Source organism: Symphodus melops (assembly GCF_947650265.1).
Source record: "Symphodus melops genome assembly, chromosome: 15".
Classification (NCBI taxonomy): Eukaryota; Metazoa; Chordata; class Actinopteri; order Labriformes; family Labridae; genus Symphodus; species Symphodus melops.
The window spans coordinates 19035359-19323716 of NC_136705.1; the positions used below are offsets into that span (position 1 = coordinate 19035359).

The 288358-nt window shown below is 41.6% G+C and overlaps 7 protein-coding genes across 27 annotated transcripts in view; 2 read left to right on the forward strand and 5 right to left on the reverse strand.

Moving 5' to 3' along the window:
- The window catches only part of lrmda (leucine rich melanocyte differentiation associated), a 214490-nt gene extending 209786 nt beyond the window's left edge, over positions 1-4704 (forward strand). The window contains exon 7 of the mRNA XM_079362913.1: positions 4189-4704. Within this exon, the coding sequence (XP_079219039.1) occupies positions 4189-4268 (80 nt within the window). The 3' untranslated portion in view covers positions 4269-4704. The remainder of the gene's footprint in view (positions 1-4188) is intronic.
- Positions 4705-17433: 12729 nt separating this feature from the next.
- On the reverse strand, positions 17434-158562 carry kcnma1a (potassium large conductance calcium-activated channel, subfamily M, alpha member 1a). 16 transcript variants are annotated; one of them, XM_079362902.1, is made up of 33 exons: positions 157218-158560; positions 123782-123946; positions 93418-93479; positions 81219-81312; positions 80439-80550; positions 73171-73246; positions 72741-72816; positions 71334-71504; positions 69630-69721; positions 64190-64300; positions 63959-64064; positions 63477-63559; positions 63319-63388; positions 62350-62505; positions 61733-61842; positions 61488-61556; positions 60393-60404; positions 57470-57556; positions 57286-57362; positions 47507-47539; positions 47053-47130; positions 43039-43132; positions 38991-39117; positions 37517-37741; positions 36762-36954; positions 33073-33186; positions 31666-31749; positions 29900-30030; positions 27239-27433; positions 26664-26782; positions 25820-26044; positions 24649-24677; positions 17434-22013 (listed from the first exon to the last, which is right to left on the reverse strand). In XM_079362902.1, the coding sequence occupies exons 1-33, from the start codon at positions 157506-157508 to the stop codon at positions 21862-21864; spliced, it is 3819 nt and encodes a 1272-aa protein (XP_079219028.1). In that variant the 5' UTR covers positions 157509-158560; the 3' UTR covers positions 17434-21861. The 16 variants fall into 16 exon arrangements, with proteins under 16 accessions (XP_079219028.1, XP_079219020.1, XP_079219021.1 ...); XM_079362894.1 differs by having other exon boundaries at positions 47053-47133; XM_079362895.1 differs by lacking the exon at positions 24649-24677 and having other exon boundaries at positions 47053-47133; positions 157218-158562.
- A 4682-nt stretch (positions 158563-163244) lies between these two features.
- Positions 163245-202956, reverse strand: dlg5a (discs, large homolog 5a). 3 transcript variants are annotated; one of them, XM_079362892.1, is made up of 34 exons: positions 202193-202956; positions 190429-190497; positions 188730-188904; positions 187999-188142; positions 186579-186762; positions 185438-185697; positions 184987-185299; positions 184039-184269; positions 183397-183581; positions 183139-183264; positions 181835-181967; positions 181565-181692; positions 180756-180931; positions 180559-180662; positions 179234-179326; positions 177942-179000; positions 177241-177361; positions 176972-177116; positions 176615-176715; positions 176371-176460; positions 175499-175667; positions 174835-174912; positions 173696-173858; positions 172346-172479; positions 171365-171529; positions 171065-171248; positions 169109-169257; positions 167647-167817; positions 166392-166582; positions 166148-166291; positions 165865-165992; positions 165586-165695; positions 165107-165216; positions 163245-164579 (listed from the first exon to the last, which is right to left on the reverse strand). In XM_079362892.1, exons 1-34 carry the CDS (start codon positions 202494-202496, stop codon positions 164476-164478), a joined length of 6141 nt encoding a protein of 2046 aa, XP_079219018.1. In that variant the 5' UTR covers positions 202497-202956; the 3' UTR covers positions 163245-164475. The 3 variants fall into 3 exon arrangements, with proteins under 3 accessions (XP_079219018.1, XP_079219017.1, XP_079219019.1); XM_079362891.1 differs by having other exon boundaries at positions 176582-176715; XM_079362893.1 differs by lacking the exon at positions 174835-174912 and having other exon boundaries at positions 176582-176715.
- A 3177-nt stretch (positions 202957-206133) lies between these two features.
- On the reverse strand, positions 206134-215301 carry anxa11a (annexin A11a). 2 transcript variants are annotated; one of them, XM_079362651.1, is made up of 15 exons: positions 215115-215301; positions 212148-212438; positions 211277-211359; positions 210291-210659; positions 209957-210044; positions 209749-209843; positions 209321-209434; positions 209134-209224; positions 208766-208845; positions 208628-208684; positions 208444-208537; positions 208050-208145; positions 206913-206971; positions 206694-206816; positions 206134-206607 (listed from the first exon to the last, which is right to left on the reverse strand). In XM_079362651.1, exons 2-15 carry the CDS (start codon positions 212434-212436, stop codon positions 206548-206550), a joined length of 1698 nt encoding a protein of 565 aa, XP_079218777.1. In that variant the 5' UTR covers positions 212437-212438; positions 215115-215301; the 3' UTR covers positions 206134-206547. The 2 variants fall into 2 exon arrangements, with proteins under 2 accessions (XP_079218777.1, XP_079218778.1); XM_079362652.1 differs by having other exon boundaries at positions 210291-210512; positions 215115-215295.
- Positions 215302-217121: 1820 nt separating this feature from the next.
- Positions 217122-254124, forward strand: zcchc24 (zinc finger, CCHC domain containing 24). The gene is made up of 4 exons (XM_079363251.1): positions 217122-217649; positions 221211-221411; positions 246352-246516; positions 249638-254124. Exons 1-4 carry the CDS (start codon positions 217410-217412, stop codon positions 249749-249751), a joined length of 720 nt encoding a protein of 239 aa, XP_079219377.1. The 5' UTR covers positions 217122-217409; the 3' UTR covers positions 249752-254124.
- A 1237-nt stretch (positions 254125-255361) lies between these two features.
- Positions 255362-257874, reverse strand: ppifa (peptidylprolyl isomerase Fa). Its single transcript, XM_079363253.1, has 6 exons — positions 257640-257874; positions 257514-257544; positions 257330-257418; positions 257154-257250; positions 255805-255880; positions 255362-255717 (listed from the first exon to the last, which is right to left on the reverse strand). Exons 1-6 carry the CDS (start codon positions 257781-257783, stop codon positions 255582-255584), a joined length of 573 nt encoding a protein of 190 aa, XP_079219379.1. The 5' UTR covers positions 257784-257874; the 3' UTR covers positions 255362-255581.
- A 1158-nt stretch (positions 257875-259032) lies between these two features.
- zmiz1a (zinc finger, MIZ-type containing 1a) overlaps positions 259033-288358 on the reverse strand; it is a 109266-nt gene continuing 79940 nt past the window's right edge. Inside the window, exons 6-25 of one of the 3 annotated variants that reach the window (XM_079362729.1) lie at positions 287034-287139; positions 277080-277115; positions 271367-271502; positions 268857-268971; positions 268513-268733; positions 268212-268413; positions 267810-268091; positions 266621-266800; positions 266423-266491; positions 266169-266334; positions 265937-266078; positions 265576-265786; positions 265316-265421; positions 264986-265146; positions 264814-264881; positions 264658-264726; positions 264293-264576; positions 263294-263490; positions 262518-262790; positions 259033-262308 (exon numbers count right to left, since the gene is read on the reverse strand). In XM_079362729.1, coding sequence (XP_079218855.1) covers positions 262201-262308; positions 262518-262790; positions 263294-263490; positions 264293-264576; positions 264658-264726; positions 264814-264881; positions 264986-265146; positions 265316-265421; positions 265576-265786; positions 265937-266078; positions 266169-266334; positions 266423-266491; positions 266621-266800; positions 267810-268091; positions 268212-268413; positions 268513-268733; positions 268857-268971; positions 271367-271502; positions 277080-277115; positions 287034-287139 — 3132 coding nt within the window. In that variant the 3' untranslated portion in view covers positions 259033-262200. Of the gene's footprint in view, positions 262309-262517; positions 262791-263293; positions 263491-264292; positions 264577-264657; positions 264727-264813; positions 264882-264985; positions 265147-265315; positions 265422-265575; positions 265787-265936; positions 266079-266168; positions 266335-266422; positions 266492-266620; positions 266801-267809; positions 268092-268211; positions 268414-268512; positions 268734-268856; positions 268972-271366; positions 271503-277079; positions 277116-281235; positions 282739-287033; positions 287140-288358 lie in introns of those variants that run through there. The other 2 variants (XM_079362730.1, XM_079362731.1) reach the window with 2 other exon arrangements.

Genomic DNA, 288358 nt, shown 5'->3' on the forward strand with positions numbered 1-288358 from the left:
GGTGCATACTACTTTTTCTTTGTGTATGTGAAGCTGTTTGTTTACTCCAGCCTCTCCTGCTTCCATCATGAAATACACAATCACTGAGTCACCAATAACACAACATTGCAGATTCAGTGTAAAATTATGAAGGCATAATGACGCCAAAAGTGTGGGACGTACTGGCGCAGGGATAGGGGGGACATCAGTGGAATGTGGTCATTCTCAATTTTGTAATCTTCTTTTTCATTGATAACGACACCAAAGTGGAGATGTTGTGATGAGATGGTGTGTTGACAGTGTTTTCAGGCAAATGTAAACGTTCTTGCCCTGAGGTTTACGTAACCTAACTTGCTACTATCCGCAGAAACTACAATAACAGATATCACCGCAGTACTTGTTAAAAATGGAACCCCATTGTTGTGTCTTGACTATCATGTTGTCATCCAACTGTATTAAACCATCTGATTTTTGTCCCACTGGAAGTTGTAGTCCTTCTTAATGTTGTGAAACGATGAGTTCTCAGGGGATCAAATGTGCTGGTGTGTTACTCCCTTTAGCACACATGCTAATCATTAGAGATGAGAGACAATCTGTGGAGTTCTCCTTACTGTATGTGCATGTTTCAGATATTGTAACAGATTTTAAAACTCCTGTAATCAGAGGCCAGACTTGTATCATATATTTTTTAAAGCACTTTTATTGAGTTACAGATCAGTCATCGCCCAAGCTTTCCGATTGGTGCCAGAGTGTATCCTCCAATCCTTCTCCGGCCCCTGTGGGCCTGTGACGAACTCAGCAGAGTGTGAAGGCTGGAGGGGCCTTTAGCTTTAGTTCCTTCATCTGTGAAGGTTATCTTTGAAAGGCTTTGGTTGCAGCCTACAAATATATCCCCTCTAGGTAATACCTTAAAGGAGCCTCGGTTCTGGTAAGTCGGTGGGTAATCTGTTTAAGGGCCCCACTCCTGGAGAGAGTGAGTTTTCTCGCTGGGTAAGCTGTGAATATATGAAAGATCCCGGTGCCCATGTGATCAGAGCGCTGTGAGACACCCCATGTCCTGTGGTGTCAAGACCATCTCCAGCCGTGGCACCTATATCCCCAGGCGAATCACGGCAGCTGGAATTCTCCCCTCCCTGCCCAACCCAACCTCCCTGTCAGAGGCGCACACACATATACACTTACACACAAAACACACACACGTATATGTTTCCCTCATACACCGGGGGAGCAGGCAGGCATGGAGCTGGTCTCGGATTTTATCGGAGGTGACAGCTCCTCACACTTCAGTGTTTGGATCACCTCAAGTAGCTTGGCTATGAGGGGAAATGAGCACTGCTCCACTACAAAGTCCAGATTTAGATTGACTGAGCTTGTCCCCGGGCCTGTGGGCTGCTGCTGCTTCTGCTGCTGTACTGCTCCTCCGTCTGACAGAACACCCACTACTGCTGCAAGGGACTGGTATGTGTGTGTGTGTGTGTGTGTGTGTGTGTGTGTGTGTGTGTGTGTGTGTGTGTGTGTGTGTGTGTGTGTGTATGTGTATGTCTGGGTGCCTTAAATTTGCGTGTGTGACTTGGTGGAGCCTACTTTGAAGAGTCAGAGGGAGTGGGGGCGGGGGGGAGAGCGATGTGTCAGGTTTGGTTAGAATTGAGGGTGGCATCAGAATATGCTTGGCACTAATATGGCACCAGTATCTCTGTCCCTGTCTCTGCTTTCTGTCACTTAGTTGCCATTCTCTTCCCGCCCTTGACAATGTCTCTTTGGATTATGTGATTGGACTTAGCGCTTGGAGCACGCCTCATCCCCCCGCGACACCGCCTCTTCCATAAGTCCCTTCTTTCCTTGCTCTGTCTCCAGCCTTCCCCCCCCCCCCCCCCCTCCCCGTTTCTTTTATTATGCACTTGATGTCTATTTAAGAAGCCCAGCGAAAGCTGGCTCTGTTCTGCTGTCAGAGGATCATTGACAGCACTAATGCCACTTGTCCTTGCCTCATTTGGTGAGAGGTGACACCTAGCAGCAGCTCGCCACATTCATCAAGTGGCGATGTGAGCGCTGTGACATCAGAGATAGAGCAGACCAGTCCCAGAGCTGTGGGCAGCACTCTATCTGCGCAGGATCACACTTTTTATTACATCAAGAGAGCACTGTTGGCTGTCTTGGATTCACTATTTTAGATGAAAAGGAGCATTTTGCTGGGGAGTTTTTCTGGTTCATTGGTTTAAACAGATGCAGTCTTGTACCTAATTTTTAAAGTAGCATTGATTGATGGTTGAACTGCTTTCATATTTGTCATTTAAGTAGGTAGTAAAAATAAGTTTTTGCCATTTTTTTGGCCTTTATAGGTTACGACACTTTTAAAAGACAGGAAATGTATGGAAAAGGGGGAGGACATAAGATGCATCAAATTGTGTCAGCTTTTGGAGTAAAACTTGTGAGAAGTGAATATGGTTTGTGCTCTGGGTGTCTAGTCTGCTAAACTAGGCGTGAGCGGGAAACGATGTCGCTGTTTGCTTAAGGCCTGCCTTACTCTCAACAACTCTTTACTCGTTACTCAACTGATGGCAAGTTAGGTTGAGATAGAGTTTAATATGGTGACCGTAGTCTGGCTTAATAGCGGTTTTTCCGAAAACAATAAGTCACATCACAGAGACTACGGCTGTTTTGTACATTCTGTGAAAACCACATTTGACATAGAGTGTTGGGGAATGTCCTCACTTGTATTACACATTCAAGTAGTTTAATCTCAGTAAAGCTCAGAAAACTCTAAACTCTCTTTCTACTCTGACTTTGTTTAACACAGTTGATAATAAGAGACATAATCAAAGTGTTCTCTCATATTCTACCAGCTCTTTTGTTACCTGACTTTTAGGAAATAAGGGCTTTCATGAAGGGTACTGAAAATGCATAAATACATTTCTAATAACTAAAATGTTATCTTTTGCCAAATAGACAGACAGATACAAAAACCCACCTATGCCTTCTGATGGTTAGATAATAGCTCCTCGTGATATTTCTCTGTCCTAATCTCAAATCTTGAAGTAATTGGGACATTGCCTTTCGGGCACGTTGGTCATTCTTTGGAACAAGATGTTCATCCTTTCCAGGAAAAACTCAACATGTTCAGACCCAGACTTTGTTCTGGGCTGCCATTTAAAGCAAATCTGCGCGCTTTCATAGCGTTGCTCCAAGCATGTTATTTTGAATTACTAGGTCTGTCAAAATAATTCTCTATGCACTCCAGATACCAAAAACAAATATCTGTATTTTAAATTGTGACCATTTTAAATCAGTACTTCCAAAAAATGGGTCATGGCCCGCCTTTAAACAAAGGACCACTTTAATCTTGTTTTTTATATGTTTGTTGCTGCTAACCAGTTAGCCACATGTTTTGGTGATTATGTCTGCACAGGGGGCAATTTTATTTTGTGGAGTTCGTTTGTCAGCAGGATAGGAGAACAACTTCAGGCCTGATTTTCATTAAAGTCGCTGTTACATTGAAGCATGGGGCGTGAATAAAGAATTCATTTCTTTAGTGTTGAATGGATCTCTATCAGATTCAGAAAAATGACTCCAATTTAACACTTCTCATCTGTAAAAGGCACAAAAAGACACTTATGTAAGGACTTTTGTACGGAAGTCCTATATGGACATGTAACCATAGATATCATTGACTTAATTTTCCTGTCGTTACTCGTTATTTCAGCTAGTTTTCTTAAACTCTTGAATTATTTTTCTAAATGAAATGGGATGACCTTGGGAATGGCCTTTACAATTATAATGAATTAACCTTTTGTAAAGGCTTGTTTTGGGGCACAGATTGCCTAGTTGTTGGGTTGGGTTGCATATAAAAAGTCCTCCGAGCAGGTGGCCTGGTTTAAGTTCGACCTGCAGCTCCTTTCCTGCATGACGTTACCCATACTCTTTCTACGGGCCTGTAAATAAAGGCAAACTCCTAAATCAATCTTTCAAATATAATCAGTGAGTGTGATTTAGTCTGTAAGTCAGTCAAATATTTCAAAGGTCACTGTGTGTTAATGCTACATGTACATTACTATAAGCAAGCATCCGGATCTTATTCTCTGATCCGGAATGCTATAAAAGGACAGGCACGCATTTTTTATCTCATAAATATAACATGTTTTTGTATTTATTTTTAATACTTCATGCATGACCCACATCTTAGCTGACTCAGTCTCTCTTTGTTTCTTTTAGGGGTATTCGCCAAGTGTCGCTACGTCTACTACGGCAAGCACTCAGAAGGCAACAGATTCATCCGGAACGACCAGCTCTGATGGACAGTCGCTGAGGCAGAAAGAGGGACATGAATTACAATGGATGTTAACAGAAGGAAAAAGATCTATCTATCTCTTATTTATTGTAACCACTGCTGATGTTGCGTTGTCCGATTTCCCGCTGGAAAAGAATATACTTATAGTTAGGCAAGGGTAACGTTTTGAGGGGAGGTGTTCAAGTTTTATGAGTTTTATTGCGGACTCATAGTTAGGACCTCCTCTGCCGAGCTGGGTCTGCTTCTGCCTCCCTGCTTCAAGCTCAGAGTCAAAGATGACACTGTCACTGACATGGCTGCCTCGAAGCAACAGCAGCAGACACATAAACACAGCCTTTCTCTTACTGTCTCTCTCTCTCTCTCTCTCTCTCTCTCTCTCTCTCTCTCTCTCTCTGTCTCTCACTGTCTCTGTCCCTCTCTCTCTCACTCACACACACACACACACACACACACACACACACACACACACACACACACACACATACACACACACATGTTCAGTGACAAACAGACCCAGCCAATTGCATCCTTTTCTCTGACAGCCATGATGGATCACCCGTCCACTACTGCCACTAATCAAGGGTGAAAGGGGTGACGGTCACACACCTGGGGCCTGACATGGACTCATCTCTCTTCTTCTTCTCTTTCTTTTTCACACACACACACACACACACACACACACACACACACACACACACACACACACACACACACACACACACACAAACACGCATAACTGCTGTTGTACATATTAAGACATTGCAGAGACAGCCGGTTAATACAATGTGCTTGAACCTTCCTAAAATCTCCCATCCAAACCGGAGGCATCCCAAGTCGTTCTTGTCGAGTTCATTGAAGAGTGCAGAATGCTTTCTTTCGTCTTCTCCTTTTGAATGAACTATATTGAATAAATACATGTGTATATATTAGCATGTGTTATTTTCTGGAAGAGATATATATTAAATGCAGTTGCGAGCATTCCAGTATTGTAGCCAAGTATTTGTTCGAGGAACAGAAATATGCAGTTTATTATGATGTGCTTGTTTTCATGTTTTTACATTGCACTTCTTCAGCTTCTTCCTTAAAATGCAACATTGCAAGAAAATGAGAATTGAGTCTACAGTTGCCCCAAATGAGATCAAATGCCTCCTCTTTTTTAACTGTTTATATTTCATAAGGATTTTAGATGTTTGATGGTCTTATGCTTTTTACTTCATTTTTAATGCCCTATCTAAACAATGCAAGAATCTGTAAAGTGCCGCCATTTTTCAATTGCACCTAAAGTTTTTTTCTTGACAGCTTGAGAACATAAAAGTGAAATTATGACATAAATGAATGATGTAATAAAGCTGGTCTGATGCAAAATTGTCCTGACTGAACGTCTTAAGGGTTCAGTAATGTGTGTCTTGTCAGATTGACACCAAGCTTTTAGTACTTTCGTGCATACTTTCACATTGATTCCTTCTGCCACCACAACATGCTGCCATTACAACACAAAAAGGCACATTCTCATGTCAGCTCTTTTTTTATTGATTACGTCACATATTTTTTCTGAGAGTAAGTCGCAAAACCCTATTTATTTTATTGGCGATGACTAAAAATTGGAGAGACATGCGGTGTTTGGGAGTTGAAAGTAACCATGTTGAGCTTCAGTGCAGCGTGTCAATCATCCACAGACAGATGAAGGAAAGGTCAGAGATAGCCTCATGCAATGTTTGCCCACAATGTCTGAATCAGTTCCTTTCTTTTTTCTCTTGGCTTAAATATTTGTGCTAGTCTACAAGATGGTGTGCATGTGGGAGCATGCGTGCTTATACATCCCTTCCCACAGGACTGTGTGACCATATTCCAGCTGACATGCCGTTCAGGAGCCTGGTCACTAGTGCCGGCGTTTCAAAATGACAAGGTTTATTTGTCTATGTTTTGATATGCTCAGAGGAAAGTGGGACTGACAGCCGGAGGAGGCAGGAAGAGGGGAGCCACAACAAGTTCCCCCCCGCACGACACAAAATGTCATCCTTCCCCTGACTGCAGCGCGCGCCCAGCCATCCTGCTGAAAAGAGCAGACATTTAAAACTTTGTGACATGTGTCACAGGCACTGCCATTGAGCCAGTGCCACTGATGGAGCTGGAATTGACAGGCCCTGAGCCACCGGAGCTGGCTGGGGGACACACCGAGTTTGGTGTGTGTCACTTCCTATCCTCGTCAGGGACGCATCCCGAGCTGCCACACCAACACAAACTGCATTATGGGATGGGGCGGAGAGTGCCAGAGCGGGTTGACATATGCCTGACATGCTCCTCTGTGCATGTGAGGATATGAATGGAAAGCCTGGCATCATGCACAGAAGGTTAATTAAGGTGTTAGCCACAGATCTACCTGTAGGCGGTGCTCTCTGTGACCCTCGACTCTGTCACTCCTTGCGAACTTCCTGGGTGAACAAATGGCATGCTACTTCATCAGAGCAGATCAGTGACATTCTGCTGTAGCCCTGCAGGCTTCTCTACTAACCACCGATAAAAAAGATGCACATCTGTACCTTCACATTTTCTGTCTGCACTTCTGTGAGCCTCAGCTGGATGTCTGTTCACAGTACTATATGTGGAGTACATTTTTGTTTGTGCTTTTAATTTCTTTACATCCCTAAATATATTTGTAATCCTGTTTGGTTATCTACAAAAAAAATAAAATCTTTGACCTGTGTTTAGGTTAGATCCAATTCACCACCGGGGTTCTAATTATAATCAGATTTAAGAAAATAAAAGTAAATAAAGTAAAGATAAGCTTTATATAGTTTTGATTGATAGTTTTTTCACCTTGCTATTAAATGATGGGATTTTACCACAATGCATTGCATATAGGAAATGTCATACCTACTTGGAAATATTTCAGACAATAGTGGGAGAGCCCTGGGAATAGCTTAAAATATTTAAGTCTATAACTTCTTTTAGGTTCAAGATGGTTAGAAACACTGACTTGTTTACAAACACTGAGAAAGAAAGAAATGTAGAAAATGTGTGTGTGTATATATGTATGTATATATATATATATATATATATATATATATATATATATAGTGCTATCCTGCATTTTCACTGTATGTGTGAAGCAAAGCAGATGTTAACATCAGTGTACAGTATATAAAGCTTTATGTTGTAAGCACAGTTCACCTCCCCATAAGGCACAATGGTGTGTGACTCACTGTCAAAAACACTAAGGCCCAATCAAAGCTTCACCACATATCAGCCGGCAGTCTGATGACTGATTGGCATGAGCTAATGCAAATTTACAAGGAGGCAGAGGGGGCAGAAAAGACTCGTCTTTATGAGTGACAACTGGCCACTGATAGCAGAGCAGCAAACAGGATGGGTGAGATTTAGATTTAACCGTCCCTCTGGGTCCAGATCCCCCAGATCCCCCCCCCCCCCCCCCCCCCTTCTCTTCAGTTTTTCTCTCTTTCTGTCCCTTTCACCTAAAGACATTTGGCAGCACACCCGTGTCTCACTTGATCCAAAGAGGCCTGGGGAGGGGGGAGGGTCGGCCCTTATTTCCGGGGCCCGGTCTTAGATGAGTAACATTTGTCATTCAGGGTTGTGCTGAGGTAATTAGCTTGTCAGTGGGCACCAGGCTGAGCTGGCTCTTTCTGCTAAGAAAGATGGACAGACTGACACAGGAGCTGACAGCCAGTCGATAATGTGGCAATTAATGTCATAAATAATTCCACTGCCAATTATATCAAAATGGACTCTGTTCATTCACAGGGCCTGGTCCTCCCTTATCATTTCCTCTGATAAGGGGAACAACCGTCTTCATCCCCCCTGTAATTATGGGGCTTTTTATATGGAAATACAACATGGCCTCACTCCTTCCACATGTTTATAGCAAAAGGGGAAAGAGGGAGACACGGACAATAAATGTAACCTGCTAATGAATCTGTGTTTTAATGCCCTTCACCTCGGGTATTTCAAGGGGTCACATAGCAAAACGGCGAGGCATTCCAAATGTCATTGGCCTGAACAAAAAGGGGAAAAAAAAGCATAACTTGATTTGAAAATGAAGACAATTATGTGAGAGAGATCGATCAGAGCCGATGTTGTAAAGGTTGCAAAAGCTTAACCAACAGTGAGAATATTGATCCTGACGCCCCACCACTTGGTGGGAAAAATTATATCCATTCTCTGTCTCCAAGATGCAGGTCAATCAATCGCAGCGAATGGGAATTCACAATGAGCTGGAATCACCAAGGGTTCACTGAATAGTAAATGTGCTGTGTATTGGATGGAATAAAAAGGGAAAAGTGTGAATTTGCTTTGAAATTCTTATTATCCGCCGCCATGGCCTCTTTCCACTGGCTCATTTGTCTCGACAAGTGACTCAGTCACTGTGAACGCTCCCCATCAGCCTGACACTAAACTCTTCCTGTGAAATGTATGAGCAAATAAAGTGAGCTCAGCACATGTAAAGGCCTCCTAATGCATTGTAAAACAGCCTTAAACACATCAGATGTATCTCGGCGACGGGAAGGTCGCTGTGATGGTAATATATGGTCTCTGCTGAGAAGTCTCAAGGTCGTGTCACATTCACCTACATAATACATGATTTCCTGTTACTCTTAGAGACTCCAATCATGCCTCGCAAGTCTTGAGATGAAAATTTGACTAAGTAAATCAGCCACCTTGCTGGCATTTCTATTACCCTCTGTGTCTGCTGACAGAGAAGATGAATAACACTAAATAATAACACGTGGTAATAAATCATATTTACTACTTATACTGAGAAACACTGCAGCGGATATAAAACTGTTCGCTTTTTTTATTCTCTCATCTTGCCTGTATGGATTTAACTTCAGTTTTTTGTTTGTTGTGCGTGTGTAAATGTGTTCTTTGTACTTTATGGAGATGAGTGTGTCACTCCTCCACTTGTCACTGTCATCTTGTTAGAGTGTGTGCGTAATTATTGTGTCATTTATTGCACGAGAATTGCTTGCTTTGAATAAAGCAGCTAAATGACCCTGTTAGCATAATTAATTTAAGCATCCTGAGGGGCTGCAAAGTCGCAGCCTCATGAATATTTATCATTGTCAGTGTCACTGTTAAATATTGTACAACAACAATGCAACATGTTTTTGTTTTGAAGGGAAAAAGTGTTTGATGCAATTTTTAACTCTTTGTTCCTGGTTTACAATCTCTTCCCGAAATTGTCTTTGAGCAGCTTCGCGTCTTCCCAGGCGAAATGTGTAAAATAAAATATGTTGGACGGATATTAAAAGAGACACTTTGTGTTATGATCCTCATTAAAACAAAAGCTACATTCGTTTGGCAGAAAACACACAGTAATTATACAGAAACGTACGGCAGAGAGTTTGCATTTAATGCTCCCACCCTCAGGCCCTGCAGAGAATTATTAACACGACACAAATCACCCGTCATTGATTTTACAAGCTTGACTTGAACCGTCAAACATTTCAAAGAAAATTCCTGAAATATTGGCATTTACTCCTGTCCTGTATACACAGGTCCTGAGGGTGTCAGATTGTGTGTGTTTATGCGTATGTTTATCTACAAACAGGGCATTCACAAGAACCAGGAAAAAAGCCCTCAGGAGATATGGATGATTTCTCACATGGCCAGTTCAGTATGACTCCACTGAGGCACAAGAAGATACTTCAACAAACAAGTGAACTGTACATTGAGCCAAGTGATGTGTAACCACTGTGCCAATGATATCACACTCGACTGGGAACCGGCAGCTTAAGTTTACTGTACTTGACTGTCATTCTGTATCACCATAAGAAGGCTTGTGGATGCAGGAATTACACTTTGAAGAGATAATTTCCCATGAACGTCTTTGAACTGTAAACAATGTTCTTACATTTCATATGAATACACACATTATGAGCCTCACAGTGGTGTGTCCTGAGGGAGGAATGTGTTTTGTTGCGTGTCAGACTCGGTGGTATTTCCTGCGGCGCTCCTGATCCTATCTCTGGGGTTTTCTGGAGGGCAGCGTCTCAAACCGCTCTGCTTGGCCTTGGACGATGACAGTGACATACAGAAGCTGTCCATTTTTGACACATGGTGGTGATTAATTGTGAGGAAAAGGTGAGCAAGATCTGTTCTCCGGTCATTTTTAAAGACATGGAGATCCAGCACTCCTCCCCTGGGTTAAGGCACAAATGAAATCCTTGAATCATGAATACTCTGAAGGTAAAAAGCTATTTACTGCAGCCACTCTTGTTTTTTTTTATGGAAGTAATATTGCTGGTCATTGGTAAGAGGCTCATGTTTTAATTATGTGCCTCTCTCTGGGCAGAATTTAAATCTAGGTTATTGAAGTCAATCTGTCTTCTGTTATAAAACAACTTGGGTCCCTGTTATTTGTAAAACTCATAAAACCAAAAATTCACAAAAATAATAATCACAAAAAATAAAATTCACAAAAATAAATTCACAAAATTCACACAAATAATTCACAAATAATAATAATAAATAAAGTACTTTAAAACAGCAAATCTGAGCTACATTGGATCAAATACTTTGTCTATAATGATGTCAGCAAACAAAGAAGGTAGCTATTCAATCCATACAGTAATTTCACTTAATCAAACTTGAACTTAAACCAGATGTTACCACATCAGAAGCATTTAACAGAAAGATACAACACTGTATCATTTAATATATATTTTTAGTTAACTGTTTAAACCCCCCATGAAATTAAATGGCAGATAAACATTCATTGAGGAGCAGATTTATTTCCTTGATGTTGAACAATGAACTTAAAGTATGTCTGCTTCCTGAATAATGTCATACGTCGTGCAGGTATTTGGTCATAAAAACAAATACTGTCAAATATGTACTTATATTACTTTGATAGCATCGCTAAAAGATACAGCAGTTAACCTTGTTTCAAAGTTTTAAAACCCTTTTTTTTAGTTTAATCAAAGTTTGTCTCACAACAAAATACAAATAACTCAACATTATAAATATGTATATTGCGATTTGATGCCCACAGCACAAAATATCGAACTACTCACTAGAGTTAGTTAGAAGGTCTCTGAGTTTAAGCTTTATTAGTTGTTTTTCTTCTTCTTGTCTATGTGTGGGTAAACTTCAGCCATGAACCTTTGCATTTGGGTATTAGCAATTTTTTTCCTCTCTCTCTCTCTCTCTCAGACAGGCTGACAGGCCTAACCTTGTCTGCCTTTCCAAACATATTGATTAGCCTGTGAGAAGAGGGAGGCGAAGAGACCCCGAGCAGAGGCTAAACTTGAAGTATTACACTTTCTGCTAATGGTATCCAATTATTTCACAATGGGGGAAAGTTTCATGGTCTTTTTTTTATTGAATTTGAATTTGAAGGTAGATTTGCACTTCAGGATTAAAAAACAAATAATTAAAAAAAAATATGTGAAAAATGTAATATTATTATCAAAATGGAAAGAAACCTGGTAACGAATGCTGTCCTAATTTAAGTGCATAAACTTTATTTGATAACACTTCTTATTGACAGCCTTTCAAAAGTTAACTTTGTTTCAGTGTTAATTGAAAATCCAGTCTCCAGTCGTGATTGGCTCGGAGAGGAAGCTTCACCGACTTTTTCAAGCGAGGACATGCAACACAATTTCAAATGGCAGTGTCAGACAGAAAAAAGAGAAAAGGCCAACCCCTGTGCCTTTGTTGTTCTCCTTTAATTCTGTTAATCGCCCCCAGGTAAAGATTAGCTGCTCTTGCCAATTTAATTCAGCCTCAAATGATGCTGCTACAAGGTCACTTTTTCCTCGTCTTCCTCTCTTCCTCTGTCTCTTTATTCACCCTCCCCACCCTTTGCCTCCCCGCCTCCCCCCATCCCATCTCCCTCTCTCCTCCATTTCTCTTTCCGTGAGCAGGATTGAGTTGTCATGTAGTTCTAATAGGCAGCACAGGGAATCATTAGTCCACCTCGGCTCCCTGACTGATGGGTATTTCACTCCAATCATCTGAGTACTGTGCGTGTGTTTGCGTAGGTGTGTGTGTGGAACGAAAGAGAGAGCAGGAAACCACCCCCCTCCACCTTCCAACACACACACACACACACACACACACACACACACATCCTCCCTCTCCCTCCACTGCATTGTGCGCCTGCCGCTATTGACGGAGTGTCAGAGCTGAGGGGAGATGTCTTAATCAACTTGGACACACTGGGCATTGATTTGACAAGCTGCTGTAATGACCTTCTTGTTTTCGTAAAGGATCACTGTTTATCTGGGCCACAACTGATGCACGGAGCACGCCTCATTGTCATGGAAACTATTATCATGGCCGAATTAGGATGGGGCTCAGTCTTTGGGTCTCACTTTTTCTCCCTCTGTCACTCTCTGTCTCTTTCTCATACTCACACTCACACTCACACACACACACACACACACACACACACACACACACACACACACACACACACACACAAACATTGATATTGATATGTTTGAGGTGATGTATTGCTACCATATGTGTGTTTACTGTATATGTCTGTGTATCTGTGATCTTTAACGCTTTCAGTGGACGCTTGTCAGGGGTCAAGAGGAAGTGCTATAATTGGTGTCAACATCTTTTACATCAATGTTATGGGAATCGTTACAGACTGGATGGATTGACGGAGAAGGTTCAGTAATCCAAAGACAAATGATTCACTTATTAGCCCTCCAGCTCTTCTGGAAAATTATTTTAAATGCTGTCACTCATTGATTTCCTAAATGACCCATAATGACATTTTAAAAAGACAGTTTATTCTCAAAGGGAGGCTGAATCAGTAAAGAATAAATCTATATATATATATATATATATATATATACACATAGATCCTTCACAAAGCCAATGGAAACCCAAATCCACAATGGAATGTAATGGAATTGAGGTCTTATGCACATAATCGTTAGCATCTAAAAGGATCAGAACTCAGTTTACATACATTCAAACGTTGTTTGCACAAATTCTGAAAGCCTGTCTGATGCTGGGTTTAACTTGGACATGGTTAAACTGTGATATTTATGACAAAACTACCTAAATTGTTTAAATAGCAGCAATTAGCTGTGTACACCTAGCATTAGCTGTAATGTCATTCATTACATATTTTCACTAGCATTGTGTTGGGCTCTGCTGGAGGTCAGTTTGACACAGTGTTTAGTGTGTATTAACACTACTGAGCTGTCAATTAGCATTGCATTTATATTTGAAAAAAATGGTCAGGGCTTATTTTGCAAGTGTACTGCTGACAACATGGCTAGCGTAACATTTTGCAACTCAACATTTATTGACTAATTGAAATACATATTTTCCAGTTATAGGGCTCCTGCTTTCTCCCTTGATTCTGAATCAAATGCTTCAAACACTGGACAACACTGACGGTCAACCAGTTGTCAATCAAAGAGGGAAATGTTGATCAAACTGTGATCTCTGCTAGCCGACAAGCTCTTGAGAAATAATGTAAACAGCCAGGGAGATTCTCAACTTTGATTTTAACTCTTCAAGCAGAATATCCAGGGGCTTTAAGAATCTACAAAAGGCCTGTGTGGAGGATGTGTGAAGTTGATTTCTTAATATAAATTACGATCCATCAGCACGTGTGTGCTCAAGATGAAGAGAAAGATTGCCTTTGTTTGTTTTCAGGCACTAACACATGAGCCGTGTTGTGCTCCATCACCTGGTTCATTGCCACAGGCACACCCTGCCGCCTTGAGAAGAAGACACTCTGCTGAGTCGATTTGCAGGGAGCTCAGGTTCAGGGTGCTGTCAGCTTCTGTCAGGGCAATCAGCAACACTCAGCCTCCCCTGAATAGCCCGCACAGCAGACGGTAAATATTATTGGCATTCTGACACCCTCTCGCTGCGGCCAAGTGTGTAAAATTGTTAATAAGGAACATGATGGTGCCACTGCATGCTGTCGTGAGAATGGAAAAGCTTGCTCTCGTTGGCAATTATCCAAATAACAGGATGAGGCGTCTGAGGACAGGTGATTTAAGTCCTCGGGCGGAGTGGTGGAGAGGTTTGTTTTGGCGGGGAGGACATGAGGAAAAGTCACAGGGGTCGTATTGTAAATAATGTCCTTGTGCTATAGCCATCAATTCAACTCCTTATAAAGCACACAGAGACACTTATATGCACTGTTTGGAAAAATTGCTAAAGACGCAGCCCACAGATGAGACTCTTTTGCACTTGAGGGTTGTTGTATATTATGTATGATAGTCATCTAAACAATACTAAAGCAGGTAAAGGTTGTCGTGTCAGCTTTTTAGTGTGACTGTGAATGAGCTGCTTGTTCAGAGAAATTCATGGTTATTAGTTATTTCGACGCCTCCCTCACAAAGTCTCAATGTGACCATGCGATAAGGCGAACAGCTTTTCCTCCCCTTGCATTGCACACGTTTGTCATTATTTTAAAAGGCGCAGTATCTCCAAGTTGCAGAAGGACACGTTGATAGCAGAATAAAGCACACACTCGTAAACGTTTATGCCAGTGTTTCTCACTGTATGATTACATTTTTATGGTTCATATTCTGATATGGGCTGTTTTTGCTGCCACTGCCAAAGCAATGAGACAGGCCCAGAGGTGGCATTTCTCCTTTGCTTTATGAGAAGGGAAAGGGGGGGGAGGGGGGGGGGGGGGTGCCTGGAGAAGAGTCCTGGTTGGTTTTCGTTCGGTAAACACACTGCCAAGCTAAATGGCTGATCAATCAATTTCGGTGGGATCGATCTGCATCAGTTCTGGCTGCATGCACACACCCGGAGCCACTTTATTGTAAATCAATCATTTTGAAAACAACTCACAGAGGGGCCCGTCCTCACTAACAAGCCATCAATTCCAGCTGCCTGTGTAGCACCCTTATCAGGCCACAAATCAACAGCCACACAAACATCTGCTCCGTTTCCATCTTTTTCCCTCCTTTGCCCCGCTCCGTCTTTTTTTACCCCCACTGCTTGTCGTGTTTTTGATGGTGCGTCTGGCGAGAAGGAGAGAGGACAGGCTGCGAATCGTCACCACACCACTTAAGATAACCCAAGGGTAATAGTGTTTGCACATTTGAGAGAGAAATGAGGACAAATGCCGAGGTGGGTCATACATTCTCCTTCTGTCCGGCTGTTTGACATTGGAGTGTGAAATTGCACACTTCAACTGAGAAGCTAGAGGAGGAGGAGGAGGAGAAAGAGGAGGAGGAGGAGCAGGCAGGGCCAGGAGACGTATGAGATGTCCACTGATTTCTAGCAATGAGAGAGGAGAGGGTCGACATCCGAGATGTCATCATAACACCTCAGAATTGGTGCTGCTTATGATGTTTGAAAAGAGTCTCAGGAGATATTTCAGTACCCTTGACACAGGTGACACATTGTTTAATGCAAAGTATCTAATGCAGACATTCAGCTGGAAAATATTGTGTCATACACAAAGGTTAGAAAAACCTTTAACTTTGGCTGTGTTTAATGACATGCTTATCACCGGCCAGGCTTCGCTCAGACATGTTAAAGCTCCAACATGGGGAAGGGGATTACTTGCTCAATATATCATTGCCCCCTGAAATAACTGTATCTGTAAACCAAATCCACATTAAGATGCTGCACACCTCGATGTGTTGCAAAAAAACATTTCGCAGCTCTGACATGACAGCACGGCGTAGATACCAGGTATGATGTCCTTTGCTCATCCGCTGTCACCGTCGCTACGGAGATATACGAGCCAGCGCGGACAGAATGTGATTCGAATGCTATTCCCACCCATCACTGTGGATCCCGGATGATTGACAGCCTGACAGGTGAAAGTGATGGAGCAGCTAATAGCGTGTCAGTTAACTTAAATCAAGACTAATGCCGGGCTCAATGGATAAGCGGATTGGCCATGCAACTTGGACCGCAGGGTCACCGACCCCTCCGAAGGTTGGGGATTGGTAAAAATACAATTTATGTTTAGCTGAGGTTTCCCTGGTGACAGTCAAGGTCACACACTGGCTCTATTGGAACTACACAGTGCCTTTGTATTTGATATACACTGTAAAGTAGTGAAGTGATTTAGGATTTTTGATTTAGTTGTGTTTCAAAAGTGCTGAGATTATAAATGTAGTCCCAGCAGTGAATTAGTGCTTTGATCGTTTACCCAAAGGCCCAGCTGCTGATGAGGAACTGGTTCCTTTATGGACATACTGTCTCCGCTTTAGGGCTCAATAAAGAGCACAACTCAAAACATAATTCTCCCCAACTGTCCCAAGTGTGAGGCGAGTCAGTAAATGTGTCAGTAAACATAAACCACATAAACCACTATTAAGATGTAGACTTCTTAAGGCTTGTGTCTGTTCTTGACAAAAACTGAGTATTTGTTTGTTCTGCAGTCATAACCGATTTCTCTCAATAGTTACCAAAGTAAGTTAGCAAAAAAAGGAAGCTCTTGCAGTAGTGATTTGTCTCTCCTGTTTTTTTTTAAGACAACATATAAACTATCAAGGCAGAATCATAAGATGCTTCCAAAGTCATTCACCCAAGGGACAGTATTATTGTTCACTGGTCAGATAAACTGAAATATACAACTTATTTTACTTTCAAGCTTCTTTTGTATTCACAGATTTTGGTACAATGCAACCATAACTTAGATTTCATGTATATGTACATAAAGAAAAGTGTGACCCAAATGTGTGAACTTTATAGGACACGTTTTGTTATTTCAATAGAGCCCTTCATTCAGTTACCTGAATCAAAATATGATGGTGGCCGTGTGTCCTCTTTGTGTTTGATGCAGGGCCACTGTCAATGAAATGTGGGAGGGGGGAGGTTAAAAAATAACTCCAACATAATGGAAATGAATCAAACATGTTTAGTCTTTAAACTTACATTCTACAGCAGGGTTGAAAAGTTTAGCCTTGCTTTTCTATTTATTTCCTTATCTAGAAAACAGCCTTTCAAAAACATTTTTACATAATTTAAATTTGTGGCAATGTTATTTCAGTGCGATACTAATTGTCATTTTCTCATCTGGTAGGTAGTTTTATGTACAAATAATTATAACATACATTTATGAAATAACACGGTCATATACTGTATATTGTTAACACATTAAAATATCTCAATCTTCCAAAGATGTTTCCCTCTGAAACTGTAGCATCAAATGAAAAATGTACAGAGATGTAAGCATGTTTTTGCAGTTTGAATAACGAGGAGAATTTCATTGTTTAGAACACAAATACATCCATTTTAATTTGAGAAAATACAAAAAGAAACCATGTACAATCTATGTACAAACTTTTTGTACAAGACAGTATATTTATCAGCAGATTATATTTGACAGAGTCAGGTAGATCAACTCAGCACCATCAAATAATCCATTTATCCGTCATATCTAGAACACATCCAAACTAATTAGACTGCTATGTCGAGCTCCTGTTTGCTGCAATGAAGACGTGCCAACAAATCTTATCTGTGATACGCAAGAGCAATGTCCTGAATGCTTCCTGAACTGATAGGCAGCCAAAAAAAAAAAAACGGAACATTTTCTTAAAAAAAGAAACATCAAAATTGCTGAATGCAATCTCAATGTGTTTTTAAGACTTGAGACCCACCTCCCATCCCTATAAGTATTATATGTTCTATTATATCTGGTACAACTCCCAGCAAATAAGTTATTATATCCATCCTTTACAGCAACAAATAGATTAACAAAAATGATGCAACATACTGTGACAGAAACATACTACGCATCATCGTCTTTGATTTGTTCCGTGTACAAAAAAACATGTTGATGTTACAGGCACTGGGCCTTTAAATGCATCTTTCAGTCATCCATATGTTAATACACAACATGACACAACCTAATCACCTGGAAAACAATCACAGCAGAGATGATATGTATATCTGATATCCATCTGTCTCCGCTCCAGCAGTCCCTCACACTTCCTGAATGCCACTTTTCGTTATAGTGGGACTTAATATGGGTCCTCCTCTTGACCTCGTGCACTGCCTGGCACTATACTGACATGGAGGCATTGATGGCTTGGATGTTCTCCATGTCAGTACAAGACACCGTTCTCACAGTGGAAAACACACGGACTCAGCTCTGTCAGAGCGAGCTTGTGTCCCTGAATGACTGAAGGATGCTCGCATAACTAAATTCTTCATGGCACTTCAAAAAAAAAAAAAAAAACGAAAAATCTTTAGAGGTATACAATGCAAAACAAAAAAAAACATCTAGACATAAAAAGAGACATTTGAAAAGGTGAAGGAAGAAGAGTCATCTCAGTCCAGTGTTGTAAATAATGCCTGTATGAGTCGCACAATGAGTGTTCAGGTAGAAAAAGCACAGTAGTGAAGCGTAATGAAAACAAATGGTGCATTACTTTGTGAGTTCGTGTTGATGCCAGTTTGCAGCATGTAACGTTCTATTTCTGAGCAATGCTATGTTTAAGTATCTCAAAGTAATACTCTGTAAACAAATAAGAAGCAGTGGTGACGGATGACAAGCTGACAAAATGGAATGTAAACCCTGTAATAACACAAAGTCGTAAAAACAGGGAAGTTAAGGATGTTCTCTCTTTTGATAATCTTTGCTGAATTGGTGCTACCTCCCATCGTTGTGATGGCTGATTAACCAGATCAACTCCCGTCAGACTTTTCTACAGGAATCCAGGAGCTTTCTTTTTCAACATCGACATTAGTCTTTTTTTTTTCTTCTTTTTTTAAGCTTAACAATCAGTTTGTCAACTCTATGTATAATGCGTCATTGAAATGATCAAATCTGAGTAGTTCCTTATTTTTCAGGCTGGCAAATATGCCATGAACAACCCAATTAAACATACATATTACTAACATATCTTCTGAAAAGAAAATCTATTTGCTACAAAGTGTGACGACGATGTAATCACAGTTCAAAGTTCACTTCAGGACAATGTGTATGAGGCTTCAGTATAGTTGCAACACATCCAATAGACAGACATTGAAGCTCTGATCATTTGGTTTAAAAAATAAATGTGGCCTATTCTCATGGGTTGAATTTACACAGACATATTTAGCACAATGTTATGTTCTTTTCGCAAATTCCTAAAGTATTTATGTCAGTTTAGCTTTTGCAGCCTATAGCGGAGACCTGACAGCATCTCCGTGTCATATCTGAAGTCATGTTCAGTTGAGAACACCAGCACACTGTGCTGTCGAGTACACACTCTTCCTCTACACTAGGGACCTAATTTAGGTCAAACTTATCTAATGAAGGTCATTCACTTCTGGCCTGCACACAAAGTCATCTTCTTAATTTGCTCTTGATTTAAACACGACATTTACATCCCTCCTCTACATCCGCTCCTCTGTCTGCATGTTGGTAGCTAGCAATGCTAAGCAGCAGACGTACTATTTGGTAATTGCTCATCAGTGCGACTAAACGGGATGAGCATTCATTGATTTCTACAAGCACTCAACAGAGCTGAGCTGCCAGGCTGAAGATGGTGGCTTCACAATGCAAACTAGTCCAAGCCTCACTGACTCCAGAGGGACGCAGTTTGTTAAAGTGGGGTAAGGTGGTAAAAAAATAATCTTTTGTTTGAGTATGAAGTTAAATAAAGGTGATATAGTTGAACACTTAATCCTTTGATATGACGTAATTAAAGATATAATTTAAGTCTTTTTTAAATCTTTTAATACTTAGTTTTTAATTACTTGGCTCTTTTCTAGAAAAATAATTGCAAGTTGACTATGTGTATGGATACAAAATAATTATGTTTTATATGTATAAATCCAACCTAATATTTTGTATATAAGTTAATGTTTCAGGATGAACAAGGCGACCACCTCAATCCTCCATCACCCTCACAGCTGGATTACCATCGATCATTGCCTAAACGTGTGCAAAAAACACTCTTCTGTCGCACACAGGCTAGCATGAAGAACACCGGTTCCTCTCCAGTGTCCTTATTAGCAGTCTGTGGCATGGTTGCATTCTCCACCCAACTATGTTTGAGCATTTCTCCCGCAATGGGGGACAGAACAGCATCTTTAACTCCTGAGAGTTTTGAGGCGTGTAACATCTGGATTGGCAACAGAGAACATCCAAGCGCTTTACTGCCTCTGTGCCAATCCTGTGCCAGGCAGTTGCTCCGATTAAAGGAGGACCCATTGATGCCCACTTTTACGCAATATGTGGCAATCTCTTAGTCGTTAATAACAAAAAAAAAAAAACATTCAGAAATTACACCACTCATCTTTGTGATCCCAATTCTTGCCACAGAAGTCACGGCAAAGTGTTAACGGTGGGCACGCCGCTGCTGTTCGTGGTAGCTCAAACACAGTTGGGGATTTTTGTTTTGATGCAACAGTTTTTGTTAGTAGATCCAAACCCTCTAGATTTTTCTTCATGAATTCAACCTTGACGTTCATCTTTTTTTTTTTTTTAAGCTGAAACCACACATGCTGTTCCTTCAAAGACTCACCATCACCTACAAGCTGATGGAGGAGACGACAGCACTGATCAGCGCGACACCAGCAGGACAAATGGCTGGGATGCAGACACACACACACACGCACGCGCACACACACAGCTTGTACATAACATAAAAGCTCCTTAACGCATGAAGTTCAGAGAGGGTTTTTTTTTTTTTTTTTTTTTTTTTTACCCTTGTATCTCCTGTATTCAGCTCGATCAACCACCCTGTATCTGTTATGGAGGGGGCTCAGGCACATATCATGCGGTAGAAGCTGAAAACAGAGTCACAGGCATTATGATCTGACGTATCAGCAGAAGACATGTAGGAACAGGGTTTTCTCTTTCAGCCAGCAAACACCAACACTGCACCATTCTCTAAGTTGTTTAAGTCTACTGGTTTGTGAGATGATTTTTGTTCTGCAGGACTGGAATGCTCTCACTCAATATGACGAGTCACTGGAGAAGTAGCAAACCTTAAGCAACAACATGATGTACAACAACCTAAGAACAAGAGTAGTATGCCTTTGAAGCCAAGCAGCCCTCCATCCCTTCCTTTCTCCCTTCACAATATTGTATTTGAAGGGGAATTCGGATGGTTCAAGTTGTTCTGTCAAAAGAAACTTATTCAGTTTTAGTGCAAATAGAACAGAAGCAGACAGAAGATTTGAAGTCGATGAACCCAGCTGGTTTAACTTGAAGCATCTGGGCGGCTCTTTGGGAGATATGATATGATCAGCTCATCGCTGCAACCCTCATCCTCGGAGAGCCAGTGGCCTCAGCCGTTGAGTCTGGTCACACGAAGAGGTGAAATATTGCAAAGAATTACAGGAAGTACTCTTTTTTTTGTCAACTCTTAAAATAATTCCAAAAAGTGCTAGGGGGAAGGGGCTGTACAATCCTTATTTGATTGTCATTATGTACATCACTATGGATACATTAATAAATAAAACAATGTCCAAGAGCATGGAAGTAACATTAAAGGTATACACATAGGAGGTCCGTCCAGTTTGGGTTCCTGTCCGACTCTTGATTCGAAGAATGAGAGAAGAGAAATGCTTTAGTCTTCAACATCCCTGTTAGTCATCATCGTCCCTCCTCCGCAGGCGATCTTTTCTCGTCTCTTTTGAAAGCGCGTACAGATGTCTGGTGAGTCAGCAAGAAAACCCTGTCGTGTTCAGCATTCATCTTCAACTTCTCTGATTGGTGGGATCAGACTACTGGTGGATTTGTATTGGTTGACTTGGTTGGCCATGTGAGTGCTCATGGGCTTGATCTGAATGTTCCGTGGGTAGGCATTTTCTGGTTCATCTGTAAACCATTTCTTTTCTGAAGAGGACAGGGCGAGAGAGGGAGAAGAGGTGGTAGAGTTAGTTTGGAAGAGGTTGAAACATGTGATTCCTAACAACCATACTGCCTCAGTTTAAGTGATGGATTTAAATAGATTTTTTTTTTAATTGGCAACCAACATTGAGGTTCAGATTGAATTTGTGTTCTGGTGTGCTGAGCCAATTTCAAATGTCTTTGTGTTGTTTCTTGTTATTGTGTAAAGCTCCTGTCAGCGTTGTTTACAGCGTTAGTTTATGAAGCAGATTGAAATAAAGATTACTGCCTAAATGACTTAAAATAGGAAGAGAGAGCATCAGCATACAGACATCAGTCTTTCTCCATTCAGGTGTATGTATGTCAAAGACGTTAACAGCAAACTGAAGAAACAGCTTTGTCTTGCAATTTCCACAGCATAGGTTCTCAATGTGTGACGCTTTAAACTTGTAAAGTTAAGAAGTTTTTGGGGTTAAAAGTCACTTCTTACACATGTCAAGTACGAGATAAGATAAGAGGCCACTTTGTCGACGGGGTCAACGTGAACGTGCCTCACAGTAACTCCAATCAAATACAGGCTGGGGAGAAGAAATCTTTGAATTCACTGAAGTCAGTTTGGGCTTTGTTTCAATTTAGAAGTGATTTTGGTCTATTGGATTTCAAAAGAAAAATAATTTTCTCGTACTGTGAAAACCATGCAAACGATTATTTGAAGCGAAGAGGTAGCTGATGCTAAATCAGAGAGAGCAGAAAGGGAAAACAGTCTTCAGTTTGTGGTCCTCAAAGAAACAGTTTCCTGAGTTTTCAGTTCAATTCTTTCTACAAATTAAGTAGTCTCACAACAAATGCTTCTGCTGATTATGCAAACTGAATTCCCATTGAGAAAAACAAGTTAGATTCTAAAATTAGCGCTTTCGCAAATTAAGTAAATGTAAAGATGTCGACAGGTATTTTGCCCAGTGTCAACTTCCTCTGAGGCTGGGACACATGCACAAAGTTCAAAAGTTGACACTTCTCTTAAACTCTGTACCCTCTATGAATACATTCATGAAACGATAGGGACAAGTGAAGAAGAAAATTGGTGGGCAACAATAGAAGAGCTTGAGTTCCAAGCGAGTTTGTTACGAACAAACTACAGAATTTTACTTTACAGACTGATGGTGGATGGAGCAGCCCTGCGAGGGCTGAAATTCTCAGGAAGTTGTCTTATTGTTTTGATTGAGAGTCCCGTGGCGACAGAATCTATATACTGTGCGTGTCAGTTTTATTTTTTAGCAAGTTTTATTTCAGCTTCATTTTCTTAGTAAGTAAGTCTTGTGCAGACAGTCATTAGTTGAAAGAACACGTTATGTGAAGTTATGATAGAGAAAGCCTCTTCATGCTAAAATAGGCTATGAGAGCGAAGCTGGAAGAAAGGAAAGGGTGTGTGCCAACTGTCAGAAGTTTGTAAACTCTCTGCCTGCACTTCTGACATCTGCAATGCCATTCAAGATGTCACTTCCTCTTGGGTAAAGTTGTAAAAATCAAATTTTAACTTTGCTATGTGGAGCAAACAGTGTGTGCATGCGTGTGTGAATGTGTGTTCATGTACATGTAGGCTTGCATGTGTGGAGATTCATTTGTGTGTGCTTGCGTCTGTGTGTGTGTGTGTAGGTGTGTGTGTGTGTGTGTGTGTGTGTGTGTGTGTGTGTGTGTGTGTCAGCAGGCTTCAGGCTGAGGGGTCGTGTGTAACAGCACAGGTATTTGATGTGCAGAATAGTGCCTGAGGTGAAGCAAGATGTCTGCCATCTCTCTCCAGAGTCTGCTGCTGATACGGGGAACTTAGCGATGTCGCCTCAAACCTTCATATCTGGTGCACAGGGTTACAAGGAGGGGACAGACTCATATCCCCTTCAATTTAGGCCCTAAATTGGTCATGCCTCCCACTTTTTTAGTGTGACTGATGGCACAGGGCTGGACATATTTTGCTACAGTTCCGTGAAGAAGTACGCAATTGGCTGCATCAGGGGGATTTGAATCGGTCTGACCTACATGTGAGCTGTGATTTAGGTTTGTACAGTTGGGCAACATGTTGTTAATCTTTACTTTATGCGGATGCCAGTACAATATTTACTCCCTATTATTTTTCACAAGGACACAAAGATGACACCTCAAAGTCTGCTACAGTCAGGAGCATTCACTGAGAGGGAAAGATGCACAAACACACAGACCTCTCACACAATGCAAACCATCTCAAGTTGAATTCAATCAAAAAGACATGGCCAGTGATGGAAAGAAAGTATATGCAGGAAGAAGGTGCGTCTGGAGAAAAAAAAAAAGGAAACTCATATCATCGAGTGAATAACTGAGAGAGAGAGGCACAAAGAAAGGCGGGAGAGGGGTTCGTCTCGACGTCATGCGATGTGGAGATGGTCCTGATCGTGGCAGGGAGGAGGCAAGAGCAGCAGCAGACACTTTGCTTTCCGTACGAAAGCAAAACTTAAACTGAGGCATGGTTTACTTAACATCTGAAGAACATAACGAATAAAAAAATAAAATAAAAAAAACTCCCCTCGTCATAACAATACCCACAGGGGACATAGTTATGATCAGAACCCCAGGTAAAGGTTGCTAAGTCATGCAGAATCGTTAACTTGCATACCTTGGCCCATTCTATTCATCCTTGTTGCACTTCAGAAAGAGAGGTAAGTAATCTACTGTAAGTGAGTTGTATTTACAGTCAATACACAACTGACAAATGACTATCAATCTAACCAAGGCTTACATATTGCTACTACGGTATGAAGAATTTATCATACATCTTAGTTTTAAGATGTATCGAGGGCTTATCGTTGAATAATGTCTATGTCCTATCTAAAGTAACAGTAACAAATCTGCATGCTTTTAGAGATGTCACAATTTAAAACAATCCTGACGTTACACTCCCAGATTAAATTCAATTTCAAGTGTATATTTTGAGAGGGAGAATAAGATCTATCATCACATAAAGATTGAAGTATTTTACCAAATTCAAAATCATTTCAAAAAATGTTTCGACAAACAGAACAGGAACAGGAACCTGCTACACAGGCTAACAACATGAACATGCAATAAAGCAGGACGGATGGAAAAAAATAAATAAAAAATGTCAACACCGCTTATGGTGGTGATATGATGGTGAGTAACAGCTCATAAGAAGCCAAATGAGCTCCGAATTCCTAATCAGCTACAGGAGGTCAGTCACAATACATTTCATCCATGATCATACTGATCATGTGCACAAATATCCACCAGACAACAGTTATTTACTCCACACGTATCAAGAGTTAGACACCAAAACGATCCAATATTAAGACAGAAACAACAGATAAACTGAAAACAAACTGAATGTGTTGTGTACCATTACGTGATTATTTTGGGCTGTGGTTGAGGCCTTTACGGTCAGCTTGTTCCAACCACTACGGCTGTGCCATCCAAACATGTTGCGCAACGGTTTACAATGCCACGGGCATCGTTCAAAAATAGGCTTTAGCGATGGCAAAGAAGGCCAGCGTTCCACCGAGTGAGTTAACCAATCATTTGTCATGTTATGATAGCTGTGACGTGAGAGTGAATATCGCATGCAGATGATTGTGAAGAAAACACACACGGGCGTGGATGCAAAACGAGTCACAGAAACACACCATACACGGTGTATACCAGTGCATGTGTCACCATGGACTGCACACAAACACACACACACACACACACACACACCTTTAATCTACAGGTCAAGTGTAAAACACTAAAGGCATGCAAGCTAAAACATGAAGAGACTATTTGAGTGTACGCACTTCTGTTTGTCGCGGCTCTCCCGGGTCTTACTGCTGCGGTTCTGCCGGTTGGAGGGCGGGATGGAGTGGACTGAGGAGCTCTTTTTGCTGGAGGAATGGGAGGAGTGGGAAGAGTGGGACAAGCTTGTCCGAGACTGGCCTGCGTTGTGGTCGAACTGCATGAGGCAGAAGATCAGGTCTGAGGGGACGAGCTCAAACTCGTACGGTGGGTTCGTGATCACGTACCTGTCGGGGGAAACAAACGTTAGAGAGATTAAACCTTCTGTATCATTCTGCATCACAAACCGAGGACGCATGATGGACGAGAAGAATCATGAGTAGACATGGAAATGCTTCAAATCTTTTGAACAGTACAGATTAAGACAACAGAAAAAAATAACTGAGTTGATGTTTAAAATTCAAAGTTCTTCATTCACACAATGAGATCAATAAAAATGAACATATGAATGTGTATGTTACCAGGCTTAAACTCGACATTAAATTCTTCTATTGACAGTTTATTCCAATGAAATGAGGAACAACAAAAATAACACTTCATGTGTGTTTAGGTCGTAATGAGAATAGTCACAATTAACAAGAAGCAGAGCCACGAAGAGGCAAAGAAGAACAGGTTTAAACTGACACATATTTAACTGTTACACGTGACACTGAGCAACCTTTTCAAGACCTGTGCAATATAGATTTGGTATAATCATGTTTTGCAGAATATGACATTTATATAATATATCAGTACAGATTTCAGATCACACCACGTTGTCATGTCGTGTTGTCAAGTGTAATTCACGAGCCTCTCATTTTTTTTAATCGCATCTATTTTGACAAAGGGCATTGGCAGAGACTGTACCGTTTTGTGCACGGGCTCGGTGCACCGAGATGAGCGTCTCTCAATCTGTAGATTCCAAAACACAGCATGTTGTATGTCTTCAGTGCTTTACAGAATAAGTCCCCGTAGCAACCGCCGTCCTGAGGGGCAAAAGAGCAAAGACAGCATCAGAGTGGGGCTGTAGGGCAGCCAGAGTAAATGGCTTTTTTTTTTTTTTTTTTTTTGCTGAAGTTGTGGTGAGTGCTGAATGTTCTGCGTATATTGCTTGAGAGTAAGCTGTTAGCAATCAGCATAATCAGCAATGTAAAAAAGATGCCATAATTCATCTAAGGAAAGGCTAAATGACTTCAGTTTTAAAAGCTCAGTATGACAATAACAAAAAGCTGTAAAAACAAGGTTGGAACCAATTAAATGTGGAATTTCCTTTGTTGTGCTCATTGATCTATAAATCTCACTTCCATTTTCACCCACATAGGCCTGCTTTGCGTGATCGCTGTTCTTCACATCGGATTAAAGACCGCAAGGAGTGGAGGCAGCCAGATGTGTGCTGCTGGGTAGTGCCAAAACGTGTCATCTTCGCTTAAACATCCACTTACCCCCAAGTCAGCAAATGGCCCGTCGTAGAGAGCGAGCTGGGCCACGCGACACCTGTCTCTGTTGGCCAGTGTCTGCGGTGTGCTGTAGCCTCCTCTCAGAGCATTCTCCTCAGCCAACAGGCCCTCCAGCTCTGGTGTGGCTCCCCCTGTGACCAGCGTCCGAATCAGCGTCAGGATGTTATCGTTGAAGTACGTCTGGGGAGAAGGGACAGGGGATATGTGTAAACAGATGCCATAAGAGTCACAAGTCCCTACTTATGACTCTTATGGCATATGTGGGAAGCCCCTGTTATGTCGACCCTGAGCCTGTCTCTTCACATAGATCTGATGGGGTGAGGAGGACAGCCATGGAAGAAAGCCATCATACTGTACATGTATAAGTGCTTTTCAGGTAGTTAAAGGTGACATTTCAAAGGATGACAAAGGACTCTTTTTGTGCAAAATGCCTACAGTGGCAATATTTTTCTGGGGCATTCTCTTGGCAGGAACTTTTTGTTCATGCATTATTATACAACAGCAATGTAAAATGCAAAGCTGCATCATCCAATAAAAAAAAGAAAAAGTAGAAGAAGATTCCTTTGGCAACAACAGAAAAAAAAATCAACAAATGAAATGTGAATATTAGTGAAGATGTTACAAAAAGCCTTCAAAAAACATCCATGTGAAGATGGAAGCTCCTTAGCGTCTCTTTGACAAGACCTCCAGCTGTAACACCCCCCCAAAAAAAAAAAATTAAAAAAAAAGAAATTTTGTCATGCAGTGTTTTTTGGTCCTTTGCAAACTGTTTTTAGTCCCTCTGGAATTTTGGACATTTCATAAATTCGAATTTTGACAGATCATGTTTAATTTATATCAGATTTAAAAATGTACATATTTAAAGCATCTAATTACTATTTCTCCATCCCACCCATTTAAAGTGAAGTTATTGTTTGGATTAAGCGGCTACTCTGATTTTACACTGCACTATTTCATGCTGTAGGAACACAGCTCCACACGCTGTATGAAGTCCGCCTCCCTTCTGAAACAACGATTTGACTGCTCTCTGCGGGTGTCAGGTTCTCTTGTCCTTCAAGCCGATCAGGACCTGCTTTTGCTTCGCGTGAAGACAGCCGATGTCACTCGGCAGCCGGAGCGGAGTGGCAGCTCCTCTCCCCGGGCCCCTGACAGGCCTGCGGAGCCTCATGATGGATGAGCACTGTCCATTAGCCGGCTTCACCTCTGACCAGTGCCAGACTACAGCTGACGCCTGCTCTACTCCCTTCTCAGCTCGCCTCTGCACGCCCCTCTAACCCCTCACTCACAGAGAGGGCTGCTGGAATTAAGCCGTCACAGAACCAAAGGGAAAAACCACAGTTGGTCATGAGAGGAGGAGGGGGAGGAGAAATGAGGTGTGGAGGAGGATTTCTTTTTCAACCCTCCTCCTTTATCTTATCTCCAGAGCAGCAATGACACTGTCAAAAGATGAAAGGGCTTTCTTCAGCCTTTAACAGCCGAGCCTGTGAAACAGCCTTTAGAATGACCCTTAAAACCTACTTTTTAAAATCTGAATACATCTTACTTAAGATGCAGATACATTTCCTTATAGTGTTTTAAGAGATGCAGGTATGCATAATGAATACCTGTTTAAAGGTTTATTTGTGGGTCCTTCACATAGAGCTGATGGGGTGAGGAGGACAGCCATGGAAGAAAACCATCATACTGTACATGTATAAGTGCTTTTCAGGTAGTTAAAGGTGAAATTTCAAAGGATGACAAAGGACTCTTTTTAGTGAAAAAGGACAGTGGACAGAGTCAGAAATCAGGGAGAGAGAGAGAGAGAGAGAGAGAGAGAGAATAGAGGGGGACAGCATGTGGGAGAGGAGACATAGGGCGGATCCAAACCAGGACAGTATCTTGGTTGGAGGACCAAAGTCTCCATACACGCACAGACCACTGTGCCAGAAGCGCCTCATGAATACCTGTCTGATATTACGCTTCTCAATGTTAATTTCAAATGTCCTGTATTTTTCTGAAACTCTTTTCTTTTTGAACCCGGTGGAACATTTTTGATGAATCTCACAGTCTGAGATGTTCAAGCCCTGAAGGATGTTTGCTTTTCATTGCCATAAACTTCTGTATGTGCTTTTCCGTCAGTTTTTTCTTTGAAAAGATTTTACTTGAATTAAGCAATATGATTTTTTTTATTGACAACTGGGGACATGAGCACCAGAGAAGCTGAAGAAAACAGCCAGTTCTCAACTGTATAGTATCCCTGGGTTCATTTCTTGTGAGGTGTCATAGGTCCATCTCTCTAGCCTGTCTCACACCAAATCCCTCAAAAGATGGTAACCCTCCTCTTGAAGTTTCTCCAAGTCCAGGGACTTGATGAGAAACCCCTTTCTACTTTCTCTTGAATTTCCCTCGGGATCAATAAAGTATCTATCTATCTATCTATCTATCTATCTATCTATCTATCTATCTATCTATCTATCTATCTATCTATCTATCTATCTATCTATCTATCTATCTTTTTGAAATTTCTGAATGCTCTGTTGTAACAGCCAAAGACTGAACGCAGAGGAAATCTAAATCATGAAGTGTTTCCAAAGTGGATTCTTGTGCAGAGCAATTTTATAAACACACTCCAGTAAAGAAAGCGTGCAGGCTGCTTGGGGAACTCACGGCGCTCATCAGAGAGTCGAGCACGCTGACAGCGAAGGCGGTGCCGCAGGCGAAAGGCTGAGTGAGGTACAGCTCTGTGTCTGGGTCATCGTCATCATCCTGGTCCAGGAACTGAACGTTTGAGTCGTTCACTGGGAAAGGGGAGATGGGGAGTTAGAGAGTGGCAGTGTTGAGGAACGTGAGGCAAACACACACAGAAACACACACTTAACAACACCTGAGAGTTCAGAAATAAATAAATTGTTTATGTCGAATATAACAAAACAGTTCAAGGGTATAAATGTACTGATGCAGGATTGGATCTTGCAATATGATGTAACAATAAACACACATTATATTTTCCCCCACAGAATCTGTCCACTTAATATCGTTTGGTTAGTTTAAAACAAATATCATGTGCAGTAGAATTGTTTGGACGGTGAAAAGTGTTACTGATTCATTGAGAAGTTCTTCTGTTTTAATAGTAAACGATCCATGTTATATCACATGCAGGATGCATCTCACATATTTACAAACGACAACCTCAGTAGAATATTTCAGTACAGTATGCACACACAGGAATAACCATTGTCGAAGTCCCATGAATCACACATTATTCTATTCTGTGTAAATTCCTCAGTAGTCACTGTCACTTGAACTCGCTAGTTCAAAAAAATATATATATATATTGTCAGAGCTTTTAAACACAGAAACTTAGAGCTTGTCTGTCTAGAAACAGTGACTTTATGCACTGATGAGACTGAAGGAGGAATAACTCATTTCATCAGAACAACATGGTGGTTACTATTTGAACATGTCCAGTTGAGCGATGCAAAAGTGAGACTTCAACAATGGCTTCAATGTCACACTGAAAACATGCACTCATAAGTTCATGCTGCTTTTCAAAGCTTCCTCGATCAATGTGTTTGTCACAACATCACCTTCACAGAAATATTTACCTTTTCCCTGAAAGTCAAATTAAAGCCAGGTAACAACAAACTCCCGTAAGCCTTGATTAGCAGTAAATACGGTGGGTGTTTCAGACGTAACGTGACGGGAAAAAACTCCTCAAAATACTGAGCAAGAGCATAGTACGTCCTATAATGGTTGAACTATTTCCTTGGATTGTACTCAAAGCAGCAGTGGGCTGTGAAGGCTCTATGAACCAGTATTACTCGAGAAAGAAACTCTGAAATCTGAGCTTCAGAGATATGGTCTAAAGGAGAAAAAAAAAGCATCTGGAAAATACATTTTAAAAATAAATAAACAGCTTAAAAGATGGTTTCATCTTGAGATGTTTTCATATCTGATTTCTTCCCAGGCTTCCCGTGCTCTGTGGAACAGAAACGTCAGTCAAAGAGACAAGGGGCTGATGCAAACAGGCCTGGTCCAAAAGGAGTGAATTGGGGGGGGGGGGGTTGTGAGTGCGTGTGTGCTTGGAGAAGGAAAAGGGGGGGGTTGAGAGTCAGGGGGGTGTTGATATGAAAACAGCCACAAGGACAGACTGAGTATGATCAAAAGCCAAGTGATGCTCGGCAAACGCAAGTGGAGAAAAAAAAGAAAAGAAAAGAAAGAAAAGCCCCAAAAAGAAAAAAAAGAAAAATTAAAAAGGGGACAAAACAAGACAGTCAATTTCAACCAGAACAAAGAACAAAAATGTGTTCAAAGTGAAGCCATGGGAGCAGCGAGGGCCTTGACTGCAGCCAGATAAATCAAGACAAGCTGATGAGGAGCAGAGCGGCGGAGCGAGGGAACGAACAGCAGCAGAGGACAAAGGCTCAGCTTACCCAGCTCTGTTATCATTTGTATGTTGATCCCACTTTTTTTTTCCTGACTGAGTGAAACCAATGGCAGTAGTTTGCCAGGTTTAGCTAATGGTGATGAGACAAGTGCAAGGAAGGGGAGAAATGGCGTTGTTATTGGAACAGTTTCATGGACCGCAGTAAAGGCATTTCTCTGTTTCAGAGTTCTTGTGTCAACTCCATAATTAAACGGACACTTTCATCGCAGACACTAAAGCAAGAGCTGACATGGCCTGAGACCACCACAACAAGAACCAATTCTTTCATGGCAACACAGGTGAGAGAGATCTACCTGGTTTTATCCATTCAAACACCTCCTTGAAATGTTTGGCTTAAAAAAAAATCATGCAACTTAGATTAAGAAGAGGTTTATGCTTTCACTTGATTTAAATCAAGTTCTGGCTCTGCAAACTAAAGATATGAAAATGTAATTAGTGCAGAAAGGTTCCAGTGAGACATGCAGCCATTCTTTCCTCTGTTCTTTTCCCGACCAACAATTTAGTCACATCTACAGCTGCTGTAGCTGCGAAATTGGGAACAAGCTACGGAAGAACCAAGGCTTGGCGTTCAGTCAAAGACAACAACCGACAACCGATTCCAACATCCTGTAGGTAGCATCAAGTTCAGAGCATTAGGTATGCGGCCAGCAGTCTAATGGGAGAGCATCTCTGCAGGTAATGGCTGGCCTGGTTACAAGTTACATTAGGTAGTTCCTTTCTCTTCCTGGCCTTTTCTAAGCTGGCCTCATGCTCCATTGCTCCCTAATTGGGTCAGGGGAGACATTGTAGCGGCCTCTGCTGCTTCACAAGGCCCCTCAGAGATCTGAAAGTTTCATGAGTCCCCATCACCACTGGGAATACAGCCACTGCCATTGTTATTAATAAATGGACCCATTTTGCAACCAAGGCAGATTTCCCACCCCCCCTTCTATCCTTTCACTCTGTTTTTTTCCCCTCCTTTTCTTACCCCTCTCTATCAGGCGCTTTCTCTTGTGCATTAATGGACAAATTGCAGGGCATGTAGCTTTAGTCTTTAAAGTGCCTGTCTGACATGCTCAACTTACAGACGACAAAACTGTCCTCCAAGCAGCGATCTTTTCCAGGCCTAACAGCTAACATTATCACCACTTTAATAGAGCTAGCCAGATCCAAAAAAATGCATGTACAAAAGGGAAAGTGAGTTGGGCAGAGCTACCATGAAAGTGAACAAAAATTCCACATCACGCATTTCTAAGTCCATTTGACTTGAATGAGTTGGAACTTTTGGTAGCAGCATGGTGATTACGTCTTAGATTGTTGACTCTATGTGTCTGCAAATGATTTATGAGTTGATCTGAGGCTACTTGGTTTTGGCATGCTGTTTTGCATTAGGTGTGGGTGGAACCAGTGTTACCTAGTTCTGTGATGATGGGGATGTTCGCTCCGGTGGTGACGGAAGCCTGACGCACAAAGCCATGTACTGGGCTGCTGTCTGGAGATGACCTGTCCATTCCAGGGGGCGTGAAACCTGAAAACACACACACACAGGTTTGTCAAACTCAGTGAACAACATAAGTGGTTGGTATTAGAAAAAGGTCCTCTGTCCTAAAGAATAAAACAGCAGAACAAAACACAGAAAAAAGGATGTCAAGTCGTCCGACTTACATAATAACATGGATTTTGTGATCCTCCTGTTACTCTTCTGTACCATCAAAGTCAATTTTAAAAACACATTATTTTCAAATTTTATACATTTAAAATAAACGTTATTCTTATTTGTAAAAAGCTGTGACGGCAGTAGAATTCCACTTATTTCTCTAAAAGAATCTTACATGGATCCTTCATTAAGTAATTTGGATTTAAGTGAAGGATGATTTTTTTTTTTTTGATAAAAGCGCACCGATTATACAACCATAGTGCTCTTACTGCCATACTGCTTTTTGAACTGCGGTGTGTGTTCTGTACATGTGAAGTACTCGCCTTTATGGCAGAAAAAAAACAAATCAATACAAACATTTGTTTGTGATGTGGCTGCCGAGTTTTGGCTCGTGGGGGAAGTGTCTCAATCTTTTGATGGTAGAGACGAAATCATTTCCAAGTACAAATGTGCATTTCTCATCAGTGTGTTTTATCTGAGACGTATCATACGCATGAGGGAGTGACCTGGAACTGTGTATCGCTGCCATTATATAAAGTGTATGTGGGCTCAGTCAGCATGAAGTTGTTGATGTCGCTTTTCCCTGTCACCAAGATGTGTGGATTGACAGAAAAAAAAAAAGGAAGAAGCAGGCGAAAGCTAAGTGAACAAGGCACCTGCCTAAAAACTGCAATATGGATACTTTGCTTTTAGGGGTCAGCTATGACATATTTAGCATTCACATCCCTCCATCAACGGGCAGACATAAATTTTATATGTTGTTCATTTTGTTACAATAAAAATTGGTGAAGTGGATCCTGAAAACCTTTTATCCGAAGTGGCGTGGCTGAGAACCATGAAATACAAGTGCAAGTGACAGGAGTGAGAATTCACATGACTTCACATTTTTGCATTTCCTCAAAGTGACAAGTAAACACCTTAAATCTGTAATGCTAGCTGCATAATGCATCAACTGTGTTTTGACATCCATCATTTAGTGCTGACTACAGCAAAATGCCAGCTTATAGTGCCACCACCAAAGAAACATAATGCAGGGAATATATTCAGGTCACAAAGTTTTGAAAGGATTGCAAATTCTCTGTGAATGTGTGCGCGCGCGCGTGTGTCTTCCCTGTCAAGAAACTCAATGAGCTGCTTACATTACAAAAGAGATCTCCCAGCTCTTTGCAACCGAAAAGACATCAAATAGTTTAGTACACAGCAGGAAGCATACACTGAACCGAAGCATGGATAATCACAACTCTTGTTATTCCAATTACTGAAGTTGGAGAAAGCATAGGTTTGACACTTGGAGTCAACCAGAGAGCATGAGCCCAGACAGTGTAAACATCATTTTGTCGATGTCCATAAAAGATGATGTTTACTTCTCTGTAGAGTGACAGCATGTTTTAGGGTACTGCCTAAAAGACTGCTCTTATTGCATGATAGTGAACATGAAGACAGTACAGAGCTGCGGGAGAACAGCTTCCGCTCGACACAGTGTGTGCAGCAAAAAGTAGCTGGTGAAAACAGGGGTAACATGAGGCCTGTTGCTGTGCTGCTTTCAAAAGCTGTTAGGTTACAAGCTCTTCTAAAGTTGCAATGTGAGACGGTGAACTCCAAACAGAGCGCTGTATGTCTCTCTTCAGTCAGAGCCAGAGGAGCACTGAGTCTACCACCTGATCACCGTGATCTTCTGACAGTAAATTCATACAAGATTTCTTTTACATCTCTCTGTGTACGATCAAGAACCTGTAGCTACAAAAGCTAACCAGCTTACATGAACACACGTTTCAAACTTCTAACTAAATGAGATTAAGCAGGTCAGTTGGGACATATATATAAAAACAGACATTATCGTTTAAAAATGCCTCAAAAATGATTTAACCTTCAGAATCAGCTCTGCATCTCACATAGGTAGACACAATGTTGGTTTGTCTCAGTCATGGAATTTATTCAACAAATCATCAAGCAATCAAAACTCCTGCCTGATGCCCCCTCACAAAATTATTTGAAGACGTTTTTGCGACACAATCGTTTGATTATCTTACGAGAACGCAGTGTTTGAAAACCAGCCTAGGCCAACAGAATCTCCCCTTCTTCAGGCTGTTTGTTATCACTGTCAGTCTGTTCATCGACAATGTAAAAAAAGACAACTGAGATCTGGGTTACGTACCCCCTTATCCCTGTAGCCCCCCAGGCACAGCTATGCTCTGTGGTTAACTACATGCTACAGCAGCCGTGAGAAGCTCTCCCCCAGGAAAGCACATGTTTACTTATTCATTTGCACCTTCTTGTTTTAAATTCCGCAGACGGAGTCTGAATGGGAGCATCGCTCGGAGGAAGGAATCCCCAAAGCAATACTTATGATTACAATAGCAGCGTCGAGCGATGTTCATGTTTTCTTGTGTATGCATGATTGCATGTCACTGTGGTGTGCATCTGTGTTCTCTCCAAAGTCAAGTATTTATTATGGAAATGGGTAAGACCCAAATATTAGTGCCAACAGTCTGCATCCATCGTCCCTGGGAGAGGATGTATGCTAGTGGCTTCCACATTGAGGTGGCTTTCGGTGAACACCGCGCCCAGGAGCAACACGCTCTAAGATTTACCCTGCTTATTGTCCCTCAGTGGCACCGCTATCGACAGCACATCACTCACTCAAGGCGGCTGAAATAACAACATTGGCATTCTACTAAAACATGGGAAAGTGCTCTGCACTAAAGAATAAATGGCCTCTTGGACCTTCAACTTTGATTTGTATTTACAACAGTCTCTGTGGTGGTAATAAATAGCACCGAGCTCAAGGCATGTCATGCCTTTGGGGCTAATCATAAACGGAGGATTACCTGTCTGTGGATGTGTGTGGAGAGATTGTCTGTGTGAACAGACATGCGCGCGCACACACACACATCCCAATGAGAAGGTGAGTGTGAGCATGTGTCACTGTTTTGTTGTGACTAATGAGGAGCAGCTGAATTGGCCTGCCTGGTGATTTGTACTGGCTGCTTAATGATGATGAGGCCTGATGGGATGCCAGGTTCGTGTGTTTGTCTGCAAACATCGACAATCTGTTCCAGACGATCTGCCAGACACCAGATCAGGGGGAACAACATCAAATGACACAGTCATGTTGATTACATCATTAAAAAATATTATCAAGGAGGTTTAGCAGCATGTAATTAGCAGGGACAAGACTGGAATCATCAGAAATGATGTGGAGTAGAACACTCTTCGAAAGGTTTGACGAAGCAATCAACACAATGTTTTGTGTAGGCCCTTTTTTCAGGAGTTACTGTAAAGGGATCATGCAACTAACAACACACTTGCATAATATTTCAATTAAGAATAGCTCTCTTAATACCCCTCTCCTTCTTCCTCCATGTTTGATTGCTGTCTTTTCTCCCTACCACAACCTGTCCCCTTTGGGCAGCAGCACACATGAAGTCTAACAGGACACTACTTACCTTGGGAATTAGCCTGTAAGACCCCGATGCTGTCATCAAACTGCATAGATTTGATGTTGAGTGATGCCAAGATGCATTCCTTATCCTGCAGTGAGGCGTCTTCGATATTGTTCTGATTGGCTGACAGTATTACGCACATGTCGCAGAGGTTGATGTTGACAGCCCTTAAATCTGCCCGACTTAATGGTGTACCCTTCAGGGTGAGGAGAACAGAGAGAAAGAGCGAGTCAGAGAGAGCGAGAGAACACAAAACGCAGACAAGAGACAGACATGCGGGAGAGAAAAACAAATCCAAGAAGTGAGCAGAACGGAGCTTTGGGAAATTAGTTAACAAGTATTCTTGTTTTCGAGGGGATGACATTCCACTGATCTAACTGGGCATTGGAGAATCAGAGGCATGGACTCATCTAAAGGCTAGCCTGTGCCGAGGGCTGTGTTTGGGATTCTCCTCTGATCATCAGTCAAGCTAGGCCTAACAAGCTCTAAGGCAGCAGGCCACGCCATCTGTGACGGGCACTGCAGCTGCAACACCCATAAACTCCATTTTGGATGTGCAGGATGTGTCCCCACTCAGTATGAGAGGGTTGACAATGTTCTTATGGAGTGATCATTCAATTGAGTAATGTGTGATCAGATCAAACTGACATACCCCTCCCAGATTTACATGTGTACGTTAACTCAACATGTCAATGAGCTAGTTATTCAAATAGACTCGGGTTTAAACGTCTCAGACTGCAGCGTGTCGGTACACTTACGGGTAATATGGACACCTTGGGGAAGTTGTGCAGCGTCTCCCACTCTCTTCGTAAGTAATCCAGCGAGCCCACAAACACTATGGGCTTCAGCTCGTGGTAGTGGAAGTTACTAGCTCTTAAAGGCATCACCAGGTTTCGCAGCCCCACTAAAGCGGACGTGACATCCCCAAATATACAGACAACTACATGACCGCTCAGGACCGTCATCGAGGCTTCACTCCGGGTCTGCAGAGACAAGAGGGACAGAGAAGGGAGAGACAAGAGGGGTGAGAAGGAGTGGAGACAGAGAGGAGGAAGGGAAGGACACTCAGGGACAAAGACAGAAATACAGAATAGAAATGAATACTGTTAATAGAAAGCTGATTCATGTGGATGAGCTACAAATATTGGTTCAAATGTTATTTTTAGTGTCTGTATAAACTGTTATAAACCCAAATGGAATAGTTTGTTAACCAAGTATTTCGTGTACATGATTAAAGTATTTAATAATTAATCATACAAGTACAAAGTTTGGTTAACCACTATTTTGTTTATAATCCGTTTATTTAAAACTCAGAAGTAGTAATCTTACAGAGTGAAAACAAGAACAACACATGGTCTTTTTTTTTTTTTTTTTAAAAGGACAGCTGATTCAATCAGGCTGAAAAAATGCAGTTTGTAAGATTTTAGGTCCATAAAGTATAAATGACGAGGACCCTGTCATGAGTCACAGTGGTATAAATAAACAAAGCTCCTCTACTTTATGAAGTTCATGTTGGAAAAAAAAAAAAGAACAATGCAGCGTCCCGCTTCTAAGATCTGTCGCCTGTTGGAGCAGCTAGATGTGCATTTGACTGCAAGTTTGGCTGAATGTTGTAACATATCAGGCTTCTGTGATGTCAGATGGTTTAAAACTAAAACCAATTCTTTCTTTACTACGTTACAAGAAACGGAGAAAGGGTCATACTGTCATGTGATTGTTGCCTGAGATACTTAAATGACAAACAGTATAATTAGCATATTGAAAACATTGTTTTTGTGACCCAAATCAAGCAGAACCCCCCCCCCCTTCCCCCGATGATGATGAGTAATGTAGAGTAACTTAAAACAACATTGCCACTGTAGTATTAATCAGACAAATGCATCAAAATACCAGCTAGTACAGCTGTTGCGCCTTGAATGTTAAGATATATTTGATTTTCACAAAAAAAAAAAAAATTATAATAATTCTAATGCTTACAAACTGCCTTGTTTAAACCCATGCGTGATGTTGAGATGCTGTTCATAAATCCTTGGTGGATATATGAAATTAAAGAACTCACCTTGAAACAACAGAGTGGCATTGAGAGAAATGTCAATACATATTAGTATATGATGGCATGACTGCAGCGCTAAGGGGAGCGCTCCTCAGCATACTTACTCTGCCCTCTCTTTTTGTGTGCATGAGACTTTTACACTTTAGAGGCTTTAGCTGGACAGCTCTATCGTCACTCACCAGGATGACTTTTTCGATCTCCTTTGATGGGCACCAGTGAAACATCCCTGTCGAGTCATACCTCTTCACGTTCATGTCCATGTTCTCGATTTGTTCGTTTCCGGGAATAAGAAGGGGATCGTGTCGACTGAGGAAACAGAGAAACAAAAGTCATATTAGCTCAATTTGTAAAAGAACTTCCGAGTAACATGACAAAGATGAAAGAGAACGTGTGTAGAGGTCCCATTATCAGGGTGTCAACCTTTCTGCAGCGCTGCAGATTGTAGATGTCATGTATCACTCCTCTGTTCCTTATTGCCCTTGATGTTAAGTCATCAGGAACCACAAAGACCATTGTGCTCGCTGTGGTGCAGAGAACAGCGAGACCTGAGTGCTATCACTGAATGGCATGACAACGCAAGGCCAATTACCAGCTTTTACCCTCTCTCCCAGCTCCTGACGCCATGCAGCGCAAATAGTAAAAGCTCCAACAGGCTCACGTTTTAAATATTTCAGGAATTTGCCCAATCATATTTTGCTTCCCCAACTGATGGCCATTAATGTTTCAACGGCGTGTCACAACCGAACAGGCTAATCCACAGCAGTGGGCTGCTGAGTTTTATCCAGTGTAACACTGACCATGAAAGGGCTCCTGTCAGTCCCGTTATATCGCTTCTCTTGTTCTTGCACTTATCCTACAAGACGTGTTCTCACAGTTCCTCTTAAGGGAATCTAGAACATTCCCTCCCCAAACACTGAGTCAGGAATAAATGCACACATTTATTGCTGTTCTTCAGTAAACGGTTCAATAAGGCGACTTAAACAGCATCGCCGATGTCACTGATTTACAATCCAACACAAATAATGACATCCTCGGTTAAAACAGACTTACACCGACTCCGAAAACAGAGGGGTGCAGAGAGACACACATTTGAGTAATGTGGGAGAAAACATCTCAAGAATTTGACGTACATCTCTCTCAGTATCACTCTCTCCATCGTCTATCAACACTGTCATCGCTGACAGGGCTTTGATGTTGCCTCTTCCTTCAGCCTGCATTTGGGTTGCATGCCATGGCAGGAAAAGTAAAAGTTAAAAAAAGGAGCTGTCAATTAGCCGCCCTCTCTCTCCAGCTATCTTTCCCCACTTTCCTCTATCAGTGTGTGCAGGTGATAATAACACTGACAGCATTTAGTGTTTTTACACTCAGCCTGAATCTTTCATCCAGAGGTGCGTGTTGCGCCAATCAACTCCACAGAGCCCCCGTCACTTCAGTCTGCTCAGCTCGGCTCGCCTCCACACAGGGGCTGACTGGCGCATGCAGGCAGGCTGCCGCTCCAGCTCTCTCTTGCCAAGACAGCTATCTTTCACAGAGCTGTCAGCTGGGTGACTGGCAGCCTGTCACAGGCTCCACACACCTCCTTCTTCCTCTGCCTTCTCTCTGCCTCGGGTTGAACCTGCCACAAGTCTGGTGGAGAGCAGACATGACGTCTGAGCCGCGGTGCCACGCCCAAGGGAGATCAGCTGCGGAGGATGCTGGGGCATATTCTGGTGTCGGCGGCATGTCGTCAGTTATGACCTCGTCGAAAAGGTTGTGAACGCAGAGTTAACGCCAACAACCACGGTAAGGATAGGTCAGCTTGAATGCAAACACTAATTGAATATCAACTTTCGCCTTTTTAAAATGATACGCTGATTGTAATGTCTAAAAAAAAAAGAAGAGAAAAACCTAAATAAATGTTTTTGTTTCTTGTATATGTATGTATATTTTCTCTAACCACCAGAAACGTCCGCTTTAATACAACATTTAATGTAATTACAGTGCTTCAGATTGCACAGCTAATATTTTCCCGAGGCGAGATACAGTATTTATATCTGATGCTTTATATAGGACAAACATTTCCCTTACAGCACATCTCCCTCCAGTGTCTCACCCGCTCTCTCTCGTTCCTCCTCCCTCCTTCTGTATTTATTTCAAACAGACTTGAGTTATTCCAGTGTATCACTCTGCAGTCACAAGCTGGGGATGGGCGTGCTCCCCCAATCCCCCCTCTCTCAGACTACGAAAGGCAGCCTCTTGCTTTGAAAATTTTCCCCATCATGCAAACTGACAAAGGCATGCTTTTCAAAAGCCCACAGCCAATCTGTTGATCATTATTTATTTACAAAGGCCTTCAGGCTGCGAGTCCTGTAAAAACCATACTTGATACGTATGCTTGCTCTCGCTGGCTCTGTACTGTGTTACCCCCCTCCCTGCTTGTAGAATAAAGTATCCCTAAGGCTACCTCAAACAATCACTTTTCATTGTGCATAAAACCCGCCTTGTAAAGAACAACTGTTTAATATATATGGTGTTATATGTTGACAGGGGCAGCTGTGGAGGGGGGCTTACAGACTGTGATGGGTAATTTGATGTTTTGCTGAGGGCTAAGACTGGGAAAAAAAAATCTACACCTATAACAGAGGACCTGTCATCCCAGTACCCAAGAGCCAGCAGAATACAGAAGCACCCCTAAAGCAGAGAAAACTTTGACACCGCTTTGAAGCGTTTTCAAAACTGAGTAAATAACTCGCAAGAATTATTAGCACCGGGAGATCAAAGCAAAGATGCATATATTACATGGCAAACAGGGACCATCTCCTAAGCAAAAAAGGGAGAGAAGAAAAGGTTTTTCTCTGCTTTAAGTTAGGCAAACTAAACAGCCTTTTAAACAAGCAGTTATCTGGAAATGTGCCAACGTCTGGTTGTTTTTGTAGCAGCCTTCTCCCTCTGAGCGAGGGCATCTAAAATGATGCTCTGTTGCAAACTAGACTGAAGGGTACGACTCTGTGTTGGGCTAATGGTTCAGCGAGTGTGGAGGCTTATTAAGTTCTTGTTTTGTGGAGAACTGAGGGGGAGGCCGACGAGCATGCTGGACGAAATCACACAGGCGTGCCAGTGCAGCGAGAGGAACGCTGCCTCGGGGAAGTATGCAGGACCAACATACAAAGAAGTCCACTAGAAATGGTGGAAAATACACTACAGGGCAATAAGAACAACAACAAGATTCTGAAGTGAAAACAAAGACCAAGAAGTTTAAAAAAAAAGATATTCAAACTTCTTTATCTGTATTTTAACATTACACTTGAAATTAAACACTGATAATGTTCTGTGTGTTACTGTAAGTATTTAAGGTTAATACAGGTTGTAAACATTTCAGATTAAAGATTGCTCTTATTCTAACGGTGACAATTGAAGACAACACAGCTCCCCCTTTACCTTTGTCAAGCCATACAGATGAAATCCACAACACTGACTCTCACTTAGAGAAGGGCAGAGTAGCTGTGAGTGTTTCTGTCCTGTTAGATCTTCCCCGCCATGTCCTCACAATGCCGTCCCAAACCGCACAGCTCGGCCTCCCTGTGTTTTCCACGCTATCGTGTTGCTAACCCCCCCCTTCCACCCCTTTTATCTTTCAAAATCAATTAACAGCAATTCAATTCCACGAGACAGGATAAAAGGAAGGTAATATTTGAATTCATATTTGATTGTGATGATACATCTCACATATGGCCGTAAGTACCAGAAACAGTCCTCACAGGGGTTCCCACAATAGAGGAGTAGCCTGAGGGCAGAGTAAGCATGCAGGTCCCTCTGATTGGTTGCTGGTGTCATTAGTGCCAGCATTGTTTAAGGAGCACATGTGGACCAGACCGGAGGAGATGGCAGCTGGGACTTTAAAGCCAGAGGAGTTTTCAAACGGCTTCCTCACAGCCACTTTTCATGACAGAAATATTATTTCAGCTCTGTCATTAACAGCCGACAGCATGCCATCCTAAACAGCCAGAGTCTAACAGGGCACTTCTCCTCTCTCTTTCTCGCACAGACTTTCTTACCTCCTTCGTCTGCCACCCCTAATTTGCCCCCTCCCATCCATCCAAAACTCCCACCATCTCACCATCCGCCTCTGAAGTATCTCTCACTGACATGCCTCCATCCCTTCCTCTCCGCCTTCCTCTCCCTGTATCTGACTCCCTCACACACTCCCCGTTTGAAGGCATGAAGGAGAATGAAATCCGCATTTCTTACCTCATCATTTTGGGAGAGCAGTTGGGCGAGTTTCGCATCCCTCCGTTGCGCTGCTTTTTTTTGGGCGAGAGCGTTGATGGATGCTCGTCGTCGACTGCAAAAACATGCACAGAATGTCAGAATAAAGACAGTTGCTTGGAGACGTGTGCTGGACCTGACATGGAAAGGAAAAATGCCAACAATCAAACATTGCAAACAGAAAAAAAAAAAAAAAAAAAAACTAAGACAGAAGAAAAGGAAAATTAATAATTCAGTGTGAAAAATTGAGAAATAATCGAAAAAGCATTAGTCACGGACAATGGTAATTCTGAAAAAGGCAGTAGAAAACCACAGAGAAAAAAAAACAATTAACTTCCTGAAAATGTAACCGAAGGCCTATTTCACCCCTCTTTTATGGCTACTCTAAGGTTCACTTTTACAGGGCCTTTACACTCTGACGTATATGTTCAGTACACTCTCTTTAATGTGCAAGGGATCGGGCCTATAGCAGTTTGCATCAGAGTGACCATGCTTACCAGCACCAATTATTGCCATGTGATGGTATAGATCGTCATTGTCAGTGGGCACGGGCAAAAGCAATGACCATGAGATAAATAAAGGTTATGGAGATGAGATTTGACATTTGACATTTTTAATAAATATTTCAATACCCCAAATCATAGCTGTGTGTTGTAAAGAGCAAAATGCATGTTCTACAGGTCGACGTCTAACACTAGGCACTGAACACACATGATGGAGGCCAGCTAATTCATTAGTAATCTATGAATATCCAAGGCTATGAAGGAGGAGTAGGGCCACTGAAAACTTTGGACTTTTTTCTCTGAATTCTGACTTTAAACTCAGGATTTAGGGAAAAGGCAGACCTATATTTTTTTTTTGTTCAGTGGCATAATCCTCTTTTGTAGAATGCAGATTTTATATGAATTTAATCGTCTGTGAGGATTAAACTGTGTGTTTTTGTTTGAGGGTTTGGTGTTCAGCATTTGCTGGACGCTGAGCGAAGCCATGTTATTTCTGTATAAAGCAGGCTCGGCTTCCTGTCAACTTTCAACGTTGAGGAATAGGGAAAAAAAATATATTTTTCAAACTTTGCTTTAGTCCCAGTCGAGGACGAGAGAAAGCAGCCTTAGTGAGGTCAGGCCCAGTCATCTGAAGATTTCAGTGAAGCCAACAGTAGTCTGATCTTCACTACTGTCTGTGAGTTTCAGACAGGCACCCAGATATTTCATCCACTCTGCACTCTCCCAGCGCAAATGCCAAGTGCACCGTCACTTCAAACCCGTATTAGTCCTTTGGTTAGGAATCAATAACACAGCATGATATTAGTGCAAATCAATGTGCACGCTACAAGCCGCGACTATTCCAAGCATGTGGAAATTCATTATTGTCTGAGCACCCTTCCTGGACTGTCACCTAATTCTGCTAATAAAAGATAAGAAATATGGCTTTGCCTTGTAATAAAATGTCATTCCCTGACATTTCCTTTATGCAATTGGGCATACTGAATATCACATAATATCACAAGCACTTTCCACTTTACAAATAATTCTTTCTCTCATGTTCTTTGAGAATACCACGTAAAAAGATATTCATTATCCTTGCCATATTGCTTGACAGGCTCCTCTTGGCTTAAACCTATTCTATTAACTACATCTATGACAATACTATTAAATGCTACCCAGCTACAGAGAAATAACAGCTTTTTAAAAAAATGATTAAAAACTTAAATTAATTGCCAAAAATCCATATCCTCAGAGCTCCTCCAACATGTCTTAAACGTAAGTGCCGATGTTATCCTTTCCTTTCACTTTAAGGTTCCAGTGTTTTAGCACTTGTCAGTTAAAGTCTCCCCATGTAGACAGAAGCCACTTCACCAGCAGGCAAATCCGTGCAAAGCAGCAGGAGCAACAACATCAGCAGCTCCAGCCGTGAACCGTCATGCAGCAAACAAGACAAAATGAAGGGACGGACAGGCGGGGTTACTGGCTGATGCATCCCGCTAAGGGGGCAACCTACGGTGCCTACTGTGACTGAGCAGCATGGCATTACTCGGGTGGTAGCGGTATTTCACCGGCAGACTGCGGGCCCGGTGCAGCCGACTCTCAGCCAGGGATCTGTCCTTCACGTCTCCTGGACCTGAGATACTGAAGCGCAGTTTCGAGGGGTTGGCCCCAGGCCCTGGCCCCACGGGGAGCAGGCTTCCTTTACGGTTATTAACGAGCGGGATGTTGTTTGTGCCTGGCTTGACCAGGGGCTCCTGGTTGGGGTGCAGGGTGTTGGGAAGGAACGCATTTGTGGTGATGGAGGTTGAGGTGCAGCCCGTGGTTTTAACTGATCGGTTTTGAAAAGACGGTTTAACCTCATCCATTACTGTCAAACAATGGAGAATAACAAGTATGAGAAAGCGTGTATGGTGGTCATAAATTAGTTAGTAATTGTAGAATTGTGTTACATTTCAGAAAATGGACTTATTTAATATTTTTGCTCAATTATTTGAATTTACAGAATAATTCAGATTTCAGGAAAAATGTTAATATTTAAAAAAGGATTAGTACTATCTTTAAAGCAGTAGGTGACATTTTAATCATAACAATAATATCTGTGAGGATTGTTAAAGGCTGTAAAAAAAAAAGAGATTATTTTCTATAAGTTAGTCACCTCTGAAAGCCAGAAATTCATCCCATCAGTGAAACTCATTTTTCTTAAACTGCTGTTAAAACGTCATTCTCATGAAATAGATCTCATGTGATTATCTGGTATTTTGGCAAAACATTCGCAGAACTAAAAAAAAAAAAAAAAAAGCAACAACGTATGAATTAATAAGTAGCTTCTAAGTCTTATTTATCAGATGGGCTACAAATTCTGGTCGGACATAGTGGAAACACAGTTAGGCTGAACCAGACAGATCCAATCACTAACTGTGACTCTCAAACATATTATGCAGAACTATTTATTTTTTTTAAATTACATTAAATAAAAATAATCACAAAGAATGTATATTTCCACTTCTGACTCTGGATTTTGTTCTTTAAATATGACTTTTTAGACCTTAAGTCTTTTTTTTTCTTGTCAACCAAAACATATATCTTTTTTTTAATGTAACTTTGGCAGTCACAGAATGTCCAGTGGCAATCTGCCATGTTCAATTGAAGACTGTAAATATAATGTTCACCCTGCTGTCTCAGCAAACACACGCACGCACGCGCACACACACACAATCCAATTGAAGCTGCAGAACCAACCCATATGTTGGTATGTGTTGAAGGTTTGTAAACTTGAATGAGAAAGGAGGGGCCTTTTTTTCCCCTTTCTTTGGTAGAAGGGTGGTTGGTTGGTTTGTTGGTTGTTTGGAGGAGAGAGCATGCTTGGGTGGCCCCGGGGCGATAAACAGACGTTTATCCCGGCCGTCAGCTGCCTCCTTGATTTACGGGGCGCCACCGATAGCTCCTGGATTCATCTGGCCCTTGTCAAACACGTGCAGCGTTAGAGAGTGCTCACCCACCCTGGCAGGTCCATGGTGCATCCTGAACAACCCAGACGGCAACTGTCCCTTCCTGAAATGCTAATCACATGATGGTACGGTCCTGCATGCAAGCCTTATCGGATCGCTGAGACCCAAAGTAAACTGGATGATGAGGCAGTGGAGTAACAACTCAAATGTTTAGTTTCCTATGTGAGCCAAGCTGGATTTGCCTTTACAGTGTTTGCTGCACGAGCAAGCTTTGTTCTTCATGTGCGTTGCAACTGCATGAAAAAGCTTTTTCATGCCATGCCATGTCGTTGCTTTGCTTTTTAATACAAGGATAAATCTGATATTGTAACTGTGAAGAGTCCTTGTGGTTTTCTCTTTCAGAGAGGGAAGAAAAAATATGTTCAATACCAAATGAGAATAAATACATTAAATACAAAAGAAATCGATACAATGGAAGAGGTGACATATAGCATTTCAGAACGAAAATGTAATCTTAACCATTAAGTAGAAATGCATTTAACAATTATTTTTCAAAGATTTACCTAAATTGCAATCAGCTTTGAATCGAACGCCAGCCTCTTTCTGACTTCCACTGTTCCCTGGTGTTGTAGCGCCATCTGCTGCTAAATGCAGCACAATACAAAAAGAATATTTCATGGAACTATATGGTATTATCAAACACAAACTTATTTATTATCCATTGCTATTGAACCAGGAATGTTTTAACTTATTGTCAACATGTGTTGAAATTATTTCATAACAGGTGAATTAGAAAGAACAGTGTGAAACATTGATTTTAAAAGGAGTTCAACCGAGTTTACTTTGTCTCTGTATAAGACACAAGGCAACATCAGAATGTGCTTAAGGGATAAGGGACAAGGAAGCAAAACTAAAGCAAAGTATCAGTACTGATTATGTTCTATGACAGAGTGAAGGGGTCTAGAGTCTAAACATAGAGCTGGAGCAGAATGGAGAAGGACAGAGAAACACACTTACGTGGTCTGACATATCCATTATACTTATATTTGGCTGAGGAGAATGCAAAGACAAGTGGCAGGTCACACAGGGGGAGAAAAGATGTAATGAAACAGGCACATTAGGAAATAGAGACAACAACACAAGAGCGGTGGATGGGAATAAAATCAAATGTAACTGATGAAGTACTATAATGAGTCAACAAAGATCCAAAACACATCGATAATTAAATGAATGAAGGAACCTCGTCCTATTAATGACTGAAGTTTGATGGCACACAAAAGACAGACAGTTGAATGAAAATAAACGTCCATTCACAAAGTGAGTCATGCTTGAAGAAAAGTGTACTACTGAAATGTGATGAAAGACAAAAGGCTGATTTTTTTTTTTTTTTTGAGTTTTCCAGAATGTAATTGTTGAGGTTACAGTTTTGGTGATATCACAAAAATGTAAAGTTTCTCATTTCGAAATGCTTTGACTCTAAACATTTGGACTCAAATGTGATGAACATTGCGAGGTCTGTAGAGAGAACAGATAAAGCCACCGCGGGGGAACAAAGACAAAAGCTACATACTTGAGAGCATGTAGGCGTCCAAAACACAGACAGCAGACAACCGCTACTCAAGACAGGAACACTAACAGAGCACATGTGTAAAGAGACTCGCTCTTTGCATGCAGTCCAGATCTTTAACACCTCTTAAAATAAATTAAAAAAAAAAAAAAAAAAAGATCTTTTCAAACATGGCTTCAATGCTACAATTTGTAATCTCTTGTAAACTCTTTAAAAATGTCTCCATCTGTGCATGCAACATTAAGCAACCTCGGACTGCAGATTCTGATCGCCACTGAGGACTGGTACAAATAGAAGTACTGGTACATCGGGCATTTGAACTGAGCACTGAGCTGCTGAAACTCCAACTCTTTTCCAGTCTCTCTTCCAGCAGTAAAGGTCACAGTGAGGGCCCTGGGCTGGCCTATGACACAGATCCTCCAACAGGGACCCTCAGTGGCCCTGGCATCTGTCTCTAGCAATCTGCCTATATCACAAAAGCAACAGACTAACTGGCTAGCATTTGGGGCGTAGCGAGGCGGCATAGGACAGAGGGTAGGGGGTAGCAGGGGGTGGAACCAAGCCTGCCTGGTGGACAGGAGCTGTCAGGGCAAGTTTGGTGACGGACCAGCAGGGCTGGGAAAATGAAAATGCAAACATAATTTCCGTGTCAGGATAGATAAGGTCCCCAGCAATGAGATGTAGATGCACACACATGCACAGACAGAGAGATGAAAGTGCATGTTGTTACACACACGAGATACAGACATACACCCACACACACACCCACACACACCCACACACACACACACACACACACACACACAGCCCAGAAGGCCATGGACAAGCCAAAAGCATCCACTGAGCCTGGGGTCCCCAACCCTCGTCTGTACCCGAACTTGATGAAAGCTTTAGCCTCTGTATTATATAAAAACTGTCACGTCTCGAGCTTCTCTCACAAAAGAAAGTTGGCCACCAAGCCCGTGCTCAGGTCACAAAGAAGAACATTACACTAATATACAGACGGAAAATAAACCTCTGATTCAACTGAAGAACGCACCATTACTTCTGAGGTTTCATTTTTAAATCTAAATGGTTTAAGAAGAATCCGTACACAGAATCAAACATTAGAAGGAGGGACTACTCTTTTCTAATTTAGTTGTTTAACGTTAGTGTTGAAGAGATGTCTCACCTTTGCTCCCAACAGTACATTATTTTTGTGTACGTTTGATATCTCATAACGGAAGACTGTCCTCACGTAGATTGCATATTTTGTCATGACATTACACTACGCGCACCAAGGTGAATCTATTTCACCAGAAGTCCCGATAAAGGGACTCTTTTCCTTGTCTGTTAACAGAAATGTAAATCAAATCAAACAGACAAGTCTGAATGTCAGAAACACTCAAAACAGTCAACATTTATTCAAATGAGCGTTGGCTAAGTGATGTAATTTGATTTACTGAGAGCAGCTAACGTCACCGTCGCTTTGATAGCAACCACTGAACCCAGTTTCTCTTCATCAGACTCGTGAATATTAGTTCAGCGCCACTACTGAAGCATCTCAACCCGTGCTGTTCAGAAAGGTACTGATGACGCCACACAAGGCAATCCATCTGAATAAGGCAGGACTATTCACCCATGTAAGCAAGAAGACAGAGGCTGGTCAGATGACCATCACAGGGAAAGTAAGCTTGTGGGAACATATTGCCTGGGTGCAATTCCATTTTTAAAAGATGGGAATGGATGATTAAAAAAAAGCAAAGACTGCCTGATAGGTGATGTGTGTTGTTTCTGTAAACATTACTCATGGCTCCCTATTGTTTAATCCCATTTTTGTTTTAAAGGAAATGAAAATCGCAATAATTGATATAATCCAAGTGCAACGCGTGTTGTATCGCCATTCTTCAGATTGGCAATACAAATCAGCACAGTGGAGACAGCCCTGTAGGAGGGGCGATTGGGCAAGCCAACTGTAAATATAAAGAAAACAACCAATGGGCAGTTCTCCCTGCTATGTGCACTGGCGATAAGCAATTACAGAAAAAAACTATTTAAATCTTAAACTTAATATATCACACTGGCCTCAAAATGCATTAGCACACAAAAAATTCCAAATATGCCAGATTACCAGTCCAGTCCTGGCTACAGCCCCTTCTAGTGATGGGTGACAACATTTGACCGGCATTGATGGCCAACACATGAAAATATGAATGATTTGTTTAACCGTTAATTCTAGTGCTGACGTTTGACCTTTCAAATCGGGTAGTTTCGCAAATTCCTGGTCACATTAAAAACTTAAAACACTAAAGCATCAAATGAGTAGATTTTCAAAAAGGCTATTAATTAAACATTGTCTCATTAAAGTCTTCAAAGCAAATCAGAGGTTTATATATAACACACCAATAAAGACGTGTCTGGGGTCCCACTGTGTATGTGTGGTCTTGCATCAGATCACAGGATGTATTAATCAAATGTGTGCTATCCAAGGAATCAATTATCCAAGTACCGGGGGGGCGAGAAAAGTCTGGTTCAGATGTACATGTGTATGAAGTCATCATGGACAAAGATGTCTTATCCTCCTCGTCTAGTGGAAAAAAAGACGGGAAATGAAGAGAGGAAATCCAACAATCCCTCGCTGACAAAGCCCAATGCACTCTTCCACTAAACTCACTTTGTTCAGACAAAGTCAGAGTTAAAAAGGGAAGGAAATCTAAGACAGGGGAGGCTTTTCCTGAAATCCTACAGGGGGTTGAGGGAGAAGTGAGATCAGTAACCATGTAATGGCCAGTAATTGGTACCGAGGGATATCAGCGCAGGCTCAACTACAAGAGGCCAAGCCAAACTCATCATGGCATGTTTGACACTAATCTAGGCTGAGTCGGCAGACGGTGGGAGAATGTTGAGAAGGAAATCAGATCTGTATGTCTGAAACCAACGCTTTGATAGGGAGTCCTACTGCTGCCATGTCTAATTGACACACAATTTAGTATTTCCCATCCACTAAAAAAGGAAAAAAGAAAGGAGAGGGATCTTCCAGGAGCTTTTTGTTCCTACCTGTCTCTATCAAGCCAACATCAACATTATGTAGATCTCACTTTGGGTTTTTCTCTCCTTTACTTCTTTTTCTTTATCTACAGGTTTCTTTCCTTTCATACAATAGAATCCTGTTACCCCATTCTACTTTGTTTCTTTTCCCTCACAATTCCTTAAATTGTACATGTTTTCAGGAAAAACGATCTATTGTGATCAGAGATTTGGCAGGGCATTCTAGGTTGTAGAATAAAATGTATAATTTAAGTGGGGAAAATGTTAATTGTCGCTCGCTGTCCGGTGAAAGGGTAGTTCGGAAAGCATTTGTTACTTCCTGTTATAACATCTGTGCCCTGTTTCTTATTTAAAAGGCTTTTCAAGGATGTTCCATTTCCCTTTCAGGATGTGATTTTCTCAAATCTTCCGCAGCGAGGTGTTTCTAAAGACTTCAGTACAGTTGTTTCAGTTTAGATCAACGGAAAAAAGAAAAGACAAAAAAAAAGGCAAAGCTGCTTCAACTGAAACACGCACAAACTGAAAACAGAGTTAACTCAGAGGACTGCACAGTAAGGGCCTTGAAATTAAAAAATTAAAATACATAGAATCATATGAAGCAAAGCACCTTAGGATTCAAACACCAAGTAGCATGTTTGTGTTCACAAAGATCTTACCTTCGACAGTTTAAAACACATCAAATCCAATTGAGTTTTTTTTTTGTTTTTTTTTACACAACTGCATGACTGATGCAGCATGCGGTACAGTAGCCACATGTCTAACACCTACAGTACTGTACTGTACAGAACAGCAGCACCACAGAGCCACACCACCACTTACCCACCACACATAAAACACACATGAAATCACAAAAAAGGTGTCAGTGATAATGATGAATCAAAAAATGATGGTCATTAAACAGTACATTAAACAAAATTAGATTAAGAGTTGAAATAAACCTAATAGTGAGAGAGAGAGAAAGAGAGAGAGAGAGAGAGAGAGAGAGAGAGAGAGAGAGAGAGAGAGAGAGAGTCATAGATAGAAACTCGTATTTCTAGATGACAGATTTGATTGATAGAAACAAAAGCAATAAGTCGCTGAGAAAAAAAAAAGTTAAAAAAAAGAATCACAATAGCCACAGCTACACAAACTATGGGGTCACATTAAACGGATCACACCAGAGACAACATTTAAATGCACACACGTTCACGTACGGACAGTACCTCTGCATGGTACAATACACGGAGCACACACCACAGACATGTAACAGCATGTGTTGGGCGGTGTAACTTACAGGCACGTAAAGTGGTTGGGCAATCATGAACAGAGACAGAGGAAAGTGGGTAGGCCCTCTGAAGGGTGTCCATGTTACTATGTACACTGCCTGACATGCAAGAGCAGTCTTGCTCTGAACGGCCGCAATCAAAACAACATGCCAGTTTCATTCGTTTGTAGACGGACATCTTGGCTACAGTCATGTTTTGGGATGAGAGGAGAGGAAAAGCAGCAGGTTAATGGCAAAAGGAGAAATATTCACCCAGGGGGAGTCGGAAGGTAACTTCATCAGAAAGTGCAAAGCCTTAGACACCTGCTCCCACAGACTTGAGCCCCAGATTGAATTAAAACACTCAAAGTGCATCATTTTAACCTCAACAGGATGCTCAGTATTCTTTTTTTTTTTTTTCCACATTTCTTGTCCGAAAATACAAAAATCTTAACATTTAACCACACAAGAAAATGATTGTCAAGTCTAATCATTTTTAATAATCATTTAACATTGTGTGATTTGTTTTAAATAAAGTCTGAAGAGGTCAAGCTGTGTGCTAAGGCTGTAACAAGTCAAAAAGGCAAAAATATAACAAGGGGAAGAGGGGTGTGGAGGAAAAGGAGAAAGAAGGCAAGCATTCAGGGGGAGAAAGGCATGAGCAATGTCTTCAGCAGCAAACCTCATACAATGTGTCATACATTTGTACATCCTCTATCCATTTGGCTAAAGGAGTGGATCACGTACCTGTATCCCATCATGCAGCTGTAGCGGCTCTGTCCAAGGCATGAAACTATTCTACTGGCTAGACTGGCCAAATCATGCTATAGTAAATTAAAACCTGCTGTTTCACTGCTTCACTACCCAGGGGAAGCTTCACTTGCATGTGCATGAGTGCAAAATGAATAGGCATGTTTGCAGATTTGTCCTCACACTCTTTATCAAGATGTTCTCGTCTCGATGAAACTGTGAATTCATTGGCAGTAAAATGCACCATTGCTCTCTGCGTCGCACCAAAGGGATTTAACTTTTACATGGTTCGGTATGAACAGAAGCCCCTTGGTGGCTAATGTTAGCATACGTGAACAGATTTCCAACATAGCAGTGTAACGAATACTAATCAAACTTGATTATATTTTCTCCCCTTCAGCCACTTTAATATGTTTAACGCTATCTTGTGGTTTTCAGTTGTTTAAAGTCTTAATCAAAGCGTATATAGAGTGCCATGTATATGTTAGCTGGTGTGCATCGCCATTTTTTTTTTTGTAGATTGTAAATCAACGCCAATTGAATTTTAAGTATTGTATCAAAGTATTTCAATGATGCTTCCTGTCATCAATGCTTGTGTCGAAAATAATATTAAAGCTTCATTTAAAACAATTACTCCATTACTTCTTGTCAATTTGCTGCAAAAATATGAAAGCAGCTACTTTCTGACTGTGGGTTGGAGTGTGTACGTGTTTGTGTGTGAAGCTCGGAGCCCCCAAGGGAAGCAGGAGTGAAAGTCCCCAGAGTAGCACATCTAGATTGCTGTGACTCTGAGCAGAAACAGTCCCTGGTCCCCATTCCCTCATTGCCAAGGTGCAAACAGACAGCAGACTAATACTGTCTGGCACCTTTACAGAGTCACTTTCAGCATCTTTGACTCCGAGTCACATTGGAAAATAAGGTTTCGAATGAGGTAATATGGCCAAGGAAAGATTATGAAACACAGATCAGAACCCGTGGAAAGAAGGAATCAGGGACTGTTGTATCCTGCAGCATGCACATGTGCCTTATGAGCATGTAATATGCATGCACAACATGTGTTTTTGGTGTCAGCAACAAGGGAAGGTACATAGATAACTGTTCGCGGTATTCAAACAGTTTTGAAGGCATGGCAGACAAGTGCAGCAAAGCTATCACTTCATGCTGAAAATTCTTACTTCAGAGTTTTTGCTTAGGCATTCGGACCACAGTATGTATGTTATGTTGTTGATCATTAAAACGTGGGAAGGGAGTCATGGAAAACACAAGATACACGCACACACACACACACACACACACACACACATACTGACAATGTCTTTGGCTTCTGACAGATACCCAGATTCTTGCCTACAACTATGAGGTGTCCATTTCAGGGCATTCCTGATTGACGATTCAACATGACGGCAGCCCTGATAAACTGTCTGCATGGGTTTTATCAGTCACCATCTCCGTAATCCACCAAGACACGGCAAAAACAGAAGCTATCAGGGCGCTATGTTGAATACAAAGGATGTCCCAGAGAAAGCACCATTCTGATAGATCCCCCTAAAGTGTCCTTGTTTAGCAAGAGTGCAAGGAGAACTGATACTGTAAAGGAGCTCAAGTGTTGAACTCGGAGAAATAAAAAAAATAAAAAAAGGTGCACAGTAGCCGGTTGCATTAGAGGCATAAAGGAGTGCAGATAAATATATATATTTTTTTTTTTTGGAAAGGCAAAGTTTGTGAAAACACAAAGATCCCTTGATGACTTTTAGAATTTAAAAATCACCCAATAAGAACCATGTAATGATCAAATAAGTCAGGAGGATATTCTTTTTTTTTTTCTTCAGAAAAACACAGTTTTGGTCCTTGCATTTTTACTGAACAGGTTTCAGAGGATTTAAGTTTTCACTACAGACATCTCCATTCAATGTTGTATTAGTGGACATGACTCTGGCATGGTTCCGCCATCTAGTGGCGATGTAATGCTGTAACAATTTGTTAACTGCATAGTGCTAGTGGACTTTTCATCCAATGCAAAGAGTACAATAACAGGGCCCAACAACTGTCCGTATTTGAAATGCACAAGCCTGATGTGGTGACATATCATCTCGTAGAGGACCTAATGATCTCTGTAACCTCAGTCTGAGAAGGGCAAGGAGTTTATAAAGGGAATAAGATCACAGAGGAAGGGAGGGGAAGGGGGTACCAGATTGTTTTGATTGTGTTTTGGCAACCTAGCTTGTCAGAATATGGAGAACTTCCCACAAGGACATTTACGGCTCTCTGAAAGTACAGCCACACATAAAACTTACTTTGACAGAGAGCAGATCCATTTAAATCGCAGTGGTTCATGTTAATTTTCTTTTCCTTGTGTTAGCTCTCCTAAATCTGTGATTACTGTATGACATCTCCGAGTTTTATTACAGTTCTTCTGTACTCTCATGGAGCATGACACTATGTGAAGGTTAATCAAGGGCAATGACATAAGACTTGCAGCAGATTGCCTTCCAAATGCCAAATGTGAGCTTGGTTTGATGATCAAATAGAAAGGAAAAACTGCAGACCTCATCGGCTACATCCGATTGAGTCACAGTCAATTTAATTGTCATTTCCAACTTGTAGGAGAACCAGCTGACTGAAGGCCTGATGCTTGAGGGAGTTGAAATTCTGCTGTTTTGGTTTTGGTCGGGCCTGACAACAGTGTAGAAATGAGAGGCGAGGAGAAGGATGCAGAAGCTACACTGGTACATGCAACATAGATATAGTATACTATTTGCTCAAGAGGAAAAAAACACTTGCACTGCACTCTGGGTAACTGTACACCCATTTTCTTTTACTCACAATAAATCACTACCAGTGAGAAGTTAAAATAAAGTGGTGTTTTCCAATGGCAGCAGGGAAGGAAATACATCAAAAGTGTGTCACTGGTCATAAAGAAACATGGGAAAAACAACAGAAGAGAACAAAACATGATAGAACAGAACACACTGTCGGACAGACTTCCATTGCACTAATGGAACTGTCTTCTTTCTAAATGCAAAAAGTCTTGATTGCAAACACTGTGATAAGACAAAACATTATGCCAAGTCCATCATGGGAGTCTGGGTCATGACGATAAAAAGAAGAGAGAGGTAAACAGTTAATACAAAGGAAGCTACAGTGTGGAAGGATTTGGATTCTATAGAGCTGGGGAAGCAAACATGACACAGACAGAAGACGGTAATGTTTGTATCTATTTTAAAACCAAGCTTTGTCTGCTTACAGAAAAGAAAAAAAGATGGGATATTCACTTCAATTATTTCTCCAGAGGCTAACATGTCCTGACAAATGACTGTTCTACACAGGTCAGGTGAAATTCATGTGCAGTTGCTACCTTAATGGTAATGCTATATTTGCATTAAAAAGGGGGGAAAACATTGATTTGACGTTTTGTCTGGTGTGAAATGTTGAACATTCAAAAATGAACAGCGTCTTGTGTCTTTGACTACTCAAAGTCAAGTGTGCGCCCGAGATGATTGAACTCCTCGAGGTTATTTAATATCCTGCGGCAAGCACACTATGTAATACTTAGAAAATAAATATGACGCACAAGTTCAGATTTCATACAAATAATGAAAATACATCTTAGGATGCTTATTTTTGATTTGCCCCCTGGGGACAAATACACTTTTATTTTAAATTTTGATTTTGTTTGTTTAAAGGGGAATATGGAGATTCTGATGATTTTAATTATTTCTGGTGTACTTTTGTACATTCTGTTTTTACTATTCTACATTTCCTTCACTTCAATATTTTCCCCACTTTTTGTAGATAAAGTACTGATTTAATGGTTAAACCAAATGAAAAGACAAATACATAAAGATGATAATGCCTCCATTTTGACTAGAAAAAAAAAAGAAGAAATAAGATTCTGACTGATGTTTGTACCATTATGAATGTTGTGGAAGTTCAAATGGGACCCATAATAAACACTGTCCTAGAGGTCCAATGGTATGACTATATATATATATATATATATATATATATATATATATATATATACACACATAAAAACCTTTAAAAACATAGAGCAACAGAAGGAAACACAATGACACAATGAGAGCTACAGTATTAGTAGACACACGAGTATAACCTCAAGTATAATGAGACACAGATTCACAGGAAGTCTTTTTGGGGGGAAAGAGGAAGGGAAGGAGGGGTATCGGTGGAGTATAATAAGCAACTCACGTCGTTTGCAGCCGCACTTCTTGATCCGCTTAGGGTCCGTGATGTCGTCATGACAAGCTTTGCAGTAGAAAAAAGCTCTAAAAAAGAAAAAGTAAGAGCAAAAATGTTTACCAGTTAAACCATCAAAGTTTACAATTTCCCCTTTTTTGTGTTGTGATTTCCATCTGGTTGGCCACAACATTACCTCTTCACTTCTTTGGCATCACTGGCAATAAAGAATCCCAGTGTTCCCTCCTGCAACTTGACATGATTTCCTGGGTTGATGAGGATGCTGGGTAATCACAGAAATAGACACATCACGCTCATTAACTTCTGAACAACACTCAGCTCAAGAACACAACATGCTAATCAAGAGGAATGGTACACACACTCATTGAAGCCAAAATTCGGACCTGCACTGAACTTCTTTTTTGTTGGGCATCATTCTCAACACAGCACTCCTGCTTAAGTTTTGATTGCTGTGTATTATTGATTGTGTGATCACTATTACACACACACACACACCAGCTCCTCTGGTTTTACATTTGCTGATGTGATGCTTAAATGGAAGGACAAACTAAACAACAGTATGATCGCACATAGATATTTTCATTCTTGTCTTTGCAGAATGATACTGAGAAGGGGACAGAGAGGTACAAAAAAAGTAAAAAAGGGCAGAAAGAATTCAAATGTATGGCCTCTTATTTGTTTTACTGCCAGCACTCAATAAACTCATCGAGTCCAAACAAATGCTATGGCCACTTAAACATGGCTATAGCATGGAAAACCTACATGAACTGCAACATCTCAGTTAGTATTTGACAGTGAGATGTAAGGGAATGAACAGCTCGTCTTGTCAGTACTAGGCTGATTTTAAATCTACACGCTTGTTTTAAAAGAAACACAAAGATTAAGGTGTGAGGCTGGAGAAAGTCCCATTTCCATCGGAAGCGACTTTATACGTGTAGCATGAAAGCTATCAAACCGCTAGCATGCTTGATGTTTACTTGCATATTACCTGTGTGTTATGTGAATTATATTTGAATAACTTTTTTGAAAAATAAGTAACATGTTTATAAAAAGCTGCACTAAAATAAATAAACAAGAGATGTTTATGTAAAAAATGAGTTGTTGTTTTTTTTTTTGTTGACACCCTGTGATTGGCTGTATCATTCCCCATTAATTAGACTGGGACAAAGAGTAGACAGCACGCACACGTACTGTATGCTCACACGTACTCACACACACACACACACACTGGTCATTAATGGTTACCTGTGGGCAACAATCATCAATGATGTGAGTGTGGACTTAGAAATCAAACACTGGACCCACAAACCTTAAAGTGTTAGACTCCTTCAAAATAAGAGCACAGGGGAAAGATGATGAACTACAGAATCTTGTTTTAAATGAAATCAATTGATTTTTTTTTTTTTTTGTCTATTTGTGACCCTCATACTGTGGAAACAAAAACCATTGTCAGTTTCCAGAAACTTCTGACCAACATCTTACTAAGCAACTTGACTTAACGAATGAAATTCAAGTGGTAGCCACAGTAAAGTGCTGGAGTACATTGAACAAAGGGTACAACGACCTTCATCTTTCCTCTGGGCTCTAGAAAAGGCTTCATCGTAGAAAACAAATAAAATACAAAGGGAGCAATTGAATCCATACAAATATAGGGCTGTGGTCAAATTGCTCTAGTCATGCAGATTGATAGTTCATTCCACAGATTTCTTGTGCAAGAAGTAGATCAGCATCTAACATTCACTCAGATTGAATGGCCCCCAGAGACGTAAACAGGCATAAGGCCCGGCATGCTTTTTAGTGAAAATAAATGAAAGGTACAAATCAAGACATCTCACAAACATTGCTGCCCAAATCTGAGATTTTACAGGTGAATCAATCCAACACATTGTCCTTCTGTCGCGCACAAACTGGTGAATAGAAGCTTAGGATGCATCAAAACCTCATATTGTGAGCAACAAGGCAAGCAATAAACACCTTTTGTGATAGTGTCATAGCATGCAGTTACCGAACAGCATGAAGAAGACAATAATCAAACAGAACAGCATAGCCACCGCAGTACAGGTATAGAGACAGGTACGTAGATGCAGACGGTTGCAGTAACTTCTGTGCAGTTGGATTGTTTCTCAAACACCAAACTGACAGGAAGTGACCTCACTTAAGAACATCTACTCGAAAGACACACAAGCATGACGTTACATGGTGGCTGAGACCCACAACAATTCACACGCTCAGTCACACGCAGCCGCTCCCTTTAGAGGTCATCACGCACACAGACATATGCACAGATGATATACATTTAGCAATGAGAATATGTTAGGGTGATGGAATGCAAAAGTGAAATGTGGGTCACTTGTGAACATTATAGCCTTTGGCAATTTTAGTTTGGATAAACTTAATACTATCCAAGATCAACAGATCCTTGTCCTAGTGTCCTAGTGTGTTAAATGATGATGATTGGTGAGGTGCTGCTATAGTAATAAAACCATGAGTGAATACATGCTATTTTATCAGCCACTGCCTTAAGCAATGGCAGATAAACCATCAAATTATTCCAAGATTAAAACAATAGTTTAGTAGTTCTTCTAAACACCACATCTGAAGTCTAAATGATGTGTTTACAAACTTCTCAGGGATTTTGAGTCAAAGAACCGTGAAAAACTGTTCTGGCAATGATTAAAATCACCATGAGTGGGATAACCAGCTTGGCAAAGCTCACAGACTGAAGGTAACAACTGAGCAACACTGAAAAAGAACTGAAAGTGAGAGAAATAAACTAAGCAAAGGACAAGTAAAGGACAAAACTGAAAAGTTAAAATTAGAGGTAGATATGGAGGGGTGAGCATTTGGCCTTGGTACACCGACAACAGCAAAGACAAAGAAACAGAACTTCTACAAACATGTCCAATTTATCTATCGTCTCTCTGCCTGCAAAGAAGTTAGTGCATTAAGCACAAGGGACACCATGAAAAGAGTTCGAAAAAGAGGCCTGCGAGATAGGCTCTGGAAAAATATCCATGGGTAAACTCCCAAAGTCAGAAGCTTTAAAAGCTGTGGAGATTTGGTGGGACTTTGGGAGTAAGATAAGGTAGAGGGCATACCGCTTTCGGCTTCTGCAAACAACAAGAAAAAAAACCTCCGATCAAACAGTCATCAGGAACACAAGGGAAGAGGAGAACGTTACGTATGTTCCAATGCATATCAAGAGGGTACGCCCACATAGCAACATGTGACACTTCTATATACAAACACACAATCAGTTCTATCATGCTTGTCCCATGGAGAGGTCCTGGCACCTAGAAAGAGTGTGTGTCACAAATACTACTGATCAGAACAGTTGTTATCTTTCAACAACGGGAAAACCAAATCAAATGGCACCATCCATTTTCACGTACCAGCTGTTGATAAGAGGAAAATGATTGGTTTATGTAAAATAATTACAGTCATTTTTTTGTAAGCAATAAAGTAGATGTATACACATTTCAAATAATTCTCCTAGCTTGAACTATTTAAGAGCTCAGACAAAACTGAACTCACTGCGGAACTCTTAAGTACAAGATGAGATATGTAAACAACCAGAGATGTTATAACGTTAGCATATTTAGACTTTGTAGGGTTTTTTTTCTCCTTTTGCTTTATGCCAAATAATTATAAATAGTTATGCAGCATCAGAATTAACCAACAACATTTGATTCAGTCAGATGAGGGTAAATCGGTGGGATTTGGTAATGGGGATTACACAAAAAAAGAGTCCTTCATGTTGTTAGGGGTTATAACACACTGATGTTAAGTTATTGGTTAAAACAACACGCATAAGAAAATGCAAATGTCTATCTCGTTGTGAAAGTATCGCAACATTGACAGCATGACATTTGTCTTGGCAGAGCCGTGTGATCTCTGATAGCAGTGTTCTGGTGTGTGCAGATTCTTAAATCACAGTGGGTTCACTTTTCTAGAAACTACCGTCCTCGCCATATAATTTGCAATAAAGGCATGCTATGGTTCGAATGTCATTCAACAACTTAATGTCCTCAAGTGGAACATCAATGTCGGACCTGATTGAGGTGGCAAAGAGATTAAACGGGGGAAATATAGAACAACGTATGCATGGGTCAGCTTGAAAAAGTCACACAGCAGTTCAACTTTTACAAAAGTTATTCTTGATTTCAGTGGAAGAAAAGATCTGATATACAAACCTGCTCTCTCTCTGCTCCGACTTGTATTCGATAGCAATAAGCAGCAGCTTCAGCTTCACGTAACACAGCCTGCAAAACATTCACACGCATAGGTGAAAATAAGTACATAAGCTTTTTTTCCCCCCCAAAACATCTTTGAGACACACATCCTTAAATTCCCCCTGAGTCTTTAAGTCTCTCATCAGTCTTGTTAGCTACCTACCAGTGAGTTTAAGCTTGCTGAGTGGGGAACGTGTGATACTTACTCACAGACAGTGGGGAAGGTGAGGCCCACAAAGGCACTGGACAAATACTCTGTGTACATCTCATTAGCCACTCCTTCTAGGTAATACTTCTGCCATGTGTCCTCCTCAATCTGACAAAACACAAGCACGGAAATGATACACGTGAGGAAAAGCAAAAGAAAAAAGACACACTTTCTTCCTTCCAAAAGTGGCTCAATGTGGCCTGCAGATGCTCAGCCAAACAACTTCAGTCTGGTCATTATAAGCTGATCCATCATCCTCATGACATGAGAACAGTTCTTTGATAGATGCAAGCACCTCTTCAATTCTGAGCCACAGAAACACAGAACAGATTCCATGTGAATGTCACATTAAAATATGACGTGCCAGGACAACTGAGCACACTCTGATGGAAGTCTTTCGCTAGACAAAGATGTCAAACTTTCCAGGGGAATGTACTTTGTAACATAGATTTACTCCATCTGTCAGAGGAGAACTTACAGTATCCACATGCGGCAACCTCATTTACAATTCATGAATCAATCATCTGATTTATTAAAAGTTCTATGTGAGGATTAATTCATCCTTATTATTACAGTGAACTTAAAATGTGACTTTAATCTTGCCCTCTATGTTACCTCAATGAAAGACCTCATGGAGAAGAGGTTGGCTAGCATGGTGGACAGGCCCTGGGCCAGACAGCTCTGGGCAATGAAGCCGGCTTTCAGCTCTGCCAGGCAGATAGCATCGTCACCCTCCCTCCAGTTCCAGCTTGGAATGTTCAGCAGATGGGCCTTCATCACATGAAAAGGCACAAAAAAGGTCACAAGACACAAAAAAACAAGCTAGTGTGTCCTATTTTTATGGCAAAACTTCAGCGTCTTTGTAAAATATGCATATTCCCTTTTAGAGAGAAAGTTAGCATAAGTTAGAGGACATTGCTAACAAGAATGGACAGTGTGTGTAGAGAGATATCGCCTGATCACAAACTTATATTAAAATGTGCACTGAAAGGAAGTTTAAATAACAAAAATAATATACACTATACAAACAATATTCAGTCCATTTTAAAGGCTTTTAGATGAAGAAAATTGTAAAAAAAAAAAAAAAAAAAAAAAATCTGTGGAATGTCCTACAGTGCAGTTTCAAGTCTACCTGGCGCTATTTTCAATACTTGTACACAACAGTAAAACATTTACTGTAAACTATAACCTGCACCAAATAGTTACTGCAGAAAGTCTGACGAGTAGAAGGGATGAGCAGTGCGTTACATTTCAGTAGTACATTACAATCAAAATAAGGAGCACCACCTTGTGGCGATATACGGTATTTCAGTAGTGCCTAATTTTCCCTCTGTTGCAAAATTACTTTACATGATATTAAGAGTCAGACAGTAACTTTTGTTTAGCCCAATGCAGTAGTGAATGCAATAAATTTTGATTTTCATTACATGAAATGTTTACAATACACACTAACACACTTCTGAAGTGACCCATCATTGCAAATGTATTAATTGCAAACTTGATTATTCATATATATGACACAAACAGCCTCTATGAGTTACTGTAACACAACAATCCATATTATAAGGAAACAAAACGTCTTACCTTGTTGTGATATTGTAGCATTTGTGTAATTATTCTGATCTTAGGACTGTAGTTCTTGATCGAAATAACCCTGATAAGACAAAAACAGGCAGAGATATAACTATGGAAGACGAAGACCTTCTTTTGTCAGTTTCCACTGAGGCCTCAGGATTCTATACCTCATGATGTTGGAGGCATCTTCAGCATCAGGATCTGCACAATATTTGTTGGCCAGGATTAAGCAGGCATCTGCTGACTCGATCTATGTGTGAAGCATCGGAAAACAGACGTGAAAACACAATAGTACATGACTGATTCTTTTCTTTTTTTTTTTTTTTTTTTAAATGTGCCACATGCTTCAGATAAATTGTGGCTCAGACATTTACATCAAACCTACACTTGTGTGCTAAACTGTGATCATAAATAATATCATACTGCTGATCAACATCAGGGTTTTGAAGTTTTTATTGTCTGTCACAATCCATGAAAAGTTCTTGTATTTCAAATGTGAAACGTGTATCCTGATACTGTTCTTTCTAAAAGTGTATCCCTTAAATGTGTTGGTTTACTGAAAGAACTTTTGAAACGTATTCATACATCTAATCCAAAGTGTAAGTTATGCATTCGCTCATTTCATCTCTCCAAGAGTCACTGACTGTACCTTCACTCGGGCTAGATCGTGAGGGTTGAGAACAGATCCCTGGTAGAATTCTACTTGGGTAAAGTGACGTTTGAACAAGGCTTCCAGCTCAAGATTAGGGGAAATACTATCACACACACAGAAAAGAGAAAAAAGGTAAGTGCATGTGTGTGCTGCATATTTAAGAAGTCCAACTTGCACTTTGTATTCTGCTAAACTACAAATGGCAAGGACGGAAAACAATGAACTTACTTATGGAGAAAAACAATTTCTACATTGACATCATCCCTGTCCTTGTGTAGGAAGTCTTTGAGGAAGTTGGAGACACTTTCGAGGGTAATATGACCACAGACCACAATATGCCTGGAAGGGGGGAAGAAATCATCTTGAGTGGGCGACATAAATCACTGCAGACACTGGCATGTCTCCTAAAGATAATCAGTCAAACCAAAGCACTCTAACATCTAACTCAAATATAGACTGAGAAGAATGTATACATGTCAAGAGATGTCTTTTCAAAGCAAACAAGTAACTGAATTAAATCTTTTTGCCATAAAAGTGAATATTTTCCCCAACATAATGAAAGTGGTTAAATTCTGCATGACAAGTGCAATCAAACACTCAACTTTGAACCACTTTAGAAAATCTGAGATATAATCACGCAGCCCACAGTGGTTGGATTGTCATCCGTTCTCAATATAAAAACCGTCCTTTCAGCCAAACCAACCCTCTGTGAGCTGAATGGATGCTGACAATGACATGTACATCAATATGCTGGTGCTTTTTATACAGAACATTACTGAAAACTTTCAAAGTGATTTGGAGGCCTGTGGTTGACACAAATTCTAAACAGGACCTCCGTATTTGACGAGTCCCCTGGCAAAACATTAGGCTGCATTTGAGCAGAGGGATCTGTCAGATGGTGCACGGGGCGGATTACAGCAGCAAGGACAGATGGATTGGAACAATTTGGTATTGGAGGTTATGTCCTTGTTTGTCCCGTAACTGCACTGGAGACAATAGGAATGAAGGGCAAAGGTCAACTTCCCAGGTTTGTTGATTGTGCAATGATAATAATTTGGGCTGTTTGGCTATTAACTGTACACGTCTCTTCTAATCTTGTTTTTTTTAACTGTTTCAGCAATAAAACTTGTGGTGCTTCTGTAAATGGTATTTATGTTGTAGTCCCAGAACACGTACCATTACATACATTTATCACTTTTAGCACTATTATCTGTCTGCAAATAAAGCATTGCTGCTGTTTTAACAATATTGTTACAATAGGCAATTCAATCACAAATTCTATCACTATTCTAGTGAATTTAAGACACTTTATATGCTTCATTTGCACTCGAGTAAGCTGAGCTACCCTTCCAGAGTTTAAGTTAAATGTCAAGAGTCATACTGCCAAAACCCTAAATGAGAAATCCAAATATGTTCAGTCGAATCCAGCTTTTATATTGACATGGATTAGTGTGGACACTCTGCAGACACACTAATGACCCTGTCAAGACCTGTAAGGCAATCTGGGTAATGACAATGGCCTTATCCTCTATTTAGCAGGATGTGCCAGGAGACAAAAGAACCACTTCAGTTTGGAGGGCCTGGGTCTTGGACAGCTTTGTATATAACATAATGAGTATAATGTTACTTTTTCCTAAAATAAAAGTAAACACTGTGGTCATATTTGTCCACTGTTCAACTTCTTGTCATCAAACTAGATTTGTTTCCTTCAGTCTGTTATAATGCTCTTACACAGGAGGAGGACACTCTGGCTGAAACATTGTCCAATAAAAAAGACTGAGATCTGACTCAGTTTGGCAGTTTTGAAAGAAACAGAGATATTTATTGATGTCAGACGAGGAACCATAGTTCAGATCGCTATCTTGCACCAGATGGGCCGGTTAGGGCTGAACTGAAGTGGACTTGGCAAAGTTCTATGACAGACATATTAAGAGAACGGCAGATTGTGGATGTTGCAGGACATAATGGTCTTCGCAGATGTCGCCTCTGTCCTTTAAGAGAATCTAACGAGCAGCCGTGATTGCATGGTTGGCCTGAATTGAGCAAAAAAAAAAAAAAAAAAAGGGGCCGTGTGGTCTTACAAGCTGATGAGCTGAGATGTCTGTGGGCAGCCAGCAGTATTTGGCACAAGAGGTCTCTCATTGAAAGAGACGAAAAACATCACTCATGTTTTCCTATTCCCAGTGTCCAGATGCCCTTTTCCAAGGGTAGAGGGAATATACAGATTTAAACGTTGTAATACTCATGTGGGTTCAACATTAGGTTATGAATCTCAGACACATACACTCACGTAAGTGCAAAGCTGAAGGGGTATAAGCATTGAAACAGAAAACACACACACACACTATCCCTCACAGAAGCGTACATAATGTGTTCTTTTTCACTTTCTAGCCAACTTTATTTCCTATATTTTCCACTTAATTTTTAGCTTGATAAAGATACTAATCCAAGTTTTTTTCTGTATTCAAGACGTTAATATTTTATTGTTAAAATCATTAAAGTTGACCGTCCTCTCAGTTTTTCTCCTTATGTGGGACAATAGTCACATCACACTAGAGACTGTGATCACTGTACAGTTCAAAAGGACATCATGGATTCTTTCACCGTTTAGAAAATCATCATGAACACAATATATGTTATTATTTGCTAACCTGATTGTTCAGTATAGCCTGAGATAAAGACAAAACTAAAACATGAAACAAAAAATTAAAATAAAACAAGAAAACCAGACACATCACCCGAGACACATTTTGGGACACAATCACATTAAATGCAAAAAGGTATAACAGAGCGTGCACACCAATCATGCAGTCCGGGAACATCCTGGGATTACAAAATGAACAAACAAGAGCTCAAACATCAGCAACACAGGTCACTCACTTTATACTGCTCTAATCCTTAGGTCAGTGATGAAACATGGTGCAAGAATCATCATCATCAAGTTTCACAATTTACTTCCCTTTTTATTTCCATTTGCGCAAACGGGATCCCCTGAAATCAATGTCAAGAATAGCAAAAGCAAGTGTGCATATAGATAAAGTGCACTCTGTATTTTCAGCCTCAACAGTCTGCATGTTTCTTTGAGGCTGGTTTTGTATTTGATTGTTATGTTCGTTTGGGCCTTTTAATGCCTGACATTGTAAGAGTCTCTGGGCCTCCACAGCTAACGTTGCTAGTTCCTACAGAGGGCTTTCAAAGGTGTATGTCAGAGTTCAGCCAGGGTGGAAGCCAGTGTCTATGCCAATTCCTCTGTTCAAGTTGGGGCTAATGGAAACCATGGAGCCATAATGGAAACCACAGATCCTCCGAGTGCAGTGGGCGCCAACAGAATGCAACACTTGTCATTATTATATCAGCGTGCACAGGCTGAGGGCTGTCACTGTGCTCACGGGTGTATGCTACACTGCACAGAGTACTATAAGCAACACTAGCATCAAACAGAAATGTAGTATGTGGCTCCCTCTCACTTCCAAGTAACCTTCAAGGGCTGTTTGAAATGACAGCGGCCGGGCAAGATCAAATAAGGGTTACATTTGAAAGGCTTCATACTGTGTCATGACCTCACTGTTTGGAAGCTCTGTAATCAGTCGATACTTGTAATCTCCTAATCTCATTTCCATGATAGACTTTTTTTTACATTGACAGCTGCTAAATGCATCAATCCTGATGTATACGCTAAACCCACATGACAAACCGGTTTTGTCTATGTGTCAGGTCTGATACTTGTAAACACCAAACGCATACACATCGAAATGATTATGCAAAGAGCCTGGTGCCTTTTGGATTGTGTGTGTGTGTGTGTGTGTGTGTGTGTGTGTGTGTGTGTGTGTGTGTTCAGTGGGCATCTTCTGATTGTTTCCACATGTTTTACTGTATGTCTAACCAGAGAGACATTGGAGGCGGTGGGGAAAGGAGAAAATAAAGTGTGTGGGAGAAACTATCCTCAGTTTTGACAGGGGCTTCTCTCAACACCCATCTGCGAGTCCAGGCTGAGGTCACTGGCAAAACATAACATTTCATCAATCTTATCTCAGTGACAGGCAAACATTATGGAACAAAGGCTTCTTTTTTTTCTCTTTACTAATGCTTCGCTCTTGTGCTGACTCTCTAGAATCCGCCCTACTGAATAGAGTGACTGAAGCTGATGGGATTCCGATTGAAAATGAGAAACCAAGCGAGAAAGAGAAGACAGCATAGTAGTAGATGATGAGTGTTACAGAGAAAAATGGGAAGAAAAGAGAAGAAGGGAAACAAAGAATATCTATCCTGCCTGTTCTGGACACACCACATTTGTGTTTCAATAAATCTGTGTGCTGAATATCAGTAAGGTTTGAGCTCCAGGGGAGGAGAACAGTACAGCAATGTGGTAATCTTGTACAAACAGAAAAAATGACCACAGTGTCACACATACTTCACAGTGCACTGGAACCTCTGCTGCGAGAGGCCAAAGCAGCACAAACATAAATAACGAGAGCATCTGGAGACACACTCCACCACCACACAAAAACCAAGCGAGAACCAAGCAGGCAAACAGCAAGCCAAAAGCAATTGAGAGCCTCCAATGGGAGCGAGGCATCCAGCATTCAGGGTGTGGGAGCTGACTGAAGATCAGGGCCAGAGTTATGTCAAGCATTGATGATGCGATGGGCTAGTGGTGACGGACAAAAGGAAGATGGGTTTTTTTCATGGAGTTTGCCATCAATGAAAAAAAGCCACGAGACTGCAGGTCATAGAGAACATGCCAGAAATTATGCAGAAAAAAAAAAATCATAAATCATGCAAAACAAACTCAAGCAAAATGAAACAAGAAAAGAAATCATATCCTGCAATGGTCATTGAGATTGATGATGCTTCAGAAAAAAAGACCACCAATAATAATGCACTTGCAGATGTTTAAATCTTTCTGTTTTCTTGTGGAAAAAAAATCCTTTAGAAGCGGACAGTAGGGGTTTCATGACTAGTTTTTGATTTGTACTAATTTATCCCTTAAGGCAAGGCTGCATTAAGCTGAGATTAAAACTGGATATTGTAGGAAAAGGGACAACACATGATGCACAGATATTCTGCACAGAAGCACCACAGGTTAGTAAACTCACTGTAAGTCGGAAGTGGAGTAGTCATGAAAGCTCTATTTTCCAAATTAAAGTAAAGCGCAACGCAGGAAGTGGACAAAGAAAGTAAATGAACAGCACACAAAATGAGTTCAGGAAAGCTCTGAGCAAAGGACAGAGAGAAGGAGACAAAGTCAGACAGAGACAGTAGAAGACAAGGACAGACTGTAGAGAGAAAGAAAAAGTAAAGAAAGAGTAAAGGGGCATGGACATGTGTGTCCTAATGGCCAAGGTCTCCAGTCACGCAGTGTGACTTGAGTTATGATATAACTTTACTCTTCTACAAAAAAAGTCAAGTTATCTAACCCCCAGTAACTCTAAACTTCAGGGGGAGCACCTGAGTCACACAACCACACCTTGTCTGGATTTCAACTTACTTTCTGCCTCGTGTCGAGTTATAACTCCCTCCGTATTTCTTCCGATTAAGGATGAGAGCAGCAATTTCTGGCACGTAGCGAGCAAACATGGCCTACATGCATGGAACAGAAAAAAGAAAAGGCATGCAGAGAGGGTTCTACCGCACACAGAAAAACAGCAGAACCATCTGGAATACTTACTTTCTCCCATTAACCGCACTATAGGAACCACCATATTTCTTGCGGTTTCCTATTAACTCTATGATTTCAGGGACGTAGCTGGCAAACATGGCCTAAGGAGAAGATAGAAGACAGAAAAAGAGACTAAAAAAGAGACTACTACGCTGCAGAGTGGGTGGTGGAGAAACTTGTGCCTGAGTCCAGATTTCTGAGGGGAGAGAATTGTGACTTTGAAATCAAATAAAAATCTCTCTCATTGATGATGGATATTGCTAAACGTCGTAGACATGAGAGATTTATTACACTGGAAAAAAAATAAATGTTTGTGCTGTTGAGAAAAAAAATGCCCCAGTTTTTTTTTTTTTTTTTTTTTTTTTGAGGATAAGGAAGATATTTGGTCAGTGGGCGAGAATTTCGTCACAGCTGATTCATACTCAGCCTGTGGTAGCACCCAAAACCTCTCTGGATAGCAGAATGTTAAATAGCTGAGGGAGAATTCAACCTATGTGCCATGTTTTGTCCAACAAACACAGATGATCGGGCAGGTTGATTTGAATAGGCCCACCTGATGGTCCGCAGCTGCAAAACACATTAAGACTCATTTGTTGGGCTGGGAAATGAGCTGGATGCATTTTGCAAAGTTTCACAGCCTGTTTTCCGAGCACTGGTTTGTGTTCGTCAACCAACAACAATGCGGGGTACTTTACATCTAGGCTCACAGGGTACAATTAGAAAAGGCCCTAGCTCTTGTAAAGCTACTTAAATCATGCTTGGAAAGTATACCTATACATTATAGAGAATAATGTGATATGATGTGAGTTTAATATGATCCCTGGCTTCAAAAATGTCTCCGGCCTGAAGTCATTATTTAGCCACTGCTGCTGAGAGGAAGCAGGCAGAGGTTCTGGCCTAAAGACTTCCAGGGCTGTCGGCACTGAGAAAAACAGACAGGCTATCACCATGGCCACAACACAGAACACATCCACACAGCTGCAGGACATTAGAGTGAAGTGATAGCTGTCCAAAGAAGGAGTACAGTAACTGCGATCTGGCTAGATCCTCCGATATTTTTTTTATAGAAAGACGGAGGTGGAAAGGCTTTCAGTATGTGTGTGCAAAGGTGTTTACAGATGTGTGCTAAAACTGTACTTGTGGAAGCCCAACAGGACACTAGCTCAGAGGAAGGTGAGAGGGAGAAAGGGGAGGAGGAGGAGGAGGCTGCTGTTGCTATGGTAACAGTCAGGCTGGCCTAAGCCTCATCTCCCTGCCCCTGTGTTTGTTGGAATTGTGGGAGGAGACACGAGAGGAGGGGTGTCCTGAAACCGCAACTGCTTTTAAGAGAATAGTAACAACATTATCAGACAGAAAGCTTAAACTCTAATCAAACAGAGGAGCGACACATAAGGGGAGGGGACAGGGGAGCACATAGTACCATAACTACGGTAGACAAGATACAATAGGCTAAACAAAAGGATACAACTACACTATGACAAAGAATTTATAGTTACTGCTGCAGGCATTATAGTTCTAGCATTTAATACGGCTATACATTTTCAACAACATAATAAAATAAACAATAATAATAAACATATTTAACTTCATTTTTCAATCATTGATTATTCCGTATAGCATTGTCTAACAGTGTTTTTACAGTCTATTGATGGGGACAGGCAGGATTTGGGAGATAATAAAGGAATCAAGGGTGAAAGAAAAATCTGATTTTACCAAACCACCAAGGATGAAGAAGACCATAAACAGACGTCCCAAGGTGGTTTTTGCATAGACATCCCCGTAGCCTACTGTGGACATAGTCACCATCAGCAGGTAGACACATTCCCAATAGGAAAGTGACTGGGAATTCTGGAAGTTTTCCCAGGGATCCCCTGAGTTTTCCACCTACAATGAGAGGGAGGGAACGACACGGCATGAATAAAGCACCATTTTTTAAACAGGGATTGCATGGAGTACCTATTTAGTCAATTCTGAGTTCAACCAGTTTAAGTAAAGATGCGTTTGATGCTGCCGAGTCAAGCTGCAGAGCCTTCATGTACCGAGCTTAGGCTACCACCTAGTGGTCAAACAGTTTGATGCTGTGTTGGGTTGTTGAACAAAGACACACATTTTCGACCACTACTATACAAAATATGATTGTTTTGATACATTTTTCAGTTTTCCTTTTTTAAGTTAGCTGTCTTTTGAGAAGAAGTGAATATGTGGATACAGGCTTGAAAACACACCTGCTTTAGAGGTAACAGGGGTAGATTACACTTTAAGCCTTTTAAAAGTTTGGTGATATTCTAAATTATGTGAGACTGCCACTCATGGAGCTTGTATGATGAGATTCAAGGGGATTGAGTAAGTTAATTCACAACTAAGGGGAGGTGACAGAGAAAGAAAGAAGAAACCAATACTGGATTCATTATACAGGCAGAGACTCCTAGGGGACAGGACAGTGGATAGTGTCTGGAATAGATCACTAACCACAAGGCTGCCAACAATATGGCTTACATCTGTACAGTATATCGCTCTGCTTTTTGAGGCACACCTGGCCTCTGTGCTTAAAAGCTCAGTGTTGGTTTCAAAAAAGATGCTTTTGGACTGACTGTGCTTCTCAGTCAGGGATTGGCTGTTGTTTCAAAGTTGGTCATTTAGTTTGTGTGATCATAATCAATCCCTTTGTTTGGACTTTGTTGAGGTGTTGTTGTGTGTTTTATTGCGTCAAATAGTTGTTTGTTGTCACCCTCATCGGACCGCCCTACGGTGGGACATAACAACCAACTATACTCAATAGTTTTAATGGTCTGAATTGAAACTTGCATCATTCGCTTTCATTGTGACTTGTGATTATACAGCCTAAAGGTTTTGTGAGGAAAAACATTTTTTGGAAGATAATTTTCTGGAAGATTTGGCTTTTCACATGTTGGAGTTGGAAAAGTGCATTCCTTTCAAACATTTGGAAAATGTTAATGAATATCATTCCACTGTATGTTCCTAAAATGTATTATGTTGTCAGTTAAGAGAAAAAGAAACGTAGAACTCGATTTTTAAAATTGCTGCATGTCACAGATAAATAGTTTCTGTCTGGCTCATAAATCACCAGACCCCACTGGACCCTCACAGCTATCCACTTACCAAGTGTATGAATCCAGCAGCTGTGAGCCATGTGCTTATGAAGATGGAACACAGGTTCACCAGCTTGATGGAATTGCTGTGTAGAAAAAGAAAGACACATAAACCTCTCAAAGACCTTGGACGACAAAGAGAGAAAAACTGAGATCCGGGAGCTGATGAAAGTAACATGAGGGCCTCGCCTGACGTGACCCGTCATCACAGTCAGGATAACAGACTTACTGTAAATAGATTGTTGTAATTACAGTTGACAAAAATGGAAAAAAGTAAGCAAAAATTCAAGTGACACAAACAGAGGGACTCATTGAAACCCATCTCACCATGAAATACATGATGACTTATTTAAACACACTATAACACACCATACACTGTAAGATGAAAGCAGTAAATGTGTTTTTCTTTTTGTGTATGAATATGTTGGTTTCAATATTACCTTGTTTTCAAGATATTCAAAAACTGTAAGATTTCAGAGAACTGTATCAATCTGAGCGCTCTCAGGAACCTTAAACCTGTGAGGAGAAAGAAGAAGAGACACAGAACGGGGGAGATTAGCATCATAGTGCGTATATGCAGACAGAGAATTAGCTTCATCTTCATATGCATTTATCTTTAGAGGAATTGTTTTCTGAGGTTTCTTTACAGAAGGAGACGAGAAATGCGAGAAAGACAGACAACTGAATGTAAACATCATGAATAAGTAAAGCCGTCAGACAGCCGGGTCTAAATAATTTTTGTGCAGCACTTAAACACTGCAGACAGCAGAGCACCCTATGATGCAAAATTTAGTCTGTGAGACACCACAGGATGATACAAAGCGCCAAAGCCATGATTTAAGATGATGTGCTGGAATTATTTATGCATCCAAACAAGTTAGGAGGAACGTCATGTGGCCTACTTCTTACGAGCCTCGTTCTGAATCCAAGAGCAGCTCGCTCAGGGATTAGAGAACAAAGAGACACCTGCCTCATTGTCCTTTTACATAACATGATTGATCCCCTGGACCATGTGTGAACACATGTCTGCCTACGTGCTTCTGTTGGTGTGACGGAAATTTCTACTTTGACCAAATCTACAACCAATTTTCCTTGTAAGATCAAGGGGGTGTTTTGTAGCCTAAAGAAACATGATTTAAGATCTGCTTTCATTGGATGGATGCTAATAATGTACAAATTCTGTGACTACTACTGATAATGCAGGCACAACTACCGCCCTTACCCCAATTGAAGAGGATGTGTAAACAGGACCACACTGAATGATACACTCCTGTTTGATTCTCTTTATCCTCCCGTCTATGATGTCCCTGTCTCACCCTGTACCCATTCTGAAAAAGATCGCTACAGGACTTCTTTCGCCTCCTCGTCTCTGGAGGGGGATCCAAATTAGCATCGGCATGTGTCCGCCTGTACACAAGCAGCTTAGTAGAAATCATTGTTTTGAACTAAATCCTGTCCAAGGAAATCCTTTTTCCTTCCTCTTTCCAAAATGAGAATTAAAAATCCTGGAGCCAAAAAAAATATTTACGGCCTTGTATTTCAAAAAGCTCCTCAGGGGAAATGATGAGTCCCAGTGGAAGCAGAAAAAGAGCAAAAGACTCTGAAAAAAACTCCCTCATTACAGCACCAGCGGCATTCAATGATCATTTTGAATGAAAGAAATTCCCAAGTATTGTTAAGAGGAACGTTAATGTGGCAGAGAAAATAGACAGAACTGTATTATCCTGCCAGTCTTGCCAGGGACTGTGTGGCTGTGAGAAAAAAACGTCAGCTCTAATACAGCCAGGTTTATTTTTTCCAATTTTCTAACGGTGACTTTAATCCTCAAAAATCCAAACAGGTTTACCTTTCTCATTTACTGTACCTTTGAGGGCTTACCTCTGAACTCTTGTGTAACATTAACGAACAGATGTTTAAAAATAATTTCTAAAAATCATATGAACAGTATCAAGCTTGATGGATATGGCACCTTCCATACGAATTAAACAATTCAAAATGCTTTACAGAAAAGCATTGGAAAAAAAACAAGAAAGAAAAGGCATAAAATAGTGACACAAAAAGGAACAATCAAAAATAGATTTAAAAAGCAAAAAACAATATATGGAAAATTAAAGGTGTAGACTCAGAAATAAAACAAAAAACATAAAGGAGGAAAAATAAAACAACCTAAACAGTAATCAGACTCTCTAACTTGTGTGCGGTATCCAAATGCAAGTTTCACTCATCTTTATGACACTGAGCTGCAGACAACAGCTGCGCTTCCTTCATCCACTTAAAAATGAAATGCTATGGGACATTGAAAACCCCCAGATTAGGGATCAAATAGATTCAATAGAAGTCAGAGGATTGAAAGGTCATTGTAATATGACCCTCACATATCGTTGGTGAGGTAAATTAAACTTTGTAGTTGCTGTTTATCATATTTGTATTTCCCTCTTTGGCTTGTAAAAGTTTATATTGTCGCAAACCCTGACGTATAAATTTGTCACAAAAGACTTCTTCTTGTGTTGTCAGTATCATCTGAACCCCCTCCCTGAGCCTTTTCTGTATGTTGTTGGAGGACACTGTAGAGATTGTTTTCATACTGGCACTGATCACGTACTGGCAAAGATGTGCAAAAATGAGAAAGAAGGCAAGGTTTTCAATGTCACTCCTGAGCTCCCTTTGTTTATTCTTCAAACAATGACTTCTATTACTTTCTATACATGTAAAAAAAAGCAAGGCCATGGAAGCCTTTAAGCTGAGACACTATTCATGTTCACACACACACACACACACACACACACAGACACACACACACTGGTATACCTGCTCTGTCCTTGAAGTGTATGTTGTTGGTCTGCACAGTCAGTATGATGATTGAAATAATGCATGCGGCCATATTCTTCTAAGTTTCACATTTTAGACAATATACACAAACTCAGTTTACTCCAGTGCAGTCCTTCAATGTCACTTTAATGGACTCATAACAATGCATTTATTTTAATATGGGTACCTTTACTTAAGCAAAGATGTCAGTACTTCTTCACCATGACAACAGAGTATAATCACTTGATTGATGTATTCAACTAAGGGCTGAAAATGACTATTTTAGAAGGATAGATGTACTGACATATTTTTTTTTAAAGGGAGGCAGGATTAAACCAGTCGAAAAGGCTCACACTGACACACACACACACACACACACACACACACACACACACACACACACACACACACACACACACACACACACACACACACACACACACACACACACACACACACACACACACACACACACACACACACACACACACACACACACACACACACACACACACACACACACTTTTTTTTGTTGGACTGCTTAGGACACATGGACATATACAAAGAATAGAAAGACAACTTGGATTTTTTAGAATAAATTTGTGACATTTGAAACAGCACATTTTGTATTCATGGGTCAAATATCAGGCAGTAAACACTTCTAAAACACACTGGCCCTGCAATGGACGCTGTTTAAGAGATCCTTTTTTCCAACAAATCTGAAACACCCATGTTTTAGCGTCACTGTGCTTCTCTATATGCACGTGTGTGTGCGCGCCATTAATTCAACAACAAAGGCGAAATAAACATGTTTACATCATCACTTCTCAGGACACAGCTCCCACATGATCAGCAGAATCTGGTCCACCAAAACTAACTACACATGAATTTCCCCACAGGATATCCAACTGTCCTCACTAGTATAGTATCTCAAGTGTGCCTGTGTGTGTTTGTGCGTGCATGTGCTGAAAATCTCTCAATGAAATTCCGCTCCCTTGGACACGTGTCCACGTAGGAGAAAATCTCTTTCCCACACATGCCAAAGCCTCTTGCATACATACACACACACACACACACACACACACACACACACACACACACACACACACACACACACACACACACACACACACACACACACACACACACACACACACACACACACACACACACACACACACACACACACACACACACACACACACACACACACACACACACACACACACACACACACACAGTAAGTGTCAGCTGGCCAGATGCTCATTCAGAAAGGTTTTCTACTCTGTGCCCACTCTTACTTCATTGAGGATTTGTGAGCCAGGGCACGGCCTCTGTGTCACGTGTTCTGGCAGAGAAGCCTGGTGGGACCTTTTATCAATCAGCACTCCGGGACGTTTCATGTGGGATAATACTGACAGTCAACCCCACCAGGATTAGATTAGAGGATGCTACGCAGCACTCAATATACACACACATGCATGTATGCTGCTTGTGTAAGGAGTTACTGTACAAAATGTACCACACATTTAGCTATTTAAAGCCCCTCTGTGCAATAAAGCAAACAACAATACAACCACATGGACCAGCAGCCAGTGACAGCAAAGAGGCTTAAACGTGCAAAAAAAATGTGTTTCCCATTGTCTGAATGTTCTTTAGGGCTTCTTTTCTATGACTGACTGGCCATTTAAGGAAGATGCTCTCATACCCATGTCATGTACTGTAAGCCTCTCAACCGGAGAAAACTCAAGGGATCAAGAAATAATACATAATTACACCACTAGGAGGCAGTAGCAGGTAAGAATCAAATCCATCCCAAGAGGCTTCAACAGTACTATACAACCTCAAAGCCAGTGCAGCTTTACATCAACATTTAAGAGGCTACAATAAATTAAGAAAGTAAAATAGAATCTATGAAGTCAGCACTTAAGGTAGTGAAATCATTTTTGAATTAATCGATTGTGGCTTTTAATGCTGACAGAGAATTTGTGGTATAAGAGTTGGGTCACTTGTAGCCACAAGAGCATCATCTAAGCAGCCATATTCTAATCCTACACTGTGCTATGACTCTCCTGGGAGCAATGCTCAGCTCAAGTAGTTAAACGAGATTAATTCCTTTTTCCGGGGAGGAACTCCATGTGCCCTCTTACATTAGCCGCACACCGCTCTCCTCCTCTTAATCAATGTCCAATTTGCAGAGGCAGGGAGAAAGAGCATAAGTTGAAATGCATACAGCATATACTTCCTCAGGTGCTGCAGTGTGGGCGACCACAGCACCACACAGCGCAGGGCAGAACCCCTATTAGTGGTTCTTTTTATAATGCCGAGTACACCTCCACCGGATTTCCAACAGTCTTCTCATGCAGGACCTGAGCTGAAAGAGTGAAATGAGAGGTACTGTAATTATGATGTATTACACAGACTGTGAAGTGTATTCCCCTTCAGTAAAAGCAATGAATAGATGAATGAATCCGCTGGGAAGGAGGAGCACAATACACTCACTTAACAACACAGCCGGGCTTCCTCTAACAAAGCTTGTTAAGGTGCTGCGTACACCCAACTAAATGAGAGAAGCACCAATTATGGATTAGCCTGTTGATTATTAGGGAAGCCGTTACGGCTCTGTCAAGCTGCGAACGGAAATTCCATGAAGTCTGACATAGGGGCAAAAATCCCGAGGGAAACAAGACTGCAATTTAAATATCAGTGAATGTTAAATGCTACCATCTGAACGTAGAGATATTTTTGCCATTTCTACATCGACTACTTTGTCCAATTGTTCACATTGTCACAACACTGAGCTGCTGTGTAAGTTAAAATCACACACAGCTAATTATGATTCATGTCCTAATTCCTGAGAGCCTAAAAATTAACAGAAACGTTTGGTGTCCCAATTTGTATTCTGGAAGCTCTCACCACTCTGTAAGGGTACACCATGTCCTACTGGAGATCTACACACTGTTAATTTTATAACGGAGGCTTTGCAACATGGACTTGAGTCATGCCAGTGGGTGTTCTTTTTTTACGATAACACCCTGTGGTTATGCACTGTATGTATGTGCAATGCTGTAAAAATGTACATGCTCCAGCGTTTATAAGGAGATTCTTCCAGATGAATCATCACGATGAGAGGGTCATGAGAATTCTTCTCTGCATAAAATACATTTAGAAAAAAATCCTGGCATTTTATTGGCTCTGGAAAAAATAATTCACACTCCTGGTTGGTTAAAACACAAATAGCTGCTGTAATGTATATAAAACGGCTTTCCTTTCTCTCCAGTTGCAATATATAAAATGGTCGCAGGTGATTATCCTCTGCAGAATGTGAGGCAGCAGCCAGACCATCGTTTCACATGCTTTCATCATCCTCATCAAGGCCCCGAACACCAACAGGTTTCTGGGGATGAGATGAGGACGCCTTACATCATGAAACCAGATTACTCGACTCGGCCATAACTAATTCATTACAGAGCTTAAGAAAACTTTGTCACCTCAAGGCTCAGACTTTGACAGATTATTTTACTTCACCGATTTGGTGACTCCACAGATCATGTGAAAAAAACAAGAACCCGACACTTCTGGAAAGAAGGCAGACAGTTCCTAATCCCTGAATACAGATGACCTCACAGACTTATAAAAGTAGTTTAAATTACCGGTAATAAAAAAAATACATCAAATTTTTTTGTGTGTTTTGTATATTTGAACCTGAGATCTTGGCAAGTCTTTATTTATTTATGTATTTATTACAAGTCTGATGATATGAAATCATTATATGATTATATTCCTTCAATGTATTATACTTTAATGTTGTGTCAAAACATTTTTTAGAAAAAACTTTGTCATAGTTTCCCAGAGCACAGAGCGAACCAAATCAATGATGGACTAAGCTTTAAGCTGACTCTCTGAAATAAAGTGCCGTACGACAAGGTTATATTTTATTACTTTTCAGATTTTTTATGTGTGTAACGCTGCAACCTACAAAATATTCAGCTACACAGAGACTCTCTTTACTGCGGTATAATTTTGGCAACAATACTCTGAGAAATCTAGGTCGTTGCATAATGAAGGTTAGGGTGTTTTCCATGCAAGAGTGTGTGTGTGTGTGTGTGTGTGTGTGTGTGTGTGTGTGTGTGTGTGTGTGTAGGTGCACATGCGCATGTGTGCGTTGTCATGTGTGTGTCCATGGGGGTAACACATGCTTGTGCATGTGCAATTTTGGGGGGTGATAGTGAGTGAACCCATTAAATGATAGTTACAGACCAATGTGAGGATTTTCCAGGTCCACGGCTGTTACCATTGAGTCTCATACACACACACACACACGCACGCGCACACACACACACACACACACACACACACACACACACACACACACACACACACACACACACACACACACACACACACACACACACACACACACACACACACACACACACACACACACACACACACACACACACACACACACACACACACACACACACACACACACACACACACACACACACACAACAACAGCCTAATTCTGAGCCACTCTCACTCCTATTAGCTGATCCACTCTGCTGCGTCTGTGTTCCCTGGAACATCAGAGGAACCCAGTCCTGTCACTTTCAATGATGAGGGAAAGTTGACAGCAGCTCAGAGCAAGAGGGCCTCGCAGACACACTCCGAGTCATGGAAAGACAAAAAGGGTGCCTCTTAAGAAGGGGGAGAGATGGGTATTGATAAAAGTCGGGGTGACATGTTAAGATAGAGGGCAAACTAAATAATGGAAAAATTGAAGTGGTGGGATAGAGGAGCTGAGAAAAAAGGCTCTAGAGTGAGAATGAAAGATCAGATCAGGAAACAGGGTGCTAAATCAAGACAGTAAAAACCAGAAAGACATGTGCAGACTTACCAAGCCAGCTTCTGTTTAAGTAGACAGACACAAACACAGGAGGGACTGTGAAGAAGTCGACCACTGAGTTGACCTCCAGCCAGAACCACAGCTTGTCATTGGCTGCTATAAACTGTCACAAATAAAGAAAAGAGGTATAACACAGTACAAAAATGACAATTTATTTTATTCAAAACAACAACACTGCACCACAGCGCACCACTCAAACAGAATGCAACCCCCCCCCCCCCTTTTTTTTTTTTGCATGGTAGACATCCTGTATAGAATGACAAAAAGCTTCACCCCACGTGCTGAGTCATCCGAGTGGTTGGTGTGGTAAGCAGCTTATGAGTTTATTTATTCATTCATTCAGGATGTCGGGCTTGAGTTTGCACTGCTGGAATGCTGCTCTGGCACGACAGTCATATTAGCAACATTATTACAGTGTTAGTAACATCTCAAGGCATGCTGTGTGAAGAGTATGTCCGTGTAAAAAAGTGTCTTATACATGTGATAACAAATGTCTTAATTAAAAGACATTTAGACTTGAACATAAAGGGATTGGATGTATAAATTAGGTCACAGTAAGCAGGATGACAGAACATTCTGTACGTTAAACATTTTACCCATGTGGCAGTGTGTAATATTGTTTGTGCCAGTTTGCATAACAGCCTGTCTGTGAATCTATGTCAGTTAATGTATGTATGACTGAATGCATGCATGTCTGCATGTGTTTGTGTGAGTGTGTGTAGTACTATAATGTGTGTGTGCGTAAGGCTGCATGCACATGTGCCAACTTACCCGCAGGCCAAAGTACAGAAGGAAGAAGACATTGAAGGCCATATCGATCTGTAACGTGAAATCTTTGTAGAAGTTCTGGCAGGATTCTATAGGACTAGAGAGAGAGAGAGAGAGAGAGAGAGAGAGAGAGAGAGAGAGAGAGAGAGAGAAAGTATTACAAGGTTAAACACTCATGAGCAAATATAGTGTGTAAAGGGAGGGTCTCTGTCTTTCCTATCAAAATAAACATAGTTTGAAGCTCCCATGGTCAAATGATACTGAATCAACCAGTCCCATCCAATACATTTTCAGTAAATTGGAAAATCCCTGTCTGTGAATGAAAATCCATTTGATCATCATCCTGGATTGAAATCCCACTCACCACACTGAATTCAAAACACCATTTTGATTCAAGTTTAATGATTTGCCTTTGAAATTCTCTGACATCCTTCAATTCCTCCACTGAGCCCTAGAGGGGCCCATACCGAGATAAAAGACGTTGCTTTAGATGGAACAGCTGAAAATAAAGTGAAATTGGTATTTCAGAGCCGTTGCTTTGAAGTGACAGTGCATTCAGCATGCATAAATTATTAAGAGTCTGTCAAACAAATATTCCAACAGATCTTCCTTCATATGACAGAAACTCCGGAGAGAAAAGAGACTCTCCTTATAACTGAGTGCAGTCCCTAACGGGGTGTTCAACAGAAAAATAGCAGATGATGACAAATGAGTCGTCATTCGTCTGGGCCATCCTGTAATCCATCTTCGTGTTTACCTTGTGATGATTAATCATTATCTAGTGGGTGCTCCCAACAAATGCAATGATAGACAGTGTGCACATCCCATTCTTCACTCAGTCATGGATCTATTTATAGCATTTTGCTCCAGAGTGATGAGGAATCCCACTGTGGGAAAATCATGAATACGCGCACAGTTTGACAGCCTATAGGCGACCTTTGGGAATGTATAGACTGGCAAGGGAACACACAGCAAGCCATTAAAAGAGTACACAGTTAAGTCCCATATGTTCCAATTAAGATGGTTAGGTAGACATTTGTATGCCTGGAGCTCATGAGCAGCAGTGTGAGACAGAATATATAGATTGCTGCATAATGAAGACCTCCAGTGAGGTTTAACCACCCTCCAGTAAGCATCAAACGTTTCCTCACATGACGGTCCGGTAGAATGGATGAGTGGGTTCAGACATGCAACAGAGACATATCGCTTCCAGAAGATGATCCAACTCCTAATTCATGAGTGGTCTGTCTCGAGCACGTCCTGAGGACTGTTGTGATCTTTAAGAAAATGTAATGTCTTGGCTCTTGTCCAAGAAGATTAGAATGAGTCTGGCTTATGCAGCAATTGTTGAAGAAAATGGGGACTTTTTTGGTTAAAAGGCATTTTCACATACAGTGCCATCAAATATCAGACAAAAGGTTAATTCGCGTTACGGCCCTTTGAATGTGTTAACATTGATTTGCCCCAAACATTGAATTATTTACTCTCCACCGATGTCTACATTCTTCAGGCAAGGAACTAAACATGGGTGTTAAAAGAAATCTGTCTTGAATATCATAAACAGCCTAGGAATTGTCTTTGTCTCTTTGTGAATAAATCTAATTTCATCTTTTTTTTTTTTTTTATCAATTTGGCCTGCAGGCTTAAAACAGACCTCACAAGAGCTGTACAAGACTCCAAACTTGGGTTGTCAGGATTCCTGATTTTGAAACAAGGATATGTTTCTTAAAACATTTAACAATAGCGATACCTTAACGATACCATGGCAACAAAAATACAAACCTACGCTCCCAATATTGAGGAATCTCTAGTTTGATTTAATTATGATAAGAAATTGAGGAAAACCCTGTACACCATCTAAATTGTACAAATTCCTTATGTATTTGTCTCTCTACTTCAATTGTGGCAGCTTTTGGTTTGAAATATTGCAGAAGTGTTGGTACGTTTCCCATACTCCCAGAAAGTTAAATTACAGAGCAATACCACTTAAAAAATACGTATTGTAAAATATCCAAAAGTTTTTTAAAGTAGAGCAATGGATAGCCTAGCAGTTATGTCATGTGCCCCATGTACAGAGGCTATAGTCCTTGTGGCGGTAGCTCTGCCCTTTGCTGCATGTCACCCCCCACTCTGGCAATACTTCCTGTGTGTCTCTTTAGCTGTCCTATCTAATAAAGTCAAAAAGGCCCCAAAATAGCTTTAAAAAAGGATCAAAGTTGCCAATAGAAATCTTACTTAAAATTTACAAGTCAGATATTTTTATCAGTCACGTCATATTAGGCAGTTTAAATTGAAGCTAATCATCCATTCCTCAACAGGCCTACATGCAAGTCTCATGTTTACCTGTAAGACCCTCATTTATGAGAGTTTGATATGCACTGGCTGTTAACAAGACATTAAAAACATTTCTGTGGATTTCTAAGATGACTATCAAGACCCACACCTGTCAATTCAACCAGATAAAAGATTTGAATCAGCACAGGAGATCAAATTAGCGCCATCTTGGCTTTCAGCAGCCAGGTGCTGAAACTCTGCCAGAGAGCAAAAACGATGGGTTTTTTCATCTTGAAACAACTTTATTTATTGTTTTTTGCGGGTTTAATGATCTCGTCCTCTTATTTTAAAGAGGACGAGACATGTTAGTACAATTCTTTCTCTGTCAAAAGGATGAACGTCGAAGGAATCCGAACCCCCCAAAAACTGCTGAGCACTTTAAAACACCCCAGCCTGACATCCAGCATAAGATGCAGATGTTCACAATGATAAACATGTATTCAGGGTTTTTCCCTGTTTTATTGTTGGGTTGAACCTAGTTTTGAAGAGGAAGAGACCTCTGTGTTTGCTCTGTGTACAATTACGCAACAAAAAAGTGCATAGCCTTCTCTGACAAAATGCGTGCCGACTTGGGATCTTCTTGAATAGGAAAAGGAATCCTTGACTCTTCGGGGGCAGCCCTGTGCCTCTCGTGCATCAACACACTGAATCTAACGTGACCTCCCTACAAAAAAAAAAAAAAAAAACCTGTTACGAAACCACAACCTTAGCCAACCTTTACAGACCGCTGTGCAGGACAATGCACGCACATTCAAGCAAATATAAAAATATACTTGTGAGCAGCACATATGAGCACAAACACACACAGATGGTGCACACTGAAGAAGACACCATTAGGAGTGGTCACTGTGGAACTTCCCCTAAGGCTCAGCTCTGGCCTAATTTTGAATATCCACTCATCTACAATCACGTGACCCAAAGCATTCTTGAAGCACGAAGAAAGCATGGCGGCACATAGCAGGGGCTGAATGGTGCAATGGATTGTCTTGATGTTCCATTAAAAGGCAACACAAAGGCTGCACCCTGAGAGCTCTAATTTAGTCCTATCTTATAATCATTATTTGATAGTCGAGCTAATCATTAACTTAATTAGTGGGAAGACATTGGGGTCTCTATGTGGCTCAAAATTTTCAGTAAGAAAGCAGTGAATAAACTACCCAAAATAAAAAGAAAACAAATGGTAATAGATCTACTGTGTGGGCAGAAGTGTGACTTACTTCCTAAAACTAGACAGCACATTATAATGAGCAACCATACCAAAAAATACATATTAATAATATTAAAATTATTTTTATTTTTTTAATTATAAAAATATTAAGTATAACTGAGCACTGCAGCTCAGGTTCTAAAATCTTATTTTGCTATCTCAGGTTGAGTTCTAAACCATACCTAACTCAAAATCATGGGGTTGCCACATAAAAACTGGTCTGGCTCAGTTTGCAAGATGAGTACATACACATTGGTTGAAAAAATATGTACATTTTTGTACATATTTTTTTCTTTAGCTGATGCAATAATTCAAAAATAAATATTTTGTAAAAACAAGTCAATTGTCCCCGGCGAATGAGTCTCTATTGTAAGATCCTTCAGAATATGTTTGGACAACTTTCAGTTCGAGTGAGGGACGTGATGTATCAGGTGGGGTTGGTGGGGGTTTCATCCAACTTTCATGTCCACCCACAATATTCTGTATCAAATCACTGAACATAGAGCATCCTCCTCACCTCACTCTATGCTCTACAACAGTATTGGAGAGTTATTGAAGTGTATGCATTAAGTTGTTCTTTATTGTCTTCCACTCTCTGTGCCTTTACAAAAAGTGATTCCTGCTTTTAATGTTACTTCACTGTCTACAATCCCAAGGGACTCCTGATCACACGCTGCCAGTGTCCTGCATGCAGAAAATAGATCCACCCACCACAGTTCTTATACTTCTTAAGCCCCAGCATAGCCAGGGGTTACACCATCCTGCCTGACAGCAGGAGGAGGAGAGAGGACACACAGATCAGGGGAGGTGAATTGAAAAAGAGAGACAGACAGCAGCAAGACACGTGGAAATAAAGGAGACAGGGAGAGAAGGGAGGTAGTGTCAGTAAGAGGAAGAGGAAGAGATGTGAAAGTGACAGAACAGAAAGGGAGGGGGCAGAGCTCCCAGTGGTACCAAGACAATTTGCCTCATATATATAAATAGCACACAATGGAAGTTTTAGGCCACATGGAAACTGCTTGAGATTCTTGCGCTTCTGTTATGAACTCTAGCCCTCTTAATATGAATTACACACATTTTGCACTAGTCCTCCTCATATCTTTCAAGTGTCAAAATTTTGTTTGCCGCTCATTGTAAACATGCACTTTTTTAGGGCTTTTAAAGCCTTTATTTCAGCGGAGAGGTTGACTGAGAAGGAAACCGGGACGAGAGAGCAGGGAATGGCATGTGGTAAAGTACTGAGGGTCAGTGTTAAATCCAGGCGGCCTTCTTCAAGGACTATAACCACATGAGGTGTGGGATATAACCGCTACAGTATATCCAGCCCCCAAGTTGTGCTTTATCAGGCCAAGCATATGACAATGTGCAGTTTTTAATGTTTCTTTTAGTCGTTTTTTGTTATCTTTTTCCAATTATTGGCTACATAAAGGGAAATCCAACCTTCCCCATCAGTAGAAATTCCACCTCCACACATGTATGCATATTAACATGCAGAAACACACAAACGAATAGTGGTAGTCTGAGGGAAGGCTACAGGGCAAGTAAGTCAACTTCAGGATATAAAAAGCCTCTGGCAAACAGAACCAAAGGTAAAACTCATTTGTTCACAAGGGCAAAGAAGTATGTCGCTGATGTTCTAAAAATAGTCCTAAACACCTTCAGCCAGTCAGCAGGAGCCAGCCCTTTGTTAGCCTGAACATGACCTTGGCTTGGTACAGGAGCAACAGCAAGTTTGCCCCCTCTGAGAAAACAATCACAACATCACAGTGCTGCCAGTATGACTAATACTCATAAAACAACAAGTCTGAGTCATTCTTCACATATCACAAACGTCTCACTGCTGGAGTAAGCTCAAAAGCATCTCAGAATGTTGTTTACCAAACCGGAGTCTTAATATTTGGAATTCAAGGCATCGACTGTGATCAATAAACAACACTAAAGCGAAAAATATGAGTGCATTCAGAAATGGATTCAAGCACATTCTCTGACTTCCAAGCTTACGTGCTGCATGTCTCCTGAGGTATTAGTGCGAGTATGGGACAAAGGAAGGAGGGGTCTGTGAAGCTGAAAGAAGGCCAGGTTAACTTAAATGATTGATTTAGGTCAAGACACTAATATTAAAATAAGACATAGCTGAGGAGCTACAAGGGCAACAGAAAAACAGAAAACCCAGGGAGGCTAAAAATAGCAGATTCATTGTTTTTCTCAAGACTGCAAAAAAAACTGTTTCTCATCTTGTTTCTCACTTCAAGCGTTTTCCCCATGAAGAGGATTATATATATATATATATATATATATATATATATATATATATATATATATATATATATATATATATATATATATACATATATTAGGAATCTGAAGGAGAGGTTTGTGACTGAAAATAGCAGCACAGTAACAAAAAACGACACAAAAAGTATGGCCAACAATGTAGTCTATTTTCAGTTAGAATTAAAATGTAAATGCTTGACAGTAAAAACATAATATACTAAAAGGAACCACATCTTTGCAGGGGAAATGCCATGAAGGGTAATTTATTCCAAAGCTAGTGCGAGAGTACAATAACTAATTTCCACACATCGCATCACTTCTCTTTGAACAGAAACTAATTAAAAGATAAAAGCTGTGGTTATTTGCTACATGCAAAAAGAGAGAGCTCTTATCTCCTCGGATTAACACTGACGGGGAAATAAAAATGTTGGTTCTAGCGTTTATTTTTTCTTATTTCAAGTAAAAATATATAATCAGTGCAAAAAGAATAACCCATAATAATGTAAACAACCCTCTCATCAGAAACGTTTCCCCCATGATTCAATAATGTGGAGTGAAGTCTAAACCATTGATTTATAGTTAAGATAAATCATCACTTCTAATTTAAAAATAATCTAGCAATAATAAAATAATATTTCAAGGTGGCTACTGCGATTATTACAGTACTGTCACTATAACACGAAAAGATAAAGGTACGGTTAAGTGATTTTAATGTTAAAATGATGTTAGTGAAAAAATGAAGCAGGTTGGTTTTACCACATTGTGGGGTTTAGTTGAGCTGTCAGCGTTCATTTCTTTCTGGGGTTGAAGTTTTTTGTGGTTTATTCTCTTTCAAATTTGCATTCATCCAATGAAAAGCATTCAGGCAGAAATGTGTAAGCTAAGCTACTTAATGTGCAACATATGTTCTTCAAATGGGACCTGTTAACGGAAATGCAATTACCGTTATAATACCCAATAATGCAATACCCAATAATGCAAAATCATTTGGTGAGCATTGTGAAAAATATTAAAATATGCTTTCCAGCTTTGGCTTGTTGTTATTTATTCAAATGAGCATCAATTACAGTGTCATGAATAAACAAAGAGGTGCATGGTTTATTCGGACTTTATTAAGTTAGCTGAAGGTTTTGAAAGTGGTTCACGCCTGGACTCATGCAGTGGTCTAAAAATAGCTCTTCCATCTAGCGTAGAGGGATATTAGGCCACTGCTGCAGGACTGGCCTTTATGATGCCACTGGGACTCCCATAAACAAAGCAATTAGACCAATCACAATTTCAAAGAGCCCGGGTTGACTGACCCAGGAAATGATATCATTGGGACGCAATCCGTGTTTCATGCAGTGAGTTCGCATTTATCAGATAGAGTGACATCTATGGTAGCCTTCCTCTAATTAGAAAAGTATTTGGGTTTACTTCTGTTGACTTATGTAGAAGTTTACCAGATATAAACTAGCTTAGCAGGAAAATCTTCTCAGCTAATTATCAGATACATATACACATATATATATATATACATTTTAATATAATACATACATGTACAATAAGCTTCATTTTCTGCACTCTGAAAGAGGCTCCGAAATCCTAAAACAGTCATATTTTATTTGTTAAAAAAAATGTGCTGCTGACATTTCACATTCTCTCTTTTCTTCTTGCAGATGCTGAAAATAACTTTTTTCAAAATCTGATAACATGTGGGGTAAAGTGAGTGGAAATGTAATAAATTAGAATTCTTTCTTTGTGTTCAAGTTCATTCTATTGACATTTTGAGTCACATAAAATCCCATACATCTCAGATGGATACTGTACATATCCCCCTCCCCACTTTTCTATTCCCATGTTTCTGCTCCAACAGAGCCAATGCTTTTAATTACACCTGTAACATTTAATTTAATTGATCTGCTTAAAAATGACATTCAATGAAAATGAATGCAACAATTAATTCAAGGTGTGACAAAAAAGAATTCAATATTACAATAAACTGGAGCATCGATAGCCTAGCTGTCTTGCGCCCCATGTACTGTACAGAGGCTGAAGTCCATGTTGCAGCCTGTGTGTATGTGAACCTGACTGCAACCCTTTGCTTGATGTCATCCCCCAACTCTCTCCCACCAACATTTCCTGTCTCTCTTCAGCTGTCTAACCAATAAAGGCAAACAGGTCTCACTATTTTTTTTTTTTTTACAATAATCAGAAAGAAAAGAAACAAAAGGCAAACCATGACAAAAACTATTAACGAAGAGGTCAATTAGAACACTTTTTTATATAAGGAGTCAGTAGAACTAGACTTCTTTCATGGGTACATGGTCCTTTCTGATCTCCATAAAAATTAATGTCCACAACCAGACCTAACAGCCAAGTACTGTCAGCAACCCAAGAAGAGGAGGTCCTTATATAGGTTATCCTTCATCGCCTCAATGCCTGCCAAGCTCGCCACACAGCTCGACCATATTTCTCACCTTACCCTATTAATTAGTCATCAGGCACTGTTTCTTTTTTCAGTGCTGACATTGATCGCATACTCATGATAGAGTTACAGACCAGGGCAGCTGTTTATGAGGCCTCTTAGACAAAGACAATACCGTGTTGTATGTACATGCGGATGCTTTTGCTTGTTAACGTGACTCTGCAACTGTGCGCTTGTAATAATCTGTATGTGTGACAGGGAGGGATCAGGAGAGTAAGGAAATAGAAACAGAAGTGGAGCAGAAACAAGGGCATCCCCTGAAGAGCGGCCTGCAGAGACTTTGTCCTACATTCCTGTCGATTTGTTTCCTGGGAGCGCGGTGGAGGGATAAAGAAGGGATGAAGGACGGAGGGTTGAGCGAAGGTATTGAAGCAGGTTCCAAGGTGGGCGGGAGAGGATGCAGTATATCCTGCCTTTTAAAAAATCTCCTAAAATAAAATTAGTTTGGCAAGTTAGGCATGCTGCAGAGGAACAGAAAAGATGGTGCCTTAACATGCAAGCTGAAGTAAACAACCAATATTTTAAAACCACAGATGGATAGTACTTCTCAGCTACATTTTTCATTCATTCAGTATTATAAAGTCCTCTTGGCAACTACATAGTTGCCAAGTGAATGACTAGTAATCTCTGTGCTCAACTGGGAGGGCAGCCAATTAAAAATTCCCTCCTTTCAAACTCCATCTACATGAAGGGTATGCAGTATGCTTTTGTCATAGTTCTCTTTGCTGCAGGACTGGCCAACCGAGCGCCTGCTAGGAAAGTCCCCACCTGTCTGATGCTAGCAACAGAAAAGAGCTCCCTGGAGAGTCGTGCCTGGCTCCCAAAAACGTGCATTTTACAGACTTCAGTACGTTACCCAGTGTGCATATGTGTGTGAGTCCTCGCTCTAAAAGGACTTCCTCGCTTCATTGAAGTAGGCATAAAGCTGGGACCCACTTGAATCTTTTCCACCATGTCTTTTTTTTTTTCGCTCTTACATTAGGGATACTACCATAATCCTGAATATTAGTGTTGTAAAATGGGAGTTAAGAAGGGGGCACACAGCCTTGAGCGTTGAATAGTTCAAGAGTCTTTTCACATGGCCTTCAATGTTTGATAGAGAAATCGCGACCATTAAAACAGTGACCTATAAATCTCTGCTCATCTGTTTCTCTGTCATTTACATTACATGGCAAAGGGCCACCCATTGGGAGATAACCATACAAGGAATGGGCTGATCTTTAAATATTTGTGTCTGGGTAACTTATAAATTAACAAGTCCTTGATTTTCTCTTTAACGTCCAAAATGTTTTTTTTGTTTAAAGTGTATTTCATGTACTGTAAGATGCCAAGACGCCATCGATTTGTCCAAGTCTTTGATTCAGTTTATGTTAGTAACATTATACAATACAATATCTACATTTCTTTCTCCTATTAATATTTTTGAGCAATTGTATCCGGACTGACTTTATTTTGCAGGTTTGCTTTTTCTGACATTCAACTACATGCCATATGAAAGATTGTCCAGAGGAAAACAGGACCTATCTAAGAGACATTTGAGACAGATGTAGCTGCAGGGCGGCCCAATTAGATGTGACCACGAGTGTAGAGCACATAACCGTTTTAGTAGTGAAAGTTTCCTATACTGTAACACAAGCCTGGCCATTTTTAGGTTGTTAAAGCCTCCACAGCCGGCTGAACCTGCTCTGGGTTGATCAGTAGTCTCCCCCTGAGAGGACGTGCACACTCTAGTGACAAGCTTGAGCTAATCACAATGATGAGGGTAGAGAGGGCCTCAGCTTAATGGGAGCACAGAGAGATCAGGGCGATGCCTCAGGGAAGCCAGCTCACATGAAAATACACTCAAAGTGCAGTGTAACACAAAATGAAAAGAGGAAATATCAGAAAGAGTACCGCTCTGCAGCACCTTGTGCTTCCAACAGCCGACCCAGGTGTCAACTTAGCCTCTTAATACTTGTCAATGTCACTCTAGTCCTTATGGCGACGCATCGCTTACAGATTATTGACAGCCTCTCTAAAGTTTAAGTGCACAGTGCAATGCAACATGTAACAGCTATACTAGCATGTAGCATGGAAGGGGTCCATTGTTGCTGTTTCAAACAAAACTGTCAGCATATGTTTAATGTTCATCCTAATATGTGTTATCTATATTTAGTGAATAGTCTTCTGTGTTTATATGAAGATAAAGAGGAAGATAATGAACTCATCAACCAAAATGCCATTCCTATCAGCTAAATAGTAAAGGGGACTTAACAAAGAAATATGTCTCAGATTCATTATCTTTCTTGAAATATGAATGAGAGAAAGAGAGTCAGAAGAGGTATAAAAAAAAAACTGATTTTGACATCATGCCAGGCAGAATTCACCATTGCTGCAAAGATAAGGCTTTGTAACTTGGATTTTAGATTAAATCTTTGGCTCCGTTTTAAGACTTTATGTTGCCTCAGGCATATTAGTCCACAGATACTGTAAATTTAAGTGAAATCAAACTATCGCAAGTGAACCCATACTTAGAGATAACACACTGCACTGTAGCTATCAGAGTAGTATATTTAATATTAACATGGAGCTGTATGTTTTATATGGTATGGTCGCTTTACAATAAACATTCCACAACCTTAGGGGCCAGAGTAAATATTCAAGACTTAATTTTAGTAAGCCAATGGTGCATGAAATACAGTGCAGTCAAAGTCACACTGCGTCATTTCAGGGAATTGAAACACAGTTTAGTTTGTTCACAGCCAGAGGCAAATGCATCAACTTTTACATAATTGGACACAATAAATTGCCTCCCTTACTTCTTTTTCAAGTCGGAATGTTTGAGCCACTTTGCAACTAGAAGCTAAAGTCAAGAGGTGCAGAGTTGTTTCCAAACACCCTGTTTCAAGTTGTAAATTAGAATAAATTAGTCTTGGAAAGATGACATATATGACTGTTGTGTTCTTCTATTTATTGCTACATTAAAATGATTGGAAAAGTATTCATGACCAAATGGAATGTTGATTAAAAGAACATCAAACATTACATGACAGTACCATACCATACCATCTGCTACAGTTTACGGTATTCTGTCGATGTCTACTGTATACTTGATATCAGCATAATGCATAATTTAACTAAACACTATACTGAACAAATTTCTATCACACAACCTACCTTAGTAAACTAGGATAAAAGGCATGTTTTCCAGCTTCTTTTAGCTGGTGATCTTTTCAACCTGACAATGAAGCATCCCACAACTACGGTCTGACATTTGGATCCCTGCCAAAGCTAATGAGTCAATATTTCTTCCAGGGAGAAAACTACAGTAACAAGACTTCAAAAAACATCAAACTATCCCTTTAAAAGGTGCAGTTTGGGTCTGGATTGTGTGAAAGTAACTGCAGTGGTTATCGGAGAGATGCCAGGCCTGCAATCTGTCTCTGGGTGACTGCCAGCCAGGGATACGCATAAACTGACAATACACACACACACGAACACTTACAGACTTACACACACATTGACTTACTCACACAGAGAACAGGCTCCTCAACACTGCCTGTACTGTATCTGCCTGTCTCTGTTACCATGGAAACTGACAGGCCTCCCATTGAAAAATCCTAAAATGCAGATGAACATGTGTGTGTGTTTGTGTGTGTGTGTGTGTGTGTGTGTGTGTGTGTGTGTGTGTGTGTGTGTGTGTGTGTGTGTACACTGTGTGTGTTGTTGTGAGTACTTGTGGGGGTGTGAATTAGAGACTGAAGCGAGTGGAGATGAGTAAGGATGCATGTGCTCATATTATTGAGATACAGTATTAAGGCCAATTTAACTGCATGCACCAAATACATTCTAAGTTCATTGTATCTATATTTCATCATCAATGTAGCTGCTGGAAATGTTTTCACTTATTTCAGAATATAGGTCATGAAATGAATACTTACTCCGAGGAGTCTATAAAGTATATTCCGAGGGCCCCGATGCTGAGCGCAAAGACTAACACCACCTGCGGAGAAAACAACACAGAGGAAACAGTGGAAGAAGACATTAGTTTCATGAAAACAAGGTTGCATACTATGATCATTAATGTGCTTAATAACTCTTGAATTCAGTTGGGGTGTATACAAAAAGGCAACGGCAACTGTTATCTCAATTTCTCAGCCAATTCAGTCATGGTAGGTTGTTGTTCACCAATGAGTCTGGGTCTGTGTCAGGTTTTGGAATGCTAAAAGGAAGTTTTTACTGCAAATGTTGACCGTCGCTGGATTCATGTAAGGTTGCTATAAGTAATATTGAGATCCTCTTCGGTATGATTGGGCAGTATTAAAAAAAAGTATCGCTTAACTGAATACTTAATAGCGAATTATTTTTTTGCCCCATCTGAGGCAGGTCGTTAGAAACATCTCATTATGTGTATATTACTGTTGTGTTGTGTTATGTTTTGAATTTAAACAAGGAATAAACCGAGGACACAAAAGCTTAATTATACTTGAATATAAGAAGTTTCACATGATTTGATGAATGGAAGCAGAGATGGTAAATTAATTAGAAGCGGTATTGGCCAGGCATGTGTGCAGATACGAGGAATTTGACTGCTGTTCTATATTAACTGAATGCACAGATGCAACAATAGACAAAGGTAACACAAGCGTTGACACAATAAACTGCTTTGTACAAATGGCAATGGGAGAACAGTAATGCTGAAATAAATATGGCGGTATAAGGTTTCTGTATAAGTACAAGCCGTGTAAATGATGTAGCAGTTACAGTACTTACAGATACCATGGGTTCAAATGACAATAAATAGTCAACCATTGATAGTTTAATGCCCAAGAAGATATTTGCACATGAATTGTTATTCGACAAAAAAACTGTTCATTAGTAAAGTCACACCATCTCTATCACCAGGAACATTTGTGAACTCAACCGAACACAAGAGGAGAAACGATGTGTGTCGGGAGTGTTAAGAGGAGGTGCTTAGAGAGGACCACAGTAATCAAGTGTTGACATGCACTCATCAACTTCCATACTGAGTCAATGCTTCCATTGTGTGAGATAGTGAGCCTGCTGGACTGTATACTGTTTCAAGGACTCTATGTGCTAAGGTAAAGTAAGGTAAGGCTATGTGTACCTGAGACTGTTTGAATCTTTAACAGAGTCTTGACGCTCGCTTTGAAAAGATTAGGTTTAAAAGATTTAGAAGATTTAGTAAAACAACCAAGGGACTTCAATTACGAGACACATTACATTACTTTACCTTATTAACTATAAAATATTACACTTGCCGGTCAATTAATTTGGATTCAATAATAAAGTCAGACAAGACAATCAATTTCATTATCATTTCAAAAAATAAGGACAAGACATGCAGAATTATTTTACCGTCAACGCCTGATATATTTTTGAGTTATTTATCATTATAGTCATCAATAAAAAATTGACATCCCATTGCAATTTATCATTTGCATTATCTTTTTTTTTTTTTGGTGCTTGGATGAATTAAGGTGTTTGATAAATGACTTGATTTATAGGAAAGCAGCACCTTTGCAAATACACCACTTTATGCTAACTGGGGCTCAAGGTCATTTGCAATTTCAATGATACAGGTGCTTGGTGTGAAAATTTCATCTGCGTTTTGCACTGGGCATACCATAAGGGCCAAAAAAAACGATGTATGTTTAACATATTTAAGCATGTAGAAAAAAGTGACGTTTTTGAATAGAAGTCATGAAAAGTAAAGTCAGCTTCTTCTCGTTTATGAGGAATAAATAGCAATATGATCCAACAAATGTACTCCAGTATGCTGCACTCCAACATTACATGATTCACTCTGCTCTCATCATAATAATCATCTTCGCAACAGCTGAACAACATAGTGATGCACAAAAGCTCCTCCCCTGCGATCTTTTCTGCCATTCAGCCTTCCACAATGGGACCCTGCTGATTGTGCCATTCATTATTGATGGTGGGAGCTTGATTACTTTCATGTGATGGTCCTTTAGATTGATTCAGTGCATTGTGGCTGAGGTATTAAGTAAACACCCCCTTCTCTGTGCATCTTTAATGGTTTGCTGCTTGAATGGAGAACGATGGAAATCCTGGCCACAGGGTTCTCCAGGGCTGGAATAACGTTACGAGCTGAAAGCATCAATGATGCCCCACACAAAAGAGACAGGGAGGAGGCTCAAGCTGAAACTCTGCGATAACATCAGGCTTTCTGAATGAGAAGCACTCTGCTTGACTTAATGGGGAAGGAAACAGTTGACTGGAGGGCATTATTTGATTCAAAGAATGCGGTGTCGTCTATACATGAATTATGTAATTTTCCCACAAGGTGGATGGTCAATTCAAGTCAACTCGTGTTTATTTCTCTAAAATATTTAGATAATATTATATATTCAAGTATAGTGAAGAGCTAATATGATGAGTCAATGCAACGAAACCTAGGCTAGAAACAACAGGCAAAGTAAAACTTATAAAAGAAACGATGGTAAACACTTGTAAGCAATGTAAATGTTCCCAAATGCCACGGGGAAGAGATGACATATTTCTGTGCGTCTATAATGAGTTTTTTGCAAGTGCAAGGTGGCACCAAAGCAAAACCAAGCACACACACTCAAGCAAGCACTTCAACAAATTTAGCCGAGACGTCAACTGCATTTACACATCAAAGTCTGCCGCAGCTCTTACAGAGTTTGACTACATTTTATGTGTGGTCTACTGACACTCCAGAGGAGGCTGCACACAGTCTGATAAATTCACAGGTTTTGGCTGTACCTGCAGTGGACCAGAGAATTTATAAAATCTCGAGGTGAGAAATCAGAAAGAATGGAGCTCACTTGTTTGTTTGTTTTTTTGTGTTTTTTTTATGTTCAGTCTGTGTCTTTTTGGGCTAGTTGTTTGAATTATTAATTTAACAAGCACTAGAATCCACTACTGGACCCTTGGTGGTAGACACTGCACTTTAAAATGCATGTTATAAGGCATATAAGAAGATGCTTTTGATTCTGCCAATCATCAGTTTAACAATGTAATAACAAGCCTTAATTGCAAATGAGTTGAATACATGCTACTGAATCAGATAAATTGCTCTCCCACGCCTAGATTCTACAAGCAGAAGAGGAATTTCCTTTTCTTCTTTTTTTACTCTGTGGGCCATTACTGTGGCGACGTCTTAATACAACATCTGTGGTTTTGAATGCAAGCTGTCTTGAGAAGTGAACAATATTCTGTTAACGTTTCTTACTAATTTCACTTTTGGACAACGTGAAAAGAGATTTTTAATCCATTATTAGTTCCATTCCGAATCCCTACAAACTGAGCTACTGCCTCCCCCTTTTCAGTCTGATTTTCGTTGAGTGCTCCTTTAACATGTTGAAGCACCGCCACCATTATACATTACACATCATACAAACACAGACATTTCCCTGCAGCTATGTTAAGGAGAAAAAAAAGGGCAAAAGGAGTACAAGAGGGAAGCATGGCCGAGCAGTGGTCGCTCGATGAAAAGCCAAACAGTGAACACCCAGCGATGAGCTGAGGAGATCAGAAGCGTCATCATCTTAAACTGACCCAGTTATTCAGCTGTAAAAGCCAGTCCACCCACCACCACCCCCATCCCTTTCTTTTCCCCTCTCTCTCTCTCTCTCTCTCTCTCTCTCTCTCTCTCTCTCTCACTCACACACACACACACATACACACACACACACACACACACACACACACGCACGCTCTTTACACAGTCTGTCAACCTCATACCCACTATCTACCGAAGACAACCAACCGAGCAACCGCCACATCAAATCAAGAGCAAAGTAATAACACACAGGGGAAACCTACAATAATGGTAATAATAACGAGGGGCATTCCCTCCGCCTACACAACAAAGTGAGAAATTTATAGAAGAAAGTCAGCAGCGGGACTGCTCAGTATAACTGCTGCTGCATCAGTAGTAGTTGTAAAGTACTTAATGAGGTTCTTTATAGGCAATGTTCATGATTCATGTTGTGAGAAGGCATGAGTGAGTCACATTTGTTAGCAACAGGCGGACACACGCCCGATCATGTCAATCACACAAGGAGCAGAAGTCGGACGTGATGTCTACGTCTTCTCTTTAATAGCCGCGTAGGTTTTCATTGGTGTAACACTTTCTAAATTTAAAGTGCAAAGCCAAGTCTGTCAGATGTTTTCCGACGTGCACTGCAGCAGGAGGACTGGAAGACTGGGAGTGTAGAAGAGAAACCTTGTATCTATGTGCGTGTGCGTGCTGGTTTCAGGTTCCAGCTCTGCAAGTGGGCTAGGGGTGGCAGCTCTCACATGACACCATCAGAACTGTTAACACATAATAATAACGCCAACTCCTATGCATAAACACACGTGCACGTCTCAAGCTCTCAGGTTATTTGGCAGTCTGGAGAATTCTGTGGGCTCATCACGGGGGTGGGAGCAATATGAAGTGCCCTTAAGCCAAAATTTCACAGACATCCTCCTCTAACAGGGATCCAGTATAATGACTTCCTCTGTCCCCTAAGAGCACCCTGTGACACAGATAAAGACAAACAAACAGGTGATGTGTGCTGACAAAGTAAGGAATAAACGCCTCATATTAAGGCCAACTACTCAGGTCATAAGGGCGCTGACTTAAAAGTCTTCTCACTCCTCTGCATTTGGGATCTGGATGCTCATCCGGATACGGAGGACGACAGTGGCTTATGAAGGGCTTCAAACTGCCTTCAAAGTATAGATGTATCATTGACACAGTAAAGTGGTCTCTAGTAGCTGAGGCAAAGAGAAGTCTCACCACCTTTATATACAGCATACAAACAAACAGCAGCAACAAGTTAAAATACAGTTCTTAAGAACCCTTTAGAACAAGCCTCCACTTGAGGCTTGAGTGAAACAGCGTCCATGCAGGTAGTGAGAAGAATACATGTTTTAAGTTGTTGTTTCACGTCAGTCCTTCCCACTCACTATTCATTTGGAGAGCTCAGCAAGCTAATCGCGAGTCAGCTACATTCCATTAGCTATGTTACTGTAGCTTGATATATCAATTAGCACTACAATTTTAATCTGAATCTGCCAGAAACACAATGTTCAACTGCTTTCATAAGCTTATACATTTGCATACATTATATTGTACTGATACTTTGGTAACCCACAGTAGCTTTAGCCAACCCAATAACTCAGCGCAACCCTGCTACCGAACATCCTTTAAAACTGTTTTCATGTAGCGTTTTTTAAATAATAAGTGTTTGTGAGGTCAGAAGGCAATATACTGATTACACAAACTACACAGGAGAGGATAAGAATCTTGTGTTGTCATTGGATGATCATCAAATTTAAGGGACGATTAATATCCAGTGACCTTTTTGAGTGTAATTTTCCTTGATTTCAATGTTGACATCCCAATATTGGCAGATTAGCATTTTTTGAAATTTTTTGCATTTGCTAACTTCCTGTGTAAACGGGACGTCTACTGCAGAATAAAATGTTGATAAATTCAAAGCTTCACTGTTCCACTGTTCATCATTAAAAAAGAAGAAAGTTTGAACTTTGAATCTACAGCTTTTTAAGTTAAAATAAGAAACCTACTGGTGCAAAATATTAAAAATATCCAAAGCCTGGGGCTAATGAGGCAGCTCGATTGTTAGCTGATTTGCATGCTATTATAAGAGAGCTTCAAGAGGTCGACATCAAAGGCTGGAAAATAAATATCTGTGAGGCAAATGTGGAGAGGTGAGAAATGAGAAGCAATCTGGACTAGAATAATACCACTTTTTCTCATGTCAACCACTGGAATAAGCACTTTCTATGAATCTTAATTATTTCTCCAAGATTACATGTGGGGAATCCTTGGTGGGGCATCAAGAATGCCCGTCAGTCCTGCATGGTATCAGGATAAGCTTGTTCATTAATCCGGCCTGGCTCGATGAGTTAGCCAGAAAGAGGTATTCCAAAATGTCCGATTGATGCCACAGCCAGAGAGGATTTCAGAGGTCCACAGCCAAGCAAAAGCTGCCAAACCGGTGTGCTGTTTCTGCTTTCCTTTTGGCTTTAAAACCATATTGTATGTGTCTGCCTTTTAGGGCAGGTTTCAACACATCAAAACCTCTGCAGTCAGATGAGATTCATTCATTTTTGTTACAGATTTTCTCAGACTTGCATACGTCACTGAAAGAGATAACATTATGCAAATCTATAGCTTTCCCTGCGTGATCAAATTGTCACAATGTTTACACGGCAGAACAAACATTTGCATTCATTATGAAGGTTTGTCTCCATAACAAATTCATCCAAAATTCTCAGACGCGTGCCTTGCGTCAATGCAACAAAAAAGGAACAGAATCACATGTCACTGCACGAGGCGAGAGTGTGAGCCACCCACTGGGAGGAACGTCAACAAATGAAACCTCCATTAAACTTTGATGGCATACAACCATACATCAGCATGCATCGTGATCTCCCCTTTCACTCTTCCTCAAATGGCAGGGGGCTGGAGACGGCTCCACTGGTGTAGGCATGATCTGACATTCTGTCAGGAAAAAAAAAAAAAAAAAACACTCTGTATTCCAGTCACACACTGGAGCTGCACAAACTCAACCTGGAATACTTAAACCCAGTGTGCAACTGAACAGAGGTATACAGACATACGGATTCATACTAGATCAATCTTACTGGCTGGACATACATTTTCAAACACAGAAAGATTTTAAGAGTCAAAGGCGATAAAAAATGAATACAGCCACCAACAGATTTGTTCAGAAAATGACTTACAGACTCACAAGTAAAATAAACACAGGGTATATGTTGTTGTTTTTAGGTGTATGTCATATCTATAAAATATGTTGAACAATCCATGAGAACATTCTTAAGATAAGTTTTATCTTATATAGCACATTCCATTTTCAGTCATAACAACCCAGAAAATGCACTGGAAGTAATTTAAATAGAACTCTGAGGGCTTGTAAAAATAACCCACCTTCAATTCAGTAAGTTCACATTGACATTTAAAACAAGCTACTGTAATGTTAGAGCTATATTAGGCCAGTCAACTGGACAACTGTCATTGTCCCAGTATACAAGCACTAGAGGAGAATTGATTTATTGACTAAAGCTACAGGTGGCAATTTGCATTCCTTTCGGCTCGTCACTATTGGACCTTGCCAACAAGTGAGCAAGCAGAAAACTGGTTGCATGTTGAATAGTGAAAACATGGACAACTTTACAGCACTGAACATTTTGTGCATACTCCATGCTTCACTATTGGTACGAATCTCGTTCACTTTTCCCCTCCAGACCAATGTTTCTCATCTTTTTTTTCCTCAGAGGGCCCATAACGCACTTCCCCTTATTTAATTTGGTTTCAAAAGAGTCCCTTGTCTTGTGAATGAAAAGGATACGCTAAACACACAGCAATTAAATTCAAGTCTGGGTTCATAAAACAGCATTTGACTTTCCACATAATAGGCTTTATTAAAACCAGACCCAAGATAAGTAATAACTATTGTAAGAAGTGGGAAGGACAAAAATAGGCAGGATACCGTTCGAAGCCTGGGTAAGTTTAGCACTGCTGCTTGTGTTTTTTTGGGGGTTTTTTAAAATCTGCCACAAACACTCAGTGTTCAATTTAATTCAATTCTAAGTATAGTGTAAGACAATGTAAGCAATACAAAGGAGGAGATGAGATCCAATAGATACTGGGTACATATTTTGATTGACTGAATGATCTTTGAAGATTTATTTTTGGGCTTTATGCATTGATCTTGGTTGGACCCTTTGGATAGAGTAGAAACTCATAGGGATACACACACATCTCTGCTTTTTATTTGTCCTGAGCATTGTTTTTCTTAAAAGAGCCGGTATCCTAAGTTCATATGTTGGTTGTCTTTATTCACCACAACCTCTAAATAGAGAACGAAAAATAGAATTAGGAATTAAGCATTTTCGTAAGAAAAGACAGTGATAGCTTTAAGCTATATCTTATTTGTGTAGTCAGAGTGAGGGGAAGAAGAGAAGCTTTGTGCAGCACAGTCCTGTCTCTTTTCTCTCTGTCTGTATCTGCTCTTAGCCAACCCTTCAATCGCACACTCCTTTTGTGTTCCCCTCCAAGGTCATGCAGTGATGGTCTCTGTTGTATGGAACAGGTGAATAGAGGAAAGATAGAAGGATGCAAACCTGGCTTTCATGTTCATCACTATTCAATGAGCATTACTCTTTACAAAGATATGAACCTGCACATCATGTACTTAAGTTTAAAAAGGTGAGTATGTTTTCTCCTAAAGCCACAGATAGTCAGAATAAAATGTAATAATAACGAGGAAACAACTGGCTGATTAGTTAAATTAAACATTTTTGTCATCAATACTGTTACTATTAACTTTATGATTATTGCACATTATTATTATTATTATTATATCTCAACGCATGTAGCATCTCCAGTGAAAACCATCCTCTCAGATGCAAAAGAGGTTTCATCTAGCTGCAAGAAAAATATTTATTTATTGAGCTAAACATCTGGAAAATAATCAATTGGTTCTGCAGTTACCTATCGGGAGGCCAGTCACGAAAAGTGAAAAAGTGATTTCTGTCTATTCTTGGTCTATATCAGAGCTCGTCTGGAAGCATCTCATTTATTTGATTCAGTCACTGCACAAAATTGAAAGGCGATACTACTGGGACCGCGCCTGATTTTGATGTGTGAAAATACAATCATGGTGTGAAATGTAACACTTTCAGAGCGCTGACTCAGTCTAAAATGAACTTTGGCATCATAAGCAGGACAGGTGCAAACTTACAAGCTACAACAAGCAGACAAAGATTGTTGTAGAGCAGAGCAAGCGTGGACAGCTGTGGTTAATGTTCTGGCATGCGTGTCAGCCATACCTCGCCAAACAGATGCACTCGATTAAAATAACAGTGGAGCCGCAAATATTCAAATTAAAAGCTGAACTGATGATATTTCCTGCTTTTCTGAGTTTTAATATTTTGAGGGTTTGGACTAAAGAATACTTCTCAAGACATTGAGTGGGGCTTTCAAAATGTGACAAAAAACAAGCCAAAGAATGACTTAAAACCGCGTGGTGATGAAGGGTCCGGAGCACCCCGTGCATGTCGAGGTATGTTGCGACCGCATGAGTGTGACCAGGGGAGTCCAATCACGAGACACAGCCAAGGCCTTACAGTTTGATTAGTGTAAAAGTCAAAGTTTGCCAGTACACCGAGGCCACGCCCCTTTCTGTCAAATCTGAGATTTTAAGAGTGTATTGTGACCCTCTGCAGCAAATGTTTAGTAACAATTGTTAAGAAACATTTTAATGTTTGCTTTTTTCGTTGTGTTTTAGTATTGAATTTTCTGCTACAAAACTAGGTAAACATTTAATGGGCGGTGAAGTTGAAGTAACAAAACATTTTCAGGTGAAAGTAAGGTTTTCTTAAAAAAATGCAATTTAAATAAGCACATGAGTAGATCTGAATAGTAATTTTGAGTTTGAATACCTTAAGACAAATGAATGCTTTGGACAAGTTCCTTCAAATAGGTGTTATGTTGATTTTCAAAAAATCGTAATGGACTTCCTGTTAACCTTACAGCCAAGTGATCACAGGTTGTTGTTGTTTTTTTTTTTAAGTCTTGGTATGAATAATATGTAAAAAAAGAATGTCATTAGTGTAGTAAAAAAAACAAAAACAATTGTGCGTTGTTAAATGAGGGCACCCTTGAGCCATTTTGCGATTTTTTTTTTACGAAAATACAAAAATATCGAATTTTTCACCAGACCAGATGACCTTGAACATTTTTGGTGAGTTTTCATTCATGTTCAGGCATTCAAAAATGGCGGCAAAGTCGAGGAACAATAAAAACTCTCCTAAGGGAAACAATAGGGTCCATGGCACTGTCGTGCTTCGGGCCATGATTAATTTGTTGGGAAAATATCTGTCCAATAAATACAAGTGATAGAAGAAACTGTCTTCCAACTATGTTGTTCAACTTTTGTTTTTTCTTTGTATTTATTTTACGAGGTAATTAACCCATTGAGATCAAGATATCTTTCATAAGGATGACCTGGCCAAGAGGGCACCATGTTGTATTTACTGTGATAAAATTAAATACTGTAGGCTCCATTCCAGATCTATCAATTTCCCAATTGTAAAGTCTGATAACAAACAGCTTTTTATATGAAAACCATCAATCACACTGAGCCATTTAAAAAGAGCAGTATTTCATGCTCCATCGCTCCTGGAAATGGCTATAAAAAAGACCCTCCGAACACACACACACACAAAATATTTTTGATGTCTGAAAATAAATGAATTCTCATAAATCACACTCCAACCACTGGCTCTGCACCCCTGAATTGGTTCCATTTAACCCCAGTGGCCCTTGTGAGACGGATGCCCACAAATTTTTGTACCTAGGCAACAGACAAACAGTGATTGACAGGGAAGAGGGTGCGGAGTGTGTGTGTTTGTTGGGGGGGGTAGAGCGAGAGAGAGAGAGTGACGGTATGAAGGAAAGCCTCTCAGGTCTGACAGGATGTCACATCCTAAAATGAGCATCTGTCACACAGAGATGAAGAGGACGCCTGTGGGAATCTGTTACGGACGGACGGGACAAACGGTCTCAGAAATCTCCTCTAAAAGTTTCTCTGTGGCATCATTAATATATATATTTTTAAAAAAAGGATATCTTACTGCGCTTTGAGAGATGTGTCGCAGCAGGATTAAAACATCACAAATAGGTGGACTTGTGCACCCTGTAAGATGTACAGTATGCTCTATATACCACAAAGGCAGGTCATCCTTCCTTTGCAGCACCCGGCACCTAATGGAGGCGCCTTCCCCAGTGTGATCTTGACCTTGAATGTAAGCAGAGGAATTCAAGAGGGCGAAAAAGAGGAGAGGAGGACACAAGGAAAGAGGAGATAAAAAAAACAGAGGAGATGGTGACAGGAGATGAGAGTGAGGAGAGAGAATATAAGAATTAGCCATCTCCCCCCCCCCCTTGTGGAACATGAGCAGCATTAAGAGGTGGCAGAAAATGGCTCTGAGACAGAATGAGAGCGAGAGAGAGAGAGAGAGAGAGAGAGAGAGAGAGAGAGAGAGAGAGGGCAGCTGAAGAGGAGTGGAGGGAATGGAGAATATTAGAGCACGTCCTCAAGGCACAGCAAGAGCTTAAATGCCACAGCGTGTGCACGTCCGTGCATGTTGTATCTTCACCTCTTTGTGTGAGTGTGCGCATATATCACGCAAGTCTTCAACCTCTAAATGTGTTCAACCTTTATGTGCATGTTTGTGTGTGTGCGTGTGTGTGTGTGTGTGCGTGTGTGTGTGTGTGGGGGGGGGCTGTCCATGCGACAGAAGGGAGGACCCATACTGGGATTATGCCACTGTGGAGAAGATGAGAGGATGCATGTGACCTGCTTGCAAATGGCTTTTGACATATTTCAGGAGAACATTTTACAACTAAAATACCCAAGATCCTACACTTAATGGTTGCTTTTCTGTTCTGCAGAATATCATGATGTTACAGTTGCCATAGCGTCCACTATGCATATGCACAAAATTTAGAAGGACACATTATTTTTTGTCAAACAGGTTCAGCTGTTCAACTTTGCGAAAAGCAAAACAAACGTAGTGATAGGTGAGCCATGTATAAATGTTGAATGTGGGAGTTCAGTGGAAACACTCTGAATGACATAACAGCACACACAGATGAACTCTGGGTAAAAGTGGGGTTTTTGGCTGCTGGATATCACAGGATCCACAAACCTGTTCCCAGACCTTCGGGGCGACACAGAGTGTCAGTGTGTTTGCGACTGCCCTATTCTGAGCCACGAGTTGCTTGAAATGCAGAAGAACATGCAAACAATAAACCAGTAAATTCTAAAAGTTAAAACTAATAAAAACGCATACAAGAGGGACAGGGAACATACACTGTGAATACAACAAATTCAGTATTTTGAAAGACTCATACTGCAAAACGTGAAGAGCTTGAGGTGTCAAACTTTAAAGAAATGGGCTGATGAAATGATTAAGATTTCTTTAATAAGCCCATGCTATGAAGAATAAATGCTGAGAGGTGGGGAGGGGTGAGATATGGGGTCAATAGCTTCATGTCAAGTTGAATTACAATAGAATAATAATAAGAATGACTGATATTTCTCATGTATAAGGGTGTGTTTATGTTAAGGACTGGCTGTCATTTATTCTGTAGAAATGTCCTGTATCTCTTTATATCTGTGCCATGAAGTGCGGCACTGTACGTTCCATAATGAATATCGTCAAGTTGTCAAATAACACCAAATATATATTTGCCCTGGTATTTGGTTGCATTACTTACAGAGCAGGCATGTGAAAGTAAAATAAAACCGCACATCAAACCCAAATGATTTGAAAGGCTCTCAAGCCTCCCCTCAAATCCAACATTTTAAAAAGACACAGGAGTTTTCAGATCTTGGTTTTACTACATGTTTGTCAGTACAGTAATAAAGAGAATGAAACTAATGTCACTTAAGAAACAGGACGTTTTCTGGTTTAGCTTTTTTTGTGAATATGAACAGAGGGGCTACATTTTAATTAAAGCCGTTATATTTCCAAATGCAAATCAAGCCATAAGTAATAACCTTGACTACTACATCTGCTCACTGAATAGACAGGAAACAATCAGAAATCAATGTATACTGTGAGGAGGAGAAGTCACTTTATGTCAACATTGAATCAATGCAAGTGGTAAGATATTTTGGCTCATTACTATTAAAATATGGATAGAGCTCAGCTAAAGATAATCTCACGTCACCATTAAATAAGGCCCCTGCTAATAAGTTATGACCCTCCCCTGCTGGCTCATGGAATTAAATCTATTCTATTTTGTGTTACCTGCATCACATGAGGCTTCAATTAAACAAAAACTGCTTCTCCTTTTACATCTACCAAACAGAGAATCCTTTGAGCCTGACGACATGACACTGAGTGCGACTGCTCCACTCGGGTATTACTAACCCATGAATGAAAGATAACTCTGCAGAGAGTCGTCCTGGTTTTATGAGGATACGTTCAGCAGCACTACAACGTGGCCCCGCCTAACACCCTGTTGATGGATTCATGCCTTTAGAGACATTTGAATGCAACTCCAAGTGGCTGCATGAATGCAGTTTAATAGATGACAGTCCAAGAAAGTACATTTTCAAAGGAACGAGTGGGTGGTCTGAGCAAATAAAAGGTCAAAATGTAACGTTTCCCACTTGTATTCTCTAAATGCATCATAGTGTTAGCCAGAATCATAATCAGAGTAAATACAGTGATTTATATGCATGTAGTTCTGCTCAGTCTTTCACCTCACATTTTTTTCTTAAAACTGTAATTGCATCATGTATCCACTAATAGCAAGTTTGACATTAACAAATCTGGTTCAATTTACAATCAGAACAATGAAAAATGACCAATTTATTTTACAGTGAGTGAATAAGGGCGTAGAGAGTGTGCTGCATGAATACTAAACGGTTGCCTTAAAGTGGCTCACTGGCCATCTGCTCTGCAGGCCATAATGTATTCAGGTCACAAACTGATGTCCGCACCACACAATTCCATTATGTGCCTTTAATCACAGCATAACTCATCCCTGCCATCGTCAATAATATCAAAACTTTATCTCACTGATTCCAATTCTGCTAAAATGTATTCAGAGCGATTACTTTGATGAATATTGCAGAATTCGTCAGAACCTTTCATCCTTCTCCAAAAAGTGTCACAATGCATTTGGCTGCTTTAATGCACTTCAGCTTCCCTCCTAATAAGGCAATTGGATCGACTAGCATTTGAACGATCAAACAATATTTCTACAACGAATCCTGTTTTCTCCTTCCAACCAGCATGGATCAGAACTGCGCATCTCAGAGGAGACGCAGCGGTGACATGATCTTTATCTAATTAAATCAAGGTTTCATTTAATTTCCGGAAGGTTAATGAGAAGTTTATCATCCGCACCAAAGCCCACTTTTTCCGCTCGCTAACAGTGTAGCGGCTCCTGATAAGGTAAGGAAGCTCGCTCGCAGCAAGGTGAGAGATGAGACAAGGATCCGCAGAGGAGGGAAAAGCTGTGTTAGTGTTCTGTTTTTGTTGGCAGGCTATGTGTAAAGCGGCAACAGCCCTCCTCTGTGCTACAGGAGATCAAAACGTGGACAGAGCTGTCCAGCTCGGTCAATATTGTGGGTGGATGCCTGGAACCTGCCATGAATGACCTTAACGCGTCTTTAAAACCTTCACCCATCAGCAGGAGGGATGGAGGTGTCACAGAACACACTGTGAGTGGTTTCCTTTTCACTAAACAAGCCTATGATTTACTGTGAGGAGTTAAAGCATTACATCAAATACTCAATACAAAAAGACATTTTATATATTAAATTTTATTAATACTTACCAGGCCCACAGTATGCTTTGAGATATGGTGAAGGAGAGGAACAGAGGGCTCATTTATTCATACTTTCAATTCGGTTGCCTTTTGGAGTATGTACTGCATTTTTAATTCCACTTTATTCTTAGAGTTATTCATTCAGTGGATAATTAATAGTTTCCATAGCAAGCAGATAGCTGATCCAACTCCAGTCGTGAGGAAAAGTATTTCACCCTCTACAGAAAGGCCCCATTTCTTTTACACATTTTTTATTCGAAAAAAGTAACTGAAAAGTATTTTTACATTTTATAGTAATGTATTTTTTATTGTATCTGCATTTCTGAACTGTCATGTAGATTTTTTTAGGTTTTTAAACTATATATTTACATTTCAGTTGTACAGGCCAAATTGGTGTAAGAGTTTTAAATTCGCAAAAGTCCTGTGCAATACAACAGCTTTGTGTTGGATCTTTATTAAAATTGAATAGGGTTAGGGTCACTCCCCAAAAAAAGGTTTTATTCTTCAATTAATCATTTCTGCACAATAAACGCAAAAGAGGTCAGCAAGTCTGTATTGGATTCTCATGAAGCCCTGATCTTTACCGATAATACGCTGAGCCAAACTTATCCATGTCCATCACCTCTCACCTTTCCTCTGATCATAGTCAGACTGCTTCCATCGATTGATCACTAACACTGACACATACCAATATTCAGTATCCAGCATAGTTCAGCAGCCTGCTGCATGGATAGGCAATCAGCTCCCTTGAGATAGAAGATTTTATGGGTTAACTATTGGACACTAGGCCTTGTATTATTCAGCCTTCCATTCTGATGAGTGATTGAATGTGCAACATAAAGCTGCTGTATATTCCAATCTCAAGCTGCTGCATATGAACTCTTGACTGCAAATGAGACTGGGAGTGGAACTGTGGTAAGTACCAATAAAATGCAGATGGAAAACATAGTGGCAACAAACATTCTTTGCTTCTAAGCGAAACATGCAGCAGGCTTTTAGAGTAGTATAAAGTGGATGTTTTATTGTTTAGAGGTATACAGAGGCAACATTCTGAATGTTAATATAGCACAAATCCAATATAACATATGTAAGTATATTGGAGTAATTCATCAAAAGAGATCTTCTCAGCTTTAAGTTTACATAGAAAATGGCACTGTCTTCAGCTTGTTTTTGTTTCACTCAGAGGCTTAAACATCTTTTTAACAATTTTTTTTTTTTTTTTTTTTTTTTGGAGTCAGAAGAAGAGAGAAGACCCCGCCCATACAGAGAATGTAATTGAACGATCCAACAGAACTTTCAGACCCAAGAAAAAATGATCTATGGGTCTAAAATTATAAACATAACCAAATCAACTATTAGTTGCTTATCATAACTTAAAATTGCTTACCTCTTATATTTTTTTTATTTTTGAGTAACATTTAAATAAAACTGTTTGTCTTTATTCATCATTTGATGTTTGTTAAGGGTTTTTTCCTCCCCTATAGGCTACAGTTCATTGCAATTACCAAGTATTCTAACCTCCCTCTGCACACTCTGCTGACTTTACACCTCTTTAACAACATCAAAACTTATTTCTCCTAAGCAAAGGTTGTATTTGAGGCTTTGATGAAATGACTTAACTTCATTTTATTTCTCAGGGGTGCCGTTTCGAATGACCAAAAGCACATTCATTATGCGAAGGGCATTGCTTTTACTTCAAATTAAGATGATCTTTTTCCGACATGTCTTCTTGCCAACTCAAATAAATAAAAAAAACTTCTTTCATTAATAAAATATTCCGTGCACTGGCCCTTGGAGCTCATTAAAAAGACAAGATGTAATGAATGAAAGCACCCAAGGATGGTGGAGCAAGAGAAAAACAAAAGCGGATACAGGGAGAGGGCACAGGGCTGATTCCTGTGAAAAGGAGATGTGATGTTGCCACGGTGATGAGCCACCTGTGGGAATAACTATGAATGTAATGTGTCAGAGAGAAGCGTACAGGAGCAGCAAAGTGATAAAAGGGGATTGGAAAACCAAGTCACATTCTGTCCTCAGAGAAAAGGAGGGTGTAACTCTTAAGCCTCCCTGTCAAAATGGGTTTTATGCTTTCCTCACTGCATCTAAGTAGCTCCATGATGAAGCTTCTGCTATACAGTCAATCGATCAAAGCAGTTATTCAAAATGACGCTAAAGTAAATGGAAGACACAGATCATCTCTCTGAATAAAGAAGGCTGTACAGATGCAGTGCAAATCATGGAACGTGAGGTCAGAAGTCTGAATCAATCTTTGTCCACAGGTTTACAAAATTAATCTTCGTTGTTCCCCATCAAAGAGAGTTTTCTATGGATTAAATCTTGAAGAGATTTTGTCCCTTCCTTAATTTTGCCCGGATACCTGCAATAGCAGCAAACATGTGAATGTTACATAATCTCAGAACAGATCAACTATTATTCAAGTATATATGCTTCTGGAAATGATGGACAACTTCTGAACTTTAATCAGAAACTTCAGATGCAACTCTGTCCAGACCAAAAGTGAGGCCAAAGTCACCTCTCCAGATATTTATGCAAAGTTAACGCGGTCATCTCTTAATTTATTACATCTCCTGGAGTAGCACGCAGTCATGGCTCTGGTTAGCCATGACTGCTTTAACTAATACATAGAGACTTCACTCAGGCTTGATTCAACCCAATTAAGAAACAATTTTTCTTGTTTATTAGTTGCAAATATCGATAATTTGTGATACAACCGAAAAAAGTCAGGCAATCTCATTGATTGAATTTTGCACCAAGCTGTCAAAGAGGATTTGTCCCAGAAGTTAGACTTTTTGTTAAAAAAAAACAAACAACAGCAACAAAAATGTAAATAACTGCTGAAGGGAGTCAGATTGTCATTTTGGTGGACTGCATTATATTATGCTTTTGACACTCAATACTGACTTCATTTCTCTACACCAAAGCCTGCAGCCAGATGATTGGTCAATACTACCCAGACTTCATATGTACAACAAACAAAAAGAAAGCACTTCCTAAATTAAATCAAGACCACTCCCCTAAGAAATACTTCATATGTATGTAGAATGTGTAAACAGATAATTCATATATATCTCATACAGCTCTGTCCTTGCAACTAGAAAGTAAAACTCCAAGTGTTTCCCTTGTGTCCAAGGAGAGCAGAGAGGAGGAGAGGAAGAAGAAAGGGGAGAAAAGTCAAACAGCTTCTGGTCCATCTTTGATGCATTGAGGCTTTGAAGTCAATACTGATGCAATTTCGGGCCAGAGGCGGAGAGAAAGCTACAAACCATTTCATTAGCACCTTCCCTCGGCTTTTAGAAGAGACAGCCTCAGTAACAAGGCCAAAAATGTCTCCATTTCTCTGATTTACTAAAAAGGAAGGCAAGACTTTGTTTAAATTTTTACCCTGCAGAGCCAAAGAGAAATGTCTGAAAATATTTGGCATCCTGAAGAAAAAATAAATCACAGTCAGTTTTTACAAAATGGCAACCTCCAGGGCAAAGAGCCAATTTACAAGTGCCAAAAAATTGCAGTTCAGCAGTTTCGAGCTTGGCCACTTAAAGCTAGCATCAAATAGTCGTCACTCACCATAACATCCCATATTAACCAATTCTACTGTCCAATTCTCTATTCTTTACAACTGCCTGTGCTTAATTTACATACAACCTTTAATGAAAAATGGGGTCATGTAAAGCCATCATGTTTTCTGGGGTATGGTCATTTTTAATGAACATACTGTATGCATGCTTCTAACATCTTTTTATGCTCCTCGTTTTTACTGAGTCAGAATCGAGTATTAATCATTTACATTTAAATAAAAGGTATCAGTGTCTGCCCCCGACTGAACTTTGCTTGTTAGCTTGTTCAGTGTTTGTCATACATAGATTTATTTCAAACCAGTCCAAGGTTGTTTTGGCTTGAAGAGAAGATGGCAGGCCGTCGTTGTTTTAGTGCAGGTTCCTGTATTTTAACCAGAGATGTGGGTGAGCCAGTCACGAGTCTGTTACAATCTGCAAGCTTGCTAAGCTTCTTTAGTCATACAAACACACAACTCACAAGAGCTTCCGCCACAAATAGAATCTTGTTCTGTGGGAAACAGGATGGTAACTAGCTCTTTTGCAAAATAATAAAATAACCAATAGAACATATTGTGTAAATTTGATAACCCTTGCTGCACCACAGCAGCGCTCTCGTCCACTTCTGATTCTTATAAAATCAATCTGACAGCAGCCAAGATGACAGAGTCAAATCTTTAAATCTGTGCTAACCGATGGGTTATCTTATGTTTTATTACTTTTAAATTACTTTATTAGAAATGTGAAAAATCTTAATTTAGATGAATCCTTATATTAGTTTTACTGCCCTTGCTAATATTTCTTTTTATTCCCTTACCTGTCCATCTATTACTCTCACTCAACCTCTCATACACTAACCTTTTTTCCCTCCCTCCTTCGCTTCCTTCCTGTGCCTCTTACATCACCTGTGATTGTCCCCTAATGATATCATGGAAACAGTGAGCAGTGAGCGGCCGGCTGGTTGAGGTGATGTTTTTAGGGACACTGTTTGGCCGTCCCTTCCCAGGAAACAGAATCCCAGTGGGGGTAAACGGATCTAAAACCTGGCTTAGCAGATGGTCCCCACTGTGCTGACTCCTCTGATAAGCAATTAGAGGCATAAACATGACACTAGTGACAACAGCATATTCAGAACGAACCTGAGACCAAATCTATGACGTGGTAGATGCCAACACAGGAGCGGTGATAAAAAGACTGAAATATGAAGCATATAATTCAGCAATGCCTACACACAGAGAGCTGGCACTCAATCACCTTTACCTTCAGAGCCTCAGCACGGCGCAGTAAGGAGGAGTTTCCCACCGATATAAAACATTATGTGACAGTTGCTTTTTGTTGCCTCTTAGGTCAGTTTTAGGGGGAGTAGAGCCATTCCATCTATCTTCCAGCATCATGTTGCTGCAATAATAACCTGTCCACCCTATAAAGCAGAGGTAGGGATGCAGTCGGCCCCATCTCCAATGATCCTTTCACTCCCACACCATCTCTTTTTCTCTCTCAGTGACTCAGTCCTGCTGATGTATAGAAGGTGGAACAGACTGAGAAGAGGAGGCAGTTGCTGACATGCAGCATTTAAAGCCTACACCAAAGTAAACACTGAATGTCGGAAAGAATTTTAATACTTCATTATTTCCAAAGAAGGAGAGATTTTATTTATTTTTCAAGGAGTTTGGAACAGAGAATGATTTTAAGTGTAACATCTACAATTACGGTTAGCTCAATAAACATTATCGTCGACATATTGATATGCATGCACAAAATAAACATAGCTTAAGCCGTCCTGTAGTGCAATAAAAAAGGAACACTTTTTATAATATAGTATGTGCCATCCAATCACAACCAGCATCGAATCCTTTGATCTATTAGATGGAGCCTCAGCTAGCTATCAGTTCACGTTAATTTAGCAGGTTGGATCGGTAGCAACTAGCTAACACAACGGCTGGGGAAGGAGACAGGACAGAGGAAGATTAGGGCGACCAAGACCTTGTGGTAAGAAAGAGACACTTCCTTTGTTTCAATCTAGTGTAGATTCTGAAAGGACATCATGTTACAAACACAGGTACAGGTAAAGTCTGCACAATCTAGGAAAAGAAACAGAAACTGTCGGTATTAACTATTGTGCTACACAACCAACAAGATGGAGGTTCGATGTTCCTTCTTTCTCAAGAAACCTTATATTATTCCCTCATCATTCAGTCTGAACCTCCAACAGCTATATAATTTGTCTTCCCGCACACATCATTTATGTCATAGACTAAAGATGTTTGGTATATGTAATTAAAATCTTATTCTTTGAGCATGAAATTTGATAAATTTAATGATTATGATTATTCATATTTGACTGACAGCTGAGCAGCTACAGCAGTGAAACACAACGTGCACAAACTTACATGGGCAGGTAGTTTACAAGTTGCCGACACATAAGTTTGCAGTAATCTTCAAATAAGTACAACTCAAAGCAGGAAATAACACTAGTCATCCATACTTTACTTTATAAGGAAGGACTATTGCATAAGCAGGAAAATAAGAGAAAACACATGTTTATTCAGCATGAATTACAACCAAAGGAATTCTCCGTCTTTAATAATCCTGGTCGAGTCTGCCGCCTCTAATCCTGATTTTGGAAAGCTTTAAGAAAGATGCCTGGCAGCAAAATCTGTTTTAGATGCAGTTGAATCAATGTGATGCTGCAGGTTCTGATCCATTAGGTGTGCGTCATCCGAGACACTGAGTCACTCAGCCCTCATCCCTAAGACCATACCAGGCAGCCATGACAAAGATGAGATAGGGAGAGTGCTGTCTGGGAGGTGACTGGGGGCTCTAAATGACAAACAAGAGAGCGTCTGCATCCTCTACGGCTGTGTGCTTAGTTCTCAAAGTGTCTGCATGCAATTTTCTTCCTGTCTGTTTGCTCTTGTGTCTGGCAGCTGTTCGGTTTGTGATTTTGTGTCTCCATCTATCTCCAAATCTGTCTGTCTTTAGCATGCCTTTTAATGCACTAGTGACTCTAACTGTAATCTAATTTCTGACTGCCCTGTTGCTCCTCAGCTGAAGGTTTTGGCAGAGCACAAATAATTATAATATAAAAAGGAAAGGAAAAATGCTGAGTCTCAAGGAAGGCGATATTTTAATTATCTAATAGCAGTGACTACTTTTTAAAAGCTATGGTGGACTTGTTGTAATTAGCTAAGTGTTTTTGGACTTTTTCAGAAGACACTAAAAGGGTAAAGGCACCAGAGTTGTACTAACAATAGCAAAGTGGAACACATTTTGAAATGCAAGACTTCAACTTTTTACCTCATACATTTCAGTTCGAGGGGCATGATTTGATTTGTTAGTATTTTTAGAATGAACATGCTGAGTCTTTTCCTCCGGGCCCCAGACTCAAGAAAACAAATGAACAAGCAATGTCGCCACACTGTCTCAGACACATCGCCTGCGAAGTCACAGGTGACTTTGATCTAATAAGGAGAAGGCAGGGCAGCCAGCTAAGTGAAACATCACTCCAGCGTCTTCTCTCTTGACCTTTTCAGGAGAGGGAGCTTGAGTTGGGGAGGGACAGAGAGAGGCCTAAGGGAGACCAATAAGGGCCCAGGAGGCAAATGGATTGGTTAATAGATGGGGGGAGAAGAAGAACAAGTATGATGAGTCATCCCGCAGACTTGTCCAGAGTTATGACAGGCCTTTAGAGGAGCTGCGGGGGAAATCATTCATGAGGACAAAGTGAGATGAGCCATTTCAGGGTGGTAAAAGTCTCCCATGTGTGCTGCAAGAACTGAAAGCACATTAATGCTAATCAATTAAATGGAAAAAAACGATATATACATATATATAGCTATATTAGGTGCCCTTCAATTTATTTAATATTTCAATTCATGTTTATTTCACTGTTGAGGGACTCAGGCTGTAACTCAACATTTGTTCTGTGACTCATGACTGACCCTATCAGTCAAGACCAAAGTGGAGGATGGACCAGCAGACTGACACATCTGCTTTTGTATTCTAAACAAACTCTGAAAAACTGCCAAGAACAATTCACATTGAAAGCAAAAATCCACACTGATTGAAAACTAATGTCATGTTTTAATGTCAGTTCTCCAGTGTTTGATCCACACAGTGCCGAGCTGTGATTTTTATTCTCCTATGTATCGCTGTGTGCATGACAGAGTTTCGCTGGCACCACACCCATGTCTCTCCGTCTGCTCCCTCCATCTCACTCTCTCTGCTGCAGTGCTGGTCCCCCGAGGTCCCTCCAGCACAAACAATCATAATTTATCACCGTACACAGGATTCAAGTCAATGCCAATTGGATAGCCATCGACTGAACTGATAAATTATGGCAAACGAAAAAACAAATAAGCATAGGAGCTCGCTAAACATTACTACTGGGGGCCAAGGGACATAGGAGGAAAGGATGCAGAAGGCAATGTGATTAAGAAAGAGAAGCACATTTACTGAGAAATTGAGTTTCATTACAGAGGAACACACAGCTGGAGCAAAGTGTCACCAAACCCTGAACAGAGAGATGAAAAATTAATACATGTGTCTGTTTCCACTGCCATTCATTTAGAAAGAAATTGTTTTGTAAAATGTGTTTGAAGATGCCAGGAGAGATGGTATTTGCAGTTATTGATTGACTATTTTTCACATCCACGTGACACACACCTCCTTACTTTTCACTGGCACTACGTGTGAGTGTGTTTGTGTGGATGCATATGCATGTTTACCTGTGCATGTGTCCACAAAGGGTTAGAGTATGTGATGACTCATCAGTTTTTCAAACTATTTGATCATGTGAGATTTTTATTTACAATTTCTAATGTGTAAACTATTGATGAAAACAATTGTTTTATCTTAACTGTAATTTAGAATACAGATTCATTATATCACATGATTTTAAATATTCAGCTGCATAGTGCTAAACACTGATTCATACAAATATAAGGATTGTAAATGCCATACAGGGTTTTGTTGGTCAAATAAGTGTTTGCTGTTCGATACAACATCTTTCATAAGCACCAACACTCAGACAGTAATTAAAACCTTTCAAGCTGATGAGTGTTTTAAATCAGATTTATTTCATTTCTAACATAATATTTAATGGAATAAAGAACTGAGTCATCTGAAATCTAGAAACATAGAAACAGATTGAGCTTTCAGTCCCCAAAGCCTAAACAAAAACTTTAAAAACGTATGACTAAATTAGATGTGAAACGGCTGTAAATTGGGGCTTTACAGGTTTATATTACCAGATCTCTTTTCTATGAAGAAGACCATTGTGGCAATGCTGTTCCTTTTAAAACTATTAATTAAATTATTAATAAGTTATTTGAAGACAAGGTTTGTTTGTTTACAGACTGCATACTTTTGCTCTTGCAACTGAAAGTTTGCAGATCTGACTCCAAAAAAATGATTTGATTTATTTTTTAAGCATGCTTAAAAAAACAGTATTCATGTCATAATTAAGATTTCTACCACAACAACGGCAAACATTGTTCTTACAGTTTTTACAAAGCTGTATCTTTTCAAGTCAATGTGTTTGTTGAAGTGATTTCTAATTGAGCATCTCTATGTGTAACACTCACTGCATCTTATCCCATGGATGGATAAGACATAATGTATTAAAAGTTTTAATGCAATAAAACGCAGGAAGAAATCTTAGCATACTGAACGTATATGAAGAGGCATATGGTCACCATTACTTTTATGCAGAAGGGGTGGGGCTATTGTATAAGCAGAATGTGATGAATGCATGTTGACAGCCGTATCCATGCTGAGGAGTTTACGGACAGCTACAAATTAGTTCCACACAGTCAACAGGAAAGCGTAATTATCCAGCCTAAACAGACACAGAAATACATTAGCACATTCATGCATGCTCATCGGACACATATACACACACAGCATGGAGGGTAAATACTGCATACACTCAAGCGCACACACACATACGTTCACAGGAGGCAAACAGTCTCTGGCATTACCCAATGGCAGCTGTGAGAAACACTAATATGCAAGCCCAGAAGACTGTCTGTGCAAGAATGTACATTTATATGTGGTTTAACACATACTGAACTCACATAAAAAAGTATTGAAAAGTAGAACACTGAATGACAGCTGTTCTCTTTGCAGGAAGGAAGGCAATCACACGGGGTGTGAGAGAACACATTCACACTTATCTTCCCCCCGACAGGAAGTTTCAGGACACACAGAAACATGGTGGAGTGCACCCACAGTGTGTCCTTACACACTTTGCACAATCTCACCTCGTTTCCTGCCAAGTCACACACACTGTAAGCAACTGCTCTCGCACATGAACTACAGAAAAAGGAGAAAGAGATAAGCAAATACAACAAGGTGAGATAGTGTCTGCAAAAAAAAAAAAAAAAAAAAAGTGCTTCAAGGCTTAAGACTCTTCTGCAAATTCAGTTCTTGAGCAGAAAAGTGTGCCAGATGTGTTACAAGTGTTGTTAGAATGCATGTGCTGCTGCAGAGAGGGACAGATGTGTTGTATTCGCAGATGACAGGGGTCAACATGCAGAGTGTGGTTGGATGGGTAAGTCAGAGGGATGACCATAGGGTTTAGGGAGCGGGCCATGTGAACAGATGGTCCCTGGTTGCCACCCAAGATCCCATTAAGAAAGATGGCAGGGCTGACCTATTTCTGGACCCACCATGCCGTGCGAATCCACTGCACATGGAGATAGGGCAGATATCTACATTCAGAGGTTATAATCCTTGCTGTTTTTGTTGGACATTACGGGATTACATACATTGTTTCTGCGGCAGTAATGCAGGAATCAATTAGACAAGGGGCTGCGGTAAAGCAGTACAAGAACTCTGCCTGCTCGTACTTGCAGCTGCCAGACTAGTCACTTCCTTGGACGCTGTGCCCTTGAGTGCTTAATGAGGTCTTTCTACACAGCAACTGGGGTGATACGGTTGTCAAGAGACTGATGAGCCGTCCACTGTTGGACCAGAGGTGCTTTGCCTTTCACCTATGCTCCACAAGCAGTGTCTTTGTGTGGACAGCTGTCTCACAGGGCTCAAAGAGAAACTTCCTATAAGCTGCAGCTGGCACTTCGTCGCTTAGTTGCTTCCTACTTTGCATCACCGGCGTCCCCATTGACTTGTATTTTTCCACCTACCAGTCAGATTCCCAAGATTTCTTGAAGTATTTAAAACTAATAGTTGTTCTAAAAATGTGTGTTTCAAGTTATGTTTTGTTTGGAATTAATGGATGACAAATCTTTTGTAATTGCACTCTTAATTTTCAAGGAAGGCTCATTACACTAGCTTTAATGTATTCAAAAATAAATAAAAAATCAAACCCTGGCCACTGCGATTAGGACTGCACACTCTTCAGGTGAAGCTCTACTATGCCCTGAAATTAAACATATTCTTTATAATCATAATCATTCCTTACGTCAAAATGAAATAGCCCCTAAAAACGTCAAGCAAAGCTGAAATGTCAGACAATGTCAGTGCAGATTCGGTGCAGATTCTTTAGTTTTTAAATGAAGGTAAACTTAAAGCCTCAGTGAGTTTGTTTCAGCATTTGTTTTTTATGAAAGTTTAAAATAATGTCAATGATTCTGTATGACCTTCAAAGGCAACAAGACTAAAAGCAACAAGATTGTTACTTCCTATAGTAATTTCTTATGTTTACTACTGCAGGGCAGGTGTCAGAGAGAGTAAACAGCTAAAGAATCCACTAGGTTTTCTATATTTTCCACAGCAAGCATCTTAAAGATCTAAGACATACTTCTTTGTGTTGCAAAATGCAGCCATCAAGACTTCCTTACTCAGACGTATATTTTTGCTTAAAATTAGACTCATGAATAGTCTCTCATACATACCGTAAGGCTCAAGTTAAATCACTGCTTTTTAGCGTAGTCTCTTTTACACAAGTACCTGTATGTGAATTGAGAGATGAATATTTGTGCTCTGGCCTCCTCTGCTATCATTTGGAGATTACATTACCAGCCGAGGATCATGTTCGATTATGCTTAAGTTCATAACCCCTCATGTCTTTCCTTTTGACCCTGAACTAAGTGTCAACTGAACACTACACTGGAGGCATATTATGTGAGAATAAAGTGATAAATATTAGATAAGGTGATATTGTAGAGGTGATGGGTGAAACAAAAAGCTAAAGACCCACACGGAGGAGCAATGCTGGCCCATACCTGCATCAATCATTTCCCCCCAGTATTTTATAAGGCACACAAGGTGACACGGCGCCTAATCGAAATTGGATATATTGCCCTGTGTCTGTGTATGTGTGTGTACGTGCGTGTGTGTGATGGTGGCTCATGCATGTCGGTTACAGAGGCTATGATCACACAAAGACAGAAGGCTTTGACATACGACCAGGCTGAGGAAACGGCATATTATCAGCACCTTTGTCTCAGGAAACCCCATAAGGAACCAAGATGTGCTCATCAATTCTCCCCCACACATACACAAGAACGTGTGTGCACCTGCTGCTCTTTGTTTACTGTCATTACGTGGCCTGAGCAATGACATGAGCCATAATAGCTTTCTGCTCTGGCAGCCTTTGGCTCAGCACTGGGAGCTCTTTAAAGGCCAGATGCAGCACATGTATGGTCTTAATGGTTATGCAGCGTGGGAGGATATATATTCGTTTAACTCCTTTCTCATCAGGGGAAAGCGCAGACAGAAAATGATGGACGGCATGATCCAAAAGTGAAGCTAAAGCATTTGGAGCTCACTCTAATGACTCGCTGCAATAGATGTCATAAGCTCCACTTTCTCTATCTTAGCAGATGGTACATGGGTCAAACTAGTCATAAAAAAAACACACATTAGATATTTTTTTCTCAAACTAATTTTCTATATTTATAGTCCATTGTACTGTACTGCACAGACTCTCCAAATGAACATTTTCAGCTAACAAAAAAGGAGTTATTTTAGCTTTACTTTTGTACAACTGGAGGAAAGGGGGGGTACAAGCTATAAGGCACCAAGGTACTTCCAACATATATAGAGGAATATCATGAGGAACACCTGGGACAGGCCGCTGCCACGAGTGGATTTAGATTTGTCTGGTTATTCAATAAGCCGGGGGGCACACTTGATGTTTCCCTTGCAGTGAAGTCATCAAGATAGACAAACGAACAGGGGATGGAGTGCTCTGCCTTCCTGTCTATCAGAGGCTATCGCTCTCAATCTGCTTTGGCTCCGGCTTTTCCACCTGGATTGAGAGAAGCCTGCATCACGCTTGAATCCAACCTGTGCATGTGTGTGTGTGTGTGTATGTATGTGTGTGTTTGTGTATTATTTCTGCTCTGCTCAGCCCTAAGCAGACACCCCCCTAATGTCAGATGACTGAGCGCCACTACACGGCAGTTGCTATGGTTACCAGCCAGGTTCTGCGTACACGGATCCTCACCGCGATTTTGATCTGCAGTGATGGGTGCGCAGAGTCCTACAAATTCACCCACCCACCCACACACACACACACACACACACATATACATTGCACATACATACCTGGATAAACAAGCTAACAAGCATGAATGTTTATGCAGAGAAATACTAGCAAACAAGCATACACAAATATACACATTCCACCCACTTCAGGAGATCTTCATTCACCTCCACCTAGCGCTCGTCAGTATATACTGTGCTGTGTATAATTACACCAAGCACGTAAGCAAACACAGCCTGTTGGGCACAATTATCATCCCCAACAGAAGTAGCACAAATCACAGTAGGTGATACATTGAGATACCTCTTCACCGAAACACATTTAAAGCAACCAGTGCATTATTTCTCACAAACTCGTTTTAACTCTTCTGCCAGCCTGCCTCTGCAGTTTGTCCCTAACACATGCATACATACATATTTACGCACACACACGCACACACATACGGGGCAGATTGGAAGCGCTCAGTCAGAGCAGAAGATGAAAGCGAGAGCGAGCTGTGTCCGTGCCAGCCAAGCAGTGCAAGTGGGGAACCGATGAAAGAGAGGCTCATTTAGTAAATTGACAGCTCCCTTCAGGATTCTTCATCTCCTCCACCATAAAAGGGCTCCAATTCCGTCTCAACTTCCAGCTATTCTCACCAGGGCCTGAAAAAACTGTCACATTCCAGCAAACTTTAACAATGACAGTGTTGGTATCTTAGTTTGGATCCATCTAGCTCCAAACTCCCACTGCTGCTCCAGTAAAGGCACAGATGCAAAGAGGTTGTCAACTCAAGAGACACACACACACACACACACACACACACACACACACACACGCACTGCTGATAAAACTCTGATGCAAGTTACGACTCTAAAATGAAAGCTAGGCAAGACAGAGCTAAGAATAGAATAGAGAGATTGTTTTCATTTCAATTTCACATACTTAAGGGTGATGCATTCACTTACACAAAGCATAAACCCTGTAAACAAACTCAGAGTATCTTCTGGCAGAATCCACACGCTCTATTTGACAGCACGAACAGACTGTTTTCAAGATAAAAGCAGCTGTTGTGCAGCAGCTGATACGGAAACCCTGAATGTTTCACCTCTAAGAATGTGTTTGAATGCACGTCTATTGTCTGCATGAAAACTTGTATCCTTGTTTTAGGAAAATGGATACACCCTTCTCCTGCACTGACAACAAGTGAATATGGTACCTGGGGCAATCAAAAAAAAAAAAAGCAGAGCATTTCTCACACCTTGACCGGGAGTTTGAGTATTCTTTTCTGAAAACTGAGCAATAAAATCACGAGAAATAACAACACAACTGAACACAGATAATCAAAAATCTGGAAATTGATATGATATTCTTTCTTAATACGTCATCAGAATATCCTTGCCTTATAAACAACGTGCATGAAAACACATTTTACCAGCCACAAAGAATAAGAAGGGGTGAACTTGAACAGGCCCCAGTTCTCATCGGACACGGTGAAGTCTTTTCATAATCAGGGCAGCTAATGGAATGAGGCTAGCAGTTAGAGGCAGCATGCTGCTCGTACTGTAGCTAACCGCCTGCCGCTCCGGGGAGCTAAGTGGCAGACGTCTTGCTAAGCTGAGAGGAGAAATGCTTTGAGATCAAGCCACATGTTCACAAAAATGTTTTGTATGACATCAAACTACTTACTTTCCGACGAGCACTACGTACTCTATGTTGTTTAATGTTTTTTATTTATTAACACTAATGGAAAGGCAGCTCAACGTGGGCAGCACTTAAGTCAAAGACAAATGTCTCTTAGGTGGAAGACAGTAAAGTGTGTCATATCGTACTATAAAGAGAAGCTTTTTTTTTTTCTTTCATCAGATTTAAATCTAATCATGTAAAAAAGTCCTGGCTTATCAAAACATACATCTTTGGTGCCCTTTGAAAAGAATAACAAAGACATTTTCAAGACACCCTTTTTTTTTTTTATTAAAATGCCATAAAATGAATGGCATGGTCAAACTCCATTAGTAGTTGACATCGAGGGAGTCAAAATGACAGACTGGAAAAATCTCAGAAGCCCCCCAGCTACAGGCCTGATGCTGGTATGCAACTCAGTCTCATATAAGTTCTCCATGACCTTATCCTGGTCATTAAAGGCATTCTGACTGTTTGTAAAAACAGGGAGTTTATGGTTTGACAACTTGTGTTGAAATCTGAAAATAATGGAACAGGCTGGATAGCAGCCAGTCATAGATCAGGATTTGGTGAACAGTGAGCGAGTGCAGGAGAGATTGTGGAGGCAGACGGAGGGATGAAGCTAAAGAGGAGAGGGTCAGCAAGGGGTGAGAGGGACTGTAATTTATACCAAAAAGAAAAGCCACAGTGACAGCCTCTTACTTCCTGCACAAACACCACATATGCTACCCGAGTACTTGACAAATAAATCTCTCTCTGCACACAAGCGCGCACGGATACACAGACACACACTCATCGGTTAAGCTGGCAGAGGCTCAGCGGAGTGAGTTACAGCGTGCCTCACATAGGTCATCGTAGCAGAAAGAAGACTGGACAGTGCCAGCCAAATATCCATCTGAGATTCAGCGAGAAATGAGCATCCGCGAGCATCTGCGGGGATCAAATGAATTGCCCCACAGCATGTCTCCAGTGGGACCTGTGTGAAACAGGTGAGGTAATGTGGACATGGAAGTGGATTAAACAGTGGATTAACTCTGAAGCCAACTTGGGTGTGAAAGCAAGTTGCAGTCTGTTTGCTTGAGGAAACGTCCGCACTCATCTAATTGCGGGCTGGGCAAATGATTAGTGTCAAAAACTGTGTCTGTGTCAAGTACTGATGGATGGGATCCTGGATTTAGGGTTTGAGACGTTTACATCCCATTAAAGAGTGAAAAACCTACCAGAACTCTGCCAGTGAGTGTCTGAGCGGAGATCATGACACCAGCCCAGTCTTTGACGGAAGTCATCCATCCCACCTCGCTGGCAGGAACCTCCTCCTTCTCATCAGTGCCCTTTGGTCTGTCTGCTGCCTGATTGTTGGCCGGGTTGTTCACCTTCTGAGCCTCCTGCAAGACAAAGCAATAATCTGTGTGAGGGAAAGGAGCATGGTAAAGATAGAAACAGGGATGTGGCCTGCTTTTCGGATAAGGAGAGTTTACAAGGGTGAAATAAAAAACAAACATTTGTAACGAGACCTCACAGAGAGGATAGAAGACTTTATCAAATGTTGGAAAATGCATTGCCTTTCCAACTAGACACCATGTACATTGCACAGGCAGCAATAGCCGTAACCAGTTGGCCAGTTGTTGATTACAAACAAGACGACTTCTCTTGTACGGTACATGATCTACATCATATGAATATTAGATAAAGAAATGCTTGACGTAGTATATTGCAAGTTGAATATATATGGGTTTGAATGTGTAATAGAAAGCAAAAGAATAAGTATGTGTCGAGTGTCTAAAGTTAAAGCTTATACGGCTCTTTGGTTTAATTGTTCCTCGGGGTAGAGTGAGTAAGACCGCTGTTCTCATGCAGGCCTTTCAGAGTGCCAGTGTTCTTTCTTGTGTCTGATTGAGTGAGCAGAGTTGCATGGCAGTTCATTGACATGCTTTGCTTGACATAGTCAATGTATGCAGCTGTTCATCCCCAGTCTGTCTCTCTCTCTCTCTTTCTCTCTGTCTCTCTCTCTCTCTTTGTCCCTCTGGCACTAAAAAGGGAATAAAGAAGATTTCTCTGTGTTTTATTTCCTTCGAGGCAACAAACTCCTACACTATAACGCAATACAGAGACATTTTCAAAGACTAAGAGTAACGTTTCGTGCTCTCATAAATCCATGGGATAAGGCCCGGCAAATGGCGTCTACAAGAATCCCTGGAATTGCAATAACTTTCAACCTCCTGATGGCAGCCCGATGCTCCTTTCCAAGAAGTCATGCTCACGTTACCACATGGTACGCATGCAGCACTTTACAGAGTCCTTCCTCACGCTGACATCTGACAAGTAGCCATCAAAGCAGATTATGGGCCATGCCAGCAAAGAAAAATGTGTTTTCCCAGCACTTTACCTGTCACATTGCGACTGTTTATTATGCCCCCACAACATTTTAAAAAACGATGACGTAAATAAAAGAAGATTTGTTTCCAAAGTGAGTTTGTTTTCGCTGTTACAGCTGACACATTCCATTCTTGGAAGAGTGTGGAGCAATAACGAGCAGCAACTCCAAAGGCAGGGGTCACCGATCCTGTGTGTGTGCCCACACGTAACAACAAAACAAACCCACTCTGCAACTCCTGCATGGCTGAAAAGCAGTCCCACATCTGATGCGCCCAAGAGAGGGTTCTGTCCATTTCAAGAGGATTGTCTGGTCAAAATTGGATTACATTTCATAATGATATGTCATGGACCCAGCTGCCATTTTCCTAATTTGATTCAAACTCCATAACAATGCCAATAAACTGGCACTAAAAAAGCCTGGCTAAGTCATAAGATCATTATCTGCTCCTGCTGTTGGGCCTCTGAGTACTACCGTGGATAATACAGTGACTCATGCTTTATACATCCTCATTAAAGGGCTTAGTATTAAGAGACTAACAAACTTTTACAGTACCTATCATGAGGGTAATTTCAAGCATTTAGTGTTAAAGTATTACCGAGAGCAGACTTATCCTCTGATTTTTGGGGATTAAATTATAAAACCCTTATGTAAACAACATCTACATGTTCAAACACATTTCCCGAAACCGTATATATGATCCTGTTGCCTGGAAGCAGAGGGATAGTCTAAGCTGTAAATAGTTCAATATGCAAATCTAACTGAAAATGCAGACTCAATGACTAAATCTTGTCACAAACTCCCACTGACCCACCAACCCTCGTCTTTGCTTCTTCAGTATTCACTCGACTACGTAGCCGACATGCGTCTCGCCTGTCACATGCTCCGAATATTCAGCGCAGTGTCTGTTGGTGTGCATCGGGGGTCACCGTGCAGAGGGGTGTCTAAGGTTTCACTCTGATTGGCTGCGTGCCTGCTCGATAGCACTCCAGGCATGTTGTGGTGGCATAGTATGTGCGAGTCTGTGCTCAGCGCAGGGCCCCATCAGCCTCGCACTCCACATTTAACACAGTTTGAACACACCGCATCACAGTAGAGCTACCGCATCACGCAAGTCACGTCTCACTAAAGCACTACCTGCTTCTGGCTACTGTTTCCTGCAGATCTGTTTTTAAGCATGCTGGAATTGTCATCAGACAAGTATTTTGTACTGTTGTGCAATTACAATATCATTTAAAGGTCTAGTTTGTTAACAATTAATACCCCCTTTACACACTTAGGGGAAAGGTGCTAAAGATACATGTTGCAGTTTATGTCAGAGTAGCGTGTTTTTGCATCAACCTTCTAGGACTGTTTTTTAACCATGACTGAAATGCTTTTGGACATAAATACAATTGCAGCAATTTTTTTGGGTACATACTGCTCCCTATTAGACAGTTCTGCTAACACTGTGTACCAGCATGAAACATCAACCAAAAAGTTTTATTAAATAAGACAAACTGCAGCACATTTAGATTTTAAAATCATAGCGTGTCAAGTTACGTCACTGGTACACACTTAATAAAGAGGCTAACAGGACATACAGCGAGTCACCTCGCAAGCAGCTCTTGCTTTAAGCTAATGTTTCACACACATTTTTTCCAGAATGGCTGAAACTCACTAGGACACAAACTTTATAAAAGCATTTTTTGGGGTGAATTGCTAGCTAATCACCGGGTTTGCTGACGCTGGATATCTTTATGAAAAACAGAAAAAAATGTCTTCATGGCCTATTTTTTTAACCCTATAAGGAGAAAGAGTTTGAATGAAAAGACAAACTAAGTCATGGCTAGACAAAGGGAAGATTTTTCTCAAATCTCTTTTGTTTTGTACATGTTTCTAAAATAATGTGGCTCCACCACTGATACACACATTAACATGGAGGCTAGACGACATTAAGGAGAGGCAATGGTCTGCTGTGTGTCCGTGTGAGCGTGTGTGTGGCGAAGGGGAACACATGAATAATGGATGGGGATGTAGTCATAAACTGATGGTTGGGCAGATCAGAAGAGACAGTGTAAACAAGGAATTGCTTCAAGTTCATTTGAGAGGCCAGGGGTAGGCCTGAGCCGAGGGAGAGAGGAGCAGCGAAGCGGGCTGCCACGGGAGAATCCATCTGCTGGCTATATATAACACACCTGTGATGTCAAACTGAGAGAGAGACAGGATGGGAGAGGAAGGGGGAGAGGGAGCAGAAAGAGCATACATGAGCTTACTCAGAAGGGGAAAGATTATCTACAATAAATATCACACTTCATTAAGTGCCTCTCTAATATTTGCCATTGTTAGTGGCGGACTTTGCCAAACCCATGCTAGATTTAACTTTCCAGTCTACACTTGGTGAATTCAGAGGAAGGAGCCAACGTAAAAGCGTTTAAAGTTCTCAATAGTGTTCACGAAACTTCCATTTTCAATGTAATCATTTTAGTCAATAATGTAAGCAGTAATGATGTAACAATATTTATTCGTTCAAAGGTATTTAGTTCATCTGCCTACTTTAAGAAACCTTTATATAACAAGCAGATGAACAGTGTTAATATTAGGATTGTACCAATTAACGAGTACACAGGGGAGGCCTGGTAATAATGAGCAAGAAAAAGATGACACAGGAAAAAGATAAAGGGAGAGACTGACAGAGATAAAACAGGACGGGGACAAAGGGACAGGATGGGAGACAAAGGACACCCACTCAAACCAGGAGTCAGGGGGAGGAAAAAAAGATCTACTGACAGACAACAAAGCAAAGAGGGCAGCGATAATGACAGAGACGCACAAATTACATGACATCAAGAGAGTCAGGAAACTGAGCAAACACAGGACTGACAGTTAGGGAGAACGAGGGATCTAACGAGTGGATAAAAGACAGACAGCAGGACAGATTAGGGGTTAACTAAATAGGAAGCAAGAGTGAGGAACCAGAGACAGCTAGAGAAGACAAGAGAGAGACAGAAACATGCCCATGTGACTATGCTGATCTAACCGGACTTGGCTTAAGCGCAGCTGTTCCTCTGGCTTTAGTCCGCATCACTGGGGAAAACTCTATTCCAGTGTGAGCAGCTATTTATAGCCTCACCCAGGGAGACGTGAAAATAGTGAATCTCATAACGTGCTCTGTTCGCCCCTGTTTGCTATTTTTAATGCCAGTACAGTTACCCTGTGTCCCTGGGTTACAGACCTACACTGGGTCACAGCAAAAGGGCAGAGAAATGCGGAAAAAGTAGACTTTATACTGATGTGGGTGCACACATAAGGCAGGAGGGAATCTGACAAGCCTGCACAGAGGAAAGCTGTTGTTGTGTTGTGTTTAGGTCATGCCTGCTTAATCGTATGGAACTAAGGGGTCAAATGTGAAAGGCTGATAATCGTTAGCCCATGAATGCGACTTGCAGCTTCAGTTTTTTCTGCAGCCATTAAAAAACAATACTGTAGAAGTGTAGTCATCAGTGATGGACCAACTCCTCACAGTTACTAGTTACTACTATCAAAAAGCAACTGTCCGACTTCATTTTAAAAGTAATTAGTTATTTAGGAAAGTAACTGTAGCTTTATTTTTATAATTCAATACTGATATATTATTTGACAGACTTAGTGTTGCTGTGAGAGTGTGACACTGAAGCCATTTTATAGCTGTATTGCTAATTAGATAGCTGAAGGTAATCGACCCAACAGGAGATATGGGAAGCATGTGGTAAACGACATACCTTGCTCACAGTCAGTTTAGTCCTGCATGGCTTACAGATCATGGACTTGGCAGTGAGTTAACACTAACAGTAGTGGCGTTACAATCATGTTTTACTTTTAGTATCTGTATTGGAGGAGAACATGGAGTTGTCTAAAATAAAATCTATTTTGACAACTCGATTTTGTATTGGACAATACCACTTACCCCTAATATACAAGTGTGCCAAATGAATATGTTTTATCATGCAAAACCTCAAAAACACAACATCAACATGTTGACATTGGTTCAAGTAAAGACACAAAAACGTTGGTCTATGTTAAATGATCCTTTCGCCAGAATCACTGCAGCCCTGTGCTGTCCCTTAATGCCAGGCATTTGGAGCACTGCAAACCAGAGTAGGATTAGACGATTTGTGGACACTGGACTAAATGGATGACATTAACAATGTCAGCAAACAGAGAACATGCCAAAAGGTTTACATCCCTCTGCATCACCTCTGGACAGTACACTCATACACACAACAGGACTGGAAGTGATTCCTCAAAATGGCAGCACTCCAAGTAAGGCTTTTTTTTTTTTTGTCCATGTCGTCTTTTTGGTTGGCAATGAGGGAAAAAAAGGACAGTAATATGGAAGAGCATAATGTACGCCTGGCAGCACATGCTGTCTAAGATGTGCGCTCTTTCACGTCTTTGCTCAAACAAAAGGGGACAGAATAAAAACACTTCCGCTACAGATGTTACTTCCCTGCGACTGAGGGGGAACGACAGAATATAAATCTTAAATGTACTGTGTTGTCCATTCATTATGCTGTACTCCACCTCTTTCATTGATATTACGTTTCAAGCCCCAGTGGTCCAGAATAAAAATAGATGATGCATTGAATGTGGAAAATGAAAGGTCAGCACTTGTAATCTGTGACGGCTTTGAGTTTTACCATCTTAATGTCAGTAGATAATAGACAGCCGATGCTTAAAAGAGGGTAAGTTTAAGTCGTAAGCTACAATAAAAGTACCTAAATATAAACCTTTAACGGCAACATCTTTGGTGTGAAAACGCTGGCTCAGGTTGAGTAAATGTTAATGTTAGGTGTTATCTCTGTATGAATTCATGGTTGGCTGCAGCTTAGAGAAAACCAACCAGAACTGGAGTTTCCACTTAGTTTAAAATGTAGCTGAGCAATAAGTAGGACCTCAGCATTTTCCAACCCAACAAATCAACGCCATAATTTTCTTTGCACTCTCTATAACCCCTACAAACCCAGAGAGGCTGGCCGAATACACATGATTTGAACCAAACCATCACCGCTGTGCTCCTATCTGAGAGAGCTCATAATTCGCACTAAACAAGGAGAGAAGCTGTCAATCACACTCTCCGCCTCCGATGGAAATCTCGTCTACCGTATTTGACTGCAAGGACAGATCATTTCCCCAGTAATCAACATGGAAATGGGACACTGAAAAAGGATGATTGCCCTTAGAAAGAAAGACAATGAGAGCAAATAAGAGGCAACATGATTATGCCAATATATGTAAAGGATTGTCCATTTCAGTAAAAGAAAAAATCATTTTCTCCTCCATGTGCACATGCAAATATTGGCTATTTAATCTTTGACAGAGGTAATTAATGTTGCATTTATAATCAAATGATGGCCTGTTCCTATGGTGATATACAGGCTCACATTCTTGTTTTCTATGCAAAACATGCACAACTTGAAAGTCACCGCTGCACACTTTTCCATTTAATGAACCACACAAATGCTTTTCAATATTACTACTGACATGAAGAATTGAGAAGCAGTCGTAATCTTGCCACGGACGAAAATCACAGTTTCACATACATAAAAGCCTTGATCATACAAAGAAAACATTCGGTAAATAGTACAGTAATTTGCCAAGATGTGTTCTGACCCAGACTTCGACCTACAATGTTTTCCCAGAGGGAGCTGCATACCATTTTATCCTATCAGGAAGTAAGTGGAATGGAAAAAAAAATCATGCTTGAATGACATCAGCTTTTATCCTACTATAGCCATCAATGGCTCAGTAGCCTGAGGCTAATGTCCACTATTTTTACAACATCCCAATGTACATGAATACTCATTTGGAGACCAAAAAGCTCCAAAGCTCCTAAAGCTCCTGAGGCATCTATACGTCCAATTTCCAGGTATTATCACGCTGTGCAATTCTCTGGGAAAAAATCGATTGCTCAATGTTACTTGGTGTTGCTACTAAATGTCGTCGTCCTTGGGATGTTCTTGTTGCTTATAACCACAAACCCCTATCTCTTCAGCAATACCCTAAAGGTTGACTCTATTTTCTATTATTGCTCCAACAAACCGCAATTTCAGAGGTGCCGGACCGTTTTTTGTGTCTGTGTGTTTGTATATAAAATATGTGTGTGTGTTAAGGGCAGTGATTGATTTCTATTTCATCTGGGTCTAGGTTTGTGTCCGTATCACTTACCACACCTATGAATCAGGAGGTAATATTGTGCCTCCAAGCTCGCAGCCCTGTCTGGACCTCCTTACAGAGGAACTCATATCTCACCTAACAGAGCTTCAGCAGCAGCAGGACAGTCGCAGCTGCACACAGTTGTTTGTTTGATCATGCTGTATCACATCAAATGTGCTTCTGTTAGTCCTTTTTCTGAACCTGCTAATGAACTGAAAGTCTGAACCTTTATTCTCTTGGTTTTTTTTTTCTATTTCCCCACTGAAATGATCAACCAGCAACAGCAAACAGGAGCAAAAACAACAACAAACCCACAGCAACCGTCTTATCAAGCAGTCACTTGTCTCAGCCCTGATCCGCTATCGCTCTCAGAACACTTTAACGAGCTTTCCTCCTCAACACAGACAGACGGAGAGCCCTCCGTCAGTAAGCGACTCAGTGTACAACAGGCGGATGAAATGTGGGGCCTATTACCTTCTGCAGAACAGAACATCAGAAAAGGACCAAGAAGGTAGCAATTGCCCTAATTGGCTCCCTGCTGTCTAACCTGCATTGATCAATGAGCCCTACTCTATAAAGAGCAACACAGATGACTGGCAGATACATTTCTTAACAGCCAACAGCTTCAGAAAGTCAGCGTTGAAAGCAAACAACAAACAATCATCGTTTACTATGATGGAAGAAAAATGTATGTTCTTCTTGACGCAATGATTCTGCAAAGGCAACAAGAAAGGTTTTTGTGTGAGAAGCAATTATACATTTAAAAAGCAACACCAATTATAATTACAGTATACAGTACAGTACAACCAATACAGTGTAACCAATTCTTTCAGATACAAGGAAAAGCATTTTCCAGGACTGGAAATCAACAACTCTTCTTGACAGGCTAGATACACATTGCCTTTCATTCAGGGCTATTCTATCCAAGCAATGGGAATTACAGTAAAAATGTAACTTTCAGTGCCAAAGCGTATGAGCACCTTGGCACCTCTTGAAGTTTTAATTGGCCATCACATATCCACCCTTTATTCAGACAGAATACAGCAGATTGTCCTGGCTTCATAATAAAACCACTTGTATATGGTAGCATGTGTTTGCCACGTGCAAGTCTCAGTAAAAAACCTCGATAGCTATGCAAACTTCTGTTTTTAAAGCAAAACCTACCAATCGACGTTTCTCATTCGACTTTTATGTTAAGAATCAAAACCACGAGGTTGACATTGTGCAAGTGCATTACTTGAAGACAATCGCCTTTCAACACTTTCAACTCAGAAATGTTATGTATTAATGGCTGTTTAATTTCTGATAGAGCCAACGAGATAACAGTTCTGTTATTCAATGATTCACTCCCACCCGAAAACGTGTAACCACAAAACAACTGATGAGTGGGAGCATGATGCATGATGGGACACATTATTTTTGAGCATCGTCCATGCATAAGATGTGAATGACTATATATGAGCGAGGTCTTTCAACATGCCAAGCTAGCAGGTGTGCGTGTATGTAACAGAACGTCCAAATGTTTTGTTTTTGAGCAGCTTTGATTCACAAAGATATATTGGAAAAGGAATACTCTGTCCTCAGGTGTGAAGGCTTCTGACAATTAAAATGGGTGTTCGTCTTCCACTACTATACCTTCAGATCTCTCTCACTGGTTGAACTCTTTTTATATTCCCTTTTCATTTGTCATCTCCTCTCTATCAAAGCAAACCACTATTATTCACAGTCACAGGTCACTCGCCATAAATCAACCCCTGAGGCACATTTTGACGTAAACCGGTATAACCAAGTATCCCTCAATCTTCCCTTTTCTGCTTTTCTTTCCTCTACCTTTATTGTCATCATTCTTTTTCGTCAGTTCCTCTCCGTTTCTTTTTGCCCTCGCCTCTCTTTTCCACTCCACTCCACTTCAGCAGCTTAAGAGAAGCCTGGAGAGACCAAGGAGATTAGGCTCTCTCTGCTTGAGAGACAGGACTCATTACCTTTATCATCTCCTGATACAATAATTCGCACAAAACTCTCGCTGATGGCTAGCCGATACGCAGGACTATGTGAATTTATTAAGACAAGCTAAAGCCTCAAATATGATGGGGAACAATAAGGAAAGCGGTCCACATTGGAATTTCAAACCACAGTTTACATTTACCTCAGTTAATTGTTGTGATTCACACAGTTTACGTTCAATAAAAGACATTTTGCTAATAGGCAGAGCTGGATTGAAATGATCCCCCTTTCTGAAAAGTGTTTAATTTGTATTGCACAATATAAGGGTCAACAACGTCATTTGGGAAATGTTCTTGTTAAAGGCTGCAAAGAAAAGCAGCCAACTGAGCCTAATGATTCTGAGTCTTGCCCTTGATTTGAGAACAGCTTAGAGGCGAATAAATGGAAGTGCAAATGATTTTCTAACTCTAGGCTCATTTAATCAGTTTAAATTTAGATCTTTCGCCTCCCACCGGGTGAAATAAATCAGCTTCCTTCATTCAGAATTTGCATGTTTTAACCCTGGAGTAAGAATGAGGAAACTGGGAGAGAAAACAAAGGGGACTGTTTTGGTTTGTTTTCCCCTATCAACCAACACCAAGGCCCTGCAGTGTGTTCCGAAGGGAAAGTTGTGTTTCTCTACTGTGACCCTAGACAGATAGGACTTTGACCTCAGCTAACAAGATCCATTAGAAGGGACTGGAGTCTGTAGCAAGTGTGGATACACGTTCCCAAGCCTACAGAGAACAAGAGTAATTATGCAAGATGGCAGCTCCGCAAACCAATCTGTGTGTTTATAGGAAAGGTCATTGCCTTCAGAGGAGAACTGAACCGTATTGCACAGCATTAAGCTTCTATGTGATGTGGAGTGGAGTGGAAAGTGGGATGCTGGGGTCTTCCTTTCACTGTTTCTTGCTCAAGGTTACAAAATCAAAGGTTTTTTTTTTAATGTCGAATGAAACATCCACAGACAAGGCAAACACAGCTCAGAGGAAGCATTCTGCATCCAAGTCAAGTGTGTTTATTTTTGTTCGGTGCAAGATGAACGCGAGCTTTAGTTTCCGCTATGATCTGCCCGTTCCGGTTAGTACTAATGTTGTTGTGTTTGGAACAGGTTTGGGGATTTTACAGAAAGCATTGCGGGATTGCCTTTTGCCTGAAGTGACAAGAGGCATTCCCTGTGATGGCGCTGCGGCGTGGGGGTGGCTTGCGCGGATAAGGGGGTGGGAGGGAAAACCACCTCCCTGGAGTCAGCAATTTGACCCTACAGGCTTTACTGTTAAGCTCAAGTAAACAACACAGAATATTCAGCAGAAAAATAAAAAGTGTTGTCAGGGTGTGTTAGGGATACAGAGTTGGCAGGAGCTTTCACATGAGATGAACACTGAATCAGCTCTTTTCAAGTGTCAACATAGCGGGCACTTGATCACTGCAGCTTGGTACAAAACCCAAGGACAAGTCAGTGGAGGTGACACCCAGAATGTGTTGTTGCTGCATTTGCATAAGGGGAGAGAAATATATATTATAAACTGCAAATACAATGACAAAGACACTTACATTGTGGCTGCTACAACCATTAGCATCAGAGTCTGGGAATGCCTAAAATGGGTTTTTAACTATTGGGTATTGGATATTGAGTATCAATTATTATGCCAGTCACTATACAGATATGATCCCATCAAGTAGACATTGTGACATTGACAAACAAACATTGTGATGCCAGGGGAGAGTGTTACGATACTAAAAACAACCAAAATGTCAACATTCCTTTCATCATGGTTTTCCTCCATGATGATTTCATGCTTTTCAGTATCTGAGATATTAAGAAGTAATATGGTTTTCATATTAGCAGCTGGGAAGGGAAAATGGTCTAAAAAAAAAGTAATTTCTTAATTATGTATTTAAATGTAGATACATTTCATATATGCTGTATTGATGTTTAAAATTTGGTCTTATACCTTTAATGTGCATGACACGGTGTAAGTTACGATGCTGGTTTACATTACCACTTCATCAGTGGTTTTAAAAAGCTAAGTGCGAGCCACGCTAATCCACTCATCTGGATGCATTACGTCTTGTGCAGCACCGTAACCTCCAGCTCATGAGCTTCTCTTCAAACGCAGCAAGTGAGGAAAGCCATATTACTAATCCCCCAGCCTTAGTGCATCTACTTAACAAGCCCTGGACCGCCAGTCAAGGTTTACTGTATGGACGTCTTCCTTTCCTCTTCACTAGCTAATAACCACTGTTAATCAATACCAGTGTAAGTGCTTTTTAGCGCTCAGCACCAGGCTCATTTGTCAAAATAAAAGCCGTCAGGGCCCTAGGGTCTAATCAAGAGGCATGAAGCAACAGGAAAATGTGCAGCTTGGTAACATGAGAAGGACTCGGTGAGCAGTGGGGAGGGAGATGGATGTTCAAGCATCATTCAGCTCCAGTCTAAGATTACAGTATATCGTAAAAATTATTTCTTTGAAAATTCGTTATTTTTGCTGTTGAAAGAGGCATTTTTGCTGTTATTTAGTTAAAGAACATGGAAAACAAACAACCAGTGGAAACTACAATTCTATAATTCTTCATACTAAACCACTTTGGGTTAGTGACGTAAACTTGATGAAATTACTACGTAAATATTGAGGCGCCATCAAAACCACACCCTTGTCATATTGTAGGGTTGGTTTCTTTTTGGTACATTACCCCCAAAATTTGACTCCTACAATATTCTTCAATTAAGGAGTACACAAATAATTAGTGAAATGTTGACATTTAATAAGTTTAATTAATACAGACATCACATAACAAACGTGTAAATCATCGGCCCTTATTCCTTTTGTAGAAACATGCTACTAAAGAATCAAGGCAGATCTACTGCATGTGCATCGTGCACAAGCAAGAATAAGATCATGATGGACAAATGTCGCTCTCATCAGAGCAGTCCATCGTTCATTGCTTGTCGCTTAGCAACAGAGACCTGGCGGGCAGACAGTAGGTGTGTGAGACAGAGTGTGTGGGAGGGGAGGTTTTTGAGGACGGGGGTAGAGAGAGGGACAGAGGCAGGAAGAAAAAGACACAGAGGCAGGCCAGGAAGGAGAGCAGCAATTGTGGAGAGTAATCACAAAAGTGATGGTTTGTATGGATCACATTTACATAATTTGTTAAATGATAAACACCGGGGGGAGAAGTGTGAAGATAAATAGGAGAAGATCTTTTTTCCCTGGTGATGTATTTGCAGACCTCCCGCACACAAGTCCCAACACCTAATTGTTACTTGAGAGGGGATTTTGTTGTTGCCTGGAGATATAAATTGTTTTTTTGGGGTGTTTTTTTCAATCCCAGCACGTGCTGCTGTTTATAGATACTCAGTTCACACTGTAAATATCCTGGTGCTTATGAGAATCAAAGCATTGACAGTAATGTAAGTGAGACATAACACCACAGCACTGCAATCCAAAAGACAAATCATGCACTGTAGGTTGATCGATCAGATTAGGTCTGCTCTATTTTTGGCCTTGGAATTATGCAGTTAAGAAAAAAGACATAGCAGCTAGAACAGTCTGAGAGTAACTTTAATCCTGTCAATATCACATTTCCAATTTGCAAGTAAATGCACAGCATGTGATGTACAGTACAGTTAGCATGCGCAGAGTTTCACAACATACAAACCAATAATCCAAACTCCATCTTCAGGGGCATTAATCCTAGCATCGAACATTTCTTATTGACAGCTGGTGTTTTACAGCCAGGCTTCCATCTCTCCATGAGCAAAGTGGACAAAATACCACTCTTTTATAGGGAAAAAATACATGAAAATAAAAACATACTGCACAGTTGCCTCAATTAAATCATTCAGATGAATGATCTGCAAGATTCCTAATTTGAACCACATTTTTTCTTAAATATTTAAATCAAGGTAAAGCTATGACAGCATTACGGGGCTGTTTTTGTCCTCTGTGCTGTGAAGCTTGTAGATATAAGCTATAGTTCATGTTGGCTGGTTCTTGTAACTATAACACTTTGTTTTTAAAAGCTGATAAGCAAGAACAGGTCAACAAAGCACGACAGCACAAAGGAGCTTAGCAGTTGGCGTCACCTTTCTACGAGGGAAACTTTGTGCCAAAGGGAGGCAAAAAGCTGGACGCTGATTAAAGCAGAGAAAATCTGAACATAAAAAACAAGGCTAATTACATCTTTTCAAGTGCAGATACAGTACACACAATTCTAAGAATAGATTTATAAGTCAAGATTCACTATTGAGCACAAATAAAATGGACACTTTTTATAATACAAGTGAACATGTCAAGGTGACACATTTCTAATCCTTTATTTTTCACATTAAAAGGTGTAGAGGTAGGCAAAGGAAGGGCGTTCTATTAACGCAGGTGGCAAAATACCAAAATACCATCACATTATTTTTAGCCCAGTAGAGGGTGAAAAATAACCCAAGTGCAACCTTGGTACACACTCAATCCCTGCGGCCTGGGCTTTGCAAGACATATATTCTCCTGCAATGGTCTAATGTCACCAACGGCAGCCAAGCCTCAAGGAAACCTCAATGACAAGGACAGAGCGGTGCAACAGTAACTTAAGAATGCCACTATTCGCACCAAGCTTTTATGTGATCACATACCGCAGCTCGTGGCCAACGTCTGCTATACCTCTTGAGCCGATATAGCCCTGTCGCATGCTTCACACCCTCGGTCATTCATGCTTAGGGTCTTTCCGTTGTTGATCTCTTAAACTTGCTGTCAGTCAAAATGCAGTCCTGGCTTTTCCGAAAGTATGACCTGCTTGGAAATGCTCCAAACAACACCCTTGATGTACACTAAACATGGTCTACAGTATACAGTTTCCCTTCATCACGCCCATTATTGTAGACTTTTTCGTCAAACAGCAGACTTTATTAAGTTATGAGTAAGCATCTGCCAATCGATCAGCATAGCGAGGATAAAAACTCTCCAGAGAAACGTATTGTAACAGGAGGAGCTACCCTCCTGACCAACTTGCTGATGGAAAATATCCAAAGGATCTTTATAATGGACCCAACTGACAGCACTCTAATTCAATCACGTGTGTTGCAGTTGCGACTAAGCTGCTCCCAAATACCCCCCAGTCTATTTTAAACACCGTTCAACAATGGCAGACCAAGAAGACGACAGCCTGAAAAAACATTACGCAAAAGGGAAGAAACCAAACACCCCAGGCCACCTCTGTCAACCATGTGTAAATATGTTTGTGTGTGTACATGTACACCATGTGACGAGAACATATCTCTGTACAAGCTAAGTGTGCATTGAAGAGCCATTTATGTGTTTTACTATTACATACACTGTAGCAAATCTGTCCAGAAGGGTAATGGGGTCACTATAGAATGTGATAGAGAATATCATCATATAGCTACGGTAGACACTAGACATGGTTCATTACCTAGTGTGCAGTAGACAGGAAACAGCAACATTTCAGACTGTCTTATAACAGTCAAATGTATTATTTATCGAGAGTCTTTGCTCTGGAAAACATCAAAAGTGGAAAGTGTTCTGTTGATTATTGTTAATTACTGTCTGATACCCTCTGCAAGCAGTTCCAGGCTTTAAAAACCCACGATGGAGTCACAGTAATTTGTGTTGCTGATGGTTTTGGATGCTTTTTATATGGAATAAAGAATCATCTATTTTTAATTTATGTTTTTGTGTTTCAAAACTCCTCCAAATGTCCCCAAAGAACTTTCAAAGTATGTAGGATGGCCTTTTAAAAGATATTATCTAAGGTGTGTGTGTGTGTGTGTGTGTGTGTGTGTGTGTGTGTGTGTGTGTCTGTCTGTGTGTGTGTGTGTGTTTGAACATTACGTTAGGTTTATTTCATTTCCTTCTCAATCAGATAATGTTGCCGCCCTACAGCTGTTGTTTACTATTAAAGCAGGATTACAGCCAAGTTTTGGCGAGTAGTTCCAGGAGACTCCACTGATCACATGCTTGATCCCAGAATGCCTGGGACGATCATTTTCTACAGATTATCGGACAAGTAGGGACATTCTGTCTGTCTCTGCTCTCTAGTCACTAATCTAAACAAACAGTTCAGCACAAGAAAAGGAAAAACAAGCGCAGCTAATCCTTAGAGTAAAGTGAATGATATTGCCCTGGGGTCCAGAGAACCCAAAGATATAATGCTCTACATTACTTTTAAAACAGCTTGATGATTTTTTTTTCCAGTATTGATTTATAAATATCAGGATAAAGAATTCCACCTCCTTGCTGAGCCGTGGTCCCATCAATAATTCAGCTTCAGTATCTGTGTCCATGCAACAAATGAACAACACACTGCTCCTCCATTATTCATGAGGGGTTCCACCTGTAGCACCTTGGCTCTATTATATGTTTCCCATAGGAAGGTCTGCAAGAGCTCTGCTTCGCAAATTAAATACTACATTTTGAAGTGCAAGACGTTTCACCGAAAGAGCCAGGACACTCCAGTGCTGCAGAACAGATAAGACGCTTTCTAAATACAACTGGGAGGAAATCATCCACACGATCCATGACTAATTGGAAATGTCTTTGTAAAGACAATAATATACTTTGTCAGCACAAGGATGTAAACATAGTTGTAATAATTATGACATGACGTTTAAAAGAATTTCACAAATGTTAAGCCAAAGAGAAAGAAAGATATTTTCTGGTAACAACAACAATCAAGCAAACGAACAAGACCAGTCACATCTCAAACCAAAAAAGAGCTCGCAGCAGTTTCGTGTCAGTTTCGTTTTTCCTTGAGAGACTCATAGAAAGCATCTATCCCCGGCAGTAATTGGAATGGCCAAACAAGCCATGCAATTTGCCAGTGAATACTGTTGACACAGACGGGGACATCGTCTGAGCCCCAGATGCTTTGGTTGGAGAAATTTAATTGCCTTGTTTGCGTCCTTCACTCTAAAAACCAGGAATCCTAAAAGCCATAGATATATAAAGATGTGTATCTGCATAGAAGTAGTCTATTCTGGTATGTAACAAAAATGATTTAACTCTTTGAGTTCCGTATGTTTTATATCAAACAGTTTGACCATTAAATCAATAAACCATCATTCTCCATTGGTCATGCGGCAGCATGTCAGGGCCTTTACTTTCACTGAGTCACAATAAATAACCCGCTTCTCATATGAACTGACAACCAGGAGGTCAAGGCTTCCTAATGACAGAGCGATGACTACAAACATGAAACTCAAGTATGCCAACTACCATGATTTAAACTGATAGAATATGAACGTTGAATACGTCTTAGTTATTTACCCATCGACTGTATTTATTGACACAGGAGAGTGAACGGTGATCATCCTATGAGCATTATGCATCAGCGTAAGTACACCAGAATAATCACAATAGCTACATTTCATCCATCATCGAGACAGGAACTTAAAAACACATTAAATGCATTTTACAGTTACAGATCACCTCTCTGCAAGTCCATTAAATAGTTCACAGTAAAGCTGAAATATGAGTGAACACACAAATAGGAAGGCTCTGTAATAACAGAAATGACACATTAACACATTAATCAGTATAAATACTGAAGTGTCAGGAAGCATGTGGAGGATGGCACCATGGTCCACGAGCAGCTCTGTTCTATAAACTGAAGGGGTTTTTTTTAAAGCATTTGTGCAAGTCAAGTTCATTATTGTGGCTAAGAATGATATTAATTCTTATACTTCACTTTGGTACAAAATTGTATCGGTATCGTTTCGCCCAAGGAGCGAGGACCGAGGGGGATAGCGAATAAGAGAACTGAGAGAAGGACCATGCGGGTAACTGCAGAACAGAGAAATCGTTCCTTTATTAGAGACCAGGTAGAAGAAGAGGGATGCAGTGTGTGAATGTGTGTGTGTGTGTGTGTGTGTGTGTGTGTGTGTGTGTGTGTGTGTGTGTGTGTGTGTGTGTGTGTGTGTGTGTGTGTGTGTGTGTGTGTGTGTGTGTGTGTGTGTGTGTGTGTGTAGGGAGGCTGGGGTGTGATCTGCATGTGTGAATAAAAGCAGCAGGGCCATGGCTGGCTTGCAGACAGCACTGAATCACATTATGCATCGCAATCTCTATACATCACAGCCACTGCCATCCTGCTCGCTGGCTTCCCACTGCTGTACCAAGTCTTCTCTGCATATTTCACTTTGGTTAGGGTAAAATAAATGTGCTTGCGTGAAATGTCTTCATCAAAAGCAGCAGTCTGACAAGAAGACTTTGTGTCGCTTATTGGACAGAAGTGTGCAAATGGACGCAATGGCTAGACTGTGTAAGACCCAAACAAGGCTAAGAAAGATCCTCTTTATCTATTTATAACGAGGCAGATGTATTTCCCGACTTGTGTGTCTTTGTTCTCGTCTGCTGAGCATGCATTTTTAAATCGCATAAACCCTGCATTTCTCACACCCACACGTACGCCTTCACCAACAACAGGCTCGCTTTGATCGACAGGGAGCGTGGCAGCAATGGTCAGAGGCTGCGTGTCAGAGTAATTACAGAGCAGCCATGTTAGCAGGCCAGGATCGGTCCCAAAGGTAGAGGAAACAGCAGAGGTGCAGCGTGCACAGGTAGGGTTTCACCTCAAAAGACAAATTCCCCCAGCCTTTGTTCCATCCACCGAGGCTGCCATGTGAGAACAGTGCAGACGGCTGATTTCTCCTGTGACCCTCGTCATCTTTGACCCCGACCCGCTGTTTGAGGCTCCTTCTCCTGGCAAGCTCAGGTCACACTTTTCCATTTCTGATCTCCTAAGCAGGGGTCAACTCACTAAAGGGGAATGGTAAATCACCATGTAATAAAAAAAGAACACATTTTTTATTGCTCCCGTAAATTGTCCAAAAAGTGACAGCAGGGGATTGCATCTGTTTCCCGCTGTCCGTCTCCCCTCACTTCAACCCTTTCTTGTCCTGCTCTACAATCCTGGTCTGATCTGGTCTCAATTCGTCCGGGCAAGTCTTCTCTAGTGTTTTACCATGTCATTTTTTAAACTTGGGATATCTCTTATGATCTGCCCCTCCCCTCTCCAATGACTTGAGGGTGGAGGGCCAAATGAACAACAAGAGGGGTTTTCCCAGCGGACACATTTTTTTTGTCTGGCTGCTAGACCGAGGCTCCTTGGGGGGACAGAGGGAGAAGTGAAGGACAATGACAGATAAGGAGATATGTGCAGAGGAGAAGAGACGATGGGGACAATAGGCAGGCGATAAAGAGAAGGAAATTCCAACTAATGGAAAATAATGGGGAAGAACAGATACAAAGGATAGAAATTCAACAAATGGGCAGATTATAGAGGACAAACAGATGGTGAGAAACAAGGTGAGATCCTGTGGCTTTCTGAAAACCTGCCAGCATACTTCTGTTGCTGCTACCCTTCACTTGAGACAATGTGCAGCAGACCTCTGCCCAGCTCAGCAGTCTCAATTATTCCAGATCAGAGCACAGCAAAATCCCTCAGAACAAAATCACATGTAGCCACACCTAATAACCACTCGGGCGGGCTATTGTCAAGAGCCTCACAATTAGATTACATGTTTTTAAGTCACAATTTGATTCGTTACTGATTAGATTTGATACTGACCAATATACTTAGATATGGATTCATTGATACAAATAGAAGACAGATAATGCACTTAAGTACCTTCTGGTATATGCTAAATAATAATGCGTGCATTATTTCTCGTGGTGTTACGGACCACCATTTTTCTACAGTTCAACAAACTGCATCCTTTTAAAAAAGGTATGTTTAACCTCACATCAGTGGGAATGAAAGAAAAATAAGTGTAAACAAATGTTAATCGTGCTCCTTTAAAGGGTTAGGTCACTCCAAAGTGTCTCGTGTAAATGCCATTACTCGTTCTTTACAGACTCCTTATTCAACCTGTGGAGACTCAGTATAGATAATCAGATGCTTTCAGTCTGTTTCCTATATACAGTATGTTGATACACGTTTTCTGACTACACCATACAACTGTATTTGCAGTCACGACTTTGAAACAGTAATGGTTTTGAGTGAAGTGTTTTTTATCACTTTTTGTCAAAACAAAACAAATCCATGCACTCCACTGTGTTGTTTGGAAGTCTTAATGCTCCTTTATACTCCCCATTAGAGGTCTGCGTGGGATTGTTCTTTCAATCTCAAATCCGCCCACTCCCTCAAGATCTCAAACCATTACTGCCTTTTCCTGCAGATGTGCCAGCCCACTCCTCCCGCCTCAAACAATGACCACTCTGGACGGCAAAAAATATTTTTTATATCATTTACTTCTCAGGTATTTAAATGTTCAGTCACTATGTTTCATCCTGTGACCTTCATCATTGTCAAACAGGCAAGAAGTCAAAACAAGTCAGTCTAAAAGAACCAAGTACTTGGAGAGAAAAGAAATGTTTTCTCTGTTTTTTTAACTTTGTGCTAAAAAGATTATAAAAGAAAAAAAAACGATGCCTCACACACACTGTGTTTTGGCAGCTTAATTTGAGTTGACGTTTTATATCCATGACATTTACAGAGTGCATTAAGGCTCCCCAAAGAATGAGTCCTGTCAATTCTGAACACTCAGCTTCTCCCCAGTGGCAGTCCGAAGGCCACAATGTTATCTTTGCACTAAACGTCATCGAATATGCATAATCTAATAAACACTCCTGATCTGATCAGAATAGCCTTTTCCTTTAGCCTTGTTACATTTGTTACATTTTTATCACGGCAGTTGGCTAACGCTAAAGAGAAGCATTTTTGTCAGCATGTTTGTTACATGCGGTACAACACTTGAACTTGCATGTCTTTGGACTTATTGTCCTTCGGTTGATAATAAAAACTAATGTATTAACTGTTATTCTACTCCCCCTCCATTGGATTTTAAAAAGAATACAAATGACTACACTGTTTTTCAAGCCCTGAAGGTACAGTGCGTGCAGGGAATGATGAAAAGCCCTCACTTTGATCTTAAACCACCAAACGCTGCAGTCTTTATCACAATCTGTGCAACGCAGAGATGATGGGTGTTTGGAAATGCACGACCACCACTCCCCTTCTTACCAAACTCTTCACATTCCGACTAAGTTTCATTTCAACTAACTGAACTTTGCTTTTAACACAAAACGGCTCGGAGGTTCATTAGTCATCCATTAGTTAAAGAGCTGGGTGGTGCTCTGTGAAATGAGTTGTGTCGAGTCAATTATTCCCTCAAAGTCGACTGCAACAGAATAATTAATGTCCAAAATGGTAAAGATAAAACTTTTAGTTTCTCACACAAATGAATTAATTATTCAAATGTTTTCGACTGAAATAAAGCAACCTCTATCAAACCAGGTTCCAAAACGTGGAAAGGCTATACCATTGTTTTAAGCTGTAATTTAAAAGGTAGATTAATGTCATGATTATTTTGAGTAACTATGCGGTGCTAGATTATGTATTCAAAGATTTTAAATATGTAAAAACCACTTTGATCACTTGACTGTGCTGCAATATCCACACTTGTGGAGGAGAAGCCTTCCTCTGGCCCTTTCCTGCGCTCTCCATGGTGCTGAAAAGCCTCACTCTGAGGCATATGGCCATTATGTTTAATACATTATGCCAAAATTCAGAGATGGAGCACGACTGCCGCGTGTCACTATGGCCAATGGATTCCAGTGTTGCGGAGACAGCACTGCATCGTCTGAATATTAAAAGTAAGCCCAGCAGCTGCCCTGGTAAACACAGGCATAATTGAACCACACATTTCAACGCAAGCCACAAACTCTCCAGAAGCATTTAGAGCGTGAAACCACATTAAGAGTGGTAAAGAAAACAACATAGTGAGCAGTAATGAAAATCAGTGTTGGAACAATATTACAAATGAGTTTCTTATCGTAGCGTATGTACATCTGCTGACCATTCAGTATCCATTGTGTTCTTACATTTGCACATTTCTACTCAAACTGACAACAATGGGGCAATCTATTTTGCATTCCAGTGCCTGAAAAAACTAATCATGTAGGCACATGTCTCTATGTTAAAACCCCAGGCTAATCACATTACAACATGGGACATAAAACCTTCACTGATTAGTATACATATTCAATGGCGCTATGAAAGAGAAAGGGAGTGAATGTGATAACAGGCAACATGCACAGTTCCAAGTATTATGCAAGTCCATCTGACAAGACAGGAATGAAGAATGAGACATCACATCTGGCACTCAAGCAATAACAAGCGGCTTCATAACGGACACCTGTTGCGAAAACATGAAGCGTGAGTCTCGCCCAAAGGATGACAACAACAGCAGATCCGTCGTAAATGTACACGCTGACTGAAATTACAAACAATAAAGATGCATATGATTTATAAACCATAAGACTGCGTGAATGGGCATGTGTGCAGTCAAGTGTATGCATTTTATTCGCGTCTAAGGAGGCTAATAAACGGTAATCACTGACATAAACATCTACAACAATTCATCAGTGGAGGGGATAATGAGTTTTATTTGTATGCACACAGTTATTCATGTTCAAGTTCAGCCATGATGTTCAAAACGGCCTCGACTCAGAAGAATGACACTTATCAATGTAGAATAAGAGTATCTGCTGCTCTAGTGGTCCCCAGGAGAGCAGCAAGGCAACATAATAGTCACACAACTGCTGACCAATTAAAGCGTTGCTTATTCTCAATGGCATAAAGCTGTCAGTGAGCAGGAAGGCAGCTCTACATTATCATCCATCTTTAATGAGGCATTCGGCGATGAACCCATACACTTTGTGCATCATCTGTACATGATGTCTACACATGCTGTCATGCGGGGCTCAACACCAGGCGCATCGTCTTACAAAGCTCATGTCACTCTGAAACGGGCCTCGCTCGCTTTGCTCGGTTCACGTCTAGAAACAGCTTTCAGAGCTACAGCGGGCAGCAGGGGGAACCTGAGTGAGACAGCACCTTCTGGGAGATCACTTTAGTGAGCTTGAAACAAGGCTGTAATTGACAGCTGGGCTATTCATTCTGCAGAAGCCCGCTGGAAAATGTCAGAAGCAGTCAAGAGGTAAAATCATTGTGTAGCTGTGCCCTCACTTTGGCCTAACAGGGTGCAGCTTGTAGGCAGCCCTTCACTGTCAGTCTGACTTGTATTTCCCCTTAAAAAAAAAAAATCTATTTTATTAGCAAATACTGCCCAGTTGACTTATAGGTGCTGACGGGGATGGTGCCAAATGGCACTGTAGCATGGCAGCTATGTATGCACATTGCTGGCACTCACTGAGAAACCTGAGCCAGCTGTTAGCCTGCTAGAATGGCAATTAGCATATTAGCTTAGCCCCCTTGGAGGTTAATTGAGACAGGTTGCGAAGGGCAGTGGGTGTGTTCGTGGTGATGTGGAATCTTAACACTTTTCTAAGAATTGAAGCCTGTTTGTGTTTGTCTGGTCACAGAGACATGTTTGTTGCTAAGAGAGAGAGCAGGTCTGTAAATAGGAAGCAGAATCATCGCCTGCCGAGATCTTTGAAGGTCACTGCTGTGTCCTCTACACACTGTCTCCATCTCTCTTTTTGTGCATGAGTGCACACAGCTCAAAGCACCAATTATAACGTTGGGGCACATGATAGTGTTTCACTGGCAACCCTGATTTCTGAGGCGCGGAGGTGGGATGAGCAGAGTGGAGGGAAGATGAGGGAGAGATTCTGGGAGATGATTCAGTCTGCCTGATAATCAGCAACATAAAAGACAGTTTTGATTCCATGAAATCAAACAGAGAGATTGGAAATTTAGGGTATTGGACTATTTTTTTTTTGCATGACAATATGGAAAATAAATCCAACTTTTACATTAATAGAATCTGTACAACATAATCATAAATTTAAGTAAAGTCCATAAAACATAATAATTCATAAATCTATTAAAATGATGAAAAGCCTGTAGTCATCAAAATAGCACTGCAATAGCAATGTTCTTTGATATTGTTTTGTCAAATAACTTAAGGTGCCAATATTGGTATAAATTTACATATTTTGATGCAATATCTTGCACTACATACTAATTCATCAAATCCCCAACATCTGCACTTTCTCAAGGTGGTATGTTTAACTTGTGCTTCAGCTATTATAGTGCATATTTAATTTTACACAGGATTGAACAAACAACAATCTTTCAGTGCAGGAATGTGGCTGCCTCCCTTTATAAAAGCCATTTACTGTGATTTTCACACATAACCTTACCTACTGACAACCTCAATCAGCTGACAAAAACATGAAGTGAAAGATGTTTTGCTGCAAAAGGAATGAAGGCTTAAGCTAGTTCAGTTGTAAAAGGATACTGTAATGAGTGTATCCTTTCATATCATGTAAAGAGTGGACAAAAGTTGGAGCTTAAACAGGAAGGTCAGTGTTCAAATAGTTATCAAAAATGTGCGCAACATTAAAAAAAGTCCCATCAGTGTTCGACTGTCAACCATTATTATTAAGTGCATGTGAATTCCACACGTTTTACAATTCAATTCAAAAAGCATTTCCTCACGTCAGTGAAAATGTTAGGCTGATATGCACTACAGAGCACAGAACTGATAAAGGAACAACATGTTGCACGGCTTTAATACTCATAAAAACACACCGAAGATACAAGATAAATCTATACGTTGTGCCAAACACCTTTTTTAAAATAACATCGGCTAAAGCCTTCTCTCGCTCACTCAAATGTCACATTAGCAAACACTTGATTTCTACAGCCTAGCTATGGTGGGAGCAATCAACCCACGCACACACACACACACACACACACACACTGATTTTAAGCAGTTTAAGGACAACAACAGCTGAGGAAGAAAGCTGGTACACTAGAAACCATAAGCCATGATCCTACTGGCTAGCCTGGCACTAGCTAGCTATCTCCCTCCTGCAGGCCTCAGCTTAGTGCAGGCGGTCTCAACCACAAGATCTATATGCAAATGGTTTTCCGCTGCCAGCTTGACTAGGCAGGGATCAGGTGACTTAGACCATTTCACATATTTCCAATGATAGGAAGCCTGTCTCACACTCTCCCCCCATGTGGAGCCAGGTATACCCTTCCCCTCTGAAACTTTGACCTCCGAATAGTTCCCGGGGCGTGGAAGTCCTTTTAATAGTGCGGTGACTGGTCGAAGAAGACATAACAGCATGACAGCAGGGGAGTGCAGTTTGGGTACAGGGGGGTTGACCTCTGTGTATACATAGTTCTGCCTGATATATAGCCTCTCCTTGTCTGTGGATTACCATACATCAGCATGGCACACTACAGTTGTCCCTAGATGGCCATCAAATCAGTGCTGGAGAATTAGGGATTAGGAGGGAGAAATCTGCATTGAAGAATAACTCGTGAGTCACACATTCCACATTAGAGGAGTGTGAGAGAAGAAAGTTAAACAGCAGAGCAGAAAAGGCTAATTATTATATTAATATACCTGTTGCTGCAGTATAATATACAGATTTATACGAGAGGAAAAGGCAAGGATAAACAAAGACCATGCAAACCGTTTTAAACCGGCATCCAAACCAACTTCACAATGAGGAATTAAGATCCAAATTGGATGGAGGTTGTAAAACTTCTTCGATACTTTTTTCTTCAAACATGTTTTAAAAGAATGTTATGATAAAAAATATTTTTTAACAAAAATCTGCTGCCAGCAAAAGAGAGTATTGTCTCAGTATAGTCTTTTTGGCGTCAAATAAAGACACAAAATCTGTAAGGAAAAGACACCGAGCAGGGGAGGTGACACTGTCTAAACTAAACAAATCTCATGGAGCCAGTGTATTTATGCCATGCGCAGGAGTTGGCTTGCACTACTGCTATGAGGTCTTCACCCTCTGTACAAAAGGAGGGAAAACTAACCTCTTGGCCACGAGCGCTCCTTCTCAATTAAAGCAGTGTACATTATTCAAAATTCTATTTCTACTGCACCTTAAGCTTACAGTGATTACGGCATCATGCATTTTAGTATTGAAAGTTTCAATGACAACAAAAATATCAGTAATTATAATTTTTTATTTTTTGGCTTTCTTTGTAAAAAATAATATCGAGAAAAATGAATCAAAATAAAGTTTGATGTATGAACTTTGGTAAAATTAAGCCTGGGTCTCTTTCGGCTGTGCATAAAATTACATAATATTCATAAATTATCCTTAATCAAACTTGTGCTTTTTTATGGGATCTTAAAATCAGTTGCGAAATGTCACACTTTAAACATTTGCAGACTTCATCTTGTGCATGCTTGTCAGCTTGTGAGTCAACCTGGAAGGTTGATTGTGGAGCTTTATGAAGTGGGTCGCAAACGTGCGCCGAGAAAAAAAGTCTTTGCAGCACGATTTCTTTTAAAGGGCATGTCTCTAATCTTTATACCCTCACATGCTGCTTAACATATCCGCTCCAAATTGTATTATTACACTATTACAAACTTATCAGGTGTTGAAAGCTATTAGAAGTTTGGGTTGTGATTTGCCATCAAGGAGCTGGAAGTAGTTCAAGAATCACTTCGTTAGGAGACATTTATGGACATTTTAAAACATTTTTTAGGACATTTATTAGAATGAATAAATCATTAATTACTTGACAGTCTAGTTATAAAGGGAATAATCATTAGTTATAGCCCTGCCTCTGATTAAAATAAAAGGCTGAGGGAAGGCATGCAAGCTGTGTTGGAAACTGATCACGCTCTGCCCCGGGACAGCTGAGAGGCACGCTCGCTCCCAGCAAGTGTCAACAACAAATGACAAGACACATGCAAGCCAACCACTGGCTGCAGGAACATACTCCACATATACACACATTCCTGAGATGACATCCAGAACAAAAAAAAAAAGAAAAAAAGAAAAAAAAGAAATGTGCATAAATACAGCCGTTACTGTACAGTGAGTACTTAGACAGTGAGTGTTTGAGGTTATCCAGTTTAATCAGGTTTTCATTTTGCACTTTTCGTTTCTTCAATTAGCTCTGAATTTCAATGAGCCAGAGTGGGAAGGCAAGCCGGGGGAAGTTAGAGCTAGTGAGAGCGACAGCTGATCTCGGGGTGTGTGCTCTATGCTGCTTTGGCAAAATGCAGCTGGTCGGTTGCCAAGCACAAAGGAATACACAGGCTCACAACAGTTCCTCTCTGCAGGCACCTCCGCAATCCAGGCCTGTTAAAGGTAAGAGTGTCCCGGCATAACGCACTCACTCAGATTTTTCCCTCAGCACATATACCAATTTAATAGTGGACAAAGGCATAGAGAGAAGCAACAGTGAGGTGGTTTAAAAATCAGGTTTGATGAATTACTCTGAAGCTTTGCTTAAGAGCATAAAAATCTATAAAAATCTTGAATTATTAAAATGTACTGTAATGATTTAAACTCTTCAAGCTGCAATATGGGGTTTGAAGATCATAAGAGGGATTCTCCAGTCTCACCTTTCTACCTTCAAACTTAAAGCTATTAAGTCTTTAATAGATAATAAGTTTGCTTTATCAGGAACCCTCTAACTACTGACTGATAAAGGTCAGAATAAGTGGAGCTCTGGCACCAGATGTGTCCTCGCTTCACCCTCTCTTCTTCTTTATTAGTCACATCACAGGAGCAGAGTCTGCCCTTCAGTGAGGAGAACCAACACAGCACATCAAACTCTCATTAAATAAGATGAAACTTTAATGATCCCATGATTGCCACAGGGACACTGAGCCGGTGCAGCCGCAAACAAACATGAGGAAAAAGCATGAGCTCAATACACGTCGTCCAGGCTGGAAAGGGGCAAAATTGCTTTTCAATTATTTATACGGACAATTAGAAATAAATGAGTTAAAAACAGAACAATATGGTGTCTACACAGAGGGGGACACCATCAGATTTCAGGCCAAGAGGCAGAATGGACACATGTTCTCAGACTCACACTAAAAACATGAGTGTGATTCACAGGAAATGTGAGATAAGACGTGTTAGACGTTGTAAAACACAGATTGATTAGCAGATATAAATCAGTTCAAAGTATCTCAATGCCAAATGAAACGGTTCATCCTCAAACAAATGTTAAAGGTGCAAATATCAAACATTACAAACAGATATAAATGTGTATTCAGGTAGCTAAACTAAAGAAGTCTTAGCGGAATTCAGTCATATATTTTTTATCTGGCTCCATTTTTCGTCCACCCTCGGTTGTTTTCCGAGCGATTGTCACTTATTGATCTTGTTTCCTTGAGGTAACAAACGTTTGGTTTTCCAATGATAACAGCTTAATTCCTCAAGATCTCGTTATCACTGGCAAACGAGTTGAGATGTGAAGAAAACAACCTGTTTATCATGGGACAAACGAGTGAAGTAAAATATATTCAGCGTGTCCTCTTAGGGCTTCCGTACAAAACAAATTATTTTTGGATGGGCGAAGCACAGATAAAAACCATCAGGTTTTTTTGGGGGGTACTATTTCACATGCAGAAATATTCAGATCCAATTAAAATGAAATAGTTGTTTTTTTTTCTACAGCTAAATAACAATAGCAGATTGTAAAGGTGGAGCATGTATAACGCTCTATCATGCGTCTCCTTTCGCTGGTTGGACAGAAACAACAGCACTCTCCTGTCGGCTGTTGGCTCTAAAATGCACATTAAACACTCCACGTTGCACCTCGGGGGGATGAGGGGGAGGCTGCTGTACTGAGGTGAGGTGGGAGGTGTATTTTTGTAGTCCTGTTTTATCTCACCAGGAGCGATACAGTGTGCAGTTTGGTGTTTGGATTGACAGTGAACTCCGTGTTGTCAGTACAGCTGATGTGTAAACACTGCAGGTACTTTTAATAGCAAACAATCTCCATCCTTACTTGCTTGTGACAGGTGTGTGAGTGGCTGTACTTTATCGCACATTATATGATACTATCAGCTCCTCCTTTTACTGATGCAGGCCTGCAGATTGTATTTCCCGACACCTTTGGATGAAGAATCTTTCTTAACACCTGGAGGGGATTTCGTGTGTGTAGTAACACTAACGCTGGCAACTGTAGTGGAAGCCTTCAGCTGCAGGTTAACAACCATGGTGAAAAGATGATTTCACAAAGTTTGATGCTGGGCAAAAATATTTTGTTCTTCATAAATCATAACAATACTGTATGGCAGTTTCAATTATTCAGAACCAACATTAGCTCAGACTGCATGTGACTTAGCGTGACAACAGGCAACAGGTGACATCAACCTGCAGCCTTATTGTCCAGCTCACAAAGCTTAAATTGTATCAATGGATCAATCTCAATAGTATTTGTATAGTGCCAACTCAGGACAAATGTTATCTCAAGACCCTTTACAAACTCAGCAGTTCCAGGCCGTATTCTTTGTAATATTACCTACAAAGACTCAACATTTATCCACACTGAGCACAGTGCTAAGAACCATTTAGCAAATGGTGAGAAAAAGGATTTATTTTGGGGCTCTTTGTGCCGGACAGTGGAGAGAGTCAGAAATCAGGGAGAGAGGGAATGGGGAATGAGATGCAGGAACGATCCACAGGTCAGATTCAAACCCAGGCTGCCCGCATGGAAGACTATAGTCTCCGTACGTCGGGTGCACACACTGAACCACTAGGACACAGGAGTCCCCCAAAACTGTCTTTCAACAGACAGAAACCTCTTTCTCATGTTAAAGCGGTTGTGTGGAGTTTTCAACTAGCAATGAAAAAGTCTACGTTTCATACTAATGCCTCTCCATGAGCTACAGAAGCAAGCCAGACCATCAGCATAAAGATGAATTATAGATATACAGTTATTTTTAGGGCCGGTAAATGATGCAGGGGGACAGACGTCATACGAGGAGATTAACAGCATGCTGCAGAAAGACTTTATTTAATTTCGTTAGCGCAAATATTTACAATGAGTGATAAACTTGGCTGTTAAAAGTTAGCCTGAGGAGAAGCTTTGTTTAAAAAACAACAACAAAAAAAAACAAGAGTGTACAGGATACAGGATCAGCGAAGAGATAAGATGCACTGTTTTGTCCACAGGGGGCGCCACAATCAACACACACTGAAAGATCCTCACAGGAGTCTTAACTTCTGTTACCTATTGTCCAGCTTCATCCCAGTATATTGAGAATAAGATATGTAGCTGCTGCTGGCTGGTTGTTTGGTTGAACTTATTAAATGGGGTTAAAACAATTGGAGACTATAATTAAGTTTGATGGTTTCGTAGATTTATGATATCAGTAGTTTGAATGATTAAGTTGATTCTCCAGCTTAAAAACAGATTATGCCACGTATTTCTTATTGTTAAATTGAGCCATGTTCTGGGGGGGGTTCTTTGCACAGAATAATTTCTCGAGTATGATGTCACCATTTATGTTTGAACAGAAGTTGGAGCCACAAACGCAAAAACCTCTATACTCCTCCCCACGCAGGCTGAATAACAGAGGCGTCATATAAGAACTCCTGGAGGTGGCATGACGCAGAGTGGATAACTACACCATTAGATAACAATACAGCAGAGCACAGAAACCTGCACATACACTCTTCAATATCAGCAAGAAAAGAGCAAACGGAAGAGAAAATTAAAGCATGCTTAAATGCAAATAAGCAGTGGATTCCTCTCCTTCAGTATCTCTGCGTTGTTGTGCTTATACTTCAGTTATGCATATGCATCAGTGTTGTCATAAGTGAGGTAGGATGCCCCTTATTTAGGCTAAGTGAAGTCTTAACAGCACTGTAAAAAGATAATGGAATAATGAAGCTCACCCAGCCAGAGAGGAGGTGTTTGCAGTGGGATTTAAGGTATCATCTCATCATAACAAATGTGGTTGATATGGGGTTTGAAAATGGTCTGAAAACTCAGCAGATAAATGGTGCTATAAAAGTTTCCATTACCAGTGCTGTGTTGGACAAAAATCAATATGGGTTGGCTTTCTTATTTCATGTGTTTTTTTCTTATTCTTGTTGCTTTCTAGTCCACCCTCGAGACGGAAAAAAACACGATAAAACATTATCATGTTGTCTGTAATACAATTGTTCTGTCTTGTTAGGGAAAGATAGCAGCAGAATAGAGATTATACCTGGTCTCTCTTTGCAATAACACGAACACTACAATGCAACAGCATGTCCACAAGAAAAGCTGTTAGGCCTGGTCGCAATGCTTTTTTTAAAGGTTTAATTTGGGGCTTTCTGTGCCTTTAATTAGAGACCGGACAGTGGATAGTGTCTGAAAGAGAGAGAGAGAGAGAAAGTGGGGAGTGACATATGGCTAAGGAGTAACAGGTTGGATTCGAACCCGGGCAATCAGCTTACAGTACAGCCTATACGCACTTGTATGAAATGTTTATGGGTTTTGTTTCACTGACTATTTCTCTACGGTTAAAATTAGTCCTACAAAAAACATTTGGATAGTAGACCTTCTGCTATCCAAAAAGTTATTCTTGTTTCAACTGAATGAGGTCTCTTTGTAAACTCATCCATCAGTTGCTTCCAACTGAGCAGCAAGATTGTGATTGTAGCTTTAAAAACACCTTATATGCACAGAAGACAGCTTAAAAAACCAGATGCTCTGACACCGTGGTTTGTTTTAACACAGACCCAGAATTCCACAAGGCTTGTAGTAAACTGGAGGAAACCCCGATACCATCAGGGCCTTAATCTCAAAGATTAAAATGGTTGTGATTCAAATTAGCTTTCCATCTTCCAGTTTGCTCTCTACGACCCTTTACTTCTGCTTTTATGATAATCCCAACAGAGAAGAGCGACTTTTACAAGAATTAGGACACAGCTGTGTGTAAGCAGCAGAGCGCAGGCTGACATCAAGCAATGCAACAACCCCTCTGCCCAACCCCTCGTCACCCTAACACCCCCTGTTTTCACTTCCTCCCGTCTCCCTCAGAGTTTCCACCTCTATTTCTCGGCCTTTGGCTACAGGTTCCCAGTACTGCCAGAGAAAGCCTCCTGGCCCCCACTGAGCCAACTATGCATCCTGTTTCTGACACATGCCAACGTGGCTGACCGGTACTAGTCAGCTGAACACAGATCCAGTTTCCCTGCTTCTTAATACTCCTAACGAGCCTTTTCCCTCTGCAGCCAAGTGTCAACCCCGAGCAAAGTCACCTAACCGCGTGGCTGTGCTGCTCATAGACGGCAACACAACAACACAGAGAGAGCAGACGAGAACAGAAACATGCTTTCATTTTCCTCATGTACGAGAGATGAGATGCAACCAGATACCCACCAGCAGCCACAAGATGGATCCCTCATTATATTTGCATGGTTTATTTTCAACACTTTCCAAGCAAGACGGTGAGAAGTTTGAAAGACGGCATCTGGTTTGGTGTCGTTTCTGATACGGGGGACAACAAATAGACAGGAGGCTGACAGCCAAGTAATGGCCTCAAGTAACACACTGGGAAGTATTATCTCTCAGTGTACGTGAAAGCAGCAAAGATGGGACACGTTTTTAGACAAACATGTGTCCTACCAAACATGTAGATCCAACACAACTACATGTATTATTATTAGAAATGATTTACACTGAGCAAGAAAAAAAGGACTGAAATCAATATCAGAACATGATTTTTTATAAAAACGATAAAAGAAAATCTCAATTGACGTCTTTTTTTCTTGTCTTCAGTCTTTCAGAAAACTTTTTTTCCCAATGTTACAGAAAATCTGTATCAACCTACTTTCTAAATTTAAATATAAACATTGAGTTGGAATCAATTACTTGACAACAGACGCTTTGTCAATATCCTCACAATATGATTGGACTCATCCTCCATGAATGAACATTATATATTACAACGTTTTCCCCCCCCAACAAAACAAGCAGTGTAGACACAAATCAGCCAACAAGAGAATATGGTTCAAAAGGATGGAGCAAAAATCACACGCTTGTTATGCTTCTTTCAACTCCCAGCATGCCAGAACAATGAATGTCAGAGTTTTGCTATTTATGCAGTAAATGATGCTGACTCTGTGCCCTGTCTCCCACCTGTCATAATGCCAGAAAGACATGAGCAGAAAAGGACAAAGGCCACCAAAAAGACATGACAGAGGAGCTGCAGAAGGGGCGTGGGGTGTGAATTTGAAGTGGACACAACCTAAACATGACAGAGACAAAGAAGATTCACTTTCTCTCTTCTGTCAATGACTGTCACGACTTGGATTCTATTCTTTGAACCAGATAGATAGATAGATAGATAGATAGATACTTTATTGATCCCGAGGGAAATTCAAGAACCATTCGAGACACATCAGCTCTCTCAAAACTCACAAGCCTTTTGTTGATTTTATCATCTAAATATTGTCTCATTCAAGGCGGTATGAATCTAAGACATTGCAAGGCAATGTTTTGCCCACTCTGAGCAATATTACCTTCTCACTGCCCCTCTCTTCTGCCAAGGGACCCCTCGCGCTACAGTGAGTGAGTCACGTATGAAGCAGGCTTTAATACACATATGAATCAGCTATGATTCATCCTAGATGCGGGCCACCCCAAGCAAAGTAACGGCCAGTTGCCCTTTTTTTATCCTGTTTCTATATTGGTCCTGCAGACAGGCTACCACATCAGTCCACAAAGACATTTTACATGCAACATGAACACATCAGAGCCAGCTCTGACTTTAAAGAGTTAGGAGAGTAACAGGAATCTGTCAAAAGAACGATAGATGTTTTCTAGGGATTTATCATTGCAGGGCTGTTGCACAATAAGGGACGGGATGTCTCTGGGCACGGTGAGAGGTCTCAGTGGACTTCATACGGTCTCACTGGTGGAATGTGCAGGATCGTGTGTGTTGTTGAAAGAAACTCATGCATGACCCTTAAGAAACGCTCCCTCTGAAAACAAGACTTTCAAATGATGGGACTTGAAGACATTCAGGTTTCAGCACAATCAAATGAAGGAAAATGCCTTCCTCTTACCTAACCCATATCTGTCATGCACCCCCACCACCACCACCACCCTTCACTCATGAGTGGGAGTTGGTAAACACAGCCAACAGATAATAACAATCAATCTTCAAGGCATGCATTCATTATGAAAGGCCTTGCAATGGGCACTTGATATCTGTTTAATAGGGTGCAGATGAGGAGGAAATGCAGCCTGTCAGCCTGGCAAAATGAAGGCCATACTGAACAAGAGGTCAAGTCAGTGTCATGTAGGAAAAATACGGAATTATATGTGCATCATTAGCTGTTCAGAGAAATATGTGCATGTACCTTGGGTTTGATGTTGCAATGACAGCAAACCGTCCACAGATATTTGAGCGTCCTCCATAGCAGGATGATGAAGAGACCCCCAAAAAACGTCACCATGGAGGAGGCGAGGAATGCCCACCACATGCGCTGTCCATTATTGTCGCAGGGCACCTCAGACGAGAACGGGATGACAACGTCTTCCATCTTGGAGATTAAGATTGAAGAGTCCGGATTTATATTATTATTGATATTGCTTGTCCTCATAGAGCTGTCGCTTCCATGGGGAACGGTGCCATCCGCCTCAGCTAGCATTTAGGAGCCTTGGAGAGCCTGTGCCAGCGTCCCCAGCCCCACTCACCAGCCATATTGCTTAGGAAAAAGAATCCCCCTCTTCGCTGTAGATTATGTGCACCCACCCGATGGAGTCTCTTTCTGTGTTTTAGCAGCCTATGAATTGTTTATTCGTGACAGCGTGCGACACTGCACACGCGAACTGGAGCAAAAAAGCGGGTCGGTGGCCCTTAGAGAGAGGCATTTAAATCCGCAAACAAAAAATGACGAATCTGCTCAATCTGAGGGCTTTTCTGGCGCTTTCACGCCAAAAGCCATGGCGAAGGCGGCGTCGTTTTGCAGCCGTCGAGACTGCCAATGATAGCTGTGGTGGTGGTGAGCGCAACACGACAGTGAAAAATGTTACAGTCTGTTCTCGGCGAGGCGACCTCTCTAGCCGTCTTCCATTCAGGGATCCTGTCGATGAGCAGGTGGAGAATCGATTTCACTTTCCTTAAGCGTCAGTCGACTGTGAGCGGGTCCGCAACAACAAAAAACACACACATGGATAGACGTAATTGATTCTACGGCTGGTTAGCAGTCAGTGGAATATCGAAGACTACATATTCTTGCGGGCGTTTTCGCTGTCAATTCTGCGTAAAAAGGACAAGCGCTCGGGTGGATGTCACTGTCTCCATTCGGATCCCCCCTGCAGCCCTGGCACGGAGCGGCCAGCTGAGAGCGCCTGTCAGATCCGTTCCAGAGGAGAGTGGGGAGATTTACAGGTAGGAGGGCGGAGCGAAGCGCTAATAATAAAGATGGACAGAGAGCAGCAAATAGTGCGACGATGTTTATTCCAAGTGCCGAGCGCTCTCCGTTGCTTGGGTGTATTAAAGAGGTTGGCTACACAATTGCGCCTTTGCGTCTTTATGCGCGCCATTGACGCACGTCGCAATAACAAGGAGGCTTCGGAAAGGAACTGTATCGATTCATGATCAATCCAAGGGTTATAGCTTCGAATATAAACATCACAGGAAATGATGACTCCCCACAGGATTGTTGTATTGATCTAAACGATAGTAAAATGAGGTTACTTATCAATGACCGAACACTGTACTCTCCGTTCCTGGCTGTAGACAGAAAGAAATGTTATTGTACTGGATTTTAATGAAGCATAGTGTTCCTCTCTTTTAGTGACTGATTCTGTGGCTTTTCATCCATGGATGTCCCTGTTCTTATTTGGTGTAATGAACTCCATGAACTGAAAAAAAACAACTCCCATTATACAGACACATAAAGGGAGAAGTGTTATGAATGTCCTGTCCTGGTTAATTTCTGTAATATGCTCACACTTTTAGCTCATTTATTGGGACAAAAACAGGTGTGGATTGGTGATGACGGTGAGGCATGGCAGGCAATAGTTTATTGCTACCCATGGATGTCCCTCAAGGATGGCCAGCCAGACCAGAGGATATGGGAAAACAGCTGGCTTGACCCAGGCTCTGAATAACCACTGACCCCTGAGCACCATGTGAAGGCAGGTGCCCACAGACATCTGTGACACAAGGCTCCAGACTTCTTGGAGATGATTTGTAATAAATAATCAATAATCTGTCCTCAGTTTAGGACCATGTAAATGCTCAGGGTAAAAGTGCAATGAAAGGGGCCTTTCACTTCTGCTGATCCTTTGCTGATTTTGACCTTCACATTTTGAAGAGAAACATTTCACTCACTGTGAGTCTTCACTGTGAAAAATGAAAACAAAAGGTGTTTCAGTGTGTGTTAATCACTTACTCTTCCTCTGTCACCATCCCGCAGCAGCAGCACTTCCCGGTATTACAAACAGCAACATGAAATTCATCAATCTTGTCCATTGTTCTTGTTCTTGATCGTGAAAGTCACATAGAGGGATTAGCATTCATTTCAGTGTGTTTCATTGACAATGAAAAACTCCTCACAGCAGCTTTAAGATAAGTTACCTCAATAAATGTCACACGAAGAGTGCACAATCATGACACTGGTCATTTGAAAAGTAAACGTGATTAATAAGGGCGTGAAGAACACGTGTGATACGTCTTGTGTGTGTGTATAATTTATGTCTGGGAAATATCAGTGCTTACACAAAAATAGCTGCTGTAATAGAATCTTTCAACCTAAGTAAGGGAGGACGAGGAGGCTGTAAAACATGAGAGACAGGGAGACATGCAAATTGTGGACTTTAAAGTTATAGCAGGCATATCATGACTTCATATAAGACATAAGACAGAGGTCATGCTAGAAAACCTCAGTTAATTTATATTCATAATGTACTTAATAAGAGGCTACAATGTGTGTAACATGTCATTGTTTTTTTCTTACACCTCTTTTACAACATTTTCACCCAGCAGCAAAACCCCGTGTGTCTGGCAGGAAAACAAGTTTTAGTTTGACATTGCCAATAAACCTGTATGGCCACAAAGCTTACTTCCTTTTTGTTCTGTTACTACAGCATCAGATCAGCGTGTGTTCAGGCAGCAGGATAACTACCAGACTCTGATCAGCAGCTCTGAAGCGGTCCTCCTGCTGGTAAAATGGTGAACTGTCCCATTACAAGCAATTAATGCAGCTGTACAGCATCTTAATGGGAAGCTCCACTGCTAATGTGTTTTTATAAATCTTGCAACGTTGTGATTAAAAATTTTAATTCTTGAAAACACTGAGAAGAAATAGTAAGCCCAGGTTTTGCTGAGCATCTTGATGGAGAAATCTTTTTTTTTAAATTCCCATCTTGTTGAGTTAGCAGCAATGGAGTTTTCAGTGAGGTGTAAATCACAATAGGTCATTAATGGAAGGGTTTTATATTGCAAGCCCTAATGTTTATTAATCTTGTGAATTCACACATTACAAATACAATATCATGTAATTTATATATACATCTTTCTTTTGACAACTCTTTTAAGTAAGCAGGAACACAGTGGCACATTATTACAACCATAAATATTCAAGCCTATTGAGATACATTTACCAAAGCAAGAATAAGAGGCCTCTGAGGTCACAGAAAGTGAGAGCATCAGCAGCACGCTCCACACATAATGTGTCCTATAAATCCTGCTGGTGTTTATTGCAGGCTACAGAGAGAGGGGGCTTGAATTGATCATCCTTTATGAAAGGCCAGCTGTTGGGAGAGTGGTTTCTGCGGGCCAGCAGAACTTCAGCCAAAGGGTCTCAGTGCTGACAGATGAGGAGACTAACATTAGAGAGGGCAGGTGGTAATCCCGGAAGACATTTGGAGATGCTGGAGGTAAAGTGCCTGAGAAAAAGCAGAAGGCCGTACAGGAGGATTTCAGCCCATCATGCAGGGAGATGGGAGAGGCCACGGCTTGCCAGCGAGGACTACAAAGATCATCTGCTGTCAGACTTAAGACTTCTCAAGTTCAGTTGAGCTGTCAGCAGCTGTCTTGAAACAGACACCTCAGCAGGAGGGCTGGAGACCCTACCCATTTCTAAAACAGGCAGGAGGACACTTGAAGGACATTAAAAATTGGGGCAGAGCAAATTAGACTTGTACCTTGAGTATTTGAGAGGTGTAGAGTGAAGTAAGTAAAAGTACAATTCTCCGGAGACCAATTAGAAAGCCCACTGACAATTAAATTTGCCACCATTAAACAACCATGAGGCCTTGTTTGCTGGCAGTACGCATGCTGGATGTTGGTGCTCTCTTGCCCCACTGAACCTGACAGACAGCTGGAGGGAAGACATTCGCTGTGACATCATTGGTCAGATGACCATGTGACTTTGAATGCAGAGCTGTGAGGAAACAGCCTGGAGGTAGAGGCACCCAATCAACCAGTAAAATGTGGTGTATAGCTACAGGCTGTCCAATTACATGGAAAACGAGTCTAACAGAAAGCTACAGAAATATGAGTTTTTCCTGGAGTGCAGACCCAGTTTATGTTAATCATGTTTCAAAGTCTGGGCCCATATTTATCAACGTCTGAAGAATTGGTGTGCCAGCTTAAGAGAAAGAAGTCAATGAATAAATCTGAAAAAAAAAAAAAGTTTATCATGAGATATTCAGCCTCCAATATCTGTTACTCTCGAGTAATGAAAGGAATGATTGCAAGTGTGCTCTAGACAAAGCTCAATATTTATGGGTTTTATTAAGGAATATTCATAGAAGTTTTTTCTGCATAAATATGTATGTAAGCCCTGAAGGCCAAAACACCACATTTCATAAAAAATACTGTTTCCTTTTCTGAAATCATGTCGGGTTTTGACCTTCAGGGCCGACATCTTACCTGAATTTTAATTTTGAAAAAGTCAGTTGTTTTTGTAGGAAGTCCTTGAAATCTCCACAATCGATTGTTGAATTTACAATAACCAAAATAAAATTAAAACTACTTAGTGCATCCATACCAATGTTCAGATCAGGTAATATTAAATAATGCTTAATTATGACAGTCTCAATCACAATGTTCTATGAAGACAGCACAGATCAACCTGTTCCCTTCAAACAAACAAAACCCTGGTGAATGGCCAAGTCCTGCTGAGGAACATGTGAGTGTCGCTGTGTTTCAAGAGAAGATGAAGCTGCTTCTTTAATAATGAAGCCAGGCCACGTCTTTATCTCCCTCTCAGATACCGTCACTCCACCTTATCTCAACTCAACTCACGGTCGTGTCATCCGCCTCTTTTTCATTTGCTGCTTTCAGCGAAATGGATTCCCTTCATCCTCACACGCCTCTGAAGGACACGGTCACATTTCAGCCGGACACGACCAGAAAAGAGTGTGAGCAGCATCTTGACATGACTAAAGAGGGTGTGGGATTCATGCATTTTAGTTCCCCCAAAAATGAAGAAAAACTCAGCTCGAGTCCATGTAGTGATACAGAAAATGAGTTTTATTCTCATGTTAATGTCTCAACATACAAATCACATTCTTTTTTTAATAAAAAGAAAAGTTCAATCAGTACCTGGTAACTAGACCCTCTCTAAAAATACAACCACTTCACGTTGTATCCCACTCTCACTAACATACACTATCTACTCAGAAAAATAGTAACGTTACACTTTTCTTCTGCTTTGAGCCCGATAAGTCAAACTTTTGGACTCTTTTTCCTTTGAAAAACTGTGCAAGAATAGATCCCTTTTTAAGAATTCAAATAAGAAGTGATCTGTTTTTTTCTAATCCAAAAAATAAAATAAAAGGCCATCAATGAAATGTAAGGAACTGATGTAAGAGATACAAAGGAGAATTAGTTTCAGTAGAAATCATAGTACCTATTCATAGTCTACCAGAAACCTAGAGAACAGTGACATGTTTCAGGTTAACAGATAAACAAGTGCAAAACAGAAATCAGAAGGATAAAGTCCTCTCAGTGGAGTTTGGCACAATAAAGATTCAGGATATGTTTTTTTTTTTTTTTTGTGTTTCTTTCTTTTTTTTTTTTAGGAAGGGCTGAATATTTGTGTCGATATTTTTCACCTCCTGAATAAAAAAATACAATTAAATAACAATGAAAAAGTCACTAACTTTAAACAGATCAGAGGAAAATCCTGCAAAAGATATTACCCTGCAAATGTTGCTTCATAGTGTCTCTTTGAACGAGTACATCAATAGGTGACTGACAACCGACCACGAGAAAAACAAAATAAACTCTTTAGAAAAAAAACATGCTAATACTTGCTAAGACATGACTTGACTGTCAGACAATCCTAGGCGTATGACCTAGTGAAAATACATGTAATATATTCATTTATTTAGTTTATATATATATATATATATATATATATATATATATATATAAATAAACCAACTATATATATTTATATTTATAGATGCTTTTTTTCTCAGCTGTATCTGCATACTGTTTATGTTATACTCTATACTGTTGTTAAATATATGTTAAGATAGAATGAGAGTTACACAGTGGTCTGTCTAGCCCTGGAGTGCATTCTGAGGAGTTAACCCGTTGGCCGCCACTTCGACCTACCCTCAAAACCTCGCCATTGTCATGCGCTCTACACAGAACTGATCTCAAAACAGCCCCACTCCCCTGTATTATCTAGTCCATGATTGGTCAAATTGTGCATAGCATCCTGAAGTGAGGACTTCAAAAATCCTCCCAATGTTCTGGCTTTAAGTGACCAGGGGCTGGTCTGAGATCAGGCTTCTTCTCCGAAGGCACTTCCGAAAGGACCATGAACTGTCCACACGCCCGGCTACTATAGAAACAAAATGCATAGAGCAAACATCGATGTGTTTAATGAGTTTTCATGGCTGTCACTGCTGGCAGTCAGGTTCAGTAAAGAACACAGCTACATACTTCAAGAGGTCTGATGCTGTTTGCAAAGTTGTTTTTTTGTGATGAAACGCCACAAGAGGAATGTGATGTCTGATCCTGGCACTCAATTTCTACAGCATCATTTTCATGCTAACAAAGAACTGGGATTAAACGTGACTGACGAGGTCAGTTTCAATGTTTTCTCTCTCTCTCTCTTTCTCTCACACACACACACACACACACACAAACACGCACAATAACAAACTCACATAATTAGTTGTCATCTGGGTGCATAATTGTACGGGAACGACAAATATCATCTGGCACAGGAATGGGTCACGGTGGCTGAACTTCATTAGTGTTGAGGTGTGGGTTCACATAGGACACGCATTCAAGCTAATATTGAACACCGATAGTTAGACTCATCTTTTACTGTAAACGGACGCTTACAATGCAGCATTACAAACACACCACCAGAAACCCTTAGGGAAGACTGAATTAACTTTTAGCGTTGAGATCCAGTGCTACGAAACCCGCTCCGGAGTTCATCAGAAAAAAAAAAAGAAAAAAAAAAAACCAGGAGGCTGTGAATATGAACCTTTACAAAGACAAAATAAAAAATATCTATAATTTACATTACTAGCTCGCTGCAGTGTACCTATTGGTGTAGTGTGTAAGGGTTCATTAGTGTTCGCCGGGGAATGGAGAAGAAAGCCGCAGCTTCCTGTAGTGGCAGCCAGCCTCCTCTAGGGGCAGCCGAGCGGAGTCCACAGGACTTTACTTTGTTCTTGATCAACTATAGTCATGATCTGAGTGCAAATGTAAGGGAGGGTGCCGCCCTGGACAATACCTGTGAAGAAAGGAGGAAAACGGAGGGAGTGTGAGACAGAAACATAGAAAGTGTGTTTGTGTCATGGTCTGTGAAGAAAAAGTGGGTGTGGCTTCTGAATATGAAATTAAAGCAAGTTCAGATATGTCATCCGTTTTCATTGTTCGAAACGGCCCTGCTAGTTGCACAGAGAATCACAAACCAGATAGGATAAATAAGCATCATTACTACTTGATTAACTATCATGTACACTTTTTCCCACTAAATTCATGATGTCATTTGCAATTTTAAAGACTTCATCAATATACTATGATTTAAATTTGTAAAAAATAGAAGATAAAGCTAGCTATGCTCTCATCTGTGATTTACTTGTGCTACTTTAAACCCGACAGAAGTTACGATGCCGACGCTTCAAACCAACCAATGGGTGAAGTTCTGAAGTCGACGCCCACTTCTTTAATACAGTCAATCTTTTTTTTTTTACTGTCGGCCTTTAAGGGGCTCATTATTGTGGTGCCTTTTGAAAAGTGTCTTCATGTTGAACAGACCTGTGAAGAACTTGCTGTACTCTTGTTCGATCTTCTGTGCATTTTCAAACTGCTCCTTGGAATGTTTTTGAGACACTTTGTCCCTCAGATAAACAGGATCTTTCTGCTCCCTGTGGTGGAGAGAGAGAGAGAGAGAGAGAGAGAAAAAAAAACATCCATAGTCACGGAGGGCTGTGGAACAAACAATCTTTCAGAAATCAAGTCACGAAGAAGGCAAAAAGTATTTTAATGCTGAGAAAGGAAATGCACATTTTACATCGATGACAACTCTTTCTGATCAAGCCTTTTTTTTTAACTTTTAGATCACTTAAAAAACAAGTGAAGAAGGGATACAGCATCCTCACACAGAGAGACACTATCTTTGTATTTCATTTATTAACGCCACACACGAGGAGAGGGAATGACTGGACTGTCAGTGTGGTTTAGCTAAACTTTCAGTGAAGCGGTCGTTTGTTATGAGAAGGAAGGTTTCTACTTACTTTATCTGCTTGGCATTTTTGTAGCGGACAAAAACAACTATTGGATAAATGTGAACACTGTGGAGCCTTTCGATGGCGTGCGGCGCTATGTCCAGCAGGCAGTGACAGCCCTTTGTTGGAAAGAGAAAGAAAGATGTTGTGTAAAAACAAAAATCTATATACAAAGGGGGATCTGGATTTAGTTCCAAGATTAAAGATGATCTGCAACAAATAAAAGTTGTATTGGACTAACGTTTTTTCTTGTCATGATAAAATCTGATAAGACAGATAGTCTTTTACCTTTTCTGTTATTTCCTTTATAGAAGCAACAGTGGTCACATCAAAATGGCCACTTCTGCGCTTGTAGTCGATGAAGAGGCAGTCCTTGACTCCCCGCTCGATTGCCTGCTGCGATGCCTTCATCACCTCTGCAGACATGACAGGAAGAGTCAAACAAGCAAAAGGCTTTGAAACTGCTGGAGGCGGTAACAAGTCCTAACGTCGACTTTTAGAAGCAGATAAGTCAAACATCTTCATAAGTCAAACATTAAAAAAAACTAACTTCAGGAGGAGGTTAACTCACCCAGTACACATCTGCAGAACTTTCCGGGGGACTCTTTGACCAGCATCTCCTTGACGGGGTCAGTGAGCGGCCCGATGACGAGGACCGGCCGGGGAGAAGTGCACTCCACCTTCTGGACTCGCTGGTACGCCAGGCTCACGCAATCTGACATAAAAACAACACACAGATCAATTAAGTTTTCCAGCAGAGACTTTGAGGTGTTTACCGTTTTATCCCTGCCAGATGCCTCCATCTTTATTCTCACCGTCAAGGAATGGGATGGAGTCCGTGCTGATGGCGTCCAGAGCCACCGTTTCTTTGCTGTCTTTGGAGCTGCTGCGTTTGTGTTTCTGTTTCCTCCTGAAGAAGGACCTGCGTGCCGCTGCAGACAAAGTCTTAGCGGAATCTTCCTTCATGTCAGTCACACTGTGTCTGCGGTAAAACTCTTGGTCCATCCTACAAAAACACACGGAAAAATGAGGAGGAACATCTATGCATCGGTGTATGAAAGCAAGACTGTACTTAAATAGTGAATGTAGTTCAAAGAGAAAATAAAAGATTTTTTCCTCTCACTAAGGATTGTTTTGAGGACTTCTTTTTTCCCTTTAAGGTTAGAGCGTGTGTTTGAAAGTCAACTGACAACTCTCCTTTGAAAGCAGCTGCAGTCTGGCACAGAGCAGGTGCTCCATAGCTCAGGGTCAGGGTCCTATATCGAGCCTTCGAATCTATCTGGACTTTCCCTTATTATGACGACATAATGTGCTTAGAAAAAATGTTCCTTTCTGCAATAACCCTGAGAAAAGATCCGACATGCTTTAGTGTCGAAGCCTTATAGACATAGACGCATTTTCAAAATTAAATCCTTCAAACTACAGTGTCAAAGCTTTGAGGGTTTTTTTTACTTTACTAAAACCCAACCAAAGGTGGAGAGGACAATTTTAGATAATTGTTCATAGTCAGCATCGTCTGCCATTGGAAGCCATATTCAAACACATGTCTTCACATCTATTTTAACTGACTTATCAGCAGGTTCAAACTAAAGAACCCGACAGCGTCTTCATTTAAAGAAACGTCCTGAAAGCTTTCGTTTCTTGAAGGCCTGAAGCTCATGTCCCTGTGGAGGTCAAATAAGATCCAGCGGGTGTTGAAAAACACTGCTAAAGTTTGACTTGTAGATCTCAGATTTTGGATGAAAAAAACAAAGGTTTGATTTTTTTTTTAGAACTCTTGAGAACTTCTTGTGATTGCCTCTTTCCCCCCTCAGGCTTCATGTAAGAACAGAACAAAACGTTTCCCATCATCTGATTTTAAAAAGGAGATTTGCGTTTTGTCTTGCGCGGACAGTAAGGACCTTCCATTAAAATGTGAGGGGACCGTCTGAAACACACTGAAGGGATGTGACAATACAAACGGGTCCTTCCTTTCTATCAGTGTGGTGCAGATTGTTTTCACAGCTGTTTCAAAGTGTCCGCCAGCTCAGAAATGTACGTGTGTAAGCGCGCACGGCATTCTCCACCCACATGTACTTGCTGGGGATCTGCCCCCTCTGGATCTGCTGTGCGTTCTCATCTAGCTGCCAGGCCATCCAGGTCCCGAAGCTGCCCTTTGGCAAAGACTCATCCACGTACAGGATGTCATCCTTCTTAAAACTGAGGTCCCCCTCGGCCTCTCCCACCCGGTCGTAAAGTGCTCTGGTGAGAAGGAGAGACAAAGAGATGGTGGAGTGAAAAAGAGAGAGGCGGAAGAGTTGGTGAGGTGAGTATCAGACAAGAAGAGCAAACAATCTTTTGACAGTGTAGGCCTTTTTTTTTTTGGCCTGCTGTTGTTTGGACTCTAATAAGTAATCCCGGAGCAGTCTATCTGTGACAGCCAGCCAGTCTGAGTGTATTTACTGCCGATGACATCACAAGCCCACTTGCCTATATGACAAGTGACTGCGGCAGCTGCGGCGACAGACTCGCAACAATAAAAGCGAGACTATTTTAGAGCTTCGTTTTCCATCCGGTCCGGTCCTTGTACAACCGGAGCAGGAGTATGGTTCGCATTGCCGGCAGTAAGTCGGACCTGTTCCCGGTGCGTGTTGGCCTCCGGCAGTTCTGCCCTTTGTCACCGGTTCTGTTCATTACTTTTATGGACAGAATTTCTAGGCGCAGCCAGGGGCCGGAGGGGGTCTGGTTCGGGGACCACAGGATCTCTTCTCTGCCTTTTTGCAGATGATGTGGTCTTGTTGGCTCCATCAAACCCGGACCTCCAGCGCGCACTGGGGCGGTTCGCTACAGAGTGTGAGGCGGCTGGGATGAGGATCAGCACCTCTAAATCTGAGGCCATGGTTCTCGACCGGAAAAAGGTGGTTTGCCCTCTTCGGGTTGGTGGGGAGTCCTTGCCCCAGGTGGAGGAGTTTAAGTATCTCGGGGTCTTGTTCACGAGTGGGGGGAAGATGGAGCGTGAGGTCGACAGACGGATCGGTGCGGCGTCTGCAGTCATGCGGTCGCTGTGGCCTCGGGGTAGACCCAGGACACGCCGGAGAGACTATGTCTCTCGGCTGGCTTGGGAACGCCTTGGGGTCCCACCGGAAGAGCTGGAGGAGGTCTGGGGTGAGGGAAGTCTGGGTGTCTCTGCTTAGACTGTTGCCCCCGCGACCCGGCCCCGGATAAGCGGCAGAAAATGGATGGATGGATGGAGTTTTCCATCCATATGCAATGTTTTTCTAACGGCTTGAAAAAACTCAGAGCACTAAAAATGGATACGTGTGCAGAGAGATAAGCTCACCAAAATATGTAGTGTGATTAGCATCACCGCGGTCACACAGTGGATCTGGGACATAATTGGTTAGATGAGAAAGATTGTCCAAGAGGCACTCCAGTGGTGCTTCTATATATAGCAGCACGGACAAGGGAGGAGGGCTGCTCGGGGAAGATTAGCGTGATCCTTTTAGCAGAGCTGAAACGTATAATTGTTGCAAAACGGTCCGTGCGCACGTACCTAATATAAAAGCCGTCTCCTGGGACATCTTTGAGCATGCTGAAGTCATCCGGCCGATGCTGCACCTTGATTGTGACCGTCTCTGCGGGCTTCAGCATCTCCACGTACACCTCTTCGGCCGTCTTATTCTTCATATTCACAGAGTTATACTGAAAAACAAAGGGGTGGTGATGGGGGGGTGGGAAATGTAGTCAGTGTTTACACTCCTCTGTGAAATCATTTGCTGTGCCTGTGAAGGCTCATCTAGTAAACAGCTCCGTTTCCTCCAAGCTTTCAGCTGTATTAAAGTGTCGCACTATAGATTCCTGCCATGTGCGGGGGAAGGAAAAAACAAACAAGATGGGAGATTGAAGGACACGCTGATGCCGTGCGGCCCCCGATGACAACGCTGCAAAGAGCATAGCAATTCAAAGAGCAGAGCCTTTGTGGCGGAGAGCTAAGTGGAAGCATGCCAGGAATTGTCTATTATGAGTTTGCGGCGCTCTGGATGGATCGCCAGCGCGGAGTGCGAGAGAATGCAGACGAGGAGATCAATGGAGAATAATGACAGGCAGCAGAGGAAGTGTCAGCTCCTTCTGGCAGTGCTCGAGTGAAAAGCAACAACAGCACACAGAGCTTCACCACAGATTATACAGGAAGAGTTCAGCTTTGAGATTAGTCCAAAAAAAAAAAAAAATGGACAGAACGCCAACAAGTCTTTACTGTCTTAGAAAATCTACAGCACGTCAATTTAGGACACTGAATACAACGCCTACTACAAAACAGATTTCTCCCAGCTAGCAAAAAAAATAATAAAATCAAAGAATCTGAAAAATGAAACAAAAAAGTTAAGCCTTAAAAACTCTTTATCACTATACATTGTAAAGCTGAAACTTAAAATGCCTTGGAGACATTCTGCTCACTGCTCGTGTGATGACTTATAAAAAGGGAATGCTTCCTTATGTTTGTTAAAGTGGTTGATTTACGTCCACCTATAATAAAAACAACATTTATTTACGAAAATAAAATGCATCCTATTCCCTCTGCAATAACCACCTCAAACAAAATCCAACAGAAACTTTTTATCAGCCTGGGTCTTTAAATGGGCACAGCTGAGGAGAGACAGGAAACATGAAGGGCTGATGTCAGACTTGAACCCACAACCTCTGCAAATGAGCTGAATGACGTAACCTCCAGGCCAGTGGTTCTCAACTGGTGGGTCAGGACCCGTAAGTGTGTCGAGGAGATGTTTCCACCGGGTCGTAATGTGTGCAGGGCAAAGAAAAGTCTATGAAGCTCTTTTTCAACATCTCTGTTTTTAATTACATTTCTTTGATCTGTCTTAAGTTTACTTCTTAAATAACCAATTCTTCATGAAATGAATATGATTGGTTGAAAAAAAAAAAAAAAAAGAGCATCAATTTGGGTCCCAATTCTTCCATGGGGGGGTTTGGCAGTGGGTCCTGATGATGGACTAGTTGAGAGTCACTGGTCCAAGCTGTCCAACAGCCCTTTAAATGGGATTTAATGCAAGCTGTGTTTATTGTTTGAGCCTCGTTCAAGGAGGATTTCCGTCACAGGTTGTTTAGTCAATAAAGTCGATTTACTCTAATAGGTCATATTTTCATGTTTTACGGTGGAATAAACAGATTTCTTTTGGCTTTTTACACTTTGATTATCAAACAGGAAATCCTGAAAAGGACCAACATAGTGCTTTCAAAGATCTTCATATTTCAATTTGTAAATAATTTAAATAACCGCACATACATTTGAATCTCAATTTCTTCTAATTTCTTTTCAAATTTGGAACCTTCTTCAGTTCGTCTGTGACATAAACCACGATAATAATTATTTTTGATTTTCGTCGTAATACAACAAATTAATTTAAACTTCAGTACAGATGGAAGGCAAGAGAAGCTCCTGTTATACATGGAGGATGTCGTCTATGCATGCCAGTTTGAGTAAAAGTGTTCATACCTCCAGGATAAGGTCCCCAGGGAGCAGCCCATCCGGCCCTCTGGCTGGACTGTCCTCATCCAGGCTGTCGATGTAGACGCCCCGCAGGTTCCCTCCACAGAGCGTGACTCCCACCTCCACACCCGGCCTGCGCACCGTCACAAGCCGAGGCTCCGCCACCTTTCTGCTGCCCTCAGATGGCATTCTGTAAAACAAAGGGAAAGTTACTGAAGTCCAACCTCAAGGCATGGAGGAACCGTTTCTCTCAACCCCAACATAAAATCAATGAGCCCCCCCCTGGTGGTTAAATGTTTGTGATACCTGATGAAATTGTTTGGGCTGGTAGTGGGCGTGGTCTGCTTGGAGGAGGGGGTGAGCGTGCCCTCGTCCTGCTCGCTGAGTGTATCGATGGTGGAGTGATTGTCGGGCGTGGCAGCTCCGCTCCCCTGGGGGGTCGACTGAGTGCTGACTGGCTCCAGGCGGGAGCTGCACAAAATATCATCAAGACATGAAAAGAGATGCTTTAGTTCCATCAGTAAAATGACATTAAACGAGGTCTCTGGCTTTGTGTTCTTAACCGAAAAGTTTTACACACACTCACTGTTTCAATATTTCAACTGCCCATTACGAATGTGTAGCGCTTTGAACCTTTCACAGACAAAATGAGAGAAGGCTGTCTTGCAGTAATGATAACTCATTTTCGTACCAAGACGAGCACTTAAAATGTAAAAACCAGGAATACTTTCACACAGAGCACACAGTTAGCCTTTGCTGTTGCCGCTATATCATGCTATATGCAGATACAGAAAGCAAAATGTAGTGAATGAAGCACAGCATCGAGGAGAAGAGTTGTGAAATGTGAAAACTTTCAAGAAGGTCTCAAGAAGGCACATTATTTATGTGTTTGAAAGAGGTGGACATTGAGACACAACAGATTCGGGACGTTTACAGCAAGCTCGAGCACATTGACATCGATGCTGAAAAAAACAAACATTTTTGAGACAAACAGCTTTACAGTTCACATTTAGCACCTACTTTTCTGAACAGCTGCTGGTCCACATATTCTGTTGTGTTAACTCAGCTACAAGTAAGAGGTTGTAAGCAATGAAAATTTATCATCCAGCCTCACTGGTTCTACACCTGACCATGTGAAGAAATCTAAATGTGCAAGTCATGCTAAAGCGAAACACTTAATGGAGCTGAGTCATGAAGCAGCCGAGCAGTTCCTCCAGGCACACTACGCACCCCCCCTCCACACACACACACACACACACTGAACATGGTGAGAAACCTCCATGTTACCTGGAGCGAGAGTGGTTGCCCAGCTGATACATGTGCGGGTTGTACTGGGCCATGATGGTGATGGTGTCACACTGCTGGCCGATGATGAGACGAGCCTGCTGCTCCGTAGCGTTCCGCAGATTGATGCCGTTAAACTAGTAAAGAGAAAAAAAAGAAAAAAGATGAGATGACTAACAGATCATAGATGCAGAAACACAGTGTGTGTTCAGTCTGTCACTGGTTTGAAGTCATGGTTATGAAGATACTTCTTTAAGTTGACTGAGGATTAGTTTAGCGGATTTATTTCGCATTTTGTGGGTCGATAGACACTCAGGTTACCCAAATAAAAGTTCAAAAACACGGTAAAAGTGGATTTTTCATAATCCCCTTTAACTCTCAACAGGATGCTTTTTAGTCCATTCAAACATCACGATCATACTGGACAGAGTCACAGATCTCAAACGTTCTGGAAACTACTGAGCTGAACATCTGTCCTCTTTTTTTTTCTTCTTCTTATTTTTACCTCTTTCTGTCGTGCTCTGCTGATAAGATAAGTGGGAGAAATGACGCATACACTTGTGAGGTGGCTTTTCAACACAAAGGCAAGAGCGTCATCACCTTTAGCAATCAAAAAAAAATCACTCTGCAGAACTCCTCAGTGGCACGAGACGCAAACTTTGCTTCTCTGTGTTGTCGTCCGTTACACTACTCTAATAGTAGCAGCACTAATGCTACAACTAGCAATCTCGTACTTTACGCAAGCTAGAGTTAGTATGTTAGAAAAGTAAGTGACGCAAAAACACTTTGAAGCTTTCTGATTGAGACAATGTTTTCATTTTGAGTTTGAACCACACTTCCTTCAGACCACAAATATGACTTTTAACTGTTTGTTTGTTTTTTTGCTAAAACCAGTCTTTATATATATGCTAATGACAAATTATGTATTTGCACTGTTGGTCTTCACAAGGCCAGTTCTGGTATATTGAACTTCTCACTCAGTGTCAAAAACATTCACACTGGGGACCTTTCAAAGAAAAAGTTCACCTCATCTTGATCTGACGTTGCACCAGAAATTCAATTTGCTCAGCCATTTCTCTCAGTGAGTGCGTTTCAGCAAGAATTTAAATACTGGGAACTGTGACAACACTAATGAATGCAGTCTTGTAGGAAGTGAAGCTCCACATATATATATATACATATATATATATATATATGTATAGTAGGCAGCAGCCTTTGAAGCCACATTATAAAAGAAGTATTAGTGTTTGAGTTCTCCAGCGTTTTGCTGCTCTCTGACGTGCCTCTACTGGGTTTTTTGTTCATGCAGTTTGAAGCTGTAACCTTTGTCGACATACAGTAGGAGGCTCATACCTCCAGTAATTGGTCTCCATACTCCAATCCGGCCTGGTGGGCGATGCTACCTCCAGTAACTTTAGACACAAAGATCCCTCCGTTCTCCCCGCCGACGATGGAGATGCCCAGCGGCTCTACACCTTTGTGCACGATGACATTACGGGGTTCCTCTAAGTATGGCCTTGTGGGAAAGAGAAATGTGTATGAATGAAGAGCATCAGAGAGAAACAGTTAAGAGGATACCACACAGGAGCAGCTTGATGTTTTATTTACAGATCTGGAGAGTTGCCCAAAAAAAAGAAAAATCTCTGGATTTTTCTCTGGTTGTACAAAGTCAAACATTTCTTAAAATATACTCTGATTTAAAGAAATGTTCAGCCCTGATCTCCCCTGATCTCCCCTCCAGGCCTGTAAACTGATCATCTCTCACCACTTTTCACCTCCTTACAGAAGAAAGACAGACTCAAAGTACATAGGAGTGTGTGGTCATCCTAAAAGCACAAGCAAGTGAATTCCTTTTCCATGAAGGAGATTTGCGTGGACTTGTTGAGTCTTCAAAACAAGTTGACTCTGGACATGGAAGACACATCCATGAAGGCAGATCAGAGGAATGGATTAGCAGCCAGAGACGGGGGGGGGGTAAACAGAGTGGTGGTGTTCAAACACGGCCATGACCCTGAAGCTGAATAATAATACCATTGCATAACGTACATACTGCAGACTAAAGGGTGACTTGGCTCCAGGCCAAAACAAATGCATGCATATTGTCCATGTCATGATGGAGCATGGAACCTGCATGCAATATCTCTGTTTCGGGAGGGTTTTCCGGCATGGAGGGAGTCGAATGCGGAGATGTCAACATAGCACTGAAACGTCTCATTTCAGCGAGGGAAGCTAATCAGGTCTATCTCTATCAGCGCTAATACTGTAGCATGCACAGACGTAGCCACCTGGGACTTCACAACACTCTTAAGAGGGGAAAAGAACATCACAAATTCTAATTTTGCAATATAGGGTATGAAAACGGCACAAGACTGTTCTGCTCCTTTGTGTTATGTCCTCGACAGCACTGAAGCATGACAACGACGTGAACTCGGAGGAGAGAGGGAGGGGAGCATTCCCTTGATTTTTTTTTAGCACTTTGATGGAGAACGAACCTGAGGCTCCTGAGAGAGGAGAACCTCGGCCTTGCAGCCAGAGGAATCCTTAGAAAAGATCTGTTACGGTAAAGAGATCTGGAAGCGGAGAAGTTGCAGAGAGGAAAGCGGGAAGGAGATGAAAGAGAACGGGGGGAGGGGGGGAGAGAGAGAGATAGATATACAGAGACAGTAACAGCGTCAAAGACAACGAGGTGTCGGTGATACAAAATGGGACAGAAACGTTGGAGGGAAGAACAAAATCAAACTCCAACACATTGTCAGAGCACTGCGAGAAACAGCAATAGGCTTCCGTGAAATTATAACTCGAGTTTTAATAGGATTTCATTCTGAATTTCAATGAGGGCTTGCACAACTCAGGCAGTGATAGACCTGTTGCCTGGCAACGCCTTTTCAAATAGCCTAGGATGATCCCTAATGCCAGACGTAGGCCATATAGTATCCGCCTCTGAAGCGTTCCTTATAATCACACTCTCCATCAACATCTGCACCCTCTATAAAGCAGATGTGTGGTTATTCATGAAAACAGAAAGCTCTCACGATTCTTATTCTGCCAAAGAAAGCGTCTACTCAATGCATTCAACAACAATCAAAAGAGTGAAGATCATTTTCTGTATTGCCTTTAAAAACAAAGCCGATCTGTGATTACCCTTTTCCATCATACCTGTCTTTCCTGCGCTCCCCTATCGGCACGGGGCTGACCGAGATCCGAGGTAAAGTGGAAATGGAGCCCTGCGATTGGCTGCTGGCGAACGAGGAGGTCTCCAGATTGAGTGGTGATTGTGGCGGAGTGATGAGACTGGGACTGCTACACTCCGAGTGAGAGAGGGAGCCTGCAGCGAGGGAAAGAGGGAGTGTGGTGAAGGACGACATTTACATCTTCCAAGAAAAAAATCTAAAGCTGGAACAAACACCGAAGTGGCAGGACATCAGCAGATACGACTGAGCCGACTGAATGGAAGCTCAGTTTCATAACAGACTTACTTATTACAGTTCATGTAAAATAAAACAGGGCCCCAAAATATGTAAACAACAAATATGGCTCTACGCAGATGAAGGTGTGGGTTTGAACTTTTTTTTTTTTTTTCCCAAAGGGTCACATGACTTTCATTTCCGTCTTTCATGGTCATATCCATAATTACAGATGGTAATACTGTGGAGGTAACCAGAGACTTCAAATGATGAAGAGGGTAAAGGTAGTTGACTAACATGCTGTATGTTTTCATCAAGTTTCTCATCAGTATTCATTTGGAACCCTTTTCCACATTTGAGCTCTTTGCTAAAGTAATATATTTGTGATTTGCACAATCTTGTGTTTTTACGTACAAGCTACAACACATCCATTGTCCCTGTTGGGGGGGAAAAAATTGTGTGAAAACGGCCTGATTGAGTTGTTTATCAGAAGGAGGAACTTTAAATGTGGCTCCTGTTCACCATCTGCCGGTGCTGTAAAACCTTTATCGTGTTTATACTCATCACCCCTGAAAGTCAAAGCAGGCCTGGAAGTGAGTACACAGTCTCTAAGGAGCACAGTACCTCTGTCTGAGCCCAGCATGGAGCGAGGGTAGCGTGGAGTGGAAGGGATTTTGATCCTCTCTGTGCGGTACTGGACATTATTGGAAGAACCTGGCAGATGGAGGAGAAGAAAAAGAAATAAATTCTGCGTAATCTCACAAAAAAAAAAGGACGACAAAGGGACATCCAGTCTGTGAACTTTGATGCGTGCGTGCGTGCGTGTCGGACTGACCGAGTCGAGCGCTGGAGGGCAGTGAGTTTGTACCGTGTGACGCTCTGCTGCTGCGTGAAGACGAGGACTCAGAGTAGTCGCCCGCACGCTTCTGCTGGCTCAGGTCCAGGCTCAGACGACCCTGGTGCTGTGGGCTGCAAACGGCAAAAATCAACAATTATTAAGAAAAATTTTCAATAACCATGTTTACAGAATCACTGGAACGTGCCGGATACTTCACAGCTCAGAATTCATTGAAATGTTGGCGCAGAACAAAATATACAGCACAGCAGTGTTTAGGAAAAGCAATCAAGTTCAATTGGGAGATTTTGGAATTGGGAAAGCGAGTGATGGAAAAGTCTTTAGAATAATAACAGGCTCTGTGTTAGCGTGAGCGCACGGGGAGCTAACCTGGTGTGGGAGTGCTGGTGACAGATCTGCGAGGCGACAGATGGACAGTTGCTGGTGTGAACGCGGTGGCTGCGCACGGTGTACACTGGATTCCTCATCACGGCCGTCACAGCGGGGCACGGAGAGAGACCCCTGTGGGCTGAATCTGATAAAAGCACCGACACGCCGCCGCGTTAGGAGAAGCTGGGAGTCAATGATTCCTCCGAGTTGCATTTCAGTGTGTGTGTGTGTGTTTTTTTTTTTTAATGGAAACATTCGGTGAAACTCACTGGGAGGTAGGGAGCCGTTGTAGACGGTGGGGACGAAGCCGACACTGTGCCTGTGGGAGCGGCTGGGGGAGGAACGCAGCATGTCCCTGGGCTCGGGCGAATGCTCGTCGTTAGAGTAGCTCTGTGAGGAATGACAGAAACAGTTACCGTCTCCACCTGCAGGGCTTCACAAAACACCATTATGTCTAAGGAAGAACCCTTCACCCCTTTACTGGAGACAAGTACCATAAGGGGGAAAAAATGACAGCATGAACATCCCGCTACAGTCAAATGAACATTTATCCCCCCCGCTGCTTTCTGCGGTGGGCTCGGCGGCCTGCAGACGTAGCCAGGCATGGCTGCCTGAGCCCCAGGCACTGACTCAGCTCCCGGGCTGTGTGGCTGTACCGGTGCAGAACCATCAATCACTCCGACACCTTGGCTAAGAGGCGAGTCCCAGAGGCACGACTCAGACAAGGCTGTAAATTCTATTACAAAATGGATTCTTTGGCTCCACTGGGATGATTTGAAATGTTGGGGCCATTTTAAATTCAAACACTTGTGAGATGGATCGTGTTCTCTTTAGGAAAGCTTCTCATAACAGCTGCTTGAATTGGTGCAGGCATTAAAAAAAAAAAAAAAAGTTCAGAGGAGAAATTGAAAGGCGTTAAAGCCTGAGGTTTAACACTCGATACAGAATCCACGTTTTTTAATTGACTCACTTGGAAGCTGGGAAGCGTGATGGTCTGCGGCGTCATCCTACGACGAAGGGCAGGGGCAGATTTAGGGCGGGGCCTCTTCACCTCGGGTTCCTCCCCCCTGGTCCGACCGATGTCCTCGTCGCATGACTTCCTCGAGGTCAGTACCTTGCCATCCAGGAAATAGTGGTTTCCGTTCCTGTCTCTTTCTCGCTCGCTCCTCTCTCGGCTCTCTCCCGCTGCCGTGGAGATGGACGCCTCTCCCTTGCCGTCTGATGTGATGGTGCAGTCGGAGGCGGAGCTGCTCTGGTGCTTGTGCTTGAACTTGAAGGAGTCGCTGCGAGTGGGCGGAGTCGGGGGGGTCGGGGTCGGGGTGGATGACGAGGAGAGGGACTCCGTCTTTGAAGGCTGAGGGGAGTGCGAGGCTGCAGCAGCTGCGGCGGCGGCTACTGCTGCGATCTGATTGGCCGCCATGTACTCCATCTTGGAGGAAGGCGTTTCTGGGCGTTTGAAAGTGTCCGGGTCGAAGATGGACTTCCTCTGTTTGGGCGATTTGTAGATGGAGAGTTGGGCTGCGACTGTGATTGGGCTGCTGCTGTCGGGTGCGACTGACATGCCGCCAGCCATCATTTTGGGCCACGTTCCCCCACTGTGCTTCTTCTCCAGAGTCGTCTCCACGGTGATGCAGTCCGAGGCAGAGACGGGATCAAAGGGCAGGGAGGAAGGCGCCTTAGTGTAAGGGCAGCACTCTTGGAAAGCGCTCGGCCCGTAGCGGCCGGTGCCCAAGTCAGAGGCCGGTCGGAGGCTCATGGCGTGGAGGGAACCCGTGGAGAACGGCTTGCTGATGTCGCCGTACGCCTCGTCCGATTCTCCCCTGACCTTCCTCCTCTCCCCGGAGATGCTACCCGTGCTGGTGCTTCCGACGTCCGGGCAGAAGATGTCAGTCTGCGTCGAGCTGTTGTGTTTGAGATTGCGGCTGTTCCGCGAGTGAATCTCCGACGCGTGAAGACGCCCGTTGGACTTCTCGGATGAATCCCGAAGACTCTCAAAGATGTTCTGGCCCGATGTGCTGTGAGGGAAGAACTGCGAGGAGGATGGATGAAGGAATTAGAAACAGTTTCATGGACATCATTGTAGATAAAATGAAAGTAAATAAAATTAACTGGTAATGATTCAGATCATTTACTTTTCCAAAACCTTAAAGGGGAAGTTTGAAAACTGTAATGTAGGGCATGCAAAATTAGAGGGAGAGACTTTGAAAGGTTTCTAGCATAGCTGCGGTAAAGAAGGAGCTCATAAGCAAAGAGGTGGCCCACCTTCATGAGAGAGAGGCTGAGAGAGTCCCTGCAGCTCCTCAACAACGCCTCACACTCCGTCACAGATTTGTTATCGAGGGCGATGCCATTTATCTGGGGAGGAAGACATCGGAAATAAGGACAGGTCCTTCAAAACGCTGAAACAAAGCGAGTTCAACTTTCGGTACTTCACCGAGGCTCGAGGCGCTTCTACCTGTCACCTCTACGTGTTTGTAGATGTGTCAGATGCACGCCCTCCGAAACACGTAGAGGTGACACATCTCCTGATCAGGAGTGAGGCCTGGGGCCTGAGATGTGCCTCGCTCCGCTGCCGTGTGGAAACCACTCACACACTCAAAAAAAAAAAAAAAAAAAAATCTAGGCCAGCACTTTTAAGTCTGAAGAACACTGCAATCTGCACATTTCCATCACAATGGGCTCTGCTTATGAGACTTTTTTTTTCTTTTTTTCCCAGAGATATGAAGGCGCAAAGTGAGTAATGTATTAAAGCTATCTCAAAATAGATTGAGGAGAGAACTTCCTGCCCTCACTGAGAAAATGTCCGATACATTTCACTTCACCTCTCTGAGCCGTTGACTTCAGCTACCGACATCCAGATGCATGCGATGCATATTTCACTTCAGATTCCTGGACTTTGTAAAACCCACATTAGCATCTAATAAGTGTTACATAAACCGATGTGATTCACAACCACAGGAGCATGAAAAAAAAACACGATACTCACGATTAAGATCTCCTTACACATCAGCTGTGCTTAGAACTGCTGATTGTGGTTGCGGCAGAAGTATCATGTTGAATGTCTCCGACTCGGTTAATTGGCGAGCAGAGATGTGGAAGTTCTTTGGGATTTAAAGGTTATGCACGGGTTTCATGCTTAATTTAAACTAACAGGGGAGTTAAGATTCTGCAGCTACAGGCAGATTAACTTCATAAAGGTGACCTCGTCTCTTTCTCTCTCTCTCTCTCTCTCTCGCTCACGACAAAGCTGTGTCGCTCCATTACTGACGCTTTTCTTCCATCCCTTCATGTACGAGTGTGTTGCACTTGTGTGTGTGAAGCAGCAGCTCCACCTAGGCCTCTGCAGACTTCTTTTTTTTTTTTTTTGAGGATTTAATCAAAGCAGGAGACTTTACTCCTCGACTTCACACACTCCAACCAAATCCAACCTTATCTGAGGGGTTTGGGGTGTGGATACTTGAAAAGGAGCGAGGCCTGGATTAGAAAGCCAAAGGAGCCTGTGTGAGCTGATGTGGAAGAAGGGGGGGTATGAAATATAGATGTGTATAATTAAAGAGGATTTTCGTGGGAAGCGAAACAAGACTCACAGCGATCAGTCTGTCTCCGACTGTGAGAGCACCTTCCCTGGCTGCCGGGCTGCCCTGGGCGAGGGCGGTGACAAACACGCCGCTTTCCAGACCGATTCCACTGTCTGAGGCACCGAGGAGAGAAACGGGTTCAGATACGTCAAATAACAACAAAGTAAAGAGACAAATGTCCTTTACAGTTTAGCAGCAGAATATACCTTTGTGTCCCACCAGGTTGATGTGAACCGGAGTGACCAGCCTTCCTCCGAGAGACTTCCTCCTTCGTACCACCATGTTGATCAAACCTCCAACATTAAGGACCGCCTTCACCACCTGCTTCCTGTCCTTATTGGTCAGGTCCATGTCATTGATCTTCAACAACCAATCATTAACTCTGGAGACAAATCAGAGAGCACAGTGAGACTTTGACTCATTCACTTTTAAAGGTCCTGCGATGAGCTTTTGGTTTGTGTCGATTTTTGGCGTCCCCTTGTGGACAAAGTGGTCACTTCTCATGTCCAGTACATGAGTAGGTCATGTTTCTTAACATAAAGCCTCCTGCTTTCTTCTGACAATCACATTCATCTCTCATCAAGCATCTTCGACATGGGTCACTCAAAAACAGGCTGAAATACAAAACATTATGGAAAAAGCTCATTTATGCCGATGGTCTTGTTTGCTCATACAGAGGCATCACTATTCATTAGATTCATTTCAATTCCATTAAAAAAAAAGGGGAGGGCGGGGGGGGGCAGTAAATGAACGACAGTGCAGGTATACTAAAATTTAACAAAAAACTAAAGTGTCAAAAAAAGAATAAAGTGTCAAAATATAAGCACAAAAGTTTAAAGAAATAGTACATTACAAAGTGAATTACAAAAAAGAAGGTATATGTGGACCGTGATCGGACTAAAGCTTAGAATAATTGAGGGTTCAATTACATAACAGCAATAAAAACTCATTTAAACTGGAATTAAAAACAAATTAAAAAAAAAAAAGTCTAAAGTGGGGTAACCTTGGCTCGTACCTTAACCTTCCATCTGCGATACTTCCTTTGTCCACCCTCGTAACAAATATTCCACAATCTCCTGGTAAATAAGGATCATTTACCCCCTCTGCAATATCAAATCCAAGTGCCTTCAAATCCATGTCCTCCTGCAAAGGACGAGAATATAAATGTCAGTACATATCCATTCATTTTGACGACTTCATTTCAACATCATCAACTTTGGGCAGTGTTTAAAGCTCTGTGGCGCGTCACCAAGTCGCCCTCAGTGATAAGAGCCGAGCGTCTTACTCTGTCTTTCTCAAACTCCACCACCTCCGTCTCCCACTCCAGGGAGTCCGTGTCGATGGCCGAGTCGTGCGAGCTGTGGGCCATGAGCTGACAGAAGCGGGCCTCCTTTTCCAGCTGGCTCTCCATCTTCTCCCTACACGAACACAAACATGGCACACGGGGGTTTGGAAGGTAAGTCACTTAGACAACACAGAGAAAGGATCGCACTACCAGTCTGACCACTGGAAACTTTTAGTGTTTTAACCGAAACCACAACTGACTTATACTTATATAAGTCATATTATATATATATACTTATGACTTAAACTTAGTGCTGCTGTAGCATCTAAAACAATTTATCTGAAGGAGTTCATCACAAGCAAACATTTGGATCATTGTTGTTGTTGGGTAGATCTCAGCCTCCTTTATCTCTTCAAAATGTCTGCAAGTCATATTTAGCCCCATGGATTAATACCTTTTTTTACAGATTTTCTTTCCATAAAAAACTGATTTATTCTACCTAGAAGTTATAAAATATTAATTTTACAATGTTTTATCCGTGCGCCTTAACATCTTTGTGTAACTGTATTCTTTTTGATTCATTACTGGATAACATTTGCACACTGATTTTCTTCTGTGTGGGGAGTTCATGACTTTTGGCCTTGATTTTTGTTGGGTCCTTCCAACTTTCTGTGTTGTGAATCATATTGATATTGACTAAGAAAACTAAAAGTAGAACGCACACAATGCCCCACTGTCAAGAAGATGTATGGTGTACTATCGAGGCATGCCTTAAGGGTTCCTGTGACTTTAAAACCCCAATCTAATATTATCCTTTACAGGATGTGTGTGTGTGTGTGTGTGTGTGTGTGTGTGGGGGGGGGGGGGGGGGGGAGTCTGAAAGTCACTGCAAACTTAATCCAAAGCTTTGACTCCAAAATGTGTTGCAGTATACACTTCAGTCAGCAGAGGGAGCTTTTGCATACAATATGAACGTGTTAAAAGGCAAAGAGGGTGAAGAGAGTGAGAAACAAGAGTATGTGTGTCCAAAACCGTGCTGCTTCTCCGGATTACACTTTTAATCTGAGCATGGAGAAACAGCGCCAGGCAAACAACGATGAAGTCTCCGAAGGCAGAATATCACAGTTCACGCCCTGCCACACACCGAGTGCGACGGCTCGAATTGACAAAGACGGCGCAGCACAAGATGTTGGCTGAGCAAGCAGAGGCAATGTGCTCGGTGCACTGCGGGAGAGCCGTGCTCGGATTCCTTGTCAATAAACCTTTCCTTTACATTTGAAACCTTCTGTGGCTTCATTACTCACTTCAGTTCTTTGAGCTCTCGCAGCCCGTCGTTCTTCTGCTTCCTCATATCGTCCAGATTACGCAGGGCATCTGCCAAATCGCTTACTGCCCTGTCTCGCTCCCGCCGCAGGTTATCGCACAGAGTCCTGAAGATGAAGCGGAGAGAGGTGGAGAGACGATAACAGAATCAGGGCCGGTGATTGTGTGAGATCTATAACGCAGTACGTGCCTTCAATTTCTGTCAGGGAGTCTTAACCAAAGTGACTCGGCGCACTGACCTTATGCTCTCCCTCTCCGCCACTATTTTGTCCCTCTCCTGAAAGGCCCAGTCGCGTCGACATTTGGCCACCTCCGCCTCCTGCGTGGCCTCCTTCAGTTCCTGCGACATGGCCTCGTACTGTTTCCTCAGCACCTCGATCTCCTTATTGGCTCGTTCCATGTCCAGGGTGGCCGAGTCTTGTTTCTTAGGACAAAAGAGCACACGTGAAGGAAATCAATGATGACTCACTGCAGAAACCTTTTTTCATGATACTTGTTTTCAGTGTTTACAGGGAGAAGGATAATTGCACATGGACCAGGATCTGTCGAAGTTACTAGCTGGATTGCTCTTCCTGTTTGTTAACTGAGATTATTTAACATGATGAATGAATGTATTTTCTATGTTGTGATACACAAAGAGAGAAGTAAAAAAGGACCAGACCCCAGGAATGTTTTTTTAAAGGCTTAAGCTGCAGCTTTTTTAAGAAGGGCGGGCCAACAAAGATCCAGGCAGAGAAGTGACCAAAATCCACTTCAGTGTCAGACCCCTGACATCCTGTAATCCACTGACTGACAGCTCCATGGATGCACTAAGCTCCACGTCATGTTTTTAACCTCTGACTTCACGCTGTCAATCCCAAAGGTGCAGTGCTTTTTGTTACCTGTCTGGCCTGGTAGTACTCTCTGAGCAGCTGATCCCTTTGAATGATGGCCTCCGTCCTCTCCTTGCGAGCCACGTCCCTCTCCTCCCGGACCATCTCGATGTCCTTGCAGGCCTGGCTCAGCTCCTTCTGGGCCTCGGCCTTGTCCTTCACCTCGTGGCAGTACTTCTCCAGAAGCTCGTTCCTCTCGCAGATGGCCCGGTCGCGGTCCACGAGCGACGAGTTCAGCTCCTGCCGCAGAACAAACGGAGTGAAGTGAGAAGGAGGGCGTCTGGTGAAGTGTGAGTCATTAATGCAATGTGAAGAAACTATCCGAGGGCCGATGCAGAGTGATCCAACACGAGTTAGGAATCTCTTTTGTCTGTCAACCAGAGTGTGCAGTAATAGTCTTCAAAAAAGGGCTGGTGGAGTTGAGCTGTTTTATGCAGTGTCCTTGGTGAATATGGCCTTTGATCCACTCACTAAAGAGTAGATGTCTGGCTCAAGTCATGAACAGACGCACTAAAAACCTGACAGGATGATATAAAATTCTCACAGAGGAAATGGTTAAGTCAGTATCTGTCAGTAAGACGGGTCTCTCGGGGAATCTGGGAGGGATTAAAAATGTCAAGAAAAGTTTTGTGAAACTTTCCATTTCCATTGAGTTATGACTCAGATATGGGAAAAACTTCAGACATCGGGTGAAGTAAGTTCATGTGACATCGGTTTATGTGTTGTGTTTCTGTGAGTTCATTGAAAAGAATGATACCTCTGATGACTCCACAGTAAATATGTTGGCAGCTGGTTAGCTTAGCTCACTATAACCAATGAAAGCGGGGGTAAACATTAGCTTTGTAATGGCTCAAAAAAGAAATCTAGACATTAGCGTTAGTCTTGAAATGTAGAAGATAGATTATATATGTTATGATTATTATTATATGTTACGACTGACATTCTGAAGCCTGATACCTGTCGCAGTGCCTCCAACTCCTCACTGGCCACCACTCTCTCTGAAGACGTGTTTTTCAGTCGAGCTTCGGCAGCCTCCAGCTCCGTCTGCAGCTTGTCCAGCTCCTTGATCACCTGGTCCCTCTCGCTCATGATGAGACGGTACTCATTGAACACCGAGTCCCTCTCCTCTTTGAACTTGTCGCAGTCCTTGGACGCCTTCAGCTGCAGGTTCTTGTAGCGCGTCACCTCCGACTGCAGGCGCTCCATCTCTCTCTGAAGCTCCTTGTTCTGAGCCGAGGATTTGTTCAGCTCTTGTTGCACCGAGTCGAACCTGTGAGAGTGGAGACCGGATGGAAAAAAAAAAAAAAAAAAAAAAAAAAAAAAAGTGTTATTCCGGCAGCAGCTTGAGTGTGGCTCCTTCCGGCATCTGTTTTTTACTGCGTGTGTGCAGGTGAGAAGTGCTTCCTACCTCCGCATCGAGGTGGAGTACTGCTGCTGGTAGTGCATGGCAGAGTCTCGTTGTTTGAGCAGCGCATCCATCTGCTTCTGCAGCCTCCGGTTCTCCTCCTCGGCCTGCTCCAGGCGGCTCAGGTCCGTGTTGTGGTTGGCCACCTTCTCGCTGTAGCGCTTGCTCAGAGCGTCATACTCCTTCTTCACACCCTCCAGCTTGTCCATAGCTGTGTCGTACAGTTTGTTCAACACCTCGGACGAACCCTTCTCTCTCATTACCTGAGAGGGACAGCAAAAGTTATATGAAACAACTTTTCAGATGGTTCAAAATGTTGATGCCATTCCAGTAATTTTGTGCTTTGCCTGTTTTTTTTTTTTTTTTGCTGTGCCGCACCCAAAGCAGCAGATGGCATCAAAGTGTAGACAGGATTCTATTTTTACAGTGCAAGCAAATCCTTTGCAAGCATCTACAATGTCTTTTTTTTTTTTTTTTTTTGCATTTAAGCACAGAAACTAAGTGAATCAGCTGCACAATTATGTGTTTTATGTGTAGAGAGTGTCCTTCAGACTTCATTATTCATCCCCTGTGGGACTGGATGTCTCATTACTGCGGGTCTAGCTGATATAGTCGTCCTGCTGCTGTGACCCGAGGGCTGTGTTGACCTCGTCTACGCAGCAACACACTGCGTATTCATGGATCTTATAGCTACACGGTTCGGGTCAGTGTGCCCTTTGCCCAAGCAGAAGCCCTTTTTCTTCTCCGCCTGCCCTTTTCAGAAATGCTCTGTATGCACTTCCCTCTGCTTGGCTGCCCTGTGCTTTTAAGCACTGCAGTGTTCCCATGGGTGCTGTGTGAGACAGTACTGCACAGTTGTCCAATACGGGTCAGAGCACCCTTGGTACTGTTCAGAACAAAGTATTCAGTGGATTAAAGACAACAGGTAATATTGTGTGGAGTTCTGAAATGCATGACTTCAAAATATAAAGAGTCAGAAAAAAAGGTTGATTTTGTTTTTTTTTACGGTTGTAGCACTAGTGCCATATGAGTAAATATCTGAAGGCAATTCATGCCCTTATAACATCTGCTCAGATATAGCACACACCCACATGTCAGTTTGGGTGTGTGTGCGCACGTGTGTGTGTTTGTGTGGATTGTTTACCTGCTGTTGCTGCAGCCGAAGGTCGGCCAACTCTTTCTGGTCTTGACCGTGCAGTCGCGTGAGCTCCTCGCAGCTCTGTTTCACGTGGTTGTGTTCTCGGACGAGCTGGGTGTTGTCCCTCCTTAGTGTCTCCATCTCCTCCTTCAGCTGTGTTTGTTCCCCCAACACGCGGCTGTGCAGCATGCTGGGAAGAGGAAACGCGCAAGTGTACATAAGGAGAGACGGATTACAAATGCAAATAAAGATAACAGACAGAGAGCTGATTGCACCGAGTACACAGCGGCTTTGGAAGCCAACATAATGTAAAGTAAAGTTAGAGGTCATGTATTTTATGGACATGATTTAAAAGGTAGACACTGTTCGAGTATTCAACACTACAGAAAATCAAATCTCTTTAAAAAGAGTTAAAATTCCTTTCATTTTGTTCTTCCTAACTGACTGTAAATATTACAACTCCTGTGAGGAACTTTCTGTTTGTTTTTGGCGCCCCCGGTAGGAAAAGTGGTATATCTTAACTCTTTACTGTTTTTTTATATACTTGTTCTTTAACACACACACACAAAGAAAATCTTCCCCTTTGCCTTTAACAGTCAATGTGTAGACTGTAAGGTTATTTCTGCAGTGTGCTGTTAATAACGTCATGTGACACCTGCTCTGTGACAGTCGCTTCAATGAAACTATAAATCTTTATCCCGATTGTCTGGTTTGCCTAAGCAGGACATAAAGAGACAGACTTTCATTTGAGTCTGTTTCAGGATCAGTTAAAAACCCCTGTCATGAGCTTTAAGAGGCAAAACAATACATGCCTAGATTTACTGTTTTGTTCAATTCAAAACATCTACTTTTGAGTAGGATTGAATTCAACTTAATTTTACAAGTCACTGTCTGCTTCTTCCTCTTCATGCTACACAATATGCTAACAAGCTACAGTCTCAAACAGCTAATACAGTGTGTGATCAACCTGAGCCTCTGCAGCAGAATTTGAGCTGCAGCTTATACGACTTGTTAGATTGAATGACTCAATCACATAAATGACTCTAATTCCAGTATTTTTTTTAAATCATGTACTTCTGGGTTTTTTTTTTCCTGTGTCGCCAATTGTCTTTCAATGTGAGAGCCAGCTGTAGCTCCAAGGGATGTTCTTTCAATTAGGCTAATTGTAACACCATGCCAGTGCTTGCTACAATTCCAATAAAATAATGCAATAAAACGTAATTGTCTCTGGGCTGAAAAGCAGCAGGTTGCTCGTGACAGAATGCTAATCCTACTCTTGCAACATTTGCACACACACATACTTCGGACCTACGCTCATTACTGCCTTCCAACACATTGCATTAAGACAAGAATTGATAGAGTAAAAAGAGCCCTTCCTTTGCAACAAGACAGAGAGAAAAGGTAGCATAGCACTTGGAATACTTACTGGTAGAAGTCGGCCTCTTTCACGGCCTCCTCGCACCTCTTTAGTGTTTTGGTATGCTGGTTCTGGAGAGACTGCAGATCTGCCATGGCTCTCATGCATTGACTTTTTAGACGCTCATAGTCATGACTGGGTTTTGAATTGGGCCTTGAGGATAAGGAAAAATAAATAAAAAATGAAGAATGAGCGCTCGAGCCAGCAGCCTTGTATGACAATGAGGCCAAACGAAGCTCAGATAACAGAGTATTTAACACATCGTTGGTCTTGGCCTTGCATACAAATGTAAAAGCTGGAATAGGAGACTAACAGTAAAAAAAATAAATCCTGCTCTGTCAGCAATGCACAAGTGGATCAACTTTTGCTAAATAAACATCTGGTAAGTGGAGCACATGAAGTTTAATTAAGCAGCCAGTGTCAGTGCTCTATTTCTGCAAGGTACAGTCAACATTATTCCAGTCCACGGAGATTTAAGAGATGTAAACATGCCAGCCAGAGCACAATGACTAAAATCATCTAGTGGGAGTAAATATCACCAAAGATAAACTATGCTGCTCTGTAATCAATGGATCTCAGGTTCAGAGTCACCAGTTGGTGCCGGATGGATTTCATTGAAACATATAAAATACCCAATCATAATTACTGCAGACGTATTCTTAGACAGCAGCCAAATTTTAAAGTGACACCAGAAGGAGATTCGGTAATAATGACTCGGCAGGCCTGCCAGGATTTTGCACCTGCAGTCGTCGAAGGTGGTCCCAGGCGATGCCAACGCCAGACGCTTACGGAGCTCATCCCTCTCCCTGGTCACCTGGCGGAGCTGGAACAAGATGGTGTCCAGGTTGTCGCCGGATGGTCGGTTGTCGTTGATAGCTGGGGGCGGGGAGGACGCTTCGCCGTTAACAGGCGAACCTGTGACAGTGAGCATGAGGAATATTGATCAGGACACGCTGGGGGAAAAAAAAAAGGTTCCCCAGAACGCTTATCATCCTAATCACTTGGGAAAAAAAAGACAAGATGAAATATCCAGTTTAGATGAATTCATCTCATTTGCTTTTCTGACTTGGAAAAAAATATGGATTATCCCTTTAAGGTGATTTTACACATACATTAAACTCCTCAAAATGTTCAGACGAATTCAGGCTGAGCTGCACGTGTGAACACAAGATGTTACCTGGATTTTTCCTGCCAGCCCCTTAGAAAAAAAATGTCTGAGTGAAGTGTGGACGCAGCAGGAAGAAAATGAACCAAAAGACAAAAAGAGATGATGACAAATACATCAAGATGATGATGAGAGCAACCAGTGCAATCATCTAGTACTTAGTAAGTCTTATAATAATGTTCTTCAGCACTTATTTGTTGATAATGTAGCTTTGATAATAAAAAAAAAGGCAAACACTGGCATCATAGCGTGACTGTTTGCTTTGTCGGCCATAACCACGTGGTCTTTTTTTTTTTTTTTAAACACGCCTCATTGGACCCCCTCTAACACGCTCTACGGGGAAAGTCTCCAGCTGAGAGGTGGTGGTGTAATATTTGAAAAAAAGGCTTTAGAAAGCAAAGGGAACAAGGTCAAAAGAATGACGATGACCCCGAGGGATTAGGCAGCAAAAAATAAAAATAAGTTCAGTGCTGGCCAGCAGTTATGGCAGCAACCGCCTGCTGTGGAAAAATGGACTTTGGCGTGACAATTTGCAGAAATGCATCTTGGATTTACAAGACTACACACCAAATGGTAATCTCCCACGAGATAATAAAAAAAAATAAAAAATAAAATAAAAAAGTACAACAGAACGCACAGATTGGATCTGGTGATGTAATGTAACTCTGGTACTGTATGTGTCCATGCAGACTTAGATCGTACTTAAGCACTCGTGTTTGGAGTGCCGTGGAAGTATTAGTAGAATAATGACACACGTGGAAATGAATCATGTATTTCTCTGGACCTAATCCTCGTCTTACTCGCCTTTTCTAAAACGTGGTCGCTCCACTCGTGTCCGACATGAACATTCACAGAGAAAGAGTCATTCTCTTTCAACGTGTGTCCTTGACAGTACAAAAAAAAAAAAGTCCTTTAAAAAGCCTATTTATCACACAGGACTCATTTTCAGAGTTGTTTTCTTCATTGCACACATGGCAAGAAATCGGAGGATTATGTCCATCTTTGGCTCAACATTTGGCTCTTTTGGAGGTTTATGTAACACGGCTGAGTCATTTGGACCTTTGTCAAAACTCGGGAAAGGCAAGCATGGCTTTCTTTAAGGACAGAGGGAGATGCGTTAGCTCTTTCTCACGTCTGTAAACGTCCTACAGGTTAGAAAAGAGGAACGCTGATGTCGTCTTGTGCACTGTTTCGGTGATTTGGTTTGGTTGTGCCGTCGACCCTTTTTGACACAAATGCAACATGAGAAGGCTTCATGGATCGTCTGTACGTACCGACGCTGCTGAGGGAGCTGCTGCTTTCTGAGTCAGAGGGCATCGTGGAGAGAACGCTGTATGTGGAACCTGCCAGGAGACAAAACAAAAAAAAAAGTCATGCAGATGAAAGCAGCGATAGATTGATGAACAAGTTCACACACGCCAGAGTTAATCACCGGAACAATGTAGAAGGAACTAAGGATTACACCGTGGGTTTCATATTCCCTGCACACTTGTAAAAGAAGAGTGGCGCAGGGTTTATACTTGGAATAATAACTCCAGCGCTCCTTCTAAGCAGCTCTATATTATCACTCCAGACTGCAGTCGTCATTAAACCTCACTGTGCACTCTGCCTGGCTTTGATGTATAGTCTCTGTATGTTTCTGCTACACAGGCAGAATGTCACGGCTGAAATGGGATTTTCTCTTTTTATTTCAAGCACATGGAGAGAGATAGAGAGAGGGAGAGACACACACACACACACACACACACACAGGGGGGAAAAAGGATTTCTGAGTCTAAATAGCTGTGCACACTTTTAAACCGGGGGATACTTCACACGGGCAACACAATCCATAGGAGAGAGAGACGACGCAGATCCTCATTATACCGCCGAGTCCCTCGCTCCAAAGGGCAACGTAAACATGGCCGACACGAAGGAGAGAATTTCTTCAAGGACACATCTCAGATTTATTCTGTTGTATCCTCCTACATACCCTTTTCACCCCAAACACCCATTTTCCATGAGCAGAGCTGATTTCTACCTACCTCTCACAGCTACACATTATATCTTATGCTGCTCTTTTAGCTGCTGCTGCGAGGAAGCACTGATCACCTCAGTTAACTTTGAACAAAGTCCTCTTAATCTGGAGAGTTGAGGAAATGCTCTTGATTTAAAAAAAAAAAAAAAAGCTAAAGAGAGAAATTGGGAGGAGACAAACGAGCAGCGGGTGCACGTCAGAGTCAATCAAAGCGAGTTGAATCGATAAATAGTGATTCAGTTATTTATTTTGAAATCACATTGGATTGATTTTGATCTTTAAATTGAATTTAAATGTTTCATACGATGGCCTGCTGACCGAGCAGTTAGGGCTGCAGTGTTTTTTCTGCAAGAAATCAAATAAGAAAAAAAAAAAAAAAAAAAGGACATCTTGAAATGACCTCAAAAGGGTTGTTTTCATTCAATGAAACGGAAGACAACGACGACGTTTCACTTTACACAAGCTGAAACTAAAGAAACTTTTCGCATTTTTACTTGAAATATCATTTAAAATAATTCACAATCCAAAAAGACATCACATTATTCCTGTCGTGATAAACAACAGACAAATCCCCGACCGGCATCAAACAGCAGAGTGAGGCACCTTTCAGATGACTCTCATGAGATGAACACGCTCCACCAACACGGGCCCAGAGTCTGTGTGCGGGGAGGCCAGGGGAATGCTCTCCCAGCTTTGTCGGCAGCAGGCAATAGATTGACGCCAACTGTTCCAGATCTCCATCTCTGTCCCTGCCTCCCCACTGGCTTTAGCAACAACTCTGGCTCCAGCCCTCAATGTGTGACAAGGCCAAGCCTAATTAACTATGAGCTCTGTGAGACGGAGCCACTCCATCTTAGGGCCCCGCAGACAGAAGAGAGAGAGAGAGAGAGGAGCTGAGAGGCGGGGCAAGAGGGGAAACCAGGGGAAGGCATGGGGCAGAGGAGGACAGATGAAAGGAGATAGCATTACGAAGTAGAAGGGGGAAAAAAAAAGAAGAAGAGCGATAAGGAGGGAGCGTGTTTGAGTAACAAAGACGCAAAGAAGGAAGAGAGGAGCTGGGTGGAAAGGCTTCTAATCTTTTCTGACGTTCCCTGATGCTCAACACTTTTACTCCACCAAATGCTCCGAGCACGCCGCTTTGATTTCATATTTTTCCACCAGACACGATGAGCAGTACTCAGGGGCTATAGAGCATTAAGTCCTCTTAAAAAAAAACGGAAAAACCTGCATTTAAAGGCAACTCTTGAACCCAGCGTCTGGGTGACACGTAGCTCTGGTAAAAGACGTGTGCCACTGAGAGGTATAATGCCATCTCAGCTGACGGATTAAGTCTTTTCAAAATACCGTACAGAGTCAGTTAAGCTCTGAGCCCCCCCCCCCCAAAAAAAAGCTGTAAAATGTAGCTTCTTAAATGTTGTGTGATTTGCAGACCAAAAACACTCAGGCAAATTAAAATTCCGGTAATCTCTAATGACAGAGGACACTCGCAAATCATCTGACAGCTTTAACTCCCCACAAAACGGGGCCACTTCAGGGACAATCCTCCGTGTTGGATTTGGCTGCAATGACAAATATGTTCACAAAAAAAAAAAAAAAAAAAAACTTCCAGAGTTTAGATCAGTGTCGTTGGCAGATTAGTTCATGTCGTAAGCACAGCGATGAACGCAGTAGTATGGATCGCATTGGATACAAGAGCCCACTATCTGCTGGTCGAAGGGTCAGCGGCATTAGCCTTTTTTTTTCTTCCAACAGGCATTTAATCATCGATAGCAATTAGCAGCAGCCGCAGCCGGCGAGGCTGATCATTTGTAAAGAGGATTAGAGCGTCAATAAAGTAGGAAGCTCTTGGATGTGATGGTCTATGGTGGGAGCATCCACAATCCGCTCAGCGAGGACGGATCAGGCGTTAGAAATCAGCCTGACTTTCATAAGATAGACTCATCAGGACGAGTTTGTGACTCAGCAGGCGCTGAAGACTGAAACCACACTGAAGAGACAGTTATTGATTCGGATGTGATCGCTGTCATTTTGGACGCATGCATGTGAGGAATGTTTCTGGTATCTGGTGGTTTGACACTGACAAGTCAGTGAGAGCGGAGGATAAACATGAACGAATAAAAGAAGATTATTCCTCCGTTTGGAGGTTTGTTCGACACGTCTCTCCTTCAAGACTTTTATGTTGAAGAGACACCCATTTATTTCTGAAATAAAGGTGGTTTTTTTTGGTCATCTTTATTATATAGCCTGTGTGCATGTGGCTAAAGCACTAACTACAAGCCTACCAGTGCCTCCAGATAATATTATCTGATGGCCTGCACTTGTAATGTTTGTCACATAAAAAAAAAAAAAAATGCATCAACATGTATGGAAATAAATGCGTCTGTGCTGCTGACGGGCATTATCCATCCATAGCAGGAGCTATAGTGGGAGTAAAAATGTGAAAGAAGATAGTGGGAGTTGAACTTCCAAATGTGGTTCTTTAGCTGGTTGTATATGAGAAGACAAAGTGATGATTAGAATCTACTCCACAGGCAAATGTTGATGTTAGCATGAGAGATCGTACTTTGACCAAGTATTCAGATAAACATGATCTGGCCTATACTCTGTTCTACATATTATATCAATTGTGTAATTTAATTTGCTAACGGATTGCTAACCCTACTTTCTAAAAGCTAACAAATCAAGCAAGCCTCGTCGTTTTCGTGATAATAAAAAGCTAACGCTAAAGTAGCAATATGCATTACTAATGAGAAGCTAGATATTCAAATCCAATAAATCACCTTCAGGTAGGAGGAAGAAGTGATTTAAAATGATTTTTTGTTTTTGCAGGTTTAAAAATTCCAGCATTAGATGGTCAGGCTATGTGAGGCGTGTAACCCTACTCAAGGTTGCAACAGCAGCAGCTACATGAGGGAGAGTCAAAGCTGCAGAAGGGCATCTGCAGCGGATTCCTACAAAGAGGCACACTCAAAAAAAGGTGAGAGATTTTCCAGTGGAAGACCCGAGGCGGCCGGAACAAAGGCCTGTCGCTGCGATCGAAATAGGTCAGAGGGAGCGCTCGCCATACCTAAGGGGTTCCACATCCCCCCCGTCTGCTTTCCCTCCCAATCAACCAACAGTTGCTCCAGACAACCGAGATTATGTTCTCCAGCCCATGAAGCAAGATGACACTCGTTGCCATGGTGAAGCTGGATGAGAGGAATAGAGGATTCTGCAGCATGGTGGAGAAGAAGGGGAGAGTTTTTTTTTTTGAAGGCTGGCTGAGGAGAGCCATATCAAAGAAAGAAGCAGAGTCTGGCTCGCACCAACCAGTGGGACTAAATTATTCAGCACTTCCAGAAAATTCTCATCTGACAATGAGACGCTTCCAAAAAATGATAAAACAAACTGGTTGCGATCCAATTGCGCAACGATGCTGCCGCGCCAAACTCCTTTTTAATCAGGAAACGATGGTCGATGAGCCGAGGAGGCTGTTCTGTTTCTCAGCATTCGCTCAAACACTTTTTTTTTTTCTTCAGGGCCACTTTGAAAAAAAAAAAAAAAAAAAAAAAAAAAAAGAAGAGGAGCATTAGCATTCCCAGATTAATACTGTGCGCTTTTCTTTCTAAGCCGCTGTCAGCTTTTTCTCACCGTCAATGAGCAACAGTGCTTGAAAGTAAAGAAATAAATAAGTAGATCACACGCCAAGAAATTAGCAGAGTCTTAATAGTCTTCTTTTTCTTCCTTTTTTCCTCGCCTGCACAGTCATTAAATAAGAACACCAAAAATAATAGCAACACTAATAACAGGGTTGAAGACAACCCAGTCTTTTACAGCGTGCTGAGGTGAGGCTGAAGGATGGCCAGCAGGAAGCATCTCTTTTTTTTTTTAAACTAGCAGAATGCCTGCTGAATCCTGCACACACAGTATAGAGGGAGGTCGTGTCAGTGAAGGATGCACACACACACACACACACCCACGACCTGCTCTCTCAATAACAGCTGCTCACACGTACGCTGGAGAGGTGAGAAAAGAGAGGTGACAGGGGACGTGTGCACAGAAGGGGGATCGTCGTGCAACAAAAAGATTCCCAGCCGGACGCGAGTGCGAACCGAACAGCCGGAGAGGTGGTCTCGGTTCGCCTCCAAACGAACGCTGGTACGGTTCGTTTGAGGTGTGAAAGAAGACCGGACCTTAGTCCGACCCAGTTCTAAAAATCAAAACTCCTTTTTGGGCCTAACAGGCTCCCGTTGCCTGTGCATTAACCAATTATAGTGCACTCATTGAAATTTAAAATTTCAACCTCAGAGTGTTATTCGGGGACATAACAGAACTTCATTTCTGTTAAAACATTTTTCAAAAAGTGTTAATTTCATGTAGAAAAATAAACATTAACTAAGTTGGTTCAAATGCCAGAATAGCAGGATCCGTGATGTAGGGTGATTTCTTCTGATTGGCTGAGTGAGGATCACATGTTTCTCGACCTTACTGAGGTGCAGAAGGGTGGCCGATAAAGGGTGAAGGTTAACCGTTTGTTTAGCAGCACAGTGTCGTTGTTTGTTTCTATCGCCTTCACTTCCACTGGCGCTTCATCGCTCTGTTCTTTTATTTATTATGATAACCTCGGCCATATTCATCATAACACCGGTTCATTGCCCTCACATAGGCATACTTTTTTTTCCACCTATACAAAACGGTGCTCAACATGTTAAACACCAGGACAGTGAGTGCTGCACGCGAGATCTCCATGATCGTTTAACTTTCATTTTGTTTTCGTTTACGAATTCTGGGCCTCTTGCGAGAAGTGCAACGTGAAAACAAAACCAGACCAAACCAAAAAAAAGAAACCAAAGATAGCGAACTGAAAAAGGACTTTCCTGGTGTGAATACATCCTAAGAAAAAGAATGAAAAGTGCACTGGACCTCAAAGAATCCTATAGCGGTATCATTGCAAATCCAGCTTCTTTCTCATTCCACTGCCACCTCTCAGACACAAACCTAATCCTTCTCAAAATGGGTGGTTACATGTGCAAATCTGCACAGAAAGCCTCCCTGTCGTGGAGGATGTCCAGTAAGCCGTGCAGTGGGCCGGACTTGTGCAGGAGACGGTGACACCACGGACAAAGATTCTGGGCGGCGTGCCAGTGAAGCCTCTCTGCCGGGGCCGAGGATTGATCTTCTGATTCAAGGAGTCCACACTAAGCATAAACATGAAGACGTCTATCATGATGACTCCATGAGGCAGGATTACTCCACTGCACGCACATCGCCTGACTCACTGCTTGGTCAAACCCACCCACCCTGTTCACTCATAGGTCCAAAATCTGCCCTGCGGCGTTGCTCAAAATAAGATCTGTTCGACCGCTGATTGAAATCTCCCCCTCAGATTCAGCCTGACTGAGATTTGAGATCTGTGTTGGTAGAAGAAGTGGAAAAAAACAAGTAGAATACTTGGAAAAAGTCCTGAATCTTCTGCACCAAAGTCAGAACAAAAAGCCGCAGAGTGCGATTCAAGCCCTACCGATTAACAGACAGCCATAATGGGTTTTCATTCCCGTGCAAAGAGCCCTTGCTCAGCAAAAACGAGACATCAATTCTATTTTGAACAGCTTGCCTGTGCCAAGGGTTGGGTCAAAAACAAAAAAAGAAGGTGAAAGATATCTGCAACATGTCCTCCAAAACGCTCCGAAACATTCTGCAGCGAGTACAAATAGGAGCCAGAACGCCTGTCTGGGTGGAATTAGCCCACTGCTGGAATTTAAGCTATCTTTGTGACATTCCTGTGCATGTTTAATCACAGTGGAGAGAATATGTTGATTCAGAAAGCATTTTCATACAGACTAGAGAGAAATCAGTCATTAAACTGCACCATCTTTTTTTTTTTTTTTCTGAAGGTTGCGAAGAAGAGGAGAGACAGAGCATCACGGCGTGCGAGGCTGCGCACACACCAGGCAGGTTTTCTGTTGCACTGCCTCGATGTTTTCTCTCTTCTGTGCAAAGAGCATGATCCTAAAACTTGGTGACACATTTAGCTCTTTCAAGCGATGAAATTATTGGAGCTTTTTAATGACGTATGTGCGCCGTTGAAACCCCCCCCCCCCCCCTCCTCTCGGCATTAAAGTTGGATGTCATTTGTCGAAGTGAATCACTGTGATGAACCAAAACCGCCCAGCAGAGCAACATAAATAAAAAAATAAATAAAACAATCATCATAGTCAGTCTCATTTGGGAATTGGCTCCAACTCAGGACCATTATTATTAGAAAAAAAAAATCAACACTAATTGTACCTTCGGGCGTTCGTAGTGCAACAACATAAAGTTCAAGCTCAGTGTGAAATACAACCAGGCACCAACTTTATCTTTGTGAACGAGTGATTAAAGGTCGAACTTGACGAGAAGACAAAAGGACAAGGCAGGAGAGACGAAGAAAGAGAGTCAGAGGATTAAACAGATGGTGAGGCGATGGCAGCGGAGGAAAGAGGCGCAGATAGAAAAAGAGGCAACAGAACGACGAACCACAGAAGAAGAAGGAAAGAAGAAGCAGAGGTGCAGGGGAGAGAAGCGGTTCATTTCCATGACTTCATCATTGCACTGGTAAACACTTAAGACGCTGGCATTTCCTCTACCTAGCAGGGTAATTAGGAAGCGGAGGAACATGTGTAAAATGGTAATGAAGTCCTCTTGCACAGTACAGCCTCGTGGCTTTGGCTCGCACAGTCACAGTGTCGACGATCCTCCATTTGAATCAGCTGAATTCTACTGGAACACTTCCACCAGGGACCGAGGTGAAAGTGTCGAGGTCACACTCGAATTAGCCGGGGCGTTGATGAGATGGATTTATCGAGCAGCGTTCCTGACAGGACGGTCTATACCGTTAACACAGCTAACTACGACTCCTCATCGTCACACTGCTGATCACTCTATTCCATTTTCAAGCCATCTTCATTTTTTTCTTTTACGTCTTAAAATAATCTGATAAATAACATTTCCAAGCAATTTCTTCTACCTGATTGGTTTTGTTTGATCAATTTGCCAAAAATTAAAAAAAAAAAAAAATCTGTTTATTGTATAATCCTTTCATGATTTTGGAATTTATTTTACAGCTTCATTTAGATTTTAAAAAAAAGTCAAGAGTGACCTGGAAAATATAATCTAAAAATTTAAGATTATAATTTGGCACATGCTCAAACAGATGTGCAGTGAAACATAATACAGATGTGCAGTGAAACATAATACAGATGTGCAGTGAAACACAGGTGATGGTGATGACGATACATCGCCGAATGGCCCCAGATAACAGTTCTACGATAACGGCCGTATAAACATATCTGATTAACTGAAGAATATGAAATTGGAAAGCGTAGGAGTAAAGTGTCTATTCAGTGTCAGTTAGAGCTCTTATCACACCTGATCTGATAACTTCTTTAACCCCTCTCAGACATACGTTCTTCTTCTTTTAATCCCGCCGTTAAACTCCTTCATTTGTAAATCAAATTTGCGTGCAAATATGTTGTACTATGTTGTATCACACAAGTCGGGGCAACAGTGTTTTGCCATATGGAGGTTTTTCTCCCGTCCCCCTAACTAATTTACGCCTGTGATTCACCACAACAAGGTGATCAAAAAGTATCCAGGTACAATCGAGCAACAAGAGTCAGGACACAAACGAGCGACGTCATCGCTTGGCCCACTTCGGCTGTGAAGCCCGCACTGCCAGATGTACAGCGACGCTGCGACGCAATAAAAGTCACGCCGACTCCTCGTGTTAAATGTGATCTCCTCAAACGTCATCGATCACAGCTAAAGCAGAAACTGCAGCTAACGGCAGATGAATGATGGGCTTCCTCTGCTGCAAACGGAGAACGCAGAAAAGATGGTTGGCTGAAGTACAGAGAGTGCTGCAGGTGAGTGACAGTGTGTGTGTGTGTGTGTGTGTGTGTGTGTGTGAGAATGAGTGATAGACAGGCACGGAGAGAGAGAGAAAGGGGGGAGAAAGCAAGTCCAGGTTAAGCCCATGGGAGATATTAAAGAGCAGCGGTGGTGACAAGAGCGTCAGGGTCATAACTCATTACTTCTGTCCACTGTGGTTTATGGACCGGGACAGAAACTGGATGACAGAAAGGAGAACAACCGCTCCAATGACACACACACACACACACACACACACACACACACACACACACACACGCACACACGCACACACACACACACACACACACACACACACACACTGGCCTATGTCCTCGTACACAGAGCAAGCTGCTGACTGGGCACTTTGGGTCTGCTCAACTTCTCAACAAAAGGCCTGTTGTCTCCCCCTCTGTCTCTCACCCTCCTCTGTCTCTCTGTGCCGTGTCCCCCCCCCCCCCTTTTTTTTTTAAGTGCAGAGAAATTAAGCCACTGAGAAATATAATGAGTCAATAAAACAGAGTTTAAAACAAACAACAACGTCAAAAAAAAAAAAAAAAAAAAAAAAGATGGACGGTGGTACAAAGAATGGAGCACAGGAATAGAAGTCAAGCCGACAGGGGAGGAGTGTGGACGCTGCATCCTGTCAGGGAGAGTTGTGTTGCCCTCCTCTCAGAGTGACTTTAAATCACTGTAACAGGCCTTAGAGCCTGGAAAAAGAAGCACATGGGGTGGGGGTGGGGGGGGGGTGCAGGTACAGCTCTTCTTCTGCTATTTTCTTCAAGTGGAATATCAGCGCTGAGGTGCGGAAGGGGACAAGCACAACAACCCGAGGCGTGACATCAGCTTGATTGCAGCCACTTGGATTCATGAAATTAAACCCAATTCCACAAAATGTGCTCGGCCATTTTGCGACAAAACTTCCGTCCAAGTACGGGGTGAGCGTTCTGCTCTGAATCAAGAGTTGGAGAATTTGTCAGCCGCGGTCTCTCGAGCGCGCCGACGCTCGAAACAGGCTAAATAATGAACGATTTGTTTGAGAGTTCTCCACAGCAAACATGCTCGCAAAACAAAAACAGCAATAATTTACAGAGCACGAGTTTGAAACGACTGAGAATTTTGTGAGTGCATCTTTATGTACGCCTCTCCTCTGGGTTCTGAAGATGTCTCTTTGGAGCGTGGATGATTTAGCGAGAGTGCGTGTTGGGAGGCTCAGCTGGCAGTAAGGAGAGTCTGAGAACAAAAGCAGGCCGACGACTTGAGAGCAGGTTTGCTATCAGCAAGACTCATCACACACTCATATTCACCCTTCTTCACACACACGCTGTTGTTGTTGTTCGCAGCCACACCGGGGCTCTGACAGAAGATTTCCTCTCTCCCTCGCTGCTTTCTTTATGTGCTTTTTTTTTTTTTTTTTCTCCCCCTACCAGCCCGCTTTGCCCGGCGGTGCTATGTGACTGGCTTTGGCTTTGGTTTCAAGCAAGTGTGGTTAAAATGCGGTAATCCCATCAGCTGGATCACTAACACTGAAGATAATGAAAAAGCGGAAAGCCACGACACTTGAGTGGAAACAGAACAAGTCCGATAGCGTGGCGGCTAATGTGGGGGGACTGTGGAGGCATGATTAAGCGTGTCTTTGCCGAGAGAGGAGAGGGAGCAGGGGCCCTGATCCTTGGTTGAATATCCACAGTACTGACTCGCTACTAGTGCGCGCTATTTTTCTCAAACAGGTTAGGTCGACTCTGAAGCCGAAAAATAGACATGGTGTACGAGAAAGAAAGAAAAAAAACCCAAATCCACATTGTCGAGTCCGAATAAAGTCGAGGTGGCAAACACAGGGACAAGGTTTGCAGCAGCTGGCGTGTAAACAACTGCGACTGCAATTCAGAGTGTGTGATCCTGCAGCAGCGATACAAGGAAGTAATAAAAGTGAACTTCAGCAGATCCAGTCAGTGGAGCAGCAAGACACCAACGCTGCATTACCTGCTACGGTCTGCTTCCTCGTAGTACACAGACACACGCTACAACTTGACAGGTACAAACTGTGGATCTAAAAGCAGGGGGACACACACACACTGTTTTTAGTATACATTCTCCAGCTATGTCCGAAAGATGTCGTACATGCAAACATACCAAAGAGACGCATTACTCTGCATCTCCTCCCATCTTTTCAATGTAAAGTCCCTCAGGGGATCACGCCAGTTCTGAGTAAGCTACTGGCTTCAGCCAATCAAACAAACAAAGCAAAACAGGCAAAACTAGACAAGGCTTCTACACTCCAATGCCCTTTGTGTCTGTGCAACTGCAACAAACATATGCTCAAGCGGAGGCAGTGGCTGTGAGGACGCGGTGCAAAAGACATGAATATGTTGGATTAAAGAAATTGCATTAATGCACCATTAGAGGAAACTTCGGGATGCATTGGTTCTCGTCGGCAGGCCGGCGTGGTTTTCTCTCCACATGGGTGAACTGAGATTTGTAAGCGTGTATGAGGTGGCTGCAAAAACACACAGGCACGCACAGGTCGATATGGAACCAACATGTCAGTCGTTGCCATGGAAACAAATCAGACTACCTCATGTACCACAAGTACATCAAGCCACTGATAACTAATCAGGGTCCTTGGTGGATATCAATGCATTCATGTTGTTTGTTTGCTTAAATCTGGTATACATTTACACCAAGCCCTGACAAAAAAAAAAAAAAAAAAACTCTCCTTCATGGAGGTGTAATAATCTGAGTAATAAGCATTTCATGGATTTTATGACACAGCATATTGCAAAATAGTCCAAAAAGCTGTGCATTTGCTCTGCATGGCGTTGCATAGATTTATTTAAGAGAGACGCGCGAGAGAGCATTTAAGTAAAGTAGTCATAGTCCTGATTATAAATGTGTAACAACGTGGAAAGGAACATGCATGAACCTTTATTATCATACAGATGTCGGTAAATAATACATCCGACTTGTAACTGCTGTAGAGCTTTGCACACACGCCAGACCACCCAGATAGCAGCTCCACGCGTTCAGGTTTACGATGCAGATGCTGTTCCACTGTGGGGTTTTTTTTTTTTTTTTTTTTTTTTTTAGCTGTAAGAGAATCACGTTTATGAGAAGCTCTGGTTGGCAGTTCTTACCCGTGGAGTGGTCCACAGGTCCCCCGCCGTTGTTGCTGAACAGGGCAGCGTACAGGTCAGGGTATGCCTTCTCCAGGGCCACACACAGGTCCAGGAAATGGTCGCTCTCCTTGTTCATCAGCATCTTCAAAAGGTGGTCCACTTTCTCGGCGCTGGACGAGCAGTTCTGGTCCAGCTCGAACCTATCGAGCTGACTCAAGGTACCGGAGACTATCAGCAGCTCTATGACTCGGTCCGCATCTGTTATGGACTCCAGTAAGTTCTGGTGGCACTGGTCGAGCAACTCTTTGTGCTTTGGCTCCATTGCTATCCGCTGTAGTTCCTTAGCTTCCCAGCTAACCCCAGACGGCCAAGTGGATGTAAAATCCTCAGCGATCAAAAGTACCGAGCGACTACTGAACTGAACTTATCGCGCCTTGCAGAAGTTAGCCGGAGCCACCACGGCATTAGGTTGCACGGTAGAACAATTTTTATAGCATAATGAAAAAGGCACAAGAAGCCATATTTGTTGCCCAAGGCTGTTGACTGCACTAAACAGCGATACATTTTTCCATCTTACTCGTACGTGGCAGGTCGGGTCGTTTTTTGCTTCCCCTCAGTGCACGCTTCCGACGGACACATTGTCCCCTCCTTATGTATCATTTAATGCGCCCGGAGACGACTCAGCCGCTGGGAAAAACTCACGTAACTCCGCCGCTGATACTCAGTTACACTGTATCCTCCGCCATGTCTAAGCAACTCAGCAGCTGCTGCGCGCTGTCAATCAACGTGCCGTTCAATGACCATATATGGTAAAATAGGGCGGGCTTTAGCAAAACACACCTATTTTTCCTTCTCTTTTTTTTGCAATGGGCGTAAACATCAGCCCGTAGTACGTCCAACATCCCAGGCGGAAAAAATGAGAATGGAGTGAATTTGCATGAAAATGTTGAGATGCATTAAAAATATTAAGTGCTAAAGGAAGGTATAGCCTAAGTAACTGCTGACAATAACTTATACTGTATCATAATTTGAAGATCAATATGTTTCTTCTGCAGCACACTCTTCGTCTCTTAAAAATGAAATCTTGAAATTCTTTTTTTCTATTGTTTTTATTTTATATTTAAGATATATTCATTAGCTTAAAGTAGAATTACCACAGACTAAATAAATAGCAGTATACTATATAATGCCAAAAAAAATCTTCACTCACATCTATTAGTCCAAAAAAGGATGAAGTTAAAACCTATGCAATAATTAAACTGGATTGAATAATATGCTTTTGCAATGCTCTGCACCATGATACGATTAGTTTGAAGCACATATATATGGGAAAGAAAGAAGATCTTGCACCAGATTTATCCTTAAACTATGAGTAAAGGGTGAATTGTTCTTCCATCACTGGTTATCTGCTTACCTGCTGATCAGTGTGAAAAAACTCACAATAAACCCACAGTGCAAATGATCACAAGTTTCTTGATGAACCAGGTAGTATTGATCAATGGCCCTTTATCCAAACCTTTTAATGAAATGCATAAAATCATTAAATCCCCTTTCAATACTTGTCCTTACAGATTAGTTGAAATATTTTTATTTCAGAAACATGCAAATGCAGTGAAATCAAATATGGTGGTTGTATTCAGTCCTGCAAACTCCTGTTGAAGTAGCCACAGGCTTATGTTTTTGTGTTTCTATATGCAAGCTGCACTGCAACCATTTTTAGCATCTGCACTGTCTCTCCTCTGGATACAATAGAAGTGGGCAGCGAGCCATATGTGAACATATAGCAGTATGTGAGAGCGACAAATAAAATGTGCTTTTTGAGTAGGATTTGTGAGATACAATATGATGATGACGGATGCACTCTCGCTTCCAGTCTGCAGCTGAATAAAGATTGTTGGCACAGAGGCAGGCGTCTGCAGGCATACCTCTCAAACCGTGACCTTATTCATGCATGCACTGAATCTCATTGTGACATCTACAACCCACTGCCTCTCTCTCCCTCTCTCTGTTTCCCTGCCATGCTGGCTCCATAGCTTCAGCAACGATGTGCTATCCCTCTAGATGAAAAATTAATTATAATTCATTCATATCAAAGGGATGCAGGTCCCCATAGCTGAGACAGATTGGATGGTTGTGTCTGTACCCTACTTCTGAGCGGTGAATGCGATAGAATAGAAAAGACAGGCCGATGCTTTTTATCTTTTGGGTATAAATAAGTTCATTATTTAGACAACAGGGCTGGTGTTTAGCTGTCTGATTGTTTACTGAAATATTATGATACAGATTTGTTTATCAGACAGCCTGGATCAAGGCAGATAATAGCTTTATCTTTTATGGAAGAGGCTGTCAGCTAGCATTTCCATCATTTATCCCGGTCTAATTGTCTCACTCTGAAATGTTTATGGATTTTTTTGGTTTGTTTTTTTCTTTGCCAGTCTGAAAAGAGATCGAGCTAATGGAAGGATAGCCCAACAATGACTTCATCATCCTCACCCTCTTTAATCCACCACATCCATACACAATTGCGTCTCACTATATATTTATTTAATATTCATCTTGTGTGATAAAGATTGACACAAATAGTGTTTCTAGGGTGTGGAATAAACAGAAAGAGCTCGAAAAGGAGACATTTTAGAAGAGAGCATGTTTCTTCCTTATCATCATACTTTACACTCTTTAAGCAATTTTGAATGTAGGGCATCATCTCCCACAATATCTCAGAATTCAAGGCGCTTTAAGAGGTTTCCAGAAGTATTAGATCCTTTATAAATAGATATTACATTTAGCATTTTTTTTAATTAACGGTGAATTACACAACCTTCCGCTTGATGCCTGCAACAGATGGGAGGTTTCTGATCATAATGACATCAAAACTCGTCATTGGCACACACATGCTCATATAACTCATATAGTCTTGTCCAAATTATCTTCCTCAAAACAGATCTAATCTCATTCAAATTGTAGTTATTAAAATCTAAACAGCCCCTCAAGCTTTTCCTGCCATCTCTAGTCAAGTTGAACATGATTCTTCCAGCAGGGCTGCTACCCAAGTGTACCCCCTCCCCGACACCACTGCAGACATGCTTGACTTTTTTTATGTGGCCAAAGCAGCTTTATGGATGCCATTAATTCCACAAGCTCCCCCCCTCCTCACCTCACCGAGCTATTGATTGCAGTGCAGTTAACTCGCACATTCACAGAGGAGCCAGCTGAGCAGAGCCATGTCTCTACAGTCAAGTGCATTCAGCGGTATTTTAAGTGAAGCCAACAGGATGTAATAAGGTATCTAGAGCTCTGTGTGCAGTAGTGCACGGTGACCTCACACCCCTCGAGGGAACAGAGGGGTATGTATCTGTATTGATTGAGTGAAATTCAGTGTATTTAAGAGTCAAAACCAATTTGTTGTTATGTGACTGAGTCTTCGGACTATATTTAGTGTCAGATAACTAGGTCACTTGTTCTCTTGTCTTGAATTGCGAATGAATTGGGCCTTGAGTTATTGATCCAATGCCATCATATAGTGATTTATCCTAAACTGGCAAGAATTTGTGAGGAGCTCTGCTTGTTGATTTTCCCAGTTTTCTTGTAGTTCTTTGAATCATTACTGCCCTCTACTGGAAAAAGAAATGTAATACTATGTAAAGAGATTCACAGCAGTCACAAGGACGTCCAAACACTTACAAAAGATACTCATGGGCATGACTTTCATATGAATAAACAAATGTATAAGGCCTGTTAAATGATGCTTGTAGTGTTTAAAAATGTCAATGCATGTTGCAACTGCAATTTCCAATGTGCATTTTCATTTTCAATATTTATTGAATGCAGAAAAAGTCACCAACAATCATGAAATGTAATGCTTGAATGTCACAATGGCAGGTTTACAAAATAATGCATCTGTTACAAGTGCTGCACAAAGTAAAGAAAAGAGTAAACAACTGAAAACACTCACAGACAACTTTGGTACATAGCTGCTATTTATTCTATCTCATACCTTATTCAGCTATGCTGAACATGAGAGATGAGCTGGTAAAAGTTCCCGACATTAGATATCCATTTATATTGGCACCATTAGAATAAAACATCTTAAAATTATACAGCTCCTAAAATTATGTTTTAAATCTGATACACATTTATTGTATGACCAAGAATATCAAACAAAATATGAAAATATAAAACTTTAAGTGCATTTGTATAAAGAAAATAATCCAAATGTGGCAAACATGATATTCTCAAAACAAACACTTCATTGATAGAACTGGTATGGCATGCAAGATTGCAGTTTGTGTATAGTGCATAGAGAGAAGCAAGAAGTTGATATATATTTCTATATATAGAACATTTTTTATAATGTAGTAGACACCATTCCCTTTTTAGTCACTGCCCCCGCAGAACTTCAGTAGAAGCTTCTTGTAATCTCCTGATGTGTCTCCCTGTCAATAATACAAATGGTCATGAGACACGTCACACATAATGCTTTGCAAAGATCAATAATCCATTCCATGAAGAAGATACTTACAGAGATGTGTGTGTACAGCGACTTGCCGTAGTTTTTGACATATTCCTGGCGGATATCCAGCATGTCAACTTCAGAACGGGAGACCATGATACGGATCAGAGTTCTGTCTTTGGTTCCAGCTCCCTGAACACGTGCGCACACACATAAGTATGACATAATGACAATGAAGCACTACGACGACAGCAGAACATTTACATGACACGAGTCAGGGTGCCTCACCTTCATGGCCTTGTAGAGTCTCTCAGCAAAGTAGGCAGGTGTGTTCTTAATACACTTCACTGAAAGCGAGAACAGGTCATTAAAAAACACCAGCTCAAAGCACACATTCACTGTGTCTAACAACAAAAACATCACTGCAGTGCTGTGGTAAAGGACACACTGCAGAGTGCGGCCCTGCAGAGTGAGGAGGATGAAGACGGCGATGCTCGATGTGGAGTGTGAGCTTTAAAAAGTCGTGCTGCACACATCAAAAAGAAGAAGTACAGATGGCAACAAGAACAATCTAAGCTGCATTAATCAATATGTTTTATATTTAACCGAACCACCATTACGACTGTGAAGTCACACGTAATAACAGGCCTGTCTGAAGCCCGACTGAGTTGTGAGCGTTTATGAGGCGAGTTCCTTTACCTTTCATCTAAACAACTACAACACTGCTCCAATAAACTGACTGTATGCCAGCCGTACAGCACAAACGAGAGCCAATATTATGCCACGCTATTGGTGGAGACCAAAATCAGAAGTAAGAGGAGAGTAAATGTTAGATTTACATTTACATGTGGCAGAAAACCAACTTGGTTCGAGTGCTGTTTTCAGTCTGACAGATATTTTTTTGATCATAAACAGTTTATTTTTTTAAACGCACACAAAGCCAGGGATGTTTTTGTTCCAGCAACAGAATATTGACTGACACATCTTAAAAAAAAAATAAAAGGGGGTTTGAAATTATAAACATGTGAAATCATTTGCAAAAACATGGTACACGGACTGAAAGACTGAGATGAAACACACAGAGCACTGCAGCGCACACCAGCTCACAATGAAAACAAATGGAGAATCAAAAAAACCAAACACATCTATAAACAAGTTACTGTACCATAACCCTGAGCAAAGTGGGACACAAACAAAGAGAGAAAACAAAAACAACAGATTATGCATTGAGCAGCAACACTTCTCAAGGTCAGGTAGCTTTAATACTGCGTGTGAGCATGGAAATGTTTAAGGGTTACATTTTTAAGTCAAACTAGTAATACAATTAAGCACGCTCTACCCTCGTCATTAGTTATTATGTGGAGCAGACTCTGACTGGAACAATGCATGGGTGTGACCTTTGAATAGCTGTGTGTGTAGTCTTACCCACTGCCAACATGCCACTCTCAAGGTCTCCTGACATCTCCCTGTTGATGCTCTTCTCGATGTCTCTGCCACACATGCGCTGGTACTCGAGGAACACTAAACACACACACACACACACACACACACACACACACACACACACACACACACACACACACACACACACACACACACACACACACACACACACACACACACACACACACACACACACACACACACACACACACACACACACACACACACACACACACACACACACACACACACACACACACACACACACACACACACACACACACACACACCAGTTAGTCAGGAGGTAAATGAAGGAATACAATCTTTGTACGACTTTGTTCTCACTTTTTAATGGATAGTTTCATGTTGACTTTACCTGCTCTGAGGTGAGGTTTGCTCCTTGCACACAGGATTGCATTGAATTTGGACTCATCTGTTCCCAGCTTGTTCTCTCCAGCAGCGTACAGGCTCTGTAAGGAACAAACGCGCATTTGGTCAACATGGGAACAATTAGGGTCGAGGTAAACCATCGAAGGACGAACGATCGATGAGCACTTTACCTGAGCATCTTGTTTAGCCAGAGAGACGTCCACATGTTCTCGTTCGTCACGATTGCCCTACGAAATAAGGAGGCAAATACCTGTAATTCCATCTGAAAGTCATGCTGGTGGACTCAGTCACTTCTATCCAATCTGTACCTGTGCGAGAGAGACCAGGAGCCTACGGAAGTGACCTGAAGTATCTCCAGAAATGGCACTCTCCAGTGTCTTCTTGTAATCTGAAAAAAATAAAAGTAAAATAAATATTTGACACAGACTCAAAACATGTCTGAACTAGATTTACTTTAAAGCTGTGAAACTTTTATCGTAGATCAATATGTATGCATAGAAAATGACACTGTCCATCACATAGCTTCAATGTATAAATGGGGGAAGTGAGATGAAGCTACATGCAGCTAATCCATCCTATAATGAGAGTCTTTCCACACACTGTTGGACGCTGTCTGATGAACGAGTATCGAGCTGTAGGGGGCAGTAGAGCATGCACAGCCTTTGAGGCATCTCACCTTGTTTGTAAATACGGTTAATCTCCTTGATTTCAGCGTTGGAGCGGGAGGACAGGATCTCTATCAGGCAGGCTTCATCAGTTCCAGCTCCCTGTTAGGAAGTCAGAACAATGATTAATGAACCTTAAGAAATAAAGCACATCTTAACAGGACGCACTTTGTTATTAGAACAGCTTAAGACGCCGACCTTTATGGCACTGTGGAGCTCGGAGGCATCAAACTCAGATGGGGTCTTCAATGTGGCCATGACGAGGTTCCTGAAGTCTCCAGACAGTTCTGAATGCAGGTCCTTAATCAGATCCTGAAAATGGAAACATGCTTGGAATAACTCTAAACCACAATTAACTGCTGCTGTGAAATGCGTACTGCAGCTCTGTGGCACATCTATAATGAGCTCTGCGGACATCCAATCCCTGCTCTGTCTGACTGGCAGCACCGCCACCTGTTGTCTGTTTGTCATCATCATCATATGCTTCGGCTTTACGTAAACTCAGCCACAAACGAGTCTATATATGGAAATGTTTTGTTTGAATTTCCATCTTTTAATAATATAAAATGTCACCGGGTGTCAGACAAAAAGCATATCATCTTTAATAATCGGAGGAGAACTGTTACCTTTCCGTAGGCGGTTTTGTAGGAGCGCAGCAGAGGCACACGCTGCTTGTTGGAGCGACTCCCCAGTAAATCGATGATGGCTTGTTCATCAGTTCCTAAACAGACAAGGCCAAATGATGGGAGTCAGTCAGATAGAACATCGTAACATTTACAAATATACTAATAAATAACATATCAACCCATTACCCTCTCTGTCTGCAGTACTCACCAAAGCCCTTCATGGCCTTCCGCAGAACCTCCGAGTCTCTGAGTGGATCCGCTCCAGGGAAGTCCTTGATTGTTCCTCTGAATCCTCTCTGGTAACAATAAAGCAATTTCCATTGTGCAAAACGTTAACTCTGCTTTACATGACATTGTAAAAGTATAAACCATTGATTGGTGTGTGCTTATTGAACACATGGAACAAGAAACACAAGATAAGACAAATTTATTCTTGGACTCTGTCCTGCAGTTACAAGAGAATAAAAAAAATAAATATAGGTAATAAGTCATATAGTTAATCATTTTAAGTATTATTATTATTATTATCCAGCGTTTCCTACATTGATAGCTGGAGCAATTGGCATGGCTCCTCCTCCGTAGGCTGGCATGGATGGATTTGTTGAAGGGACTTGAGGGTATCCTGGCATGGGAGCTGGTGCTGCTCCGTAACCAGCCATGGGCGGATTGGGTGATGGTACCCGTGGGTATCCGGGCATTGGTTGCCCGGGCTGACCTGGGTATCCCATCCCTGGGCCTTGGGGTTGAGGCATGGTTCCTCCTGGCTGTGGGTACAGGCCAAATGACTGTTGGTTAGGGACGGGGGCACCATACCCGCTAGGCTGAGGGGCGGATGGGTACCCCCCAGGGGTTTGGGTGAACATGGAGGGGTTTGGGGGATGACCCCCCATCCCTGCAGAGATCTGGCTGGCCTGTGATGCGGAAAGATTGGAATCTCATAGTATATGTACAACTCTGTGAAGAGTTTAGTAGGTAGCTGGTCACACCTTGTTTGGATTTGAGAGTATAAATTGTCAACATTTGTCAAACGTCAAAGAAAACGCACCTTAATCCCAAATCTTACTTCAGTACAGATACTGAAGCTAATGTTCTGATGTTTTTGAGTTTCTTTTCGGTGGACTTGTGTTCAAGCATTATCCAAACAAAGTGTGGCCATACTTGAATCTTTAGATGGAAATGAACATTCATGACGACACAGATAAAAGTTCATGATAGAAAAGACAATGAATCCGGAAACTAAGAAAGAGTTGCATGCGAATTTAAAAAGTGTGAGCAGAGTAGACAAGGAGGAAGTGTGTGACTGCTCTTCTCATGCAAAGACCTTCATGGAGAAGCTGACAAAGAAAATTGCAATGCAGAGGATTTGAAGACGCAGACTTTGGAAAAGTCTTACCGTAAATGATAGGATGCAATATTCCATGAACGGCTGTGTGACTCATTTTAACTGCATTATTCAACGCAATGGTGTTATCACATTTTAAAACAAATGCGCTGGGTGGAAGGTAATAAGGTTGTCGGGTAAGCTCACCATGCCAGCATTGTATCCAGGGTTAGATAAATTGTCCAGACCAATTGTGGGATATCCACCAGCAGGGCCACCTCCCCAGCCGCCTGCAGCAGACAACAAAGACAAAGCTGTTCAGAGGAGCTGAGGATGTAAATGATAAGTTTTGGGAATATTTGACTGGGAAGGGAACAACGTTTTTTTTTCCTGAAGGTTCCTTTTACTCCCATTCCAACTAGTTTACATGTAGGTGGAGACGTGCTGGGCAGAGAATGAGGGCATTATGTTGAAGAAGGGTTGTGGGACTGGCTTCTCTTAGCAACAGCAGAGGTTTGTTTGTTTTTAAGGAAAAAAGAAAAAAATTCCACTCTGTTAACCAGAAGTCCCATGATCGCTGCTGCCTACCAACACTAAACTACTGACTCACTATTCCGAAAATAGGGACCAGAAAACTTTGACCAAAAACACATCCCTCTTTATCTCTACTCCATGTCAAAGTAGGCATTATTAGCCTGTTTTATAAATTTAAAACTCGCTTATGTCACATGTCTATTTTCTTCTTTTATGAACACAGGACAGCTGAAGAGAGTGGGGGCTTACATGTCTCAAAGGGCAGAGGTCAAATTGAAACCCGTGGCCCATATGACTGCAGCCTTTGTACACGGGGATCACGACATAACCGCTAGGCTATCCCGCGCCAAAAAACAAATCCTTTGAGAGTTTATATTTCGAACAAGACAGAAAAAAAGTAAACTTTACAAATGCCAACCGGCGGATGTTGTACATTTTTGGCAGAGCAGGGCTCTTTGTTTCCAACCACTACGAGATTTCATGTTGCCTGTACAATGTTCGATGCGTTTTGAAATGTCTTTAACGGTGTGAAAACATGGCTTACCTGCTGGTAGTGCCTGTGGGTAGCCCCCAGCCTGAGGCGGGTAGCCTCCAGCCTGAGGCGGGTAGCCCCCAGCCTGTGGTGGATAGCCTCCTGACTGTGGTGGATAGCCACCAGCTTGTGGTGGATAGCCACCAGCTTGTGGAGGATAGCCCCCGGGCTGAGGGGGGTATGCGCTCTGCTGCGGCGGGTAGCCTCCTGCTTGAGGAGGGTAAGCTCCAGGCTGAGGAGGGTAGGCCCCAGGCTGTGGTGGGTATCCGCCTGCCTGAGGGGGGTATCCGGGGTAGCTCATGGCTGCAAACATCAACATGATGAATCATTCAAACAGCTCCCATCATAACCTATAATTATCCATGTTAGAACCACCCGCCTCGATCACATGTTCTTCATGTGTTAGCAAAGAACGCTAAGACCGAACACTACACGGTTAAAGCAAGCTGAAAACACTGAAAGCATAAGATAGCAAAAAGAGAGTGAAGACACACCCTGCTATAAACCTGTCCCTCCTCGGCTTCTCCGCTGGACTGAATCTCTAACTGACTAAGACATAAGCTATCTGAATTTTCCAGAAATACAGTGGAGTAACATGTCTCGTCATATACGCAGCTGGTTGTGATATAAGAGGTCACAGATGAGCTTCTCAGAGAAGTGTAATTCTTCTACATAAACTCCTATGGGGCTACTATTTCCCCATTATGAGCTTCTTTAGCTATCTAATCTTTACTTTGAGTTTAGCAATATAAAAGTCACAGTCAGAGCAATGTCATAAAGGGAAACTTCCCAGAAGTTTTAAGTCTAATTGCTAATGCTAACTGCACAGGTTTAACATATAATTATGTTTACTCTTAGTCACATAGGGGCTGCTAAATCTTGTTTGGGGGATTATTGTATACAGAGGGGAGGGGGGACAGCGGGTGTGTATTGTAACTAATGTCTTGTGTCCTGCCTGTCTGTATACTGCTACTGGATGCCTTGAATTTCCCTCGGGATCAATAAAGTATCTATCTATCTATCTATCTATCTATCTATCTATCTATCTATCTATCTTATTCTAAGGCTGTTGGATTACATACACTGAGCTGAGAAGTGGTGAGAGAATTTTACTTTAAGCTTGAATTTTAAGTTTTGTGGTAAGACTGATTTTTGTGCATCTGAATCAAACGGTAATCTTGATTGATATTAACTTTACAGAGTCCATTACTCAATCAAAGATGTGTTTGATTAATCACATGACACAGGGTATACAGAGGTGAACTAATCCCACTCATGGATCATAGGAGGGTAAATGTATCCAGTCACAGTCTGTATAGTTGGGTGTCAAGTAAACACTTCTAACATCTCACACACTGCCCCTTCAGGCGCTGCTGCTCAGGGCAAACACAGTAGAGCTGATGCTGACTCAAAGCACCAATATTTACAGCTACACGACTTTCAGTCAGGACAAACAAGACTCGAAAAGGTCCGTTACTTTTGGAGGTTTCAACACATCACATTCAATTTCTGTTCAAGTGAAGAAACACCACAACCACCTGCTTCAGCACGTAGAACTGTGAAAAAACTCCGACCTGATGAAACCACAGGACACGCATGCAAAACCTAAAGAAAGACTGATGCTCAGTCATATTTGCTGAGGGAGTGAAGAGTGCTAACAGAGATCGATATCTCTTCAGAGCCAGAAACTCGGAAAATGAAGTCACCAGTGTGAGGTAACAACCTTCACTGATGTGACACAATGCAGAGACAGTACAACAATGTACTCCAGCTTGATTTCAAGAATGATCAGAATCGATTTGTCAAAATGTGTGTTTTGTTTCCTTGCCCTCTTTAATTGTATATGTGTGTCCTTGCTCCAGTTTTTTGTTTAACTCCAATTGCTTTATTGATTGTGTGTGAAATGTTGCTGTTGTGATTTTTTTTTTTTTTAGTAAAATCCACCACCGCCTTATTTTTCATGAACTTTTCTTTTGTTTGTTTTTTTTTTCTTTGTATTGTGCTGATTGTTTGATTATCCTCTGTGAGATTTTATACAAATATTATGTTAGGTCCTTAAAGGTGCACTGTGGAGATTTGGTCGTAGCATTTTACAGTTGAAGAAGTGAAACAGTTCTATGCTATATTTTCAGAAAATAATACACAAACTTAATTCAAAGAAAATAAATGTCCCTGAACACTGCTTGGAGATATTAAAGTACCAGGAGAGTGATGGTGTCAGTGTTGCAGACCCTCCACCTACAACTCCTTCAACCATCTTCAAATAGTAACTCTACAATGTGTGTAGACTTATGAACACATACAACACAATCTGTACATTTACCATTCTTCACTTTTCTCTACCAAAACTCCAGAGTGCACCACAGGGAAACACAAACACAGGGACTATTACTACACCTTAGCATCCTGTGATTGTAGCTTCTTTTATTTCCCCTCTATGTGTTGTCTCACTTAATGCCTTTATCTCATGGAGGTCAAAAACTAGCTCTGTTATAAATAATTAACATAAAATGTGAGTAAGTAAACTGCACGGATTAGTTTAAACTGATGGATTCCGGACAGGAAAAGTTGAGCTAAACACGAGCTGAAGTTTCTGTTTGTGCCAGATCATGAAACGCTTGTTGTTTCAGGCCTGTACAAGTCAGACTCCCAGCACGATTTACATAATCCTTCAAGATAAAAACCCTGTCATGTAAACCCTGCGCTACCTCAACCTGAGAGCTAAAGCCACTTAGCTAACCATAAATAAAGCACATTTTGCTAACAGTAGGAAGCTTTGCGCATATGGTAGCTTTGCATGATTACTTTAGCATTGGTAAACCTGTAATAACTTAAGGTTGGTATGCTATCGAAGAAAGCCACACAAACACTTCCTAAATAGTCGCTACTTATCGAAATATAACTTATAATGTTAGCTTGTAGCATTTCTGGGTGGTAGTTTCCGCCTGTTTTAGTCGTTGTAAGGATTCTAACACTTACTTTAGTCTGCTCGAAGTCTCTTCCTGGACGAAGTATTTCTTTTCCAGTCTTGGTATTGACTGTATTTAACTGGTGTGGGTGGGACTCGTACTTTCCATTTAAGGCACCCACCCATCTGACATACGGAGCGGCTCTCCTCTGACCACGTGACCACAGTCAACACAGGACACTGACATGAATGAACATCAATGACATGATGGAAAATGTGACCGATCAACGTCACATATGACAATAGGTAGGCCCATATGGCGCTGGGTAGGCCTACATATTTTCATAGGTGTCGTCTGAAACAAACTATAGGCCTATCTCCTGTCCAAGTTAGCTTTACCAAAACGCTAAGAGAGGCGTTAAAAGGTTCAATTCTATTTTATTTGTATAGTAGCACATTTCATACAAACCTAAACCAAATGTGCTTTCCAGAAGAAAAAGATAAACACACACACTTAATACAAACTTAACTGAGAAAACTGAGAAAGATAAAACATTGCTTTTCTCTCGAGCCTTTAAAAGAACTTATACATTTACAGACCTCAGCTCAGGTATAGGTTAGGTTTCTCTTTAGCGGTGAAATGTGAAAGTTTGGAGAAGTGAAACAATTATATTCTGACAACTTTGAACTAAATAAACTTAACTCTAACCAAAGGAGAAACAAAGGGTCCCTGGAACACTGTTTGGATCTATAAATCTAGCAGTAAAGTTACAGGTTCACAAACACAACCTGACAAGTTCCAAAATACACAAGCGACCAAATATTCATCTGAGGATTGTTTGGGTATAAAGTTATTTAGTATATACCACAAAGTCTGTCAATTTCTCAAACGTTCACATTTCTCTACTGAAACTCCGCAGTGCACCTTTAATGATGTGTTTAATGACACGCAGATACAAAGGGTAATTACTAGTTTTAACAATAATTGTAAAACACAAAGTACTACAACTATTTAGACAGTAAGAATACATTGTTGAATTTAATTTTCTGGAGAACTAAGACAATGCAATCAAAATGAGGGTCTATAAATACAAACTAGTTCTATAAGACTGATCATAAATACTATGAAAAAATGTGTGTTGTCGTATTGTGATTAATCAAACCCTGTTGCATTAAGGACTTTTTATGCATAACCCTCTGAGTGCCTTAGACCTCTTTAAGATATTACATGACTGATTTTTTACTGATGAAGGTGATTGCCTTTTGGTGAAACTCGCCAACAGGGAAGTGTTATTTATATCCGCATACACCACGTCACTGTTTTGATTGTTTGGAGTACACATGTGAATGTGTGATACTGATATTTACCACAAGAGTGAGCCATTTTCAACCTTTCTTACAAACATTTAGATGGTCTTGCAGCCTGCCGGTAGAGTGCACATAGGCGCTGTGGTGGGGGAAGAGGTTTGGGTAGAGGTTGTGAATGTAATAATTGATTATCTTATATATTTTGTTTTCTCCAGTGTTTTCTGCATGTGCTGTTTTACCAAGAATAGTTTGTTTAATTTCTAAATGTTTTTGAGATAATGTAGTCACATAGGCTACGTGCATATGCCTATATCAAATCAATAAAAGTTAGGGCAAGACGATACATCACACACAAAATGAGCGAGTTAGGTTCACCTAAAAACTTTTGTTCCTGAATAAACAAAACACCTATTCCCACCCCCTCTCCCACTTACACACGCACACACGCACGCACGCACACGCATGATTCCTCCTCACTCCCACTCTTAACGCCTACTGACAAAACAAATATTAGTGATACATTTTAAAAGCAAGTGGGCTAGGTAAGAAAATTGGATGAGACACAATGCTTCAGAAATAGTATAGAAAAAAATATCTAGGCCTTTATGTCACCACATGTATGAAGTTAACTGTGGATCTGGACAGTTTGTATTATCAGACTATGGGCTGGGGAACAGTTCAGCCTCATCCAGTTCGCTTAGAATGAATATTCACAGATGCCGGGCGCTGATTGGCCAGTGTCTTCGATGACGTAGAGCCGCCCTCATTGCATATTCAAAACGGCTCTCTCTGCCTCCCTGCAATAAAGGCAGATAGCGGGCCATGGGGAGTAGGGGAAAACTTTTTGTACTGACATGTTAGCGCAATGACTTTTGAGTAACATCAAACTGGGACGAGGCTCCCGGCGCGAGGAGGACAGGGCCCCTGTACGGCAAGAGAAAAGGAGCACTTGCCATCTGCCGGGGTACAGGGACGGAAAAGCAAGACGGCAAAAAAAGAGTTGAGACCGGTCCAAGAATCAGCGGTGGAAAATCCAGTTTTGCCACTTGAATTGAAAGATGAGCTTGTTGTCTGCCATAGACACGAGTGCCTCCGTGTACCAGCCTGCCCAACTTCTCAACTGGGTCTATCTCTCCTTGCAAGACCCGCACCAGACCAGCGCTTTTGACGCGTTCAGACCCGAACCCAACTCTTCCCACCCGGATCTCAATTTCAGCAAGACTCCCGCAGCGGCGGACTTGAGCTCTTCCCTGAACTCCAACTATCTCAACAACTTCTTTCAGCTGCAGCGGAATGAGGTGAAAGATGGCATGCATGTGGCAAACCTATGAGGGGTGACTGTCATAGTGGGATGGTGGTTTTATCTGCTTCAGTAATAAACCGTCATGATTGATTTGTTTGACTGTTCCGCGTATTTGCAGCAAATAGTTTAACATGTAGCCTACAGCATGGGCTGTTCTGGTAGAATAAACAGTGCCAACATGCTGTCTTATATAACTTCAAATGGTTTGAAAACATAAGAAATTAAACTTCTGCTTATTTCTAAAAGCTCCTCCTGTTAGACCAAATGGCATCATATTTAATGCACCAGGTTATACCCTATGTTTTTTTATTTTTTATTATGACACAGGAATGTAAATATCACTTAACTATTGTGAGTGCTAAATAAATCATAGTTTTGATTCCCCAGGATTTAGTCTTGTGTAGTGGTGTGACTAAAAACTTAGTTTTCAGTTGTCCTCGAATTGCTGGGATGTGGTAGTTTTTTGTTTTGTATCAATTTATTTAATTTAGTTGGCAAAGCTCATGAAAGCCATGAGTAACTTTAATAGATGAATATAGCAACCTTTTTATATACACTGAAAATATCACATCCATTAACATCTCAGTTTTTAATTTCTTTTTAACCAGGTTTGTGCTGCACCAAGATGATAGATATTTTTTTGGGAGGGATACCTGGACTAAAACAGTTGAAAAAAAGGACATGTGAACATGTCATCATAGAATAGGTTAAGAAAATATCAGAAAGACCAGATAAAACGCAGGCAGTTTCGATGTAACCAAAAAACATTCAGGGCAACTGAATGTCATTTAATCGAAAGGTGGCTGGCATTATGCTAAGGTGAGTTCAAATTGAAGATGAAACTCAGATAAGTTCTCATCAGAGAGGCAAGGAGGTCGACATTCTTCTGCACACCTCTGCCTGGACAGAGCAGGCCTCCTCTGCAGTCTCCTGCTGGGCTCTGCCGTTTCCAAGTAGACCGAGTTGTGCAAACAAAATCAATCCTTGTTTACATATTGTCTATTCCTGTAGCTCTGTGTGTCATTTTAGGGTACATACATGCTGGTAATGTATGCATGGGGCAAACTTGATACTGCAGACCATACAGTGCAAAAAAGGAGCCCACCACCACAACCACACCCCCTTCAACATAACCCACACAGCACACAGAAAAGCGAATCACATACTGCAGGAAAGGTGGCAGTGTAAAGAAGATACAAGCTTCCTTCTTGTTGTTGTTGTTGATTATGCTACAGTTTAGTTTCTTAGATCGATGTTACTGTGATGTGATGTGTTGGAAACACTTGTCATGAAGGGACAGTGTATATTCACCCATCTCGAGCTGGTGTCCATTACTATGCTGGTAACCATAGAGGCCTTTTGAAGTCATTTAACATGAAACAGTCCTCTGAAGAATGGGGTGTGCACATTATACATTACACGCAATTGTGTAATGCCATTCAACTCGCATGAGTATAAAGAGTTTCAAACTGAGAGAACATAAGCAGTCTGGAAACGGTTTAAGGGGTGGGGTTTTTTGGGGGGGGATTTTGCAACTCACTCTACAGGCTAAGCCAAGTAAAATAAACCACTGCAAAGATTTGATGATGAGATGAGTAATGCAGAATGCGGTTGTTCTTTGCAATGAAGGATCACACAACAGACTAATTGAAGTAGAATTGTGATAAAAACTCAAATTTGTTGTTCATTCGGGGACATGTCAAGAATGCTAACCCACAATCTCAGTTTGATGGTAGCTTTTTTTTAAATGCATGTTACTTTTTCTCTGTCTTCATTGACTTTTATGATAAAGAGAGAAAAAAAAACCCTTCGATGTAAATTAGAAACATTAATAATCCGTATGAACTCATGCACCTCATTGCAATTTCTTGTGGAATTTATTCTGCATCCAATCAGTCACCTTTTTAACTTTCCACTATAAACCACAGCCCTGGTTTAATTATATTGGTGTGTGATTGCATTGTGAAACCTCTTCCCTGGACCTCAGATCTTTGATAATTGATCTACTGCAATTGCCCAACCTCGACTTGGACACACATGATTGGTCGTGGAACAAGCTTGATCCTCATTGTCGAAGCCAATGCATACAAATCAATCGCCATGCAAGTAAACACAAACTCTCCTTGCTCACTCTCTCGCTGACTCTCTTCTTCACTCTCACAGACACACAAAATAAACAATCCCTCCTGGCCATTAGCAGATGCGTGTGAAAATCAGTTTCCTTTGGTCTGACACAAGAAGAAATACTTAAGAACTGTGAGAAACATCAACTTTGTGTTTGTTCCAATTTAACAATGTCCACGCAGGCTAATGTTTAGCATCACATAAACATCTTCCTTTCCATCAGCAGTGATAATACACAGAGCTGGAAACGTGCTGCTGAAGGAAAACTTGAGAAACTTTAGAGCCTGGCCCTTTGATTTACGATGACTACATGTAATAAATGAACATGAGTCTTAAAGCTGGAGCTGGTTAGCAAGACAATCTCACAGGCTGCAGATAAAGATTTGGCTTTCTGCCTCTGTCAGGTTGCCAAGTCTTATGTTTCTGTGCTCTGCAACATTAAACATCATTTCCCAGACACAAACATCAAAAAGGACAAAAACTGTAAGGATGAAGAAGAGGTTATCTGTGGATTTCATCGTGTCACACACTTAGCAAGTGCCACTCAAACATTTATTAGTGCAGTTAAACTGAATATTTCAAGACCAATGACTATATTAAACTGCTAAGCATCTTGTCCACTTTTTTTTTTTTTTTTTTTTTTTTTTTTAAACCTGATGTTGAAATATAAACATCTGGCCTTAAATCGATATAATTTAACCCAGGGGTCAATTCCTTTCTGTCGTTTCCGGACTGAATTTTGAGCAGAAGACAACATGAATGAGAATGGAATAATAAGTCACTGCAGGCAATGCTCTCCCCGTTATTAATATTCAGACGGCATCATCCATGGATTCACTGGGCCCTGTGGCGTGCACCGCTGCGTTCTGTGGCTCCCAGCATGCTGCAAACACTGACCATGGTTAGTTTACCGCTAACAGTGCATGGTGACATTACTGATGTTCCACAGGCTGGCGAGGGAACATGCCTCCCATCTTGTTTACAATGAGTCATCCTCTGTAAAGTCCTGTCTTTTTCTCTGTGGACATGCTCAGTACTTTTCCAGCTCATGAGCACAGCTGGGCCTCTCGCCAGATGTTCTGAATTTAATGAGAGAAATGATCTTGGACGGGTTTTTTTTCCCCCCCTTCATATTCTTTTTTTTTTTTTTTTGCATCTAACAGAGAAATAGGATGGACAGATCTCAGTGGAAATTGGTGATTTATCTCAAGATCTTAACACTCCAAACTGGGAATGCAACATTTCATGTGATACTGTCTTGTGTTTAATGATGTCCCAGCATGCTGTATGTAAATAAATCTCACCCCTGGGTTGTCAGTATATAAAGGGTGAAGGCTCCAAGATTGCAGTTTACATTTAATGCAATACTTATGAATATTTATGAATTATATCTTTAAATTGAGCCCTGTCTAATCGTTTTCTCATCTCCTAGGCCTTAAACAACAACGTCTATAAGAATGTATCGCCCTATGGCTCCCTGAACAACATTGTGGATGGACTCAACTCCCTGACGGACCATTTCTCAGACCTTTCCCTTTCTTCAGAGCCCAGAAAACCCAACAAAAGACCCCCACCCAACTACCTGTGCCACCTGTGCTTCAACAAGGGCCATTACATCAAAGACTGCCCCCAGGTAAGACACACGAAACATATAATCCAGTCAGTTTACGTGGCATTAAACATCATAAAACCTCTTATTTTGGACTCTACCTGCCTTGCACTTGATTTATATCTTTAGATTTTGCATCAAAATAACCGATGTCTAGCATGATTCTTTTGGCTGTTTCAGTGAGTTATCGTTTTCTTAATTAAAGCCAGTGATGGCACTAAAAGCAGTGCCTGATCCAGCCAATGTCCGTCTTTCTCTCCCTCACTCTCCCTCTCTCGCTCTCTCTCTATTTGGCTGTGGTCTGACCTACTTGTTAAACAGGCTGGCCTCTGTCTTCCGTAGTCATGTGTGCGAGTGTGTGTATAAAAGCACTTGTGTGCATCTTAATTACCACATCATTACAGTAAAGGACGCCATCCGTTTTAGCCATGATACATAAACTTTGTTGGGCTAATTCAAGAGTCAAAAGTGCAGCAGATTACGTTAGCCTTGTTAGCCTCGTTAGCCTCATAGCATATTTTGAACAATCAGGAGCAAATCGTAGAACAGCCGTCTTCTTTGACATGTAGCGAAAAGAAAAGTCACAGTTGCATTCCTCTGCCTTCCAGTTTCTGATTCAGTCAGGTGGGATGCAGGTTCTATGTGAGGCACCATGAATAATCCATCCTGAGGTCTAGCATGGAGGTTAGGAACGCTAATGTGCAACTAATGTGGTCTCAGCTGCTGTCATTTCCCAAAATATAAACATCATCAGGGCTAGGGCAAGGAGAATTATGGGTTTTAAACGATTTCCGACACTTTCCATAATGAAGTGTGGGCAGAAGTGTCTGTTTTGAAGACAAAATGCCACAGGGTGGACGCCAGACGAGATATTAGAGGTTTGTGCAGGAGTGCAAAACCACTACACACATGCGATATCTACACGGAAAAAAACAGGGAACACTAAATTTGAGAGATAGTTTGTGGAGTTCGCTGGAGTTGTTGGTGAGGGATGGAGTATGAAATTGCTGTGGTGGATCTGTCATTGTGGTGTTATATAGCACCTTGTAAAACAAACTCCATTGCTGGGACTGCGGCCTGGAAGTGATTTGGTTTCATGACAGGAACACAATGGCACCCTCCCTTGGAAATATGGACATTTTAGGAGGTTTTTTAAAGTTTATTCTTTTGGACTTGTGGTGCCTAATATTCTTTTCTCTCCCTTTCTGTCTCTCTCGCTTTCTGCCTCTCCCTTCCCCTGGGTGAGGTGCAATAGCCTAACCCCGGCCCTGAGTTTCTTTTGCATGGAATGGTAATGGGGAGCAGATGTGAGAATAAAATGCTTTGACTTGCTTTATGACATATGATGACTGGTCTCTGGAGGTCTGTAAAAGACCTGTATATTGATGAAATATCTCCTGGACAGCTCCAACGTCCAAAGTGTGGGAATTAGATCATCTATTGACAACTCTGAAGGGAATCTTGGGCCTTAGTATACCATGCATAATGTAACTTTTGTTTGGATTTTCCCTTTGGGTAATGCTATGGCTGTTAATGTGACCGTAGATCACAAGAAACTCATGCTCAGCATTAGATCAAGTGTACCTGATGTACCCTATCTTCCAGAAGAAAAAATAAGGAAACCAACATGCTGAGCACATAAAATGCATCACCTTCATCTTTCTAAATGAAATATCCCATAGTAAGTAAACACTGTGAATTCAATCTTAGATGTAAGCTGTCAGGAGTGGACCTCAATCTCACACTCAGCCGTCTTCTGGCTTATATTTCAACTGTTCGTTAAACTGCCAACAGTAACTCAAAAAGCAGCTACAGCCTCCGCACCGACACAGTTCAACACCACCAAAGTTATTTAGGTCTCTCCTGGGCTTTTTTTTTTTTTTTTCCTCCATAAATTGACCTTCCATTTGTGCTACATCACTTATACACTATTGCCCAGTCACCTGTCATTGCCTGCATGGCCAAAGATAGTTCAGCCTAAACTTAACCAGCTGGAGACCAAAATAACAGATGTGGCACAAGAGGGTTCGACTTGAGCCAAGACTTTTGCGACAGTTTTCATTTAATAACTACATTTCACGAGGTGTGGGGATTCATTTTGTGCCCATAAGGCCGCTGGTATGTGCTCACACATGAATTCATTAGAAGATGAAAGTGTCCCGACTAATAGTTTGTCCTGTCCAGCCAATGAAAACAAAGCGCCTAGACTGTGTCATTCTGATCCAGCATGGAGTATTACATTCTGATGACATGTATAGTCTTCCTTATTAGTCCACTTCAACATGTTTTAATGTGCTGCATTGTTCTGTGACATCTATCATTCACTTTAGTTTCAAGGATGATTACTATCATGGTTTTAAGGATATTGCTGGTGATCATTTGCTTTGTAGCGACTGTTATGAATAGAGAAAAATTGCCAACAACTGAAGTGGGTACTTAAAGCAACATGTTGGAGGAATTCAGTTTGGAGTGCTGTGGAGCCCACTGAAGGTCTTTGAGTGCAACTGCACTGTCGTAAAACACACACCGCGTATTGACACAGCCAGCTCGGCATCAGAGTTGCAGGCTACTGTTTGACAAAGCTCTCGCCAACGTGTAATAGCCTGTCCAATATTTACTCTCGCCTGGCTACCCTCTTCGCTTCATCCGTCAGGGTGCATCTCTCACCCTCAGCCAGAGTATCAAAGAGTACCGACATGGCTTCTGTGTCGCTGAAGGCTGCTGTGTGAACAAGTGTGGCAATGCTGCATACACTTCTTGCAAGAGAACAGCGGCCTGCTGACAAAGTAACACAGTGCTGAAATCAGGCAACCAGGGGAACTCTGTGAAAATGGGATCGACACTATTCTGTTGGAAGTCATTGTACGAGTAGATTGACTTTAAAACTACTTTTATTTAAGGTGGGAAAGCCACAAATTGTTGCGTCAACTGTTATAGACGTGTATAAAGAACATTGTATCCTGTTAATAAAACTAAAGCCACCATACAAAAATAGCTTCATATGAAGAACAACTAAAGTCACAGAGTCCTGCCATGGGAACAAACAGGTTGTTAATGTGAGACTACACACAGGTACACATTACCAGAGGTTTTATAAACCATGAAAGCAGTGCAGCCTTTAAAAAAAAAAAAAAAAGATCACAAGCATAGTTCACATTTCGGAAAACTTCATGAAAAAAAACGATTTCAAAGAATGAATTGGGCCACATTTCTGCCCTTAATACTCATTATAGAGCCACATTTATTTTTAATACACAGCTGCAAATAATCCCCAACACATCCCATTATGTTCACCTGTTCCTGCAAATTTCGCCAACTTCACCACTTATCCGTCATAGAGATTTACATCAGCAGGAGTCATCGACGCAGGGCCAAGTGCCACCGTCAGGGTAAGCACTTCAGAAAATATAAAGAGCCTCACCAATGCTTTGTTTGTTTGTTTGTTTGTTTTTATCATAAGATTGACAAAGAATATATAAAATATCATCCGCCTACTTCATGTATTAGAGCAGACTACTGTATACCTTCTTTACCATTGGATGATCTCAAAATTCTTAGGCAATTATAGCTGAGGTCAAGAATGTTCCTATATAATGTATGTTTGTTGTTGTATCATGATGATACTGTAAACACTGCACAGGCTGGAGAAGGATTTTTTCAGGGACCTCGTGTCGTTAGTTAAATGAAAGCCACAGGCTTGGCAGCAGCTGCCCAGTGCTCCCTGTCATGGGGACAGAGGTGTTATGTAAACTGGCTTTTATTCGGAAAATGAGGTCGCTCCTCCAGTTATGAGCAGAATGCCCCTCACCGCCACACTTTGGACCCCGTCCAAGATGTCTTCCACTTGCGCTCATGATTTGGTTCTGTTCGACCGACTTAATCCTCTCAACAGTTGGCTCCACCTCTGATCAAAATGATGCATTGAACGGCATCTTCTCGCTACATCTCTGTGAAGATGAACTCATGGAAAATGTCTCTGCAGGAATGCAGGTTTGTGGGTATGTGGGGGTGGTTGCTGCTGGTGGTGTGTGTGTGTGTGTGTGTGTGTGTGTGTGTGTGTGTATGTGTGTTTTACGTGTTCCTCTGAGTTACTCCTGAGTTACTGTTCCCTATTCCTGGTCTCAATGCATTCCCCATTCTGCTTCAGACCTTCAGAGTTATAGTTTCCTGAGAATGTTATTTTATTCTTCAGAGATGTTTCAGATACTTTGCCACTGGTAGAAAACTTATTTTTTCACAAATCCGTTAAAGCCTGAAATAACCTACACAAAATGATTCAATGCAACTGCTTTCAGCCTTTATGCCTATTTCTGCTGAAACAGAAAATGTGTGATTGGAGGTGAAGAGATACACTTGGTGCATTTGAAAACAATTATGAAACCACAGGGGGAGGGAAGGGACACAAAATGTTTCCCTTATGAAAGATGTTCAAACTCTGGTGTTTGATTTTCCAAATGATTTCTTTCTACTTCAAAACAGATAATAGAGCGAAGAAAAAAACTAATTACAAAGTCTTGTGGAAGCTGTTCATAATCTGCCAAAGATAATCATTCTGGATCTTATTGAAGAAATCAAAAGCTTTCAGAGCCTTTTCAGCTGCAGTTTGAAGAACTGTGTTTATTCGATTTTTGCCCATAGAGCGAGGACACTTTCTTCAGACACTAAAAGCGAGATGTCACATGCAGAAAAGTTGGCTTTATATAAAAAGCACTAGACGGCTGCATCCGCTTGTTTCCTTTACTTGTGCTAAACTAAGCTAACCAGCTACTGCCTGTAGCCATGTTTGTAATGGTTAGACATTAAAATGCTACAATTGAGCTTTAAGAGCCACTGTAGCTTTTATGTGACAGCTTTAGCATATTATGTCGGTTTTATAAGCTGGGTTACAGGCACATAGATGGATACATTTCATCTCTTATGCCAGCTGTAATATACACTCAATTTATAACATTTCAAGCCATGACTGTACTTAAACATGGATGTTCTGGATGTTTCTGTCTCCCTGTTAGCAGAGCAGGAAGCGCGGATAGAAAAGAAGCATCACAGTGTTGATCAGAAACACATGGAGCTCATTGATCCTTAAACAGAGACGTCTTTATCACACCAGTATAATGGGCCTTCTGTTTGAATCGTTATGGTGTCTGATGAACGGGGTATATATAGCATAAAAGTCTCTTCTCTTGATCGCTATAGTGATATCAGACTTGGCGCGATCTTAACAGTGTGTTGACATGGAACACATAGAAACGTGTCCATCAATCCAACCATTATCTATACTTCTTCTCTTGCTCAGGGTGGCAGAGTGCGGGAGCCAATCCCAGCTGTCATTGTGCTAGAAGCAGGGTACACCCTGGACTGGTCGCCAGTCAATCACTGGGGCCGAAATGTGTCCCATATGTTAATGTTTAAGTTCCCATACTGAATTGAACTAGCTTCTGTTCCTTTTTTAAGTTTGAGCGATGACATTTTCTCCTCTTCTAAGTCCCTGTCAGTCAGTCAAGCCCTTCATTTGTTCACGCCGAGCACATATCCGATCTCTCCCTGTGACCATATGCCAATTACCGTGATGGACCTCACACCTCATCCGGCGGTGATTTCAGCAGCAGTCTGTGCTTTGTGACAAATGGTCCCCATAATCTCCCATTACAGTGTCAACACGGAGAGCTGTGGCGAGCTTTGAAGTGAGGCGCTCTTCACACCTGAGGAAGATCACACTTTTAGAGTCATGTGTGACCTGCTTTTTTTCCCCCCTTAGTCGCGGAGATTAAATGAATGACCGCCGCTCACTTTGTCTGTCATAACAAACACGGACAGTTGTTGGTTTGAGTCTTTTCAGAGCAGCAGCGCTTTTTTTTTTCTTTTTCAAATTGGTAAGCAGCCCTGCTGGGATCATTGTGGAACCCTTTGTTTTGATGCTTCAACTTGCTGTTTGTTTGTGAGATGGTGTCAAAAACACAATTCAAGTTTAGAATGAACTGTTCTTTCTCTTTGGAAAACGAGTACTCGAGCCCAGTTGGGGCACTCCCCACTCCCTGCTGTGCGTATGCCTAATCTTCAAGTGTTTTGAAATACGAGTAGAACTCATTATACTTTCACTTTGGAGGCCGCACAAAGACAGATGTCCTCTTCTGGACAGTAATGTGTAACGTATTGCATCACATCCTATTGTATCCTATCGAATCATATAATTTCTTATCGCATTACATCCAATCCTATCGCATTCTATCTTATCGTATCTCATCGTACTGCATCCTATCCTATCGTATTGATGCTATCGTATCTATTGAGTATTAACACTTGTGACTTTTTCATTCTCACTCGCTTGAATCAAGAGCTTTAGTCTTCTCCTCTTAAGGGTAGAAATGAATTGAACTGTAACTAAAACTGTTTTTTATTTCATGTATTTTACCAGCTAACAGGGACTTTGGGTATGACTATTTTTTTTTCTTCTTATAAAGGTCCCAGGTGAATATTTGCAAATGTAGGGTAGTCAACCACATTCACATCTGGAAGCTCGAGCACTCTCATGGCGTTATGGAGTTGGAATTTCAGCTTTAACACTTAATCAGAAACAGTGTAAGTGCCTTACTTGTGGGTAACTCAAGCTGGTCCTGGGATTTAAACCAACTTCTTTTTTTTCGGTCCCTTCTCACCCCGCTTCTTCCTCTCTTTTGTAGCTTCCTGTTCAATTCAAATGTTCCATTCAAACTGAAGATTCCAGCTCTATCTGAAGTCCAGCTTCGTATTCCTACATGCATGCATTGCCTCGAGCTTCTGGCCAAACATTTGTCCCTTCCTGTATTGGAACAATGTCGTTAAACTGTCTACAGGGTCATCAATAGTTAGTTCAGTGCAGATTATTCTGTAGTTCAACAGATTATGTGGGCTTAACGTGGCTGCAGACGTTAACAGTCCCCCGGGGTCTAATGTTCCAGGGAAGGGAAGGAACATAGATCCATCCTACATCTGTCCTTTAGCTTTTCCAATCTCCATTTTACTACTTATTGCCTGTACTGCAAGATATCTGCAGGGAAATCATGTATTTACATTATCCTCCGTCTCAACCAGCTGTTTTCTCTCTTCTTGTCTCTCTTGCAATCTCTTGGTCCTTATGCATCCTGCAGTTTGTTAACTCTGTCCATAAACAATCTTTCAACACTGCAGTCACACTTAAACATTTTGTCAATAGAGAATGATTCAAATCTTGCCCTCATGATCTCCAAAGCCCAAGGCCGATCCTGACATGGCGGCAGGCTATTTGTCACGGCAGGCAGGCAGATTGGATGTGTTACTGTCATGGCAAGAAGAAGGTCCGTGTCATACACAGGGGAAGATACGCTTCGAAGGGCAGGCAAGTGGCGAGACAGCGAGCAGGCTTGAGAGGACTGAGGGCACTTCCTCTAAAAGGAAATCAAAGTTAAAAGAATGATAAAAGCGCAGCTTCCTGCCAGCTGGTTTGGGTTCTGTACAGAAATCCCTGTCTTCCTCTCAATTTTTGCTGACACAACAATCAAAGTATTTCCTGTTTTGGTAACCATGACACCTCGAACCCCATCTCTGGGAGGCGGGGGTTAGATTTTGTCAGGTCGTCTTACAGCTGATTTGATGTAGATGTGGGGAAATAACAACATACACGCTCATTCACACACGTCTCTCACAGTGGGAAGAGTTCCCTGTAAAACTTGACACTTGATCATTTTTGCCTTCATATCAGTGCCAACTGTGCCATCAGTGTAACTGAATGTATTCACAGTACCAACTAATGAGTGGGACAGAACATACTGGCGGATGCAGTTGTATTAAATATGCCATCGATTGATGGAGATATCATTACCCCCGCCTGTTGCTCATGGTGAATTCTCCTGAATATTTTCTGCTGCATCAAATGCTGCTGTTTAGGTTCAAACAAGCAGCTCAAGGTGAAAAAGTGATTTTTCATGCAGTGCATGTGTGAAAACGGCAAATTAAAGCTCAGCCAATATATCAGCTACTTACTGTCAGTTTGTCCTACAAGCTACGCTGACCCTCAGTCCATCAGTTGTCTCATCTCAGAACGATTTTGTACCTCCAGTTTTACACATTGACCAAGGCAGTTTTGTTCAAGTTTTGCTTGAATACTGTCACAAGAATTTATAACGTAAATCTTTTTTTCCTGTCACACTTTTGGGCCACTTTTGTGAAATAAAGGTTGGAGTTAATACAGTACAAGAAAATAAATCATAAAGTAAGCTGTAAGCTTGTCTCTGCAGAGCCAGAATTAAACAGTTCAACTTTTTTTTTTAATAACCTCCTTATGCTGTTTGTCTTTTAAGCACCCAAACTAAAAAAGACCTTTAAAAATACAAGATTTCGGGGTCGCCGGTGGCGCAGCGGCAGTGCGCGCGACCCCATGTACTGAGGCTCAGTCCTCACGCGCGGGCGGCCCGGGTTCGCGTCCGGCCTGTGGCCCATCTCCCGCATGTCTCTCCCCTCTCTCTCTCCCTGATTTCCGACTCTATCCACTGTCCTCCCTCTATAATAAAGGCATAAAAGCCAAAAACAAAAATTTAAAAAAAAAATTAAAAAAAATACAAGATTTCTCCAGCCAAAATGTCTGCAGTGTCTGAGGATTAAAGAAAAAGCACCAGAGTAAGGCAGTAAGTTGTTCAGTTACTTGTACAGTTCCAGCGCTCCGTCTTGTTTTCCTAGCACAGCTTCAGTGTTATGGGGGTCAGCAGCCACACGGTGAGGCCTCAGGAACTAGAACAGGATGGTTCTTCTTTCACTGAGGGCGGAGGGAGAGAGCACAGAGTCAAAGGTCAGATTTTCACTGCAGCATGATGTCCTGTAAGCTCACCCGACCAGAGGCCTTTGTAAACTCACACTAAATGCTAATTTTACGTCATGTAACTCATTCAGCACATCCTGACAGCGGCCATGAGCTTCTCTCTCTCTTCTCCTATCATTACAGGCCACCATATACCGAAGTCAGTATTATCACAGCCCCGTACTTAAAATCATCTACAGTGTGGAACACACTGTGTTACTAATCAGGCGCTGGTTTTGAGATAGTTGTTGCTTTGATTGATGCCGGTAGTTTTTGCTTTTTTTTTTTTAACCATCCAAGTCAAAATATTGAACTTTGATGGTTTCAGATCCTCAAATTTGAGAACTGATCCCATTTACTCGTCTTTCAACATCGTTTAACATTTATTCACGGTGTTCTGAATTATTTTTGTGCTTTACTTTAGACAGAACGGTGGATAGTTGAGGACGTTGGGAGAGAGAGATTTGGGACAGATATGTGGGTAAAGGAGCCACAGGTCAGACTTGAACCTGGGCTGCCCGCTTGTATCTGCACATAAGGAGACAAACCACCCTGCAGATTTTCAAAAACTGTGATGTGTTTTCTAAACTGCCTTTTGATGATTCATGGTGCAAAGTAAAGAATAACAGAATAACTAAGAACAACATTCAGTGGATGTGTACAGATACATCATTTCTTATTTATAGGCCTATAGGCCTTTACATCTATAACAATGTGTTGTCATGCAACACATTTTCCAAAATGTGCATTGTAATGTTCTGAAGACAGATGAAAACCTTATCTGACTGTGTCTTTACTGCAGATTGAAAGCCTTCACATGAGCTGCTTACATCCTGTCTCACTCTTCTCACATTTGCATAGAAAAAGTTGAGGTTGAGAAAAATGACTTTGGAAAGACCGAAGCAGAGCACCAGACATAAAACATCCAGGACATCAGACAGGAGACTTCTTTCATACTTATCTACTGTTTGATCGGGGTTTGGTTGAACTTATTGCTTTTCACTTCTGAACCGATTCTTGCCACATGTGGATGACAGAGATTCCTGCGTGATACGAGACAGCCTGACAGAGAGGATGGACAGAATGACAGACAGACAGAGACACTGTGAAGCTGCGAGTGCTGGCACACAGTACCGGGTTTGGTGTCAAGAGATCAGGGACCGACACTGCTGGCTTTGTGTCGTGCCTGAATGGGCACCTTAGGGAGAGACTGCGGTTGTGAATGGGCACCATTGGGGAAAGCCCAAGTGGTGGGAATGGACGCTAGTAATTAAGGCAGTCATTGTATGTCTGTAGGATCTGTTGGACAGAGAGGTCAGGAAGGCAGGCCCGTATTGTTCCCCCTGCAGGGTCTTCACTGCATCACAGTGGTGCGTCAGACTCAAGTATGTTTGGACAGAGTCTTGAATCTTACAGAGAAAAAAAAAAGGACTACAACAACAAACCACACAGGCGGTCCTATACAGTCTGCTCGTCTATATGTCAACATATATAGACTATGGGGGCCTCTTCTGTGGTTTTGATTTTGTCGCAGTTTTTTTCTCCATCCTATTATTTGAAGGAACTTAAAGTCCTGATCTGGAAGGCTACCCAGAATCCCTAGCTCTCCCTCACCTCTCGTAGGGATCAGTTCTGTGTAAGCCATAGATTAAGACACAGTTGTGGCCAATGTGTAAAGTCAAATTGTATAGTGTAGTTTATATTGGGGAATGGTGAGTTTTATTAACTCCTGCAGGTATAAATAAATCAAATCAGATAAAAATAGGAGGGGAAAGTTATGTGCAGTGAGAGGAAAACAGCCCACAAGGGGCTTATTCATTCAACCAGTTTTTACATATTTCTCTGTTTTTTTCCAACCAAAACAAGTCTTGCATAATACTTTAAAAATTTATGTGAAAACAAGGCATGACATGTCCTGAATGGGCTGAATTTTAAGATTCTTTCTTTGTTAGAGTACTTATTAGAAAACATAGGGACGAGCATAAAGTCGAAAATAAAGCCTTGAATGCCGATGCAGATAGTAGTAAAAAAAACAAAAAAAAACGGAAAACACTTCCTATCTTCATTCAGTTAGCAATTAGCTACACACATGCACAGAGACACACACACACACACACACACAAACGATGAAAACATCAACATGTGTTAGATTTTTTATGACTTTTTTTGGTCTAATGCAGATTCTGAAGATATTTTTGGACATTAAATCTTCATGCACGAGACATTATTCAACTAACCTCTTTAACTAACCTATTTATTATTTATGATTATTTATTTTAAAGTTTATTTGATGTGGACATAGTATTTACATTGGACACACCAGATGCATTGATTTGAGTGTTTTAGCACATGTGCTAATTTGCAACACTTGTCCACAGAACAATTAAAATAGAAAGAAAGGAAAGAAAAAAATAAAGACAAAAAATAAAATAAAAAAATGCAAACAATTTTCCATTTTAGTCACGTACTACATAGTAAACAGCAACATGATCAAGCGTTCATCCAGTTAAGAGCTATTCATGTGAGCAGTGTAGTTTAGATTTTAGCCATTGTTCGAGTCCTTTGTTAAAAGCATTACTGTTACTTCTCATTTTACATTGGTGGTTAGAGGTTTCCCAAGTCTGGCTGCCTTTACAGAGAGTTGTTATATGTTTCCAAAAAATATTTAACAAAAATATTGACATTACTTTGAAATTACACAGTAAAAGATTTAATTTTTTTTGTCATCCGTACATAATATTTTATGTTGCATCAAAAAATATTTTCATCAAAGGGTCTTCAAACATTCAGTGTTTGGCTTTTTTCAAGTTTTCACATATTGTGGGGTGTGAAAATGATTAACAGCCCCTGCAGTTGAACCCGTGTGTGGACAGCCCCTGCTGGTTGAACCTGTGCATCAAAGTATTGACGTACAGTACATACATTATATCAATCTTTTACATTCATACTTAAAGTAATGCTAAGATCTAAGCGTGCTGCTCGATGACTTGGGTTTTGAGATCGTCTAACATTTTCATTTGCTTTTCTCTCTCTTTTAGCAAAAACCACAAAAAAAAAACATTGTATTAAGATTTTTTCGAAGTTTGTGTTTGTTGCTGTCCTGGTTCATAAAGTATAAAGACTATGTTTGCTGAGGAAATAACATACTTAACTTTTGGTCCTCGTACTTTTTTACTGCCACAATTTGTTCTCTCAAACCCAAGCTTAATTTCAGGTCTTTCCACAGAGCACATGTGTTTATATGGGTAAACGTTCATTTTGAAAATAGATGTTTGCGACTAACCCTTTACTTACTGAAAAAAAATAAAATAATAACCTGCACTTCTTTTTTAGATTTCTGTCTCTCCTCGCAAACTGTACACACTGCCCTGTAGTATGTCGGCAAGTTTCTGGCAGGGGATGAGGGTGAGGGGGGAGGTGCGCCATGGGAATGTTTTCACAGGCTGACCCCTGATCTTCCTTCCAGTCGCAGCGAAAGGCTCTGAAGGCCCTGCGTCTGTCTCTGCTCTAGCACTCACTCAATCAGGTTGGCAAAGAGAGAGAGAGAGAGAGAGAGGGAGGGAGAGAGAGACATCGAGTGGAGGCTGTAAACAGATAAGGCTTATCAGGGATGCTAGAGACAAGCTACTTCTCCCTTCCTAGTGTCACTGCCGACAGACAACCACTTTTAAACACAGATGTGTCAACTCCATGTCAACATATTTTATTTCTGAGGAGTTATACAAAGAAAGAACCTTTATAGCGAGAGAATTTAAGGACCATATAGGGCCATAGGTCGGATATAGCATCAACACCAAGCGTCACCGAGATTAGTAACACACGTGTACGGTATATCCGGCAGGGAGACTTACAGAAATATACAGACACTCACAAATACATCTGCCCACGTAACACACAGGCATCGTACTCAAAGATAGACAGCAGCAGAATGATCTTCCTGTGGCAGATGACAAGATGTTTTGTGCACCTCTGTATGCCCCAGTCTGACACCCAACCTGGTCTTGTCATTCACAAGCTGGGTAACCCAACGCTGCTGTGCAGCTGCACAACTTTTCAGGCTCAGTGGGACCGTGGCTAAGTCCAGGGTTTGGAGAGGGCAAGGGGGGAGGAAATTCACACCCACGGCCCCACTTAGCTTTAGCCCTTAACGCCCTGTAAATATGGTAAGTGTAGGACTACGTTAAACTGAACGTCTGCGAAAGGCTGGTGAGTTGATGGATCTCAGCTCCTCGTGGGTTTCAACCCGGACAGATTCCAAGGCCCAGTTGGCCTGCGCTGGAGTTTTCTAAGAATGAAGCATGAGGAGTGAGAACGTTTTCTGTCGAAACCATCAGTTTTTAAAAACTAGAGATTGTTATTGGTATGAAGCAAAACACCCACGCGCTGGATTCTCAGGGGTATCCATCAGTCAACCAAGAACATGACACTGAGATCCGTGAACGATTAGGAAGCTGGGTTGTGGAAATCTAGTGATCTGGGAATAGGGTTTTGGCAAAGAGAGCGCTGGCATTGTGGCTACGCCTCTGCAGCTGTCTTGGACACAAATGATGTGGGTCTGTTAGTTAGTCAGGGGAGAAAAAAAAAACATTGACACACACACATGACCACGTACACACGCGCATACTGCCTTCATGCATTGTCGAGTTCAGCAAGAATTAGGGTTTTATTCTGACCACTGAAACTGGATAATAACAATTAGATTAACATAATAAAAGAAGAATCCTCTCATATACCGTTTGGGGGAAAAAAAAGCCTATTTGTCATAACATTGAAATCAGCCACTTACACCAACTCATAACACACGACCTCCACCTCCAGTTTATCAAAACAAGCAGAAATTGCAGGTCACCAAATTTCATTTGTAAGCAATAACATCATTAAAGAAGACTTAGCTGAGATATGTTTTGATCTAAGTCAACAGATAAGCATATTACCATGTCAGCGTTTCATTTTTCAGAGTAGCTGACTGCTGCATTGACATCCTGCTGCTCAGTGAGGACACAGATAGAAAAACCTGTTTTGTTTGTTTTTTTAAAGTAAGGAAGGCATGGATGGTTTTTTGGGGGGGGGGCTGAAAAGAAAAGCTAATCTTGTGTAAATATGTATAAAACAAATCTTTGGGGACATATCTGTGGTTTTTAAGGGAGGTTGGAAAAACGTGTGTTTAAAGTGCAGCTGTTCTGCCAGCATTATTTGCTCTTGGGCTTTATTTTGGGATGTACCAGTTCAGTAAAAAAAAAAAAAAAAAAAAGAAAACATTTCTGAGGTTTTTAGAGTGAGCTGAATGTGTGAACGCAAACTGACACATTTTTCCACTGGTACTTTATTTTGTCCTGTCAGAACCCCATTGAGAACTCAGCAGACAATCAGACGGAGTTACGTTTAGTTCATGCAGTCAATGCGCGACCAGTACAATCTGGTGTGCACATATTTCAGCTGCTGCGTTACATTTTTGGTTTGCCACCATGTTGTTCTCTGCTCTTCTGTTGACATTGTGATGCCGTTTAAACGAAACATAGCACTGATATAAAGGAAAATATTCTCAATATAGCGTCCTATTGCAGACTCTTTTTTTTTTTCATGCTACTTTTTTACGTCATCTTTCCTCAGCTGACCCCCTTCTGTCCGACCGGGATGTGCATCCTCTGTCAGGCGTATGTGTGAAGGATCAGACCAGGAGGATCTTAAAGGCAGTCCTTCTAAAATTGTCAAGACATTTTCAGGAGTGCATTATGTGAAAACGGTTCACGAAGCTAACAGTTTTATGATCCAGTGTTCTCTTAAATAGTTTCTCAGTGGGCATCCATGACATTTAAAAGCCCCGAAAACTGTTTTTTTTCCCGATACTTTCTGGCAGAACCTCTCCACTTATCAACCTGATGGACAGCTGTGGGATGTTTTATCTTTGGAACAGCTGTCTTGATTTACCTTTTTCCTGTGTGATATCTCAGCATGTCAAAGAGCAGACTAAACACAAGTGATATGCCCAGAACTGTTACAGGACTTTATAGAGAAAATGTTCGACCTTGTTCTGTTTTAGGATCAGTTCAGGAAGCGTTGTTTTTTTTTTTTTTGTATGTACACACACACACACACACACACACACACACACACACACACACACACACACACACACACACTGCACTTATGCTGCCAAGCAGAGGCCATTTCCTAGAATGAACTTTTTTTTTTTTTTTTTTGGCGTCACCATGGAGCTGGAAATGGACTTGTGGTTATTTTTTAAAACAGTTGGAGTGGTTGTCCTCTTGAAAGCTTCCCTTCTGTATCACAGTGAGATAACAAACCCATTTATAAAAAACGTGTAACCTCAGGAGTTGATCCCACAAAACCACAAGGAGAAAATGTGCAACCCTGAGTATGCAGCAGTCTTAAAAATATTTACATTTAAATGCATGTCTGTGCCCCTTAAATAGATGACATGGGTGATTTTGTGTTGGGTTTCTGAGCCCTCCATGACATGTCGCCTGTTTGCCAGCTTGATTATATACTAGGATTGTTATAGTTCCTTTCCACTTCACACAATGTGAAGAGGTGTGTAACACTGCAAAAGACTTCATGACAGCACAAATACCTGCTGTGCATATTTAGACCTGGAAACAACTGGGATGTGCGAGTAAACTGCTTGTTATAGTGTTATGAAATGTCAAGCACATTTGAAAAAAAGCTAAAATAAAAAAAGGCTTCCATGATATGAGACCTTCTTTTAAGAATAGCACCCTGACCCACATGGATGCAGGTTCAGACAACCGGGCGACAGACCTGTGATGGAGAATTAAAAGACAAGTCATATTTAGTAATTATGTTACCTATCTTTGTATGTTGGTCTATTTAGTCAATACATAAATACTTTTCCAAACTGAAGATAGACCTTTTACCGTCCTGTATTCATGCGTGCATGCACATTTATTTTGAAATAAGTCGAAAGGAAGTGTTAGAAATAGATGCTTGAACGTGGCACTGATATACAAGCTCATCTCTTGTCAGCACACTTAGAATTACTGAGGGGACTGGTCTGTTTTAAATAATAATGTGCTGTTCGTACGGTGGCTGGGAAGTGCCAAACAAAACCCAAACGTGTAAAATCCTTTTGCAAAGCTTGAGACAAACGAATGGAATAAACACATGATGAAAAACACTTTTCGGAAGCACAAAGCAAATGCTCAAATGAGAGGATTTTTTCTGGAGAAGTAATGAACCAAAGTCCATAAGTGAAGCAGAAGTGATTAAGTGAGCATTCAATTAGCTTGTTTTTGGGGAAATACTTTGCTAGATTTGCTCCACGGAGATTATGGTGACCAAATGATGTTTTGCATGGTTTGTGGAACCCTCTTGTTTTGGTTTTTGAGTGGATAGTCACTTTGGTACGTTCCCTTTCCGGTGAAATTCTGTGGTTTGTAAATGTTCTCCTTTTTTTTTTAAGCGTACATTTGTTTTGTTCTTGATGAAAGTGTTTTGTTTTTGTAATGTACTTTTATAAAATGGAACAATTGTTTCCAAACTGTAAATTTGTCTCAAGCTCTGCAAAATGTTTCACACTTTGTTTTTTGCACTTCCTGGCCACCATACGTTCTTTCTAATTTACATTAAGTTAAATATTGAGGCTTTAGGCTTCACATTTTAAGTGATTAATACAGAAAAGCAGAGGCAGGTTATTTCCAAAGAAAACGTTTTGGGGAGCCGTTTGGCGGTAATGTTGCTTGCTCCATGTTAGGCTATTGCCGTCTAGGCAGCGGCTGTGAGTTCGAATCCGACCTCTGCCCTTTGCTGCATGTCATCCCCCACTCTCTTCTCCCAACATTCCCTGTCTCTCTTCAGCTGTCCTATCTAATAAAGGCAACCCCCCCCCAAAAAAAAAATAAAAAAATTAAAAAATCAGTTTGAGATCTGAAGTAATGTTACAAGAAACGAAAATGATGAAAATGCACGAGAGACACAGATCAGCCATGTCAACCAACACTGACCAAAGATCAAGATGCAGCGAATAAAAGTCCCTTCTGCCAGGGGAGTGCTTGAGTTGTCTAGCAAAAGCCCAGCAGTTTATGTCAGACGGTTGTATGAAGTACAAGGTTGTGTAATGCTGAGGTATATATTTAGAAAGAAGAGATAAGAAAGCTTATCTTTGCGAAAGAAGGTGAAGAACTGGGAAGTACTTGCAGAGTTACGCTGCAGAGGGCTAACGTGAACAAAAAGTCACTGTTGGTTGAACTAAATATGTTCAATCAAAGCTCCACATATTCACATTAAAGCCTGTGCAAAGTGAAACCACATCCATGTTCAGGTTAAAGGCATGACAACATAAACCCTGCTGTCATTTGTGGTTTGTGTTTACAAGCAACATTTACTCTCCTTAAGGTTGAGGTTGAGTGTTTCAAAGGGACACGAGGCCCCTGCTGTTCTGAAAAGACCAAACCGCATGATTAATAGATATACAGTTACTGAAACACTGTTATGAAAAGTTCAGGATATATTCCCTTGTCGTGTCTCGGAGAAGGATCAGGCGAGATTAACGCTTTGATCTTTTTTGATATTTCACAGAAGAGAACCAGGTCGAAACCACATCCAGGTTCCTGCCTCTCTCTCTCCCTCTCCCTTGTAGCATTCGAGGCTAGCACGCTAACGGGAACCACATTAAAGTCATTAGAAGCCTTATCAGAAATGGTACGGTTAATGAGCAAACCAAACAAAAACTCCAAAAAGGCTCAAAGCTAACATTGTGGACTGAACCCTATCTGCTCTATCTGTAAACCTATCTCTTTCTGAACTGCAGCCAAACCAAACACTGATCATGAGATGAGGACAACACAAGAGCCGACACGTATAATGCTGCACACACATGCAACACACAGACACACAGACACACACACACACACACACACGTTTCTCTGGGCCTAGTTTTGTGTTCTGCTGTTGCTCTCTGAGTGATGTCCTGGGGGATGCAGAGAGGCGGAGCGGGGCCTGAGTTCCTCCGCTGCTCCTTTGTTTACACTGATGATTTCCAGATGCTAGCTAGTGATCGGAGCGCTTCGGAACGCTGGGGAGCAGCCCAGCAGTTTTCGGGGCTCGAGCCAGCTATCTAGGATTAAGGCAGCTTTATCTGGGATACTTGAAGAAAAAAATAACATAGTGCTGTAATAACTCCGGAGTTATTTCCAACTACTTTGCACGTGCCGATCTGAGACGTGAGAGTGTCACAAACATTGTTCACGTTAATTCGACTGACACATGTAATGCGCAATGACGTGTAGGTCATTAAGTCTAAGTATCAGTCAGAGAATTTAGACTGGGATTACACACATCTGACTGTAATCGACACGTGTTTTACTCACTTGATTGCAATGTCTCTTTAAGCAGACGCCTTTCTGTGGCAGCTTGAGCATGTTGTCCGTGTTTTACTCAGAGCCCTGTTTGAGAGACATTGTTTTTTTTCTAAACAGAGGTGCATTGTGCTTGATCGAGGGCAAATCTATCACTCAAACAGCCCACCTGTTCCCCTTGTCACTTTCAGCCTCTGCCACTTTTCTCTACAGGCATTAGTAGGAGACAGCTGCACCAGCAAAGGAGCCGTCCAGAGAGAGAGAGAGAGATAAAGAGAGAGAGAGAGAGAGAGAGAGAGTGAGAGAGAGAGAGAGAGAGAGAGAGAGAGAGAGAGAGGAGAGGTGATAAAGATGGCAGCAGGGAGAAAAAAAGAGAGAGAGAGGGACGCACAGAAAACAGTGGCTGTATTTAGAGCTTGTAGTGCATGGTTGGATTGATAAATGGTTCTCCCATAATGCACCTGGCTGAGGTTCTGGCACGGGTTAGGGTGGCTGTTTAGTCCAGCAGCGGAAACAGCCAATAAAAAAATGCTTGTTCTGTGCGCGGTGACACACAGCTGAGGTGGTGACAGTGTCATTCTTGTGTCAGGCTTGAAGCAGTGGCCATCTGCACGGCCTCACTTGGCCCCCAGTTCTGACTCGCAGGCTGACGACTTCACTGCATCCTCAGATCTTTATTCTGCGGCTGCTGTGATGTCAGATAAAACAGTAAGGGATGGTCTAAGATTGAACTAAAAAAAAAACACTCCTCCTGAACGAGCAGGGTTCTCCTTTTAGTGATTAGAAGCATCGTGATCTGTGTGAAATGTCTCACATCCAACCTTGATGTGGTAAAAAACAACAAAAAAAACCAGTGCACTGAGAATTGCTGCTGAAGTCGTATTGGCCTCATATGACTCGACCAAAGTCTCAGCTCCTTCTGGTGTGGTCTGACAAACAAATTAAGGCTGCTCCTTTGAAAGTGTATTTCTCACAGCTGCTTATGCTGTGACTCACCAACCTGTCTGCTTCTCAAGTTAGTCTATGGTTAGGTGATGAACGCAACAATTCATGCAGAAGGAAAAAAAAGAACTGTGTGTACTTCGTTGTAAAGAAGATAAAAGAATCAGATATTATAACATCCTGGCTTGTAACAGACTTAATAAACGTTTTTTCTTTAAAGAAAGTCCAGATTTTTAAGACAAATTGACATTAACCTTTAGTGGTTGTGTTCAATGTTTATTTTGACTATGAGACAAAGACCTTTTTTGACCTAATTAAATACTGATACTTTGATTTAAAAGAAGGAGAACGTTAACACAATATGTTCACATTTTGGAAAGATAAGAGATTTTTTCGTAAGCAAACAAAAAGTAAGTGACATTCAGTCTGAGTTAAGATGGAACAATGTGCAGAACATGGAAGGTGCAAGTGGTGAGTGTTAAAAATTCAAGTCTAATTCTTACCAGTGCCAATAACTGTTCTAAATATCTTATTATGATATTAAGCTAAAAAAAAATGTCTCTCTCTCTCATCACTCTATCCTCTGTCCCAACTCTAAAATTAAGGCATAAAAAGTCCCAACATAATTTTTTTTTCTCCACGTGTTTCAAATCCAATCAAATCCAGAAAGGACATTTCAAAACAGAGTCTACCAAAGTGCTGCAGGAGTACTGTATAAATTAATTAATTATTAAAGGGTTGTTTTTAAGCCAACCGAAGGCCATAGGGAACTGAATACTCACAGAATACTGTCGTCATTGTAAATAAACATATTAAATAGATTTTGTTTGTTTGTTTTGCACGAAACCTTTTGTTTCTCTTCACTCGAACAAACCAGCATTTCTCATTTCAAATGTTTAGATTAGTTTGAAGATATTTCAAACACTTAAAGAGTCCTGCATTATTCATGAGCAGCTGAACTGCAATTGCCAAAAAAAAAAAAAAAAAAGTCCTTGGCTGCTGAAATCCAGTCAAGTAAAGTGTTTGCACACAATTACTTTTGAACATTCTCCAAAACCTCAGTGAGGTTAAACCTAGCAAATCCCTTGTTTTCTCTTATTTACAGTCCAACCACAGACTGGCATGTCACATTTGCATAAAAACCAAAGCTTTACTGCACTGTCTCCTCTGGTTCCTTTGTCTGTTGGCAATACTTGCAGCCTAAATCAAGGGAAGGTAGACGTCTCCTCTTATGTGTCAAAGAAGTATGAAAAGACAAATCCACAACCTTGAATGTTTAGAATGATTCCTTTTGGGTTTGGCTCAGGAGAGGAATCTACTATTAAACCAAGGCTAACCTCTCCTGTTGCTGGAGACGGAGAATTAAGGGTTCAGGTTTTTGGGCGAGTGTCAGAGGGTATTCAGTCCGGTGTCTGTCCGCTGCTCATTACTCTTCGCCTGGAATGTGAGATCAACACAAACACGAGATCACCTTCAGGTCGTAGACAGCAGTCTGGCCCACATTATTTTTTCCAGTGGTCAGTTGTAGACAACATTGTGTGATTAACAATGGAGCTGAATGATGGTACGTTTGCTGCAAAATGATATACCAACTGCACTTTTCTGAGTCAAATGCACGGGCTGCATTCCTTTCAATCAATTTCATGGTATTAACTCAATAACCGCGAAATTCACCGTGGGTGTCGTCTAGACCAGTATCCCTGAAACACACGTCTTCACATCGAGCAGTCTACCTTCAAATGAGAGCATGCTTTAAATTCCTAATATTTGTTCTACATATGTGTCTTTATAATCGACCCCTCAGAGCATCACATTCCTCCACATGATAATGAGTCCAATCCACTGTAGCTGAGGCCAGAGCAACAGCGGTTTGTTAATGCTTTTTTTACACCCCCCCCCCAACTCTCTCTCTCTCTCTCTCTCTCAGAAATGTATTGCCCTAATTGAAAGCAGAGCAGCGATTTTACGACGGCTCTCAGTGTTTCTGGTGTACTGCCCCTATGGAGGCCATCTGCTTTGGATTTAGATTTCCTTCTCCCTCTCTCTCTCTCTCTCAGTTTCTCCGTGCCTTTCTCCACCCTCCTGAGAGGGGGCTGATTGGAGGGTCCCTCAACAGTTGGATCAGGCGACTGTAGGGCTTGTGGTATTTGTCCATTTGCCTTTTTTCTTTCTGTATTTGTGGATGTTGGAGTCTGCTTTGAGAGCAGCAGGTACTTCGGACCCTCCTCGGTTCAGAGTCCTCAAAGACCTGGACCTAGACCTTCACGTGACCCCTTTTATATCTTAATGAGCTATCTGCTGTTCCTGCTCATCTTGTTCTCTTCTGGTGTATTTCGGTCTCCCTTTTTGTTTTTACTGTCTCTTTCACAGCACTGTTTGTTCTATTCTATGCAGCCCATGAGCTCATTAATCCTGCATTATAAGCCAAAGAATGATCTGTGTCCTTGTAGCGGGGGCTAAACTCTTTGAGTGGGAGTAGTGCAGGAAAACCGCGCGCCAGAACTTTCCAGTTGTGTCTCAGGAGTGTGTAAAAAAAAAAAAAAAAAACGAAAAAAAAAAAAACTTCTGGATGAAGAATTGTGTGCATGTGCACGCATTCGTTTCTCGGTATTACTGGAGAGCAGAGAGAGGGCGAGAGAGGGAGAAGCAGAGAGGGAGAAGCATTGTGTGTGGCCATGTTTTGCGTACAGATTGCGCCGATGAATGCGCGTATCACGTGTGCGTATGCTTCGTTTAGCGGTTCACTGACCCGTGGTGTGTGCGTGGTATGATGAGTCCCTGCTGTGATCTGGACTAAGTGAAGACGCGGTCGACTAGATGTGGCTTTGGAGCGACACTGTCTGCTGTATGGTCTTCCAAATTGACTCTTTATCTCAACGACACGCTGGACTCGAGCCTCGGGAACGTAAACAAACACTGACTCAAAGCAATCCAGTAATGTCAAAGTGATACGACAAACACACCCTGCTGCCTTCCGCCACAGACTCCACTGACTAATTCAAATCTTTGTTCCCACTTTACCCAAAACGATCTAAATGGCTCAGATACGTCCATTTAGCTCTGGCTTGAATGGTTTTATTTGTACTGAGCAAAGGAAAACAAAACACATCCTCCCATGTAGCCTCATCTCCAAAGTGTTGTTGTGGGCTGTGATGACATAGTTCCATTATATTAGTCATTCTACCGAGGGTGTTGTGAGCAGTTTGTGCACGTTGCTTTAAAAGCAACAGAGCGTGGTTATTTTCCCGGAAATCAAGCCTAACTAAAACATTTACTCAGTGTTTCTAGTGTTTACAGCTAAATGTTTTGGTTCCTAATCCACTGCAGCAATGTCAATGAAAAGACGAGCCCTGTATGTTTGTGTGTAGGTGAAGAAAACCGAAGCTTCCTGCATTAGCTGCGGCGCTGCCAGTTGTGTTTCCAAACGTCTGCTGCCAGTGGCGGCACAACAGTGCAGATGTTATTGTGACATCGGTTCCCACGTATTTCGGGGGGGGGGGGGGGGGGGGGGGGGTCCGTTTTGGAATGTCCAACGCCCACTCTGGCACGAAAGACAGATTTGACCAAAATGTGATTTTCGTCAGAGACCTCCACGAGAGGTTACGTGTTGAAACAGCCTGACCACAAATGTGAGTCCAGAGCTCCCATCTATCACTCCAAATGTCCAAATACGTTCTGGATTTCGTTGCAGTTGTGCAACTTAATGTTGGTGTTTATTATGTCAAGGGAAGCTGAAGTGGTATTGGTATGTTAGTGCAATTGTGTCTGTAATTGGGTGGGTTTAACTTCTTGTACTTTTAAATTCTATACACAGTATAATCATTTAGTTTGTCAGAGAATCGCTTTAACAGTTAGAACACTGTTTTTTCATGGCAAATATTATTTGTCAATACAACCATTATTCCAAAACCAAAATACAGTCAGTGTTTTTCTTTAGAAGACCAAAAAGCTTCAAATCCTTAAATCATGGAGAATGACTCCTCACGCCGCCTTACACATCTGACTAACCATATAGTCAATATTGAAACTTCTTCATCAACTGAAATAGAAGGGCAATCCATTCGATGCGTGTCTGTAAGGAGCATCTACAAAATGATTGCATGAAGGGTCGGCTCTGAAAGCACTCAGACAGAGCGTATGAAGCACAGCCAAAGGCCAAGGCCAGAGCTTGGAAACAGCATGGAGTGGGAGAGGAATGGTCATGAGGAGGATGAGTGCTGTTTCTGTCCCGCTGACTTCTGGCTGCAGTATCAGGAAAAGATGTTTGGTTTTTTTTTTCACATTTGAAGAAACAACTGTTGCAGGAAATTCAAGGTTAATGTTTCCATATGAAGAATGAGGGTTAAGGTGAGACCTCCTGTGTTGTTCATCTGGCGACCTCATCATAGGTTGTTGTTTTTTTAAGTCTGAAAAGTTAGATTTATGAGATTTGATACAGTAAAAGTCTTATTTCAGCACATTGAGACTGAGAGTGGTCTGTTTGCAGTTGCGTCACATGAGCTCGATCCTCTGCAGAGGACCCAATCCGATGGCACTCTTCTTTAAGATCGTTCATTGATTGCATAAGGATGACCCAGTCACTGTGTATAAACTGGTGCGCTGCAGGCCAGCAGAAGTCAGATTTTCCAGCCTTCTTGCTGTCACAGTGGGAGATGAGAAGCTGACAGTGAGGTTGAGGTCATGCTGTTGAGGGGCCAGATTGAAGCACAGCCGCTCATACTTAACGTCGGCTTGCCGGTGCTGATGCAAAGTGCTGACGTCTATCAGGGCAGCGCCAGATGCTGCTGATTAAAGTTTCTATTACTCACACACAGGCTGGGACAAAATACCAAGGATATAAAATGTACCCCTCTAAATCTCACCACCCTGAACCTCTTCACATACACCCTCAAAACCTGCAGCCAATGTTAAAGTGATTATGAAAACAATCTCAAGTCCTCCAGGAGAAGACCGGGCAGGTCTGATTTCACTTTGCAAACCTTTCCTAACCTTCTGGAGAGCTGCCATCTGTTGCACGCTGTGCATTAAGATGACTGCTTTCTGATATATCAGATCTCTATTTGTGCATAAAAAAAAAAACAGTTCCCTGCTCATCCAGTTTTTCTTCATCTCTCTTCTAAATGGAAAGTTTTTGTTTGCTAAATGAACCTCTCAGAGACTGACAATGATTACTGCTTAGCATGTCCTAGAGACGAGGTTTCTTTGTGTAGCTGGAGCTTTAGATTGATAATGACAAGCTCAAACAAACTTACTAATCACTCTACATTTGGGAGTCTTTTGGCAGGATGGAGGGCGTCTTTTGATGAAGCCTATAAACAACCACAATTTGTTTGTCATTCATTTTTCTTTTCTTTTTTTTTTTTCTTTTCTTTTTTTGGGGGGGGGGTCATTCCTTTTCCTACAATGTTGTTATACTAGCCTACATAAAATTGCCATAATGAAGTCATTCTCCAACTCCTCCCAACAATATTGCCCTCAAGCTAGTGCTCTTTTATGGCTGACTGAGTCTTCGTAATCATCTCCCTCATGAGAATCAGAGGACTAATTTAAAGCAGCTGCATTTGGAGTAAATGTCAATTACACACCCATATATTCTGCCAAAACTGTGTAGGAGTGTGGTGAATGATATTAGCACGACAAGCATGGACACACCCTGCTGTCAAAACTCCCCGTCCATTATTGTCCAGCCGAATTCAAGAGTTGCTCTTCAAACTGTCATACTGAACTCTCTGCACTGTGCAGCACTGACAGAAAAGAATTTCTCTGGACTCCTCGAAATTTATCTATTGGATCAAAAATGTAGAAATGCTTTTTTTCCCCCCACATAGGCATCCATTTGATTCAATTTGATTTGATTTGCTTTTTTTTTTTTTTTTCCCAGGCCAGACCCAAAGGTGAAGGGCTGACACCGTACCAAGGGAAGAAGAGATGCTTCGGAGAGTACAAGTGTCCCAAGTGTAAGAGGAAGTGGATGAGCGGCAACTCCTGGGCCAACATGGGACAAGAATGTATCAAATGCCACATAAACGTCTATCCACACAAACAGGTACAGAAGAAAAGTCACTGTCTGAAAGATTTTCACTAATGTCTTAGAATAAAAAAAAACAAAAAAACCCTCAGTCTCAACCAACGCTAACAGAGTCCAGACTCTGGTCTCGCATGGCTGCAGATTGTCTTGAGGTCATTCCAGATGGCCCCATTAAAATTAAATAAAAATCTCAATCTCTTTGGCCCCTTTGGTAACAATCCAACATCGAGTGAACTAATTACATTTCCTGATTGATAAAGAGTTTAGCGTTATTTAGTGAATATCAACAAATCTGAAACAAATTATTTCTTTATTAATAGCTCTCAGACACTAAATACTCATTGAAGCTTGTACAGTTGGAATTCCTCTCATGTTGAATTATATGAAAAATGGAATTCATGTTAGGCAAGATGCTGTGTAGTCTGGGTTTTTTTTTCCCGAGCAGCAAATGCTCAGAGGGTATTAACGTGCTGGTGAGCTGTCTGTTCGGCTTAACCTCGAATATGTTCCTCACAGTCCGTTGACAAAAGAGATTGATCGCCTGAGAAAGAACCCTCCCTGTTTTCTTCAACTACAGATATATTTATCTGCGGTGCTTCGTCTTTTAATATTTATGCTTTTCCACATTCTTCCAATTCCACTTCCTGAAATAAAATTAGGGCTACTGCTGGAGGCCCTGTTCGTTCTCTGAATACTGCGGCTTACCATGTTTCACTCTGTTAACACTTGCATAAAAAGAAGCAGGAAAGGGACAGTGCTGGGCAAATTTACTCTAAATCTCTGGCAAGGCATCGCAAAATTCCCAGACAATGAAAAGTGAATGCATAATTTTTGCCAGACATTTAGTTGGTTCATTTGCATCTTCTTCAGGGTGAGATCTTAACAGAGAATATTAACTTAAGAAAAAAACAGAGCTATGGGCCAAGAGTGCATTTACATTGCCACAAGGCTACTGAAGTATTTTTTCACCTACAGTGCACCGTTCTGTTTCTTGGAGTTCACTGGTGAGAGAACCTCAATCCTTTCTGCCTCTGTGTCCTGTGGCAAAGCAACACATAGGCAAGCAAATTCTCTGCATTTGCAATGTCACCCACTTAACATATTTCCCCCTGTCAGCGTTTGAAACGGACCACTATCCTCTGTGTCCTCGAGTATCAAAGAGCTCAAACTCTCAGCACGGCTCCCTCCCTTCCTGCGGTTTCCCATAAATAACCTGAATATGTATTTTCCAATCCCATCCACATGCATAAAATATTTGACCCTCTCAGATAGGGAAATATATTTCCTGAGCACCCAGAGCGTTTGTTTCAAGCTTAGGGCGCGATGTCTGATGGGTGGGATGGCTGACACAAGCACATTGTCTTTTTGCAAACCATCCTGACTGTGCTGACCTTTTGAGGGTAGAAAGCGTCCAAAGTAGTGGAAGCTTACATCCAAGTAGCTCAAAAGCTGTGTTGCTAAATCAATTGAAAGTCTTCCTCGAAAAAGCATCATTGGAAGACTGGAGTCAGTGTACAAATGCTGGAGAACTAAGATAGCTAGTTAGCTTTAGGGACCATTGATAAAGCTAATCAATCATTTCATCAGCCTTAATTTGTATCACACCAACTCATAAAGATATCTTTAGACACTTAATAAGAGCAGGTCATGACCATAGTCTTTGAGACATTATTTACAAAACCCCAACAATAGTCCACCATGAACAACGCACAAAAAAACGTCTTTCTAACCGTCAGAAACCTTGAATACAACCACACCTCGACTAAAAAACAACTAACCTACATTTGAAGCCAATTAAATTATAAGTAGCAACAGGCTAGCCAAAGGGGGATTTCACCCTCTTTAATAACTCTTTATTTAATCAAATAGTGTAAAATCCTGATAAAAAAAGGCATGCTGGAGTACATGTCAACACAGAAAGACAAAAGAAAAGTCTGGCAGCTTTTATTACATTTTAGCCCCAGAATGTTCCAGGCGCGCTATCGTGTTAGCCTCTTGTCCAGCCTATTCCACCAAGACCGGGACTTTGACCCCTGGTTTGGCTACGCTACCCTAACCTTATGTTTATTGGAAGCTTTGCAGACACTCCAACTTAACTTCCCACTCAGCTTTAATGTTTGTTTTGTTTTGCAAAGGGACTGTATCCTTGAGATGACAGGGTTTTTGTAAGTAAGATTGTACTTCCTGTTGAGGTTTCCTTTGGTCCAAGTCCCACTTAGTTTTCAATGGAACTAGATTTTTTGATTATAAGTACAAAAATAAGAAAGACCTTTCATTTATTTAGACTTTAAACATGTTTGCTTGTGTTGGTTATCCCTGCTTTCATGCCAAACACACATCCCACATTATAGGCTATTGATAGCTTCAAGGGAAACATGCTCACACTTCAGCTACAGATTCCCTTGAGTCTTGTGCTCAAGGACACATGGAAGATGACGGCAACACGGGGGCTTAAACCAAGTTCCTACCAATCCCAGAGGGGACCCAATAAAATATACATCAGATTTTCCAGAATTCTTGAAGGACCCAATGTCTTTAACATACTGATGATAAAGTTGCAATACCTTCTGGTAAACTCACTAGTGAACATCTGAATTATCTCCTAGTAGTAACCTGTGGTAACCAATCATATATCTCTAGTTTGATGACTTGGACGAATTAGTCTTTTTGAAAGCAGCTCCAACCAGAAAAAAAAACCAATAGAAGAGAAATAAAACTTTCCGGACAGGTTGTTAAAAAACCTCCAAACGTGCAAGCCAGCTAGATTCCCTTTGTCCTCGGTAATGAGTCCAAAAAAGCCATTGCCATCGAAGTTTGCTGATATTTCCATACAGATCATCATGATCAAATACATACTGGATCTTTTTCTATAACAGCAGGTTGTAAAAGTATACTGCAAGTTTCCAAAGCTGATTGTTCGTTGCCATAACTCTGCAACTAATTGTGTTTAGTACACATTGGGTCTGGGCAGAATGTGGAAGCAGTGTTGGGGGCCAAAGGAGTTAGGCGTATAGCTAAAATGAATACGATGCCAAATAAGCTGCTTGCAAAACTCGAGAGATTTATGCTGTGTGGGTTCTTCTTGGTTTGCTTCAGTGAGTAATATGACTCATTATATATCCTCTGTTTGTATCCTCAGCGCCCTTTAGAGAAACCAGATGGCCTGGATGTTTCTGACCAGAGTAAGGAGCACCCGCAACACCTGTGCGAGAAATGTAAAGTCTTGGGCTACTACTGCCGCCGTGTGCAATAAAATCATCTTCATCCAGAACCGGAAAGCAACTTATGTGTCCCAAGTTGTATTGCCAATCCTCCATCAAGGCTATTAACTTCTCCATGCCCGATTCGTATTCAAGTTTTCCATAGCCCTGGTCTGCACACATCAGTGTCCTTTCATCTTCTAATATCCCCTCCTTCTTTCAGAAACCTCAAATATGGACTGTAGCTCTTATCCTCCCATTTTCTGTCCCTCCTTGCCTCCTTTTTCTATCATTACTGCTCCATTTCGAGTGACAGTATCGAAGAATATATCCTGGAATGAGAGGAACAGTTTAACTAAAGATCAATCTCTTAAAAGGTTCTTTTTTTTTTTTTTTTTTTTTTTAAAATGGGAAAAAACTTGGCAAAATCAGTGACTTTTTAATGCCTCATGCATCCGATGTAACACAACACTACAAGTCCAAATTGATGTTTAACATCATTTAAGCATTATTTAGTCTAATAAGCACCAGTTGTTATTGGTGTCACTGGTAGTGTTGGTCTCAATAGATTACCTCACCTTGGGGTTGGTTTGGTTTTGTGTTTACAGAGATCTGCCTTCCATTTCCCTGCCAAGTGAAGTGTTTGGTAATGTGATGAACGTTTAACCTGGGTCTCTCATGATGGTAAAATGTATTGGAGGCCTTCGATGTCTTGCCATATTAGGGTCAGCAGCACATCTTTTTAACTGTGAATTAACTGAGGGACAATGTGCCATATACAGTATATCCCTAGCTTACATTTGGCCTATTTATTTTCTTGTCGTCTAGTGTGCAATTTGAATTTTAACTGGGACGTAAAGAAATGTTTTTTTGTATGTTTGTATTTCACATTATTGCGTTACTGCTTCCACGTGTCTGTAGAAACTACTGTAGGTTCAGTTGCGTAGGGTTGCTACTTGTCTAGATTTAGTTTGTGCTAACAGATGAGGTTTCATTAGCCCCCCCTGAAGTATTTTTGTTCTCAACTATCTTTAGTGCTAGAAATGTTAGGTGTAAATGTTATATAAGTAATGTGTCGGTTTCTCCAAGCAGTGTCAAACATACTCAGCTTTTTCAGATACAAAGTTTACCAAATTGTTCACATGTTAAGCCTGACATTACAAATACGTGAGAATACATATTAGATGTTGTTTTAAAAGCATTTTGAAAGATTTAAGTTCCCTGGCAGCCATACAGGTGTCAGTGAATGTTAATGGAAAGCCCTTTTTTAAGGACTTGAACCCTTAGAAGTGATGTCTCGAAGCTGATTGCAGTGTAAAGAGTGTCTTGGTGGACGTGAGATTTTGGAGAACTGCAAAGATTTTCAGGTTGGTTGAGATAAACAACAGAAGTTAATATGGAAAGGATTGATTTGTGAAAGTGATGCTGAAAATTCAAGGATATTTTGAAAGTGGTTTTGTTTATGCTGACGTTATTGTTCATATCTATGAACATAAGTGCCTACAATTATAAACCAATGTCCTTAAAGGAAGAGAAAGACACATCCTGTTTACATATATCCTGTGCACACTCAGAGCACGACACAGAAAAAAAATGTAGTTCTGAATTATAGAAACCTGCCTTTAAAGGAACAGTTTATAGGAAGTGTGAACTATTTTATGTACTGTATTTCTAGCCTTATAAAAGCTGACTATATTTTTAACACTTGTATACAGTAATGTATGTGCCTTGAAAAGATTTACGTCATTCTTAAGTATCAGGACTTGGAGGCCTTTTGAAAACTGGGAAAAGACATGTAGGGACAGGCTAAGAGTTGTAGTAGTATACAGTACGTGCAGACTGTAAATGTTATGCATAGGAAGTTTACCGTGTGTTCAAGACGTCACCAAAGTTCAAGAAATGATGCAGTTACTCTCTAAGAAGTTCAAACTGACGTGGTGGGTGTTCGTTTCAATGCAGTTTGTCGGATTGAAGGCACAGGCTGAATGAAACAGCATTTCCAGCTGGCAATAACAATCCTGCTGTGGTCTGTTGTCATGGAATATCAACAAAGATGTTAATTCTTACAACAGAGCGGTGTCGCACATGAATCTGTGGACCTCTCTCTTTGTCTAAAAAAAAAAATCTATTGTAGCTATGTTTATCTATGGGTTTGTAAAAAGATACATGGTCACTTTGCTTAGTGGGAGTTTGCAGTGGCTGATGATGGTACTTAACAGCTGGGGAAAATTAGCCAATCCGCCTGTCCATCTGGAAAGTTAGAGGGGCACTCTGGAGATTCAGAACTATTCTACAAACATGCAGCTGTGCAAGAGACACCAAAAAACAGTCAAAAACAATGCAGCAAAGGCTAAAAAAATCCTACAATTAGTGCTAAAACACAAAGTCCTACATTTCCCATAATTCAACTCAAAGGACATTGTCTACATTTGTCTAATTTCTCTGTTTGGTACATGCCAAGATCTTGGAAGCTCAATCCTGGATATGAGCTTGTTTTCTTTAAAGTTCTTCTCCAGAGCTACAGAAGACACGAAACGGCCATTTGTAAAGTCTGAGTAGTACAAACTGTGACTGGCGAGTTAACTGCACTGTGTGTGTGTACGACTATTGGGGTGCCCCTTTAAAAGAAGGAATTGGCAGCTGTGAATCTCTTAAAGTTTAGGAACTTCTCTAAAAAACAAAAAAAAACACTTCCCCATTCAGCCTGTAAATGTTGGGAATAAAAACACCCATCTTTGCTACTATTAACATCTTTCTTTCTTTTGTGTGACGCCACTAACCTAACAATTTATATGTAAACCTGATAGTTCACATCATACCATGTGGCTGTAGTAAGAGGAATAGATACCAATGATGCCTTACACACTAACCTCATAAACAAGTAGCATATTATTTTGAGTTTTGGCAGAATAGTGATTGTGAAAATAAGAAACCCAGTTAAAGAGTTGGCTTTCCTTCGAGACAAACGTCTTGATGGAGGCCATTTAAAAATGGAAGAGCCAATGGAAGCAGTTGATACATTACATTTTGAAGAAGAAAAAAAAAAGAAATTCGGGCGTAATGTCTTGAATTACACATACTTGACTTTTCTCGAACCTTTTCAGTTCAAATTTGTTCTTTTCTATGAATGAGATGTGTATTTTGGAACACTTAATAGATGTTGAAAGTTTTAAAGCAATCTGCAAAAACTCAAGAGTTATTTTCCCTGACAAAGCAAGACTGTTTTATGTATATATTTGATGGCCATCATTTTCAAGGATCGTAGCTCTTTTTAAAAATGTTATGCAATATTGAAGGTTTTTTTTTTCTTTTGTTTTTTTTTTGTTGTGTGTGAAGAAGGGCCTATTGCTGAGAATTAAACAAAGCTGGGAGTTTTTTTTTTCCTTTTCTTTTTGTTTTACAAGAATCTGAGGGGATATCCTGCAGAAATATTTATGGAAAGATTTTTTACAACACTTTTTGTATAGAATATGCAACAAAGTTACACTAAGATGGAAATATTGATGATTACATAGAATATTATAAAGAAAAGCTGGTACATAATTAATACCCTTTCTCAATTATAAGCCATTGTATTGTTGTGTGTTTTGTTTCGTGACGTTATCAGTGTTAAATAAACTGCCATGTTATTCGGTTGCTATTTGTAACTAATTATGAGCTGCCATTTACATCCATACAGTCCCATGTATTCATTTTGTAAACCATATTATGAAGATATATATTGTGTTAACATGCAGAAATCTTGTTTTTCTTCTTAATAAGTGATGGATACTCACCACTGTATACGCACGTTAAACTGTGAGATGTAGTTTGCTTAAAGCAGCAATGACAAGGAACTATTATAAAATGTTATATGGTGTTAGAAGTAGATTAGAGAGTGTATACTTTGGTCAAGAAAGCGTGTGTGACAAAGAACTATTGTAGAGTTTGCATGTGCATGTGTTTGGTTTTGAATGATAATTACTTTGTGCAATGTATGCTTGTTTGAAGACTTTACAGCAGTTTGCTACAGTACTTTTTTTTTTTTATTGTTACCACGATCAGCATCTTCTGATTGTTACTAGTCCTCAAGTATTTCATTTACCGCTAGCCTCTAGGAATAAAACCTATTTACTGAATGTAATGTGTTAACACTTATGTGGTCAATTTGGAAAGTGATGTTTGTACTCTTTACTGTCTGTATCACTTGAGATGTTTGTTATGCATTATTGCAATAATGTAATATTTGAATTGGACAGAACACAGGCGTGAGGTAGGGAAGACGATTATTTTGGGAAACAAGGACCGTCATGGTTTCGAGGGTAGACCACAGGTCTGTTTTTCATGTCCATGAAATGGCATTCCAAAATGTGCCTTATTTGTTAGTTTGGAAAACATTTTAGTGCTGTCTGTCAAGTTTGATGAATAAAAGTCACATTGAATTAGAGCTGCTTGGAAACATACTTTAATTTGTTTGGGTCTTCTGCTGATTTTGTTTTTACCAGTATTTGGGGGCGGAGGGTTCTTTTAGGAGATTGATTTCAGCCAAAAAGAGACACATTGTAATCTGAGAGCTCCTGCCTGTGTAATATTCACGTTTTCATCAAAACACTGCTTAATATCTCTGTGCAGGCTTGGAGTCTTGCACAAGACTGTGAAGCGTATAGATTATGAGAAAGAGGGTTTTCACGGGTTTTTCATTGGGGGTTGTGTAACTCATGAGGGGGAGAAACTTGTTACACTTCTCTTCCCCGTGAAAGTGCTGAAAGATAACAGACGCATCGCACTGACAGGTCTTGATTTCAACACATCGAGTCAAACTGTGGACAGGAAAAGCAAAACACACACACAAAAAAAAAAAAGGACACCAGCACACATGGGTGCTGTGGGATAAATGCAGACGTTTTCTGCAGAAGAACCAGCCAGTACCAGCTGTATAGATGTCATTGTTTTGCATGTGTGTATTAAAACGTTGGCCATAGCACGGAGGCCTCTCCTGCCAAGTTTCCGTGCACAATATTTGACGTGCATTCCAAATAACTAAAACTGAAGCGGAGGGTGGGGACCCAAATTATATCAAGTTTGTTACAACATCTCACCCTCAAACACAGCGAGAGCTGAAAAGTCTCTATGGCAACAATGTAATCTGAGAATTCAAACAAACGGTGGAAGGTCAGCGAGCATATGGTTTCATTTAGGGGCAAGAGCTGCTTTTTCACGTCACTTCATTATTTACTTTCATAAAGTATTAGCTCGATAAGCAGCACCACCCAGTCTCTGGCTTTCAGACATGTCCTGGTCTCCTGTTCTCCCTCGCCCTCTCCTCCAGGCGCTCTGCGTTTCAAATAAAGAGGCAGTGAGAGGGAAGAGCAGCCCACATACACACTGAAGGCATTTTCAGTTCACTTTACGGATCCAGCACGTTAAATCATCTGCATTTGACTGTGTCCAACGAGGCTACAGCCCACAGAGTCTATCATCCGTCAACTAGATTCATGTGATATTAAGGCTCCACTGTAGGTGGATGTCACATGATGTCACATCCTGCTCTGATGGACAGGAAGTCAGACGCACTGGAGAGCCTGGGGTCTAAAAAAAGCTCCTGGATCATTTCCAGGAAGCTTTAAAACCAGCAGGGTCTGTGGCACAAGAAAGCAAATGTCCTGTACGGAGACCAGAGCTAGTAAAATCTGAAAACGGTCTTTTAATAGGCAGTAAATGTTGAATAATTGCACAATAAGAAGATTTTACAGAGCAGAAGCCTTAGACCTTGGAGCCTTGTACACAAGAGAGGGTTAAACAGTTAAAAAAAAAAAAAATCTGATTTAAGATCATTTATGGCAGTTCATCCTTGAAACATCATGAATATGGGATTTATCAGAAGTCCATGTGCCACCGTAGGTGTCATTTGATCTCCCCGCAGTCCGTGATGACAATTTTCTTGATCACACCCCCGTCGTGCAAACCAAAAGATTCCATCTTAGTAACGACATCCATACCTTCCTTCACCTGCCCGAACACCACGTGTTTACCATCCAGCCTGTCAACGGAGAGAGACGAGATGTGGTCGGTGAGACTCTGAGAGGAAGAACCGAGGTTTGATGAAAACGGTTTGCAAAATATTTACCATTCAGTTTTAGCCGTGCAGATAAAGAACTGGGAGCCGTTTGTGTTTGGCCCTGAGTTTGCCATTGAAAGTGTTCCTGCAGAGTTCAAAAAGGCAAAAAGTTAATTTATTAAACTGCAAACAGTCAACAATATATCTTGATCCCATTTTTAGCACTGATCCAACATTTGGGCCTGTAGCAAAAAAAAGAATGACACAAGACAATAACAGTCTGTTTTCTGTTCTTTTCTTAAAAAATGATGCAAACTGTGATTATGCAACATTTTTTAAATGAAGTGCCAAACAAACAGAATGTGGCCGAAGTTTATGTAAGAGGAGTCATTTTGATTATTTGATACAAAAGTAGGTCATTGACCTGGGGATTGCTATATGTGTGTAAACTGTAGTTTACATGCTACATAAAACTAATCACTGCCACCTAGTGGAGAGACAGCTCTATTAAAAGAGGTTATTAGAGCGTGGACAATTATAAAATACATAGAATTAGCTCTGAATCAAACAATCTTTTCTGATTCTGAGCACGGTCATCTAAAATTCTTCTAAATGTCAGAAAATAGTTATACCATTTGGAATACATAACATTAACTACAGAACATGCAGTTATGTGTCTGACAATTTATTAAATACGATCCTAATTTTCAAGTACTTAGTGTTTTTCCCTAATGGTCAATTAATTTTCCACCCTAAAAAAAAGGCCACCAAAACACAACACAAGTAACTAACAACACATGATACACGGCACACCATCAGGATCATATCAAAATACATATATTTTTCCCTTCATAGAATGATACATCCACAAATCTGAATATTTATAGAGAAAGAACAGAACTAAAGCCAAGAGCAAAACCTGACAGAGGGACTCAAACTGGAAGGGAAATCTGTTCAGAAAGCAACAAGGTTTTTTTTATGTCAGGGGTGTCAAACTCCAGTCCTGGAGGGTCGGCTTCCTCAGACTGTTAGATGTCTCCCTGCTTGGACGCAGCTGAATCCGATGAGTGACTCGTTATCAAACTTCTGCAGAGCTTGATGACAACACATTGTTTTAAAGCAGGTGTGTTAGAGCAGGGAGACGTCTAAAAGTCTGAGGAAGCCGGCCCTCCAGGACTGGAGTTTGACACCCATGTTTCATGTCAATATTTTTCACCAGCAAATAATAAGCATATAGCACAAGTCAGGTCGTTGATATATTGCTGTGTGAATATTTAACCATATAGCAGTAATGCTGCATGAAGCGATATAAGTGATGGGTGGATGTATCATCAATAGACAAAGCAAAGATTGTTGTATGAACGCGTTTAAAAGATGAAGATGTCTACAGTAGACATGTGAGCTTTGGTTGTCATTACCTGGACCAGTGTGCTTCAATTTAAAGTTTTCATCTTTGAATGTTTTCCCAAATATAGACTTCCCTCCTGTGCCGTTGTGGTTGGTGAAATCTCCCCCCTGCAAGACAAAAAACAAACATCATACAACATCAAGTATAAGACCTTTATCTGAATACAAACTTTTCTGTCACTCTTACCTGACACATAAACTCAGGTATGACCCTGTGAAAGCTGGATCCCTTGTATCCAAAGCCATGTTCTCCAGTGCACAGAGCTTTGAAGTTCACTGTGAGGTAAACATGTTTCATTCATTTGAAAACAAGTCAAGGACAGTCTGAGTGAATTAGACAAGTTGCAGAAATATAAATTATTTATATATACCTGCAGTCTTTGGCACTATTTCTGCATTCAACTAAAATAAAATACAAATGAAATGTTATTCACTTAATGAATGTTTACACTGCAATGCACAGTCATTAACCAGGAGGCTAATGCTATAGCTCATACCTCAATGATAATTCTTCCAAGCGGTTCGCTGTCGGCCTCGATATCCAGAAACACCACCGGGTTTTCAGCGGGACCGGAGGAGAACAGCTTTTCAGCGGCAATAACCGGAGAGCTGTATCTGATGCGTTTTTTTATCTGTAACATTGCAGCTCAGCTGAAATAATGAGGAGGACATGCAGGCCACACAGGCGCTGCTGCAGCTGATACTAGTGTTTACATGTGACGTCACTCACACTCTCAGTGTATGGTTGAAACAAACAGCGACCTCGCGTGGGAGGAAGTCACACAACATCTGGTCTCCTTTTTTTTTTTTTTTTAACGTCGGTGACAAAAACCCATCTGTTTCTTATGATACACGCCTCACCTTCAAAAAGTTATGTTTTTTCAGCAGTTTATTAAAAAAAAAAGTTTTCTTAAAGGCAGGAGCCTATTTAGAAACAGAGTGCTTTGACTGTAAGGTGAGATGAAATGAGGGAATTTATTCCAGTTTCAGGTCAGGACAAGTGTGGCTGAATCTGATTAAGTTATATTTATTCCAAGTTATTTATTATTGTCAGTAGATTTTTTTTAATCTATGAATGTAACACAAAATAATCAACTGGACCTTAAAAGATAGGACCAGATCGTAATGCGGATGACATCACACATCTCTATAAGTCCCAATATCTCTCCTTCCTTCAATAAAATATTTAATACATATCGCTGTTCATACCCAACCAAATACAGTTCTGCAAATGTGATCATTTGATTTTTCTTGTAGTCAAGAGAAAACCGGCTTATTGCTTTAAATACTGTGACACTGAACTGATGATAGAGCCAGAGTATTTAGTTGCAGAGTTTTGTTTGGAAACTTAGAGCGTAACTTGAAAGAGTCTTTATCTTTTGCTCAATGACCGACAACAGTTTTTCCCCGCGCCAATCTATGACTCGCTGGTTAATAGAGAAAAATATCCTTGTCCATCGAATTAGTTTACTTTTCAGTGTCGATTTCAGCTAAATTATAAGAGATAGCATGATACTTTGATTTACAACATAATTTACTTGGAGGATTTACTTTACTAAAGTGTGCCTTTTTCACAGCAGACACTCTCACCTGTCAAAGCTGTTATTTATTACTTTAATAGAGTGAGGATGCAAAACACAGGGCGCGGAAACTACAACAGCCACAAGCTATTATAACTGAAGTCATTGACACCTGATTCTTCCATTAAAAGAAATCTGAGTGTGTCCTCATTTGAAAGGCCTTTCCATTATTGTTTTGCTATTCCAGCCTGTAATAATTTTTTTTTATTGCGTTGCACTAGAGTAGTCCCTTTTCATTTGATGGTGAATATGACATGGTTTAATAATCAATGCTTGTACTTTATATGTCAAAAGACACAGAGGCCATTACTTGTGTTTCATCTGAATACATATTTATTAGATAAATATTAGGATGTCACGTCATCTAACTACATACAGATTTGCAAGACTAAAAATCACAATGTTTTTCTGACCAGTTTAGAATATGAAATGATTGTACATAGAATGTACAAAACCAAAGAGACAACTGCCACTTGTTGTGCCAATCACTTCAGGTTGTACCTTTATAGCCTTTTTTTCTCTTTTTTGCCAAATTGCATAAAAATTGTAAATTTGACAAAACTCTTTTTTACAAACTGTAAATTTGGAAACAACTCTTAAGAGCCACTCAAAGCTCGACGTCTCCAAGTCCCAATTATACCTCAAAAGGCTTCCATCATTTTGTAGCACCTTTATAAAGTACACAGGTAATAGAGAAATACACAGAAGTTTAATATTACACAAAGGAAAAAATTTCTTTTTTTCTCGGAAACCCCACGTGGAGGGGTACATAAAGTATCTTACATAAATGAACAGGCGTGGTTAGAGAGGTCTGCACAGACACAATCAAACAAAGACTCTTTTTGCCAAATTCAATGTCTGACAGGAGGATGGAAGCTTTACAAATTCTAAATACACTATGCACACTCCTCCTGGAGAAAATGAATACATTTCTGTTAACGTGTCTCTATTTGTCATTTACATTATATACACGTATCCCTTTCAATCCCACACCCCACCCTGGACCCTCAGCCACAACCTTCCCCTTTACATTGCAAACAGGAGGGCCTCTTCCCCCCCAAAAGAATTTAATTTTACAACATTAATTGCATTCTCTTTTAAATCCTCCATTTCCAAAGTCTGCAATCAGACAGTACAATTTGTGTCGCGCAAATTACTAGACGTGATTTCGTGAAAGCTTACAGTTATATACTGGAACTGTGAAGGGGAATAAAACATCCCAATGCGGCAGTGCATTGTCTTGAACAAACACATGAACAACAGACACAAAACAATTGAATCCTCCAGCTGTGTTACACGCAGATGAATTGATCAATTCTGAAAGACATATTTGGTTCTTCAAACAAATAACAAATCTCTACTTGGGGGATGGGGGTATTGTACCCAACATTTGACAGTATATTTAAAATCCACTGACTGTACTGCATTAAACTGTGTAAACCAAATTATACCTGTTATAAAAACACAGGATGAACAATAGTTTAAAATCATAAAAAAGCCTCTTTTTTTATAAAATAAAAATACTCAAATAATGTTCACATATTTGTCTTGCAAAGTATCAAAAGCTCATTATCAGGGCTCAACACATTTCAAAGAATGTTTTGCACATTCTCACTTTAAATAAAAAGGACAATGTCACCTGGTCCATTGACTTGGACGTGAAAACGTGAAACGTTTTGAGAGAAATTTGGACCTCGATGCTGCTTTGACAATCATTTAGATGGGAAATAAACAGCTAATTTAAAGCTGACCAATTAGTTTATCAAAAAATAAAGAACTCTGAAAACGCGTCTGCTGAGTGATCGAGATAATCCCTTTCACTTATGCATTCTCATTTTCATGGAAAAACTGTACACAGCACACAGGTACTCGATACAAGTCCAGTGAAAGTGCATTCAGATCAATGAGTTACAATATCGGACTGGTTATTGGGGATTCTGTGTGTGAGGTCTTTGACAGACATACAGTACCATGTAGATGCCAGAAATAGATAGGTACAGTACTGTACAGTCACAAAGTATTCACAAAGGGTATATACAACAGCTCTGGAAACACTGTTGGATCATGCAGGATGTTTTTGCCCCAAAAAAGATGCAGGTCAACAGCAACAAAACGCCAGAAGGAAAGATCAGTACAATCACACAGACGTTTGTATAAAATACAGTGATTTAAAAAGTTCTGCTGACGTCTGTAGGATGTTCAAATCCTGCCCTTACACCGATTTTATATCCAGGCGGCCCAATCCTTTTTACAAAAAAAAGCCTTGGACAACTTTGGTGATGGGTATCTGATTAATTTCCATGTGGGACAAAGATAAAACACATAAAAAAGGACAAAAACACATTGATAAAAAAAATGAATGAAAATGAAATAAAATAATAAATATAAAGACAGAGAACAAATTTGATCAAGCATGTTTAGGCTGGACAAAGACAACAGGAGCCATTGGCACACATGCACTTGTGAACGAAATGGTGCTGAATTCAATGAGGAAGAGCGAAAACATCACAATAAATACAAACCAGTTCAAACAACGACCACAGACAGGCTGGAGAAGAGGAGCTGGAGAGCTTCTGAGGTGGACTGATTTCTCTTTTCATTCCTTCTAAAACTCGCTCTCTCTGCCCTGTCTTTCACACAACCTTGCAGGCAAACAAAAGAGGACACATAAACACACACCCATGGGCATACACACAATCTGACACACACACACACACACACACACACACACACTCACTCACAGACACACACACACTGCATTGCACAATTTTCACTCATTTCCTCTGTTGACACCGGAGGACATCTTAGCTCGTCCATTCAGTGCTCTGATTCTGATAGGTTCCAGTTATTCAGCTGTCTCTCACACACACACACGCACGCACGCACACACACACAGTCTTGGGGTTCATCGGCATGTGCCAAAGTTTTGGAAGAACACATTTGAGAAAAATAAAAAACACTTAAAAGGAGACATTTTTTCACTAAAAAGGAAAAGTATAATAAAAAAAACCAAACAAACACAGCTACAACACTCTCCTCCATGTTGTTTATACACGATGATTATAGCTGCACAGTTTTCAGTTGAAGAGTCACAAATATTGTATAAGTATTGATATAATTTCACTCTAGTGTCCGCCAACATGGCTGTAAAAGTTGTGTTCGTGTCAGGCGTTGGAACTGGTGCGTGGAATCTTTACATGAGGAAAAAAAAAAAAGGGGGGGGGGGGGGGGGGGAGCGAGCCGGCGATCCTGCTCTCTCCCTTGGAGTTCCCAAACAGGTGCCTCTTTTTTTTCAGTCTACTCCTCTGCCACACGCTATCTTTTGAAGGACTGTGTGCGCGTGCGCGCGTGTGTATGAGTGATCACAGGAAGCAGCTTCAACAGGAGGTCGGTAACGTGTCTGTGGACGGACAGTCGTAAAAAAAATCCCGACTCCTATAGGTGCAGGAAGGTGTCATATGAAAGGGGGAGTGGAGAGCTAGTTGTTCTCAAACAAGGAGAGAAGGTCGTCGTTGCTGTTGGCGGGGAGGTCGGGGGGGTCCAGGTATGATAGTAACTCGTCTGGGTTGGCCAGTTCTGGAAGCAACTGTGGAACAAAGGCAGAAAAAAAAAACACTTTAGAATCCCATTGATCTTTTTGACTCTCGATGACTTTGATTTAAAAAGAGCTAGCACAGTCTGGAAGCAATTTTGGCGTCACAACACAGAGCACACAGCAAAGAGATGAGAGAAGCTGTAGCAGACAATAAGCTGGTAACAGGAAGCTTAATAGTGCCCAAAAGCCGGGACACTTACATCCAGCGAGGGTTCAGGCATCTCCTGGGCGCCCTGACTCATCTGCTCCGAGGCGGGGTTAAAGCTCAGATCGCTGTGGGGGTGACTGTTCTGCCCCGGCTGCTGCTGCTGAGGCTGCGACTGGCGAGGTGGCTGCGATGATTGGCCGCTGTGATGCAAGGGCTGCCCTGACTGGCCAGTGTGATGTAAGGGCGGCCCCGATTGGCTGCGGGGGTGGGGAGACACATGCAAGATCTGCTGCATGGAGTTATGGGACTGTTCGGGGTGGGAGATCTGCAGGTGTGGGAGGGAGACGGATAAAAGCGAGAGTGGTGGAGAGTGGAGAATGAAGAAGACAGAGTGACAGAGACAGAAAGTGAAGTGTTAGGTGGGGGGGGGGGGCAGAGAGGGAAAGCAGAATGAGTTCCAGCGTGAATAATATGGAACAGGCTTTATAACTGGAAGCTGTGATCAGCAGACATGTACAGCTGCAACATAATACGGTGACATGAGCATGTGAGCATGACTGAGCACACATGCTGGCTGGAGGCACAGGATGCACCTTGTTCTCATATCTCCTAAACTATACCACAGATTGTCTGCAGATTTCCATCTACACACTAAGATACCAAATTATGCTACATGACAAATTGACTTAGCAGTGGATAAATGAGAACACTAAAACCATAAAACCACAGCAAGCTAGATTGTTTAGTAATGTGCTTCTTTCCAAAATGATTTTTTATTGCCGTCACTGAGCGGGAAAGAAAGCAGCTCAACAGGTCGCCCCGACTTACCGCGTCGTTCATGCCGTGGCTGAGGGGCTTGTCCTGCGAGAGGAGTCCGCCAGGTCCATCTGGGGGGTGGGAGAGCTGCGGGCCATGGATGAAGTCATTCAAAGGGGGACCTCCTCCACCACCACCTCCTCCAACTCCACCACCAGAGGGGTTCACATGAGGGAAGTCAAAGTTCCCCTGGCTGTGGTAACTGTTGCCTGGAGAAACAAAAGCACGGATGTTTTATTATCTAAATATGAAGACAAAGAGTCCCTCCTGTTCATACACAGCAGTGTTTGAAGAGCAATGAGTCATTGCGTCATGTTATCTTGAGTTTCATGTCAAAAGGTGTTGTTGAAATCATGTATTTCTCTGTTTGTATAAAACGTCATTTGTCCTTATTTTGGCTTCAGGGTGCTTACACATTGCTTTGTCTTCATCCTGGTTAACAGGTTGCTCAGGTTACGACTTGTCAATTGCAGGCCGCCACACTTTACCTTGCATGGATCAATGATTTACTGATCGAATGCTGTTTTAAAGAAGACTTAAAACTAGAAACTAGGAATTATGAAGTAATTAGGACAACGTCTACTGACATACTAAAGTCAATGGAAAAGTATGGTATCGTTCTCATCTGTTTTCAAACAGACTTCTTTTTTTCCCCCAACCAACTGAGTCGCCCCCTGCTGGCCATTAGAAAGTGCATGCTCCAGCCACGTCTGCATTTGCTTCCCTTTTGAAACCCAACCCTTTTCACATGCGGTCTGTGTTACCGCTGCACAATGTTATCTTTTCAAAGTGGTTCCAGAATAATATAGTTTCACGTTTTGTCTTATCAGAGTAATGTGCTCAAAAACATTTTACACCGAGTTCAGCATGAAACTCTCCTCGGGGCTTTTTCTTTGTTTGGAGCACTAGAGACACATCTGTGGGTCTCGCTTCAAAATGAAAACATTATTTCTCAAATGGCAAAAAAAGAAAAGAGCTGCCTTTTGTGTTTTTCCGGCTGCCTTTCTCTACCTGCTCCTGGGTAATCGCCCCCGTTGCCACTTGCATGTTGACCAGGGTGTGGAGGGTAGGGGCTGGGACCTTGGCCAGGACCAGGTCCGGGGCCTGGGCCAGGTCCGGGCCCCAGCTGGGCGATCATCTCCATCACATTGGGCATGGTCATCTGACTGGGACTCATAGTCTTAAAGCGCTTGGCAATCGGTCCGTCAGGGTCCTCTTTGATGTGTAGCTCCGACTTAATGGGGACCGGTCGCCAGCTGCATGTGGGGTCTATAGTGACCTCCTCAAACTCTGAACTATAAAAGGAATAAGAACAAAGTTCAGGATACGGTTGAGACAGCACTATGGGTGGATTTAGTGGAAGAGAAGGAACTTACTTTTGGATTGCATTTAAGATTCCCCACATGTACTGGTCCACCTCCAGACCTTCTAATAATGCTGTTTTACTGAAAGGAGGAAAAGAAAGATTCCATCAAAACAACTCCAGGCTTTCGTAATGGTGATCTCCCCAGTAAGCAGCCACTTTTACTTACTTGCACACAGGACACCTCCATGTCCCCCTCTCACAGTTGAGCTGCAAGTAGGACTCCAGATCAAAGCACTGTGGAGATCAACATCGTAAATAATTAGAATATGTTCATACTCAAAGCCACACAGTCGTCCGTGAATGATGAAAGTGTCATGGCCTCTTTATTTCAAACAAACCTGGACATGTTTGCAGTCATGCCCCCGCGCAGGGAGCTGGATGCGTCGGAAGGTAATGGGACATTTCAGCGACACTTTAATGGCCGTCTGCTCCACACCGTCTTCCCCGTTTAGAGTGGTGTTGCCTGCTGACGCTGCAACGCTGCTGAAGTTCCTCTTCACTAAAAAAAAACAAAACCAAAATGTTTCAGAGAGAAGGTGTTAGTCATGTAAAAAGGTGTATTTCAAGAGTTATCTGAAAGAGAACCGTAAGGAGAAACAGATGCAAGTGTGTGTAATTAAGATGTACTTTTACATATTAACAACACTAAGAGACAAAATGAGGCATACCCTTGGTGATGCAGTGTTCTGCAGGAAGGAGTCTCTTCTTAAGGAGCCCCTGGAGGACGGATCGCACAGATGGCCGGTGGACCAGCTGCAGCACAAACAGGTGGGACTGCAAAGCAACATGAGAACATGAAACACGCTGACAAGCACCATGTGCAGCAGGCACAATGCACATGCTAATTCAGCTGTGGGACCGTCTTTACAGCTTTCAGATTTCTCTGTTGTCTGAAGATGAAATAAACGGACTGTCAGTGTTCACTCACACAGCAGCAGGCCGTGACTGTGATCTGGATGGTGTTCCTCCCAGGTTGGCATACGTGCTTCAGGTGCAGGGGTTTGTGGGAGGTTTTGTTGTCGCCCCTCTCGATGGTGAGCGGCGTGGCGTTGACGCTGACCTGGACGGAGGCGGGCCAGTTGGTGTTCATCTGCCTGTCTTCGTGATGGTAACATTTAAACTGCAGCTCGAGGTCTGACCTGTGGGAGTAGAAGGGACGACAAGGTCAGAAAAAAATGGAACAAGACAAAAAAAAAAGAAGAAGAAGAAAACTATCTCTTGTTTCAGATAAGTCAATCCAAATCTCTCACTGGAATATTGGGGAGTGCAAGTTTTGTCAGTGCTCCTACCTCCACATGAGAGTCTGGTGGACGGAGGGTCGAAGGTGGAAGACGTGGTTACTGACAGCCAGGTTGTGCTCCAAGCGGAACGGCTCTAGTACCACCCCATCCCTTACTGGGAATGTCAGCCGCAGCTCCTCATTGGGGTTAGCTGGAAGTACAGAGAAGGAGCTTGTTTAATATGTACATTTCCTTATTGCTACGTATGAACCGCTTGTCTCAAAACTGCTGGGGTTCTCACTCGGAGGCGGCGGAAGTGCTGTCATATTTGGTTTCATGTCAGGTGGAAACGGGGGCTTCACATCCTGGTTTGGCGACAGGTATGGAGGAATTCCACTTCCTGGGGTCATAGGGGGGGTGGGGTTTCCAGGGACCGGGGAGTGGGGGTAATTGCCGGGCCTGGGGGGCTGTAAAAGGCAGGAAATTGCAATGATGAAAACATCTGTGTAAGACTTTTCGCACACAGGACAGGCTCGAGTCATGATGAAAACATACCCCGTTGCCTTGGCCGTAAGAGTATCCACCTCCAGAAAAGTTGGTGTTCTGACCATTGAAAGGCTCTTGCTGTAAAGAAGAATGAAAAATGTTATTTTCAAAAAGTATGAAATCTCAATAATACTCCCTTCATTCTACACAGTGCAGAGCGGGACAGGCTGAATTAAGTTGCATATTGACAAGTGTGTTATTACAGACCTTGTAGTACTGGCCCATGGGCATGCCGGGCGGGTATTGTCCTTGGCCCGGCTGTGCTGGCATCCTCTGGCCGGGGTAGTTAGGAGACGGCAGCGGCCTGGAGGCATTTGACGCGGGGTACTGGCCCTGCTGTGGTGGGAACTGACTGGCTGGCCCGTACTGCTGGCCCCCGTAACTTCCCTGGAAGAAGCAAGTGAAAGGAGAAGAGATTAAACACATGTTTAAGTGTTACATGATGCATAGAGCTCTACTTTCCAGAAACAAGGTGAAACACGTTCAACTTCTCAGCCGCGAGCACGGATAGATCTTACGGGCTTTTTTTGTTATTTCAGTGAAAACAGATGCGGCAAAGAATCATTTGGAAGGAAAACAAAATACAGTATTAGTAAGAGGTGGGGAAAGCAATAGTCATCACTGTAAATGTCTATAAACATGTCTGCGAGTGGAAAAAATGAATAATTAGAACCCACGTCTCAAGTTTAAAGTGCCTTTGATCAGAACGTCTGTGGATTGGCCACGTCACTCCAAGTGTCTTTCCAATTAAACTTGGAGCAACAGCTCGCCAGTGTAGTGTTCAGAAAATCACAGTGCATTAATTCCTGTTAGAGCCTAACCAATACTGTCACCAACCATGTCAGGAGATTTTAATTATTAATGGCATAATTGCCCTCCCCCTCTCTCTGTCTCCCTGTGTAAAACGGCCTCTCTCTCTTCAAACAGAATGAAACGCGTCATCCTGCTGCTGTGTGACAACTACAGGTGTTTATCACACTGCAGACATTGTACATGTTGTAAAAAAAAAAAAAACCTCACCCGACAAACAGAGAACGAGTTGTGGAAGTGTGGCTGATGTGTATTTTATTCATGCTAATATACTTCTTCAGACACCAATACAGTTATATTTGACGCTCTCATTAAATCTGTCGAATATTATAAATGTGTGAAATGAAGAGGGGAAACTTATCATACATGTGAGGTACTGTGTTAAGTGTTATTTTAGAGGTAATGTGCGTGCATCTCTGCCAATATAAAGCACCAAAACAGTCTTGGCAGCTCCCCTTGTCCCACCCAGGTGCAATCGAGCTTGTTTGGTGCCAGGAAAACAGGCTCAGATTTAACAAAAACAAAATACCGTTCCAGAAGAAAAATAGAGCCCAGATTGTTTTAATTATAGCACGTTTCCACTCACCTCTCCGGGATATGGCCTCTTCATCCCCTGCATGGGCATTCCCGGTCGAGGTCCACCTGGGTACCCTTGCTGGGGCATCCTTTGGCCGTGAGCTCCAAAGGGCCCCATGCCTGGGGTCCGAGCCTGGTTCATGCCCATGGGAGGTCCACTCATGTTTGGGTTGTTCATGGCTGATCCCATGCTGGCTGGGTTCATCCCTCCAGGAGGGCCGCGGGGGCCTGGCTGGTTCATGAACTGGCTGTTGTAGGCCTGAGTGGGGCCCATTTGGAACGACGAACACATCTGGAGGCAAAGCAGAGGTTTTCATTTGGTTAATTTGGATCTCGAGCCAAGGTGGTTGGATAACAGATATTTTTTATTGTTTGTTTTTTTTATCCTACAGTGGACCTGAATCATCTGTACCTGTCCATACTGGTTCATATCTTTATTCTGCGTTTCCTGCAGGGCGGCCACAGTGGCCGTTGCTGTGGCCGTTGCAGTAGCAGCTGCAGCAGCGACAGCAGCGGCTGCTGCTGCGGCTGCTGGCTGTGTGAAATCACCAGGAGGACGTGTGTGTGAGGTCATTCCCATCCCTCCTGGAGGAGCGTTTGGCCCTCCGGAATAACTGTGAAAAAAAACCCAAAACAACAGAACTCATGTTTTAATCATCACGGGGAATTTTCAGAGCTTGATTTTATTAAGAGAGTCGTAGCCAGTCTCTTACCTCCCGCTGTATCCCCCAGGACCTCCAGGGTAGCCAGGCCGGCCGTACATGCCCTGCTGCATGTACCCCTGGTTGGAGCCACCTTTGTTTGGAAACTGTTGCTGCTGAGCATTGAACTGAGACGAGTTGAGCCCTGCTGCACTGGCAGACATACCTGATCCCATTGGGTTGCCTCCAGGATTCATGGGGTTATTGCTGTTTGCCATTGGGTTACCTAGCACCTAGAATGAACAATCATGATGCAGGAACAAAAAGAAAAACGGCATTAGGATTTTAAAATAAACAAATAAAGAACTGAATGTGTTTGAAGTTACAGTCTGGCAGCTGTAAATGCAAGGACATACCTGACTCTGTGATGTATTGGTCACACCCCACACTGTTGTAACCACAGACAATGACCCAGGGGGCTGGTTGGTGTTTTGTTGCCAGGGGACAGAGTCATAGGGAAAGGATCCATCACTGGAAACGAAAGGATGAAAACAAAAATCATGAGCCTGACTGTCGCACGGAGATTCAAGCGGCCAAGAAAAGAGCCAGCGAAAAGAATCCAACAGAGCTGTACGTTCATCCAGAAATGTGAATAATTTGGGAACTCTTCTTGCCAGAATTTTGAGGCAATTTGAAAAGTCTGGCAGTCACTTTCAAAACATGTTTTCAGCCATCCTATCTGCTTCACAGAAAGCTGAGTTAAAAGCTCAAAAAGGAGCCAATAAGGACTTTTATATCAACACACACACACACACACACACACACACACACACACACACACACACAACACACACGCACGCACACACACGCACACACACACACACCAGTAAAAACAAAATATGATTCAATTATCTATTTGAGTTGCTGAAAAGCCTTTGGAGAGGAATTGGTGGAGTGGAGTTGGAATGTTTAGCATTTAGATTGAAAACAAATATCAACTGAAAATATGAGGGTTGGTTACATATTATAAACAAGCTTAATCCTCATGGGGAGACGCAAGTGGCCGGTGCAACGGGAAGGATTTGCTGTTTTTGGAGAGCAGTTTGTTTTCGCTCAGAGGTTAGCTCTTGGAATGGACGACATGTTCAATATTTCCTCATAAAGGAAAAACATCATCTCAAGATCCTGCGCAGAGCCAAACAGGACTCTTCTTCGCGAGCTCCAGGATTTTAGAGAGAGCGAGCGATCGAGCGACAGAGAGAGAGAGAGAGAGAGAGAGAGAGAGAGAGAGAGAGAGAGAGAGTGAGAGGAATGAGCACACGATGTTCTGCGAAAACATTACTTCACAGTTCTCTAACTCCTCTCCACCCTAAATCACCTCAGCTTGACTCTAAGTAATTCTGGCTCTTATTCAAACAGTGTTAGTTCTCGGCGTCTGTGTAAAAAAGACTGACTTTCGTGGTTTTAGTGAAGGCATTAATGAATCAGCTTGTGTAACACATTAAAACATGTCCATACAAGAAGAGACATGGGACATAATATGTCCCCTCTCTCTCTCTCTCTCTCTCTGTTTACATCTTCACTGACCTGCACCTGTCATGGTTTAAGTCACCTGTTGTCATGTGATGTCTACACAAATCAAGAAATTCAAAACATGCAAAGGTAACGTGGCCATTTTTCCCCGGGAGAAAGAAGGACAGAGTTGGACTGTTCACAAAGCGAGGACTAAAGTTCAAGCTCTCTCGAGGTATATCCAACCTTCTTTCTAAAGCTAATTACAATATGTGCACAGTTAGAGCTTGTTTTGTTTGAGAAGAGTTGGGAAAGCCATGTTTCAGTGAAGCGAGACGTTGCCTGACAGAACAGAACAGTGTATACAGGTTCTTCATGAAGCACTGGTTACAGATGGAATCAGCCCACTGGAACTGTGCTGAATGTTGCTTAGTACTCTGCTCGTAATGTCGGGTCTTTGTAATGTAACAATGATTAGGTCTTTCACCTGCTTTTTGTTAAGTGTCTCGAGATAACATTGTTATGAATTGGCGCTCTACAAATAATGATTGATTGATATTTAAAGCCCAGATACTGAGGAAGATAACAGAACTATATTCAGCCACTCCTGTATATAATAAGTAGATTTGTCATGAAATCATTAACAATGAGGAAAACATGCAGCCCAGTTTCCAACACACTACATGGAAGTGTCCAGACCACTGGTTTTAATGCTGAAGAAGTTGGTCAATGCTTACTTGGTATTTTGTTGCAATTCTAGTATAAAAAAGGCAAAAAGGCCTTAAAGCGTGATCGCAGAGAATCAAACCCAGAGAAGAGAACACCTTTAAAGCGTACAGCGAAGGCTATCTCAATAAAGTGTAACTGTAAAGATCAACATGGCTCAAGAAGAATGGGTTTTGAAAGTTGAGAACTCGGATGTATAGCAGCTCTCTGTTGCACTGTGATTGTGTATTGATGCCTTCGATCAGTGGTTCTCGGCTGGTGAATGTGCGCCTGGGAAAAATGATGTCATAAAGTCCACAGTGCTTTTTTTAAACCTGCATGATTTGTTCAGTTTCTTGCCTCAATAACATGTTTTGCAATGTCGAGTGTTGAGGCTAACAAGTGGAAAAAGGCAGCGTTTTTGTATCAATCACTGCTTGAATTAAAACAGCCCCCCTCTTTGACCTGATGTACATATGTAGGTTTGGCCTGATATTTGATTCATATTAAAAAAAAAGCACTTGCACTGATTTGATGCTGTACTTGCAGGGTACTTTATAACCCTGAGATAAAAGTCCCATTTAATTGGCAGGATTAAAAAAAAAAAAAAACAGTAACCTTGAACCTAATTGGGAATGTGTTTTTTACTGAATGATTAGCACCGTCTGAATTCATCAGTCAGCAGGTGTTTCAGAGACTCCCCACTGACCTGTGTGTGAGGCCAGGCTTCATGCTGTTCATGCTGGGCTGCATGGGGACTTTTCCCTGCGGTTCGTTCTGCCGGTTCTTCTGGTGACGCAGCAGGAGGAGACGACCCAGCTCCTCGCACCACGACGACAGCAGGGCTGCGAGGAAAACACAGACACACACACACACACATAAGCATCTGTTTAGCTTCCCATCGGCTCACTCACACACACAAACACACACACAAATATTTGCCTGCATGGGGATGGATCTGCACATTGTTACATGAAGCGCACGTTTGAGGCTTTATGTGTATGATCACATAGAAAACTCCTGGACTTTTTGTTTCTAACATCGCTTGTAACAAATCAAATGAATAGATTTCGCTGCTAAGGTCTCTCGACAGTCAATAACACGCATGTTTTCAGTCTGAAGTTATTGCTTATGCCTCCAGGGGGCAGCCTAACTCAATAAACCCGATCGATTATTTGGCTGTGTGGATTTCACAACAGTTACATCACATCGTCTCTACCTGCAGTGTAAAATATGAACTGAAATCCATCCACAGCACAAAAGGACCTCCAGGATTTTCTTTGTGCCTCAGCGAGGGAGAGGCTGAAATGGAGCGTGAGAGGCAGACGGAGACGGAGTGATCGAGGGTAACAGATATGATCTACGCAGGAAATAAGAAACTGTGATCTCGTCACTCTCCTCCACTTTCTTCACTCCTCATCTGCTCCGCGTCCTCTCATATCTCCGAAGACTAATTACACAGTACAGCCTTCTCATCTTCTTCAGGAAACACAGAGTCGAGATATTTTTGCCGAACTGCCAATAAACTTGCCGATCACTCTTCTATTTTTTTTTTCTCCAATGCTAATCAACTTGTCTATTTTTGAATCAATCAGAGTTTTTTTTGACTCGTTTAAACAAACACTGCTTTTTGATTTTAGGAAGTCAGCATGCCAAACAAACAAAAGGAAAGATAACGCAGACGGTGTTTGGGGCCTAATTTAATAATTTAAAAGCCTATTTTTAGCCGTGTAGACCCAGATATACCAGCTTTTAGGAGGAGCTGTTACCAGGTTTGGGGTTTTTTAAAATGTGGAATTTATTTAAAATATGCATGTGGGAGGTTTTAACAGTCTTTGACCCTGGAATTGGCATCGCAATGAAGATTTACAAGCACACGAACCAAAAAAAAAAGTCAATCAAAATGCTTCGTGTATTGGAGAAATTGAATGCACCATCAGTATCTCACAGTATCTGAATCATGCATGAAATGCTCTGATCAATTCATATCTGATCTGATGACTGACTTCAACAAGGAGTAGATGTGAAGAACAAAGGGGGACAAAGTGTAACACTTTACTCTGGAGGGGTGGAGAGAGCCAAGCCTCCTAGTTAAAGGGGAATTATTCCACCCTGCCATTACAGAGAGCTTATCTCCCCACGAAATCACCACCTCCACACCGAGGGACTGTCTCTTCAACTGGCAACCCACCATTTAGACGTAAAGACCAGCTCTGAGTGAGCACAAGTGATGGAGTATCTCTGAGAGAGAGAGAGAGAGAGAGAGAGAGAGAGAGAGAGAGAGAGAGAGAGAGAGAGAGAGAGAGAGTGAGTGCTGGTGACTTATCGTATCAGGGTTGTTACGAGCGTCCAAATCTTACACGCGGCCAAGGCCAGAAGTCATTCATAATACAGCGGCGTCTGCTCAGGGCAATGTTCATGTTTAACAAGCTTAGTAAAGTCAGTGTGCATGACCCTGTTTCCACCTCTCAGTCCCCCTGTGTTAAAACAGCTGCCAACACCAGCACATGCCCACAACTACGACGACCACACTCCTCTCCCTTTCCCCCCCCTGCTTCAAATGCCCGTCTCATATCAGACATGCTGCATACATCCACAGCTCAGTCATTTTCTGGTAATGTTACTGAAGATTGATCATGTTCAGCCTGTCTAAAATGTTATTAAATGTAAGTTAAGTGTTTTTTTTTTAAAAAACTTTTCTAACAGAGAGCAAAAGGATCAGATGCCGAGAGCACCGAGGATACAAAGCCAAGGTCTCCTGCTTGTCATCATTAATCGAGCCATTCCCTGAATTTTATTAACACTTGAGCATTGTAGTGAATTAATTTACAGCTACCTGGTGGAGAAGAGCCAAGGCCAGCTTTTTAGAGCCTTACTAAGTCCACAGCTGTAGAAAAGCGAAGCGAAGCGAACTAACATGCTACAGGTTGAATCAAAAGAAGTGTGTGTGTGTGTGTGTGTGTGTGTGTGTGAGCTACGTGATGCTAACTTGAATAACATTCTCTGAGGGCTACAATCACAACATCGATTCACAACTCCATCAAATAATAACTTTGCTACATGGAGAGCAAATTCCACAGCAGGCGAGATCACAGATGTAGCTCGGTTAGGAGGGAAGTGGTGCTAGATTTCCTCTTCACACAGAGAGAGAGAGAGAGAGAGAGAGAGAGAGAGAGAGAGAGAGAGAAAGAGAGAGAGAAAGAGAGAGGGAAAAACAGGATGTTTTGTCTCTGTCTGCATGCAGTTTGAATGTTTTATGGTGATTCTTGTCTAGCTTTGCCCAAACACTGTATCATCTGAAAGATCAAGTCGCAGCTCCGCAGAGAGTCAGTGTTATGTGATAATGTGTTGACATGACAGTTTACAGTTGGGTAAGAAGGTAGAAAGGTTGTAGGCGTTTTGTAGAGTGTCGCCTGGAGGCATCTGATCACAGGCTGAACAATTTAGCTGCGACTTTGCACAGTAACAAAACAGAACATAACATAATTCATCCAGCAGGTGCAAATGTAATTCTACTCCCTGTTCTTGAACACATAGGCTGATAAACACCCAAAATATACAAACTACGGGTAATGGAGAGATATCATAGTGAAGGGCGAGAGCTGGCGGCAGTGGTGGTAATCTTTCTAGATTTCTTCCTCACCGGGACTTGAACCGGCAACCCTCCAAACCAAGGTCCCTACATGCCGAGCTACTGCCGCCCCAACAACATAACACAACATAGATGTACTTAAATCACAAATCAGACAAACAACTTCCTACATGTAGTGTACTTTTCTTCCCTAATAACAACAAATGCAGCTGTGTGTATTCAAATATGAAAATCACCTCACCACATCTAAGACAACTCTCTTCAGAGATGTTTAAGGAACGTTTCCCTACCTTCACAAGAAGAAGCTGCAGCCCATACAAATCCAGTAATTAAGTTGACTAAGGCTAAACTACGAGTAGAGCCATCAGGCTTTTTAAAATAGATGACTGCTGCTCCAGGTGACTGAGGTCTACACAGTTCATTTTTCTTTAATGGGCTTTGACACAGAGAGGCTCTCCATAACAACTGGTCAGCTCTGTCCCCGGCCAGCAGAAGGAGCAGAACATAAGCTTATTTCTCAGGGAACTCTGCTGAACCCTCTCTGAACGGCTCAGTTTCTTAGAAGCTGCAGCTTTCTAAGTGAGTAATGCCCGGAGACATATGGGCCCTCCTCACGCAGGCTGTATTTAATGTGGTATGGCTGACTGATAGCAGAAGCCCAGGCTCGTTCTCACCTCACCTCAGCCCCTCTGGGAGCAGCAGGGAGCCGGAGTAAGCCCTGGTAACAGGCTGCAAGGCCCATTAACTAATGACAGAGTGGGTGTACAAGTCCTTTTTTTTTAACAAGCAAACCCCAACGCTAATTACTCTGAACCCTGATAGTGCCGGGTGTGTGCAGGCATTTGTGTGTGGTTAAAAGCCTTTGAGCATATCATTTGGCGGGTTAAATCGAGACAGATTGCTGACGATCTGATTCTCAGACGCTCTGAATGTGTGCAGTCCAAAACAATAAAGTCAGCTGCCTCATGGTGACCCAACTTTGCAGATGGAAACCTGACGCGGTTGAAGCGTGACGCGGACAACATGCGCAGCGTGTCTCCTGCCGTTTTGGATACAAGCATCTTGTGGAACGAGACATTTCTAACCACCCTGCTAACTTGAAACTTGAAAGCACAACACAGAGAGACCATGACCACATCACATAGCTTGTTACCAAACGCCGGCTGGTACTGCTGCTCTGGGTTTTTCATCAAAAGCATCCGCAGCAGCGTGTTTGGTTTCGACAAATGAAACCCAAGAATTAAGAGACTGATGTAATAATTAAAAGAAACGAAAACAGCTTGTGTCTCAATTTCCCTGACGAAGAAAAAGAGACGTTCCGGTCCCTCTTTCACCAGCCTGATACCTGATCCCACATCTGCTAGCTGGACATGTGTATTAACACGAGTGTCACTGTAGACTGGGGTTAATGATATTTACATCCTATATTTATAGCAGCTGTTTGCAACTAGCCTGTAAGTTTTAAAACGATGTCACTGATATCAAATGTAGGATGTAGTATGTACGGGAATAAAGTCATTCTGCTGGTTTCGTCTAATGTTAAACTTTTCACTCATACTGCACTTTTTCATTTGATCATTTACTGGAAATTGTTTTCTTCTTTTCTGTTTTAAAGGCACATGCAGGTGGCTGCACATATACAGTTGTACTGTTTTTTTTATATACACTGTAGACATATAGATACAGTATATATTTTACATAGAAGTGGGGGGCAAGGGGAAAAAGAGATAATCACAACAGAGAGAGACACAAACAGTCACACTGGTTTCCCAGGTTAAAAACATCAAAGCCAGTCTTTAAAAAAGCAATAAAAAAAATGACTAAATCTAGTCGCAGAAAGCCCCACTGAGCAGATACTGATCAATCTTTGATCCGTCATAAAGGAGCAATGATCGGCACTGTAGACTTCTGTCAAGCATAGTCGAGAAACAAGATATCTGTTTGAGCTTCTCTGCTCCTCACAAGCAGGCGAGTACATCCTCGAGTCACTTCTGATTCTGAAAGATCATCTACACGGCATGCAGCTTTACTGTAAATATAAACACAGACAAAAGGAGAAAATACTACATGAAGAATTACACTTTTCTGAGCATGAACACTGCAGCACTAGACACAGAAGCCTTCTGAGACAATGTGTGGGATGATTTAAAAAAAAAAAAAAGAAAGAAGCAATTCATAATAGATATCATATGCAGACGTCTGGAAAAAAACAAAAAAACACTGGCAGGTACAGTAGGTCTTAGCTGTGTGGGTACAGAATATCATGTAGAAGACGATATGGAGGGGATATCAAATCCTGCAAAATAAAGAAGTCATGCTTTTTGCAGAAGTGTAATGGAAGCCATTTAAGCAGTCAATGATATCCCCCCATCCTGCCCCCTCTCTGTTCAGCCAACTTCTTCAGAGGGAAGAGCATATCAAATGGGCTTTAGTCTCAACCGCTTGGAGGCAGAACAACTCAAACATGCCCTGCAGAGAGACAGCTCTGTGTTCGAAATCACACTCAACCAAAACTGGGCCTTTGATGAAGCTAACTCTTAGCTCATATTTAGTTCTCTAACTTGACTTGTGTCTTTTTTTTTTGTAAATTGGTTTCCCTTAATTTTTGCACTTTCATATCCTGGTAGGGCCGGTTTGACAGAATTCAATCAGTGACCTCTGACTGAGCACCAGACGTTAAAAAGAGAGGGAGGATGGATGGATGAGAGGATGCTAGACAGGGGACAGGTGGAGATGGAGGGAGTGGGCAGATCCCCTCCTCCCCGGGAAATGTGTGGGTCACAAGCCAAAAGAGAGATGCTGCAGCCCAGAAGGGAGGGTATAGCTCTACCTGAGTCACTCTGACATCTCCTGCAGGTGCTGGTTTCTGTGGGGTTCAAATTACACATTTTTAAACGGGGCAGAATCATTTGAAATCAGCATGAACACCAAACATGATGCAGAATGAAGGCTGGATCTGACTGGAGGTGCGGTATGTCGGAGCTCGGGTGCGGAATAGTGAATCTTTTGCACGGGGAGGGGGCAGGGGAGTTAAACTCAGCGCGATGGAGACTTGCTTGAAAAAAATTTACATATTTTAGAAGAGCCGTATTTATAGCAGCTTTGAGTGATTATTCTCATGAGTCATATATCCCCACTTTGTGTTCTGTTGCACATGTAGTCAAGGATTGAGAAGAACAAGCACCGTTATGCAACATTCATTTTGTGCTTTAAGATTCCTTTATGTCCACTTTTTAAAGATGAAACAGAGGTGTGCAGGAGAACACTGATTAGATTGTTATGAGGAGTCCAAACGATGCATCACTACCACAACACCTTCCTGAAAACACATCACTCCTGCACATCTTTCTCTTTTATCTGAATGCAGAGTGTTTCCAAAGCATGAGTTTGACTGCAGTTTATAATATTTCTAAATGCAAATGTATCCCCAAAGGAAAACCTTTCAGCGTGTATTTGATTTCAAATGATAACGTTTTCAGTGTATTTGAAATAGTGTTATCATGTCTCCATCTTTGCTTCACCAATATCCTATGTGAAACACAAGCAACACCCCCACCCCACCCCCACCCCCCACGCCAAAGACTCATCTGAAAGTGTTCGTGTGCTTATTTATTCTTTTTTAATGTATTCGATCACTTTACGGAAAATATCTCACCATGTGTAGGAATTTCTGATTTTCTGTGACTTTTGCGTATCAATACTTTTCTTCTTGTTTTTTTTTTTTGTTTTTTTAATATACAGTACTGTTGTATATGTTGCTGTAAAATACTTTGTAACCTTAGGTAAGAAAGTCACTACATAAATAAAATGATGTTATTTACATTATTATCATCATCTGACCAACATTGATTTCTGAAATCTCTGCACCATGTTATAGACTGAAAAAGACTTGGAATTTGATATATTGCCTCAATAATCTTAAACTGGCAGAGTCCAACTTGGAGTCAGTCTTTTAAAGCAGTTGATGCATTATAGTGTCCAGGGTGGACCAGATAGCTCTCTGTCCTGTACATTTCAGAATATCACAATGCTTTGCTGTCATTTTGATTCAACTCTAACATCCTGATCATTCCTCAATGAAATAACAAAAAAACACATAGAATTATTAGAGGCCCTCTGGTCCATTGCCCAGCCATTTGTTTTTTTGCACTCTGTGACACCACTGCATGGAGTGACATAACAGACTACATCCCTCGCACAGCACTACAGGTTTGCTTTCCGGTATATTTGCTGTGACAGAGGTTACAGCATTGACCCTCAGATTTGACCTACATCAGTGCTGGAATTTGAATTACAGGTGGTCGGTATATCTGCGTCACATGCTCTGTGAGTTGGCTTTGTCCTGCTTACAGAACAAAGCCCGGAGTCACGACCTTCAACGTCTGTATCAGAGAACACTCACAACGATCCCACGACGACACACAGCTAGTATCCACATCTGAGTCACACAGTAAATATGCACATTTGCGCTCATGTAAGGCATGTAAACACACATTGGTACACAGGTATGTAGACACAAGCACACGTAGAAAAACGGAGAAAAAAAAGAAGGAAAGTAAATATGGCAACTGAGGTGTGTGTGTATGTGTGGTGTGTGTGTGTGTGTGTGTGTGTGTGTGTGTGTGTGTGTGTGTGTGTGTGGGTGAGTAAACAAACACAGTCAGTGTCTGCGCTTTGTGAAGTACATGGCAAAGCTCCTCACACGAGTGGAATGAGCATCAGAGACACAGCAAGCTGTGAATGAACTGCTCTTATCAGCTACGTGCAGATCCCCACCACTGGAGGGGAACTAGCAAATATCACACGCCTAATTATAAGCAGACACACTCCTTGTCTCCTACTTTCACAATATAATGTCTTTTAACCTCACACTCTTGTTGTTGTTCCTCCAATGAAATCATCAGGGTGGAAAACACAATCAAGAATTCGGAGATTTCTGCAGGCTGCTGTTTCATAATAGATAAGAAGGTGATTAAAAAGTGATGACATTCCAGCTGCGGGCCTTTTACAGGTGAATTAGTGAGATGAGGAAGTTCTTGACGAGCAGCCATGAGTTGTCAAAACACCTCAACAGAAACACTGAATGCCAATTGAAGTGATAAACAAGGCTGAGGAATTTTTACAAGTGTTTCCTGAAGGCTATCCTGAATGGTGTGTTTGCGTTTTGCCCCAGGTTTAGGGGTTGCTGCACGCTCCGCCCTCGCCGCTTATCAATACCTGCCATCACTTTGTCGAACCTGAAATTCCTTTCTCAAAAATGTCAAGCAAAACGAATGCAACACAGCTTGCTTTTTGGTGGCAGGAAAGGGGGGAGGCCCGGCGTGGCAATGATTCACAGACAAATAAAATAAGCTGCGAAAAAACAAACCGTGCACGCACAGTTCAAAGTCAAATGTCATGAATGAGTCACTAAACAGCCTGATGGGAAGTACTCAGGAGGTGTGTAGAGTACAAACAACGCTTTAGAGCCAGAGAGGGAGAGAGAGAGAGAGCGAGAGAGAGAGAGAGAGAGAGAAAGAGGAAGTCAAAGCTGCTGCATGTGGCCGTGGGTGAGGTTTTTGGAGGATGCAGACGGTTTTAGCACTTAGCAACCCGGCTCAGCCTAACAGGAAGTGCTGCGGCTCAGTAACAGCTAACTGGAAGTCGTATTGTGTTTGAGTGTTTCCCATACAGGTCAAAAGACGATCGTGTTATTGTTTGCAAAGGACCGTCTGCTAATTAAGTTGTCAGTTTTAAGGTTAGATTGAACACTGATTGAACAGCCTGCAGCATCGTGTCTCTTTTTATTACCAGGCTAACCTTTCCTCGTTCACGTGGGGACCTTTTTATTTGCAATTATGAGACATTTTTAGGTGGAGCAAACGCTTTTTAAACACGAACCGAAGATTAAAAACCAAGAAGTATATGTGTCTGTGCGCTTCTTGTCCTTCCATGACTACACTCCTCCTCTCCCCCCCCTCCTCCTCCTCCTCCCCCTCCTCCTCCTCCTCCTCCTCCTCCTCCTCGTACTCCTCTTCTCTCTCCTAATGAGTGGACAGGCAGACAGGCTCTGGCCCCAAGCACAGGTCAACAACTTAAAAAAAGAATCCACAGTGGAAAGTGGGTCATCTTCTCTTGACATAGAAACACGAACGCTCATGCACACTGGCACTCTTTAAAAACGCCAACATGGATGTGTGCGCCTTCGAGTGGCCAAAAGTTGTTGAACGCACGATGCTGACAAGACGCCGAGGAGAAAGATGGAGACTTTAGTTGTTAATTAGTCCATTTTTCATGTGTTTGTCGTGCAAAATAAACTGAATACAGGATGAGAGGCTTGCATATGTTTGTATTTTTTATCGTTTGGAGAACGAGAGAAGCACTATAGGACCAAATTTAAAACGGGACAAGGCCCACAGCCCCCTCAAACTAACCCCAATTTAAACACCTCTTTCTCAAACTTTGAAGAGCACAACATGACCTTAACCTCAGCTGTAGCTCTGAGCCCACACAGCCCAGCAACAAGCCGGAAAACAACCAATAAATCATAGTATGTTTGTGCACAGTGCCCACCCACACACACACACGTACAAAAGCCAGCACAGAATAGCCTTATGACAGAACAGCATGTAGGTCAACCTGTGGTCAGCTGATCTGTCCTGATCCTGTCTTGTGTGAGCAGCCACAGTGCTTTAGACCCCACTCACACGAGCCTGTGTAACTCACGGCCTACATTTCGGATAAAAAAAAAAAAAAAAGTGATGTCAAAGCACACATTAAATAATAAATTGTTCTATATTTAGAGTTCTTAAAAGTACACAATCAAGCTCATTTGCAGCAGCTTTTTTTGCAACTCTACTTAATCTTCTTAGACGTCAACTGTTCTATTGGCCCGTTAACCCCTGATCCTGCCTGATGCATGCACACACAAACACGTCAAATAGTTCTGTGCAGAGATGCACACATGGATAGTGAAAACACACACAGAGACACACAGACACACTTACCCAGAGCCAAGCAAAGTCCCTGCACATCTCATCTCATTCCCTTCATAGCGCAGAGAAAAGACTCAAGTGTCACAAATGCTCCTGTTCCCGCAGAGGCCGGTGGCAACTCTCAAAGCTTTCGCTGCTCCCAAGCCTCCTGCCTGCGCCTTATCACTCTCACTCTCTGCACATATCCTTTACTCTCCTCACTCTTTCTTTCTTACTTCCTCTCTCTCTCCCTTCTCCTCCTGTCTTTCTCTCTCTTTTCTTTTTTTTTTTTTCTTTTGCTCACTCTTCTTTCCCCTCCCTTGCTCTCTGATCTGTCTTTTTCCCTTGTCCAGCGTCTGCACAATGCACATCAATTATTCAGAGGCAGTCTCCCGGTTTCTCTCCGGCTCATCCAATCAGAGCAGGGGCTGTGCACTAATGGGCTCCTGCTGTACCTGCTACCGGCTCCAACACACTCTCAAGACAGCGGGAAGAGGGGGAGGTGGAGGGGTGGATAGACAGAGGGAAGAAGAGGAGACAGCAGGAGGAGGAGGGAGGATGAGAGGAAGAGATAACGACAGTGAGTCGACGCAGACAAACAGGAGTAGAGATAGAGCAGGTAAGATATTCCAGTGATTCTCACCTCTGTCAGGAGGTGCTGTTATTGATGTGCTCAGGCTAGTCAGTGTAGCGCTTCATCGCTCCGTTTCTCTAAGCTGCTATCGCACACGAAGAAACACACATGCATAATCCGTCAATATGCCTGCCATTTGTCAGGAAGGGCAAAAAAAAACAAAAAAACCCCCAGAAGAAACAAGCAAAAAAACAAGCAAGCTCAGATTGCAAACTTGCATAGATGGGTGGAGCTTAATAAGCTTTGCAGGCTGGCTGAGAGCCAATGCATGAAAAAAAGGAAGTGGGAGAAGAAGGAAGTATGAGTTGTAAAGATCAATCTTTACAAAGGCTCGAAGCTATCAGCCTTATCAGAGAGGGGATTCCTGCCTGCAGGACAATCTAATCTGACAACATCCCCACGTCTTCATCAGAGGCAACTTTGTAAATCCAACTTACAACACACATCAGAGAGCAGCAGAGTGCGGCTGAATTAAAGACGAAGCAGGTTGAGGGTGAATCTGAGTTCAGTTTCTCCCTTACATAACCGATATTGAAAAAAAAAAGAAAGAAAAAAAACAGATCAATGAAAAAGAAAAATCTACATTGTCATTTTTTTTTTTCTCTCTCCTTACCAAAAAGTTGCAACGTGCAGCGCAGCAGAAGCGCAAGGGAAGCCCACTGGCCCTGTGACAGCGGAGGGAAGTTGTCTTTTGTGTGGCTTTGCGTGTGACAGACGTGCTCAGTCAGCGACACACTCAGAAAAATGTCTCGCACACACACAACAGCGGCATTGTCGGACAGAAATATAACTTGAAAAGGGGGTGTGTCAAAAAGCCCTTAAAGGGGGATGACGGGTGGGTGGGTGGGTGGGGGTTGAGTCCTGAGGTGTGAGTGCCAGATCAGTCAGCTCTGAACAAAAGGAGGATTTGAATCATTTGCTCATCCGGTTTTGACAAGAACAAAGTCTTCTGTGTAGAAAGGGCTCAGATGGGATATTAAGAAAATGAATTCACTTGCATCTGTGTAAACCAAACCAATTAAGTGGCGAGTGATAGAAGACCCAATCAGCCCCCGGCAGAAGAAGAAGCTACACTAATAAAGAAGTTCCCCTTAAGAATTCGTTCAATAAACTTAATAGTGAAGTTCTGGATGTAGTTTTCGGGGTTGCAAAGGGGTTTCATCATCTAAGGCGAACCGCTGGAGAGTGTGAGAGGAGAAGCCCGCGCACTAAAAATAACCCCCTTTTTCCTGTTAATAATTCAGCGCGCTGCTCTTACTCAGCAGTAATTAAATATAAAAGTCTGTAAGGTTGATTGGGTCAGTAACAAAGGATGCCTACACCTTCCTCTAGTTCTACACACGCAGCTCAAAGATGGAAGGAAAGACGGGGGTGAGAAAATCAATCAAGTGGACGTAAATTGAGACTGATAAGTGGAAGACGTGTCGTAGGAAGACAGAAAGTGTGTGTGTGTGAGTGTGTGTGTGTGTGTGTGTGTGTGTGTGTGTGTGTGTGCAGGCGCTTACACAAGTAAGTCTAAAGTCTAATGGGAGCACTTCTCTTCACTCTCTTGCTCTGCTTGCTGAATTATAGCAGTTGTTTAAGTGTTGTTCTTTCCTGAACTCAGTGCGTGTGTGAGTGTGTGTATGTGTGTGTGTGTGTGTGTGTGTGTGTGTATGTGTGTGTTTTGCAGGACACGGGGTGAGTTACAGCCACACCCTGGAAGTTTTTCCGTCACTGTTGACACAGCAGAGAGGTTGTTTTCCTGATGTGATCGCCTCGCGAGCGGCACGCTCTGTTGACCGACCGAGCGCTGACAGTTCTGCAGCTCTGCCGGGACGATTTCTCTTTTAATGTCAGCTGTGAGTGGGTGGTGGAATTTACCAACCATCTCGTACAAAGCTGTGTCCTCCACATCATGTTATCCCTTTTTCTTTTTCAAAGACTCGTTCTTAATCAGAGCTGAGGAAGAAGAGAAACGAAGAACAAAAACATCAAAGGCTATTAACCCTCCTGTAGATAAAAGGGATCTTTCAAAATTCCCAGCTGGTTTACCACAACAGCTTGAGCTTAAACTTGCGTGTGTATTCTGATAACACATGATGCCAACATAAATGATTGTAACATCGTTTCTTCTAAAACAACAAGCAGCAACCTGCAATGTGACTTAAAACATTAAAGATGTTTTTTTTTGAAGAACATAGCGATCATTCCGAGGAGCAGCTACTTATAATCCAGAACGAGTTGAGTCATGTTCAAAAAAATGAAACACAAACTGAGTCACAAGATGTACTCTCATCGCACTGAACCTCGAGAAGTCGCTGACATCACTGAGCAGAGGAGGTAGGAAAGTTGTCATAAAAAGTGCCGAACTTGTCATAATGGTAATCTGGAGGTTTATTATTGCAGCTCGCGCTTCAGAGGGAAAGAGAGCAAACTGCTGTGAAGCTTGGCGGCAGATTCACTTCACAGAGGAAGGAAACGCTAAAACCCTCGATAGATTACGAGGCTAATCTGATTTGTTGTCTGCTGAACTTCACTGCAGCAGCTTAGAGTCTAGTATAGTTACGTGAGTTTGTAGGGCAACAGCGCAACTATAATCTAATGAACATCTCGGACTACAGACTATGACAACCCCCCCCCCCCCCCCCCCCCAAAAAAAAAATCAATGTGCAAAAATCTAAACCTGGAAGGTGCTGTGTGTCAAGACAAAGTAAATCAGTCAGTGTTAGCTGCTAACATGCTATCAGCGTTAAAGCTGTGCAGCAGGGTCAACAAACAGTGCTAATGCTAGCTCACCTAACAGTATGCAAGTCCCCTCTCTGACTCACTCCAGATTAGAGCAATACACTAATCTCCCCCCGAGGCCTCACTGCGGGGTCACAATCTGCAGACAGCTCATCGGCAGCACTGTGCTGTTGCTGAAAATCCCCTGATGTCACTCGTCGGGTCTCTTGGGGCAGCAGTGCAGCTACAGGCATTTTGTGGTTTGTTTGCGGATTCTTTTATGTGGAAGACGCTGACAGATAAACACATGTAAAAATGAAAGAAAAGCAGAAGACGCATCTATTCAAACAGGATGGAAAATGTTCTTTTGACTGTAGATTTATCAATGAATCTTCATTTCTAGATTTGTTTTCCTCCCTTAAATGTCTGTCTGATCTGCTAGTACATGCATGCCCTCTGCAGCAGCCGACGTAATGTTTGTAATTGCTCTTCCTACAAACATCAGCTTCAATTAAAAATAGCTCAAGTTGTCAAACTGTTAAAAAAAAAAAAAGTAAGTAAGTAAGCAATTATTGCTTTATCAATGTCCTCTATAACTGCTTCTCTGAGAGAAAGCGTCTCTGTGATTGATCTGCAATCTTAAGAGCCTTCCTCTTCCCCCCTGAGAATCCCACAGAGAGCATCCCAGACTCCCCAGCCCTCGCATCGGCTCTCAAGTGTCAGATCTGTGGCCCTCTGTCGCCATGTGGGCTGTCGGGAGGATTGTGCTGGGGCTGCACAATTAGAAACACGTTCTACACACACACACAGACATACACTTACACAGACAGTAGAACGTAAAGCAGACCAAACAGACAGAGCGATAAAAACTCGTCTGCATCTTTGCCGATGCGCTTGTAAGGCAATTGCATGTTTGTCTGAGTTAGAGTGTGCATCACGTCTCCTCTGTCGCCCTCCCGTCTGCTCTCTCAGACAGACGTCCTTGTAGAGGAGGTAAGACGGATACTCAGTGAGTAAGATCGGCCCTGAGTCACATCTGCCTCCCACCCCAACAGCCTGCCTGCCTCTTCTAACGACTGGCTGCATCATATCTCTCCCCCCCCCCCCCCCCTCCACCCACCTACCTCGCATAATCACACTAAACTTCCCATTTGTCCACCATGCATAAACAGCTCTTTCCTGAAACCCGGTGCTGTCTTCTATTAGATCCCAGAACCATCAGCAGGCCTGAGGATGATTCCGATTGTCAGGTTGGCGCAGACAGACAGCAGTGCCTGGACAACAATCGCATTACACCGGCACAGGAGCACAGACAGAGAGAGAAATACAGCGATCAATATTGCACACCGCGTCTGTCTGACCACTTTAGTTCCTCCAAACAAGATCCTTCCCCAAACAACAGAAAGAGGATATTTAGCTTAACATGTCGGATTCACAGTAGCATTGTGAGTAAAAGATAGAAACTGATTCTGCCCTCTCGTTTGTTCAGTCACAACACCGCCTAAAATATCTGTGTGTGTCATGAAACACAGACATATCATCTTGTCACCAAAACAAAAATATCAGACAGTATAATCCAAATATTTAGCTCCAGCTACTCCCATTTATGTAACAGCCACACTGAGGTTTATCTGTGTTCTGACTGGCTGGGTACAGCTTTGTCAGGTCTCTGTCAGGCAGAGCGAGCGGTCCAGCAAACATCAGCGACACCTCCCAGGCCATCCATCTCTTCCCTTTCTCTCTCTCCTCTCTCTCTGCCTCTGCACATTTCACTTTGACAAATGCACATGAACAGGCCGCTCCTGCAGGACTGTGGGAGCGAGACGAGAGGGGAGGTTTGAATCCAGAGGGGTTGGATTTTGATAGATAAATGTCAGAGAGAGGGGCTGCTGTTCCGCCTTTCTTCCGCACTGCATGTGTGTGCGCATGCCGACTGCACATGGGGGTTTGTGTGGGAAAGACTGTTGAGTAGGCTGTTTTTGTGATGCTACCACCCAGACAGCTCATCTCAATAGCACATCAATGTTTAATGCAGGCTAAAAATATCTGACATTATAATGCCCTATGGGCCTCTTGTGTACTGTCTATGATCGTACTTGTTTGGAGACAGCTAAAAATGTCCAAAACACAGATTCATGGGACACTTTTACGCCTTTATACTTCTTTAAAGCAAGCAAGTAATAATTTGCAAAGTTCACAGTCTGTCAGTTTAAAGGGCTTCAAACAGAAGAAGCAGCTACGTGTTGCATTCATGGCGTCAGATGAAGAAGGAAACGAGAAACACCTCTGATTGGATGATGACTTCAAGGCATTTGGTGTGTCGAATGTCGTGAAAAAGTGAACAAGTAATAGCATGAGGAACAATGAGCACTGTGTCATCAACTGAATTGCACATCGACAGCAGACATGAGATGATGTATAGAGCATGCATCTGCTGGTGGGCTGGAGGGGGGGGAATAAAAGAAGAAGAACAAACAAAGTTGGATCTTACCTGCAGACTTGGGAGTGAATTTGTCCCTGTTGGCAGCACACACAGCCAGCAACCTGTAGCCCAGGTCCAAGTCAAAGCCCTGCTGAGCAGCCACACGACTCACCACCTGCAGGGACACAGCAGCGGATCATGAGAACAAGAGATGTGTCGGTAACATTTTTGTTATTCCTGCAAAAGGACGAAATTGTTTGACTGACATAAGAGTCTCTTCTTGTACTTGAATATTCCTGGGATAATGTTACATGATTATTATTATTTATTTTTTTTACCTGGAAACTGCAGATTTGTTGTTTCGCTGAGGAACTATAGCGTCAGATAATTGCTAAACCCAGTTCACCAATCTAAAAGGTAAACAGACTTGAGAGCTCGTGATTTTCAGAGGTGCCTAACTGAAGTGTCCATGAGTTTTAACTAATCCATTTTATTCATACTTATACACTGCCGACGAAGCAGTGGGAGCAAGTTAAGTGTCTTGCCCAAGGACTCATCCGACATCCGTTGCCGCCGGAGCTGGGGATTTGAACCTCCAACCTTCCGGTTAAGGACGACCGACTCGACCGCTGAGCCACAGCCGCCCCAAGGCAGTCTCCACAGGTAGAAACTCAAAAGGGAACTACTGCTGTTATTTAAACAAGTGTAGAATAAAAAAAACGATGTGTATATCATTATGTTCTGTACCTGTTTTAGCATCAATTAACTAATCCATCTGTGTTGAACTTATGCCGTACTCTGTGATATCTGTGATCTCACATGCTCCGTGCCCTCTTAATAAACATGCAGCTTCAGTAAAGGAATGTAATCATTGCTCCTTGTTAATTCTGTTTGTATTTGGAGCCACTGTTATCTCTGAACTTCATTTGCTTCAGACACACACAGAATAAACACTCGCACTGTCAAACACAGACGCAGGGAGATAAACGTGGAGTCTGCAGTCTGGATTGCTCTGCTGACAAACAAGACGAGCATGATGACTCCATTGACCTCCAGAGAGAGAGAGAGAGAGAGAGAGAGAGAGAGAGAGGGAGCCAAACCACAGTCACTGTGCAGAACGAGGGGAAGTCTCTGAAAGGTTAGCCTTAAACAAACGGAAACAGAGATCTTGTCCTGGTTATAGGTCGACGCTTCTATTCACCACACACAAGTGATATATTAGGCATTGAGTAATATCCCACTGGATAATGATTACGTGAAGCAAGAAGAAAACTGGTATGTAAAATGTGGTTTTGCAGCGCTTTTTTACAGGGGTTACAAGAAAAAGGAACTTCCCCAAAACTGTAGGACTGCATCATCCTCGCATGTTAATGACTTCAAAATGAGGTTGTAAA

What these genes read in the sequence shown, in the direction of transcription:
- dlg5a (XM_079362891.1), bottom strand. Translation starts at nt 202,496, where the DNA reads ATGGAGCCAAAGCACAAAGAGTTGCTCGACCAGTGCCACCAGAACTTA. An exon ending in ATCGCAGATGGAAGGTTAAG is followed by an intron (nt 180,932 to 181,564) that starts GTACGAGCCAAG and finishes ATTTGTCTCCAG; the next exon opens with AGTTAATGATTGGTTGTTGA. An exon ending in TAAAGGAAATAACAGAAAAG is followed by an intron (nt 165,696 to 165,864) that starts GTAAAAGACTAT and finishes TTTCCAACAAAG; the next exon opens with GGCTGTCACTGCCTGCTGGA.
- ppifa (XM_079363253.1), bottom strand. Translation starts at nt 257,783, where the DNA reads ATGTTACAGATAAAAAAACGCATCAGATACAGCTCTCCGGTTATTGCC. An exon ending in AATAGTGCCAAAGACTGCAG is followed by an intron (nt 257,419 to 257,513) that starts GTATATATAAAT and finishes TTTACCTCACAG; the next exon opens with TGAACTTCAAAGCTCTGTGC. An exon ending in TACCTGAGTTTATGTGTCAG is followed by an intron (nt 257,251 to 257,329) that starts GTAAGAGTGACA and finishes TTTGTCTTGCAG; the next exon opens with GGGGGAGATTTCACCAACCA.
- zcchc24 (XM_079363251.1), top strand. Translation starts at nt 217,410, where the DNA reads ATGAGCTTGTTGTCTGCCATAGACACGAGTGCCTCCGTGTACCAGCCT. An exon ending in TTCAGCTGCAGCGGAATGAG is followed by an intron (nt 217,650 to 221,210) that starts GTGAAAGATGGC and finishes CTCATCTCCTAG; the next exon opens with GCCTTAAACAACAACGTCTA. An exon ending in ACATCAAAGACTGCCCCCAG is followed by an intron (nt 221,412 to 246,351) that starts GTAAGACACACG and finishes TTTTTTTCCCAG; the next exon opens with GCCAGACCCAAAGGTGAAGG.
- anxa11a (XM_079362651.1), bottom strand. Translation starts at nt 212,436, where the DNA reads ATGAGCTACCCCGGATACCCCCCTCAGGCAGGCGGATACCCACCACAG. An exon ending in TGGCTAAACAAGATGCTCAG is followed by an intron (nt 208,538 to 208,627) that starts GTAAAGTGCTCA and finishes TGTTCCTTACAG; the next exon opens with AGCCTGTACGCTGCTGGAGA. An exon ending in GAGTGGCATGTTGGCAGTGG is followed by an intron (nt 206,972 to 208,049) that starts GTAAGACTACAC and finishes TCTCGCTTTCAG; the next exon opens with TGAAGTGTATTAAGAACACA.
- kcnma1a (XM_079362894.1), bottom strand. Translation starts at nt 157,508, where the DNA reads ATGCTAGCTGAGGCGGATGGCACCGTTCCCCATGGAAGCGACAGCTCT. An exon ending in TGCTACAATATCACAACAAG is followed by an intron (nt 62,506 to 63,318) that starts GTAAGACGTTTT and finishes CATGTGATGAAG; the next exon opens with GCCCATCTGCTGAACATTCC. An exon ending in GAAGTGCGGCTGCAAACGAC is followed by an intron (nt 47,540 to 57,285) that starts GTGAGTTGCTTA and finishes CATTCTCCTCAG; the next exon opens with CCAAATATAAGTATAATGGA.